Source organism: Balaenoptera physalus (assembly GCF_965194825.1).
Source record: "Balaenoptera physalus genome assembly, chromosome: 1".
Classification (NCBI taxonomy): domain Eukaryota; kingdom Metazoa; phylum Chordata; class Mammalia; order Artiodactyla; family Balaenopteridae; genus Balaenoptera; species Balaenoptera physalus.
Window position 1 is genome coordinate 33,524,712 of NC_138882.1, and position 283,925 is coordinate 33,808,636.

At 47.4% G+C, this 283,925-nt stretch overlaps 7 protein-coding genes and 1 long non-coding RNA gene across 40 annotated transcripts; 6 read left to right on the forward strand and 2 right to left on the reverse strand.

The window, feature by feature from the left end:
• Nucleotides 1-576: 576 nt before the first annotated feature.
• On the forward strand, nt 577-22,740 carry SLC41A1 (solute carrier family 41 member 1). Of its 2 annotated transcripts, none has more exons than XM_082461627.1 (11): nt 577-798; nt 3,330-4,352; nt 11,714-11,821; nt 12,948-13,019; nt 13,664-13,808; nt 13,947-14,093; nt 14,708-14,855; nt 15,702-15,781; nt 16,296-16,430; nt 16,739-16,887; nt 20,147-22,740. In XM_082461627.1, the coding sequence occupies exons 2-11, from the start codon at nt 3,978-3,980 to the stop codon at nt 20,330-20,332; spliced, it is 1,545 nt and encodes a 514-aa protein (XP_082317753.1). In that variant the 5' UTR covers nt 577-798; nt 3,330-3,977; the 3' UTR covers nt 20,333-22,740. The 2 variants fall into 2 exon arrangements, with proteins under 2 accessions (XP_082317753.1, XP_082317752.1); XM_082461626.1 differs by lacking the exon at nt 577-798 and adding an exon at nt 1,247-1,643.
• Nucleotides 22,741-27,503: 4,763 nt separating this feature from the next.
• On the forward strand, nt 27,504-39,436 carry RAB29 (RAB29, member RAS oncogene family). 6 transcript variants are annotated; one of them, XM_082462973.1, is made up of 6 exons: nt 33,355-33,471; nt 33,899-34,024; nt 35,987-36,058; nt 36,739-36,920; nt 37,214-37,335; nt 37,619-39,436. In XM_082462973.1, the coding sequence occupies exons 1-6, from the start codon at nt 33,468-33,470 to the stop codon at nt 37,728-37,730; spliced, it is 618 nt and encodes a 205-aa protein (XP_082319099.1). In that variant the 5' UTR covers nt 33,355-33,467; the 3' UTR covers nt 37,731-39,436. The 6 variants fall into 6 exon arrangements, with proteins under 6 accessions (XP_082319102.1, XP_082319099.1, XP_082319100.1 ...); XM_082462974.1 differs by having other exon boundaries at nt 33,367-33,471; nt 33,781-34,024; XM_082462975.1 differs by having other exon boundaries at nt 33,424-33,442.
• Nucleotides 39,437-49,269: 9,833 nt separating this feature from the next.
• NUCKS1 (nuclear casein kinase and cyclin dependent kinase substrate 1) lies at nt 49,270-73,737 on the forward strand. Of its 2 annotated transcripts, none has more exons than XM_082462651.1 (7): nt 49,270-49,527; nt 64,042-64,091; nt 65,945-66,050; nt 68,762-68,817; nt 71,225-71,377; nt 72,147-72,296; nt 73,233-73,737. In XM_082462651.1, exons 1-7 carry the CDS (start codon nt 49,511-49,513, stop codon nt 73,430-73,432), a joined length of 732 nt encoding a protein of 243 aa, XP_082318777.1. In that variant the 5' UTR covers nt 49,270-49,510; the 3' UTR covers nt 73,433-73,737. The 2 variants fall into 2 exon arrangements, with proteins under 2 accessions (XP_082318777.1, XP_082318778.1); XM_082462652.1 differs by having other exon boundaries at nt 49,410-49,527; nt 72,150-72,296.
• Nucleotides 73,738-103,399: 29,662 nt separating this feature from the next.
• Nucleotides 103,400-142,704, forward strand: SLC45A3 (solute carrier family 45 member 3). Of its 7 annotated transcripts, XM_082422890.1 has the most exons (7): nt 103,731-103,831; nt 105,366-105,442; nt 106,686-106,747; nt 115,897-116,307; nt 117,121-117,906; nt 118,614-118,879; nt 121,028-122,810. In XM_082422890.1, the coding sequence occupies exons 4-7, from the start codon at nt 116,136-116,138 to the stop codon at nt 121,463-121,465; spliced, it is 1,662 nt and encodes a 553-aa protein (XP_082279016.1). In that variant the 5' UTR covers nt 103,731-103,831; nt 105,366-105,442; nt 106,686-106,747; nt 115,897-116,135; the 3' UTR covers nt 121,466-122,810. The 7 variants fall into 7 exon arrangements, 6 of the variants coding, with proteins under 6 accessions (XP_082279019.1, XP_082279017.1, XP_082279018.1 ...); XR_014252882.1 differs by lacking the exons at nt 105,366-105,442; nt 106,686-106,747 and adding an exon at nt 136,568-142,704 and having other exon boundaries at nt 103,724-103,831; nt 121,028-129,114; XM_082422889.1 differs by lacking the exon at nt 106,686-106,747.
• Nucleotides 142,705-148,402: 5,698 nt separating this feature from the next.
• On the forward strand, nt 148,403-167,404 carry ELK4 (ETS transcription factor ELK4). 2 transcript variants are annotated; one of them, XM_082431575.1, is made up of 5 exons: nt 148,403-148,645; nt 154,204-154,476; nt 155,572-156,447; nt 157,212-157,328; nt 159,352-167,404. In XM_082431575.1, exons 2-5 carry the CDS (start codon nt 154,213-154,215, stop codon nt 159,448-159,450), a joined length of 1,356 nt encoding a protein of 451 aa, XP_082287701.1. In that variant the 5' UTR covers nt 148,403-148,645; nt 154,204-154,212; the 3' UTR covers nt 159,451-167,404. The 2 variants fall into 2 exon arrangements, with proteins under 2 accessions (XP_082287701.1, XP_082287702.1); XM_082431576.1 differs by having other exon boundaries at nt 148,405-148,645; nt 154,204-154,419.
• Nucleotides 167,405-171,890: 4,486 nt separating this feature from the next.
• Nucleotides 171,891-201,948, reverse strand: MFSD4A (major facilitator superfamily domain containing 4A). 13 transcript variants are annotated; one of them, XM_082431467.1, is made up of 11 exons: nt 197,837-201,948; nt 196,970-197,119; nt 187,506-187,704; nt 186,577-186,837; nt 183,366-183,528; nt 182,805-182,920; nt 181,561-181,734; nt 178,439-178,823; nt 175,212-175,282; nt 173,791-173,911; nt 171,891-172,649 (listed from the first exon to the last, which is right to left on the reverse strand). In XM_082431467.1, the coding sequence occupies exons 3-11, from the start codon at nt 187,599-187,601 to the stop codon at nt 172,594-172,596; spliced, it is 1,443 nt and encodes a 480-aa protein (XP_082287593.1). In that variant the 5' UTR covers nt 187,602-187,704; nt 196,970-197,119; nt 197,837-201,948; the 3' UTR covers nt 171,891-172,593. The 13 variants fall into 13 exon arrangements, 10 of the variants coding, with proteins under 10 accessions (XP_082287593.1, XP_082287587.1, XP_082287592.1 ...); XM_082431461.1 differs by lacking the exon at nt 197,837-201,948 and having other exon boundaries at nt 173,791-173,813; nt 196,970-197,296; XM_082431466.1 differs by lacking the exon at nt 197,837-201,948 and having other exon boundaries at nt 173,791-173,813; nt 178,676-178,823; nt 196,970-197,293.
• A 31,571-nt stretch (nt 201,949-233,519) lies between these two features.
• Nucleotides 233,520-259,226, reverse strand: CDK18 (cyclin dependent kinase 18). Of its 7 annotated transcripts, none has more exons than XM_082462152.1 (16): nt 258,956-259,226; nt 242,618-242,768; nt 242,278-242,354; nt 241,586-241,711; nt 240,696-240,752; nt 239,756-239,870; nt 239,474-239,568; nt 239,185-239,247; nt 238,586-238,709; nt 238,350-238,470; nt 237,261-237,358; nt 236,931-237,036; nt 236,759-236,801; nt 235,991-236,081; nt 235,671-235,725; nt 233,520-234,993 (listed from the first exon to the last, which is right to left on the reverse strand). In XM_082462152.1, the coding sequence occupies exons 2-16, from the start codon at nt 242,739-242,741 to the stop codon at nt 234,861-234,863; spliced, it is 1,428 nt and encodes a 475-aa protein (XP_082318278.1). In that variant the 5' UTR covers nt 242,742-242,768; nt 258,956-259,226; the 3' UTR covers nt 233,520-234,860. The 7 variants fall into 7 exon arrangements, 6 of the variants coding, with proteins under 6 accessions (XP_082318278.1, XP_082318280.1, XP_082318276.1 ...); XM_082462154.1 differs by having other exon boundaries at nt 235,671-235,748; XM_082462150.1 differs by having other exon boundaries at nt 242,278-242,417.
• On the forward strand, nt 259,001-260,485 carry LOC309661041. Its single transcript, XR_014263819.1, has 2 exons — nt 259,001-259,089; nt 259,768-260,485. It is a non-coding gene; the product is annotated as an uncharacterized lncRNA (long non-coding RNA).
• Nucleotides 260,486-283,925: the final 23,440 nt, after the last annotated feature.

The following is a 283,925-nucleotide window of genomic DNA, read 5'->3' on the forward strand; positions in this document are numbered from 1 at the left end:
TCAGGGCCTTGATGCAAATGTCCCAGCAGCTAAACTGGAATAATCCTGAGTACCAGAGTGGGAGGTGAGGAGCTAGGTTATACACGTTTGCCATCCTTGCCGAAGGGAACTACCTGCTCCTGTTGTGTGCTGGGGTGTGTGTGTACTTCGGAAAGAGGAAGGCGCAGCCAAAAGCTTCATTCCCAGCACTGTGTTCTCTCCCCAGGCACACCTCTACTCCAAAACCCATCCAGGGGTCTAGAGTCATGCTCGAATGCACCCCTTAGCCACTTTCCGGGAGGAAAATGACAGGAAGGAACCACTGGTCACAGGTTCCACTGACAAGAGGGGAAAACCTGGGGGTGGCGGTTCCTTTATGGGGGAGGCGGTTCCTTTATGGGGGAGGTCACACCCCCTGCACAAAAACATCCCCAAAAGAACCTGTACTGAGTTTGCGTTAGAGAAGTGGAGATACCCCAGGGAGGAAGTGGCAAACGGCGAAATGGGAACACCCCTCTTTGATCCCATAAGGTGCGTCAGGGAAAGTTGGACTTCGTTTAGGCCGGGACGGAGACATCTCTTCCCATGCTGCCACCAGGATCAGTGGGTCAGAGGAAGCCAGGCTCCCCTCCGCCCCTACCTCAGGTGCTGCGTGTGGGACCACAGCGGTGAGTCTGACCTCTCTTCCCGCCCCTTTCAAGGCTGGGACTTTATTAAGGCCAGTTCCATCAGGCTGAGCCACGGGCTTGGTGGAATGCGGAATCTGGCGGAAGCGCGAGGAGACTAGCCAGCAGGAGAGGAGCTGTGTCCAAGAACAAGGTAGGGACGGTTCTCTCCGGGAACTAAGCGCGGGGTTAAGAGCACGGGATGGCTGCTTGAGGCCCGGAGGTCAGAGCTGGCTGGCTCCACGGGGAGGTTTCCCAGTCTCCCCGGCTCAAGGAAACATTCAAGATGCAGGGATAGACGTGCACAGGCGCACACGGCTTTAAAGGGTGAGGGAAGGTCCCAGCGCGGCGCGGCGGGCCCGACGGAGGTGGCAAGGCGCCTGGAGCGGGAACCTCGGGCAGCCGGCGGATGGGCGCTGGGACCCGCGAGGCAGCCTCAGGCTCCCGTCACTCCTCGCACTGCGTTTTGCTGGCGCCCCGCCTCCGGGGCTCGAAGCGAAGGAAAGGGGCCAGGCCGAGTCTGAGCCCGCCCCCTCCCCCGCCCCCGATTGGCTGCTGCAGTTGTCCATCCAGAATCTATTTTTGATGGGAGGGGTGCCACCCAGTCTGCCCCAGATCACGTTTGCCCCTAGCAGCCAACCAGTCGGGCCCAAGTACCCGGGCAAGAAGCGATTGGGGGCGAGTGAGCTCGGCCCCACGGTCCCCCGTCCGGGTCCCCCAGCCCCCGCTCGGGAGCGAGGCGGTATATCCTGCCCTCCCTGACCACCTCCCCTTCGTGGAAGCGGAGCGGCGGCCTCGCAGTAACGCAGAGGGGAAATGTAGCGAGCCGGGTGTCGCGGCTGGACGCTCGCCTTGGCTGGGGGTGTAGGGGACACGCCGGAGGCCGAGGAGGACTGCCGAGGAGGAGTGATGAGAAGAGGGGGATACCTGCACCCCCCAAGACCACGGGTCCCTGCTGCCACACGCCAGGCGCCCCCCTTCCTCCCCAGCGAGGGGCAGGTCAGTCCTCTTGGGTCTAGGGGGTGGGTGGCGAGGGCGGGAGACCTGGAGCGCAGCGCATTTGCTGAGTCTGAATCGGGGAGAGGCGGGAGGGCCACCCAGATACCTCTCCCTCCCGGGGTTTGGGGATACTAAGACGGTCTTTTTTGTCCCCTCCTCAGGGCATCCTGGGTCACTTTTGCTTCTTTCATCCCATGGCCTTAGGCCCATCTGAAGTCTCCGTTACTGGAAGGAGTGGGGTGAGGGACTGGCTTCTCTTCCTTCGAGCCCCCCTTTCAGGTTAGGTGACCTGCCAGGAAGACGGGAGGAGGAGGGAGGGTCAAGTTTTAGCGGACTCAGAAACTTTTCTGGCAAGGGACAGTGGACTCTCCCTTGCTCAGAGGTTTCCTCCTGGATCTCTAGTGAGGGTTTTTGAAAGGACCACAGGACAGTGTTTCAGGAGACTGGAAAAGGGAGTCCTGGTGACGTGAGTGACTAGAAAGAAAACAGTTCCTGTGGGCCAGTTACTGGAGTTTGATCCACCCTTTCCCAAACAGGAGTTGACTAATTGTGTGTGTTTGGAATACTTAAGGACCTATTCATCTTTCCTAGGGAAATTCTCTTTAAATTTATTTTTTACTTGTGAGAGCTATTCTGGTGAGCTGGGATAGGGCGGGATCAAGGCCTGGGGATTGCTTTAGGCAAGAAAAGTGGGGCCATTACAGCTAAAGAGACATGCATTTGGGAGCAAGTGCATTTTGGCTTATGTTGCTTTGCTTTTTATTTTGCTTTGTTTTATTTACTTATTTATTTGGATGGTGCTTTTGTTTTTTGTTTTTGTTTTTTAAGAATTCCATTATATCCAACTCTCAGTAACCCTGGGGAACAGGGTGAACCTAGAGAACTGAAATGTGTGCATAATAACCAATAGTTTTACCGTCTTTCCCTTCAAACTGAGATAACACCCTTGTCCTATCTGACAAGCTCACAAGGCCAAGAGCAGGGGGAGAGAAGTAGGAACAGAGGCCTGGATCCAAGTCAGTGTCTGAGCTTTCTGTAACACTGTTGACTCTCAAGGGCAGGAATGGGTAGGCCTCTGGCTCTTGGCCTTGGTCTGGCAGCCTTGCCCCATTGCCCAGGAAGTCCTCCCAGTTGTTGTTTTTTTTTTCCTCAGGGGCTGGGGCTTTTAGGGGTCTGGGGACCTTCACTCAGTGATCAAATTCTCCCTGCTTATTTGCCCTGTGTGACTGTAAACAATCACTTTCTACAGCAGGGTGGCTACAGGGAGCTTGTGACTGAATTTGTAACTGACCCCACTGGGAGACCACACCTTAATGATCTTGGGTTCTTAATGGGCATTGAAGAAGGAATCTCCCCCAGGACATCCCTTCCCATCCCCGGTCGCTGAGAAGGCAATGCCAGGGTCTCCTGCACAGCACCTTCCTAATCCCAGGCTGGCCACATCTCATTGCTGTTGACCAAAGTGGTGGCCCCTGCGAGGCAGTGGGTTGCCTGTTGGGAGCATGGCAGGGATAGTGCCCTCTGGGCATCCAGATGTCACAGGGCAGGAATGGGTGATTTAATGAAAAAAGGCAGGCAAATAGCAAACTCTTTATGCCTGCCTTGTGGGAGGATTCTCCCAGTAGGAGCTGTCCTTTGCTGTATCGTAACATTCTCTTTTTCTTGTCTTCTTTCTTCCTACATAAGGTGTTCCATACAGATTCTTGTGACTTTAAGGACCAGGGATTTGGGAAGGTGCAAGGTCTTTCCAGGAAGGAAGGGCATCTCTGGAAAAAAGGAGAGAGACAGCAGACAGTGCCCTGGGACCAGCAGAGCCCGAGGAGCTGTGGGAAGCTGAAGGAGCCCAACCAGAGGCGGGGGAAGGAGCCACAGCCCCCGGCCGAGGCTGCCTTCTGAAAGATCTGAACTCAAGCTACTTTAATGAAAGAAGGGCCACCTCAGAGGGCACCCCAGACTTAGCTGGGCTCTTCTACTCTGGATGCCCCTTGCTCTGAGAAGCCTGCACTGAGAACCAAAGAAGTTAAGAGGCCAGAGAAGCTTCCCCCAAGCACAGTGCTGGCCAGCTGGGTCAGGCATCTGCACCCCTAGTGGCCAGCTGCAGAGTCTGGTGAGGAGTTTCTTGCTCCCCTCCAGCTCGTGGCTTCAGTGCTTGATGGGGCTGCCTGTTGGTGGATCAGTTTTTGCAGCGCCTGATAGGAGCGGAGAGCCGTGGGAAGAGGTCCCGCGGCGACCAAGCCTGGGTTCGCCCCAAGACTAAGTTCTTTCCCGAGTTAGAAAGGGAGAGAAAGCAAAAAAAGAGAGAAGAGTTCCCCCTTCTCCTCCTCCCTTCCCGTCATGTCCTCTAAGCCGGAGCCGAAGGACGTCCACCAGCTGAACGGGACTGGCCCTACTGCCTCACCCTGCCCTTCAGATGGCCCCGGGCGAGAGCCCTTGGCCGGGACCTCAGAGTTCCTGGGGCCTGATGGGACTGGGGTAGAGGTGGTGGTGATTGAGTCTCGGGCCAACGCCAAGGGGGTTCGGGAGGAGGATGCCCTGCTGGAGAACGGGAGCCAGAGCAATGAAAGTGATGACGTCAGCACCGACCGTGGCCCCGCACCACCCTCCCCGCTCAAGGAGACCTCCTTTTCCATCGGGCTGCAAGTGCTGTTTCCCTTCCTCCTGGCAGGCTTTGGGACTGTGGCTGCCGGCATGGTGCTGGACATCGTACAGGTAGGACCTGGGGAGGGCAGCTCTTGACCCTGAGCCCGGAGCCACCTTTTCCTCCTGGGAAACTGTCTCTTGGAGCTTTTCTTCCACCTCCCTGTCAGAAGCAGCTGCTGCTTCCTGGAGTACTTTTCCCTTTGGATCGTGTCCTTGGCTTCTTCGTCTAGTTACTTTCTACAGAAGCCTTGAGGAAGCTCAGTAGTCCCAGGGAGGTGGTCAGGGCAGTATTGCTTAACAGAAGCAGAATTGGTTCCAGAGCTCAGGCTTGGAAGAGGAGAGATAGAATAGGTTTGTTGCCTGCCATCCCTCCTGGGCATTTCTGCTGAGCCCAGCTCAGTAGGAGACATTTAGATAGGTCTCCTCTTTGTACTTTCTTTTCCCTTTACTTTGGGGTTTCAAGGATGCCCATAGGAGAAAACTCAGTTTCAAGTCTCCCCTTCATCCCCCTGCTGGGCAGGAATTTGTCCAGCTGCCAAGAGGGTCTCAAATTAAGTGGGAAGGTTCTTAAAGGCATTTTGTGTTGCTTGTCTGCCTGTAACCTTGGCAGGATCTTGCTGGGGAATGGGGGTGGGCACATGCTGTCTGATACATGATTCGGGGGGGGGTCGGTGTTGGTGTGATGAGACATAGAAGTGCTAATTATGTGACATATATGGGGACAAAATATAATCTCTCATGGAATCTCTCAGGAGGACATGGAGTTCAGCATCCCCTCTCCTTTTCCCATCCAACCCTACCAACGATGCATGTGGTAATACAGAGAGTCCTGCTGGCAAGTCTCACCATGCCCTTGTCCCAGGAAACAGGGTGGTTGGTTCTAGGTGGTTCTTTCAATGGTGTCTACCTGGACCACTTTGACTTGAGTCCTTAGGAGAACACTGCACCTTTGGTTGCTAATGAGGATGGTGTTTATGTCATTCCTGCTCTCTCCCCTAACTTGTTATCTTGGGGATTGTTCCTCATGTCAGGAGCTAGGAAGGCGGGCTTTGGATTCCTCCCCCTGGTAGCTGCTCTTTCTCCTAGTGCAGTGAGTGGAGGTAATGGGAGGAGGAGAAATGAGACCAGGGTAGCAGTTCTCCACCTCTTCCATCCCTTTCCTGTGGCCTTGGTTTTCATTTTAAGAGCTTTCCAGTTCTGGTTTGGTGCCTCCAAAGGGTATAGAACCAGGATCTGGTGGTGACCTGGAAAGGGGTGGTTTTATTTTCTGGATAGTAAGAACGGTATTGGGGAGCATCTGTTGGACTCTTCTGTGGGCCCATGAGGTAGGAACCATAACCATCTCCATTGTGTAGATAGGGAACCTGTGGCTCAGAGGGATTAGGGAACTTGTCCCTGGTCATCTGACTCAGAACCTATGCCATTAACCTCTATGGCCTTCACCGTGGCCGTGGTTCGCCAATTGGTTAAAGACTCTGGGAGGGGTCTGCTCTCTTTGTCTTTCCCCGAAGAACAGGGTAGACTGGAGTCTGGAACAGCTGGAGTTACATTCTAAAATGAGCAAGAACAAAAGTTCTTAGAGGGCCCCTCCCTCCCCCCATCTCACACACTGAAGAGAGTTCTAGAGGTGGAAAAGACTTCTGACATCTTGCCCGCCTCCACCCCTCACCCATGGTCCTGAGACATTGAGAAACCCAGATAGGGAATCTTTGGAGCCTGACCAATGTGCCCACAGAGGGCCAACATTTGCCCTCAGTGTGGCACCTAGGCTCACCCCAAAGCTAAGGTCCAGTTGGTATGGATGACAATGGCTGGTTTGTCCTTGTCCCCCTCCCCCAGCCTCCTGCCACAGCTGGTCTATAGCAGGCCCTGCAGATGGCTGCAGTGATATCATGGCAGGGGTGGGAGCAGAAAGGTCAGGGACCACAGGGAGATTCTTATTCCATATCTAAGGGGGCGAAAGGGGTGTCTGACAATCTCGGATTCAGGAAAAGCAGGACAATTTCTAAGGATTCACACCGCATTCCCCCTTCACAAGCTAAGATGACCTTCAGTGGGACAGAATCTGGGGCCCTAAGAGGCTGGAGCCATCAGGAGGAGCTGGCTGTAGAGTGTCCCCAGTGTCCCAGAGCAGCTGAGCACAAGGCCGTGTTGGTGCAGATGTCTCCTTGGTCCAGGGCCCCCCCTTTTTTCTCCACTGCTGCAGAAGCCCCAGTCTCTTCCCCAGGCCCATTTCTCTCTCCTCTTATCTGCCCTCCTCTCCACTCAGCCTGTAGAACCAGCCTCTGCAGTGAGATAAGGGGCTGGCGTACTGGCCAAAAGTAGGAAAAGTTTAAGTGGACTGCAGTCTGCTGCGACTTCCCCACCGTGGCTGAACGTTCCCATAGCATTTGGGAAGGAAAGCAGGACTGGGCCCGGTGGTGGAATTGAAGGGGGTTGGGATCTGGGAGCCTCCATGCTGCAGATGCCCTGCCCCACCTCCTGGTTTGGTCCTAGGCGGCTGCAGAGCATCTCACTCCCCTCTTCTGTCAGCCTTTTGAGGGATGGGGGTGGCAGGAGGTGGTGTGCCAGCCTTCACTGGAATCCCCAGCTGTGTTAAAACAGGTGAGACTCCCAGCTCCTTATCCTGACTCACTACTCACTTGCTGAGGATCCCAAGGAAAGGAGACACCCCCTCCCCGAAATACCTCCTCCTCTGGCTTTTCTTTCCTGCTGCGTATACAGAAGAGTCTACAAAGATGAAAGTGGATGGCAAGCGTGGGCTTAGAGAAGTGGAGTGGGAAAGAAGCGTTCCTCTCATGGCTGGCCTGGCCCCGTGGCTGCTGGCATTCCTGGGTAGGACACTCAGGTTCCTCATGTCCACCCCTTTTATCACACTTTGTACAGCCCTCTGTACCCAGGTGCTGCCCTGAGGCCCTCCTCCTTGGACACCTAGAGGATGTCTGCAGGTGATGGGGGAAAGCCTCAGGTGAAGGTTGGGTTTACTCTAATCTAAGCTGACTCAGTCCTCACCCTGAAAGGTAAACTCCAGCCCAACTTCCCAGGTTCTCCCACAGCCTGGTTCTCAGAGCTGCTAAGGATCTTAGTCTTCTTCATGTCCTTGACTCCAGCTTTTCCAGGCTGTGACTTTCTTCCCTGCTGCTGTCTCCCTGGAGGGGAAGAAGGCTCAGGGCAGAACACTCAAAGGCAGGCAGGGGTCTGTCTTTGAGGCCAGAAGAGGTGAGGGATAGAAGAGGCAACATGGAAGTATCAGGATGAAGTAGCAGCAGGGCCACTGAGGTGCGAGACTTAGGGTGATTGCTCTGAATTGGGATTATTTTTAAGTGTGAAGGGAACTGTCTCATCCCTGACCTCCAAAATATCAGGGACCAGTGAGCCCTCACTCCCCTGTATCCACGGACAGAGAAGGAAAGGGAAGAGGAGCTGCATTTCTGAGAAGCAGTGTCGATGTGTTCTGTCCCCACTTCCCGCCAAGTGCTTCCTGGAACGTGCCCTTTTCCACCCCCAGCAGAGCAGGAAGGTGTGGGTGAAGGCTTGGCTGACTGGTCTGACCTCAGGGGCAGGCACTTCCAGCCAGGATGAACAGGATGGGCCTGAATTAGGCCAAAGGAGGAAGGAGAGACACTGTCGGCCCTTGCCCATTCTACCCACTCCTCACCTCAGGGCAGCCTGCTTCCTGGCCTCTCCCAGAGCTGTGTGTGCGTGTGTGTGTGTGTGTGTGTGTGTGTGTGTGTGTTTACATACATGTCAGAGGCTCCCCTGCCTGAGCTGCGTCTTTGAGAGGGTTTTGTGGGTGAAGAAAGTATGTGTGTAGACATTGGCTACTCTGACCCGAGTGCCAGCTCAGGGCATTGCTGGGTAGGGGCGCAGGGGGTGTGAGGTTACAGGCTGTATCCTGGCCGGCCGGGAAGACTTCTGCATAGGGCTGTCATTGCAGCCACTGGCTCTTCTTGCCTGTCTGTCCCGAATCTCATCGCTGCTAAAACCCTATCCCTTCTAGGTCCTTGTGTAGTTGAAGGAGAGGGTGCGTGTGAGCTGGGAGACGCAGGGATTTGGGAGTATTTATAGTGGCAGCTGGAGGGGCTTAGCTGAGCTTCATACATTTTTTTTCTTAATCGTAAAGACAAACAATATACCTTGCAAACAATTAAGAAAATATTGCTGGCATACTCTTGGAGTATTTCTTTCCGGGCTCCTTCACTCTGCCGATAAGTACACATATTTCACATATGCCTACCTGGAGATCGAAGCTTTTCGCAGAGCCTGTGGCTTGGAAGCTGGGAGGGGCAGGTGTTATGCAGTGAGGAGGGGATACGAGGCTGGGCTCTGAGCGGAGCTTCCAAACCACCCTTATGGGTCAGCCACCCTTATGAGGGGCGGGGAGGGGAGCAGAGAGAATTCTTCGTCTCTGGAGCTGCGTGTCCAGTTGAGGTGAGGGAGGAGGAGGCAGAGCTGAGCAAGGCCTTGCCTGCTGGGAGCTGGCGCCCCAGAGCTATGTGCTGGCCTTGTCCAAGAGCAACAGTCCCCGAGTTCCTCCAGCGTAGACAGGGCTCACTGGGGCTGCCTTCTCTTTGGGGGCCCAGGGATGAAAAGGGATTTGCATCCCTCCTGGCTCTTCCTGTGGGTGCCTGAAAGCTCAGCAACTATGGCTGGGGGACAGGGGGTTTCTTTCCTATCCTTAGTTTTCAGAAAGAAAACCCCTAAAAAAGTCCTGCGCCTTCCACCAGTGAGGAGCTAGGCCAGGAGCTCAGGTACAGATACGCTCCAGCCCTAGTGAGATGAGCCCTTCCCCTGGGTCCTGGAAGGGACTCCCCCTGCCATCAGCACCCCACACACACCCACAAAAAGAACTCTGACAAGAAAGAGAGGTCCTTGCCTTTATAGGACTCCCCAGTGTCCAGCCTCCCCTGGACTCTAATCCTGGCCTTAGCCCCCTCTGATTTCCATGCTCCTCTTTTTTTTTTTTTTTTTAACTGTGGTAACAAACACATAAAATGTATCATCTTAACCATTTTTAATGTACAGTTCAATGCTGTGAAGTATGTTCACATTGTTGTAAAACAGATCTCCAGAACTTTTTTATCTTGCAAAACTGAAACTCTACACCCATTAAACATTAACTTCCCTTTTCCCCCTCCTCCTAGCCCCCGGTAACCACCATGCTACTTCTATTTCTAGGAATTTGAATACTTTAGATACCTCATATAAGTGGAATCATATAATATTTGTCTTTTTGTGACTGGCTTATTTCACTTAATATAATGTCCTTAAGGTTCATCCATGTTGTTGCATGTAACAGGATTTCCTTCCTTTTAGGGCTGAATAATATTCCCTTGTTATAGACCATGTTTTGTTTATTCATTCATCTGTCAGTGGACACTTGGGTTGCTTCTACCTCTTGGCTATTGTGAATAATGTTGCTATGAACATGGATGTGCAGATATCTCTTTGAGACCCTGCTTTAAGTTATTTTGGGTATATACCAGACGTGAGATTGCTGGATCATATAGTAGTTCTCTTCTTAATTTTTTAAGGAACCGCCATATTGTTTTCCATAGTGGTTGTACGATTTTACATTCCATCAACAGTGCACAAGTGTTCCAGTTTCTCCACATCCTCACCAACACTTGTTATTTTCTATTTTGTTTTGTTTTTTAATAGCTGCCATCCTAATGAGTATGAGGTGATATCTTATTGTGGGTTTGATTTGCAGCCTTGCTCATCATTAACTATAGAGTTGTCAGTGCTGGAATTGCCTTTAGGGACCATCTGATCTGGTCCCTGAAGTGTACCTTTTATAGTCAAGAGCTCAAGGCCCTTATAACTTGTCTAAGGTACCCCTGCTGGTCTCTGTGGGAGGATATTGGGGACAGAGCATGAGGCCCATCCTTGTGGTCTCTTGTGGGAGACCCAAGACTCTCAGTCCACTGCCTTTGCTCATTAGAGCACTTTGCCTCAGTTTCAACTGCAACTAAAGTAGCTTTCAAATAACCAATCCTGGCTCCTACATTTTTCCTTCTTAGCACTAAGGAGTGCAGTGCTCTCTGAACCTCAGTTTCCTCATTTACAAAGTGGGATAAAAATAGCTCCTACCTCACTGGGTTGTTGATAGGATATAATGAGAAAATGCACATAGAGCCTTAGCCTGGCACATGGTGCAGACTTAGAAGATGTTAGCTGAAGAAATAGGTAGGAGAGCCAGGCCTGATGGTCTCAGGGCTGGAATCCGTGTCTCCTGCCTCCCAGTCCAGTGCTCTTCCTTGCAGGGGTACACTCCCCTTTCCTAACTGAGAGATTGGGGCAGGTCTGTAGGGTGAGAGAATGCAGAGGAGGAATGAAAAACCTCTTGCAGACCAGCACTCTGAGGTTTGGGGGCCACGGTCTTAATTCAGAGCCTGTTCTAAAGGAGAGCTGCTGTGGCTGAGGCCCAGAGCCCTTGGAGATAGATAGAAACCAAACAAACTCTCTAATCTCCTCAACCCCAGCCCCCTGGAGCCCGGTGCTCAACAGCTGAGACAACACCGCTCAAGGCTGAGGCCACAGAGAAACCAGACTGAAGGCAATTTGAAGGGAGATCGCAAAGGAGTTCTGGGGTGTAAGCCAGCCCCAGGGTGACTCAGCTGTGTGGGTCCCTGCCGTCTTCTCCCCCAGCTCCACAAAGCAGGCAGAAGAAGCAGAGACGGGCTAGGGCCTCCTGACTGGAAGGGACCCTCTACGTCTCCCCTGTTCTGGGTGGCAGGAGCGGGGGCTTTGTTGTTTGGAGTACCATGGACTTGGTTTGCTTCCAGGGTTCCTGGAGGAAAGGCGTCTGACGTGCTCACTCCCTGCTGATTCCATTTCCTCCTCAAGCCCCTGCTCCCAGACTATGCAGTTGTAACCGAACAAGGGCTCGTGTGCACACGACACAAAAAGCCAAACTCTGACAGCAGGTTTGCAGCAAAGTAAAGGCTTACTGCAGGGCACCAAGCAAGGGGGTGGGAGAAAAGCCTCAGATCCACTCCCACTTGGTCTCTGAGTGAGGGGGATTTAAAGGGGAAGAACAAAGAAGCTGGGGTTAATCATCATCTTGTGACATTTCTTAATTGTACTTTTGGGACTCAGGATGCCTACTGTTTAAGAGTCTATGGTCTGGTGGTCCATGACCCAGGGTCTGTTAGCTCATTTTGACCTAGAGAAACAGCCTGAGTCTGTACGTTAACTACGTTATGATTGACCTCAGCAATCTTAGTCATCTGACTCTGGCTAATTGGTGTTCATTTAGCACAGGATTGAGGTCAGAAGGGACAAGAAAGGGATTAAAGTTTTGGATAAAGACATTAATCATAACCTTGGAACAGGAACTCGCTTTTAGGGGGACTCAGTTTCACGTTCAACCTCGAAGCCAGCCCTTTGGGGCCCTGAAATGCCTGGGTTCTGTTTTCACCTTGCAGCACTGGGAAGTCTTCCAGAAAGTGACAGAGGTCTTCATCCTGGTGCCTGCGCTGCTGGGGCTTAAGGGGAACCTGGAAATGACCCTGGCATCAAGGCTTTCCACCGCAGTGAGTGTCCTGGCTGGGAGGAATGGGGCACACAGAGGAGTCCGGGGCAGCACAGAGCCTGACTAGGAGATCACCACAGGCCTTTCTCAACTGCCCAGGTCTGCAGTGTGGGTCTGGGGTGGAAAGGAGTAGGGAGACCCCAGGCTGGTTGTCCTGCTCCTGGGCAGGAGCTCCCTGCCCAGAGTGGTTCCCAGGCTCGGTTTCTGGATGTCCCAGCCATCCTTGGACTCTTGCCCCACCCCCTGCTTCGCAACCCGCCTCGTGACTGTTTGTGCAGCTGTGACAGGCGAGCATCATGCTGGTCCCTCCACCTGCACAGATGGGGGCCTCCTCTGATCTCCAGCCCTACTCTGCAGCTGGGCAGGAGCAGAGCCAGGCCTTCCCAGCCCCCCTCCCATCCCATTCCCCTTCCCCCATGGCAGGCTGCTCTTCTGTAAGGGAAGAGATGAAGAGGGGCAGCTCATCACTCCCACCTCCCCAAACTCTTAGATCGGCCGTCATGGTTCGGAGACTGAACCAGATACAGGCCCCATGGGGTGGGAGGCAGGAAGCAGTAAAACTCAGGAGGCCAGGGGAGCCAAGTGGCAGGGGTGTCCCTGCGTGGCCATGAGCCTGGAGAAGGCAGCAGAGAGAAGTGACAGCCAGCCTAGCCCTCCCCAACTTGCCCTCCTGGCCTATTCCCATGCCACCTCACTCCTTCCCAGACACTCTCGTGGCCTCCGTCCTGCACCAGCAGCTGACCTTTCTTCCCTAAGATGGCAAGCTGGCTTCAGAGCCAGGGAAGGATCAGGTCATTCTAACCCATGTGGGAATGAGCTGCCCAGGTGAGCAGGGCAGAGCATGGAATCGGCCTCTGCTCAGTGGCTGTCCTGAGAGGAGGGGAGAAGAGGAGGCTGCCTTGGGAGCCCCCTTCCCATCCCCAGCCAGAGGCAGGAGCTCAAGGCTCTTCTGCTCCTTCCCTCTCACCCCAGCCCCTCGACCCTGCTTCACTTTCCCTGGGGGTCATGTCCTGGTCCCAGAATCTTAGGTCACATGCACTACCTGCTGATCCAGGCAAGGTCCTAATGGATGGAGCTGCAGGCCTTTTCCAGCCTGGAGCTCCAGACCCTTGTCCTCCCTCTCCCAGGCCAACATCGGGCACATGGACACACCCAAGGAGCTCTGGCGGATGATCACTGGGAATATGGCCCTCATCCAGGTAAGAGAGCAGGGACCAGAGACGGTGGGGCTAAGCTTCCTCCCTGGTCAGGAATTTGAAAGGCTTAAGTCAGCCCCTGCCGGCTCCTGAGTAAAGCTCCAGCATCCTGCTGAGCTGGCTTCTCCCAAAGGGACTCCAGGAGGTAACCAGGTTTCCCAGGAAAACAGCCAAGATGGGGGGAACCCCAGTATCTACAGTGTCAGTTCTTGGCTTCCAGTGGTGCAGAGGGCTTGTGTCCCCACAGATCAGACTCAGGAGGAGACTCAGGAGTGCTGAAGGTCCTTGACTGCTGTTGTCCCATCCCCCCATGAGGCCACACAGGTTCCGAACTGGGAGTCTTCCCCATTGAGTCCCAGGCCTTGTGTCTGGACTGAAGTCTCAGGCTCTATTGAACCTCCCCCAATCCCCAGAGGAACACTCATTCAGCCAGTAACATGTCCTGGGTTCCTGCAGGGTGCACTACCCAGTACTGGTGTCTGGTGTGAAACTAAATAAACAAAGACATCATTCCAGCCTGGGAGGACTGGACAGGCCAGCCCCGCCTGCCTCCTGGGGCTGCTGAGGGCAGGAAGAGGTCTGGCTAAGTGCTCAGTGACCTCAGCTAAGACGCGCTCTGCTCTCCGAGTTACCACTCCCCTCCTCAGGTGCAGGCCACGGTGGTGGGCTTCCTGGCGTCCATCGCAGCCGTCGTCTTTGGCTGGATCCCTGACGGCCACTTCAGTATCCCACATGCCTTCCTGCTCTGTGCCAGCAGCGTGGCCACGGCCTTCATTGCCTCCCTGGTACTGGGTAAGGAAGGGAAGGGAGGGGCGGGGGAGTAGGAAGGGCTGCCCCAGAGGTGTCAACTAAACCTTCAATCTGTCTTTTTGTTGGTTGCTACCCCATTATCTCTTCTTACCCTGCCTGGCCCCTCTCCTTCCTCCCCAGGCGTGATCATGGTTGGAGTCATCATTGGCTCTCGCAAGATTGGAATCAACCCAGACAATGTGGCCACGCCCATTGCTGCCAGCCTGGGAGACCTCATCACCTTGGCACTGCTCTCAGGCATCAGCTGGGGACTCTACCTGGAGCAGGGTGAGGCTGAGGCAATCAAGGGTGTGACCAGGGTGGACTCCTGGGTGGGATTGGGAGAGATGGTAGTGGGTTTGCACATGTGTAAGGATTTCTTCTATGTTCTTAACTATTTGGTTGGAGCACAGTTTGTAATAACTCCCTGCCTTAGAGAGATGAGGCTAAGTACTTATCTCAGATTCATGCAGGCAGCAGGAGCAGGGGTGAAAGTATTTGAGAAATATGCTTGGTGCTGTATATTCTTACTTATCTTGGAGGGGTAAGGGGGCAAGGGCAAAGGAAAGGAACTGAAGGCTGGAATCTGCTTGCAAAATGAAGAAGAGGAGGGGAGATAGGGATTTCTGGGGAATCAAAGCAAGAAACCTAGGATCTGGTCTGTGCCCCTAATAAGTTCAATGTCTGAGGAGGTTTCACCTTGGTTTCCTTATCTACAAATGGAAAAGGCTGGCCCCATCTCCCTCCCGGGTTTACAGTGAGCATCAGATGAGGTAATATATTTACTGGCATTTAGTGTGGTGTTACTGTTGATCTGTTGGGGCATTTGCAGGCTGAGCTAAGGGGAGGCTGGGAGCAGGGAGCTACATTGCTCACCTCCCTCCCATCTCTGCCTCTCTCAGATGTCTGGCAATATATCTACCCCCTGGTGTGTGCCTTCTTCATGGCCCTGCTGCCTGTCTGGGTGGTGCTGGCTCGACGGAGCCCAGCCACAAGGGAGGTGTTGTACTCAGGCTGGGAGCCTGTCATCATTGCCATGGCCATCAGCAGGTAGGCTCAGGCCCTTGATGCCCACCCTCCCCCTCCCCCCTCCCTTCCACAGACTCGATTTTAAGCCCCGGAAAGAGGAAGTGTGGCACAGACCCTAGAAATGCCTTCAACAGTGGATCAGTTACATGTCCTTCCGTAGCAAGTGACAGAAGCCATCTGAAATGGGTTTCATTAGAAAGCAGAACACATTGGCTTAGAGAACTAAAGAGGCACAGCTGGATTCAGGGACATAAATGATATCATTAGGGCCCCAGTATTCTCCATGTCTCAGCTCTGCTTTTCTCTGTGTTGGCCTGCAGCTTCAGGTTTGCACTTCCTTACGCTTACTAATTCCAGCAGGGATTCTTTCTGTCAACAATTCTGCAGAGTCCCATTATAGAATGTCATTGGCTGTCAGCCAGTCATGTGGCTATCCCTGAACCAATCACTGTGGCCTTAGGGATGTGCTGCTCTGATTGGATGGGCCTGGGGCCTCGCCATCATTGGAGCAGTGTCACTCGAACCACAGTGACTGAGTTTGAGAGAGGTGGTTCCCTGAGGAAAAGCCCAGCACTGTTACCAGAAGGGGAAATCACACTGAGCAGGCAGAACAGCAGGCGGCTCCTCTAGCCAACTTGGGAGGTGGGTAAAGGAGACAGCTGCCTGCCCCAGCTTGCTCGGGGTGCTGTGCCAGCGTGTATGTCAGGAGCATCAGCTGGTCTGGCAAGGGGAGGCGAGGACTGGAAGGACAAGGGGCTCCTGGGAGCCACCTTGCTGCCCACGTCCAGATGGACCTGTACCTCTCATCCCGGGGACCGGAACAGAAGCCTTCACTGGTCTTTGTGTCTTGTCTTTGTGTCTGTGTAGTGTGGGAGGCCTCATCTTGGACAAGACTGTCTCAGACCCCAACTTTGCAGGAATGGCTGTCTTCACACCTGTGATTAATGGTGAGGTCTCGGCATTAGCTGCCTAGGGGAAAGAAGAGGGCGGGATCAGAGGATTTGGGGGGCTCTGTATCACTCAGGGTTCTAGCAGGCAAGAGAGTCCAGCTCAGATAGTTCACGACTTGAACTGCTACTTGAAACTGGTTACTGGAACCAGCGCATGAGCATTGGATGCCTGGGACCACGCAGAGCTTTGGAGAGGGGCTGAGCCAGGCAGGGCCTTGTCCCCTCGGCTATGTCTGACCGCAGGTGTACACTCTGCATTGATGGAGAAGGCAGGCTCCCTGAGTCTGCAGATCCACCTGTGTCCCTCCCTGCACTCTCAGCCGTGTTAGGAGTATGGGGGACTGCCACATCTCCATAGCATGGAGGATGGGAGGAGCCTGGAAGACTCCCTGGAAGGAAGGGTGTCTTTGTCTTCCTTCTTAGTGTCTCACTCTTTTCCTGGGGTCTGGTGAATGGGTCATGCCCTCCCCACTCCCCACCCCCACGTCTCAGGTCTTATGTGTCTCCGCAGGTGTTGGGGGCAATCTGGTGGCTGTGCAGGCCAGCCGCATCTCCACCTTCCTCCACATGAACGGGATGCCAGGCGAGAACTCTGGGCAAGCCCCTCGCCGCTGCCCCAGCCCTTGTACCACCTTCTTCAGTCCCGGTAATGCCAGAGTCCCCACCTCCTAGGTTCACTCCATCACTTCAGAAACAGCTGGGGCCTGCATATGTAGGTTCTCCTTCACTGTTGGGCTGTATGTACCAGCTGTTCTGGAGGGCAGAGCCCAGGCAGGAAGGCTCTCCTTTCCTGGGACACCCTGAGGGATGGGGACCATGGGATGGAGACAGAGAGATAGTCAGCTGTCTGCTGCCCTGGAGTGTAGTGTGGCACCTCCTGACTTTGAAAGGTCCCTTGGAGCCAGTTCTCCTCCTCCCCTCCTCCTCCTCACACCATCTCTCCCCTGGTCCCAGATGTGAATTCTCGCTCGGCCCGGGTCCTCTTTCTCCTCGTGGTCCCAGGACACCTGGTGTTCCTCTACACCATCAGCTGTATGCAGGGCGGGCACACCACTCTCACACTCATCTTCATCATCTTCTACATGACAGCTGCACTGCTCCAGGTACGGACTGGCAGGGGCACAGGGGCAGGGGGCCAGGGCTGCCCTGCAGGGATGGGAAGGGAGGTCCAGGCTTGGCCCAGAAAGAGTCTTCCAACTCTTTCTCTGTGACTGTGTGGCCAGTAAACACTGGACAGGGGCTCAGGAGAACAGGCTGTAGTTCCAGCAAAGTCACTACCATGCTGTGTGACTTTTGCTCAGTTGTTTTACTTCTCTGAGCCTCAATGATACATTTGTAAATTGAGAGGAGTGGACCAGAGGTGGTGGACTTCAGGCAGGTGCCACCCCCACTAGCCTGGCCACAGAGCTCCATGTGGCTCTGTTCACATGCTGGGGTTCCTTGGGAGATTTCATTTGAATAAAGGGTTTCACAGCTTGAAAACGTGTCAAAACCACTGCACTAGATAATCTGTTGGATCCCATCCAGCCTTGCCATTCTGTAATACTAGGATGCTTTCTCCCTGGCTTTGTATTACCTTTTTTTCAACTTTTTGTTTTGAAATAATTATATATTCTCAAGAAGTTGCCCCTCGAAATGTAGAGAGATCCCATGTACTGATCACCCAGTTCCCTGCAGTGGTAACATCTTGCATAATTATAGCACAACATCAAAACCAGGAAATCAGTGTTGGTACAATGCACAAAGCTATTCAGATTGCACCAGTTTTACATGCACTCGTATGTGTGTGTGTGTGTGTGGTTCTATGCAATTCTATCACATGTGCATTCATGTAACCACCACCACAGTCGAGATACAGAACAGTTCCATCACCACAAGCCTCCCTCATGCAACCCCTTTATAGCCAAACTCACCCTTAGTATCACATTTTCAATTTCTACAGATTTGCTTTTCGAATAGGTAATAACAGTCACATAGTTCAAAAAATGTGTAAGGTTCATAGTGAAACCTCAGTGAAAAGTCTTTTCTCCCCTTTTTCCAGCCATCCAGTTCTGTTCCTCACAGGCCATTGGTGTTATCTATTTCTTTTTTTTTTTTTTGAAGTATAGTTGATTTACAGTGTTGTGTTAGTTTCTGATGTACAGCAAAGTGACTCAGTTTTACATATATATATATATATATATAAGAATATATATATATATTCTTTTCCATTATGGTTTATTACAAGATATTGAATATAGTTCCCTATGCTATACAGTAGGACCTTGTTGTTTATCTATATCTGTTTCTTATGTATCCTTCAAGTTTATTCTATATTTATGCAAGCAAACATACATATTTTTCTTATTTCCCTCCTTTTTTTTTAACACACATATAGCACACTATACATGCTGTCCACACCCTGCTTTTTTCACTTAACAATTTATCTTAGAGATCATTCCACACCCATATGTGAAGAGCAGAACACCCTGATTTTTATGGCTGCATTCTCTTCTGTTGTATAGACGTGCCATAGTTTCATTTAACCAGTCCCCTATTGGTAAGCCCTTATCCATAACTCCAACCCCTCATCCCCAGCTTTAGAAATGTTGTGTGTTAGGACATCTTAGCAAGGGCTGGGCCAACCACATGCAGTTTCCCCGCAGCAGTTACCCAACTTGCCACATTCCATTGTGAGTTGGGGTGAAGCACACTCGGTGGGAAAAGGGAAGGTGTATGTGCCGAGGGTCTGTGGCTGGAGGGTAGCCCTTGGCCACGTCGGGAAGGATGAGCCCGGCTTCATTCCCCATTGTGAACACGCTGGGGGACACTCTCACCTCTGCTGTCTTCTCTAGCCTGTGCAGGGCGGGAGCATGGCACTTGATCCCCTCTAAAGGTTCTTCCTGATCCCCTCGCCGCCCCCTCCCAGCCATATGTCCCAGGGCCTGCTCGGGAGGCTGGAATATGGGGACAGCTGCTGCCATTCCCTTCGTGGGACACGTCCCGAAGTCCTTCTGGCCACGCTCTTTATTTGGGATGCTTCTGCAGCTGCTGGCAAGGGTGTGAAGTTATGGGGGGCTGGCCCTCACCCAGGGCTGGGGCCAGGGCCATAGGAGTCCAAAGCAGCTGTGTGTGGGGCAAGGTGGAACGTGAAGGTGCTGGAACTATAACCTCTGGCTTCCTTGGAGAGAAGACAGGAGAGCAACCAAGTTTGCCTAAAAATAGGCATCACTTCTGGCTTCTGGATCCCCCAGTGGCCCTGGTTCCAGCATCTGAGCCCCTCAGGGAAGAATTTGCATACCACAGTATTTACAAAGTACAGTCAGGAGTAAAACCTCCCAAATGACTGTGTTGGAGCTTTACCGTTAGAAACCGTTTCATTCTCACACAGATGCAGTCATTTGGGGATCCCCAAATGTCAGGAATCATGCAGACTATATAAAAGATGCAGGCCAGCCCACTCCACCAGAATATTTTAGACCGAGTTCATCACCAACTTAAAAGTGCATGTGAATCTTGTTAAAATGCAGATTCCGATTTAGGAGATCCAGCGTGAGGCCTGAGATTGCATTTTTCAGAAGCTCCCAGCTGTTGTTGATGCTACTGGTCCTGGGCCCACTAGCAAGGTTCTAATCTAGATCATTCTTAATTTTCTGTAGTAATGGAAGAAAAGCAAGGGCACAGATAAATCAAAGCAGCAGATAATCCAAAACGTCTTTTGAATTGGTATGCACTGTCTGCTTTGTATTTAGCCGACTTATTCTTAATTCTGTTTTGCTAGGACTAATGTTAAAATAAACTTGCATTCTCTGAGCTCACAACAGCAGAATGGGAAGGGTCAGGAGGAAGGCAGCTTGGGATAATCAACTGTTACTCAGACAGCTGTGCCGGCAGCAGCCTCAAACGCTGTCCTTATTCCACTCTGCTCTGAGGACAAATCCCTGTATGAAAATCAAACTCCAACCCCCAGCCCCCTGCCTGGCTCCCAAAGAAGCCAACATGGCAAGAACTGGAGTGACCTGAGGATAGGATGACCCAGAATTAGAGGCAAGAGGGCTGAATTCCTGCAAGCAGTAGGATGTCGATTAGGAAGCCTCTTGTTTGGTAAATTTAGGAGCAGAATGTAATGCTGATGTGGGTGACTCCAGGGAGTAGGGGCATCTTCCTTCCCAAAGAACTCGAATTACTCCTGTCATCTGTTCAAGGTGGTCACTGTGGAGGGAAGGAACATAGAGGGGTTGCTGGGGCGGAGAGATGAGCTGTCCCAGCTTAAGGACTGTGGAGAGCCAAGCCTTGTGATGCAATGAATGGGTTGATCGTGTGGGCTCTGTCTCCCCCTGGAGAGAGGGGATGGCTGCAGGCTGGGCCCTTCTGTTTCTCCAGGTGCTGATTCTCCTGTACATCGCAGACTGGATGGTGCACTGGATGTGGGGCCGGGGCCTGGACCCGGACAACTTCTCCATCCCGTACTTGACAGCCCTGGGGGACCTGCTCGGCACTGGGCTCCTAGCACTCAGCTTCCATGTCCTCTGGCTCATTGGGGACCGAGACACGGATGTCGGGGACTAAGCCTGGTCACTCAGCCTTCTCTCCACCTCTCTGCACTTTCTGTGTGAAATTTTTTTTGGTTTCTCTTCCCCCACCCCACCCCACTCGACACTCCCACCTCTTTCTAGGACTTCACTTTGATACCGAATTCTCATTATTTTCAATGGGAATTTTTATACATTGAGCCAAGTTTGTAGAGCAAGAATTCAGGCAGGACAGATGGACTGAGATGAATAGTACAAGTAGATTTTTGAGACAATCACCAAGTGCAATTTCATGGTGGGTGCCTCCAGGTGAAGTGGATTGGGGAAGGGGTTTCCATCTGGGATCTGGGGACGTTTGGTTTAGCTTTAGCAAACTCAGCCTCTGTGAGTGGGCTCTGGTTTTGGGGGTTTGTCTTTGTTTTCTTTTTTTCTTTTCGGTTGAACAGAGGGATAAATGTCACTCTCCCTTCCCCTCCCACACACACATACTTTTTCTAGAAATGGACCAACTTCAAAGCACTAAGCAGGAGACAGCTGCTCTGGCCCCAAATAATCCTAGCCCTATTCTCTACCCTGCTCTCAAAAAGAATGAGGTGAACTCCTTAAATTGTGTACGTGCTCCTTACCCGATTGCCTGATAAATACCACCAACCCCTCCCTTTGATCTTTTTTCCAATTGATTGTCTCATCCAGGAAGAAATGAGCAGTGGCCTGGTCTCCCTGTTGACCCATGTCAACCCATAGTTTGCCAAGATCTACATCCTCCCTGGGCCCAGAGAACTGATTATCTCTGTTCAACCTTTATCTCTAATTGTTTCCAAGCACGACCTTTCCCAGAGCTTGCCGGGTTGGGTTCCAAGATTAGGGACGGAGAATGGGTATGTGGAAAATGGTTGGGAGGTTGAGGGCAACCAGGGGTGTTTCACTGCTGCTGTCTCTCCTGAAGACATAATCACGTGGTCACCTTAGACCCTGTCGCTTCCTGAAATCACTCATTCTTTCATGCCATGGAGGTCAGTTTTCCTCTCTCTTGGCTTCTGCCCACATTCATCATTCATTCACTCATTCATTCATTCATTCATTCATTTATTCAGCAAATACACAGCCTCCCCAAGAGGAGCTCATCTGCAGGCACGGTCTGAAACATTTGTTGAGCGCTATTTATTGAGTGCCTACTACGTGTTAGGTCCTGTTTGCACAGGCACTGACTAGCCAGCGGTAAGGGAAACACAGTTCTAACCTCGCCTCGTTCCTAGATATAAAGGCCATGTGCCCTTTTCAATCTGGCAGAGAAAGTTTCCTCGCTGTATTTCCATCTTTGTCACCGAGCCAGGTTCCGCCTCTAGATTCCACTCCTAGATCCCACTTCTGCACAACACTGACCACAGCTAGAGCCCCTAGCCCCATTGCTCAGCCACTGTTGATTTCCCTAAACTCCCCTTACCCTCCCTTCCCTCCATCTCCTCACCAGCCACCCAAAAGAGGATTCAGAACTAGAAGGCTGGATATCAACTGACTGCTTCCACTTTTCTCTGCCCAGCACAAGACTGGGAGAACACTGGAATCTCTGCATCTTCCCCACACGTTTCCGTGAACAGATCAGGATTCTGTTGTCCACACTCACATGTGTACAAATCTGGGCATTTGGATGCAGGTTTTTTCTAGCCTGTCTATCCACAGCTTCCCCTTAAGCCCTCCCCTCTGTAGCCTGAAGGGCCCATCTCCAGGGGAAGACTAGGCAGTGACCCTGACTCTTACCACTACGATGCTTCATCCCAGGAACTTGCCCTTTACCGCCAGAGACTTTTCTCTCCCTCCATTTCCACCCAGGCCACCTTCCAGAGCCTAGAACCTTAGAATTGGAATCGTAGAGGTTATCTAGCTGGGGTTGTGTCCAGCAGAGTTTATTAACACCAGCCTGGCCTTGTTCCTGCTCTTCCTCAGGCCTTCTTTCGTCTTGTCCTCCACCTCCAAACCCATTTGCACACAGACTCTTGTACAGGCACCAAAACCAACTCCTCCGCCCCTGAGGCTGTGCCCCTGTGGTCTGCAGTCACCCCTGCCCCAGTCACCCCCCACCCCTTCCTCATCTCTGGAGTTCAGCCAGGCTGCCCTGGGGGATTCCGGAGTGTCCTTGGCCACAAAAGCAAGAAGGTAGGCGTGCCCCAAGCCCTGCGTGTGTGAGCAGAGGGAGGACTGCGGGGTGAGAGGGAAAGAAGATGAACTTCATGACTTGCGTGGAAGATCCATTTCTTTTCCCCCGATTGCACAAACTGCATGGACTTTTGGCCCGGCTGTGAGGAGCAACATTGGTTTACTCTTATATCCTTAAAAAGTTACAGAACTGTGTCCTAGGACAATTATTTATAGTGACTATAACTGAATTGACAAATGTCAACGTAACTGATAAATTATATTTGGTAAAATAAAGAGGACGTTTATTTAGGTGGCTGGTGGTTCCTGTGTGTCTCATCAAAAAGCAGCTTCCACTGTTTCTTTGGGCCCCCTCTGTAGTCCACCCCCTCCTCGCACAGAAGTGGAGAGGGGCCAGAGTGCGACGAGAAGTATCTCTTAAATGCGGAGATGCGTGATAGAAAACATCAGCCATTTATTGAGAAGCAATCAGTGCTGCTCTGGGACATATTCCAGAAGCCTTACTCTGTCCTTGCTCTCCACACACTGACTCAGCCTCGGTTGGGGTATTGTGCAAAGGGTGCAAGCACCTATGGGTTAAGATTCCTTCCCGCCAGAGGTTTATAATCTGCTTGGGTCAAATAATAATAGCCATTCTTTGCTGAGTACTTGCACGTGCTTTCACTGTGCTCAACCCTGTAAACTCTTAGAAATTTACAATTGACTGCAAAGGGTTTAGAGTCAGACAGGCCTGAGTTCAAATCCCAGATCTTCTGCATTGATCTGTGTGACCTTGAGCAAACCGTTTACCCTCTCTGAGTTTCAGTTTCCTCATCTGTACTAATACGTATTCCCTAGGGTTGTTAAGCGACTTCAGTAAGATAATTGACGTAAAGGACTAGACACTGTGCCTGGCATACACTAAACCCCAACATACTAGTCAACTCTGAAGTGAGGGGGAGGTGGGCCAATGACTAGGCAATGTCAGTACTCTGACCATAGGGGTAAACCGAGGGTGGCTGGGGAGCAGGCAGACGGAAAGGACACCTAACCAAGTCTTGAGGGGCAGGGAAGTCTTAGAGGAAGCCAACAAGAATAGGAGCAGCATGTCGGAGGAGAGAACCATCCTGGAGAGGAAACAGTAAGCTAAGCAGAGAAGTAAGCCTGGTGCTTTGGGGAACTACAAATGGTTCACATGACCTGAGTTTGGAGGGCAGGGGGTGATAACACAACCCTCTGAGACACGCACACGTTTGTGACGAAGCAGTTTTTCTGAGATGGCAGATAGGGAAGGGCAGAGTCACAGTGCAGTCCCACCCAGATCTGTCTGACTCCAAAGCCTCTGCTGGGAACCACTGCCCGAGCAGGACACGTCCCCCGAGGATTCTTGACAGTGGTGTATAGCACACAGTGCTGAGCATGACCCAGCTCGGTGATCAGCCCTTTTTTTTTTCAGCTTTGAGATATAATTGACAAAGTTGTAAGATATCTAAAGTATATAATGTGATTTAATATATGAATACATTGTGAAAGGATTCCCCCCATTGAGTTAAGTAACACATCTATGACGTCACATAATTACCCTTTTTTTTCTAGTGAAAACATTTAAGAAATCAGCCTTTTATAATGGGCCTGGACTCTGGGACTAACTCTTCAAAGCAGTAATATGTTAGTAAGGCCATTAAGGGTTAGCGGAAAGAGGATAATTGCTTGTTAATTATGATTTGTATAATAGTTAATATATAGTATATTATACTCTATGATATACTTTTAAATAATAACCTCATTTACAACTTCAATATTATCTCTCATAACTTTGCAAAAAAGATATTATCACCATTTTACAAGCGAGAAACTGAGGCCCAGAGGGGTTAAGTGTCTTGCCCAAGGTCATAGATTCACACCCAGGATTCTCTCAGCCCAGTGCCTTCCCACCATGCCTGAAGCCAGATAAAAGAGGTGGCCAAGGTGTCCCTGTGTAGAGAACATAAAAATGTACTGAAATGGTCAAAAATATGGTGCCTGTTATCTCAGTTTTGCCCTTGAGACACCTTGTATTGCTGCAAAATGATAATTGTCTACAGAAATAGACAATATCTTCCAGTGGACATTTAAAATCAAGCTTCCCAGGCGCCAGCCTATCCCTGATGATATTTTTGCAACATAATTACAGGCAACACCATCAACCCTGAGATCAGTCAGCTGACAGTCTCCTGAAATCCCGCTGTCTCCAGCTAAAATTCAGTAACTGAACAATGCACGGTATAGTGCTGTTTACTGCACTATATTTTATAACATTATCTAAAGATAAAATATTTTAATATGACTCCCAAGAAAATATATGGCTTGATAAAAAATTTTTTTTAAAAGCTAGTAAGAAAACCAATTACAGGGAGTTCCCTGGTGCCCTAGTGGTTAGGATTCCAGGCTTTCACTGCTGTGGCCCGGGTTCAATTCCTGGTCGGGGAACTGAGATCCTGCAAGCTGCGCAGCGTGGCCAAAAAAATCAAAGAAACAGAAACAAAGTGCAGGAATGTGAGAACCAGTTGGCCAGAGAGAAAAAAAATCCTAAACATAATTTGAAAGACTTTATGGCTATATTCATGTTTAGTTAGGTTGGGTTGACTAATATTGCCTAGTTATTGGTGTTTTCTTTTAAAAAGTTAAATGAAAATAATCCCAAATAAGTAAATATTATGTCATATTCAGAGCATAGTATAAGTTCCTTATTTTGAACATACTAGAACAAATTTATTATTTTGAACATTACAGAAATTATTTTCTCTTAGCTCCTATCAAAGAAATGTTGAACAAGTAGGTAGAAAACCTTGCTTTAAGGGAGCTCCAAATTGTGACCTGCCTGGGACACCCACATGTTATTCTGTCCTTGACTCTGCACAGACTGTCACATGTGTGACTTTCAAGTACATTACCTAAGTTGTTGACTACCTCACAAATTACTCAGAAATCAAGTATGTATCTGGTTTTTAGGTGTTAGAAATCTGTGGGAAAAGTAACTAAGTCAAATATGAAATATTAACTAAGATTACCAGGCCAAAAATCAAACCAGCCTTCGATACAGGTTCAGGAAGGTGCAGGGGAGAGATGTCACCATTGTCTGAGGTATTCTCAGGGGATCCAATCCCAAGCCTGGAACACAGCCACTGATCTTCTCCCTTGGGACTCCCATGCTATGGAGGACAGAACAGCACATCACGTGCCCACCTAGGCTTCTACATTCTCTATCTTTTGCTTTGCTTAGCATCCAGGTTATCTTTTTGCTGTGTCAGGGTCAAAGATGGTGGCCAGAATCCTCTGGGATACCCCAGGGCATCACTAGAATTCTCCTACTCCTCCAATGAGGCACAACTGCCAGCTGCCTTCTCCAATCAAGGCAGATTCTTATTTTTTGAGCTCAATAAGTAAGAGTCATCATGTCCACTTTTGAAATGAAGCAACTCTTGGAAAACATGCTGAGGATGCTGTACTCTTCTTCTGAGAAGTCACCCTATTTTCCTCACACAGCTTAATTTTAAATATAATAACAAGCACAAGCTTTAGAGGTAGACATAGGTTTGAATCCCAGCTTTCTCAACTCTTTTGATCCCCAGTTGTTCCTTCTGTAGAATGGGATAGCAGTGCCTTCTCTGTGGGGCTGTTTAGCACACAGAAGTTTCAATAAACAGAAGCTTTTATTATTATTATACAATGTTGATTAAAACGAGAAGAGAAATACTCAGAATATAGAGTTTGCGATGATATGAAGGAACTAGTGAATTGAGAAGTTAATAGACCCAGACCCACCCTGGATTCTGCTCGTTAGTGCCGTGCGTGCAGTTGAAGTTGGACAAAGTTGTGCAGTGTGGCGGACCAGCCAGGTTCATAGGTCTCCGTTGGGTAAGGGCACTGTGACCCTGACCCGGCTTCATCTTCAGGGGCCCGAAAACTCAATCCCATCCAGAAGTCATCTCAGGGAGGCTGACTTAGGCCCACAGACTCACAGAGGCCTGTGCATAAGACCAGATGGTCAGTGGGCCTGACACACATGTAAGCCTGACCAGCACATTCCCTCCCTGGAAGGAAGCTACCCAGGTAAAAGGTGATCAGAAGGCACTCAGAGAGTTGGGAATCTTAACAGAGAAGTTTGTTTTATAATTTGAAAATATAACGGTGTCAGGCCTTGTTAGTCAGCTGCGGAGTCTCCACAATAGGGACACCGGACAGCCAGCCAGATATTCCCTTAAGACTAAGGTGTCTGCCAGACAGAAGCCAGAGATGTGTAGCCACTCTTCTCCTCTCAATGTCTCCTTTCTTTACTTCTAAGACTGACCAACTTCCCTTCAGATCAACACATTTCTTCTTTAGATATGTTTATACTCCAAGCAATCTAGTCTTCTGCCTAGGAACCTCTCATTACATGTTGATTTTAGAGTTTAACACAGTATTTCCAAGTTCTTGGTGGAGGGTTGGGGGGTTGTCAGTGGGTAACTAAGGGTGGCCTATGGGTACAATAGTCTCTGCCTTGCTCCCCTCTTACAGAATTGAAAGGTCATAGAAAATTAGAATCATCTGTGTTAGAAGGGAATGCCTTCATTATATAGATGCGACTTTCTCAGTGACACGTTGACAGTTGGGGCCACACACTCAGTTCTTTAAACCAAAAATTCTCCTCTACCCCTTTTCCTATCTTCTTTCCCTGGTTTTATTTGGGGTGGATGGGAGGGTATCCATGGAAGAAGGCAAATGTGGCAACAAAAGCAGTAAAAACTAGGGTATAATGTTTCCCCTGGATACTCCCAGGCTCAAAGCTAGCTGCAGACTCTTGGGTACAAGCCCGCAGAGGAGTGATTGACACGTTGCCCTTTGAGCCCACCAGCCTCTCCCTCGAGGGTTTCCTAGGGCACCTTGCTGCGGAAACTTCTGGCTGAATGCTTAGCTGGGTCACAGGCATTCCTGTGCTTCTGCTTCCTGTGCCCAAAGCAATCACCAAAAAGTTATGATTACTTAAGTGAATCTGGAGTTTGGGGCTTAGGGACAGCTGCAGCCCCATGGCCTGACCCTCCTCTGGGTTCATCCCTCTCATCCGTGCTCCTGGGCCACTTGCTGTATCACTTCAGTCTCCATTTCATGTTACAAAGCATTTTTCCACTTTCTTCCTAGCACAGGGGTGGAGGCTGTGGAGATTATATAAACTTTCTCTTCTTTTTTTTTTTTTTTTTTGCCACGCGGTGCAGCTTGCAGGATCTCTTAGTTCCCCAACCAGGGACTGAACACAGGCCACAGCAGTGAGAGTGCCAAGTCCTAACCACTGGATCACCAGGGAATTCCCTAAACTCTTTCTGTTCTATTTGAAGTCAAGCTCACAAGTTCTTAGGCGATTTCCTAGTGCTGGGTCACTTCTTTAATAAATATTTATTGAAATCATATAGTAGTCATCACCAACCTGAAATTAGTGATGTAATAAGCTATACACCACATCCGTTAGGTAGGGCTCTTGCCAAAAACGTTTTTCCAGAATCTAATCTTGAGAAGACAATCAGACAACCCAGAATATGGGTTGACAACCCAGACTCTCTACAATACAACTCTTTAAAAAGAAAGTCAGTGTTATGAAAAGCAAAAAAAAAATGGCAAGGGATTATTGTAGATTGAAGCTGTCCAATAGAACTGTCAGTGATAAGGAAAACAGTCCATGTCTGAGCTGTTCAATATAGTAGCCACTATTACATGTGGCAACTGAGCACTTGAAATGTGGCCAGTGTGACTGATGAGCCGATTTTAAATTTATTTAATTTCAATTAATTTGAATATAAATAACCACACATGGCTACTGGCTCCTGTATTGGACACAGCATAGTTCTACATTAAAAAAAGACTAATAAAGAAACAAAACAACCAAATGCAATGCATGAACTTTTATTGTATCCTGGATCGGGCGGGGGGCGGAAATGAGAAAAAAATATTTCAAGGGATATAGATAAATGTAAATTATTTATGATATTATTGAGCTAAAGTTAATTTTTTTAGGTGTGATAATGGTAATGGTATCGTTACCAAGTCCAAGCTCCTACTGCTCACTGCACAACAGGCCAATAAATGGAGAGCTGAGTTCTTGGGGCAAGGAATAGAGACTTTATTTGGAAAGCCAGATGACCAAGAAGATAATGGACTAGTGTTCCAAAGAACCATCTTACCCTAGTTAGAATTCAGGCTTCTTTTATACTAAAAGGGAAAGTGGTGTGGTTGGTTGTTGTAAATGTCTTGGTGTTGGTGATGTAATCCTTTGTGCTTGCAGCTGTCCACATAGGTCAGGTCACCATGTTTCTATAAACTTCCAACAGGACAAATGTTATTCTCTGTTCTGCAACTTTTTATCTCTATATGAATGGAAAAGTGTTATACTTACTTTTAAAGGTCAGAGCCTAGACCTCCCTGGTGGCAGAAGTGGTTAAGAATCTGCCTGCCAATGCAGGGGACAGGGGTTCAAGCCCTGGTCCGGGAGGATCCCACATGCCGCGGAGCAACTAAGCCCGTGCGCCACAACTACAGAGCCTGTGCTCTAGAGCCCGCGAGCCACTACTGAGCCCGTGTGCCACAACTATTGAAGCCCGTGGGCCTAGAGCCCGTGCTGTGCAACAAGAGAAGCCACTGCAATGAGAAGCCCACGCACCACAACGAAGAGTAGCCCCCGCTCACCACAACTAGAGAAAGCCCGTGCGCAGCAACAAAGACCCAATGCAGCCAAAAATAAATAAATAAATTTATTTTTAAAAAATAAATAAATAAAGGTCTGAGCCTTGAGAATGCACTATCCTGTATATTTCAGGTGATAGGCAACATTCTTAACCTACAGCAAAAGTAACAGAATACAAAGGTTAAACTAAAAGAAAAAGATCTAATATGGAGTCAGATTTGTTCTTCCCAATTACAGTATTTTGGTTTTATAGGAGAATTTAATTATTAGGTCCTGTGTACTAAAGTATTTAGGGATGAAGTGTGTGCTCCTTACTTTCAAAAGGTTTGATATGTATACACAAAGAGACAAAGCAGATGAGGCAAAGTGTCAGTAATTGAAAATCCAGCTTTAGGACATACTGATATACATTATACTCTTCTTTTAACATTTCTATGGGTTTGAAATTTAAAAAAAAAAAAAAGTGGGAAGTAAAAAGGATAGAGACAGGCACCAACTGGAAGTGTGATAGTAACAGAGCAAGGCTGACCATTTCCCCAGCTTCCAAAAAGCTGTGTTCCAAACATGTACATGCAAATCTGTTGTTGGCACTCTGAATGTGCTTTCCCTCTCTCTTATTTATGACTGTCTACCTGGGAGACTGCAGCTTACTATCGAAGAAATACAATACCCCTACCCCCACCAAAGGAATTGTCACTCCTTTTATAGAAACTCTGTGACTTGGGGGAATACCAGGAACTTGCTAATCTTCCCTCTTAAATCCTCACTCTTCACACTTCTGATTTGGCAAACTTAAAGTAGTTCCTCTTACAGACAACCAGGGCCAAAGCCAAAATTTTGTATTTGAAATCCTTGTTTACTTTGTAATGTATTGTTTGCATATAAGTTAAATAATTTTAAATTGGTCACATAGTTAAAGGACCACAGATCAAACCGATTGTAAGTGCTCCAGGTGATGAATAAGGGCTGCAACAGTAAGGGAAATATTCCTAAATCGGTTGATGCTTAAGTCAGGCTTTAAAGCAGCATTTCTCAAAGTGGAATCTGGTCTGGGTATCACCTTTGTACTTGACAAAAAGGCAGATTCCCCTGGGTCCTACCACAGCCCTGCAGAGTCAGAATGTTCATATTTAACAAGCACCCCAAGTAATTCTTATGCACACTAAAGTTTGAGAACCCAAAGTATGGTAAGATTTAGGTGTGTGAAAAGAAGCCTGAAGGGTATTCTGATAGGTGAAGCACCCTGAGCGAAGATACAAAGTCAAAAATGAAATAGGGCTTTTAAAGAGCAGAAGGAACATCACTGTTAGGAGGGGGAAGATTCCCATTTGAGATCAGGTGAGATAGAGTTGTTAGGTAGGGTGGGGCTTTGGACACCAATTCAGGAAGGTCGGACAATTTTTGGGTAATTGGTAGACAATGAAGGAACAATGATGTTTTAGGAAAATCATCCTGGCTGGTTGTGCAGGATGCAAGATTTTAAAAAACTAAAATCAAGGAGATCAATAAACAGGTTTCTGAAGATGATCCAGGTGTGAATAATGAAAGCCTGAACATGAAAGTGGCACTGGATACAAAGCATAAAGGATGGGTGGGAGAAATGTCTTTGAAGGAAGGATCAGTAGGATGTGGTAACTGACTTTTTAAAAGGGAGGGGCTGTAGAGGAATATGTGTAAGAGGAAATATTAATAATGCTCACTACTACACACTACTATATATAAAATAGATAACTAATAAGGACCTACTGTATAGCACAGGGAACTCTACTCAATACTCTGTAATGACCTATATGGGAAAAGAATCTAAAAAAGAGTAGATATGTGTATATGTATAACTGATTCACTTTGCTGTGCACCTGAAGCTAACACAACACTGTAAATCAACTATACTCCAATAAAAAAAATTTTTAAATGCTCAATGTCTACAAACAAAAACAAAAACCTAATAACATAGTTTTAAAATTGGCTAAGGAGTTGAATAGATTTTTCTCCAAAGAAGACATACAAATGGCCAAAAAATATGTGAAAAAACGTTCAATGTCACTAATCATCAGGGAAATACAAATCAAAACCACAATAAGATATCACTTCACACCTGTCAGGATGGCTATTATAAAAAAAAAAAAAGACAACAAGTGTTGGCGAGGATGTGGAGAAATTGGAACCCTTGTACACTGTTGGTTGGAATGCAAAATGTTGCAGCCACTATGGAAAACAGTATGAAGTTTCCTCAAAAAACTAAAAATAGAACTATCATATGATCCAACAATCCTATTTCTGGGAATTTATCCAAGAGAATTGAAATCAGGATCTCAAAGAGATATTGGCACTCCCACGTTCATTGCAGCACTATTTACAATAGCCAGGATAAGGAAGCAACCTAAATGTCCATCAAACGATGAGTTTAAAAAGTAGTATATGCATACAATAGAATATTATTCAGCCATTACAAAGAAGGAAATTCTGCAATAAGCGACAACATGGATGAACCTTAAAGACATTATGCTAAGTGTAATACCCAAATCACAGAAAGACAACTACTGCATGATTCCACTCATATGAGGTATCTAAAATAGTCAAATTTATAGTGTCAAAGAGTGGAATAAATAGTGGTTGCTAAGAGCTAGGGGGAGGGGGAAATGGGGAGTTACTAATCAATGGGCTTAAGGTTCAGTTAAGCAAGATGAATAAGTTCTAGAGATCTGCTGTACAACACTGTACCTCTATTGCACACTTAAAATTTTGTATTTTTTGTATTTTATTGAATACTTTAAAATTTAAGAGGTAGATCTCATGTTAAGTGTTCCTACCACAATAAAATAAAAATGTTCAGGTCTGAAGCCTGAGTGAAAGGAAGAAATGATGAGGCCAATGACAGAAATAGCTGTTTTTGTGGTGATGCAGTGAGGGGGAGGCTCTGGCAGGACAACCAAATGGAGGCACCTTTATAGCAGTTGAACAGAACTGATTGGAGATAAAGATATAAATGAACTTTAGACAAAGAGAAATTTGAAGCCAAGGCAATTCACTAAAGTAAAAAGTTTAAAGAATGATCAGTTCAGGGACCGAGACTCAAGCCTTAGGAAATTCTTAGGGAGTGATGGGATGGAAGGAACCCATGAAAGAAAAAGGCGATCATCAGAGAAGTAGGAGGATAAACAAGAAAAACAGTGTCACAGAAGCCACGTGAGAAACAAATTTCAAGGGGTGGTCAACTATGTTAAAGCCAACGGGAATTGAGAAAAGACCATTGGAAAGGGAACTGAGACATTCGGAAAAGATGAGTAGCCTAGCCTGAACTTCCTTACCTGGGTAACAAATATTTTGGGCTAAATACATTCATTGTGAACCGTGCTGATGTTCTCTACTCACAGAACGTAAGTGGTAGCCCATCAAGAGATCTAACCAGGGCTGTTTTCCCATTGCCCTGTTGCTTTTTCTTCTATTCCTGGGAAAAGTATAGAAAATGGAACTTATTTTGTTCGCCGTGAAGCTCATGTTCCCTTAACTGTTACCTAAAGGGCAGGTAGGTCAGAAAAGTTACAGGCTAAAAAATTAAAAGTATTTGCAAAACTGTAGTTTAATCGTTATTCATAAGCAACAGCAACAACAACTGGAGGAGGACTGCCAGTGTACTCCAATTAGCTTCCAGCCCAAATGATGTGATGACTAGAGATTGTGGAAGTGAGGATGAGGAACATCTGTTGTTTTCTGTCTATCTTTACTGCAGTAGCTAGTTATTAAATATTAATAACTAACATTTAACGACATGGGTTTTCCTAAGAGTCGGCCTTTTAATCTGTCCTTGAATTTGACTGATATTGGGTCTTTTGGGAAAAATATAAGAACTAGCCTTCATCATGTTCACAAGATCCTGGATATGTCTATCCAACTGAAAGAACAGGAAATAGATTTGGAGCATGAGGGATGAGGCTTGAGCTTTTATTAGTGGAATAATGTATGGCATCTATGGAATAATTTTTAATCTTAGCTCCATAAAACTTTTAAAGATAGTGAGAAATCTGTCTGGGGACGGATTTAGGCAGGTGAAATCATGTCGAACAAATCGCTTCTGAAGGATCTTTTCTATGCCAGAATTATTTTAAAATAAGATTCCTAATGGTTGAAAGGATTTGAAACTTTGCATAGTTTTTTTAAAAAGAAAAATAGTGCATAAACTACACTTCCCAGGAGGCCAGGCGGGCGAGTCTCCTCACTCGGCTACTTCTCTTCACCGCGAGGTGAGCTGGGAAATGTAGTGCTCCAAGCAACGCTGCACGTGACGCACGCGAAGGAAGGCAAGAGGGACTGCGCCGCCTGGTGCGGTACAGGGTCCGGGGAGTCTATGTGTGAGCCTCTCTTTCCCCAGAATTTGGTTTGTGCAGTGCGGGGAGGGCCCCCATCTTCTCCCTGACCGTGAAATGAGCTGGCCCGGGTTCATTCGCCCGCCGGAGCAGCTCCGGGGAAGTCCCGGTGGGTGAGGCACCGTGGTGCCTCATCCCATTTCTCGGTAGCCGGGCGGGGAGGGGGAGAAGGTGAGAACAGCCGGGGGCTCGCAGCTTGCGCCCTGCGCCCCACCCAGGCTGCGGCCGCCGGGGGAGGAAGCGCGCATATAGGTTGAGTGCGAAGTTTCCTTTTTTGCTTTCTTGTCAGAGAAGCCCCAACGGGCGGTTCGGCGGGAATGCCAAACTTCAGTTTGAGCGGGGTCCCGAGCCAAAGGGGTTAAAATAAGCTCTCCCCCAACTTCCCGCCGCCGTATAACGTCCATCCCGCTAGCCATGGGCAGCCGTGATCACCTGTTCAAAGTGCTGGTGGTGGGGGACGCCGCAGTGGGCAAGACGTCCTTGGTGCAGCGATATTCCCAGGACAGCTTCAGCAAACACTACAAGTCCACGGTGGGAGGTGAGACGTCGCTGCGGGGGCGGGATAGACCAGAGGCCGAGATCACGGGACTTGAGCCGTGGACTCAAGTGGGGTGGGGAACGGGGGATTTGGTGTCTTTGGGTCCTTCCCCGGGCCTGGAAATAGGTGTCTGGGATCCTGAAGGGAGGCATGCTGGTGTTTGATTTGCATGCCTCTCTTGGGTTTCCCCCAATTAAGTTCTACCAGCGTGAGCTGATTGTCTGGAAAGAGATAGAGCAAAGCTGTGACGATGGGAATTGGGGGCGGGTGGATGAGAAAATGAGCAATTGCTGCGTTTCGCTAGGGAACTCAAGTCTCCTCCTGCAGCCTTCCTAGCGGTCACTGGCAAATCTCTGCGATCAGCAGAAGCAGCTGAGACCCTCTGGAGCGCCTGGTTAGGTACCAGCTGGGGCTGTTGTCCTGCCTCTCACGGGAGTTACAGACAGCTGTTGAAGGAACAGAAAGGTGTTTAACCTGGCCTCCTGGAGCCTAGCTTTGTTATGGAAATACCTGCATGGGAGGGCCCCTTGGCCACACAATCAGATGCTTATCAAGGCTGACGAGCTGTGTGTTTTTTGCCATCGGTTGCTTAAATAAAGACTAGGACTTCTTCCTAGTGTAAAATATACCACTCTTCTGACCTATCTTCCCCCCACACACACCTTTTTCTCTCAAACTGGGGAGGTGAAGGTGGCAGGGAAGACCAAGAGTTAATTCATTTCTTTCCAGGTTTGGCCTTTGGACTCAACTGTCTTTTCAGAAGTAGAAAAATGCCTTCTAATTAAAAGTTTAGATGGGAAGAGCTGGTGAAGAGGGAAAGTAACAAACATTTATTTATCTCCATTAAAAGAACTTTTTTTAAGGAAAAAAAATTGCAGTAATGTAAATTTTGAAAATGTGTGCTAGTGTTCCTTCTGGAATTTTTTTAAATTAACATGCATTTACATTGCAGTTAAAACACCCTCCTTAAGAACATTCATCAAAATTAAGGGTTTAAAAAAAAATTAAGGGTTTAAAGTTTCAAACAAACAAAAAAAAGTTTCAAAGATTGTTTCCTGACCATTCTGCCCCACACTGCTCAATAATATGAGGGTCCCTACTTCATGGATTTGGTTTAAAAGTATCCCACTAATTTTTAGCAATTGTTCTAGTTTTCCTTTAGTAGAGAATATAATTGACTGGCTAATTTTTGTTCAGTGTTTATTCTTAATTTCCCCTAGCTTTTATTTCTGTCATAGACGTGGAGAAATGTATTTCCAAATCTCAGAAATTATCCTGTTTCTGTCCTTATCAAAAGCTCTCCCCCCACCCCCGCGCCTTAACTCATGGACTCTCAGCATCTACAGATGTGGCAGTAGATTCCAGCACAGCTCTTAAGCATCATCCATGGAGTATCTTCTTCCTGGTGAATCATCTGGGACCTTTTCACTTTATCCCATTCCTGCCCAAGATAATTCCTACAGCCTTATGGAGAATGTAGAATTCCCTGAGGGTGTGTTTTTCTCATAATACAATTGGACTAGAAACCAACACTGAAATGTGGAAGATGCAAAAGCCAACCCACTTACCTCATTTCCCTCTTCTACCCCATCATCCCTTCCCTGAGAAAACCCCCTAAATCTCCCAGAAACTGTTTAACCTGAGATTAGAAGTTGTTTTTATAATTACTCCCATCCTCCTATCCCCAGCCTTAGAGACAAGTAGGATCAAATACATTGGTTTGACAAGAGAGTAAAAGCTAGAGATGCCTTCGGAGACGCATGTGAATTACCTGTCCCACACTTAATGCATGAGTGTGGGCTCATCTCAGTCCATTGAGGGCTTAAAAATAACCAAACAAATAAATAATGAATGAATGGGATTGGAGTTGTGTGTCTCTAGGGTTGTAATTGCATATTTGATATGACTTTGTGGATTTTTAAAGGTAAATTTAATTCAACTATATTATGCATATACTTTCAGTGGATTTTGCTCTGAAGGTTCTCCAGTGGTCTGACTCAGAGGTGGTGCGCCTCCAGCTGTGGGATATTGCAGGTAGGATGGACAAGACTGGACAAAAACAAGGAAGACATTTTGGTTTAACCAACAAGCTCTCAGAGAAAAAGTGGGACAGTGAAACCAGAAGTTTTTTCCTGAAGCTGGAATGATTGAACTGCTCTGAGGATATATAAGCTGAGTAGATGTAGAGCTTTTGTAGTTGTTTTGCCCTGAATAAATGTAGAGCAGTCTCTGTGTGGGTGAGGGGCTGGCAAGGTAGTGAACTGTCCAGACCATAGGTAGATGCTCCCACAGCAGGGGGAGGGGGTGCTCTTTCTAGGTTTTCGGCTGACCTTGGTGAGAAACAAGAAAAGAGAAGACAATAATAATAATAGCTAAACCTTATTTATTATGTGCCAAGCACTTTTCTGAGCATTTTAGATTCACTGACTCATTAATCCTTACAGCTATCCTATGATAAAAATCTACTGCTTTTTTCCCCACTTTACAGATGCGCAATCTGAAGCACTGAAAGCTTGACTTGTCTAAAGTCACATAGATAGTAAATGACAGAGCAGGGATTTGGAATTGGGTGATCTGGGCGCAGAATCTGGACTCACCCACTACGCATACTGCCCTCTTTCCCACAATGAAGATGGAAAGGGCAGGGTGTCAGGGAGGGTTCCAAGGCTGGTTCTCAGGATCACCTTCTCAAGAACCGTCTCCTTTCTTCCCAGGGCAGGAGCGCTTCACCTCTATGACCCGACTTTACTATCGGGATGCCTCTGCCTGCGTTATTATGTTTGATGTTACCAATGCCACTACCTTCAGCAACAGCCAAAGATGGAAACAGGACCTGGACAGCAAGCTCACACTGCCTAATGGAGAGCCGGTGCCCTGCCTGCTCTTAGCCAACAAGGTATGTGGTCGATCTTGGAAAATGGCCCCTGGCCTCAATCCGTGGTCAGAGAGTAAGCGTATCTAAAATGCACTCTGATTGTGGGTATCCACTTGCCCTTCTCAAGCTGGCAAAATCTTCTCTTCCTCCTTTCAAGAGATGTTGAGACTTTCTTTGGGAAGAATGTTGGCTGTAGATTTCAGATGCTGCTGTTCTAGCCATTGGTGGAACTGTTTTAAATCCACACGTATCTGAGCAATGTTTCTATTCCCAGGAAGTTTATGGTGTTGCCTTTTATTTATTTTCTTTGCCAGTGTGATCTGTCCCCTTGGGCAGTGAGCCGAGACCAGGTTGACCGGTTCAGTAAAGAGAATGGTTTCACAGGTTGGACAGAAACATCAGTCAAGGAGAACAAAAATATTAATGAGGCCATGAGGTGAGTAGCTCATGCTGTTCTGGGGATAGGCACGCAGATTTACCCATCTTCCACTGCAGCCCCTTGGACCTTCTTTCCTTGTTTCTGAACAAACAAGAGCAGACTGAGCCACTGGAATGCCAGCTTCTGAAGGTCAGGGATGCTGTCTTCTCTCCTGAGATAATTGGGGACAAAGGGGCATTTAAACCTTGTGGCTTTACTGAATGCCATCTGGTGACAAGACAGACAATATCTGCCGTTTCTCCATCCAGCTTCTCAGGCTTGTTTTGTACTTGTTTTTTAGAGTCCTCATTGAAAAGATGATGAGCAATTCCAGAGAAGATATGTCTTTGTCCACCCAAGGGAACTACATCAACCTGCAGACCAAGCCCTCTTCCAGCTGGGCCTGCTGCTAGTAGCGCTTGGCTTGTTTTCCCTCCCAGTTCTAGGAGATCCTTCTCTTCCCTTTGGTTGCCCACCCAGCAGTTTTACTAAGTGCATTTGAACTGTTTGCTACTGACTGTCCAGTAAGGAGGGCCATCATCACTAAGAAAAGACACGTGGGACCCATGGGCGTTTCTGCTGCCTCTCCTGCAAGTTGCCTGTCACTTGCTGCTGGCTCACGGGGACCAGTCAGTGCCTTCTGTCCAAAAAAGATCATCTCATCTCTCAATTTGTGATCTGGGATTTTGTGGGAAGGATTAGAAATCAGCATCTGTGTTTTACGGACCATAATTCTCACCTACTTTTGAGCATATTTTTCCATTTGATGTATATTGATATCTCAATCTGATAGGACTTCAGATTGCAAGGAAAATGAGATCAAAGGTCATCTCCCAAATTCCTTGTTGATCATTGCTTTCAGATTCTTTCTGTCTCGGACTTTGAATTTAAACACCTGCTTCTGAGATACAGGAGAAGTGGGGCTGGATATCTATGGGTTTAGGGCTACTGGAGGTAAACCAAAAGTCACTATTTTTTTAAGCTTCTCAAGTCATATTAGCTTTCTTTTGTCTTGGTTTTAAGAATAGTTAAGCTTTTAAATGATCTGTCTTTGGTGAGAGCGATTCTTTCCCCAACAAATTAATCCTCACTTTAAGGTTTTCTAGTGTCTCTCTCCCAGTGGGATGGGGACAGGGTTTGCAGGTTGATGTCTTGCCGCGTAATGCTGCAAGTGACATCAGTTGGCCGTGGTACCCTGAACTAGGTCTATTCCTCACAGCTCTGAGTCTGAATGGAAGAAGAGGGTCAGGTTATCAGAACAAAATCCTATGGGGCAACTTGCTTATGAGCACTTTGGGTGGCTAGCACTTAACAGCCATAGAAAATAAATATTATGTATAGACCTTTGCCTGGGGGTAGAGAGTAGATAGACAGAAAATCATTAGGTAATTTAAGTGCTAAATTGGGTAGAGTTTTTAGTATCAAATCACTTCTAGACAGTTTAATTTGTTAAATTCTCACAGGATGGTGATTTATAACCTGCCCAAAGTTATGAATATTCTTAGTGAGCTCAGGCTTAGAGCTCTTTGAGAGACACTTACCTAAATAAGTGTTCTAAGTCAGTGGTTCTCAAATCTGACTAATGAGAACCACCTGGGAAGTTTGTTTAACGATTTTAAAATAAAATATTTTAAGATTTCTGTTTCCCAGCCTCAAACCTACTGAACCAAAATGTCCAGGGATGAAGCTTGGGGATTTGTTGTTGTTTTTCAGAGTTTCCCAGGCAATTCTGATCAGCCCGGTTTGGAAACCGTTGCTGGAGAACGTGTTAAAGATGCAGAGACCCAGGCCTTCCCTGGGCTTCTGTAGGCTCCGTTAATTCTCCAGGTGATTTTGACACACACCAGACTTTGCAAAACACTGTCCTAAGAGAGATCAGAGGCCAAATATCAGAGCCTTCGGTGGTTTGTTTGTTTTTAATGCCAATTGTTATAAATTTTGCACAATCTTCTGAGACCTTCAGGTTCTCTTTTGTATTACTCTTTCCAGGTAGGGTTTTTATTACAATGATTCTGAAAATAACAGTGGAATAACAAGTTCTCTGTGAAAATAAAATTGATTTTTATTCACTTGTTTGAACCCCTGAAAAATCACAAATAAATGGGAAATAAGTATTGTATTGATGGTAGTTATTGGCCTTCATTGTGACTTTGTTATTTTATACTGATAGAGTATTGTGGAAATGGAGACTTTATTTTTTAAATACCTTCTTAAAAATGAAGGTAAATGTTATTCTGTTTATCTGTTAATTTACCAGGACTGATTGCCTCATTCCAATTCAGTACTTGATGTAACTTCTCAAATACTGCAGTGGTGACCATTTAAAAAACTTGAATATGCTTTCTTTTCCCACTTGCTGACTCAGGATATTCCTGTCTTTTCAAGCATTGCTAGAGGCTGGCCTGCCAGCCCTTCTGGATTTTCTCTCCCAGTTGGTCAACGTTATGGCCCTGAAACTAATTAAAGAAGAAAGTGAAATATTTCTCTTTATGTCCCTATCTATAAAGAAAAGGGAAAGCAATTAAGATAAGGAAGAAGAAAATATTTACATGGTTAGAAATGTGATTATACTAAAAATAATTAGATCCTATCATTTGGATGCTACCTCTTGGGTAAAACTTGTTTGGAACATGGATATCATTGTAGCCCTTCCCTAGAGAAATTTCCATATTTGAGACAAGATGCCCCTTCAACCATCCAGGTGGTCTGTGGCCAAAGAGAAAACATAAGCATTCCCTGCAGACTGTTCTAAGAGACCCAAGGAAGGGCTGAGAACAGAGCTGTGGGATTGTAACTGCCCTGGCTTTCAACTTTGAACAGAATAGCTGAGTGATCAAACAAGCCAGGAAAGGAACCATAAGTCAAGGAAGGCCCCTCAGCATAAGTGATGGTTTGCTGTTTTGTACTGCTGATGAGCCGGAATTCCTCCAAGATGCTGTTACTCACTTTCCTTTCCTATTGCTAGGGAATATTTGGGTCCTTGATTTTTCTCTCATCTCCAGATTTAACTCTTTTCTTTAGGTGGTCTGTCTTCTGTCCTTAGGACACTGTCCCATCTAACAGGAGGCTCTTCCTGCCTGTCCATTTGTAGGCAGCGGCCTGCTTTTGACATGATCTAAGGCCATGGTTAGAAGATGTAAAAATCTCCATGGTAGGTATTCTGTAAAATCTAGTGACTAGATTGCTCAGGGAAATAAACCTCAGTGCCCTTTTCTCCTTCACCCCGCTTGGTCACTATGTATAGGAAGAGGCCTCAGCTGTGTACATGACTCATTTATTAAAACCAAATAACCCCCAAACCTGCAAGTTGGAATGGATAGGAGGCCACTAGAAAATGTGCATTGGGGACTTCCCTGGTGGTGCAGTGGTTAAGAATCCGCCTGCCAGTGCAGGGGACACGGGTTCGATCCCTGGTCTGGGAAGATCCCACATGCCATGGAGCAACTAAGCCCATGCGCCACAACTACTGAGCCTGCGCTCTAGAGCCCACAAGCCACAACTACTGAAGCCCACGTGCCCTAGGGCCTGTGTGCCACAACTATTGAGCCTGTGTGCTGCAACTACTGAAGCTCGCGCGCCTAGAGCCTGTGCTCTGCAACAAGAGAAGCCACCGCCATGAGAATTCCGTGCACCACAACGAAGAGTAGCCCCCACTCGCCGCAACTAGAGAAAGCCCGCGCACAGCAATGAAGACCCAACACAGCCAAAAACGATAAAAAAAAAAAATGTGCATTGGAAAGAACTCTACATGTATTTTTGATTCAGCCATAAATACCAGAGACTTGAGAATATATCTACATATGACCTTTGTTGTTGTTAGAAAACCCTGCCTTCTTTTTGGCTTTCAAGCATAATCTGAATTCTGTTCAGTTTTATCTGCAGAGTTTCAGTATAATACTGGTATTGCTCTGTTTAGGGTTCTCCAGGGAAACAGAACTAATAAGATATATGTATATATGTGTGTGTGTGTGTGTGTGTGTGTGTGTGTGTGTGTGTGTGTGTATGTAAAGGGATTTATTACAAGAATTTGGCTCATGTGATTATGGAGGCTGGCAAATCTAAAACTTATGGAGCTGATGTCCCAGTTAAAGTCCCAAGGCTGGCAGACTGGAAGAGTTGATATTCCAGTTCAAAGGCCACCAGGCAGGAGAATTCTCTCTTACTCAGGACAGGGTCAACCTTTTGTTCTGCTTGGGCCTTCAACTGATTGGATGAGGCCCACCCACGTTAGGGAGAGGAAACTACTTTACTACATCTACCAATTTAAGAGTTAATCTCATCCAAAAACACCCTCACAGAAACACCCAGAATAATGTTTGACCAAGTATCTGGGCACCCTATGGCCCAGTCCAATTGACACACAAAATTAACCATTACTTGCACTTAACAGTACTTTACTATGTGATGGTGCTGTTTTGATAACTTTTCTTCACACTCAACTTTAATTTGATTCACACTCGTCTGATTAGGAACTAACTACATATTAATGGGAGTAAAGAAGAAAAAGCAGATAGGAAAGGAAGACGATAAGATAGACATTTTATGATTTATCATGATATCAGAAGGGCAGCCCAGTAGCACTGGATACCAATATCTGACTTGGTATAAACTCTTCCCTCAGCTCTGTGAGTTGTGTATGCTTCTTACACTATCTTGGAAATAAGAAAGCAGATAGTTCTCATTTTATGTTTGAGGGAACAAATATCTCAAAATTTGACTAACTGAAAGGCAGCCGGTTGAATTCGTAATAAAGCCAAGACATAACTGCAAATCTTCAAATTCCCCATCTCCATTCTGTCATTTAGGTTTCTGTGAAGCATTTGACCTGAAAAACGTATTTTAGAAAATAAGCCCAGACACTTAGAGAAATCGAACTGGCCCCTTTTGGGTTTGAAACTCTTAGTTTGTGTCATATAGACTTTGAGACCATGTTCATGTGTGGAATAGAGACGTGTGTAATTAAATTTGGAGCCAAATTAAATGCAGGTTGAACAGCATGCAGCACAGATATGTCCTGAGATGTTTGACAAGTTCCACTTACTAAGATATGTCACCCAAGTGCAGTGACTGTCATTTAATTTTGAACATCAGCTTTCTTGTTTGCAAATACAGGGATTAAATTTTTTTTATTCTTTTCCATTGTAGTTTATTACAAGATACTGAGTATAGTTCCCTGTGCTACACAGTAGAACCTTGTTTTTTATTTTATATATACAAGTACAGGGATTTTAACAGCCATTCCATTTTTGACTGTTGTTGCCAGTAGTTGACATCTGAGTGTTTCTATAAGCCAAATACATATTCTTCTAAGCACTTCACATGGATTATTTTTATTTTCACAATGACCCTATGATTCTACATATATAGACATTTAAGGCACAAAAATTAAAACTGCTCAAGGTTAGACAGCTAGGGAGTGGCAAACTGATTTTTTTTTAATATTGCCTCTGTTCTTTTTTTTTAATATAAATGTGTTTATTTTTGGCTGCGTTGGGTCTTTGTTGCTGCGTGTGGGCTTTCTCTAGTTGCGGCGAGCAGGGGCTACTGTTCGTTGTGGTGCGCAGGCTTCTCATTGCAGTGGCTTCTCTTGTTGCAGAGCACGGGCTCTAGGCACGCGGGATTCAGTAGTTAACAGCACACAGGCTCAGTAGTTGCGGCACACAGGCCCTAGGGTGCGTGGGCTTTAGTTGTGGCTCGCGGGCCCTAGAGCGCAGGTTCAGTAGTTGTGGCGCACGGGCTTAGTTGCTCCACGGCATGTGGGATCTTCCAGGACCAGGGCACGAACCCGTGTCCCCTGCATTGGCAGGCGGATTCTTTTTTTTTTTTTATAAATTTATTTATTTATTTATTTTTGCTGTGTTGGGTCTTCGTTTCTGTGTGAGGGCTTTCTCTAGTTGCGGCGAGCGGGGGCCACTCTTCATCGCGGTTCGCGGGCCTCTCACTAACGCGGCCTCTCTTGTTGCGGAGCACAGGCTCCAGACGCGCAGGCTCAGTAGTTGTGGCTCACGGGCCTAGTTGCTCCGCGGCATGTGGTATCTTCCCAGACCAGGGCTTGAACCCGTGTGCCCTGCACTGGCAGGCAGATTCTCAACCACTGCGCCACCAGGGAAGCCCGGCAGGCGGATTCTTAACTGCTGCGCCACCAGGGAAGTCCCTGGCAAACTGATTTTTAACCTTAAGCAGTGTGACTCCAGAAACTCCCTTTACTATAATACACTTCCTCCCATTTTGCATGTGTATGTTTTGATGGTGGCATCCTTGAAGTTTTCCCACATAAATATTCAGTAAGGTGGGAACAAAGAGTGATTTATTAAATGGATATACAGGTTTTCAAATACTTTTATGATGAAAAATTTAAATCTACTCATTAAGGAAAATGGAGAAAAGAAGGAAAATCCAAACCACTATAGACCCACAACCCAAACAAAATCTCTATTTACATTTTGATAAATTTGTGTTCAGTCCATTGTTTTTAATGCAAAGATTTTTTTGTCATATATTTGTATTTACACTTAAATCATTTCTGATTACATACCTTCCATGTATCCAGTATTGCAGTAGGAGTTGTGGGGGATATAGAGATCTATGCCATAGAACTTCAAAGAAGGAGGGCAAGAAAGGTTTCTTAAAGGGAAGTAGGACAGTAGATGGACACCAATCGAGAAAGAGGTGGGATAGGATTTCAGGTTGGGAAGAAAGGAGGTTTCGAATTTTTACACAGGTTTGAGAAGTAGCCAGTAGACCAAAGGGCTCATGTTGTAGAGCAGTGGGAAATAAGGTTAGAAAGACTGTGGACAGATTATGTAGGTCATTAATTAATTTAAGCAATAGTGGCACACCTACCATGTGCCAGGTACTTTATTAGAAGCACGGGATGAGGTCTGGGGAAGAGCGTTCAGACTTTATCATGGGAGCTGTAAGGACGTATTGAAAATTTGAGTATAGGAATGCCATGAGTGCTGTGCTTTAGGAAGGTAGCATTGTCTGTTGTATCTACCACAGATTCCAAAAAAAGAAGAGATGCTGTCGCAGTAGTTTAAGCATGAACTGGTGACAAGGGACATGGCGAGTGAAAAGTGAATTTGAGAAATGCAATGAAGAAAGAATCAAGAGGTCTCTACACTGAAGACAGTGAGGGCTTGGGGTGGCGTCAGTGGCACCAAGGGGTTGAGCTCAGGTGATTACGAAGAAGGTGCTGCTGGCAGAGGTGCAAGAGTCAGGAAAAGAATGTGGGTAGGGGAGATAATTTGTTTGGCATAGACAAATTGAGCTTGTGGGTATTCAAGTGGAAATATCTATTAGGCAGTCAGGATACTCGCTGGAACTCAGAAGCAGAGGGGCTGGCAGTAGTTGGTAGAATGATGCCCATACTGGGCATGGTCGGAATACATCAGTTCTCCTAGGAATGGTTAGGAGATAGTGGAGAAAGAGCGACAATGCCTTGGACATTCACCGTGGACAAAGATGACTGTCATCACTTCTCACTGTCACCTTTTCTCCATCTGTATGCTGTGGGCAGTGTTTGTTAACTCTGTTCCTAGGGCTCAGGGATTGTTACGTTCTAGTGGAGGAACAAACCAGCTGTTGGATTTGGGGTTTTTCCTTCAGTGATCCATGCTACCTCCTAGAGTGCTTCACAGGGTCCAAACTATTATACCTTCACAAGGGAGCCCTTTTTGTTGTTATTGTTATGCCAATCTTGTGAAGGCTGTAAGGACCAATATAATTATCCCCATTTTACAGGTGAAGGAGCAGAGGCACAGGAGTTTAAAATTTGCTGAAGGTCACCTAGGTAGTAAATCACAGTGCTCAGGGCCAGTATTTTTTATTACAAGTTCAGTGTTCTTTTTTGTTATACCTTGGGGTCTCCCCTTTCAGCACTGTTCACTTAAAAGTATTTGTTGGTGGTTTAGATGGATAAGGCTCTGTCTTCTTCAATGTTACAAGGGCAAGTTTTCTATGGATTTTATTGGTGTTGAGCAAAGCAACAAGTGTTGTTAGTCTTCTGGGGTTTCTTCTTCAATTTAAACCGGATGTCAAGTTGTACATCCTTTTTATTTCAGTGGTAGAAATCCATCTAAACTTAGCTCTTAACATTCTAAAAGTAGAGAGGAAGATGGAAGTCTGGAGCAGAAAAAATATACATTTGAGAAAATGAATGTAAAAGTTAAAACTGGGGACTTCCCTGGTGGCGCAGTGGTTAAGACTCCGCGCTCCCAACTCGGGGCCCAGGTTTGATCCCTGTTCAGGGAACTAGATCCCACATGCATGCCGCAACTAAGAGTTTGCATGCCACAACTAAGGAGCCCACGTGCCGCAACTGAGGAGCCCGCCTGCTACAACTAACAAGCCCGCCTGCCACAACTAAGACCCAGCACAACCAAGTAAATAAATAAATTTTTTTTTAAGTAAAATGAAAATAAATAAATAAAAGTTAAAATTGACTTTGGGCCAGTTTTTTTCTGGCTGTGACTTGAGGCAAGGGAGCATCCTCTTTAACCATGCACCTATCTCCAAGCAGGTTTTTGGCCTCTGGGGTTACAGAAAGACTAACCAGACACACAGCTCTTCTATCCCACCCTTTCTTGTGAGTGTTGTGATGAGGCAGAGAGTCAGCAGGTTGGAGGTAGAAGAGTAAAAAAGAAAAAAAGCCTGGAGAATCTTTCTTTAACTTCCTGGCAGGGTCTTCAAAGACAGGTCCCTTTCTGAGCTCCTGTGGTCAGTAGAAGCAGTGTCTATCTTTAGACCTGGTTGGCTGTTTTTCATGAAGCCACAGAACTGGAAGTGCCCAGCACAGAGTAAGTGCTTGAAAATTTTTACAAAGCTCCCGGCAACTATAGCATAGCCTTGAAGGAAGTGGGTCTTTGATTAGGGATAGGGAAGAGCCATCAGGCCCACCACCCACACGCTGCCAGGTTTTTTTTTTTTTTTTTTTTTTTTATTTATTTGGTTGTGCCAGGTCTTATTTGCAAGCAGGCGGGCTCCTTAGTTGCGGCATGCATGTGGGATCTAGTTCCCTGACCAGGGATTGAACCCGGCTCCCTGCACTGGGAGCTCAGAGTCTTAACCACTGAGCCACCAGGGAAGTCCCTGCCACTTCTTACTGTCTTTAACATATGCAGGGGAGAAGGAAAAGGCTACTTCTCAAAATATAACTAAAATCATAGGAGAAATTAAGCATTGGGTTTCAAAGCCCATTAAATCTCATTTCCAGGGAGAAAGAATAAATGTCGTTTCTGTCTCCTGAGCCTGTTTCGTTTTCACGGTTTCTCATAGTTTTATTACATGTATTGTCTCTTCAAGGTTAACCAACATGCATCTAAGATCTAACCTGTCATCTGATCAGTGTCTTTCTTCCTACACACTGGCTGTGCTTGAGACGTGTCCAGGGAAGATTCTCTGGGGATGCACCGGAGGGATCTGACCTTGGAGGTTGCACTCCAGGTTCTCCTGACAGGCAGGGAAACAGTGCCAGGGCTCTTGTAGGCGTAACTCTGTACTTGCCCACTAAAAAGTAAACTAGAAGTTCAAGTCTTACGTTACTTCCTTCCTAAGAGACAGTGTTTGTTGAAATACTGAGCGAATAAACAAGCAAATAGAGGGAAGACGTTAGCCAAAGCTGAGATGAGGAGAGAGATAGGATATGACCCTCACCTTGGAAGAGGAAGAGCCTTCATTCAGTGGCCATCTATATATAGACCTTGAAGTAAACTACAATGCCAAGGCCTGGAAGACCTGTTTGAACTTTCCACCTGCCTGGACGTGTAGACTATTGCCAGTTCCTTTCATTACCTAATAAGTAAGTAACAAGAATTCCTCTGCCTCATCTCACGATAACAAATATTGGTATTTGCTAAATAATGGCAATCTGACCTAATAAAAGAGCCTCCAACAAAGTCACTCGTGATCACTGCACCACTCCAGCCTCTGCACTGGCATTTTGACAATAATATGGATAACAATACACTTAGTCAAAACAGATTCCAGCACCCATTATGCCCCATCAAAAAAAGCAAAATAAATGTTGACAAGATATGGAGAAACTGGAACCCTTGTGCACTGCTGGTGGGAATGTTAAATGGTGCACCTGCTATGGAAAATAGTATGGAGATTCCTCAAAAAATTAAAAATACAATTACTATATGATCTAGCAAATCCACTTCTGGGTATATGCTCCAAAGAATTGAAATCAGGGGCTGGAAGAGAGATTTATACACCACATTCATAGCAGAAATTATTCACAATAGCCAAAATCTGGAAATGACCCAAGTATCCACTGACAGTTGAATGGATAAACCAAATGTGGTATATACATACAAGGATATATTATTCAGCCTTTAAAAGGTAGAAAATTTTGATACATACTACAACATGAATGAACCTGGAGGACATTATGCTGAGTGAAATAAGCCAATCACAAAAGGACAAATACTGTATGATTCCACTTATATATGGTTCCTTGAGTAGTCAAATTCATGTAGACAGGAAGTAGAATGGTGGGTACCAGGGGCTGGGGAGAGAGGGAATGGGGAATTAGTGTTTAATGAGTATAGAGTTCAGCTGGGGAAGACGAAAAAGTTCTGGAGATGTGAATGTACTTAATGCCACTGAACTACACATGTAAAAATGGTGAATTCTATGTTATGCATTTCTTTTTTGCTATCAACAGTAGTATTCAGGGGCGAAAGGGTGGAGTGACATGAAAGAGGAGATATATATATATAACTTGTTTAATACTTTACTGGTGGACTGTGCTATTCTCTTCCCTTAGGGAAGCCAGATTTTACAAGGGGAGACTTTCAGGAGGCAATAGTGATGGGTTGGTTTGTTTGTTTATGGAGTGTAGCTTCAGTTGGTTATTAACAGGCTGCCTGTGATAGGGATTGAAGTCTATTTTACAATGGTCAGGTAAACCTTGGCCGTTCCCACAGGGATCCTGAGCTCTGCCTCTGAGAGTTTTATGCATCCAACAAATGTTCATGGATTTAAATGGAATGATCTGAGTTACCCTCAGTTATTTGACTTGAGTCTTGAGGCAGCCCCTCCCCCATCCCCACCCAGGGATAAGGGATTGAATTTAACAAATACTTACATTGCACTTACTGTTTGCCAGAGACTATCCAAAAGCCTTTTCATATAGCAACTCATTTAATCCTAATAATCCTATGAATTAAGCACTATTGTTCCCCATTTTACACATGAGAAAACTGAGGCAGGCACAGAGAGGTAAAGCTATACAACTGTTAAAGTGGTGGACCTAAGGTTCAAAGTGAAAAACCTTCTGGCCCAGCGCTCATGCTCCTAATCATTAGGCCCTGAAGGTCCATGTCTGGGACTTTAATGACCCTGAAGTGATCTCAAGGTCCAGAATGGAGAATGGAAATTGGTGGTTAAGTTATTCCTTGACTGTGATCCTGCCTCCCTGCTCCAGCAGCGGTTGGGCTCCTGAGGTCTAATGCTTAAGCAAGGAGAAGGAGCTTGTGGGTTTAAGGTCAAAATTTTTGAATCTATGGAATTTCCCTCCAATTCAGAGGCAGCCCCTTGCTGACGAATCAGCTGCCTATCCCACGGGTTTTGCTATCAGTGGAGTTTCTAGATGATCAAGGCAGGCGAAGTGATACATCATTAAGCTAACATTAAATGACATTAAACTCTTAATAAATCTTTTTTCCTAGTCATCCTAAGACGCAACCCAAGACGAATCTGCAACTCTGGAGTGGAAACCAGGGGGCGGGCCGAGCAGCGACCATTTTTGTTTTGCGGCCGTGCGCTCTCAGAGCACCTTGACTAACAGGACCTCACGGAGGAGGCGGAGCCTATCAGTGAGTGGGGCGGAACCTGGGAGACGTGATGATTCAAACGGACGAATGAGCTCTGCGCATCTGGCAGAAGCCGCCAATGACCGGTCGTGTTGGGGCGGAGCCCACAGGCCCTAGTGGCTTTGGTTGTACGGCGGCTTTGGCGCATTTTCGGCTGGTTTGATTCATCCATTTTGAAGAGACGGGGGAGCGGGGGGCTCGTCTGATTAAGGGGCCCTGAACCAAGGAGCGGCGGAGTTTGAGAAGCCAGCAGCTCGGGGTTCGGCGGCAGCGGCCCCATCGGCCGAAGTTGGGGGGGGTGGGGCGCCGAGCGCGCGGGGTGGGGGGGGTCCTGGTCTTTGGCTTCTCGACTCGGTCCTGTTTCGACAGCGAACATGTCTCGGCCTGTCAGGTCAGTGCGGAGTCCGAGGCCTGGAACGGGTTGGAGGGGGTTGGGGTGAGTGGTGAAGGAGTGGGGGACAGAAGCCTAGAGTCGGCCCTCTCCCGTGCCACGCGCGGCCTCCTCCCTTTCGGGGCCCGCGCGCGCCCTTGAGCGTGGGGGGCCTTGCTGGCCCGCGGGGGTAGCGGCCGCGCGCCCATGCGCGCGCTCCTCCCCGCCCCGCGCTGTTGCAGGGCTCTGGGCTGCTTTGCTGCCTCCCCCACTCGCCGCACTGGAGCGGGCGGGGTGTTCCCTGAACCGCCAGCGGTCGGAGGGGGAGGGGTGTGAAGTCAGCGCCCCCACCCAGGCCCCACCTCCTCCGGCCCGGCCCCTTGGAGCCGGCCGCGAGGACCAGCGGACTCGGTCTCGGACCCCACCTTAATTGGGGGGGGGAAGGGCGGAGACGCCGTTTTGCCCCTTCCCCCCTCGGCTTGCGTGGGGGTGGGGGTGGGGGTGGGGGACTCAGCCCTCTTTCTCTAGCGGACGGGGGTGTTCCATGCAAAGCAGGAGGGGCAGCTCTGCCGCCGGGCCCCGCCTCCGTCCTCCGGGGTCGCTGCAGAGCCCCGCCTCTCGGATCGGGCCGGGCGTGGGTGGGACGTGTTCTTTTTTCCTCCGCAGCAGAGAGAGTTCGGGACTAGGCCCTGGAAAATGCTGTGTCTCACCCAACTCGTAGTTTTGAGCTGGTTAACCCCCGCTCCCCCCGCCTCGAGTTCGCTCTTTGCCTCCGACTAGAAATGTCCTTCCTCGGAAATGTCCCTACTCAGGGAGGTGTGGGTTAACTGCACGACCCAAATCCCGTGTGGTTCTCGTTCCCGCTACCTCTCTCCTCTTGGCGTACACGTCTCGGATGTTTTTGTGATCTTATCTTTACCTCGAATAACTTTAATAATAAACGGGCTAGATTCGGTTAGTCGTTAGACTTTATTCTGAGAATTTCAACAAGTTTGCTGTTCCCCAGCGGACGGTGGAATCGCCCTTGGCCGTCCTCCCGGCTATCGTATGGAATGTGCCATTTATGGAGGGGTGTGGCTTAATCCAGTCTGTTGAGGCCTTACGAAGGAGAGCTGTTGCAAATAAATATTACTTTTAATATAATGTCGTTGGCGCTTTCAATGTAAGGAATTGGCTACTTTGCATAGTGCTTTATGGATAAATAGGTTTAGTTTCTAAATTTTTAATAGTTGTTGCTTCCCCTTCTTCATTCCAAGTTTTGTGAGGAACGGAAGTATTTTGAGCTAGAGCTCTAAAGGGAGGTTTGGAACCCCGGAAAGGGTTTTGTGCTGCACCGTTCTGTCTGCAGACTAGAACAGCAGCCTCCAGCTGGTGGGGGTATGGGGCTGCAGGCTCCTACGCTCGGGGTGGGCGTGAGGAGAGTACTAACTACCTACCTGACAGCTTTCTGCCTAATTTTAACCCGCATCTCCGATAACTCACCATCGCCACCGGGAAGAGTTTTGCCTACTTTTTGGCACGGAGTCTGAATAGATATTTCAAATTATAGTTTGCATACTTTTTTTGGCATAATAAATGACCAGTGTATCCCATCAGTTTATGTAGAGTATTTTCTTTAGGATCAGGACAAATAGACAATATCATAATAAAGATGTTTCATCTGGATTGGATCTTTTGTCTTCTGGGAGTAAATTACTGTGTGGTGAAATTGGACTATTACTTTTCTTTACCTTATAACCGCAGTTCACTAGGTTTTGATGACTTTTAATTTTATTGTTGTAATTTTACTCATTTGCCTGAGTTTGTGCTCCCAAATTTAGACGCTGGAACACGAACAGAACTTTTTTTTTCTTGAAAACTTGGATTTTTAATGTCACCGGGTAGGGGTAAATATATTAAGCACGTTCTAATCAGTTTTTTGAAGGCATTGGGATTTGTGCACAACTTTTTTCTTGCTCAGTCTGTTAAAACTAATTTTAACTGTACATTTGCCCCTAATTGAAGAATGAAGTTAATATATTGTGGGCTTTTTTGGGGTCACTTTCACGTTATTAATTTTAAAGCAACTTGGTTTTTGATTATATATTTTAGTGATGAAGTCTCTTTGTAACTTTTTTGAAAGCCTTTAACGTACTCTTGACCAATAATAAAGCAGAAATAATTAAACTTGACTTTGGTGGTTTGTTAAATTTTGCAATAAAAAAAGTTCTGTCTTAGGGAAGTGCTTTTGTAATTGAAGAGTCTATGTACTTGAGGGAATGTAACAACAACAAAAAATAGATGTTGACCTAATATCAGAATGATCAACCTTGTTTAAAAACAAACCCAAAACAAAAAAAGCATGTGTTGGAAAATGTGTCCCTGCAGCTTCTTTTGGGATATGTTTCTGCCCTTAGGCCTGTATATAATTTTGAGGATTTTCTGCTTTTCCTTTTTTACTGTGACTATTATTTTCATTTTAATATTAACCTAAGCATTTAAGGAAGATTTAGAAATGTGCTAATGGCTGCTTGACACCAGTTTCCAAATGAACGGAATGATGAACTGACCGACGCTACAGCACGGTTTTCCATAGACATGTGTGCAACACATATCTAAGTAGTTCTGTTCACACTGTATTGCTGTCACCTTTTACAGTATCTGACTCATATATAAATGAGAGCTGAAATATTTTAGGCCTTGGATTCAAATTTATAGCGTAAAATTGCAGTCTTAGAGCCAGAAGGAAATTTAGGCAAATTCATTTTACGAGTGACAATGTGGGGACCTGGACAAGTGAAGTGCCTTGCATCACACACTAGTAGATGCCAAGATTGGGTCTAGAACCTAGATTCTTAATTTACAGCCCTGCTTATCCTCATCCTCTTCCCTTTCCACATAATCGCTTGTCTCTTCTACCAGATAAGTGTTGATGTTATTTTAGTGTATGGCACTTTTAACTTTTCAAAATGCTTTTATGAGGTAGGGAAGAAAAAGCTGTTACTTTTGAAAGAAAGCTCAGAGATTTACTAACTTGCCCAGCCTAGAAACCAGGGTTTTTGAAATTTACCTTTGTATATTCTCCAGAGATCTTCCTCCTTTATTGAAAATGGTCCAAGTCACTCAGATCAATCTGTTTGCTCCTTTCTTTATAATGTAAGTGTACCTGATGTCTTGTCTTCTTTTGTTTAGTACTTGAGACTGCAGGGAACCTTTAACATTGAAAGTTTAGATGTGAAAGCATAGGCTCTTTTACAGATTGATATAAAATTTTTTTGGTCATTTTTTATTTATGTTGAGAATCAGCTTCCCCAAGATTCCAGATTGCTTTCTTTTCAAAGAGAATTCGGTTGGAATGTGTCTGGATTTCTAAAAAAAATATGATATTCTCTCTTACCAGAAAATTAGTTTCAAAAAGCCCTCGGTTAAAGGGAAAAACTTGGAAACCTGAAAATTCAAGGCAGCTTGGAATTTATGATACCAAGGATACACAGGAAGACACAAGAGTTTAGTATACTAGTAAATGTGGTTTTAGATGAGCCTGGTTCCTTGTATCTGATCTTATTCTCTATGTCCAGGTCGTGTGTGTGTGTGTGTGTGTGTGTGTGTGTGTGTGTGTGAAAGAAGTATGATTTTATTAACCTTTGATCTATACATTTATTATTATTTACATGTCACTTTCTTCTAAAAAGACATAAATTTTTCTGTAGACTTCACCTTCAAAGATATCTCACATAATAACTTGGAAAGCCTGAATAATGGGGGAGTTAATTTTATAACAACACTTAAGTATTCAACATTTCCTAACATATATGTATTTAATCTGAAAATTATAAGAAGACAATGTTGGGAATTCCCTGGCGGGCCAGTGGTTAGGACTCAGCATTTTCACTGCCGGGGCCCAGGGTTCAATCCCTGGTTGGGAAACTAAGATCCAGTGTGCGGCGAGGCCAAAAAATAAATAAAATGCAAAAAAAAAAAGTCTTTAAAGTTTGATTTTTTTTTTTTTGGAGTGATTACCAAATAAACATTTACTAAGAGTAAGTGCAGAGTCAGGTACAGAGGATTTCACTTTATCTTGTTTTATCCTTATTACAACCCTGTAATAGAGGATTTTTTTTAAATTCCCATATAGTAGATGATGAAATAAGCTTAAATAATGTTACTCAAGGTCACAGAACTGTGAAACAGCCAAGATTTGAACCTAGATTTTCTGAATACAATGCTGGCATTCTTTCTGTGGTACCACTCTTCCCTTCCTAGTGTTTGGCATGAAGATGGTCAAATGCTATTTTATTTTGTAATCTCTAAATAATGGTGAGTGCATTCTGTATGCACTGGTTTTTAAGCTCTATATAGAAAATATTTGAGGGGAAATATATGGCCAAAATATTTTAAATAGCAGTTTTTTCAACTCACTCTTCAAAACAATTCTCAGAATAAGTTTTAATTAAAAGCATTTTTTTTTTTTTTTTTAACTAGAAAGAACTTCTGAGATTAAGTCCAGTTCCTTCAATTTACTAGTGATGACTTTTAAGTCTAGGAGCTAAGGCGTAGAAATAATAGTAAAGCTGGATTTAGACTGCATGAGTCTTACCTATTTAACTCTCTATTAGATTTACATTTATTGTATACATTTGATTCCACATAGAATGTTTTACAGGTCCACAATCCTTAGTTTGAAACCATTGGGGAGTATATGTGTTCAGAAGTTCAAATTTTTTCAAAAATTTGCCTATACTGTATATATAATGTACCATCACCAGTCTGGGGTAGTGCTCCTGTAATCAAACACATTAATCTCTATGGTAAAACCTAGGAATTTTCACACTGAAAGAAAATTCTAAAAAGCCCCTCTTGTTTGCCCTGCATATGTTTACCACCATATAAATTATGAAAAGACTTGGTTGTCAGAACTTTTTGAATTTCTAAATTGTAGATAAGAAGACTAGACCTTTAACAGCACAGTTCCTTTCTCCATCTTCAATTTTAGAAAAAATAAAATCACTCGAAACTCGATAGAGCCATCACTTAATGAGCAACACTTTTTGTGCCAATTCTGCCGGGTACTTCTCATGTTTTCCAAAATCTTGAACAACTCTGAGCAAGGTATATATTATCCCTTATTTCATATGTGAGAGGGCTGAGGCTTAAATTAAGTAACTGATCCAGTTCACCTAACCATTAAAAAGGAAGGAGGAATTCAAATAGAAGTTGGGGCCAGTGTGATCTTTCCAGTCAGACACTGCCACGGGGTGTTACTCTATCTCGTGGTAGTAGCACATTTGGGGGTTATGGTTCATAGCAGGACTCTGGTGGGGAAGACCAACTTTAAAGTGAGCTGGGGGGGCGGGGTGGGTGGAGGAAAGGAAAATTTCGAAGGAATAAGAGAATATGTGAAGGGGTTAATTAAAGGAAAAGACACCTGAATGTAGAGGAAAAAGCACTGAAGTAGTGTGAGGCTTTTGTGGGAGGAAACATGAATGTTAGATAAGTGGCATTTAAGTGTATACATAATTCAGGGACATTTCCCCCTGACCAAAATAAGTGAATAGATTCCAAAGCCACCTAAAGGACACCACAGAAAATTAATGGGCTCATTTTATGTATATGTATAGATGCAAGAATGCCAAACAGTATTAGCTAACTGAATCCAGTATGTATTAAAAATACATATGATCAAGTAGCATTTGTGCCGGGAGTAAAACTTAAAATCTGTCACTGATTCATATTAAAAGACCAAAGGAGAAAAACCATAGCATTTGAAAAGGTTCAGCACCTATTATAAAACTCGTCAGTATATTACAATTAGAAGGAAATTAAGATTAATAAATTGGGGTTGATTTAACTTGACAAAAGTTAAAAACCAAGATAAGTGGTTGAGTTTTAGTGTTTGAAATCATTGCAATACAACTAGTTAGTTAATAAGGAGAAAGTAGTTTTGAATAAAGAAAGGGAGATTGATTTTATTTATGTTTTTGGTCTGTTTTCCCCAGAAATATAAAAACAAGGCCACCATTCTGTGTAACTCTGGGGCACCATCTATGTTACATCCATATTACAGTCCATGTGAATAGTGCCCCTCTGGCACTTAGAGACTGCAGTGTTGTGGACAATAAGAGAAAACATTTGATTTAGTATATGACCACTTTGGTCAAAATGGGGCATCCCTTTGTTTTGTTTCAAAAAATATGACTATCTAGGTTCTAGGAAGTGGAACTGATTGTTACAGAATTGCATTGCCATATTTTAAAATAGTATCTAAATAGCCATAATTATAGGTCTTTGAAATATTTTTGGTGAAGAGACCACAGGTTGCCAAAGAGTGGTTCAGCTGGCTATAGCATATTTTCAGGTGCTTCTTAATGCCTATCTACTTATTGAACTGTGCACCTGTTCAGTTACCTGAAAAACAAGGTGATCTTCAGGGAGATTTCATGTGTCAAGATAAAATGGCCCAGAAGATGAATTACTTGAGAAACTAAAACTTAGCTCCACTGAGAAGTAAAAATCCAGCTGGCTATTCACTGAGCTGGGATAACAGACTATCTTCCACAGATACTCTACAACTGGAAAGATTTATAACAATCCTTCTTTGACTACTGCTTTCCTGCTAAGAAAAGATTCTCTAAAATCAGGCTGTCAGAAACTTTGCTATTTGAAATTATATCAATAAGAGTGAAACATCACACTTTTGTCAGGAAAAGCTATCTCCTTTTGACACGGAGAGCTATCCTCGATTTACATTTTTAGAGCTTCAAATGAGGGGTTGCTGGGCACAAAATTCACATCTACCTTAACTTCTTTGCCAAGAAATAAGACCCAAGGTCCACTTCACTGTCTAGACCTGATGTAGACCCCTTTTCACAGTCTGCTGTGCTTTGAGCCTATCAAGACACTGCTTCATTTAAATTTCACCTAAATTGTACCCTTCCCCAAATCCTTTTTAAGTTTTCCTCTGTTTGGTGAGATGCTCCACACTTCTGATGTTCCATCACCTTTATTGTAATGAGTCAGTAAATCTTTGTCAGGCTACAGATTTGTCCCTGGTAGTTGGGTTAAGACAATTGGAAGAGTCCACTGAGGGTTCCAAGACTCTTGCTGCAGACAGCACTCTACTTGGTAATGTGCTCATCTGAGACCCCTTTAATCTCACCTGCTTGAGGTTTACTCTGTTCCTAATTGCATAGATTTTGCACTAAACTTCTGTTGGGAAAAATCTAGCCCATTTTATTTACCCAATACTTTGTTATACTCATTGAAATTTGTGTGTGACTTTTAAATAAAATAGTATACTATACGGAGAGAATATGGTGGGACTGAATGTATTTTGGGAATAAGGAGTGCCATATAAGAGTTCATATTTATTCATCTGGACTGAAATATTAGCAAGTTGATAAAAAAATTTAGGAGGGCATTGTGACAACTATTGCAAACATATACCTGGTTCATCATTCAGAACTCCTTTATTCCCCTTTTGTGCAGAAATTAGAAATTTACTTTTTCCATTTGAAAAACTTTAAAGAGCTATTTCCTGTAATGTTCTTGATTTTAAATATTTACTTAAAAATTTTTGCTTTCTTGTATCTTGTGACTGTTTTTGAATTCTGTTTAATTGTAAAAAGCAGAATGATATAAGATACAGTCAAAGCAATATATCTTAGCCAAAAGGAACATGAAGCTCAAAATAAGCAACTGTGAGAAATTACCCTGAATTGAGATTAGGTATCCTGGCTTCTATGAACTGATTTTCTTATATCCTGAGAAAACTTGGCGTATGAAGAATCTTGAGGGATAGAAGAATGGAGAGAGGTAAATGTCCTAAGTTTTAAGGACATTTGATATGCAGAAACTTTAGTATTTAGCCTTGAAAAAAAACGTGGAAACTGTCGCACAAATTTTAAGGGTTGCTCTATGGAAGAGGGTTTAGATTTAGACCATGGTGATCCCAGGAGCTAGGCAAGACAGAATTGGTCAGTGGACTTTAGAGGCAGATTTCACCTCGCTGAGAAGAACTGTTTCATTATCTGGTTTTCTAGGAATTAGTTGCCTTGGGAGATCATGAAAGGTTCTCAGTCATGCCCTTCCAGGGACATTTGTTGATAGGATAACACATTTGGGGTAAGATTGGATTAAATTGTCTAAGGTCCAGTAGCTGTAATACACCTGGTGGTGTATCACCCTTCCCTCTGTCCCCCACGGGCCACCAGACATTGATAGGTGTTAAGAGTGCTTAAGTTTAAAAAAAAGTGGTTTTCTTAAAACTGAATTAAAATAGGAAGAGATGCTATACTTTTGTGGCCATGGATTAATAACAAATTTTTTGTAAAGGTGAAACTAAAAACTACTTTGGAAATCATTTTATTCTATAGCAGTGGCTCAGACTTTTTTGATGAAGTTCCTATAAGAAATACATTTTACGTTACAATTTGCTACACACAAGAATACAAATACCTGAAGCAAGTTTCAGGAACTTGCCAGTTATTTAGGTGTAATTTTCTCTGATATTTTCTATTTGCTTCTTTTTCTTTTAAAATGCTGGTTATAGGGAATTCCCTGGCAGTCCGGTGGTTAGGGTTCAGTGCCCTCATTGCCAGGGGCCTGGGTTCGATCCCTGGTCAGGGAAGTAAGATCCCACGCGAGCCGCAGCCAAAAAAATAAAGTGCTGGTTATACGTCAGTAAATTGATTTCAGGACCCAATAGTGGGTTGTGACCAATAGATTGAAAAACATTGTTCTAGATGTTTATCACTTAGGTGATGAGTGAAAAGAGCTGTTTGCTATTTTGGGTTTCTCAAAACTCAGATTTCAAGTGCACTTTAAGTGCCTAATGAGAAAATTGCTGAATTCTAGAAAATTAGCTAGGTGTTTCTTCTCCTTCCCTGCATTGGTCAGAACAATAGGACTTCTTCAGGGTAAAAATGGAAGATAGCTTTATTGAGCTAAATAATGTAGTAAATTGTCTAAAAGTCTCTCTGATTTGCCTTGAGAAAATGATTTTGTGTTCTTTAAGTAATACAAAGCTTAGGGTGTCAATAATTAAATGTGGGTTTCTATTTTAAAGTTCTGCTTCCTCACCTGGAACTTAATTGTTTCTCCATATTTTGATGTGCAGGTTTGTTAAAGAGTAGCACTGAATTTTGTGGTTTTAAGTTGTTTTCTCATCTTTAAGGTTCAAAGGGTGAGATGAGATCATCTCAAAAGATGTGGTAGTTTCCATCTCTGAAATACTGTTGATCCTTGATTCTTTAGAATGTTAGTTTTACATACCTCACATTTCAGGAATATTATTGATTTGGTCTTGGATGGTTGCTGCTATAAGAAAGAAAAGACATTTGGGGGGTAGACTTACCAGTATTCAGTAGAAAGAAGTTGATGATTAAGAGAGTGGAAGAAAAAAAAAATCCTATTGCTTGAGTTATCCACATTTGGTGCCAAAAATGGATCTTTTAGTGTTCTTTGTCTAGCTTCCAACTTTACCTTTCATTTTTGCACTTTGATGCAAAAGTAAGGGCTTATCTCAAAGCCCTCTGGTGATCATCCAGGAATTGGTTCATTTGTGACCAAGGTACCTTTAGAATCTAAATATAGCGGTTATATCAGCTTTTAAAGTAAGAGCAGGCATATAATTGAAGTTTTTTGGGTTTTTAAAACTTATTTATTTATTTTTGGCTGCGTTGGGTCTTCGTTGCTGCGCGTGGGCTTTCTGTGAGTGGGGGCTACTCTTCGTTGTGGTGCGTGTGTGGGCTTCTCATTGCGGTGGCTTCTCTTGTTGCAGAGCACGGGCTCTAGGTGCACGGGCTTCATTAGTTGTGGCGCACGGGCTTAGTTGCTCCGCGGCATGTGGGATCTTCCCGGACCAGGGATCGAACCTGTGTCCCCTGCATAGGCAGGCCGATTCTTATCCACTGTGCCACCAGGAAAGCCCCTTAATTGAAGTTTTTGTGTTCCTATAGTTTCTGTTTTAAACATTTGTTTTCCTTACTGGGTTACAGTTCTCTTTTCTAGTGCAAACTTTTAGACTTACTTAGATGGAACTCCAGTTGATCTGAGGGATAGAAATCGATCTAACTTAAATGGTGGACTTAAAATAGCTACTGTTGCTACTTTCTCTGGCCTAAATGGCAACTGAAAACTTTATCATAAAGTTGGAAATAATATAAAAATAGGGGGGTATTTTGATATTTCATTTTAATGAAATGAGCAACAAACTCTTAAAGACAATCTTTCTAAATAGCACTAGAACCAATACTCTAAGACATAACGTTTTTATTTTATTTTATTTATTTATTTTTTAAGACAATGGTTTTAAAAGGAGCGGCTTAATCGTGCTGTTCTAATAAATAAGAGTGTTACTTGTGTATTCACGTGATTCAATATTGCAGTAGTATTCTGGGTGGAACAAGTTAGTGCTTACAAGAAATAATGGCTATTTATTGGATAATTGTGTACCTGGCCCTCGAAACAATCTCGAGAGATAGGTATTGTTTTTCGTATTTTACAGGTGAGGAAACTGAAGTTCAGTGAGGGCAAGTAACTGGCAGAGCCAGGATTTCAACCCAATTATAAAAATCTGTGTTTTTAACTTTTATGCTATATTGAAATTTTGTGTTGTCCTCCCAGTTCCAGTTTTTGATGCTCATTTTACACTGAAGAGTTCGTTTAGCTTTGGCATTTAATTTAAGTAATAAACATGAGAATGTTTCTTTGTTTTCAGCTAGAGGTAGGACTTCCTATGCCTTTAGACTTAAATATTGCCTTCTTAATTTCAAGTTTGCATAGGAATAAGTTCATCAAAAATATATATCAACCCTGAATAAGGTGAATCTCTAAGTAGTGGAAAACAGTATGTTTTGAATAAGCATCTTTAGAAAGCAGAAAATGAACCAAACTATTATTATAAATCATTATAATGAGTTTTTGTGAATGACCCTTGTTATCGTAGATCTTTTATTGAAATTATTTTTTCTTTTCCCCTCTTTAGCATTTATAGATGGATTTTTTTTGACTAGTTACCCTTAAGACAAGAGTGCTTCTATATTCATATTTTGCTTTACTCAGGTTTTACAGTTTTTGTGATAAATAACATTTATTATGTAAGATAATTCTGGCCATTTTCACATAATTGAAAGTTAAAATATTTTGTGTTTCAAGGGAAGCAGTAGTGTTTCAATTTAGTTTTGAAATTTTTTAATTTAATTGCTTATATAATGTCAGTGTAGTCTTTGTGACATTTTTGTAGTTTTCCTGTGTTGAAAACTAGGATAGAAAAAAACGTACTAAATAATTGCCTTTTAAATTTTTTTGTTTGTTTGTTTTTTGGCCGCACCGTGCAGCTTGCAGGATCTTAGTTCCCTAACCAGGGATTGAACCAGGCCACCGCAGTGGAAGCGCCGAGTCCTAACAACTGGACCACCAGGGAATTCCCCTTTTAAATCTCTTAGATTTTAAATAACAAGTTTTTCAGTTTGGAGAAAACTAAATTTTCTTTTGTCGTTGGCAGTGGGATTAAATGTCTGATAAGTTGAAGACTCCAGTGGTACATGCATCCTCTCTACTGATTCCCTTTCCCACACTAATCCTTTACAGATGCCAAGTCCAAGTCCATTCACTCATCAAGCCTTCCTTGAATTTGGTGTTCCAAATGAAGGAGAGATAACCCCTGTCCTCAAGATGTTCATGTTTAATAGGGAAGACAGACATTTAGTAGTTTATGTACTATCAATAAGGGATTAAAGTTGTTGAGAGGTGAGGTTATATCTGATATGAGTGAGAGTGATATGAATAGCATTCTAAGCAAGGGAGCTGCATGAGCAAGTGGTAAAAAAACAACCTGATTGGTGGAATTAAGCCTCCTGGGGTTGCTTGCTTGTTAAGTGGCAAGAGATGAGATCTTAAAAGTCTTTAAGGAGATTGGATATTATCCTCTAGAGTATTTTCTAAAATTAGGTTTCTAACAGAGCTCTTAAAATTTGGTCCTAAGAGCAAAAAGTTAAGAAAACATTTGAGTGCCTACTTTTTACCTTGTTCTGTACCAGAAATGTGGATATAAGACATGATTATTACTTTCAAGAGGCTTAGATTAGTGAAGAAAACAAATGGTACAGTGGTACATGTTAAGATGTATGGTGTGCAAAAGGATAGTTGACCATTTACAATTGAAAAAGTCGTCTTTTTCATTAAACTTTGATAATTTTATTTAATTTTATAGAGCAGCTTTTTAGATCTGTCAAGCAACTTAGGTCGTCAGTTCCCACAGATGAGGAACTGAGGCCCAGAGAAGTAAGTGATTTGTTTGAAGTTCTAGAACCCAGGATTCCTACTAACAGATTCTGTATTTTGTACTATATAATTCCTTTTTGGAGTGTTTCTAGTGATAGACTAAGAAAGTAACTATCATAAGTAAACTGTTAAGAAGTCCTTTATCTTGAACCCACACTTAATCTGATCACCAAAGCTAACATGTTTTCCCTTTTGCAGGTTAAAAATCCCAGTTTATTCAATAGTTCTTCATATGATCCTTTGCCATATGGTTACCCTCCTTTATATAGTCTCGTAGGATGTATCTATTGATACCAGAAATTGATACCGGAAATTGTACCAGTATTTTAGCTGCAGTTCCACCTGCTAACCTAAAATTATTATGCCCGCGATTTCAGAACCTGTACATAATTGTTAGAGATAAAGATTTAAAACTCCCTTTTCCGGATCCTTTCTCCCTAGTTCCATGTCACATTTTCCTTGATCCTAAGTGATGCAGAAAATGGTCATCTTTGCACTGTGTTCATAATACTGTTTTTCATGGCATCTGTCATTAAAAATCACTATTTCCTGGAACATGATAAGCATTTGATTACTAGCGCCCCCCAAATAGGGTTTTTTTTAAGAAAAAATATTTTTATTTTATTCTTTTTTTAAAATTGTGGTAAAATAACATATTTACCATTTTAACCATTTTTAAATGTACAGTTCAGTAGCGTTGAATATATTCACATTTTTGGGCACTCAATTTCCAGAACTCTTCCTCTTGCAAAACTGAAACTGTACATACCATTGACTCCCCATCCTCCACTACCCCACCCCTGACAACCACCATTTTACTTTCTGTCTCTATGAATTTGATTAGGTAACTCATGTAAGTGGAACTAATAGCAGTATTTTTGAAATTAACTTTACTAATAGAAGGGTATCTTTAATATATAAACTCAGTTTCTTATAACAAAATATAGTTACAACATATTTTATAGTTTTGCATCTTGACTCATTGAGGCAGTAAAGTTCGAAGATATAATTCATTGTTGGTAGACTAAAGAAAAACAGAATACAAGATTCCTTAAGAGCCTTTCTTTTTTTTTTCTCTCTCTCTCTCTTAAATCAAGGATGTGGCTATACCTTCCTCCACATCTAAGCCCCAAAGATGTGTTCAGAATTCACCCCACCCTATCATTTTTGCGTATTATATAGAAGTTCTGCCTGCACTTGAATTCTTACTCTCCTGTTCTTGCATTTAAATGGTGTCTTAATCTATAAAACCAGGAATAGTCCTCGACTTATGTTTAAGTGTAGTTAGTGGCATGTTTCCCTTATAGTTCTTTCGGTTCACTTGTTTAGTTTCCATTTAGTTACAGTACATCTGAGGCTCTTTTAAGTTCCAGGCTGTTTGGATACTAACATGGAAGCTCTTATATCTCTCTGAGAGGAAATTTAAACTTTTAAGTTTAGAATATGAAGTAGGAAAATGGAAATTAAATTTGTTTGAGATACTAAAGATGCCTTACCTAGTAAGAAGTACTTAAAAATCACTGAGTCAAAAAAAAAAATCACTGAGTCAAGTAAATACATAAATTTGTATCTTTAATAAATGCTCTTTAGGGAGCTCCATGTAGCCTAGTGGTTAGGATTCCAGGTTTTTCACTACCATGGCCCGGGTTCAATCCCTGGTCAGGGAACTAAGATCCTGCAAGCTGCGCGGCATGGCCAAAAAAAAAAAAAAAGCTCTTTAATAAAGAGCATCTTTTGAATCAATTTTTTTCCATCCCTTCCTATGTAAGGCTTAACTTACCGTCACCATAGTGACAGTAAGTTAATTAAATATAATTAACTATTATATTTAAAGGTCACTTTGCCGTGAAAAAAACTCAGTAATAACCTTATTTATCAGGTGTACACGTGTGTATAGCAGTAATAATAAAGTAACATTTACAGTTTTGGTTTGTGTGCATATGATATCTCTGTATAATGAATATTTATGGTAGTTTGGCTTATTTTGCTGTTTTATGTACTTGTGGGAGGTGGGAGGTTGTTTTGTAGGAAAGGATAGTATTTGAGCTATGCCTCAGATGAGCAATATGAGAATTGTCATTTGAAATACTTTCGGTTTAAGCTATACTTTCCTATAACAAAATGGGACATTTTTTGGCTGAGGTAGGGGCTTGTTGAAAAATAAATTTCAGAGAGCTAGTTCTAATTCTGTTTGTGAAGTAGAAATGTGGGTTCTGATATCTTAGGAAAGTCCTACATTTTTGTGATCTTAATTAGAGTCTCTTCTTTCCACAGAAATAGGAAGGTCGTTGATTATTCACAATTTCAGGAATCTGATGATGCTGGTAAGTTTTGTGATTTCAATAAGTTGTAAATTCGACTGACTAGTGGAAGAATACCCAGCTTGTGTACATTCTTATTATTCTTTTGAAATAGGTTTCATTTTTTATTTTTAGACTGTTGATGTATGTAAATTATGTCAATCTGTGTCACCCAAAACAAACGTTGAACTTGCATGGATTTTAACTTTTCCTTAGTAAATCACTGATAATAAACACTTGAATAATTTTTTTTCTTATCTGGTTTTGGAGTCCAAAGTTTAAATGTGTGATAATTCTGATGCAGTGTTTATTAGTTTAATATATCTCCTGCTATAATCACGGTAAAACTTGTACATTATAAGAGGGAGTATGTAAATTTTTTGCATAGTAAAGTACGATGAGAGTATTTTGTGAAATACCTTTGATTTGTGAACTAAGAGTGAGTAGTGTGTCTTAAATTGTAGCCATAAAAGGTCTTTTTAGAATATGTCCTTACTCTCATTTTCCAGATGTGTTTACTATTCTTTTTCCTTTATTTTTTTAAAATCTACTTTTACTTTATAAACATAATACTATGTACCTTGGGAAAACCTAGAAAATGCAGCAAGTATAAAGAAGAATAAAAACATAATCCACCCTCCCAGAGGTAATACTGATATTTATTAAATGCTTACTAAATGTTTGCACTTACTCATTTAATCCTTAGATCATTCCTGTTAAAATGGGATTATACTATTTTTATTTCCATTTTACAGATAAGGAAACTGAGGCAGAAATATTATTCAAAGTCCTTTAGCCAGCAGATGGCCATTTTAACCTTTTTGTCCTTTTTCTCCTTTTAAAAATATAGTTGACATATTGCTGTAGAATTTTGAGTTCTGTGCCCCTCCCACCCCACCCCTACTTATCTTTCTTGTGTTACTAAAAGTTTATGTTGGTTAATGGTTGTATGGTATTCCATAATTTATAATTATCCAACCATTTAATAATTGCTGAAGCTTCAGACTGTTCTAGATACTCACAATTATATGTGATGGTGTAGTAAAGTTTTGGAAGAGTCACTTTTTAAGGTTTTATAGGACTTTTTAAATTGGAGGTATTTTCCTCAAGTGCCAGAGTGTGCTATATGTAATACTTTAGTTTAAAAGTAATTTACTTGATAACAGTAATTGTGTTAGGATTGTAGAATTGTGGGTTCTTTACAGTCTAAAATGCTTGTAATATAACCATATTACTATAATAGTTTCCAAATAAATATGAAGATGTGGAAACATGTAAGTCTTTAACAAATTAAAAGGGTAGAATATAAATAAGAGATATTTGACTGTGGGTATATTAAAATATACACATGAGGACTAGAGAGTAATATGCAAAAATGGAAATGATTGAGTTAAGGTGGAACTGGAGTAGAAAAGATTTTTTTTTTTTTTTTAATTTTATTTATTTATTTATTTATTTTTGGCTGTGTTGAGTCTTCGTTTCTGTGCGAGGGCTTTCTCTAGTTGCGGCAAGTGGGGGCCACTCTTCATCGCGGTGCGCGGGCCTTTCCCTATCGCGGCCTCTCTTGTTGTGGAGCACAGGCTCCACACGCGCAGGCTCAGTAATTGTGGCTCATGGGCTTAGTTGCTCCGCGGCATGTGGGATCTTCCCAGACCAGGGCTTGAACCTGTGTTCCCTGCATTGGCAGGCAGATTCTCAACCACTGCGCCACCAGGGAAGCCCGAAAAGATTTTTTTTTTAATGAAAGAAAATTATTTAGGAAATTCTGCCCTCTCACCTTTTAAATAGCATGAGAGAATTATCAGTAAATAGAGTGGTAATTTTGACATGTAAAAATCATAATATAGTTCATTGAATTTGAAAAATACTTTGTTTAGATGAAGATTATGGAAGAGATTCGGGCCCTCCAGCTAAGAAAATTCGATCATCTCCCCGAGAAGCTAAAAATAAGAGGCGATCTGGAAAGAATTCACAGGAAGATAGGTAAGAGGCATAAGTCTGATTCTTCTTACACTGTCACCACTCAGCTGAGGATAGTGTCTGGTCTCTAAATTGGTAGAATCATCAGTTACTTTGGGAAAGTGCTTATTCACTTAATGTTGTTTTGCATATTTCATTTTATCTCAGACAGTGCTTCTGAGTCTAGAGGTTAGCCTCTTTAAGGTCATGGAATCCAAGGTGAGCTCCAGGTATGCCAGAATGACTTTGGTGCTACTTCAAACCTCTGAGCACAGGTAGAAAGATTGTTTAAGTATATAATTTGGTTAGTATTGGCATTTTCATTGTAGAAATGGCAAAGAATAAGTGACCTTTCCTATTCAGTCACAGATCATTGGCAGAATCATAACTAAAGCTTATAGAATGTTAAGTTGCATTGCCTGCCGAGTTTTACTATCTATAGTCAATTCTACTTTGTTTAAATAATTTAATCATTTTGGGCTGTTTCCTTTCCCTTCGTTTTATAAATGAATTCAGATGAGTTGTATTTTTAACTGTAATTGTCTCATGAGACCAGGGTATTGTAGCTTTCATCTCTGCTCTTACAGCTATTCACATTCATTCACTCTCGTACTCAGTGTAGCATAACTTTAAGACCTCCTTGATGGTGGTGGTGGTGGTGGTGATGATAGTTACCATTTATAATTATTATGTGCCAGTATCTATTATATGCTAATTTATATTCATTATCATTTAATTCTCACAAAACCTTTATTAGGGTAAGTAATATTAACTTAGAGGGGTCAGTGATTTATCCAAGGACCAGCAAATAGACCAGTAGATTTTGAAACCATGTCTGTTGGACTCCAAAGTCCATTTTTTTAACCATTAGGCTATACCACTTCCACATAATACTATTAATATGAGTAGTTCAAAGAAATGAAATAATAATTCTCACTAGTTCTTCTAAGTTATTTACTTTTGAGCACTAAAACCACTATAATCCCTAGGCAGAAATCTTTCCATTCTGAATTCACAGAACACTAAGTTTGTAAAAATAATAATAATTAATAAATGTACCTAGTATTTTCTGTTTGCTTGAATCGCTAACATCTAATATTTTCTTTCCTGGAGAATTTCAGAAATGTGGAAAAATTTTGAGGAAAAATAAGATAAAATTATACTGTAGGGAGACACATTTTCCATAGTTTCATAATATATCTCTCTAATCCAGTTTTATATAGCAGCCCAACTTAGAACTATCTTTCATTATATTTATTTTATTATATTTCTCCTAGGAATGAGCATCTTCGTGGCCTGTTGTAATGTCTCATCAATATAATTGATACCTAGCCTAAATTTTTCCTTGTTGCAGTCATCTGGCTTTATTACTCTCTGCTAAGTGTCCAGGAATGGTTGAAATAAATATAGCTTTTGTTGCCATTTGTATTAAGTGCCTTCCTTGTACATTTATTCCCTCAGACCAATATTAATGTTGATTTTTTTTGTTGGTCTCTACTTAAAAGTTTAGCTTTTACTTGACTTCACTGTAATGGGGCTCAAGGATTAACGGTCTCTATAAACTCAATAATAAAAGAACTAGAGGAAATGATACCATTCTTCATCATTATAATAGACTTGTGAATTAAATGCTTACTTTGCATAAAATATTTATATAGAACAGTCACAGGTTTCAGAATTATAGTATATTTGGATCAGGTTACTTAGTAAAGAAATGTGTTTGGTTTTTCTTTTTGCGTAGGAATCTTGGGTTCAATAGGTTGTCATTTGAGTGTGGTCTAAATTACAGGAATACCAAAGAGATTTACAAGATCTGCTGTTTGAGAAAAGAAAGCTATCAACTTTTATGTGACTCTTTCTTTTTTTGTTTGTCAGAATTTCTCATGGAATCATAAAATTTTAGCGCTGAAGAGTACAAGTGATTTGCCTAAGATCATACAACTAAATAATTCATGACAAAGACAGAACACTAGAACCCAGATTTCCAAGTTAAGATTTGTGAAGATATAAAACGTGCATCTTTGTGACCTAAAAAGTTATTTTATAAAACTTTCCATTGAACTTTGAAGCTCCTTAACTTCTTATTTTACTCTGCAGTGACCTTTAGCTCGCTTTTATTTTCTCCATGATACAAGGCAGGCCTATGTGCTGAGGTTTCTGATGTATAGAAATATTGGACTCCTAAATATTAATATATTAGGAGGTAATTAATTAATTTGTTTTCATTTTGTTTTAGATAACTTTTTTAGGCATATTGTAATTTATATAACTAAACTCGTTTCCTTTAATAATTATAAAGGTGTTTTTCTATACCTATATTTGAGGCTATCCATTTACTTGCCTACTTTACCACCATTGATACATTATATAATTTATTTTCAGTATATTCATACTTTGCCTCTGACAACAAAAAATTTTTCTTAGTAAATGTTCTCATGAACCAGGTCTTATCCATAGGTGAAAAGTTTTTAGCCTGTGTTGAGATACCTTCTTTTTTTCCTTTGGGTCTTCAGAAGAAGCAGTGTTTTCTAAAAGTAGATAAAATTGTTCTTAATCACCAGCATTCCTATGAAGTAGGGAAATAATGCAAGCAGTTCCACTCCTCAGCATCTGTTTGAATATTTTATGTATAAAAGAGGCTTTCTTCGACGTTCTTCTTCAGTCAGATACCAGAGATTTATGTTCACTTGGATCTTGATCTAAGATTTTTAATCTTTTCCCCCTTCCGCTTACAGTGAGGACTCAGAAGAAAAAGATGTGAAGACCAAGAAGGATGATTCTCACTCAGCAGGTAGTAAAGAATTTTTAATGTAATAGGTGTAATTCTATTTATATATTTATTTATTGGACATTTTAATAAGTGGTTTTATTATAATGCCAGGCTCTGTGGTAAATGCATTACAAACATTATGTGTTTCCATCTTCAAAGAGCTCACAGTGGTTCTCAATCCTGGTGGCTTATTACAGTTTCCTATGAAGGCGGTTTGTTTTGTTTTTTGTTTTGGTTTAGTTTTTTTGTTTGTAGGTTTTTTTAAAAAAAAATTTATTTATTTATTTGGCTGCACCAGGTCTTAGTTGCATTGCCGCGTGCAGGATCTTCATTGCGGCATGCGGGATCTAGTTCCCTGACTAGGGATCAAACCCGGGCCCCCTGCATTGGGAGCGCAGAGTCTTAACCGCTGGACCACCAGGGAAGTCCCTGTGAAGGTTTTTTTGTTTTTTCTAATGAATTAATGAATTAATTTGTTTTTGGCTGCATTGGGCCTTCGTTGCTGCACGCGGGTTTTCTCTAGTTGTGGCGAGCGGGGACAACTCTTCGCTGCGGTGTGCGGGCTTCTCATTGCGGTGGCTTCTCTTGTTGCGGAGCACAGGCTGTAGGCACGCAAGCCTCAGTAGTTGTGGCACACAGGCTCAGTAGTTGTGGCGCACGGGCTTAGTTGCTCCGCGGCGTGTGGGATTTTCCCAGACCAGGGCTTGAACCCATGTCCCCTGCATTGGCAGGTGGATTCTTAACCACTGCGCCACCAGGGAAGTCTGCTATGAAGGTTTTTATAACGTACTTATATCCATCCCATCCCAGGACTTCTCATTCAGTAAGGTCTAGGTGGGATGTTGGGGCTTTGTTTTGTATAAGTATTTACAGATTATTCTCATGCATAGTCAAAATTGAAAACCATTTACATGAACAAATAAAAGATACCAAACTAAATAGAATAATAAGAATAAGGGGGAGTGATGACTCCAGGTTGGAAAGCAAACAACGATTAGTTTCAATCTGACTCTTTTTAGCTGGGAAGTAGTCCTTTGAAACAGTAGCCACAGAGAAAGTTTTTTTGTAAGAATACTAACTTAAAAGAATTAATGAGGAACTGACTAAATTAAATGTTAAATCCTGATTACTCGTTGGTGTTTATTTTTTAAAATGTAACTCTTAAAAGAATTGAGAGTTTATTCCATCTTGCTCCCAACCATTTTAGTTGTGGTCTATATTCCCCTGCTTTTGCCTTCCTGGATCCCCCTTTAAATGAGACTGCTGTTTAGCTAATATGTAGAGGGTAGACAGAGTTCCACTGGATTCACTCCACTGAGCTATTTTGTGTTCCGTTTTTTTTCCAAGTCTGCTAATTGTCTGAAAATAAATTATATTAACCTTTTGCGCTATCTAGTGCTGTTGTGATAATGTAACATACACTTTTATTCATCTGCCTTGTGAATCCTAATTTGAATCTCTTACATTTGTAAGCATTTGAGCACTTCAAGATGAATAACTCTGTACTAGTGTTAAGCTACTGTGAGGTGCGTTTAGTTTTGAGTCTACCAAAGTCAGTTCCGTTCCCTGTGTCTATTTGTCTTCAGGTGAGGTTTTGGGTAGTGAAAGTGATGACTTGAACACTGACCATGGCAAAGCTTATAAGACTCGAGTGTTTCCAGAAGAGTAACAGCTAAACCTTAACAGAATAAGGGAGCCTCAAAGTCCAGGAGAAGGGCCATAGGTAGAGACTAATAAAAATATAACTTGGTCTAGAGCCAATAGGCTGGCATCCTGTTGTTTAACCAGATTTATGCACAACCACAACTGTGTGTTGAAAAGAACTTTTAATTTATAAACTATAGTATATGAAAGTAATTCTTTTAATAAAATTGTATTGAGATCTAATTGATTTAAATATGTGTTTTAAAGATTTCCCTCAATCTCCTCTAAACTGAAATGGCCACACCTCATAATTCATTGAAAAGGATAGTAGTTTGGCATTATTTTAGGTTCTGTATGTTTTGTATCTTAGAATAAATATCATTGGAAGACAATCCTCCCCTGTTCTACTATTTAAAAATATTTTTCTAACTTTAGTTTCTAAAAACTGTGTAGATAGGTTTGAATGGGATTGAGAATTTCAGGGCAAAGCAATGATACAAGTTTAAAGTATGTTATAGGAAACATGGGCTCACACCTAAATTCAGCTTTATTATTACTTAGAACTACATGCCTAAGTTATTTTATATGTACTAGTGGGTGTATAGTCTTATTCAAACTCATTCTTTGAATTTTAGCTCTTTTGTATATTTTGTAGAAATTTTTAGGGATAAAATTTACCCTTTTTGAATGAAATAAAGCTGCAGGTTATATCTCATATCGGCTTTTCTAGTCGGCTCTCAAACCCATAACTCATTGATCATTGCATTATACTTTGATATTGCAGAGGACAGTGAAGATGAAAAAGAAGATCATAAAAATGTGCGCCAGCAACGGCAGGCAGCCTCTAAAGCAGCCTCTAAACAGAGGGAGATGCTCATGGAAGATGTGGGCAGTGAAGAAGAACAAGAAGAAGAGGATGAGGTGCCATTCCAGGAGAGTACGTAAAGCTGCCTTGTTACTTTGCTCATGGTTTTAGTTTGTGACCTCGATTACTTCCGCGTTTTTGTGGATGCTCGATGTTAAAATCAGTCGCTTAAATTAGATACTAACTATTAAAAGAGACGACTGTTTTGATATCTTTGTATATTTTAAAAGGTTCAGAGATTCTCATGATCATTATGTCCATCATTTCTACTCAAATACTGAATGAACAATTGTTAGACTAACAGTTACGTGGTGGGTGTTGTGATTAAGATTTGTATTTTGGCTTGGTGGAGAAGGGTGTAGACCTCACCTTGCAAAAAAAGGTGTTGACTAAATTTAGATGTTTCACAGGTTACTCAGATTAATTAATTACATGTATATCTGCTTTGTGTGTAGTTTTCTTACTTCATTTGTTTATACTTGGGCCAAACACAACAAATCAGTTTAGTTTCATTTCCCTAGTCTCATCAGGACTATATAGGAGTGATGGAACTACCAAAAGTTACTTGATGGCTTCAGTTTTTATCCAGATTAAGTCTTATCTTTTCCTGTTTTCAACGTACTCTTCAAACAAGTCAGTCATGTAACCTTCATGGTGTGTGCTAAACCATTTTACAGGTGGGGCCAGTGACAGCTCCAGCCAGATTGGTAGTACAGCTGCAAATAGAATCCAAGAGTGTTTGACTTCCAAATCCATTCTCCATTCTTAGCACTCTCTCCCTTTGTTCACTTGGAAGGCTGTATACATTAAGTTGGACGTTGAAATTCTTCTTTCCTCTCAGAAGATTCCGGCAGTGATGAGGATTTCCTAATGGAAGACGATGATGATAGTGACTATGGCAGTTCAAAAAAGAAAAACAAAAAGATGGTTAAGAAGTCCAAACCTGAGAGAAAAGAAAAGAAAATGCCCAAACCCAGGCTAAAGGCCACAGGTGAGCTCTGCAGAAGTCAGATTAAATTACTGCTTTGAAAAATGTGAAGAACCAATAAACCTTCTCTACAGAAGTTCTTCATTAGGGCTTGGCATTGGCCACGTGCTTAACAAAAATAAAAGGATCCTGTCTTCTATACCTGGAAGTATCACTTATTTATTAATAAGGACTCCAGCCCCTCTGAAAGTCTGGTGGCTTAGCCCTGTTCTTCAACTACTGCCATACGAAAGGCAAGATTTGGGAATGACCTGTTAGTGTCAGGTACAGTGGTAGAAACACCCCACCAGCATAGCTATTACTGCCCTTTTTTCCCACTGATATCACAATCCCAGCAGCTAGTAAAGCTTGAAATTGTGAAAATACACACCTACAGTAATACATTTAAGTTCTGTGTTCTGATCCCTACACCATCCTCTGTGCTAGCAAAATAAAATCACACTTGACAGCATAGATTCATTTTCTTTAGGCCCTTGTGGTTTCTACCAGGTATTCTCCTGGTTGAAGCTAGTTTGTGATTAAATCAGAAAGCTGGATTTGCTTTTTTTTATTCTAGCAAATAGAACTTTTACTCATCATGTCTTACTGTTAGTAATGATGGAACTGTTAAAAGTTATTTGATGGCTTTAGTTTCTATTCAGGTTAAGTTGCATCCCCTCTTCACCTGAGTTTTAAACATAAACAATTTTTAGTTTCACAAGCCACTAAGGATGATGTGCAGTTTCTATAGCACCCTGTTTCTCTATTGTAAGCATTACTGCTAACATAACATTACAGTGTTGGTTAAAAGGGTTTGGAAACCAGTACCCACCTTCATTTTTAGTAAGTTAGGGTGTTGTGTTTATAGATTTTTTTCTTACAGATTATTTTCTTTAGTATCTGATTTTTGTTAAAGATGCTTTTCTTCCCTTCCCCAAATTGGTATTTTTCTTCTTTCAGTGACGCCAAGCCCTGTGAAAGGCAAAGGGAAAGTGGGTCGCCCCACAGCTTCAAAGGCATCAAAGGAAAAGACTCCTTCTCCCAAAGAAGAAGACGAGGAACCAGAAAGCCCTCCTGAAAAGAAAACATCTGCAAGCCCTCCACCTGAGAAATCTGGGGATGAAGGGTCTGAAGATGAAGCCCAGTCTGGGGAGGATTAAAAGCGATGATGGTTTGGGGAGAGATTTTATTAAAAAAAGAGAAAAAAAAAAAGAAAAAAGAAAAAAAGAGGGGAAAAAAAAAGAAAACCTACTTAAGATAGAATATGGTTTTGGCTATGGCTTGACTCATGGGCTTTCAATGCTTTTTTTTTCCTTTTGTTGAAAATAACATTTTCTTCTTCTTCTTTTTTTTTTTTTAAGAAAACCATTGTATGTTTAATTTACCTTTTTTGTCTATGGGTCTCTTTGTCGCGACCCCCTCTTCTCCCTCCTCCTCTTTCCCAATGAAAGCCATGTTAAATTAATCACTGGATTGACTGCTTCATCTTTTTATTTTTAATGGAGGGTATGCCACAGTTGTAAAGCAATAAGATTTGAGGTGAACACTATGGAAATTTTGCTTTTTGCTAAATGGTAGCAAGTTAAACAGTAATCAGAAAACATAGAAGGTTTTAGTTAAAAGTGATTGTTTCTTTCTCTACCTGAACTTTTTAAAAAAACCAGTTGTCATCTAATTCAAGTTTATATTCTATATACAAAAATATGGATGTCTAGAAAAATCATGACTTTAAACTTCCACTGATGGGGCAGGTAGGAGATAAAGATGAATTCTGAATTGTTACTAAAAGTATTCATGTTTTTTTTATCCTGGGGCAGCACAGGGAATTGAGGTTACCTGACCTTGTTTGAGGGTGTGGGTTATTTTTTTTTTTTAAGTTCATCACTTGTTATCTCTAAGAGACTCGGAGCCAGTGATCCTTTATCCTGCTACAGTCTTTATGGAACTATAAAAAAAAAAAAAAAAAAAGCAAGGGCCGCCAAAACTTAAATCTTTCTTGATTTTCTATTTCATTCTCTAATGGTTCATGTTTTAAAATATATATATGTATCTATTCTGTTTCTTGGATAAAATTTTACCAAGGATCAAAAGAAGAAACCCTAGAATTTAAATGGGGAGATCTATATATCACAGTGGATTTCTTCTCAAACTGACAATGTTTAGGTTTTAAGCAAATAAAGTACCAGTTAATGTGAAACTCAATCACAAAGACTTGACATTTTTGCTTTATGAAAACAGAGAATTGAAATTCCTGTATGCCATAAATGTGCATTCAGATCCCATGAACCATGCTCTGTTTTTATCTGGGGATAGAATGTTTTCCTTTTCATACCCCTGTCTTCCCATTTCTTTGTAGAAACATGGTATGAAGTCATCTCTTGGATTCCTGCTAGTACATAGGACACTACTGCACAGCCCCACCACTAATGTCTGCCAGCCCTGCTCTAGGACATGAATTCTCCAGGTTCTGTTCTTCACTTACTTTACATCCTGTGCTTGACGGGAGTATGTTAAATGCTGCTCCAACACTATTCATTTAGCAGTTATCTTTTTACTGGTGCCCTTGCTCACTGCTCATGTTGCTTAAAGCAGGAGTTTAAGGGGCTCTGAGGGGCTGGAGAAACCATGCATTTGCATTCAGGAGGTCTGTGTGTAGTTGATAACAGCCTTGTTACATGCCTCATGAAGGCAGTCACAAGACAGATCTGTAGGTTTGCTCCTCCACATTCTGGTACCATGAGCTAATGGGAACAAGGTTTAGGGGGTCTTAGTGTGCTAATAAGTTGAAAAATTAGTGAAATTTAACCTCTGCCTTTTTATCTAGATTTGCTTCCTCAATATTTACGTACGCAGTTTTCTTTCTACCTATTGAGTTACAGCATATTTTTCTCTCAGACAACCTGGTTCTTACAGACGTTCATAGAACAAAGGTTATTTAAGGAATATTTTTACTCTCATTTTTAAGACTGTAAGGAATATCCTTACTCTGATTTTTTTCTTTTTTTTTTTTAAGAAAGCTCCCAGTGGCAGAGAGTCATTTCACTGTTGCACTATGCGTGTTAAAGAATGAATTTGGAGATTGTAGTACTCGGCCAAAAATGTAAAACTTGAACATAAGTAGCAATTGGATTATTATCTTTCATGAAGGTTAACTTTATAGTTGTGAACTTTGTAATGAGGTGTTAAAGATTATTCTATTTGCTGTATGGGTTTGTTCAGGTATTTTAACAAGAAGGTTTGTGTTCACGTACTGAAAAAACCTATCAGTGTTTCCACCATGCACTTCTATTTTTAGGGGTTTATAACTTTGAGTCTTACATTCCTAGTAACATTTGTGCTTTCCTTAGATTATATTTCGTGAAGATTGGGGGCAAGTGTCTTTTAAAACTTTAGCCTTGGTATTTTATGTAACACAGTCTCTGTAATATATTAATCTGCACTAACATCTCTGTGATATATGCACATCCTTTAGGGGTAATCACATCTTCTAGGTTATTTGTGTGCGTTTGGTTGGGCTTTTTGTTTGGGATCCCTTTTTCAAAGATTAATTCATGAGATTGAAAACTGTATTGTATATTTCTAATAGACTGGACAAAGGATCTCTGTCCCCAAGAAAGACAGGCTCTGAATGACCTTTGTTTTCTCCACTTTTTGCTAATGATTTAAAACACTCTGGTCTTCCCCTCAAATCATGCATGCCAATAGGACAGCTGTGGTGTCTCAACTGGAAACAGGTGCTCAATAGTCAGGCTTGATAGTGATGTCAGAACAGGTTACAAGCGATAAGCTGATAGTGACTGGCCATTGGCACCACCCTTGACTAAATGCCCTCTTTCTCTAGTGTGCCTATGGTGAGGTGGCAGTAGCATTCACTGTCTTGTTTTGCAGTGCTCAGGAAGTGGGACATTCACTTTGAACGTGCTTGTTTGTATTATCTCAATTCTCTCTGTTAGCTCTGTTAGGTTTACCTCTGGAACATGGATTTCGGCAGCTATGCTAACTGACACTACGTTCTAGTTCTTAAGATTCTTTTTTTCAGACCTCCCCAACACGCACGCACGCACACACACACCACACCCCCCAGGAATGGACGGCTTCCATGTTATTAAATCTGTTTGTAGCCTGCTGCTGCTTTTAGCCTTCCCCACCTCAGATTATGATCAATGGAGTGGGCCCAAAGGATACATTCTAATTTCAGTAATGGTGTATTTGTCCTGCTTTCTAACACGTCTCTCCCTTTCATATCTCCATGCCCTGTTGAGTCCATGTAGGAAAATTAATGGCTGTGTCCTCCTTTATGGAGGTAGTGAGTGAAAAATCTTTAAATCTGGAAGAATAGTAGTTGATTTCCCATGTTGGAGCTTTGATACTTTTTTTCTTTTTTCTCACAATAACTGGTTTGCTCCAGGTTCAACCCTCAGTTCAATACTTATTCTTGGTACTGGTTCAAATAGCATTTTCTTATAGGTAACTAATCAAGAGTGGAATTTGAGGTTACAATCCAGTAAAGTTTTTGACATTCTTGTGGATATGATCAACTAAACTGAGCTTGACACTTTTTTTTTTTAACGTTTTATTATTTTTTTTTAATCCATGAACATTCAATAACATGTGGCTTTTAGAGTAGTGGTTGAGGAAAGGGAATAGTGCTTTTTTCCCTTTCCCTAGGAGATGATTTGAGAGTGTTAGAAAGGCAGGAGCAACAGGGAAAGCTTTATTAAAGGTCATGTGGCCATTGTGGCTTTTATGAAGAAAGGGAGTTTTGATTTGAGCAGTTCTTTCTGTGCCTGCATCGCCAGGAGCTATGCTGAGGAGAAGAAACTACCACTTTAGGAGTTTGGAAAGGAAGAAACCTGGCCTGTGGTTTTTATGGCATTCAGACAGATACTTAGAAGGAGTGATGGCTCACTTTTTGTCACGGGATAGCTCTTGAGGTTGGAGAGTTGTCCTTTTTTCTCTGTGCATGGAGCTGGGTTTATTTGAAAAGGGAGTTAGTTTATTTGAATATTGGGACATCAAACTGCCCATAGCCAAATTTCAATGTGCAACTCATTTTCCCTTTTTCTTGAGATAAGCTTGATATAAAATGAGTCTTTTTGAGTCCCAAATCCCTAAATTACACTTTTTTTCAAAGCCTAATTCACAAAATTCACAGTGGTGCTGTGTATTAACCACTATTGGGAAAAATCCTGTAAACCTGCCTGTTGCCATGCCAATGGAGTGACTGAGCTGGTGACATCTGTTTGAGCATGCTTTGTGGCTGGTGGAATGCCACCATTGTGCATACACTTTGTACATCAGGGGTGAAGGGAGGGTTTTCTAGGTTATGGGGGGAGGGTAAAATTGGGAATTTTTTGTTGTTCCTTTTTTGGTGGGGTGTAGGGGTATAGTACTCAGCTTATGCCCTAAATAACTTGTATAAAAACCCCTGAAGTATTGTGTGGGTGTGTGTGTGAGTGTGTGTTTGTTACATGTCTGGCAGTTAAACTTTTGTCTTCTGGAAATTAGTGAATTCTTTTCTTTTTTTCCTCCAGAAGTATTTGTTACAAGATTTGTAAATAAGAGCTCTACTTAGTTTGTTTACCAAGAACATGTTGCAGCAAACCTTATACACCTGATTCCCTCAAGGCTGAAGGAAAGACTTAAGACTTGCCAGGTTAAGCAGCAGCCAGGTTCTCAGTAATTGTTCACCTTGATTCATCTTTCAGACTTCATTTTGCCAGCTCTAAAATTCCCAGTCTTCCTTAATTGTAGTCCTTAACCTTTTATGTTCTGAGCAGGAAGGGTAAAAGAGAAGAACCTGCTTAAATGTATTTAACTGTCCTTGGGCTGAGACCAGGGCATCCCTTAATACTGCAATGTTGCTGGGTACATGTGATCAGACACCGAGGGTTGGGCATTCTTGCAATACCTTAACAGTGCTGAAATCTGCAGCATGGTACTAAGGAAGTTAAAGTTTGAATGTAACCACTTTATTTAAAAAAAATTTTTTTTTAATTTAAATGAAAAGGGGTTGAAGTGAACATGATTTTGTTGACCATGTTCATGAATTATAGATGCAACATGCATTGGTAGACTTGTGTGATGGTCTTTTGTGATACTTAATTTTTACATATCCCAGTCTCTGTATGTATCTACATAGACAAAGAAAAAAACAAATTCCTGCTTTCTCTTATTGAAGGGTTTCCAGGACTGCGTGTCTGTTCCTGAGCTCTGTTTTAAGTATGTGTATCCTTTGCTTGTATTTTGTATTAAAAAATAAGAAAAAGAACCCTTTATTGTTGAGCATGTTGGCATTGTCCCTTTTATTTTTTTCTCTTTTTTGGGACACATGAAGCAAGTTATTCTTTTTCTGTATCTTTTTTTCTTTTGTAAACTTTTTTTGTTTTGTTTAAAAATGGCTTTATAAAAGGGCTTTTGTAACCCAGATGCGTGCTCTGTGTACTTCTTGTAATACTCCCAAGCAAATACACTGACTTACTATACAGCTGGTCACCTTGGTCTGTCAGCTCCCGGTCCAGCCTGACTTCAGGGGGAACCCACTATCTGAATGAATTCTTTAGAAATTAGCAGTGACCATCACTGGTGTTGGTAACAAGAAAAGTATGCCTTGTCTTAATTAGTACTTCAGAGTAAGGAATCAAGAGAGGCAGTATGTATATTCGTTAACTTTTGATTAATCAGGGGAGCACTGGGCTTGGTGCATCAGGATCCCTAGTTCGCGTTGTTTCTCATGTTCATGTCCAGGTTATGAAGTCTTACGGAGGGAAAAATTTTTAAATAATCATATATAATAAAGGATAGTGTTTATACTCGTAAAACAGACATTTGCGTTCAATTTCAAATACCTGTAAAAACTACCCTATCTTGCAATTTATAGTTAAGTATTATCTCTTAGATGGAGAATATGGTACAAGATACTGTAGCTGTTAGGAATTTTATCCTTTTCAACGTTTCCCCTTGTTTACATTCTTGCCTTGTCATCTGAATATTGTAATTAACATACAAACGCACTTTGGCTTTGAAATTAAGTGCTTTTTGCATGCTGTTACCCTTTAGTGACTAGCTAACTTGGCATTTATTTCTTACATTGTTGTTTGTCCCAGGTCAAAGTTTACTTCAGAAGAACGTTAACCAGCCACTTTTCCTCATAATCTTCAGGTGTTTTATGATTAACATTATCAAATTTCTGTTTTAGTACAATGCTGAAGAAATAGAGTCTGGTTTAAAGGACTTCAGAAACCATCAGGTAGGGCTTCCCTGGTGGCGCAGTGGTTAAGAATCTGCCTGCCAATGCAGGAGACATGGGTTCAAGCCCTGGTAGGGGAAGATCCCACATGACTAAGCCCGTGCGCCACAACCATTGAGCCTGCACTCTAGAGCCCGCGAGCCACAACTACTGAAGCCTGCGTGCCTAGAGCCCGTGCTCCGCAACAAGAGAAGCCACTGCAATGAGAAGCCCGCGCACCGCAACAGAGTAGCCTCCGCTCGCCGCAAGTAGAGAAAGCCCGCGCTCAGCAACAAAGACCGAACTCAGCCAAAAATAAAGTAAAAAATAAATAAATTTAAAAGAAGAAAAAGACCATCAGGTAGACAAACAGACTCATAGAGGTTGGGTTTGGTAAAAAACATTTGGAACTCCCTCACTCGACTCGTATCCATGAGCGTTACTCTACAGTAACTTAACCCTGTAGCTGTACAGCACTTTGCAGTTTATGAAGCTTTTTTATTTACATAGTACCTTATTGAGTTTTCCCAGCAACTGTGACTGCTCCGGTGTTGTTCCTCCAATTCTGTAGAAAATAAACTGGCTCAGGATGTGATTTGACGTGGCTAGTATGTGGTACAAGGCTTGAATCAGGTCGTTCTTTAAATTGTCACAGCTGTTGGTTCTAAAACCAGCTCCCGTTATCTTATGTAAATGCATCCCTTGGGGCTTCCTACTGATAATAAACTTTTGAACATATTGCTGTTGTTCAGTATCACTAAGTAACAGTGATACTTGAACCAGTCCAATGAGTTACATCAAAGATTTAATGGGAAAAATGTCTTTTCAATGAGATAAGAAAATTTCTCATTAAATACTTAAATTTACTTGAAAATCCCTGTGGTCCCTGCATACGAAGCTTCAACTTATGTAAAAGCTTTAATTTCTTTTTATTTTTGATTATGTTTTAAGGTAATGGCTATACAGAGGAAAATATGTCATCTTGACTGCACCACCCTTATCCTTTGCCAGTAGAGGGCGGTGTTTGTCCTCCATATACTTAGCTACTGGGACCATTGCTTACCCCGTCTCATCTTTAGATACCGACTCCTGGGCTCAGCGACCACAGGTTATCAGGACACTCTACCACCTGCTTGGGTTAGAGATGTTCTGTGATCAGTGTGCCCACTTAACATCCTAGTGTATGCAGCAGCAATATTTTCTGATTTCAAGTGCAAAAATAGGATCTCGATTCATGCACATCTGTCTGCTTATGTTGTTCCCTTTTAACAATTCTAAAAGATGAAAGTATATGTTGAGATTTCAAAAATGCATGTGTGGACGAAGTGAGAGAGTGGCATTGACAATATATACACTACCAAACGTAAAATAGATAGCTAGTGGGAAGCAACCGCATAGCACAGGGAGATCAGCTCTGTGCTTTGTGACCACCTACAGGGGTGGGGTAGGGAGGGAGGGAGGGAGACGCAAGGGGGTGGGGATATGGGGATTTATGTATACGTATAGCTGATTCACTTTGTTATACAGCAGAAACTAACACAACATTGTAAAGCAATTATACTGCAATAAAGACGTTTAAAAAAAAAATGCATCTGTGAACTCTTGGCCCCGTTTGGAAACAGGTATTGCCTTTTGAAATTGCCCTCCAGCTCAAAAGCCTCATCTCTTGCACAAGCAGCACTGGTAACATGTTCGTGTACAGCAATACTGAGACTTCTTTTCAAAGTAACATGGTACCTTGTGTTCCTTTATCTTGCTGGCATGCTTCTCTTTCCCTCCATTATTTTAGTAGAATGGACAGGTACCCATTCGAGATGCTTTGGCTGGGCCACCACGAGGAGAAATCAGCATTGCTCATGGGTGTAACCCCTGTTTCAATATTAAAGTCCTGGACAAATGTAGTGAAATAAATGCTGTGTTGATTCTGAGGTCAGAGAATGAGAGTGCAGCCAGAGTTTACATCCTAGTAAAGAAAATAATTACTTAAAAATATGATAATGTAAAATGTTAAAAGTAATCGTTTGCCTCGATTTAGCTCTAAGTTGGCACCCAGAAGTGATTTGTTTAAAACTCTAACTTTGGGGGCTTCCCTGGTGGCACAGTGGTTAAGAATCCGCCTGCCAATGCAGAGGACATGGGTTTGAGCCCTAGTTCAGGAAGATCCCAAATGCCGCGGAGCAACTAAGCCTGTGCGCCACAACTACCGAAGCCTGCATGCCTAGAGCCCGTGCTCCGCAGCAAGAGAAGTCACCACAGTGAGAAGCCCACGCACCGCAACGAAGAGTAGCCCCTGCTCGCCTCAACTAGAGAAAGCCCGCGTGCAGAAACGAAGACCCAACACAGCCAAAAATAAAAAATAAATACAATAAATAAATTTATTTTAAAAAATCTAACTTTGGGACTTCCCTGGTGGCGCAGTGGTTAAGAATCTGCCTGCCAATGCAGAGGACATGGGTTTGAGCCCTGGTCCAGGAAGATCCCACATGCCACGGAGCAGCTAAGCCCGTGCACCACAACTACTGAGCCTGCGCTCTAGAGCCTGCAAGCCACAACTACTGAAGCCCGTGCGCCTAGAGCCCGTGCTCCGCAGCAAGAGAAGTCACCACAGTGAGAAGCCCGCGCACCGCAACGAAGAGTAGCCCCTGCTCGCCTCAACTAGAGAAAGCCCGCGTGCAGAAACGAAGACCCAACACAGCCAAAAATAAAAAATAAATACAATAAATAAATTTATTTTAAAAAATCTAACTTTGGGACTTCCCTGGTGGCGCAGTGGTTAAGAATCTGCCTGCCAATGCAGAGGACATGGGTTTGAGCCCTGGTCCAGGAAGATCCCACATGCCACGGAGCAGCTAAGCCCGTGCACCACAACTACTGAGCCTGCGCTCTAGAGCCTGCAAGCCACAACTACTGAAGCCCGTGCGCCTAGAGCCCGTGCTCCGCAGCAAGAGAAGCCACTGCAGTGAGAAGCCCGCGCACTGCAACGAAGAGTAGCCCCCGCTTGCCTCAACTAGAGAAAGCCCGCATGCAGAAATGAAGACCCAACACAGCCAAAAATAAATAAGTTAATTAATTTAAAAATAAATAAATAAAAATAAAAATCTATCTTTAAGGAATAAGTAGTAGATCAAGGAAGATCACATATATATTATTATTATTGGTAATGTTTTAGCTATTAAGTTGAATACATATAGAGAGAGAGATAGGCATACACACACACACAAACCCTTTTAACAGAATGTGTAAGACCACTTCCTTGGCCAATGTGGAATGTAATGTGTCTAATGGATGACACTTTTTCCACCTTGACTAGGAACAAGAATACATAAGGATCTCCTGACATGAGATTAGGGCGGATGAGTTAGGTAAGGCTCTGAAGGAGGTAGAAAGTCACTGGAACAAGAAAAACGATGGCCTAAATTTTAGGGTAACTACCAATTTGGTAACTCTAGATGATTGGTTATGTGATAAAAATTGATTCTCATCAATGAACTCAATGTGTATAGTGACATAATTAATGAAAAGTAGATCGTGAATCAGTTGTCTTTACCCAAAAAGTGTATAGAGACAGTCACATACACTGGGTCCTCACTTTGTCACTATAAATTGATCCTCTAATACGACCTAATGGAATAAGGTACTGATCATTTAAAAAATACGGTTTTACATCTAAAGTAGTTAAGAAGAATGAAATAGCAAAGCTCTTTTCGAAGGCACTAAATGTCTTTCGGAGTCATAGAGGACTCAGCTAACATTCTGTTTAGATCTTGGAACATAATCTGGGGCTTCAGTAACCTAACTTCATATCTAATGCATGCCACCTCTCAGTTACAAACTCCAGGCTCCTCCTGTTTGGTCTTTTCCTCCTGCCTCTGACCTAACACACCACTATCTCTCTTTTCCTTTTTTTATTTTTGTGAATGAACAGTTTCTATGACGTTAGTGTTTCTGAGGTAAATATATTGTTTATACATGAACCAGATAGCCCTAGAGGTGGTTGGGGAACCAGCTGTCCTGTAGAGAGTCACACAGTTGGCCCAAGTACAAGATAAATAGCATTTCCTGGTAAACCTGGACCAATGCAGAACTTAGATTCCAAAGCTCCACTGTAGGGCACTGCTGCTGTGACTTCAGGTGTGCAGGATATACACGGTGCCTAGTCAAAGAGAGTGCTTGTTGCCCTAGACCTTGCACAATGGGCCACTCTTGGGTTATCGCAAAGCAGGTCACTCCTTTTCTCATCTTGCTTTCCCTCATTCTCTTCCCATGCCCTCAAGTGAAGCAATAAGACCTAATATTTGGCTCATGGGCCACTCACTCCAAAGAAGTCAACAGCACTGAGCAGTCACTGAGAAGCAGATGCCCCGCTCTGGGAGATCCAAGTCTAAGCGCGGACACACTCCTAATGCCAGACGGTAGAAAAGGGAGTTCCTAGTACATCTGTTGCTTCTAGAGTTCACCTCTGAATTAGCCAGCAACTTTCAACAATGAAAATTATGGTGACTATATTCCGAACGCAAAATTGGGACCTGTGGTATGATGAAGAGTTTTGTCCTACTCCTCATTAGGAAAAAAGTCTAAGATACAGTCTGGATCTCAGAGTATTAGCATTTCTGTGATATTTTTATAGTTTAAGGAACTAAAGCGTGAAATATTTAAAATGGGATTACTCCAGGAAATGCTTGTGACCTGTATAAAAAGTGTAACAGGTGTTAACAGCAGAGTTGAGAATAGCACGTAACACCTACTAAAGCATGAGTTTGTTTTACTGAAGCCCCCCATCGCCTTTCCTCATCTTGAGACCTGCTTTAAGAGAAGTTTTGTGGCTGGTTGTGGATGAAGCAGATCTGTTTAGAGAGTGATCTTGGGCTAGTCACTTACCCACCCAGCCCCCCATCTCTCCACACCCCATGCCTGTTTCTCCTTTTTATAAAATGGGGATAATAAGAGACTGACTTTCCTCTTCTTCAAAGGGACGCTGTGAGCATGAATGAGGCTGTGTGCATGTAACACCTGGAACCTAAGTTGCTGCTGGCTTTGTAGACTAACGGGCCTCAAACAAAAGCAGCAAAGTACCTCTAGGCAAGGTACAGGGCCGGTGAAACCCTTATTCTTGCAGAACTGAAATCCCTTTAGCTTTGTCTCTGAAGTACAAATGAGTTATTCATTAGTGAGAACACTCTTCGCAGAAGGGTAAACTTTAACCAGTCCATAATGTAGGGTGGCTTTAGAGGGGAAGGAAGAGTGAATGTAATTCCCAAGTCACCTACTCTAGTGAAAGGGTTTTTTTAATAGTGGAGGTACACAGAACTGATTGGCGTTCAAGTGTTTCTTCAGCTTCTCATAGGAAAAAAAATTCCACCCAGTGGTTACAAACTATATTCCTAGTTATGGGACATACATTTCAAATGAAGGAACACTCATTTTCACTGGAAAACTGATTAGAAATACTTGTCAAGAGCATATTTCTGGTGTATGAAATCACTATATTTTTGTATCTTTGGTTTTTCAAGTTTAATACCAGAAAGGAAGCCACAACACTATCTATAGGAGCCATTAGCAGGGACAGAACCCTGGGGCTCAACTGAACTGTTTTACTGTTGCAGTGTGATAGCCTGTGTTCTCATGATCCTGGAGCCTCACTAGGATGCTTTCTGTGGAGGACCCGTATCAGGAGACCCTGATGTTTGTTTCTTTTTCTGTTTCATCTTTACAGATGAAGAGCATCTTGCAGCCGAACCCCAGGGATGAGCTGCAAGATGGATGCCTCCCTCTTCCCCCACAAATTCTCTTCAGTCTGTGGGGGGAAAAGACCCAATTTCAACAGATAGGGAAGAGGCCTTTTTTTTATTTTTATATTTTATTTTTTTAAATGTATTTATTTATTTATTTAGCTGCATGGGGTCTTTGTTGCTGTGCGTGGGCTTTCTCTAGTTGCGGTGAGCGGGGGCTACTCTGCGTGGCGGTGCGCGGGCTTCTCATCGCGGTGGCTTCTCTTGTTGTGGAGCACGGGCTCTAGGCGCGAGGACTTCAGTAGTTGTGGCACGCGGGCTCAGTAGTCGTGGCTCGGGGGCTCTAGAACGCAGGCTCAGTAGTTGTGGCGCACGGGCTTAGTTGCTTCGCGGCATGTGGGATCTTCCCGGACCAGGGATCGAACCCATGTCTCCTGCATTGGCAGGGGGATTCTTAACCACTGCGCCATCAGGGAAGTCCAGAGGCCTTTTTTAAAAAGTTTGATTTATATAAGTTGAGTTAACAGTCGGACTGTACAAATACTGAAATTCTGGTCAGCAGCCTGTTATCTTGTAATACTCTCTTCCATCAGATTTTTAAGAACACCATTTGTGCTTCTTGTGTAGATAAGATAACTCCCAGAAGTTGAGAGTCCCCCTTGCCGTGCTATCTTGCCTAAGGAGATAGAACTGGTTATCTGGACTTGAGTAAAATTTTCACTTTTCTCACCCAATTAGCATCTCTGAGCTCTGTTAATGTGCATGACACATGCTTCCTCCTCATTAGGCGTTTTGGATAAGTGTCAGCATTTGTCATGAGAACTGGAATTTTGTTCCCTCTTAAGAGTATGGTATTAAGAAAACTTAGCTGTACACTGGGATAGCTCTCTCCCACACCCCCCCGCACCAGGCTTAGCTTTCACAACATTCTTGTAGAGTCAGAATGCGGGCTGGGGGCAGACAGACAAACAAGGCAGGTTCTCAATAGGAAAGCATCCAATGGTGAAGGGTCAGCATGAAGAATAAGGAGCCCACCTTCTTGAGCCCCATTTCTCTAATCACTTGACAGACCAAGTCAGTTCTTGCGTGTGTCAATCAGACTTTCAAAAGAGATTTCTTTGTTATGGGATGTTTGTTTCTTTTCCTGTTTTCCACATGAAATTCTTAATTGAGAATACACATATTCATTTTCTTATCAGTGCAATAGAGTTAAATGACAAGTAACTAGGACTTCCCTGGTGGGGCAGCGGTTAAGAATCTGCCTGGCAATGCAGGGGACACGGGTTCGAGCCCTGGTCCGGGAAGATCCCACGTGCCGCGTTTGAGCCTGAGCTCTAGAGCCCACAAGCCACAACTACTGAGCCCATGAGCCACAACTACTGAGCACATGTTCCACTACTGAAGCCCGCGTGCTTAGAGCCCATGCTCCGCAACAAGAGAAGCCACCGCAATGAGAAGGCCGCGCACCGCCACGAAGAGTAACCCCTACTCTCCGCAACTAGAGAAAGCCCATGCGCATCAACGAAGACCCAATGCAGCCCAAAATAAATTAATTAATTAAAAAAAAAAAGAAAATGTCTTTGACAAATCACAGATATTCATGTTCAAGAAAAGAGCAAAGAGAAGACCATACATAGTTACATCCTTTAAGAATCTACATCTCACCCTGGAAAACTCATTTGGGCTGTACTTCTTCTTCCAGCCTTAAGTCTTTTTCTTTTTTTTTTTTCTGTGGCCGAGCTGCTGCGCTGCATACGGGATCTTAGTTCCAGGACCATGTATCGAACCCACACTCCCTGCAGTCGAAGCGCGGAGTCCTAACCAATCAATCACTGGACCGCCGGGGAAGTCCCAGTAGCTCTTGTTTTTAAGTGCTCATGTGTAAGGAATCATCTTGAATGTTTATCATCCCTGCTATCGTTGAATCCTCACAACAGTCCCATGAGGTCCAGGTAGTATCACTATCCTCAATTTACAGAGGAAGAAACTGAGGTCTAGAGATGGTTAAACAATGTGCTCCAGATCACATCTCCTGACAAACACAACATTCTGCTACTTTTTTTTTTCTGCTACTTTTTTATTGACTAAGGCCAACGTTGATCAATTGCATTAGGCTATTCCCCAGAATACCCAGCCTCTAGCCCAAATAACAGGGAGCAGTGAATTGACCAAAAATAGATGAAAAAGAGTGATATAATGAAGAAAAATAAAAACTTTAGACAGAAAGTCAGGGATCCGGGTTTGAGTTCTCTTTCTCCACCAACCAGACACTTAACTTTCCCAGAGTCTCAGTTTTCTCAGACTGTTAACTATGTCAGTAACATCTACTTCTCAGGGTTGTTATGAGGACCATAAGTGAAACTGCCCAGCAAGAGGCCTCATGGTGGTATTTCCCCCGGTGGGGGGGGCGGGGCTGTGGAGGGGTGTGGGCTGAGAAGCTAATAATGCATCACTAGGACGAACAAGAAGCAGCCTCAGTTGCCGAACAGGAGAGCCCTTCATTCGTGCTGCAGAGGGGCGTTACATTTCTTTGTGTTTTCTCTTGAAGGTGGGATGATGGTGCAGTCCAGGTGAATAAGGGGATGGGAGGAAGGGCTGGGAACGACCCAGCCAACTTGTCTCAAGGCTCCTGGCTGCCTATCCTCTGTGCCCCCCAAGTGCCTTGCTTCAGGCACTGTCTGTTTATTTATACTTGTCCTGTGAAATAGCTGGCAAACAGCAGGCTTCTTACGTACATTTTGGTACTTGTGGATGGAGCCAGACAGGGGTCTCTGTTGGAATGCCCTAACGTCCAGGAAGGGCACAGACCAGGCCTGCCTCGGAACAACATTCTCTTGGCTGGTCAGATCTCCTTGGTTAGGCAGTGGGGGTGGTGCATGGTGCAAACATGGAGAAACATCTAATATCGAGGCTCCGACTAGGAAAGAGGGCAATAACAATGTGGACTGGGGAGGAGGGGGGATGGTTGGGAAGGGTGTGAGTTCCCACTCAGCCCTCCCCCTCCGATGCTGCAGTTCCTATAGAGGAGGGAGGGCTGGGGTGGGGAGGCCTGGAGTTTCAGGCACACCTCGGTGGACAGGCTACAACTGCCAGCCTAGCGCAGGCCTGTGGGGTCTCAGGCTTGGGGGAAGAGCTGGTGGTGAGAGGAAAGCGACACGAAACAGGGAGTGGGGAGGTAAAGACCCCAAGGGAGCACCTTCCTCTAGGAAGTTGTTTCTGGCTGGCAGGCCCCACGTCTGCCTGCCTCCTGAACCCATCACGGCGTGCTCCTAATTCAACTAGATTTCAAAGGTATTCCATATATTCTAGGACACCTAGTATTTCTTTTTTTGAGTGTGTGTATGTATAAGAGAGAAACAGGCAGAGCCTCAAGTGTTTCTGTGTTCTGGAGGCTGGGAGGCTGGAAGTGGGGGCTTCTCATCCCTCTGGAGCCCCTCCTCTCTTGTCAATGTAGCCAAAGGACGCGTTGACTGCGGGGTCCTCCCATTTCCCCGGGGCTAATTACATGCCTCTTTATGAAAGGAAATAGTTTCTCCACCGAGCTGGGAAACCCAGGTCTCTGGTGCCCCCTCTTCGTGGGTATCATGGGAAGGACAAGAAAGGAAGCAGCTGCTTGCAGTCCTCTCTGCCTTCCCTGGCCTCTCCAGGAGCGCCCAGCCCAGCCCGGAGGCACGGACTGTCTCCCTCTCCAGGCAGAAGCCCCTGCAACTGCCACTGGGCCTGGCTGTGATGTGACATGGATGCTTTGAGGAAACCCAAGCAAAGGATGTGATTAGGTGGTGGATACAGGCTGTGTGTAGAAAGGACCCTGAGGAAGTTGAGTTGTTTATTCACAGCCCCTCAGCTGCTGCCTGGGAGTGAGAGGGAGTGTGGCTGTCCCCACCCCGGCTGTGTACAGCTGCTGGGGAGGCTGCTGCAAGCTTGGCTGGGGGAGGGGGTGCGCGGGAGGGTGGGGAGGGAGGATAACCCGGGGCGGGGGGCGGGGGAGGTTGGCTGAGGTCCCAGGACAGGGCTGCAAGATCTTCCTCTCCCCCAGGCCCTCCCGCCATCAGCACAGTCCCTGGGAGGTGGTTTTAGAAAATAGCCCCTCGTGGGACTCTCTGTGAGAGGGATGCAGAGGCGCAGTTATGGGAGCAGGAAACAGCTGGGCTGCTGCTTCCCTGGAAAGGTTACTCATGAGGCAGATTCCAGGATGTGAGGGTTACGGGCACCTTTCCTCTTTCCACCACTGGAGAGACAGACAGACAGACGGACGGGCGCAGAGAGACACAGAGAGGAAAGATCCCAAGAGCCACAGTCTCTGCAAGACCCGCAGTGAGATGGAGGAAGCTGCTCAGCTGGGAGGGAGCCGGGCCGTGCCGAGCCACACGAGAGACCATCTCTCCACCTCTTCTCTGTCGCCTTTCTCTGACCCTTTAATCTCAGGGCTACCCCAAGGTTCTAAGAGCCTCTCCCTCCAATTCTCCTTTTACTTTTATTATTTTATTATTTCATTTATTTATTTTTGGCTGCGTTGGGTCTTCACTGCGGTACACGGGCTTCTCATTGCGGTGGCTTCTCTTGTTGCAGAGCATGGGCTCTAGGCATGTGGGCTTCAGTAGTTGTGGCACACGGGCTCAGAAGTTGTGGCTCACGGGCTCTAGAGCGCAGGCTCAGTTGCACGAGCTTAGTTGCTCCGCAGCATGTGGGATCTTCCCGGGCCAGGGCTCGAACCCGTGTCCCCTGCCTTGGCAGGCAGATTCTTAACCACTGCACCACCAGGGAAGTCCCAATTCTCCTTTTTAAAAATGTCAAAGTTGGACTTCCCTGGTGGTCCAGTGGTTAAGACTCCACACTTCCATTGCAGGGGCCGCGGGTTTGATCCCTGGTCGGCGATGTTGTGTGAGGAAATTGGGAATGGAGAAATCAGGAAGAGGAGTGAAGATTAACCTGAATTTGTGGCCTTTCAAAGGCCATTCAGCAATCTCCTCCGTGAAGAAGATCAGCCCACTCATTCATTATGCCTCAACTACATTCAATGCAGAGTGGGATAAAGAGGCAGAGAAAAGACACAGAGGACACGGTAGAGATTGTAAGCCCCTTGAAGGCAGGAGATCTCTCTCTCTCTCCCATATTTGAAATTTTTATTGAGATCATTGCAAATTCACATGCAGTTACAACAATAAGATTCCTTGTACACTTTGCCCAGTTTTTGCCAAAGGTAACATTTTGCAAACCTATAGTATAATATCACAACCAGGATATTGACCCTGATACAATCCACCAAACTTATCTAGATTTTCCATTTTACTTGTGCCTGTGCTTGCATGTGTGTGTGTGTGTGTGTGTGTGTGTGTGTGTGTGTTTAGTTTTATACAATTTTATCGCCTGTGTATGTTGGAGCTGTCACAATCCAGATTCTGAAGTTACAACATAACAGGGAACAAGGATCCTTTGTGTCACCCTTTTATAACCATCCTTCCCCCGCCATTCCTGGCAGCCACTATTCTGTGCTCCATTTCTAAAGTGTTATTTCAAAAAATGTTATATAAAAGGAATCACATAGCATGTGTCTTTTCGGTATTTGCTTTTCTCTCAGCACAATTCCCTGAAGATCCATCCAAGTTGTTGTGTGCCTCAATAATTCATCCCTTTTTATTGGTGAGTAGTAATCCATGGTATGTTGTTACTAGAGTTTATTTAACCATTCACCTTTGGAAGGACATTTGGGTTGTTTCCAGTTTGGGGCTGTTACAAATAAGGCTGCTATGGACTTTTGTGACCAGGTTTTAGGTGAACATCATGTGGTTTTTCTATCCAGTGACAGCATCGAGTGGGCACACAGTGGATCCTCAGTCAATGCTCCTTGGAGACTGAGGACAATCTGCTATAGCACTTCATCCAGGAGAGAGTGAGGGGGGACGGGAGGATTACGGTGCATGACAGGAGTTACCCTCAACAACGAACCAAAAATCAAGGCACCGTCTGAAGAAAGAATTGACCAAAAGACACATGGTCATCATTGGCATTAAGCAGTTGGGACAAGGAGGGCAAGATTCTATATAGAAACAAAAGGCTTCATAAGGTTGTGGTGAGGATGAGGACAATTGACAAGCAGCCTATGACAGTGTGAAAGATACACAAGGAAGTCATGGGGATGCTGAGGCAGCTCTAAGAGTGAAGAGAAGAGGGGCTTGGGAAGCAGACCTGATTCACATCCTGCCTTCACCATTTTTTAGCTGTGGAGTTCTGGGCAAGGTACTTAAAATGTCTGAGACTCCACTTCCCAATCCGTAAGATGAAGATAAATATCTTTCTCATAAGAGTAATAGGAGTAAAGAAAAACAGGGTATATAAAGTTCTTGACTCACAGCAGCCCCTGAATAAATGTTCTTTTCCTTCCTGCCTCCACTCCCTAAAGAGAGGTAAGGGGAAATAGATATTGGAGCGGGGCTAATCGGAGAGACCTCAGGAGTCTGGCTTAAAGGACGCCTGTTGGGGGGCATAAGAGTAACAGGGAGGATCTGAGCAAAGGTAGAGACGTTGGACCCAGCAGTGGACTGGCTTAGATGAGGCGCCTCTCTTCAGCATCAGCGTTGACTCCAAGTAGAGCAGGACCCGGCAAATGGTACTTGGCCCAAGGGATCGCCAGTTTCACTACCACTTGGCTGGATACAGCATGCTGGTTGTTTCCACTTTCAAGATGAGCTTATCCTTGCTTTATTAAAGGCCTGAGATGAACAGTGGGCATCCCTCTTTGGAATGGCTACTGGATAGAATGCCTTCCCCGCCAAACCCTTGCAAACTGTCCACTAACCTACCCCTCCCTTCAAATTCCAAACCCCAAGCAGCCAAAGTCCTTGGTGCCTCCAACGCCTTCCAGAAACTGCCTGGCCCCTGCACAGCCCTCCTCCCAGCCCGGCCTTTGAGCTGACAAAGATGCTTAACCTTTTGATCCCATCATGGGACTATCCCCAGCCCTAGGCCACCAGAAAGGGAGAAACAGAACCCTCCTTTCCTTTTTCCTACTCCTGTTTCTTTTGAACAAGGAAGAGAAGGAGATCACAGGCTCTTGACATCCCGTTCCCTGTTCCCATCCTGCCTTTGGCGCCGCCCAGGACCAGGCTGGGTCCAGAGGTGCGCCGGGAAGAGCCCCCGGCCTTTGAAACCGGTAGTTGGGGGGCAGGAGGTAACAGACCACGGCCCTTCCAATTGCCTTGGTCTTCTCACTCTGCCAGTTCTCTCTCCCCTGACCCTTTGGGTCTCCTCAAATGTGGGGGTGGTGGGGGAGACAGGAGAGGGGAGATGGAGGCAGAGCTCCCCTTGAGTGTGGCCGGTCCCAAGGAGCCCTTCCCACCCCGTTCAGGGCCCTCCAGGCCACTCCCGTGGTCACAGCAAAAGTCCGGGCCTGTTCCAAATGTCTTCGCACCATCATCACTCTTTTCGCACCATGAGTTATTGATACTTCTCCCTGCCAAACTCAGACGTCCCAAAGTGTTCTTTAAAAACATAGATGAGATCACCTCACTCCCCTGCTTGGTTCCTTCTAGTGTCCTCTTGTTGCCCAAGAACGAAACCCACACAGTCTGGTTTCTGCTCACTTACCCAACCCCATCTCTGCCTCCTTCTCTTCCCCTGGCTCTCTTTCCATTCCTGCGCTCACCTGCGTCATAGGCTGGTCCTGCCTCAGGGCCTTTGCATTTGCTCTTCCATTTTCCTAGTCCTTTCCTCTCAGATCTTGCTGGGGTGGGCTCCTCCTTAATTTTCCAGATCTAGCTCATTATGTCACCTCCTCAGAAGGTCCTCTCTTCCTTGACCTCCCTCCCCATCTCCTCCCCACAGGCCCTCTAACTCATCATCTTGTTTTACTTCCTTCGTAGCCATCTGAAGTTATTTAGCCACGAGTCTGTGTGGTTTCCCTCTGGAATGTATACTGCAAGATGTAAGGACCTATAGTGTGTCTCCAGCATCTAGAAGGGGCTTAACCAATATTTTGTTGGATGACAGATGGATCCTCTGAGGTTGTAGTTGAGCTGAGAGAGGCCCCTAGTGTGGGCAGAATGCTGGCTGCAGAGACTAGGAAACCAAGTATAAGTTTGCAGCTCAGCTTTGCCATGTATTACCTGTGCAGCCCAAGACAAGTTGCTTTACCTCTTTGCATTTAATTTTCCTCATCTGTAAAATAGAAATGCTACCACTTGGCTTCATAAGATTGTGGTGAGGATGAGAGAATTATGTGAAAGCACAAAATAGATATGGAATAAGTCCTGGTTTAAAAATAAATCCACATGATTATCCAAAGATAGTAAAATAGAGCCTAGGTGCTCTTTCACACTAACCTCTTCACTTCTTTAATCAGCTTTATCATTTTTATTTAAGGAGGCTGGCACACAGGACAACTCTAATGGGGGACTAAACAGAAAACTACCACCCGCAGGCCAAGTCCAGGGCACTGCCAGTTTTTGTATGGCTCATGAATGATGAACGGTTTTTGCATTCTTAAGTGGTTAAAAAAAAATCAAAAGAAGACTATTTCCTGACACATGAAAATTGTATGAAAGATTCAAATTTTAGGGTCCATAAATAAAGCTGATCGGAACACAGCCATGCCCACTTGTTTATGTGTTGTCTGTGGCTGTTTTTGTGCTACGAGGGCAGAGTGGAGCTGTGACAGAGGCCACCTGATGGTCCCTAAAATATTTACTATTTGACCCTTTAAAGAAAATGTACGCGGACCCCTAGCTGATTTTAAAAAGTGAAAGGGCAGGTCTGAGAGGCTGCCTGGAGACAAGGAGAGGGACAGCGTGGCCCCTGGGGACCGCTCCTCTTTCAGGGCTCTCTGTTGCTCGCTGTGGAAAGCCCTGTCTCAGCCCTGGTCACGGAGGCAGCACCATCCTCCCCGAGTCCAGAGAGACACTGGGGGCAGCTGCACATCTGTAAGCCTCTGAAGAAGGCCCCCCACGGGGGTGCCCCACGGAGCCCCTTGCCCTGCTGCAGCTCCTCGGACCTCCCTTTGCTTTTCTTCTAGAATCTGGCGGGGGGAGGTTAAATGGCTTAACCTCTGGGACATCAGCTCTCAAAGACAAAGGTAACCTACCCAAGGGAGGAGCCCTAGGCACCCTCTTTCCTCCCAGAAGGTGTTCCACGTCCGCACTGCCGGTCCCCGTAGAGCAGCCTGCAAGAGCTCTGATAGATTCTTCTCAGAAAAAAACAGCAGAGCTAGCTGCTTCGAGGATGTGGAAAGTCTGCTCTTAATGACAGGCCTCTCTCTCCAGGGAGCTTATAATCACCTTGGGAGTCTCCCCCTTCTTGGCAGAGACTCAGGGTTGATGGAGCCTCAAGATCAAGGCGGCCTTGGGGGCGGGCTGTGGAGAGGAGTGGCAAGAGTCAAAATGGAAATGCAAAGGCTCAGGCCTCGCAAAAGCTGGGGTGCTGTGGTGAACAGGACACCAAGAGCAGGAGAGGTTGGGCTGCCGTCCTAAGGTCAAGGCGGGGGCTCCGTGCAGAGGGTGACACTCGATGCCCCCGTCCTTCTCCTGGTCCTTCCTCCACCATCTCTGGGGGGTTGGGAGGGCGGGGCCAGACCCCACCACTGCCCTGCTCCTTCCAAGGAAGAAAAGGTCCATTTTACCAAAGACTTCTCGGGGAGCAGAGGCAGAGCGCTGTCTGTCTCCCTGCGCTCCGGTCCCAGCACCCAGCAGCCTGTGCGCCCGTGGCTCACCTTCCTTAGAAGCAGTCATGGCCAGAGGGCCAGGGGTCAGGCCTGGCTCCAGCTCGTATGGCTGTGTGGCCCTAGCAAGTCACTTTCTATTTCTCCAAGTTTACGTTTCAGTCCTTTACCTGTCTCCCAAGGTCATCATGAGAACCAAATGACACACTGCACATGAAACCACTTTGAAAACCATGAAGCCCAGGAAGGAATGTTCACGGGAACAAGCTGTGGTCTTTGTGACCGCACCACCCAACGGACAGGGTGAGTCTGCCGTTACACTAACGGTGAGACAGGGCCCAAGCGGTTGAGTGACTTGGAAATAACCTAAACATAACATGCCCTGAGCAGAGTTAGGGGGGCTGGAGGCCTTGATTAGTGAGGGAGGAGGGCTGTCCCAGAGCTGGGAGGCCCTGGAGATGCTATCACAGCCTCACATCACAGTCAGGCCCCTGCTTGTGGTCTGATCTCGGCATCTCTCTGGTTGGGCCCAGCCTTCCTGGGGCAGCCCCGGCAGTTAGACAGAGATGGTGATCTGCTTCCCGCCAAGGCTAGTGCAACGGCTTCTCCTAGCCCTTCGCTCTCTGCTGCTCATCCGCTCAGGGCCGGGAGGGTGGAGAACAGGTTGTCAATGTGTGGATTTCAGGAGACACCGGCCTTCCCCTCCTTTATTCTGGGAAGGTGTTGGTAAAATTCTAGAGCCCTCACCCCCTACCCTGTGTGACCACTGGGGAGCTCAGCACCGAGGGTGTGGGCCTTGGGTTGTGGTGCAGTTCTGCCACTCTGTAGCCACATCACCCTTGGTAAGCCACCTCTCCAGGGCTGTGTCCTCGTCCTATGAAGTGCAGAATTGACGCCTTCCTGTCCGCTGCTCAGAGTAGTGAGGAGCACATGGAAGGTGTCTGTGCAAGTGCTTTGAAAACAGGACTCCTACTGTCATGGAATGAGGGATGGGGAAGATAGGGAAGACTGGCAGGGCGACGGGGACAGGCCACGGCCCTGAGCCTGGGGTTGGAGGCAGGGGACTGTGGTGGGGGGATGGACCAGGGTAGTGTTTATTTACTGCTCTGTGACGGGCATGAAACTCAGCACTCTCTGATTCTCACACAACTCTGTGGGATGGGTACCAACATCCCCATTTATAGGGGGCGACCTAGGCTCAGCAAAGTCATTTGCCCCAAGTTTACCCCTAGTGAGGCCAGCAAGCCCAAGCCTAACTCCAGAGTCCGTGATCTGTGTACCCCACCAAGTACCTGGTCCTGGTCCTGGTCCACCATAGGTGCCAGGGCTACTGCCAGCCCATAAAGTGCTTTCATGCAAATAAGGGAAAGGTAGATGCAGCCATGAGCCTTGCCTAGTTGTGCTTGTGAAGTGAATAGCATGTATCAATACAACTGTACCTTGCAGCCCTGGGAGGGACTTTGAAATTAATTAAAGAAAAGAAAAACCAAACAAAATCCAGGATATAGATGTTGTGGCTTGTTACCCCTCCATTTCCTGGCCTGGGAGCCCAGCATATGGGCCCCTCCCACCAATTCCTTCTTTCCTCTGGAGCTCCAGAGTCTGGGGGCTGGTAGCCCTGCCCAGACACCTGAACCAGGCCTGTGCCTCTCTTCCCCACAGGCCTGGGGATAGATTGTGCAAAACTGGCACCATAGCCTGAGGCAAGAGGTTAGTTCACAATCTAGTTATTAATTACGCACTTGCTTATTATCTTGAGCATTGCATCAGGACCGTGAGAATGGCTTTATAGACACTTACATTAGTATCAGATCCCCTCTCCCCCCCAGACACACACACACGTCCGGGTACAGCAGTAAATCCTGCCAAAAGCCACTCCAGCCTCAGGCTATTGCCCACAACTCCTGGCACATTCAGGCCATCCCTGCCAGAATGGGAAACGCTGCCTAGGCAGCAGGATCCCCAACAGCAGCCCCCGGAGATGGGGCCAGCTGCAGGTCACCTCACCCTGATCCGTGGGCTGTGCACTGCACTGAACTTGGAGAGCTTGGGGGGGGTGGGGTCACTTAAGGAAAGGAGGTTAGAGATTTCACACCTTACCTCAGATGCCCTGGGAAGTCCCTCCTCCAGTCTGACTCCCAACCCTCTTGCTGCAGTTCTAGTGTTTTCCCTCTTGTTTGGCCCTCCTTGTCTCTGGTTGAGTAAAGACTGTGAGAGCACCTACCAGTGGGGATAGCAGTCTCCTCCTTTTATTCCTGCCTTGCAGTGGAAAAGTCAGCCCTACAGGGAGAATGGGAACAAGACCTTGCGGCCTCTTCCCTTGTGCCCTCCTGCCCCTCACATGACCCCTCTATCTTCCCCACTCTGGAGACTGTGGAGTCACAGCTGGCAACTAAATCCCCTTTGAGCTCCTTGGCCTCCTGATCTGGACTCTGTCCACCTGCTGCTGCTGGAACACAGCTGAGTGAGTAAGCGCTGAGCTCTGCCCTCTGCTGCTGGGCAGGGAACCAGGACTTGGATCCACCCAGATGAGGGGCTTTAGGCCCTCCCTTGCTTCAGCTCTGCCACCTTGGGCAAGTGACTTGACCTCAGTTTCCCCATCCATAAAAGGAGGTGGCACCTGCCTACCTTAGAGGTACTTGTAAGAATCAAACCTGCTGATATCAGTGAAAGTGTTTGTAAATCCTTAAGTGTAGCACAGAAACAAGTAATTATCCCTCACCTTCACCAGCCTGCTGGCCTTAAAAACCCAGCGCGGGACTTCCCCGCTTCCCTGGATTTATCCCAGGGATACATGGGATAAATGAACTCCGATCATGTTTGACCTCTGGAACTGGTTTATGGCCTTGACATTTTTGCACTTGCTGATGTGTCGCACCACTTTCTAGTTCCCAGAGAAGACTGTAACCTCTACGAGGTACCTCATATGTTCTTCCCATCTCCTAAATCACATTTAGGACTCTGTACATAAGACAGAAGGTACAAACATGGGTTGAGATTCTCCTCTAAATACAGTATTTAAGCAGTAGTCTTGCATTCTTCCCAACAAGCTTCCTGCATAAAAATTAAGACTCTGAGATTAAATGACTTGCTTGCAGGCATAAAGTTACTATACCTTAGCACTGAGCCTGATTCGTAATTGTTATTTAACAAATGTTTGTTGAATGAGAAACGAATGCCTGGATGCGTAGTAAATAGCATTGGATCTGTCTGATTCCAGAGCCCACATTTTTTCCACTGGTGCATAGAGCTTCTCAGGGACTAGCTGGTGCAAGATCTCCGTGGGGGCGTGGAGCAGGCAGAGCTCTGTCACATCTGGCTGTCCCTCCCCATTCTCCAACCAAACCCAGCCTGGTAGTTAGCCCCTCAGGCGCTCTGAGCTCCAGAGTAGAATCCCGGGTATTCACAGTGACATAATCACCTCCTTGCTACAGGCATTTTAGAACCCAGCCCAGTTAACTGTCTTTCCCACTAGAGACTTATAGGGGAGTTGTCTGCTTCACTCCTGAACCCTTAAGGGGAAGGAGACAGCACTACCTTTTTGCCTCTGCCTCACTGCCCTGAGCAAGTCCCATGAAGCGTTCCACCCCCAGTTCCAATCCTTCGTGTTACTTAGGTTTCTAAAACTAAGCCGTTGCGGCTCCAGTTCTAGGCTCCCTGACTGGGAGCTTTCTGCTGATGCCCCGAGAAAATCTAAGAGGCTAAAGGACTCAGTTGAGAGGAAAGTGGGACGGGTTTCATTGGTTCTTAGAGCTGGGAAGGACTATTGTGTTCATCCAGGCTCACGCCTTACCTGGTGCCTGAGAGCCCTGCAAATGTCCCCGCCACGCTTAATCTGTTGAAAGCGGCTTGGGTCCTGCCCCTTTGTGAACTCACCTATGATCTGACTCCCCGTGACTCTCTCCGCTGGTCTAGGCTGGCCCTCTGAAGCCATTCCCTTTTGACATTGACTTTGCCGTTGCCTACGGAAAAGCCAGCACCTTTCCATGGAAGAACGGGCTCAGCATTTCCCTCCCTCTGCTCCCCACTCAGCTGGATTTCTCTGATTTGGAGGCAGTTTTGGTCTCTCCCCCAGTTCCCTATGGGCCTGGGTGGGGCTCGGGGAGGACTCAGAAGGAGGTTTAAATCCAGAGGAAAGTTCTCTTCGTAAAAGAATTTCTGTTTTTTCACGGTCAGAGGGAAGTTTCCTGAAGAAAGTACCCTTGAAGGTGTTTGTTGTTGTTTTAAAAACTTCCCTGCATGGGGTACCACTCAGATTGGACTGTCCCCAGCTGTGAGGTGGGGGACCTCATTGTCAGCAATTTTAAGGCTCCGCCTTCTAGCAATGATAGTCAGGGGGGAGCACGGGCGACCTCAGGACCTAGAGGCCATGGTCATTCCCAAGCTTGAGGTTTGAGAGGGAAGATGCAGCTGTCCAGTTCTTTCAGTGGTTTCAATATCCTCCTCTCTGTGCTCACGGAGTGCTGGTGACGGTGGAAATATGGTCCAAGTGCGGGGGTAGACCCCCTCCACCCTTCTCAAACTGCTTCATCTTTTTTCTTCACCCAATCCGTTCTAAACCTCTCAGTTAAGGAGGCCCTGGGGGTGGTTTTCCTTCTCCGGTCCCTGATCTCCCCAACCCCTAACCCTCTGAACAGAAATGAGGTGCGAGAGTCCACAATGGGGAGCGGCCCAGGGGTGATTTTTCATTCTTCTTTCTTCCTCCTTCATTTTATTTATTTTTTCCTTTAAAAAATAATATTTATCGATTCTTTTTTTTCTATTTACGAAAGCAATTTATGATCCACATAGATTTGGAGATACAGAAAAATTTCCCTAGTGCCCCCTGCCCTCAAAATCATCCATCCTGTTCATTGAAAACCAGTATTCAACTTTTGGTTATGTCTTTTTAAAATCATTTCTTTTCTATAGATATACACCTAATTTTAAAACTTTTTAGTTTGTAATAATTTTAGATTTACAGAAAAGTTGCAAAGACAATAGAGTTCCCATATACCCTTCAACAAGTTTTCCCTGATGTTAACATCATAGTACAATAATCAAAACTGAGAATTAATACTGGTGGAGTAACATTCACTAAACTGCAGATTTTATTTGGATTCCACCAGTTTTTCCACTTATGTCCCTTTTCTGTCCCAAGATCCAATCCAGGATATCACATTGCATTAGTATATAACTAATTTTTTAAAAAATGTATATCCCACTATGCGCACTATTTTGTACCCAGCTATTTTTGTTGGTAATATATCATAAGCATTTCCCCATTCAGTTAAAATTCTTCTATGTCATTACCATTTTTTTTAAACATCTTTATTGGAGTATAATTGCTTTACAATGGTGTGTCAGTTTCTGCTTTATAACAAAGTGAATCAGCTATACATATACATATATCCCCAAATCTCCTCCCTTTTGCATCTCCCTCCCGTCCTCCCTATCCCAACTCTCTAGGTGGTTACAAAGCACCAAGCTGATCTCCCTGTGCTATGTGGCTGCTTCCCACTAGCTATCTATTTTACATTTGGTAGTATATATAAGTCCATGCCACTCTCTCACTTCATCCCAGCTTACCCTTCCCCCTCCCCGTGTCCTCAAGTCCATTCTCTACGGTCATTACCATTTTTAATGGCAGCATAATGTTCCATTACATGGATTTGCCGTAATTTGCTTAGCCAATGGCTTATTATTCCACATTTAAATTGTTTCTAATTTTTCACTATTATAAAGAATGATGAGGGCTTCCCTGGTGGCACAGTGGTTAAGAATCCGCCTGCAAGGGACACGAGTTCGAGCCCTGGTCCAGGAAGATCCCACGTGCCGTGGAGCAACTAAGCCCGTGTGCCACAACTACTGAGCCTGTGCTCTAGAGCCTGCAAGCCACAACTACTGAGCCCATGTGCCACAACTGAAGCCTGCACACCTAGAGCCCGTGCTCTGCAACAAGAGAAGCCACCGCAATGAGAAGCTCACACACCACAACGGAGGGGTGGCCCCCACTCGCCGCAACTAGAGAAAGCCCGCATGCAGCAATGAAGACCCAGTGCAACCAAAAATAAATAAATAAATAAATTTATTTGTAAAAAAAAGAATGATGAGATGAACATCTTGTACATACTTCTGATATACATATCTCTGGTTATTTTGCCATAAGAGAAATCCCAGAAATGGAATTCCTGTGTCCAGAGGACCCATCCTTCCCCCTTCTAAGTCCATGGTGAGGATTTGGGCCTATTGATGGCCTTTATGCCTAAAGAGACTGTTGACCCTTCATCCTGAGACAGGCAGGGGAAGAAGTAAAGAACCCTATCAAAGGGGACCACCACCTTTGGGTGGTAGAGATAGCAAGAGGAGGAGGAAACATCAAGGGAACTCCAGGTTCTTCATGGCTTCTCAGGCATTTTCCAGGCTACCCAGCCCCAGATGGGTATCTTATCTCGGTAGAAAGAGGACGATGCTCGCTCTGAGCCCAAGGATAATGGGAAGGGGCTACGGGTGGGGGGTGGAGCAGAAGCTGCTAATGCATTTTTGCCAGCATCTTTGGTTTCTCCAATATCCAGCCAGACTATTAGCAGTTCCCCAAGGATGGCCTTGCTCCTCACGTCATCCCCCATTTCCTATAAATGGGAAGTGGCTAGGGAGTAGGGTGTGTGCATGTGCGTGTGTGGTGGGGGAGGGAGTGGGGATGAAGGGAAAGGGACATGGTGGTCTTCCTACAGCTGACTTAGTGGGGAACTGAAACCCAGAGAAGCTGTTACTAATCCAGAATGACCCAGCATTGTAGGGAGTAGTTTGGGTGTTAGGACTTTCATTAAGGCTTGGAAGTTACTGGTCAGGATAGATGAGGGATTGCTGCCTCTGCCTTGTTTCTGGGGCCCAGAGACTCTGTGTGTGTGCGTGTGTGTGTGTGTGTGTGTGTGTGTCTGTATTAGTAGTAGCAGTAGTGGTAGTAGTAGTAACTGGACTGAGGGATTGCTTCAGTTTCTTTATCTGAAAATGATACCCATCTCTTGAGTTGTCACAAGGATTGAAGGAGTTAATACATGAAATGCATTTAGAACAGTGCCTGGCACAATCAGTAAAAGTTAACTATTATTACATGAGGCTACACCAGCAGAAAAAGGGGAGGGAGCATCTTCCCAGCAGAAGCCCCTACAGCACCCTGTGCTGGGTGGGGCCTGGAGAGTACATTCAACTGGCTTGGTAAAGAAGGGTCACCTGCATTGGGGAGGGGTGAGCCAGGAAAGGGGTCGGCGGCCGGGAAGACGCAGGGTGCTCTGGCGCAGGCCAACTTGCCTGGGGAGGAGTGAGGGGTTATTAAGGAGGGAAAGGTGGCTTAGCCCTGGCACTTATTCAGGTGGCCAGACCCGCTGGGTGGGGTCCAGTATCTCACAGCAGGCTGTCTGCTCACTCTCCTGAGCCCTCCTCCCCCTTCCTCGTGTGGGAGGGAGGGTTCCTATTCCTCTGAGGTGGGACAACTCCCTCCTGCTCCCCCAGTGCTCCTTCCCCAAGCCTGGAAAATACCACCATCCACTCTCTCCTGGCTCAGTAATTTTCCAGCTGACCTGGAATTCCCTCTGACTCCTGCCCCCTTTTTGGGGGCAAAGGAGACACCAGCTCAGGGACCCAGGACTCCACCCAAGTCTCTCTGCTGGCCACAAATGGGTGTGCCAAAGGCTTTGGAAAGCCACTGGGGCACTGGAGGGTCACCTGCTGGGAGGTGGGGGGTGAGTGCGCCCAGAGACGCAATGCTGAGACCGTTTACAAGTTAAACTTATTTAGTGACCCAGAAGGTAGATTCTTGGTTTTTCTCCCTCTGCTCTCTCCTGCACCCACGCTCTCTTCCCCACAGCCAACAGGGCTCCACTGTTCCCCACTCCTTTCTACATTTCCCATTCTTCTCTGCCTCCAGTTGGAGGTGCCCTTAGAGACCCTCTGGCCAACTCCTTCTTACCAAGGTTCAGAATATGGAAGGGACTTGCCCAACATCACAGCCGGTTGGTGGCAGGGCCAGCACTGGAGCTCAGTGCCCCAGTGCCCAGTCCATGGCTACAGTCAACTAGGTCCTCCCCTTCAAAGCCATCTTCCTCCGATTTTTGTAGCATTCAAGTCAACAATGCACACAAATTGGAGTTCTCTCCACTCTAATAAAGCTCCATGAAGGAAGAAAGACACAACTGGGCCTCCAACCCCAAGGCCAGCCTGGGGCCCCAGTTATCCCCCACCTGCATTGTTCACCTTTGTCAAAGGCATTCTGGAAACAGGTATCTTTTGGGACCTTGCTCAACAGCTGACAAAGGGAACATTTTACTGTCAGTGTATCACCCCCTTTCCCCATACACACCCTTAAGGAGAAAAAAAAATTGAAATTTGGCTTTTAACTTCAGGAAGGACTGAGTTAGCTATCAGGAAGCTCTTTATGCCTCAGAGAACAGCAAACAGTAGGGAGAGTAACTCCGGGAGAACGTGACATCTCCTTTCAAGGCTGGTCCTGGATGGGTGGGGTGCTGCTCGGACCGGGGACAAGGGGATGGCCGGAATAGCGCGTGGGGGTAATGGTCGCAGACTGGCTCAGGGGAGGGGAGGCGCCCCGCGGAGCCGGGCAGCTTTCACCTAAGTGTTTTGGTGGCGAGGGGGCGGCGCACTGCCCTAGGTAATGATAGGGCAGTCTGAGAGCCACGCGGAGGCTGCCCGTCGCGGTCGCGGCTACAAAGACAGCTTCGAGACCTCCCGCTTTCTTCCCTTGGGTACCAGCCCCACCCCTTCGTACCCCCTCCCAGCACCCCCCACCTCCGTCCCGCCTCGCCCCGCCCCCTCCTGGCCGCCCCAGCGCGCATGCTCTTTCCCCCCGCGGAGTAACCTGGAGATTTAAAAGCCGCCCGCTGGCGCGCGTGGGGGGAGGTGGGGGGGACGAGCTCGCACGCGCGGGCCCCGGGTGACAGCCGCGCGCCTCGGCCAGGTAGGGGCGCGCCCGCCTTTCTCCGCGGGGAGGGGGTCCCGGCGCGGGAAGGGGAGGGGCGCTGCGCGGCCGAGCTCCGTGGTGTCGCGTGTTTTGCGCCCCGCAGGAGGGGGCCGCGCCGTGGCTGTCTCGGACCCGCGCGCCCAGCCCCCTGAGTCCCAGGGGAGCTGACGGGGTTGCGGGCGCCCGGGCGCTCCCCCTCTTCCTGCACCGGGTCGGCTGCGGGGTGCTCGGGTCTCCGCGGAGGCGGGCCGGGCTGGAGGCGCCGGGTCCCCCGCGTCCCGGGCCGGGCGGCGGGGTGGGCGGGGAGAGGCGCCTCCCCGGAGCCCCGGGCCGGGCAGACGGCGGGCACACCGGCCGCTCGCTCCTGTTGCCGCCTCCCGCGTCAGAGTTTTCTTTGGAAAGTTGCATTTATTTTCTTCCCTTGTCTCGGCTTCACCGGAAAGGGGCAGGATGAGTCACCGTGGCGCGCACAGTACGGGACCTGGGAGCCGGGCAAGGGGTCGGCGGTCGGGACGACGCGGGGTGCTCGGGCGCGGGCCAACTTGCTTGGGGAGGAGTGAGGGGTTATTAAGGAGGGAAGGGTGGCTGAGCCCTTTCGGACGTTAGTCTTGGGGCTTGGCTCTAGGCAGAGAGTTGGGCTGGAGTGTGTGCCCCGTCCTGAGCCTCGGTTATCCCTCATGGGAGGAGGAGAAAGAGAGGGCGTCTTTATCCTTGCCTCCCGGGCTCAGGTAGGGATGGTGAGAATGCTGAGATCAGCAAACAGGTGTGATGAGGTGATATCTGGGCATCCACTACAGCTTCTCAGGGCTCTGGGCTTAGGCATGGCAGACCTGCTGGAGAAGGCCCCATGGACCCTCAGGGTTGCTCCTGAGTGAGGGTCAGTCCTTCCTATAGTCTCCTGTTCTCCCCAGGCGCTGCAGCCCTGTCAGTTGATCTTGCCCTTGACCTCTGAATCAGTTTCCTCTTCCTGACAGACACTCTTGATGTGCTCAGCTTTCCCCCCCTCCCCAGGGCCACACCTTCCCCTTTCTTTTTTCCCAAGGGGCCAGAGTTGAGGGTAGGGAGGGGTTTGGCATGGTGGGTACCTGCTGAGGACTTGCCCTTCAGCTGTTACACGGACCTGATCCCAGTGGAGCAGGGACTAAGAATAGCCCAGCTGCTGTCTTGCTGCCCTGGAGTCTGCAGCCGGGCACAGCCTGTGGACCAGGGCCTAGAGTGACCCTTGCTGGGCTCCTGAAAGCGTTGCTCAGGGGTTGGGGTGAGGCCCCGGGGGCTTCTGGCTGCCTTTCATGATGCACTTAGCACTTCAGAGCGGGACAGCCTTGGTGTTGGACTCACCTGCCCAAGGCCTGGGGAACAGGCTGGCATATGGGGGTGGGGAGGGCAGGGCCAGGAAGTGTAGGCTGATGATTTCCTCAGGCTTCCCTATAGAGCAACTTCTAGGGTGTGATTGCAAAGTTATTTGAGGTCACAGTCCTTTTTGTTGGATGGGTCTCATCCTCTCATTCCTCCCTTATCTCCTCCCCACAAGCTTGTCTGGAGCCGGGACTCAGTTGTTCTAAAAGTGCTCAGAAAAATGGAGCTCGAGTCAGCAGGATGAATCTGAAGGTACAAATACAGTTGTGGGTGAATGTACAGCTGTGGACATTCAGGCCCCACCTTAGTGGAGATGTGATGGGGGCGGGGTGGGGGGAGTTTTCCTTTGTACTCATGGAGTGTATGGTGAACTCGCCTGGTCTTCCTGGCTCTGAGGTGTCCCGAAGGAGGAGGAGGAGGAGGAGGAGCTGGACAGTGACCCTTGGTGGCCCACTGAGGTACCTCCAGGCCACTGGGTGGTGGAAAGATGGCATGGATTCCCCTCTCTCAGCCTGGGTAGGGCTCTGGAGATTAAAGGCAGAGAGGCAGGGATCGTCTCAGGACTCCAAAAGTGAAATTAAGCTCTATCATTTGGACCATTGGAGCCTGATAACACAGCATTATGGATAACAACGCAGACTGTCAGGTGTTTATATCCTGGCTGCTCCAAACTGGCTGTGGGACGAAGGGCAAGTTACTTAACCTCTTTTAAGTCTCAGTATCCCTGGCTGCAGAATGGGGATGATAGTAATAATGATAATATCTACTCTGTAGCTTTGTTATTTATTAAATAATAAATAGAACAAATATATATGTAAATATATAATTATATATATCTAAAATGTAAAAAAAAAACCTATAGCTTTATTAAACCATACATATAGAGCACTGGACTGTGTGCCTGATAGGTAACAAGTGCTCAGTAAATGTTAGCTGGTATTAACTATATCTACTATATCTACACCTGCGACCCAGTGGACAGCAGCACCCAGCCTGGGCATCTGTTCTTGGGTTCTCCTGTAGACCTTTGTTTCTTTGGGACCAAGGCCTCCTGGACTTCGGGGAGTAGGTATGACTGGTTGAAACTGGGCTCTAGCACTCACATGCCTGAGTTTGAATCCCATTTCCTCTTGCACAAGTTACTTCACCTCTCTGTGCTTCAACTTCCTCCTCTGTAAAATGAGGATAACAGTACCTACCTCACAGTATTGTGAGGATTAAACGAGCTGATAAAACCTCTGAGCCCAGCAGCTGCAAGTAAAAAGAGCTTGATAAATGTCAGCTGCTGTTATTTGGTAACAATGGAGGCAATCATTGTGGTTTACACTCAGGAACCAAAGTTTCTTAGCAAGGGAATTATACTATATACAACTATACGTAAACTGTGAATGACACATTTGCAGTTGAACTTGTGGTCTGGTGCAAAGAACACACCAGGACTTCATGTCCTGGTCTCTCCCCTGTCAATACTGTGTGTGGTTTGTTTTTTAATCAGTCCAGAAACCCCTGCCCTGCCTGTTCCCTCAAGATGGAAGAAAGTGCCATGAAGTGATGGAGGTGAATATATATCCTGAAAGGTTAAGTGCCTTCTATGCAGAAAAGGTTATTTGTTCTGATTTTTGGAGAAATTGTGTGAGAGGGAGGGAGTGTTCTGCTCTGTCCTCCCCCCACCCCCCAACCCTTGGGATACTTTGCACTGCTTTCTGGTGTCAAGAAGAAAAACCCAGCCTGGCTTTCTGTGAACAGTCAGTGGCCCTGTTTGTTGGATAGCAAGGGTGGAGGCTGGACCAGTTGGTACCAGGCCCAGTGTCTTGAACGCTGATGCCACTTGACTCCCAGCAATAGAGCTGGAGTGTGGAGCTTTGTCCAGTGTATTAAGTGTCCCTGCTTGGGGGCAGGGGCTGGTGACGGAGCCATCACGGGATGGTCCTGATGTCTGGCCAGAACTTCCTGTTTAATCCCTTTTTCTGCTACGTGGTCTGTGTTTCCTCCTCCATGGGAAGAAGTCCACAGTTTTGTCACTGACCCTGAACGACTTGTGGGGCTTCTTGCTTCCGATGTTGGAGACAGGCCTACCTCACCTGTTGGCCTTGGTTTCTGTGTCTGTAAAATGTAGATGATAATATTCACCTTGCAAAGTTATGGTGAGGATTAAATGAGATCGCCATATTTAGCAAGGAGCCTGCATAGACCAGGTGCTCGGTACGTGTTTGTTCCTTTCCCCTTCTTTGTTAATTCTGGAGATCACTGTCTCTGGGAAGCTGGGATGAGCCAGCAAGAAGGAGGTTGAAGACTAGTCAAGGTTTGGGAGAAAGGGGTCCTTGACAGCTCGAGGTCCAGGCAGCCCTGGAGGAGGTGGAGGACTTGAGCTGGACAGGGTTCAGGTGAAAGGGAGAGGAGGCCCAGGGGAGGTAACTGGAACTGATGACTACTTTGAAAGCAAAAATAGGCCCAGTGCTGATGAATAGCCCCGTCTTGGGCCCATGTCTCATGATTTGGGGTCTGGTATTCTTTCCACCACCCCTGACTGGGGAGTGGCTAAAAGGAGAGGTGGGTGCATATAGAAATCCCAGGCTCCAGCAGCTGTGTTTTGCAGACATCTACCCTTTGCATAGTTCCTACCTACTCGTCTCTCACGGCTCAGCCTCCTCTAGGAAGCTCTGGAGGCACTGAATATGTCCCACTGTAAGGACTTGGGTCTCAGCCCCTGCACCACCTCACTGTGCTCTGGCTACACCTTGGCCCTTCTTCTGAAGGGGCTGAAGTCAGTTGTTTCTGAATCCCCAGCCCCTTCACAGCGGGCTTGCACACGCCCGGAGCTCAGTAGTGGTGGGTGGGTAGGCTTTAGTCTCTTGGACATTTCTCTGGGGAAGGTGAGGTTGTAATGCACTGAGGTGCACTCTCTTCAAGGGTGGGCAAAGTAGGGCTCTTTAACAACAACAAAAAATCACATCTTTTTTGGACCCCCCTCACGCCCTGCTCACCACTGAGTGGACTGTTTTGGAGAACACATCCCCAGGACTGAGTCCGGCCCAGAGCCCTCTGATGATAAATGGGGCTGGTCACAGACCTTAGGATAGCAGCTCTGAGAGAGCCTGGCCTCCTTCCTGTATCCATCACCGTCTAAGGGAGCCCAGGCAGCAGGGAGGGGACAAGGATGTGCATGGCTGGGGAGAGCTGCCTGGTCTGGCTGACTGGCAAAGTTCAAGTTCACTAGGAGGGAGGCTGTTCAGGTTTCACTTTGCAGGGGCTGTAGGGAGCAAGGGGAGGGAACTTCCCAGTGGCCTAAACGTGCCAAGCTCCCCATTCTCCTCCTGCGTTCCTCTGCCCCCACCCTGGGCCAAGGGATTTCTTGGTACCACTACCCCCACTTTGTAGGAGAGTGTTTATTGTGGCCCAAGTAGAGGAAGAATTTAGTTACTGATTTCTGCCAGGAACAGAGTCCAGCTCTGGGAGGGAGTAGGGAAGAGGGCAATTCTGCCCCTAGATGTCTTGGTTACTCGGATCAGTTTCAGGTGACCGCTGACCCTTGGCACTCTGTTGTACTGGAGCAATGTGTAGGCAGGTAAAGGATGGGGTAAGTGCAGCTGGGGAGCCCTTCTCCACCTGGTTCTCCTTGGCTCTCATTGGTGGAAGGCTATACGCCCCCCCTCCCCACCAGTGCCATGTGGCTTTGTCAGTGAGCACTCAGTGGGCACCTGTCCCTGGTGAGCACGCTGCCTGGGGCTGGGGGCGCGGGTGTGAGATCACAAAGCTGCACAGTTGTAAAGAACCTTAGACAGCATCTAGACTAGCTCTCATTTTACGGGTGCGGGAACTGAGTCCCAGAGAGGTAGAGTGGCTTATTCTAGGCTACACAGTTATAAGAGTTGCTGAAACCGGACTACACTGTCCAGGCTCCTAGTTCAGTGCACTTTGTAGAATTTTTGAATGGTTTGAATTTTCCATTCAGCCCTTTTTACCTGTGCAACTTTGGGTGTGTTAATGAATTTCTGAGACTCCATTTTCATCCTTGTGAAATAGGAATATTAAATAATTTGTAGGATTGTACAAATGGTATGAATTAGAGAAGGTTTGGCAGGTACATGCAGACACCTCCTGGACGGTTGGCAGGTGTCAGCCGCTGTGATTATTTTCCCTGTGGCTGGGAACCACCCTGTCTCCTAACTGGGGTTGTTTATCCCACCCTCCCTTTCCCTTTGCAGCCTCCAGCACCAGGCAGGTCTGCTGAGTGACCTCTGCTCACCTGCCGGGGCCAGCACCTGGGGAGACATTTACATTCTTGGCATTCCTCTTGCCTTTGGGGGCTGAAAGAGGCGCTAGTGCCCGGGTGGGAGGCACGTGGGTGAGGGGGATGGAAGCTGAGAAGAGAAGCAGTGTTGGTCCCCCTCCGACCTCTGCTGCTCCTGTTGGGAATGAGAAACCCCCTCCCAAGTTTCTCCGCTGAGGAAGCCCAGACAACTGAAGAAGTGGCTGCCAGGAACTTCCACATACTTCCTCCAAACACACTACACGACTATGAAGTTGGTGGTATTAATCTAAGTTTCCTCGCCTGTCAAATGGGTATACTCATTGTACCCGCCTCATCAGGCACTTGGAAGATTAAAACGCTTGGAAGAGTGCCTAGCATGTAGTAAACCTCAGTGTTAGCTGCTGTTAGTAATTGCAGATGAGGAAACTGAGGCTTAGGGAGGTCAGGTAACAAGGTCACATATAGTTACAGTGACATATGGAGATGGCATGCAAACCCATGCCAGACCTCGGTCACCCTATAGAATGCACTGGGTTCGGGGATGTCTGGGCTCAGAGGCCTGTGACACCTGCGGTGGAAGAGAGCTCCAGGTTGAAGAATACTGATTGTCTTGGTTTGGAAGGCACTTGGTCAAGGTGACCCCGAGTGACCTTGGGTCGCAGCTGTTCACAGAAAGGAAGTCTGATTAGGAGGCACAGGTGCCTGGAGTCAGATGTGTGTCTGTTTTGACCATCCGCATGGGGTTGCCACGTGATTCTGGGAGGGGTGCTTGGCCTAGACTAGCCAAGGTGAGGGTCAGGCCAGCCCCAGAATTCCTGTCGCTGGATTGGAGAGGGGAGGGGAGATCAGAGCAGGCTCCAGGGACAGCCCGCTGTCCTTTCCCCTCCCCTTCCCCCAACCTCCTCCGGCATTTGTTTCCTTTCAGAAGCTGGGCTGGGGCTCTCAGACGGCAACAAAAGCAACTTTCCTCCAAGCCACTGCCACCTGTTGGGTTTTCATACATTGGGGGTGAGCGGGGGGAGGGAGCCGTTGCCCTTTTCCCAGTGTCTGCAGTGTGCCCCCTCTGTGCCCCCAGGGACTGGGATTCTCTTTGCTGCCCAATGTGGCAGGGCTCAGGAGCTGGAGCGGGTGGGGGCCCGCAGCAGCTGGAAGGGGAATTGAGCGGGAAGGGGCCGGTGCTGGCAGCCGGGAGGGAGTTTGATGGATTACTCTGCAGGCCGAGAGGTTTCTCCCTAATCCCCCTTTGTGTCCCGGCCTGCAGGCCCCTCACTCTCTCTGACAAGCTGCTAAGCAGAAGGCTTCCAGTCCGAGTGAAGAAAAGGCAGCGCAGCAGGGCGGACTCTAAATCCCTGGCCTCTGGGCCCTGGGGAGGCAGGAGCTAGGGAGCAAGTCTGGATGGGGGTGGGGTCTTCTCTCTGCAGATGCTCCAGCCCCTGTTCTTCTGTCTTACGGTTCCCTCGAGGTGGGAAGGTTGCACTCTGAGTGGGGTTCTCAGGTGTCTGTGGGAGCGCTGGGAGGTTGTGGGTCTTGGCTCTTTGTGCAAATCACTGTTGCCTTCGGTAGGGTAGGGTTGGGGGGAGCAGACCCTTGCTTCTTTGGAAGTACGCGTTTGAGCTCAGAGAATCAAAGACTAAATATGTGTTGGAAGGCATGGAAGCCGTGCTTAGACTAGTCCTGTGTCCCCCTCTCCCTAGCTGCCCGGGCAGAAGTTCCCACAGCGCAGCACCCCTGACGAGGGGGTCTGTCACGGTGGAGAGCTCATTGCCTCACAAGGATGTTCATTTCCCGTCTGCTGTCTGGCCAGCGCAGGCTCTTTCTGGGGTGTCCCAAGACTCCTGTGGACCTGCCAAGGGCACTGGTCCCCTAGGACTTCTGTGCCCCCAACCTAGAGGATCTGGGAGAGCGCAACTTGGAATGAGATTCTGGCGTCCAGCCCGGTGTGGAGGAACAGGGGTCCCCCCTCCCATGCAGTCTCACGTCCTCTACCTGTGGGCTTCTCCCCACCTGCAGTCCTGGCCTGGGCCAGATGGCCTGGGCTGGGGTGTGAGTTAGGGAGATTGGCCTGGAGTGATCCCACCCCTTTCTGCAGCTGAGTCATTATTCCTCGTGGCTGGCCTACCCCATCCCCAGTTTCCTTCTCTGCGGGGAGGGGCTTCCCAGTGGCCGCGTGAGAAAGAGCACAGTCTTTGTGAGCGTGGAGGGAGGACGCAGGGTCGCCGGCTCGCGGGGTCAGGGTGCGGCCGTTTGATGTGCCTGGCCGGCTGTGGGGACACTGGCCCGCATAAAGAGGCCATAGAATTGCTGCCTGACACTGGCCCGCTGCGGGGCTGCCCCCAGCCCGGCTCCCTCTGACCTCTGTCCTTCAGCGGAGGGAATCTGCTCCCCCAGCTCCACCTCAGCCGCGAGGGGTGGCAGGAGCCCCTTTGAAAGCCCTCAAAGGCCTCTTTATATATCCCTCTGACTCTCCCTTCCCAGAGGAGCTACCAGGAGGTGCCTTTCGTCCTGCCTCCTCCACTCTTGAATTTTGGAGAAAGTTCAGGCCAAGTTTGTTCCTGTTGCTCAGTTTCATTTCCCTGTGCTCCCTGCTGGGGCCTAACCTGAGGTGGCGGGGTGGGCAGGGATGGGGCATTCCAGCCTGGGAGGCTCTGTCCCATCCACTCACCACCTCTGAACCCTTAGGAGAGCTGCCCCCTCGGGGGGTCGGGCTGGAATTTCCTTGGTGCGTGGGGGGCTGGGGGTAGGCACTTAGGTCTTTCCTATCTCTTCCACCTCCCGCTCCCAGGCTGCTTTCAGCCATTTATTCTGCAGGTAAGCATTTCCCAGGCTCCTTCTCATGCTAGGGTGGGTGCTGGAGAGTTGCAGTGGAGCCTACAGCCTGCTCTGGGGGTGCACTCGAAGTCTCCCTGTATCTGGAGCTGGGTAGGTAAAATGCAGGTTCACCGAACGTGCCCACGGCTCTCAGTCTCCCAGGGCTTGAGCTCTGCTCCCCCAAGGGTGAGGGAAGATGGCCTGGAGCAGAGCTCCCTAAAGGTTCCCAGGAGTCTCGGGTTTCCTCCAGCTTTCTTGCTGTCCCGTTATCAGGGGGCCCAGAAAAGGGGGGAGATATTTGGACCTTGAGAGGGACTTGTCCTCCTTAGAAGGCTGCTATTCACAAGGTTAGGCCAGACTCCCCCTTTCATGTACGTCCACTTCCCTCCTCCTCCCGCCCCCTCCCCACCAGGTGAGCGCTCGGGGGCTGGCTCTTCTGGTTGATCTTCTGTTTGCCGGACAGGGCGCTCCAGGAGCAGTGGGGCAGGAGGATCTGAGTCAGAAGCATCTCTGAGGCTGGAGGGGAGGCTTGGATCCTGTTTCCCCGCCTGTATTCCTGAGGAGGCGGGGGAGCTCCTGAAACAGAGGGACCCAACGGGGATCTGTCACTTTCAAGCTTTGGGAAGAAGTGTGCCCTGGGGCTGCGGATTGGTGTGGGTGTGACAAACCGCTTCCTGTTCCCCTCTGAAGCTGGGACCCTGGGGCCTGGGCTTTTCTGTTTGTGTCCCTGGGAAGAAGGCCCTGGAGGGGCCGCTGGTGACTTGAGCTTGTGCTGTGGGAGTCCTCTGTAGTTTCTTCCACCTGAGAGGTGGGGTGGGGATGCAGTGGGGGAGGCTGGGGCACTGGGGAAGATGTAAGGAGAAGGAAGGGGGGGCTTTGGAAGGGAGAGTATTCTTACGGGCTTGGGCTTTTCTCGGGCACTTCTGGGCTGGGAAGAGTCAAGTCTGTGGCGGTGAGAGTGCCCAAAAGAGGGAGGACGGGCTCAGCAACCTAAGAGGAGAGGGGTGCCGAGCAGGGCTGGAGCCCGCCCACTTCCTACCCAACTCAAAGAATTCTCTACCTGGCCCAGCAGCCCCTGGTCACTGGGTAAAGCACCTCTGGGGGGTGGAGAGAGGTGCTGGGAGGGGGAAGCAGCTGGGCGGGGGGAGGTGCTGGGCTGTAGGAGGATTTTGCCTTTCTCCCTCGTGGGCTGTGGAGGTCCTGCTTGGTCCTGGGAGTGGGGAGCTGGATTAAGGGAGGGAGTAAGTCAGGTGGGGTGATTAATGGTTGCTGGAGAGCTGCAATTTATTTAAACCACAGGGAGCAACCAGGGCTTGGGTGCATGTTGTGGGAGAGGCTGCGTCTGATAAAGTCTGTTTGCTCAGGGAGGACCTGGTTCCTTAAAAACCCAGGGCAGGTGAGTCTCCAGGGCCCTCCCAGACTGAGGGTGGGGAGTGGAATGGGCTGGAAGCCTTTTGACCCAGAACCCTTCCCTCCAGGTCGGATAGCGCCACCCGTTGGTCTCTGCAGCCCCCTGCTTTCCTTCTGGGGGTGCCATGGCAATGCAGCAAGTGGGGAGAACTTGAGCCGAACCCACAGCCGCCCAGCTAAGGCTGTTGTCTGGCCCCCCAACCCACTTTTGGGACCGTGTGGGTCAATGTTTTCTCCCCGTGCCACCCCCATAGGAGTCTGTGCCTCTTCCCAAGTGGATGGTCTGGGTCTTAGTGGAACTTGGGGGAGGCGGCTGCCTAGCCTTGTCTGAAGTCCCTTCCTTGGTCTACAAGCTGCAAAGCCCTGGAGGGCAGTTACGGAACGGACGCATCTTACCCAGGATTGATGGCCGTCTGTTTTCTTTGTGGCACAGCTCAGAGAGCACCTACAACATGCTTCGTAACACAAAAGTCCCTGCGGGGCTTAGTGATATTTGAAACGATAAAAGAAGTTGAAGCACCAAGTCATGAGATGCTGAGATTGGAAGAGGGCATGAATGAGGGCCGAGGGTGCTCCAGGAAGGCTCTCGGGTGGGCCCAGGCCCTTGGCAGTAAACCTTGCACAGGAGTGGTGCTCTTCAACAGTATCGATGGGGTTGAGTCGGTGAGGCTAGGGAAGGCACTCCAGACTCTAGCCACAAGTGGTGTGAAGCTCTGTCCACCCGCCTACGCCGCCATGGGATGGATGACAGGTTGGGGGACTAGGGCCCACCCTCTATACCTTCTCTGCATAGCTGACTTGATTTCCCCTCTTTTGTGGTCACTTGTAAACAGCGGACTGCAGTGGGTGCCACAGTCAGGAAGCAAGACCTGGAGGCCCACTGCCTGTGGGTGGAGGACCCAGGGTGGGTACTCCCCTGTTGGGATGTCTGTGCACAGGAGGCCTAGCAGGAAGGGCTGTGGGGACGTCTCTGCTGAGAGTGGAGCCAGGTGGGGAGAGAGGAAGCCTGCCCGGGGGTCACTGGCATCATCGCAGTGGCTGCCAGGTGGTGTGGTTTCATGCCCCTGTGAGGCTGGAACCTGGGACCGGCCCCACTGTCCCCTGACAGTTGAGCAGCGCATGTGGGAATATGTCCTCCCCATGGACGCTGAGCATGGAGAGAAACTCAAGGTAGAGGTTTTCAGGCCTAGGTTCTTCCAGGGGAGCGCTTTTTAAATGGTTTCAGTGACAGGTTAAAACCCAACCTGACAAACCACAGCCTCTCTTTTTTTTTTTTTTTTTTTTAAGACACCAATTGTACTTGAACATTTGTTACTTTTTTTTTAAAATTAATTAATTAATTAATTTATTTTTGGCTGTGTTGGGTCTTCGTTTCTGTGCGAGGGCTTTCTCTAGTTGCGGAGAGCGGGGGCCACTCTTCATCGCGGTGCGCGGGCCTCTCACTATTGCAGCCTCTCTTGTTGCGGAGCACAGGCTCCAGATGCGCAGGCTCAGTAGTTGTGGCACACGGGCTTAGTTGCTCCGTGGCATGTGGGATCTTCCCAGACCAGGGCTTGAACCTGTGTCCCCTGCATTGGCAGGCAGATTCTCAACCACTGCGCCACCAGGGAAGCCCACAGGGGAGCGCTTTTTAAATGGTTTCAGTGACAGCTTAAAACCCAACCCGACAAACCACAGCCTCTCTTGTCTTCCTCCTTGTCCTCGTCCTTGGGGTGGAGTTACGGTGCAGCAGGGCTTGTGGCCAGGTAGTATGGAATAGGAAGTGTGACTCTTAACGAAGGGGAATTGAACAGCCCAGCTTTGGGAAGTAGAGAGAGAAAAGCGAACAAACCAGGCCTGGCAGAGAGTCTCCAGGGGGCACCTTGGTAACAGTGCCTCGGGAACTGGGAATTCAGCTGGTTTGATTTTTTTTTTTTTTTTCCTTCAATACTAGGAAACAAGGGCAATTGCAAAGATATTCCAAAACAGAGAATTACTGACATCTAGTTGGCTCTGGAGTGTACTGAGGTTTAAAAATCATACTTACCTTATTAATATGTCAACTTTAAGCTAGTATTAACATGCACGTCCTGATTGGCCAGTAGGGGGTGACACCTGGGTGGCAGGGCCACACCATCAGCCTGGGAGTGAACAAGATTCAGAATTCAGAGCAAATCCTGGAGATCGGATTCCCGGGAATCTCTGTGTGTGTGATTGTCCCAGCTCTTTTAATACTCTGTGTGTGTGATTGTCCCAGCTCTTTTAGGATCTGAGTGTTGAGATATGTCCCCGCCACGGCACCCCACGACGACAGACAGGCGGTTAGCATGGCTGAGAAACTAGACCTGCACGGAGGGCCCGCAGAAATGGGTTTCTGGCCGAGTCCTAGGCGGTCGGTGGCAGCAAGGAGGAGAGGCCTAGGCGTCTGGAGCAAGGCTGAGACGGAGCAGTTCTGGAGTGTGTGAACAGGCTGGAGCCCTACCCACCTGGCCCGTCATGGTCCAGAGGCTGTGGGTGAGCCGCCTGCTGCGGCATCGGAAAGCCCAGCTCCTGCTGGTCAATCTGCTGACCTTCGGCCTGGAGGTGTGCCTGGCTGCAGGTATCACCTACGTGCCACCCCTGCTGTTGGAAGTGGGGGTAGAGGAGAAGTTCATGACCATGGTGCTGGGTGAGTCCCCACATCCTCCTTCCCTCCTGCTCCAGATATATGTCCCCTGGGGAAGTAGGGCGACAGGGCCTCTGCCCAAAGAGCTGCTTGGAGGCAGAGGTGGCTGCCTGCTGTCCCTGAGCCTGGTGGGTCAGCGTGGCTGGGGAGGGGGTGACCCTGGGCTGAGGGGGTCTGAGAGAAAGAAAAGGGTACAGGGACGTTCCCTGGTGACCTCTGTATCCCTGGTCCCTACGCCATGCCTGGCCCACAGGAGACACTGGAGAAACTGCCCTTTGTAATTCATACCTGTGGTCTCATTTAATTCCTGCAGCAGCGCTTTGAGGTTACCCATTTCACAGAGAAGATGATGGAAGCTGATAAGCAGTTAGGTGACTTAGGCCGCTGGACGGCTAGCTTAGCTGCTGATTAGTAGGGTCGGGACCACCCTCAGCCCCCACCGCCAGGGCTCTTTCTTGCCGCTAGGGCAAGGGCTGGGCTCCTAACTGCGGACGAATTCTGTAAAAGCCACGGAGGGCAAATATCATCATGTGACTCCCAAGAAGAGGGGGCTCTGTCAGGATGACAGGCTCTGGGGTCAGACTGCCTGTTGAAACCGTGCCTGTGCACGGCAATCACTGGTCAGTTGGCGCACTAGTGATATTAGTTGTGAGGAGTAAATTGGGGTCCTGTGAAGTACTCAGCACAGCCCCAGTATACAGTTGGCCCTCCATGTGATGTCATCATCATTTCCATCCTTCTCGAGGCAGTTGGTACCCTTCCCCCTGCCCCTTCTGGGCCCCAGCCTCCAGCTCATACTACTTGCCCTTCTTGCAGGCATCGGTCCAGTGCTGGGTCTGGTCTCGGTCCCACTCGTGGGCTCAGCCAGCGACCACTGGCGTGGGCGCTATGGTCGCCGGAGGCCCTTCATCTGGGCCCTGTCCCTGGGTGTCCTACTGAGCCTCTTCCTCATCCCGAGGGCCGGCCGGCTGGCGGGGCTGCTGTGCCTGGACACCAGGCCCCTGGAGCTGGCACTGCTGATCCTGGGCGTGGGACTGCTGGACTTCTGCGGCCAGGTGTGCTTCACTCCGCTGGAGGCCCTCCTCTCTGACCTCTTCCTGGACCCAGACCACTGTCGCCAGGCGTTCTCCGTCTACGCCTTCATGATCAGCCTTGGGGGCTGCCTGGGCTACCTTCTGCCAGCTATTGACTGGGATGCCAGTGCCCTGGCCCCCTACCTGGGCACCCAGGAAGAGTGCCTCTTTGGCCTGCTCACTCTCATCTTCCTCACTTGCGTGGCAGCCACACTGTTTGTGGCTGAGGAGGCAGCCCTGGGCCCAGCCGAGCCAGTGGAAGGGCTGTCGGTCCCCTCCATACCACCCCACTGCTGCCCGTGCCACGCCCGCCTGGCTTTCTGGAACCTGCGCACCCTCTTTCCCCGGCTGCACCAGCTCTGTTGCCGCATGCCTCGCACCCTACGCCGACTCTTCGTGGCCGAGCTGTGCAGTTGGATGGCATTCATGACCTTCACACTGTTTTACACAGACTTTGTGGGCGAGGGGCTGTACCAGGGTGTGCCCAGGGCTGAGCCAGGCACCGAGGCCCGGAGACACTATGATGAAGGTAAGGCCTTGGCAGCCCGGGGCCCTGTTGTGGGAGCTGCCCTCCTGTGGATGTTCGGGCGCAGGGAGATGCCCACAGCCTGTGCCTGGGCTGGAAGCTGTGCATCTGGGCCCCGATTTCCCCATCAGGAAAATGGGCCAGTGTACAGGCTGCGTGTGCAGCTGCTCAAGGAGCAGAGTGGCTTTGCTGCAGTCTCAGCAGAGCCTTGGGCTGATCGGAGAGTTTGATCAGTCATTGCCCCAACTTGATGGAGGAAGAGGCTGAGCTTATTTAAGGTCCAGAAACTGGGCCTCGGATTTGCCTGGCCCGAACTTCAGTGTGCCCTCTGCTCCCCTACTGACTTTCCAAATCGCCTTGCCAGCCCCTTCCAGCTCAGGCGTCTGGAATTCTATCTTGGAGCCCACAGCAGAAATGTCTTTGTGTTCCCTCTACCCCTCCTGACAAGCTGAGCACAGTCAACCCTTAGAACATCTTCCTTTGCCCTTAGCTAGTGGCTTTGGCCACATTCCCTGAGGTCAGTGGAAGAACCTACACTCCCGTTGCTATGGGTAGGGCAGGGGATGCTGGGGAGCAGGTCCGGAAAATAGCAGGTCTTGGGCAGCAGGTGCCTGTGGCTCCTAATTCTGAGCACCCCTCCCCTCCCCCATGGTATTGGGTCCTTTTTCCCCACCGCCTGTCTGATGGCCTCTTCCCCCTCCCCGCTCCAGGGGTCCGGATGGGCAGCCTGGGGCTGTTCCTGCAGTGTGCCGTCTCCCTGCTCTTCTCTCTGGTCATGGACCGGCTGGTGCAGCGATTCGGCACCCGGGCCGTCTATCTGGCCAGCGTGGTGGCTTTCCCTGTGGCTGCCGGCGCCACGTGCCTGTCCCGCAGCGTGGTGGTGGTGACCGCTTCAGCTGCCCTCACTGGGTTCACCTTCTCTGCCCTGCAGATCCTGCCATACACGCTAGCGTCCCTCTACCACCGGGAGAAGCAGGTACTCGCCCTGGCCGCGGAGTGGAGTGGGGTGGAGGGGCAGCTGACTAGCCCAGAACCGGTGTCTGGCAAGAGAAGCTGGAGAAGGAATTCTTTGATCAGAGAGGAAGCCTGTTGTAGCCCCAGGGCCAGAGACTTGGGCTGCGGAAGGAGGGTGTAGATTAGATTCTGGGAATGACTTCCTGGTGTCAGGACTATAAAGCACTTAAAGTGGATGATTGCAGGAAATGTGAAATCCTTCTCTGGAAATCCTGAAGAATCAGGCTAGCAGAAGCCCTCAGTCAGGGCTGAGTTGTTCTGTGCAGAGGCAGGGGGCTGGATCAGATGACCTCTGGGTCCCCGGCTTCAGCAGCCAGTGAGTGGGAAAGGTCTGGTGTGGGCCACGCCTCTTCTTATTCAGGGGGGGACCTTGTGAGTGACCCAAACCTTGCTTTGGTCTCGGAGATGGGGAAAGCTCCTTACCGCCCCTTCCCCTCTTTCGGTTTGTCTTCCTTTTCTGTTTAATTCTCTCTTTTCTTTTCCTGCCTCACTCCTTTGCCTCGTCCCCTCCCCCCGCCCCCATGGCGGATCTCTGAGCCTGATGCGCCTGACACCGCTCGCCTGGGCACTGTGTAAGTTGGGGGGCCTCCTTCCTGCTCAGCCCCACACTACCCAGCCCCTCCAGGGGCCCTCTCCTCTGGGAAGCCTCCTGACCAGGCTGTGTGGTCACCTTTGTTGTCTCCACTGGCCTCACTGAGCTACAGCCCTGGGTGCAGAGCTCTGCCCAGAGGGCAAGAAGTTGGGGCATCCCGAGGAAAAAGAGATGCAGCCTGGCTTCACAGGGCTTCTAGACCGTAGGAAAGACATAGTCTGCCCCTTGTAGGACATGGGTGGGGTGGCAGAGAAACACCTAGCTGGGAGGCTGGTTAACTGAATAGGTAGCTGCAGGGGTGGGGGTGGAGGTGGGGCTTTGGGTTGGGGGAAGCTGGTCCCCGAGGCCCCTGTCAGCGCATTGATAACCTTCATCATCCTCCATGCTTTCCCGCCCTGGTTGGGGGCTTGGGCTGGTGTCCAGAAGCCCGGCTTGGGCATGTGCCAGGGAATGTGCTGAGCTGGTCTTCCCTTCAGGCTGAGAACACGTCTGTCCCCAGGGGCCTCTCCAAGCTCCAGCCGCACTGATCTTTTGTGGGGTGGCAGGCAGGAGGTGAGGTCCCAGGCATGGTTGGCCCCGCATCCCATCTATGTCTGCTTTGTCCGCTTCTGGCTGCACCACGAGCCTTGGGATTCCCTGGTGCCAGGCTTGAGCTCTGCCGTGGCTCCCAGCGCTAATGCAGCTGACCCTGAGAGCTCTGTGTTAGGCACTAGTGGGCCTGGGGAAAGCGGTCAGATGAGTTCTGGCCTCGTCCTTAGATAGGAGGGAGGCTCTGGGACATTGCGGGCAGGGCAGGGGCAGGTCACACTGATCCAAGGCAGACAGTGAGAAGGAACGAGAAGGCTTCGGCCTCAGCACAGCTGGACCATGGGAGTCGGGAAGAGGGTGATTCTTTCTGTTCCTCGCTTCCTCCAGGCTGAGTCTGAGGACCCTCCCTGCCCCAGGCTGGGGCCGCAGACCTCACAGTAGGGCAGCAGCTGTAGCCTGGGCCTGGGACCCACAGTGGGAAGGGAGCGTGTCTCTGTGGAGGTTGACAAGGATTTCCCAGGGGTGAGGTGGGAGGGGCAGGAGGAGGGTTAGGAGCATCTGTGTGGGGCTTTGGGGCCTTGGGGGCCCCACCTTTGGACTTTGTCCCTCTGCTCTGACATGTCTCTCTGCCCACCTGTCCTCATTCTTCTGTGTCTTTCCTTTACCTTGGGGTTCTGTTCTCTTCCTAACCTGCAGTACTGAGTTTGTCTGTCACTTACTGATTCTAGGAGAGGCTAGAGGAGACCTAGACTTCTGGTTTCAGATGTCCCCTCCTGCCCCCCTGCCCCCCTGCCCCGCTTCTGAGGAGAATCTTCACTAGACCCAGACCAAGCAGGGTCTGCTCAGTTTTCTGACCTGTTGCCCGATTTTCATTAAGGCCTAGTGCCTGGTTTCTTCTAGCCCCTGGGATAAAGGCCAGGGTCTGTTCTCCTAGTTGGGGGATCCCATGCTTGGGTACATACCTGTCCTTGTGTGTTCCCCTCCCCCCAGGTTTTCCTGCCCAAATACCGCGGAGATGATGGAGGTGGTGCCAGTGAGGACAGCCTGATGACCAGCTTCTCGCCGGGCCCTAAGGCCGGATCTCCCTTCCCCAATGGACACGCGGGTGCTGGAGGCAGCGGCCTGCTCCCTCCTCCACCTGCACTCTGCGGGGCCTCTGCCTGCGATGTCTCCATGCATGCAGTGGTGGGCGAGCCACCGGAGGCCAGGGTTGTTCCGGGCCGGGGCATCTGCCTGGACCTTGCCGTCCTGGACAGTGCCTTCCTGCTGTCCCAGGTGGCCCCGTCTCTGTTTATGGGCTCCATTGTTCAGCTCAGCCAGTCTGTCACTGCCTATATGGTGTCGGCTGCAGGTCTGGGTCTGGTTGCCATTTACTTCGTCACACAGGTGGTATTTGACAAGAGCGACTTGGCCAAATACTCTGTGTAGAGTACTTCCAACCCACTGAAGGAGGACCTGCCTCACTGGGTCCCAGCTCTCCCTATTCCAGTCTCCCGCTGGCCCGGTAGGGCTGGGGGCTGGCCTTCCAGTTTCTATTGCTGCCAAAGTGGTGTGGCTCTCTGCTGCCTCCCTGTGGCAGTGAGGTGCATAGCTGCACAAGTAGGGGACTGGGGCTTCTTCCCTCCCACCTCTCCTCAGTCTTTAGGGCTGGCTGACTGGAAGCTCTCCGGAAGGCTTCAGTCTGGACTTCCACGAGGAGAGAAGGGCAGGGCATTTAATTAACTCTGTGCACTGGAATGCAGGACTCTGCCGGGGGATCACCCAGGCTCAGGGTTAACAGCTAGTGTCCTGGTCGAGAAATACCCAGAGAAGGGATTTGGGGAGCTGAGTAAACTCAGCCACCTGGTCTCCTACAACCAAGGCCTCTTATCCCATAGGTTCTCCCAGTGTCGCTCTTGCATGGGAGTTTCTAATGTGAAACGCTCCTCTACAGGATTTGAAAGTATGAAAGTTATTGGGGGATGCGGTCCCGAGGGGAGAAAGGAAGCTGCCTAGCCCCACAGCGCCACCTCTCTCCTGTTCCCCCTCCCCTGCCTTTTATTAGGACTTGGCTTGTTGGCCCCTGTGTTGCCATCACAGGGACACGGGTTTTTAAATATTTAACTTATTTATTTAAGTAGAAGGGGAATCAAGGTGTTTAGGGGTTGGGTAGGATGAGATCCCTAATGACTAGGTCCCCTGAGACGATTGGTTATTGGGCTGAGAATTGTCAGAATCTCCTCCTGGAGTGATTGGTCTGGCCCCAGAACTGCCTAACCCTGAGCCTGGAAGCTCTGCTTACCCCAACTGATATCCCAAATCCTGTTACCCAAGGCGGGGAGGGCTGGGGAAAGGTGAAGGGTGGGGCTTCAGGTCTCAGCAGCCTCTGTAGCCTCCCCTCCCCTCTTGGCCCTGCCCCCCCCCCCCCCACCTCCCAGCTCCCCTCTGCTCCCTCTAGGACTGGGCTGATGAAGGAGCTGCCCAACCCCACCTTTCCCCACTGGCTCCACAGCCCTCTCCTTGGGGCTGTTTCGGGACCAGAAGCACAGAGTGTGGCTCCTTGAGCCTTTATCCGTCTCGCCCCCAGGGCATATCTGTGCTTGGGGAATCTAGCACAGAAACTCAGGAGCACCCCCTGCCTGGGCTAAGGAGGTCTATCTCCGGGGGGCTTTAAGTGCCGTTTGCAATAATGTTATGTCTTATTTATTTAGTGGAGTAAATATTTTATACTGTATGTGAGCAATCAGAGTATAATGTTTATGGTGATGAAATTAAAGCCTTCTTATATGTTTAATTGGTCTTTGTGTCTTTTCTGAGCGGAAAAGACCAAATCTCTCAAATTATCCTCAGCTTCCTTCTCATCAGGACCGTTTTGGCAGCTTCAGTTCCCAGCACCACCAGCAGGTGGAGCCATAGACCAACACTCTTTTGTCCTTTGGCGATTGGGTGTGGCTGTGCTTCCCTAGAACTGGGGAGTCCCTTTGAGGGTGAGGGAGAGGGCGGGAGAGTAAGAAGTATAGAGAGTGGGGGCATTTTCCTTCTCAAATGGCTCGCGGTGTGGCCAACGAGATGGAGCAAGCACCCATTATCAACCAGAGCAATAGGAAGCCCCTGGCATGTATGGGTGAGGATTCGACACCACTGTGCCTCGGTTGCCACCCTTTCTCACCTCCTTCACCCTTCCTGCCAGGCTCAGGTCAAGTTCAGTCTTCTCAGCCTTGCCACTTCCTCACCCCTCCAAACTTGACTGGCCTTCCTGTCCCTTAAATTCAAGTGGTCAGTATAGTTAACACCCTAGGCAAAGACTAGCTTTATTTTTTAAATGTTCTATGTTTTATTTAACTTTCTATTAGTTTTCAAACATACACAAGAAATGAGCCTGGTGATAATGAACCCAACTTCAACATTTATTAACATTCTGCCATTTTTATTTCATCTATTTTCCCTCCCAACCCTTCCCCGCCCACCACCACCACCACCCCCCCCAGGGTATTTTTAAAGCATATGGCAGATACAATTTCACTTCACCTGAAAATACTTCAGAATGTATCTTTAAGAAATAGGACTTTTAAACAACTTGATCACAATACCATGAATATATTCAACAAACAGTAATTCCTTATCATCAATTACCCAGCCCATGTACAGTTTTCCCCAATTGCCTTGAAAATGTCTTTTTACAGTTGGTTTGTTTAAATCAAGATCAAAGAAAAACAACTATTAATTTGCATTTAGTGGTTATGCTTCTTAGGTTTCTCTTAATCTCTAACAGTTTCCCTCTTTTTTTTTTTTAATGCCATTCATTGGTGAAGAAACAGCCATTTTTCCTACAAAATTGTCCACATTCTATGTTTGGCTGACTGTATCCTCAGTGTTATTTAAAATGTTCCTTCTTCCCCCCTTTTCCCCCATAATCTGGTAATAAGATCTAGAGGCTTAGTTAGATTCAGATTTGATTGTCCCATCAGAGGGACACAGGCCTTTAAATGTTTAACTTAATACCTCTGTACGCACCTACATAATTTTGAAGAAATTTCAGGTATCATATTCCATCCCTAAATATTTCAGGATGTATTTCAAAAAGATAAGCACTTATTAAAAAAAAAACACATAGTCACTTTGCTATTATCAGACCAAAAAAAGAAAATTCCTTAGTATAATCAAATATCCAGTCAGTGTTCACATTTCCCTGTCTCATAAATTTTTTTGTATAGTTTTTGTTCAAAGTGAAACCTAAATAAGTTCCTTATGTTGCAGTTGGTTGATGTGTCTCTTAAATCTCTTGTAATCCACAGGTACCTCCTCAATTTTAATTTTTTTCCTTGCAATTCATTTGTTAAGGGAACTAGATTGTTTGTCCTATAGATCATCTGGATTTTGCTGATTGCATCCCTGTGGTGATATTTCACATGTTTTTATTGCCCTTCTATTTTCTGTAATTGCCCTTCTATTTTGGTAATTATAGTCAGAGACCAGATCAGATTTGATTTTTTTGTTTTTGCAAGAATACTTAATAGGTTTGTGTACCTCCATAGAAGGGAGTATGTATTGTCTGCTTGTCTTCCTTTTTTGATGTTAGTAACATTGATATCTTAGATCCATTTTTTCATAGGCATTGGAAAATTATGATATTCTTTTATTTCCTTAACAAATGCTGGACTCCTTCCTTATATTTACCAGTTTTCAAAATAATGAATTGGTTACCCCCTAGTGATGACAGAGGTTTTCCCCTTTAATGTCATTATGTATTCATGTGTTTAAACATATGTGATATGTTTCAATCCTTTGCATTTGCTCTTCATGTTCAAATTGTTCCCATCTTTGGCCAGTAGGAGCCTCTTTAAGTTGATTTCTTTGAGTCCTTTTGACAAACTTCTAAATGGTCTTTGAAAGCTTCTTTGCTTTCTGGCGTGACTAGATGTCCTGGCTCATCTTGTATATTTCTTGCCATAGACCTGGAATGAGCTATTTTCTCTAAGGGTCTCTGATTGCTTTTTGTGGAAAAAGGTTTTTTCCCACGGAGACCATAATACCGGCATTGGGAGTACTTGTTACTAGGTTGATCATTGGTTTTAGGTCTTTTCAGTGGACAAAGCTAGGAAAAAAATTTTTTTAATGTAAATACATGGTGAGTTTCTGCTGATATTTCCAATTCAAATTCAAGATTATAGATTATATATGTTTATATAACTACATACATATGTATTTTACTTCTCTAATTTCTACCACACTGAAACAGAGCTGAAGGCCTGGCCCAAGGCTTTCAGCATGTATGTGTGTATGTGTGAGAAGAAGCAAAAAGAACCACCAGTCAGTCATTAATGTCAGCTTGTCTGTGCCACCAGAACGTAGAACCTGGCCCAGAAGGCATGTTCATTCTTTCTCCCGATCCAAAGGAAAAAGAATGAACACTTGGGCAAACTTTCAGAATATACAAAAGGAGATTGGAAATCATTGGGGAACAGGAAACTTGGGCTCAGAGAGGCTTTTCTTTTCTTTCTTTTTTAAAATTGAAACATAGTTAACATACAATATTATGTTAGTTTCAGTGTACTACATAATGCTTTGATATTTGCATACATTATGCAGTGATCACCACAATAAGTCTAGTAACCATCTGTCCCCATACAAAGCTATTACAATATTATTGACCATATTCCTTATGGTGTATGTTACATACTCATGACTTATTTATTATATAACTGGAGATTTGTACCTCTTAATCCCCTTCACCTATTTCAGCTGTCCCCTGGCCCCTTTTCCCTTCTTGTAACCATCCATTCGTTCTCTGGGTCTGTGAGTCTGGTTTTGTTTTGTTTTGTTTTTTAGATTCCACGTATAAGTGAGATCATGCAGTGTTTGTCTTTCCCTGTCTGATATTTCACTTAGCATAATACCCTCTAGAGCCATCCATGTTGTCACAAATGACAAGATTTCTTTTTTTTTATGGCTGAGTAATATTCCAGTGGGGTGTGTGTGTGTGTGTGTGTGTGCATGTGTGTGTGTGAGTGCATGCACATATGTACATGTATACCATATCTTCTTTTTTTGTGAGTGTGTGGAGCTGTACTGCATGGCTTGTAGGATTTTAGTTCCCTGACCAGGGATCAAACCCGGGCCCTTGGCAGTGAAAGCGTGGAGTCCTAACCACTGGACTGCCAGGGAATTCCCACAACATCTTCTTTATCCATTCCCCTATTGATGGGACACTTAGGTTGCTTCCATATCTTGGCTACTATAAATAATGCTACAATGCACCTTGGAGTGCATATATCTTTTAATTCAAAATCAGTAATTCAAGTGTTTTTGTCATCTTCAGGTAAATACCAAGAAGTGAAATTGCTGGATCATATGGCAGTTCTATTTTTAATTTTTTGAGGAACCTCCATACTGTTTTCCATAGTGGGTGCACCAATTTACATCCCCAACAGTATACTAGGATTCCCTTTTCTCCACATTCTTACCAACACTTGTTGTTTGTTGTCTTTTTTTTTTTAATATTTTATTTATTTATTTATTTTTATATTTATTTTTGGCTGTGTTGAGTCTTCGTTTCTGTGCAAGGGCTTTCTCTAGTTGCGGCAAGCGGGGGCCACTCTTCATCGCGGTGCGAGGACCTCTTTATTATCGCGGCCTCTCTTGTTGCGGAGCAAAGGCTCCAGACGCGCAGGCTCAGTAGTTGTGGCTCACGGGCCCAGTTGCTCTGCACCATGTGGGATCCTCCCAGACCAGGGCTCGAACCCGTGTCCCCTGCATTAGCAGGCAGACTCTCAACCACTGCGCCACCAGGGAAGCCCTGTTGTCTTTTTAATAATAGCCATTCTGACTGGTGTAAGGTGATATCTCACTGTGTGTTTTTTTTCTAATTAAATATTTTTTAAATTTTTTGGCTGCATTGGGTCTTCATTGCTGCACGCGGTCTTTCTCTAGTTGCGGCGAGCGGGGGCTACTCTTTGTTGTGGTGCACGGGCGTCTCGTTGCAGTGGCTTCTCTTGTTGTGGAGCACGGGCTCTAGAGCGCAGGCCCAGTAGTTGTGACACAGGCTTAGCTGCTCCGCGGCATGTGGGATCTTCCTGGACCAGGGCTCGAACCCGTGTCCCCTGCATTGGCAGGCGGATTCTTAACCACTGCACCACCAGGGAAACCCAGTATGGTCATTTTAACAATGTTAATTCTTCCAATCCTGATCACAGTATATCTTTTCATCTGTTTGTTGTCTTCAGTTTCTTTCGTCATAGTTTTCCAAGTACAAGTCGTTTACCTCTGTGGTTAGGTTTGTTCCTAAGTGTTTCACTCTCTTTGATGCAGTTAACTTCAGAGGGCCTTTTCTAGCACAAGTTTTCAATATTGGGGACCAGCAAAGCCAGCTCACAGGCTGTGAGGCCTTGTGTTGGTAGTGCCTCAGTTTTGTTTTGTTTTTTTTTATATTGGAGTATAGTTGATTTACAATGGTAATTCCTCAGCTTTAAAGTACATTCTTCACAGAAACACCAACTTGCTAAGGAGTGTAGAAAGGGAGGAAAGAAGCAGGAAGAAACGGGACTCTGGAAAGGAGGAGGAAACTGCAAGTAATCTTAAAGACATGATAAATAACATTTACTGAGTCCTTTTCATGTGGGGTCTCAGACGAGTGCAACCTGGCCAGTGCCCTTAAGGAAAATTTAATTTAAGTGGAAAGGAATAAGCATGTATGAATCAATTGTTCATAGATGTATCAGGTAGGATGTACGTGGAAAATTCAGAACATGAACCAAAGATACTCACAGAGTTTAGAGAAGGGAAAATGATTTTTTTGTGGTGGAGAGAGGAAGGCTCTCTGGCCTCATCGTGCTGGATCCTGCCCATCTCCCAGCGGGGGATGGAGCCCTGGGTCCTGGCTTGTGGTTTGAGCCCAGGAATTGGAGAAAGGGGGGTTGGGGTGGGGTTAGATGGGCAGTGCTCCATCTTTTGTACATTCATGGGTCTTCCTTTCTGGCCTGGGTGCCTCTCCCTGCAGAGCCAGTTACAGTGAGAAAGGGGAGCAGGAAGAGTGGGGGTGGGGAACATCCCATGGGTGGGCAGTTTGGATCTCAGGTTACTTCTTGTGCAGCTGGGGAAAAAGCCCTTGGTTTCCAGGATCAGATTTGATTACAGCAGCCTGACAGTTTTGTCACTGTTGGCTGGAGGGCTGTTCAGAGTAGGAACTTTCTGACATCCAACACTGTCACTAGATCTCCACACACGTTAGGAGGTAGCTTGGTGTGCCCTGGCGACCAGGTCACTTGACCTCAGTCTGCCCCTTCCTAGCATTTGACCTTCAACAAGTCATTCTAGGGCTTCCCTGGTGGCTCAGTGGTTAAAAATCCGCCTGCCAATGCAGGGGACACGGGTTCGAGCCCTGGTCTGGGAAGATCCCACATGCCGCAGAGCAACGAAGCCCGTGCGCCACAACTACTGAGCCTGTGCTCTAGAGCCTGCGAGCCACAACTACTGAAGCCCGCGTGCCTAGAGTCTGTGCTCTGCAACAAGAGAAGCCACCGCAATGAGAAGCCCACGCACTGCAACGAAGAGTAGCCCCCACTCGCTGCAACTAGACAAAGCACGCACGCAGCAAGGAAGACCCAACGCAGCCAAAAATAAATAAAACAAGTAAATAAATTAAAAAAAAAACAAAAAACAAACAAAAAAAACAAGTCATTCTACTATGTGTACAATGAGGGGGTTAATGGACCATCTCTACAGACACAGCTCTAGACTTCCATGCTCCACAGTTCCCTGCCCTGTGTTCCCCTCCCCAGGACACTGTTTAGCACTTTATAGTCCCCAGTTAATGCTCTCCCCTTCCCTCCTTTCATCAAATAATATTTGTCTATCTTCCTATATGCTGGACCCTATGTGTGCCCTGGGGCTGTGGCACTGAAGACTCAATCACCGGCAGCTCAGATGGGGCTGTGAGGAAGCAGACTGGGAGCAGCCTCCTGCCCGCGTAGGGCCCTCCATCCTGGAGAGGAAGCGGGCTCCAGGGAAGCAAGGCGTGGGTCCGCCAGTGAGCAGCCGCCCGCACCCTGAGACCACCTCACCGTCTGGCGTGATTTCTCCCAGTGACGTGGAGAGAGCAGGTAGGCAGGGGACCCTGTTATCCTTCTTTCACCAGTGACAAAACTGAGGCTTGCTAAGATGACGTGACTTGTCCAAGGGCACACTGACTCAGGGCTGTTTTTGTTCTACCGTCACCAATTGTAAATGGTGGAGGTGAGGGGTATGTAGGAAGCCTCTGCGTTATCTTTGCAGCTCTTCTGTAAGTCTAATATTATTCCAAAATAAAAAGGTTCTTTTGTCTTTTGACCCATCTCACCACCTTCTGAAATACACCAACAAAATCAATTAGTCAACCATTACTGTTCACTGAACACCTGATAGGTAGAAGGCTCCATGGTACGTATAACCAAGGGGGTAATGAATATGTATCAAACGTGATCCTTGCTCTCTATGAGTTCTCAGGTTCCCCCTTGGAAAAATAAGACATGTTCAAATGAAAAGTTATTGCTAATGGTACAAGGCAGTTTGATAAGTGCCAACAATACATAGGAGTACAAGGGAGATGGGGAGAGAAACCACTGCTAGGAGGATGTTTTTTTAAAAAGGGACAAAGATTATTTCCTTCTGCAAAACAAGTTCAGTGTTTTTGACTTAATGAACACTTTTGAAATACATGAGCACTTCAATCGATAGTACATACATTTTCTCAGGCTTCCTGCATTAGTCATAAAGAAAACCACCAAGTCATATTGATTCTACATCCTAAATATCCCTCATACTGATTGCCTCACTGCTAACCTCACTGCCACTGTCATGTTGTCCCTCTCCTGGACCAATTCATTAACCGTAGCCATCTCCCTTTATCTGGTCTAATCTCCACTCACCCTGACTCCCACCGCCATTAGGTCCATGCTTGTACTGCAGCCTGAGTTAGTTTCCCAGGCACTGAGCTGACAGCCCCATGCTTGGGTGGCAGGGGAACCTCAGGAGACTCACCTGAACATGGCTCCTTCACATGTGGCTCCGCCCACCTCTTTATCCCCTTCATTGCCACCTCCCCGTTCCCCCAGCCCCTCAAACCCTGCTTCGGCCATAGTGAGTTTCTTCCCACTGCTCAACCAAACTTTGCTCTTATGAGCCTCAGTGCCTTTGCCATTGCTGCTCTCTCTTCGTGGAAAGCCCTCTGCCTCTTCTCTGCCTATGGGAATCGTGGTTATTCTCCAACCCTCAGCTTAAACATCCCCTTCTCTTGTTCCCTGAAGTTAATCACTTCCTTCTCTGTCTTCCTGTAACATACTGCTACTGTGCAACTCATGTACATTGGACAAAAACTTGGCTTATCCACAGGATGGGGGAAAATATTTGCAAACGAAGCAACTGACAAGGGATTAATCTCCAAAATATACAAACAGCTCAGTAACAAAAAAACAACCCAATCAAAAAACGACCGGGACCAGAGGGCAGACAGCAGAAGCAAGAAGAACTACAATCCTGCAGCCTGTGGAACAAAAACCACATTCACAGAAAGATAGACAAGATGAAAAGGCAGAGGGCTATGTACCAGATGAAGGAACAAGATAAAACCCCAGAAAAACAACTAAATGAAGTGGAGATAGGCAACCTTACAGAAAAAGAATTCAGAATAATGATAGTGAAGATGATCCAGGACCTTGGAATAAGAATGGAGGCAAAGATTGAGAAGATGCAAGAAATGTTTAACAAAGACCTAGAAGAATTAAAGAACAAATAAACAGAGATGAACAATACAATAACTGAAATGAAAACTACACTAGAAGGAATCAATAGCAGAATAACTGAGGCAGAAGAACGGATAAGTGACCTGGAAGACAGAATGGTGGAATTCACTGCTGTGGAACAGAATAAAGAAAAAAGAATGAAAAGAAATGAAGACAGCCTAAGAGACCTCTGGGACAACATTAAATGCAACATTCACATTATAGGGGTCCCAGAAGGAGAAGAGAGAGAGAAAGGACCCGAGAAAATATTTGAAGAGATTATAGTTGAAAACTTCCCTAACATGGGAAAGGAAATAGCCACCCAAGTCCATGAGCACAGAGAGTTCCATACAGGATAAACCCAAGGAGAAACATGCTGAGACACATAGTAATCAAACTGGCAAAAATTAAAGACAAAGAAAAATTATTGAAAGCAGCAAGGGAAAAACGACAAATAACATACAAGGGAACTCCCATAAGGTTAACAGCTGATTTCTCAGCAGAAACTCTACAAGCCAGAAGGGAGTGGCATGATATGCTTAAAGTGATGAAAGGGAAGAACCTACAACCAAGATTACTCTACCGGCAAAGATCTCATTCAGATTCGATGGAAAAATTCAAAGCTTTACAGACAAGCAAAAGCTAAGAGAATTCAGCACCACCAAACCCGCTCCACAACAAATGCTAAAGGAACTTCTCTAAGTGGGAAACACAAGAGAAGAAAAGGACCTACAAAAACAAACCCAAAACAATTAAGAAAATGGTCATAGGAACATACATATCGATAATTACCTTAAACGTGAATGGATTAAATGCTCCAACCAAAAGACACAGGCTCGCTGAATGGATACAAAAACAAGACCCATATATATGCTGTCTACAAGAGACCCACTTCAGACCTAGGGACACATACAGACTGAAAGTGAGGGGATGGAAAAAGATAGTCCATGCAAATGGAAATCAAAAGAAAGCTGGAGTAGCAATACTCACATTAGATAAAATAGACTTTAAAATAAAGAATGTTACAAGAGACAAGGAAGGACACTACATAATGATCAAGGGATCAATCCAAGAAGAAGATATGACAATTATAAATATATATGCACCCAACATAGGAGCACCTCAATACATAAGGCAACTGCTAACAGCTCTGAAAGAGGAAATCAACAGTAACACAATAATAGTGGGGGACTTTAACACCTCACTTACACCAATGGACAGATCATCCAACAGAAAATTAATAAGGAAATACAAGCCTTAAATGACACAATAGACCAGATAGATTTAATTGGTATTTATAGGACATTCCATCCAAAGACAGCAGATTACACTTTCTTCTCAAGTGCACACGGAACATTCTCCAGGCTAGATCACATCTTGGGTCACAAATCAAGCCTCAGTAAATTTAAGAAAATTGAAATCATATCAAGCATCTTTTCTGACCACAATGCTATGAGATTAGAACTCAATTACAGGGAAAAAAACATAAAAAACACAAACACATGGAGGCTAAACAATACGTTACTAAATAACCAAGAGCACACTGAAGAAATCAAAGAGGAAATCAAAAAATACCTAGAGACAAATGACAATGAAAACATGACGATCCAAAACCTATGGGATGCAGCAAAAGCAGTTCTAAGAGGGAAGTTTGTAGCAATACAAGCCTACCTCAAGAAACAAGAAAAGTCTCAAATAAACAATCTAACCTTACACCTAAAGGAACTAGAGAAAGAAGAACAAACAAAACCCAAAGTTAGCAGAAGGAAAGAAATCATAAAGCTCAGAGCAGAAAAAACTGAAATAGAAACAAAGAAAACAATAGCAAAGATCAATAAAACTAAAAGCTGGTTCTTTGAGAAGATAAACAAAATTGATAAACCATTAGCCAGACTCATCAAGAAAAAGAGGGAGAGGACTCAAATCAATAAAATTAGAAATGAAAAAGGAGAAGTTACAACAGACACCGCAGAAATACAAAGCATCCTAAGAGACGACTACAAGCAACTCTATGCCAATAAAATGGACAACCTGGAAGAAATGGACAAATTCCTAGAAAGGTATAACCTTCCAAGACTGAACCAGGAAGAAATAGAAAATATGAACAGACCAATCACAAGTAATGAAATTGAAACTGGGATTTAAAATTTTCCAACAAACAAAAGTCCAGGACTGGATGGCTTCACAGGTGAATTCTATCTAACATGTAGAGAAGAGCTAAAACCCATCCTTCTCAAACTCTTCCAAAAAATTGCAGAGGAAGGAATACTCCCAAACTCATGCTATGAGGCCACCATCACCCTGATACCAAAACCAGACAAAGATACTACAAAAAAAGAAAATTATAGACCAATATCACTGATAAATATGGATGCAAAAATCCTCAACAAAATACTAGCAAACAGAATCCAACAACACATTAAAAGGATCATACACCATGATCAAGTGGGATTTATCCCAGGGATGCAAGGATTCTTCAATATACGCAAATCAATCAATGTGATAGACCATATTAACAAATTGAAGAATAAAAACCATATGATCATCTCAATAGATGCAGAAAAAGCTTTTGACAAAATTCAACACCCATTTATGATAAAAACTCTCCAGAAAGTGGGCATAGAGGGAACCTACCTCAACATAATAAAGGCCATATACGACAAACCCACAGCAAACATCATTCTCAACGGTGAAAAACTGAAAGCATTTCCTCTAAGACCAGGAACGAGACAAGGATGTCCACTCTCACCACTATTATTCAACATAGTTTTGGAAGTCCTAGCCACGGCAATCAGAGAAGAAAAAGAAATAAAATAATACAAATTGGAAAAGAAGAAGTAAAACTGTCACTGTTTGCAGATGCCATGATACTATACATAGAGAATCCTAAAGATGCCACCAGAAAACTACTAGAGCTAATCAATGGATTTGGTAAAGTTGCAGGATACAAATGCACAGAAATCTCTTGCATTCCTATACACTAATGATGAAAAATCTGAAAGAGAAATTAAGGAAACACTCCCATTTACCACTGCAACAAAAAGAATAAAATACCTAGGAATAAGCCTACCTAGGGAGACAAAAGACCTGTATGCAGAAAACTATAAGACACTGATGAAAGAAATTAAAGATGATACCAACAGATGGAGAGATATACCATGTTCTCGGTTTGGAAGAATCAATATTGTGAAAATGACTATACTACCCAAAGCAATCTACAGATTCAATGCAATCCCTACCAAATTACCAATGCCATGTTTTACGGAACTAGAACAAAAAATCTTAAAATTTGTATGGAGACACAAAAGACCCCGAATAGACAAAGCAGTCTTGAGGGAAAAAAATGGAGCTGGATGAATCAGACTCCCTGACTTCAGACTATACTACAAAGCTACAGCAATCAAGACAATATGGTACTGGCACAAAAACAGAAATATAGATCAATGGAACAGGATAGGAAGCCCAGAGATAAACCCACGCACCTATGGTCAGCTAATCTATGACAAAGGAGGCAAGGATATACAATGGAGAAAAGACAGTCTCTTCAATAAGTGGTGCTGGGAAAACTGGACAGCTACATGTAAAAGAATGAAATTAGAACACTCCCTAACACCATACACAAAAATAAACTCAATGGATTGGAGACCTAAATGTAAGACTGGACACTATAAACTCTTATAGGAAAACATAGGAAGAACACTCTTTGACATAAATCACAGCAAGATCTTTTTTGATCCACCTCCTAGAGTAATGGAAATAAAAACAAACAAGTGGGACCTAATGAAATTTAAAAGCTTTTGCAAAGCAAAGGAGACTACAAACAAGACGAAAAGACAACCCTCAGAATGGGGGAAAATATTTGCCAACAAATCAACGGACAAAGGATTAATCTCCAAAATATATAAACAGCTCATGCAGCTCAATATTAAAAAAACAAACAACCCAATCCAAAAATGGGCAGAAGACCTAAATAGACATTTCTCCAAAGAAGACATACAGATGGCCAAGAGGCACATGAAAAGTTGCTCAACATCACTAATTATTAGAGAAATGCAAATCAAAACTACAATGAGGTATCACCTCACACCAGTCAGAATGGCCATCATCAAAAAATCCACAAATAATAAATGCTGGAGAGGGTGTGGAGAAAAGGGAACCCTTCTACACTGATGCTGGGAATGTAAATTGGTACAGCCACTGTGGAGAATAGTATGGCGGTTCCTTAAAAAAACTAAAAATAGAGCTATCATATGATCTAGCAATCCCACTCCTGGGCATGTATACCTGGAGAAAACCATAATTTGAAAAGATTCATGCACCCCAATGTTCAATGCAGCACTCTTTACAATAACCAGGACATGGAAGCAACCTAAATGTCCATTGACAGAGGAGTGGATAAAGAAGATGTGGTACATATATACAATGGAAAATTACTCAGCCATAAAAAAGAACGAAATAATTCCATTTGCAGCAACATGGATGGACCTAGAGATTGTCATACTGAGTGAAGTAAGTCAGACAGAGAAGGACAAATATTGTATATCACTTATATGTGGGATCTAAAAAAATAGTACAAATAAACCTATTTACAAAACAGAAATAGACTCATAGATGTAGAAAACAATGTTATGGTTACCGGGGGGAAGGGGGAAGGGATAAATTGGGAGATGGGGATTGACATATACACACTACTATATATAAAATAGATAACTAATAAGGACCTACTGTATAGCACAGGGTACTCTACTCAATACTCTGTAATGACCTATGTGGGAAAAGAATCTAAAAAAGAGTGGATATATGTATATGTATAACTGATTCACTTTGCTGTACAGCAGAAACTAACAGAACATTGTAAATCAACTATATTCCAATAAAAATTAAGAAAAGAAACTTGGCTTATTCATCTACAAATTCGTTTCACAAACAATTTTTAAGTAGCTACCATGTGCCAGAGTTGTGGCAGGGTGGAAAGATAGGAACAGTCCCTGCCCTCTTGGAGGTCCCCAACCAGTGAGGAGTTTGGAGATACACAGAAGCAATTACAGAATGTGTGACAGTGCTATGACAAGGGGCACAGGGCTAGGGGAGTGCATAGAGGGGCCCTTGCCCGGTCTGGGATAAGGCTTGGTGGTAGCAGCTCAGAGAGGGCTTCCCAGGAGAAGCAATGGTAAATGAGATGGGCCCAAGCAGGCATTTGCAATCTGTTCCGCCAGCAAGTTTTTCCAGGGCTAAAGCTGCATCTTATTCTTTGTTGTGTTGCCCCATATCTAGGTCTGTAGCTACAACGAATTGTTGAGCAAACAAAATCGATGGGCAAATGAAAGCCATCTTACTTTTAAGCAAGTGGACAACCTCAGTTTAACACCTCTGCTTCAAAGATCAGGTGGTTCGTCTGAAGATGAAGGCTGTGTTTTGCCTTGCATTTTGTGTGGTTTATTGTAGTACTTCTTTTCGACCTTTAGATTCAGTTTAGTAATGCTGTGTGAGTGGTTTCACATTTTTTTGGAGAGAGTTTGTGACTTTTGTTTCAGTATGCTATAGAAGGAAGTAGTTAATTTAATTTACTAATGTCTGTGAATTTTATGGATAATATTTTCCTTAAAATGCTTGTAAAATTTTCTTAACATAGAAAAAGAAAAATTAAAGTTGTGAAGTGGGAGTGGAAAGAAATTGTAGGGGTGGTGGGCAGGTGGTAGGGGGAAGGGGTGGAGTTAAATACCAAGGATGACCTTGCCTTTAATGTCCGGGATTTCAAAGCCATTTCCCATCCGATGTCTCTCTTGTTCACAACCAGGGCCAGGCCTTTCGAGTGACCATACTCTACTTCTACGAGTGTGATGGTTAATTTTATGTGTCAACTTGCTGGCCACAGGGTGCCCAGATATTTGGTCAAACATTATTATGGGTGTATTTGTGAAGGTGTCTGGGGATGAGATTAACACAAATTGGTAGGTGGAGTAAAGCAAACGTGGGTGGGCCTCATCCAATCAGTAGAAGGCCTGCATAGAACAAAAAAGGCTGAGCTTCCTCTGAGTTAAATGGAATTCCTTCTTCCTGACTGCCCTCAGATTGGGACATCAACTTTTTTTCCTGCCTTTGGACTCAAACTGAAACATCAGCTCTTCCCGGGACTTGAGCCTGCTGGCCTTCAGATTGGAGCTATACCACCATTCTCCTGGTTCTCAGGCCTTCAGACTTGGACTGGAACTGCACCACTGGCTCTCCTGGGTCTCCAGCTTGCCAACTAACCCTGCAGATCTTAGGACCTGTCAGTCTCCATAATTGTGTGAGCCAATTTTTTATAATGAATCTTTCTCTGTATATAAATCCTACTGGTTCTGTTTCTCTGGAGAAATGTGACTAACAGAATGAGGTCTTACTAACACCAGGTAAATCATCAACTCACAGATGCCAGAGCTGGGCATCAAACACCTCCCTCAGTTTATGGATGATGAAACTGCAGCCCAAGAAGGAAGGGTCTTCCCATGGCATACTCCACCTACCATGTTCACTACTTAGCTGATGCTTGGAATCTCCTTAACTGGAAACCATATTTACAAAGAATACTTAAAATGCAAATATCCCTGGGAGAATAATATACTGATATGAATTCATAAGAGAATATAAATGACTTGATGAAATGTTTTCTGAAGAGCAGTTTTTGGTGGGGGAAGGCAAGAGTACAAGGTGAAAAGATAGACATAGTTCCAACCCTCTTAGAAAGGGCATCCTTGATGAATGAGAGTTTCAGAGGTGGACAGAAGCAAGCCATGCACGATGGGCATAGTTTGGTTTTTAAAAGTGAAAGGAGGAAGCATTTGGGACAGTGGGAGGTGGGGTCCAGGAAGGGTAGGGCAGGCCCACAGACTTCACCTCCTTATGACCTTGAGAGCTGGTCCAGACCACTGTCGTCTATGTTGTGCTGGGAAGCTGAGACTTTACACATCTGAGGGCATGAGTGGCTGGAGCTGGCCCAATCCTTAATTTCAGTGAGCTTGCAAGATATTTCTGGAAATACAGACTTCTAGCAGTAATGCTTGCCTTTTTAAAAAAGTAACATTTTGGGGCTTCCCTAGTGGCACAGTGGCTGGGAGTCTGCCTGCCAGTGCAGGGGACACGGGTTCAAGCCCTGGTCCAGGAAGATCTCACATGCCGCAGAGCAACTAAGCCTGTGTGCCACAACTACTGAGCCAGCGCCCTAGAGCCCACGAGCCGCAACTACTGAGTCCGCATGCCACAACTACTGAGCCTTGGAGCCACAACTACTGAGCCCGTGCACCACAAATGCTGAAGCTCGTGCACCTTGAGCCCATGCTCTGCAACAGGAGAGGCCGCCGTGGTGGGAGGCCCATGCGCCGCGGTGAGGAGTGGCCCCAACTCGCTGCAGCTAGAGAAAGCCCGCGCAGCAGCGAAGACCCAACACAGCCAAAAATAAATAAATTAAATTAATTAATTAAAAAAAATAACATTTTGTGTGCATGTGTCTGCCTTCCTGGCTACATTAGGATGTGTTGTGGGTAGAGTGGGCAGAGGCTGTTTGGAGTCATGAGGTGACCAGAAGCCTATTTTCAAACCTTATGTGTAACTTTTCTGCTTTTTGCTTGTATAAAGCTTCTGATTGAGTTTTCTCTTTGGGTCAACAGCTTGAAAAAGAAAGCTGTGTTATGCCAATCTGGCCAGTATCATAATTGTCCTTCCTGTTTAGAGCAAGTGCAGCGGGCAAGATGGTGAGGATACTTGAAATCCCATTACACGATGAAGGCGAAGAAAATGGGGACGTGTTTAGTTTGGGGAAGAGACTCCTCAGGGGACTTGAGAGCAGTCTTCAGCTATTTAAAGAGCTGTTCTGTGGAGGAAGGAATGGAGTTGTTCTGTGTTCTCCTGAGGCCAGGGGGCTGGAGGAAGGTTACAGGAATACAGATTTTGATAGTCAAGAGTAAATGGGCTGCTTCAGGAGGTAGGGAGCTCCCGGCACTGGAGGCACTGAAGCATGGGCTGGACGAGTGCTTGGTGCAGGGTAAGCATTAAGGGTTGGTTGGTCTACATTATTTTTAAGCACTTTCTAACCCTGAGATTCTGATATGAAGCTATGAATGATGGTCAGTTGTCACGGATAGAGGAGTCTGAGGAAGTTTGTTATGAGCATTCATCCAACCAAACAGATTGGTCTGTTGTGTATGAAGCACTCTATTCAGCATGAGAAACTAAAGTCCCCGTCCCAAGGGCACAAATGGCTGTAATACAAAGTGGAATGCTGTATAGGCCGTAAAGAGGTACACACTTCTCTTTCTCTTCTGTTAGATATCTGAATCTGGATGAGCAGGCAGAGTTAGGCTAGCACCTAGCAGATTGTTTTAAGATGGCTAAGGGGAACGTGTCAGCAGAAGGGAGATGGCCAGGTGGAGGCTGAAAGGGGGGACCAGATGAGGAAGGGGTTGGGGGTGATCGGTCCCATGCTGTTCAGAAGGGGCTCCCTTGCCAGTACCCTGCTGTGCAGCTGGCATATCTAGTTACCATGTGCTATGGTCTGAACGTTGGTGTCCTCCCAAAATTCGTATATGAGAATCCTAATCCCCAAAGATGATGGTATTAGGAGGTGGGGGCTTTGGGATGTACTTAAGTCATGAGGGTGGGGCCTTTGTGAGTGGGATTAGTGCTCTTACAAGAGAAAGTTCACAGAGCTCCCTCGCCCATTCCACCTTGTGAGGACACAGAGAGGTGTTGGTTCTGACCCAGGAAGCAGGCTCTCACCAGAATGCAACCACGCTGGTGCCTTGATCTTGGGCTTCCCAGCCTTCAGAACTGTGAGAAATAAATTTCTGTTGTTTATAAACCACGTGGTCTGTGGTATTTTGTTATAGCAGCCTGAATGGACTAAGACATCATGGAACATTTGACTCATTTAGCCCACCTCCCTCTGCCCAAACACCATGCTCACCAATTAGCATGATGGTCATGATTTGGCTTTTCATGTTAATTTCTCTACAGGAAAGGTGTATGACAGAAGGACCCCATCACAGCACTTATCTCAGTGTTCTAATCCTTTGCTGGCCCGTCTGTTACCTAGACTGAGGTTCCTTGTGGCTCTCTCTCCTAGCCCAGGGCCTGGTACTTAGCAGGAATTCATGAAATTTTTGTTAAGTGATGAAGGCTGGAGGGAACAATCACATCTAATTGGGGTGGAAGTGGGCAGTGGTCAGGAGAAATAGAGAAGTAACATTTGAGAGCTGGGCCTTCCTTGAAGTGCGAGTTCCTCATTCAGTACTTACTAAAGTCCCTATTATGTACCAGGCACTAGGCTAGGAGACACTGGGTATATAGAGATGATTGACACAGTACTTGCTTTCAAGGAATTCCATGCGATGGAGGAGACATTCCAGGCTGAGGAGCTACATACACAAAGTCCTAGAAGTGCCTGACGTGTTTGAGTGCTTTAGTGTGTGAGGCTGGAGATTAGGCTGAAAAAGGGCTAGACTGTAAAGGGTCACTAATCGAAATAGGAAACATTGAAGGATGATATGGCCTTTTTAAACCTTGCTCTTCACAGGCCTGTCAGGCCAGAGTTTGGACTTTATCCTGGAAGCAGCGGAGAAATCAATCACTGGACACTCTAAAATGGATGAGTGACATAATTGAATGTGGGTTTCAGTAAATTTCCTTGTGGTAATGTGGAGGATGGGCTGGAATGCCTGGACACCAGGAGAGAAGTTAGAAGGCTACTGCAATAGTCCTAGCAAGAGATGGTGAGCGCCTTTGGGACAGGCATGAGGAGGGGACAGATGTGAGATATTCCAAAGATTAGATACAATAGACCATGGTGAACAGTTGTGCAGGGTGAAGAAGAAGGAATCATTAGAGATGACTGAAATGTCTGGGTAATGCTTTCAACTGAAATTGGGAAGGAGGATTTGGGGAGGTGTGGCAGGTGCAGGTAGTGAATTCAAGTTGTATATTCTGAGATGGAGGGCAGGTCATGAGGACATCAGGTGAAAAAATCCTGTAGGAAATTGGAAACATGGATCCAGAGTTCAGGGCAGAAGTAAGGGTCAGAGATAAAGTTTAGGGGTCATTAGCATTTGGGTGGTGAACAAAGTGTTGGAGAGAATGAGGTCCCTTGTGGGGAGTGTGTTGAGGCACAATAGCCCAAAGACAGAACTCTAAGGCAAGGATACAGCCCATTCTTCAGAGCTGGTGGAACAGAAGCCCCCAAAGAGACAAAAACTGGCCAGAGAGATAGAAGGAGAATCATGCAAGCCAAGAGAGAACTGTGTTTCAGGGAAGGTGCCAGGAAGAGACATCTAAGCCTGCTTTGGAAGTCAGGGGATGTTTACCTAAGGAGGTGATGTCTGAATTAGTCTTAAAGATGGAGAACAGGATGATGCCTGGAAAGGGGAGGTCAGATCTGGCAATTAGGATGCCTGTAGCCTCCACTAGGGAAGAGTCAATGGTGGGGCCAATAGACATATTCAGTGGATTGAAGAGTGAGTGCAAGGTGAGAAAGCATAGGTGGCAAATATAAACCATTATTTTTTGAAGCTTGATACTAAAGGGAAGGAAAGAGAGGAAAAAATAGGCTGAGAGTTGAAGGGGGAAGTTCCCTTAGGATGGGTGGCTTGAACCCCAGTGCACTTCTCTGCGTCAGGTATGTTCATGCCCTTCGCCTAGATGGTCTAGTCATTCCGTGAGTATATTGAGCAGCTCTCAGGGTAGGGACTGTGTTGGGTGCTGGGCTGCAATGGGGAACAAGACCTCTCAAGGACCCGGTCCAAAGGGTTAAAGAGACAAATAAGAAATTTCAGATCGGTGCGGTGAGTGCCACAGACAGGGTCAGTATGGGACACGATGGGAGACACTGGAGGTCACAAACCCAGCCTGGGGTTTGGGGGGACTCCCTGGAGCAGGTGACATCTGAGCTGAGACCTAAAGTAGAAGATAGCCAGGTGGGGCAGGGCAGGGCAGGGCAGGGCAGGGGAAAAGGCATTCCAAGCAGAATGTTTTTCCTGCAAATCCCGTCCCCAATTTTCTGTAAATCCTAGACACCCTGGATGCCCGTGGAGAACATGAGGAGCCTCCTGCCGTTTTTACCCCTATTTAATGTGCTTTCCTGTGTCATAGTGGTTTTTACCCCCTCGTCTGTGTGTCTCCTGAAGCATCTAGTGCAGTGTTCAGCACATGGCTAATGCTTAAAAAAAAATTTTACATGAAATCTTCTCAAGCCCAAGGACCACTATCATGGTTAATATATTTTCAAGGGGCCCCTGGCAAGGTTAATAAACAGAGGTATAAAGGGAAAGGAAAAGTAGACATAGGAAGAAGAATAAGGCTGAGAGAGAAGGCTGGGGTGGGAGGTGGGAAGAAAGCAAAGAAACGAAGATCAAGTGTACATAGGGTGGCGAGGGATATAATTCCAAACAAAATCTAACCAGAACTCTCTGCTCCACGGAACCTTGCCTTTGGATTCTTTTCTGTCACGGGCAGAACCCCCTATTCTCCCTCTACTTTAGGGCTCTCCCATTGGAATCTGACTTCTAGACATATTTGATCAGTTATATGCAACACAGCTGCATTTTCTCAGGAATGGGGAGAAGCTGAGAGAAAGAGGGGAGGAAAAAAAGCCCTCCAGGGGCTTCCCTGGTGGCGCAGTGGTTGAGAATCTGCCTGCCAATGCAGGGGACACGGGTTCGAGCCCTGGTCTGGGAAGATCCCACATGCCGCGGAGCAACTGGGCCCGTGAGCCACAATTACTGAGCCTGCGCGTCTGGAGCCTGTGCTCCGCAACAAGAGGGGCCGCGATAGTGAGAGGCCCGCGCACCGCGATGAAGAGTGGCCCCCGCTTGCCACAACTGGAGAGAGCCCTCGCACAGAAACGAAGACCCAACACAGCCATAAATAAAATAAAAATAAAAATAAATAAAAATTAAAAAAAAAAAAAAAGCCCTCCAGACCCAACAATTTTCCCACTTCACAGGGTGAGCCCAGACAGAATTCAAATTTTCTTCCCTTGAGAGAGGGGAGCTGGTGGCTGTGTCACACTTCTAAATTGGGTACACAACTCACAAGCTAAGTTCTGTAGCACAGCAAAACTAATTTTGTTTTGCAGCTGGATAAAGTAAGGAAGAAAAAAGCTGTCATTACAGATTTTTGAATTGGCACCATGTCTTTCAAACTCCACCTCTTTCAGGAAATGTTCCTTAATGCAGTGGGAGGTGGTAATTTCACTCCCTCTCCCAATCCCTCCTCACCACAAGAAACCCTGTTTAGAGCTGCACTTACCCCTTCATTTGTCAGCCTGACTTTGCTTTTCCCATCATCTCTGGATCCTTTGCTGAATTCTTTGTCTATGTCAATAGGATCAACATATATAATGTGAAAGAACTCTAAAAACAATGGAAGTCGTAGATAGTAACGATGGTCTCTGAGGGTGTCAGTGTCACTGGTCCAAGACTGAAAGTTCCTAGGAAAAAGAACAAAGCCTCTTTGAGTTTCCTCTACAGTAAACAGCTTAGTATTATGCTGAAGAATAGTATTGGTGGTTCCTGAATTAATTGTAATTGAAAAAAAAATTTCCAGCCAGTTATCACAATATATACAAGAGAGGAAACAAAACTTCTAATTTAAAATTCAGAGCAATATGTATCCTACAAGGAGCTGGATAAGCCACCTAGAATCATACAGTTACACACAAGGTGGATTTCATGAGCTTTTGTCAATTAAGTTATATCTTTTCTAAAGGGCAGTTAGGAATGAAGTTCCCTCCTCTTTCTCTAGAACATACTCCACACCAATTTTCATAAGCCTAGAGAAAACACATTTATCAAAGACCAATAAAATTATTATTTTTTAAATTTTATTTTTTATTATTTATTTATTTGGCTGTGTCGGGTCTTCGTTGCAGCACACAGTCTTCTCTCTTTTTGTGGCACAAGGGCTCCAGAGTGCACAGGCTCAGTAGTTGCCGCATGCGGGCTCTCTAGTTGTGGCGTGCGCGCTATAGAGCACATGGGCTTAGTTGCCCCATGGCATGTGGGATCTTAGTTCCCTGACCAGGGATTGGACCCGCGTCCCCTGTATTGGAAGGCAGATTCTTAACCACTGGAGCACCAGGGAATTCCCCCAAAACCAATAAAATTATTTTAGGTTGAAAATATTAGTGGAGGAGGAAAGAAGTAGCCCGGGTGTAGATTCTAAAGATGAAAATTATATGAAGGTGTGTTTGTGACAGGTCATTAAATGTATTAGATAGTTGCTATGCCCCAGGCACGTAACTGCAATAACTCATGTCTCGTCATGTTTCCCTCTCTGGGAAAACAATGTGTTGTGTGAAGATTACAGCTGGGGCTGAAAGATGTTGCTATGAGCTTGCCTCATAGTCTAGAGGCCACGAGTACCTTGTTCAAGGACCTTTTCAGGGATTTTTCTCTGGACCTTGAATATTCTCTGATTATTGGGGATGAAATGTATTTGCCCAGAATAACAGTCTTGGTGAAAAGACATTTCTAACCATCATTTCACTGTTTGTCTTTGGTGAATTTTAGGCCCTTGATAGGTATTACGGCTTAGCAAATGCTGCCAAATTCTATAGACAACTAGCGTGTATTTTATTTTCAAATAACTTTTCCTCTATCAAGATCTCAATTCTCACAAATATAGTAACTATAGGATCATTTAACAAGAGTTCAGGCATAGTTTGATCAACCATCTTTTTCTTTTACTCTATGCACCACAGACTAGAAGTGAAAGGTATGACTTTCTTTTATCTTCAAAGATGTTGAAAGTGAGGCCCAGGAAAGATATTATTTCCTTAGGATTTCCTCAGGAGGATCAAGCTTTGGGAGACTGAAAGGCTAGCACTCAGAGATCCCTGATTTTTCTTCTTTCATCTCAGACGTGGTGAATTTTGTCTCACATCTATCCCTAGGGGTTGCTGGTGCTCCTTTTGACTTAAAGGTTATCTCTTCTTTATTTCGCGTGCTGCGAGACATGCCTGAAAGACACACCAGGCAACTGGATGGCTCCATACTTGCTCAATGAGTCAGAGTCCATGAAATATTTCTTTAGGAAAAAAGGGATACAGTCATCCCTCAGTATCTGTGGAGGGCTGGTTCCAGGACCCCCGAGGATACCAAAATCTGAGGATGCTCAAGTCCCATATATAAAGTGGAGTAGTATTTGAATATAAAGCACATCCTCCCATATATTTTAAATCATCTCTAGATTACTTGTAATACTAATGAAATGTAAACTCTATGTAAATAGTTGGCATGCAGCAAATTCAAGTTTTGCTTTCTGGAACCTTCTGGAATTTTTTTTCAGAAGGCTAGTTGAATCCGTGAATGTGGAACCCCTGGATACAGAGGACTGACTGTGCTAACTTGGTGTAATGATGAGGCAGTGAAATAGAAGCGAGGGAAGGGGAAGTTGCCTTAAGAAGAAATGATCATAACTTATTGTTATTGTTTCTTAGAAATGTAATTAAATTGGGGGAACTGGGGTGGCAGGGCTGGGATAACTGTAAAGGTTAAAACATACAACCTAGGGCAGATCAGGCAGAAAACGTGTTTAAACACTGAAAAAATCTGCAAATTATATGTGATATAGCCCTGAGTAGCTAAGGCTAAGCATGAGAATCCATCTATCTGGTGGGAAAATGACAAACAAGATAACAAAAAAGCACAATCTTTTTGGTTGACCAATATAACCACCATGGAGTTTGCAAAAACAGAACCATCTGTTGTGTAAGGAACCATGGAGAGAGATTCTGTATTTATAGAATCCTGAGTGGGAAAAACAGGCACATTAATAAACTTTTTTTTAATTCACTAATCTGAAATCCACTTTTCTTCTGGTTTCTCTGCTGTCAACATATACCGTGTTTAAAAACAAACAAACAAAAAACCCAGTCAATTTAAAAGCAGACAGACTTGCTATGACTAATTTAAGAACTCCCAAAGTAGGTTCTTTTCCAAAAATACATTGCAATTGACAATACTGGCAGCTCAGTCTTCGGGGTTATGATACAACTACAGACCCTGAGGCTGAATCAGATGTTTACTGCTAGTTTGGGCACAGCAGGGTAGTTTGCAGAGGAACTCTACAACCCTTAACTGTTCCTGGTATGGGGCTTTAAAATGAAATCTTCCCATAAACAAATGTTTCCAATGCGTGTACCTTAAGCAGCCTACCTTAATAATTCTTATTTTTCCTCTTGATTTCTTTTTTTTTTTTAATTAATTAATTAATTTTTTGGCTGTGTTGGGTCTTCGTTGCTGTGTGCGGGCTTTCTCTAGTTGCAGCGAGCGAGGGCTACTCTTTGTTGCGGTGTGCAGGCTTCTCATTGCGGTGGCTTCTCTTTGTTGCGGAGCACGGGCTCTAGGCACGCGGGCTCAGTAGTTGTGGCGCACGGGCTTAGTTGCTCCGCGGCACGTGGGATCTTCCCGGACCAGGGCTCGAACTCGTGTCCCTTGCAGGCGGATTCTTAACCACTGCGCCACCAGGGAAGTCCCCCTCTTGGTTTCTAAAATGGAAGTTTTTCAAGGAAAAAACTTGTAGTAGGGTCCAAGAGCACTATTGCTTTTCAGATGTTTCATGTTCCTTTTAAAACACCTATTTCTTAGTTGCCTCCTCAGCGCAGTAGGCAGCGTGTCAGTCTCATAAAACACATATTTCTTAATGAAAATATGTCATAAAATTATTTTCGAAAAGCTAACATCTTTAGCTGGCATTGCTTTTCCACGAATACCTCTATGTGTTATAATTACTCTGTATTATGATGGAGGAGGTTAGAAATTAAAGTGATGATTCTCTTCCAAAAGCCTTCAAAGGGATGATAGGATCACATTTCTTTTTTTTTGTCCATTTTATTATTTTTCTAGGAATTTTCCCTTCAACTAAGTTTTCATATGTATCTTCATAAAATTATTCATAGTATTTTGTTATCTGTTTAAATATCTATAGGATGGGTGGTGATGTCTCCTTTTTCATTTATGGTATCGGTTATTTTTTAAAATTAATTTTTATTGGAGTATAGTTGATTTAAATATTGTGTTAGTTTCTGCTGTACAGCAAAGTGAATCAGTTATACATATACATATATCCACTCTTTTTTATCCTTTTCCCATATAGGTCATTACAGAGTATTGAGTAGAGCTCCCTGAGATGATCCCATTTCACTCAGTGAGTTCAATTAATTTTGCCATGGGGAACTCCCTGGAGGTCCAGGGTTAGGACTCGCTCTTTCACTGCTGTGGCCAGTGTTCAATCCCTGGTCGGGGAACTAAGATCCTGAAAGCTACTTAGCACGTCCAAAAAAAAAAATTTTTTTTTTTTTAAACCATGAATTCAACTGTGGGGACGAGGAGGAGGCAAAAATAAATGACATCACCATTTACTGGGTGTCTACTATGTGCCCTGCAGGTAATGCACTAAGCACATTACAGCCTTTATCACATTTTATCTTCCCAGCAATGCTGCACATTATTATCTTCATTTTACATGAGGGGACTGAGGTTCAGAGTGGTGAAGCAACTCATTGCAGGATACACAGCTAGTGAGACACTGGCCTGTCCTTGGTTTCCTGTTAAATGGGATACACAGTACATTTCTTGGAGGTTTTGTTCAGCATAAGGTTATACCTTCTGCTGCTAAATTGTTCAAGTAGTTTCTTGTACTAAGTGTGACCTGGTTCCTTAAAAATTATTTAATGAGAACCTATGGGCTAGACACTCTGCGAGGTGATTATGCACCTTATCTCCTTTAATCATTACAGCTCTAAGAGATTGGGTTCTCTCCATTTTTCGTATATTGAAACTGTTTTGGGAGGTAAAGAAAATTGCTTAAGACTGACGAGTTAGTGAGAGGCAGAGCCACGGAAGGATTCCAGGTCTCCGACTCCAACGCCAGAACGAGCTTTCCCCAGGACACCAGTGTTTCTATTTGTCAGTCCCGGCACTAGAGAACCATAGTGCTGATTTAATGTTTATCAAGTGTTCATAGTGCCCTGGGATCTGGCACTTTGATGAGAAAGCTGTGGCAATACCGACCTCTGTGTCCACCCAGCCAAGAAGGCAGGACGGGAGGCCTGGAGGGAGAAGCCCTCACATTTAAGTTTCGCAACAACAGAAGTGGTCCCCTGGAGGCTGCTTGGCGAGCGCCACCTCTTCCCTCGGGCGGGGGAGACACGGAGGGGCCCCAGGCCCCTCCGAGGTCCCGAGCCATGTGGGAGCTTTGGTGTGCGGTTTCGGGTCGTGGGCCTCAGTAAACAGCAACTGGCTAGTAGTCCAGCGCAGAGTGCAAAGCGGAGAAACCCAAGCGGCACCCTCGCCGCGCCCGCACCCCTGGCCCCCCAAAACTGGGACGGGGAAGGGGACAGCGGCGAAGGATGCTACGGCGGCAGCTGGCAGAGCCCCTCGGCTGCTGGCCGAGCCCCTCGGCTGCTGGCCCCTCCCTTCCCGCCCCCGGAAGTGACGCGCATCAGCTCCGGCGTCGGGGAGGGGTTCCAACGCAGCCGGGGGGTTTGAGAGTGGCCGCGGCCGCGGAGCGATTGGCAAGCTCGGCCGCGGCGAGGAACGCCCCGAGCGCGCGCCCGGCGGGTAGCGGCCCCGAAGACCCGCGCCGCCGCCGCCGCCGCCGCCGCGTGTGGGGGCGGGGAGGGCGGGGCGCGAGGAGCCGCGGCGGGTGCGGCGGCGGCGGGAGATGCGGGCGGCTGCGGGCACCCCGCGGGCTTGGCTCGGGCGCCGGCGCCTTCTCCGGCTCCGCCGCGGGGGTCGCAGCGGCTGCCGCGCCATCCTCGAGTTCCCAGCTTGAGAAGGCGGCGGGCGGAGAGGAGCATCGTGTTCGAGGCGGAGACCCAGAGGGAGCCCCGCGCGTGGCCTCGGTGAGCGGCCAGCCCCGCACGCCCCGTCCACCCCGCGCCCCGTCGGGGTCTTGAGGCCCGCCAACGGCGGGGAACACGGGCGGGGGCGAGGGGCTCGCTGCACAACAGGAAACGAGCGCGCGGGGGCGGGCGCGGGGGCTGCGGCGCGCGCTCCCCTAGGGATCCGCCCCTGCCCCGCCCCGCCCGCTCAGGCGGCCCTAGCCCCGAGGCGCGCAGGTAGATGCGGCGCGCCGCGCTCCGCTCTCTTCGCCCCTTATTTGGTGCCGCGAGGTCCCTGGGGCAAAAGGTGGCAGTGATGTATTTTTTTAGGGGGGGCAAGAGGGGAGCATTTCTGACTTTATGTAGTGACAGGAAGTTGGAAAGTGAAAGTACAGTAATTCAGTGCTTACCCAGGCCCGGTGAGGTTGCGGCTCTTCCTCCGGACTTTGATCTCCTCGGGGGCACACGGTCATCCGTGTCTCTTCCTCTCCCCAAGCTCGCTATTCATCCGGTGTCAAGTTTCATTTCTTTTTCTATTTCTCTCCCGCAAACCCCCTCCCCTCTTTACTTTCCGCTTAATGTACAGCTGCCGCGAGGCTGGTGGCTTCTTCATTCCTAAGAAGATCAATTGGAAACATCTTTTGGGGGCTGACTATTAACTGGCTTTGGCAGGAAATAAAGGGCATTGTTGACTGAAGTAGTCAAACGATACACAGTTGGCTTTTTCCCAAGCTATTGCTATTTGAAGTTTAGGGCATTTAAAGAAAGACTCTGGAATTTTATTCCTCATCAGAACGGTTCACCCATCTCTTTGGTTGGTGGATCAGAGCCTCCCTCCCTCTTTGCCATCTCCCACTCACCGCGCCACTGCGTGGAAAACTTGGTGCTTCAGTATTTAAGACTGTCAGTGGTGTTTTCATTAAAATGTACTGTGATTCAGTTTTCCCCCTCAGGAACTCTCCCCTCTTTAATTTTGTTTAAATGTTAAAACTGCGTAAGTGGAATACATTTAGGGAAATGTTGTTTTTAAGTTTTATGGTAATGTAACAGTACACTTTTAATATTCTGTTAGTATAGGATACTGTACAGTTAGATACACCAGATTACTTTTTGACAACTACGATGATTTTAAGTCGAAACTAGTCTTGATACATTTCATAATTTGCTTTTGTTTTACTTAAGCAGCACTCTGAATTTGGAGACATTTATTTTTGGGGTCTTAGCTACTGTTTCTGAAAAATAGTTGGGCCATGGGTCACCACAGCAGCTGGACTATGTGTATTGTAAACATGTTTAGGGTGGGAAAGGTTTCACTTAATAGAGGCTTCCTTTCCCTAATGAGTTACTTCAACATGCTCCTTCTTTCATTTTAGCACAGGGACTAATCTACTATCTTTGAAGTGTTAAGTTAGAATCAGTTATGTTTTCCACATTTAATCCCTCAAAAATCAGATTCCTTCACTTGGATCAGTTAAGTATTTCCCTCCCTCATTATACTTCTACTAAAAATCTCTTTTAAAACTGTAACTTTTGGAAAAAACTGTAATTGTAGAAACATTGAGATTTTCGTGAGAAGAAAAAGAAAGGGTTTTGGGGTTTTTTGACTGATAGATAATAAGAAAAGTATTTAATATTTTTGACTTTATTTCACTCTGTAATTTTAAATAACTGTCTTCTGTAACTTCTTTTCCTTTAATTCTCTTTTATGGCTGAAGAAATTGTTGAATTTCATACTAAAGCACAGTTTTAGGAACTAAAATGAAGAGGTTCAGCTTTACTATATGCCCAGTGGTTCACCACCTTTTCAAAGAATAAACTGGTATCAAAATTGAATGAGTAAAATATTCCTTTAAAGTACCCACTGAGGATGTCCATTTTACGTCTTTGTTAGTTTTTCGCAAAAGAAATTTTTTTTCCAGTATTTAAGTCCAAAACCACAGTGCCCATTTTCTTTCACAACCATTTCCCATCCCCGACGCACTGTGAAGTACACTAAAGCTGCAGCGTTTTCCACACAGTTGGGTTCTGCCCTGCAGTGTGCAACAGCCCCACCAGCGTTTGGCTCGGTACACACTCTCTCCTAATAACCAAAGGGAGAGGTGGAAGGTAAACCCACACCACCTTGGGAACACCTCCCATTTGCTCAGGATGGCACTTGTGTACTCACTGTGGAGATGTTGATGGTTCTTTCTTTTTGCATGTATTGCTTAGCCATTATAAACCTGTAGGGCTCAAGCACTATCTGCATGATAGGCATTAAGCCTCTAGGATTTGGTTTGGGGAATTTTTCCAAAAATAAATGGAATTACAGGCACCAAATTTGTAATAGTCTTGAGATTCCAGTTCTCTGCCCCGTTCACTTTCTTCTTTCCTCCTATCTCCTCTTCCCCTCCTTTCTAGCTTCAACATCACCACCATTATCATTCTCTCACACATTCACACACTGCTGTAAGCATTGTTGATAATGAAGATGATGTCTGGAAATGTGGAGACTGGGTTCTCTGGTTAAGCTGAAATTTACTGGGAAGTAGTTGTAACAGATTTAGACTAACAAATAATTGTTTAAATGGGAGACATGTAGTTAAAAAGTAACTTGCCATGAACAGGCATTATCAGAAGAAAAGCCTCTGCAGTAAAGTCAGAGAAATGGCAGGGACCCCCCACCCCCCACCTCCCCACCCAATACTTGATGGATATAATATAAAACCTCTATTTTAACCCAGCTTAAGTGAGGCTATGGGAAACTATGATTTCTAGTGAGCATAGTTATTTAGCATTAAAGTAGCATTTCATATTTGTACATTATTATCACTTAGTATCTAATAATGTAATACTTCTTTACAACCCACTGGTGATGTGAATGCTTTTATCCATCTAGGGAAGTGGTTTCCTTAATGAACAGAGTATATGACTGTGATGAAAGAGACTTAGATTCATGGCCTCAGTTTCTCCATTAACTCTGTAAATGTGGGAGGCATCTCCCCTATTCTATTCTTTATTATTTTCCCAACTCTACTTTTGGATGACAGTATCTCTGTATAACCAGCTTCGAAGTGATAACTGAGGATAATTGGAGGACTTTTTGAAAGTCTCAGAAAAGTTACAGAAACTCAGGTATTTTCTAGTATAGTTCCTCATCTTTGCCCTTTTTGGAAGCAGACATTGTTGACCCTTTGTGAGTTGTACATAGTTAGAGTTAGGTTTCTCAGGCCTAACTTTTGTATTGTTTGTTTTTAACATCTTTATTGAGATACAATTCACATACTATAAAATTCACCTTCTTAGTACAGTTCAGTGGTTTTCGTATATTCAGAGTTGTATAATCACCACCACGATCTAAATTTAGAATATTTTCATCACCCCATTAACAGTCACTCCCCTTTTCTTCTCCCCACCCATTCCCCATTCCCAGCCCTAAGCAACCACTGATCTACTTTCTGCCTATTCTGGACGTTTCATGTAAATGGCTGGCTTCTTTCACTTAGGGTAATGTTTTCAAGGTTCATCCACTGAAGTAGCCCATATCAGTACTTCATTCTTTTTTCTGGCTAATATTTCACTCTGGGTTAGACTACATTTTGCTTGTCCACTCGTCAGTTGTTGGACATTTGGGTGGTTTCTACTTTTTTGGGTATTATGAATACCACTGTGAACATTCCTGTGTAAGTGTCTGTGTGGACATATATTTTCATTTCTCTTGGGCATATACCTACGAGTGGAATTACTGGGTCATATGGTAACTCTATGTTTAGTATTTTGAGGAACTGCCAAACGGTTTTCCAAAGTGGCTGCACCATTTTACACTCCCATCAGCAATGTATGAGGGTTTCACTTTTCTCCACATTCTAGCCAACACTTATCATCTGTCTTTTTGATTATAGCCATTCTAGTAGGTGTGAAGTGGTATCTTGTGTGGTTTTGATTTTAATTTCCCTAATAACTAATGACACGGAGCATCTTTTCATGCGCTTATTGGACATTTGTATTACTTTTTGGAGAAATGTCTTTTCAAATCCTTGGCCTATTTTCAGTTTGTTTTTTAATTGTAAGGATTCATTATACTTTTTTGATGAAAGTCCCTTATTATTTGAAAATACTTTCACCCATTCCAAGGATTGTCTTCTCACTTGATGGTATTGTTTGCAGCACAAAGTTTTAAATTTTGATGTAGTCAATTTACCTGTTTTTACAGTATTTTAACAGAATTGATTTCATTTAAGTCCTGTTCTGATCCAGTGAGATCTAATTCATAGATTTAAAAAGGAAGGTTTTTTGTTTTGTGTGTGTGTGTGTGTGTGTGTGTGTGTTAAGTTCAATTATAGACTTTTTAGAATGTGCTTATATATGGCCAGAGTTTCTGCCCTAAAGAATTCTTCCTGGGAGGGTGGGAGGGAGACGCAAGAGGGAGGAGATATCGGGATATATGTATATGTATAGCTGATTCACTTTGTTATAAAGCAGAAACTAACACACAATTGTGAAGCAATTATACTCCAATAAAGATGTTTAATAAATATTAAAACAAAAATTCTTCCTTATAAACAAGGTGTTTTGAAGTTTTTGTGAGGAAAATAACTTTGTGAGAACATTTCCTTGCTGCTCCATTGCCTAAACCAATGGTTGTTAACTGAGATGATATGGTCCCCCCAGGAGAACATTTGGCAATGCCTGCAGACATTTTGATTGCCAAATTGGGCAGGAGGTGCTACTGGCAACTAGTGGGTAGAGGCCAGGGATGTTGTTAAACTACAATGCACAGGACAGCGTCCAGGAACAAAAAATACTCTGGCCCAAAATATCAGTAGTGCTGAATTTAGGAAACTCTGGCCTAAATAGGAAGATCCTAAAACTTGAGATACTGAAAGATATTTCAGTTACAGTCTTGATAATCAAATAAAGGTTGCTAATCAAATAAAAGGAGGATCTATGCAGGTGGAATCCCTGTGGACAGAATGGTGACAGGACTTGTAACTTAGGGAACATTTTGCTGAATTTTCAGTGTTGCCAATTTATGTGTAAATTACATTTATGATAATGGAAACTATTTGGAGGAGAAATACCAGTGGAGCAAAAGTAGATTATTCCCTATACCTCTGGGCCACCCTGAGACACACAACATATCCTGGCAAATAAACCAGCTGGGCTAATTTAGATAGATGCTGAAATGGTGGTCTCCTCGGAGAATATGACAATGAGTTTTTAAGATAAAATTTAATAACAGTGATACTCTACTGGTTGGCATTCGTCAGTCTGCTCCTGCAATTTATGAAACTAGCTTTATCTCACAGCAGGACTTTTCTTAAGCAGCGTGGCATGCTTAAGAGTTTGGACTCTGGATCCAGATTGCCTGCGTTTAAATCTCAGCTCCACCATTTACGTGTGTGACCTTAGACAAGTTACTTAACTCTTTAATGAATCAGTTTTTTCACATGTAAAATGAGGCTGCAGTAGTATCTGTCTTATAGGATTGTTGTGGGGATAAAATGAGTAATCAGTCTAATACAGTTAGAGTACTTAAAACAGCGTCTGACATATACGGTTGGCTGTTAACTGTGTATCTTATTCGATGCCTCTTTCAGCTCATTGCTATGGACAGTGCTATCACCCTGTGGCAGTTCCTCCTTCAGCTCCTAAAGGAGCCTCAGAACGATCACATGATCTGCTGGACCTCTAATAATGGGGAGTTCAAGCTTTTGCAGGCAGAAGAGGTGGCTCGTCTCTGGGGGATTCGAAAGAACAAGCCTAATATGAATTATGACAAACTCAGCCGAGCCCTCAGATACTATTATGTGAAGGTAATACACATCCACCTCAAAACAAGAATTGATCCTTCTCTTCTGGTGAGGTTAGAGGTACTAATGTCCTGGTTTATTTATTTATTAAAAGAAATTTTTTTTAACTGAGGTATAATTGACATAAAGTTATATTGGTTTTGGGTGTACAACGTAATGATGCGATATTCGTAGACATTGTGAAATGATCACTGTTCTGGTTTATTTTAATTCAATTTATTTTACAGCTTCAGCAGTTTGGAATTAGGCTGACAGATGTAAATGTTCCAGGTGTATTTCTGCAAATTCTTATTCAGTACCCAACTCCCATTGCTCATATTTTATTCCTAATTACAGTTGTCTTTAAAGAAAAAATGATTATAGAGTTGGAATAAGGAAAAGGAAATTTGAGATTCTTGAGGATCAATAAATACTCTTGTTTATATCATAATTTACTTTAAAAATTGTCTCATATTTACTCATTTTTTTAGCTCTACTTAATTTTTACTTTTTAGTTTAACCTGGAACACAAATTAATACCTTAAAGAATAGCTGTTAATACCTAGATGTGATTTCTTAGTTAAAATTTTGTTGTTTAATTTCTTATTATTTTGAGTACATTCTTGGGCACTGAAGTAAAATAAATGGCTCAAATGGGTAGAATTAAAGTGAGAAGCTGGGATCTTAATTTCTTTCACCTTTGAGTGGTTGATGTTATCAGCTTTCCTGTATGGAGAGATGAGGTAAGAAACAGCTGGAGTTTCTGAAGGAAGTAGGAACCTTAGCAGAAGTAATATTCTGAATTCCTTTTTGCTTCCTCAGGATGTGAATGGCTTGTACCTTTGGAGTTATTTGAGATTGCAGTTCAGCAATTTTTGACTTCATACAGATACTTGGCTGACAGTGTTAAGCAATTAAAATCTTTCAGCTTTTATGTAACATATTAGTTCAGTTGTTAATAAGACATTTAAATGTTTTTAACTTGTACTCCATAATAGTAGGAACTGTGTTTGGTATGGCTAGATAAATTTAGATGATTTTGAAGTTTTCAAGTAAACTACCCATCAAATAGAGAACCCCATTAGGTCAGCTTTTTCATGGGGGGTGGGTAAAGTTTAAGAAATGCTTAAGAAAAGTTTAAGAAAGTCTAAGAGTGCTTATTTTATTTATCTACAGAATATCATTAAAAAAGTGAATGGTCAGAAGTTTGTGTACAAGTTTGTCTCGTACCCAGAGATTTTGAACATGGATCCGATGACAGTGGGCAGGGCTGAGGGAGACTGTGAAGCTTTAAGCGTCAGTGACCTCAGCAGCAACAGTTCCAAAGATGTGGAGAATGGCGGGAAAGAGAAGCCACCACAGCCTGGTGCCAAGACCTCTAGCCGCAATGACTACATACACTCTGGCTTATATTCTTCATTTACTCTCAACTCTTTGAACTCCTGCAACAGGAAGCTTTTCAAATCTATAAAGGTTGAGAATCCAGCTGAGAAATTGGCAGAGAAAAAATCTCCTCAGGAGCCAACACCATCTGTTATCAAATTTGTAACCACACCTGCCAAAAAGCCACCAGTTGAACCTCTTGCTGCTGCCATTTCAACTGGGCCAAGTATTTCTCCATCTTCAGAAGAAACTATGCAAGCGTTGGAGAATTTGGCTTCCCCCAGACTGCCTTCTCTGGAAGCACCAACTTCTGCATCTAGTGTAACTGCCGCTTTTACCACCACACCACCTATTTCGTCCGTGTCCCCTCTGCAGGAGCCTTCTAGAACACCTTCACCACCGCTGAGTTCCAACCCAGATATGGACACAGACATGGAATCAGTGGCTTCTCAGCCAGTGGAACTTCCAGAGGACTTGTCCCTGGAGCCTAAAGACCAGGATTTGGCTTTGCCAGAAAAGGACAAAACAAATAATTCATCAAGGTCCAAGAAACCCAAGGGGTTAGAGCTGGCACCAACCCTGGTGATCACGGGCAGTGATCCAAGCCCACTGGGAATATTAAGCCCATCTCTCCCTACAGCTTCTCTTACGCCAGCACTTTTTTCACAGGTAACACTTTCTTTCTTATTAGTGCCGCATTTTTTTTGTTTTGTTTGTTTTTACTCACCTTTTAAAACAAATCCAGAATTTATAACCTCAAGTTCTCATTTGGCTACATAGGCTTGCCTTACAGAAGGTTATATGACCCTGTGAAAGTAACCCAATTCCTCACCTCAATTAGGATTCTCAAAATAAAAGGTTTGGAGTATTGTGTTAAAAAATTCATTGTTCTACAAGTAAATAAGTATTTGGTTTTTCCACTTTCTCCTAAAGAAAATAAGTATATTCCCTCTCTCTCTCTCTTTTTTTTTGGGGGGGGGTCTTATAAAACAACAGTGATAATCTCAAGTTAGAAGACAACAGATCCTGAGGTCCTTACAAGTTTGTGCAGTTATTTTCACTAGCTATTTCTTAACTTGCTCATCTCATATAACATTTAAATAGTTAGATTACTCCCAGACCTACGCAGTATTAAGGGGAAAATATGTTTGTGACTCAGTTAGCCATAATTTCTCCATACCAAAATTCAGATTGGTTTCATTTTTCTATTTGAAAAAGATTCTACCAAAAACGGGTTAGAAAATATTTTGACCTTTATCTTACCTGGGTTGTAAAAGTAATTTCTGAATTTTTCCTCATGATAAGATTTCCGACTTGGAGATACTTGGAGTGGAGAATAGGACAATATTTGGATTCAGAGCTATTTGTGTATTACAAGGGTAAACATAATCCTGATAAGCCATTTAGTTATATTTTTGGTTTGTGTATTGCAGACGCCCATCTTACTGACTCCGAGCCCCTTGCTCTCCAGTATCCACTTTTGGAGTACTCTCAGCCCTGTTGCTCCCCTAAGTCCAGCCAGGCTACAAGGTGCTAACACACTTTTCCAGGTAAATTACATAAAAGCTTGTCTTCTGTAATTGGGGTGTGGTAAATGAAGAAAGAGGCAAAAAGGCAGTATCCACTCTTCAGTTAATCATTGTAAAACTTCTACTTAATAAGTATTGCTTAGATTTATTTTTGAATTTCTAAGTGTTAATTTTCTGGCCAGCAAACAACTCAGATAAATATTCATGGCAGAGTTTCCTTTTCATTGTTTACTATCCCATACATTTGAATTAGACCAAGAATTGTTTAAAACTGTAGTAGATTTTGAGCCCATCCAATTTTTTTTTTGTCATTTTAAATGCTAGAAATCCTCTTTTCTAAAAAAAGAAAATGTGTATATATATATTTTTTTTTAAGAGGGGTTTCCCCTTTTAACTGAGGATTTTAAAAAAATAGAGAAAACTCTTGAGAATAGTATATCAAATACTCCCATTTCCCCCCTCATTCAGAATTGATATTCATCAGCATTTTAATTAATTAATTTATTTTTGGCTGTGTTGGGTCTTCGTTTCTGTGCGAGGGCTTTCTCTAGTTGTGGCAAGTGGGGTCCACTCTTCATCGCGGTGCGCGGGCCTCTCACTATCGTGGCCTCTCCTGTTGTGGAGCACAGGCTCCAGACGCGCAGGCTCAGTAATTGTGGCTCACGGGCCTAGTTGCTCTGCGGCATGTGGGATCTTCCCAGACCAGGGCTCGAACCCGTGTCCCCTGCACTGGCAGGCAGACTCTCAACCACTGCGCCACCAGGGAAGCCCCCATCAGCATTTTAAATACATATATTTTTCAAAAAGAATATTGTATTACCTCTTAACCAAGATCTTAGGAAAGGTCTCACAGCTTGCTTTATTTATTTATTTATTTAAACCCTGCCAGGCAGGTATTATTAATCTTTTTTTTTTAAGGTATTTATTTATTTATTTTTATTTTATTTTGTCTGCGCTGGGTCTTCGTTACAGTACGTGGGCTCTTTGTTGTGGCGTGCGGGCTTCTCTGGTTGTGGCGCGCGGTCTCTAGAGCGCACGGGCTTAGTAGTTGCAGCACATGGGCTTCTCTCGAGTTGGGCTCTCTAGCTGTGGCGCACGGGCTTAGTTGCTCCGCGGCATGTGGGATCTTAGTTCCCCGACCAGGGATCGAACCCTCGTGCCCTGCACTGGAAGGTGGTTTCTTAACCACTGGACCACCAGGGAAGTCCCGGTCTCACAGCTTTAAACCATTATTTTGCCCAGAACATCTAGACTTTATAACTTGTAGGCTTTCTTGTAGTTGATTCATTCACTTATTCAAGGATGACTCCCTGGGAGATCTTCTTAGATTTTGTAATTTAAATTTTCATTTGTTCTTTTGGAAATGGAATGGTGAGGGGGAAAAAAAGAAAGAAAATTAAAAATCTTACTACTTCTGCAATTTTTTGCAAAAACTTACAAATTCTTGAATAGAGTGTTGAGAATTTTCCATATTTCATTTTACGTTTTTCTTTGCCTCTCACAAACAGATAATTGAATTATAGAGAGAGAGTCATAGTGCTCATGTAGCTTCAGCCTGGACTCTCCGTATAAATTTGGTCTCAGAATACATGATGGGGAGCCCTTTTCTAGGATGAGCACCCGACAACTATTTGCAGCAGTTAAGAGATGGGCATCTCCTTCTGGACCTCTTTGTGATAGTCTGTGATTTGCTGTACAATTGAATTATACTCTGTAGTGCATGCTGTCATTTACTGAACTTTCTAAAACCTTCATTTGAAGTCACGTGTGAACCTGTGTACCCTAGCATCTGAGGGAAAGTATAGGTTTGCCCTTTCCATTCCATCAAGGTACGCTGGAGGGTGTTAATATTTAACATGTAAGACAAACAATTTTTTTAAAGTGTTTGTGACATCATATTCTTCCATGATAAACAATTACTGCCTTTGTCTTGTGAGCCACTGCAGGTGGATGTCATGTTCTGCCTCAGGGAATATAATAGGGACAGAAAGTGAAATTTAGGGTTGCATAATAGGATGATAATGTGTTTTATTTTCTTTCTCAGTTTCCTTCTGTGCTGAACAGTCATGGGCCGTTCACTCTGTCTGGCCTGGATGGACCTTCCACCCCTGGCCCATTTTCCCCAGACCTACAGAAAACATAACCTATGCACTTGTGGGATGAGAGAACCAAGGAATAAAGAAACAGAAAGACACCCAACATGATTACATTTAAAGTGAGCAATTGATATGTCACAATGCTGATAATAGACTATTGTGATTTCTGCCATTCCCCATTAAAAATGCTTTTTTAGGATTCCCTTTGAATAGGACCCAAGTTAGACTGTGTATAAAAATGCCTTAATTGGAGTCCAGACTCCACCTCCCTCTTTTTCTTTCTTTTTAAAAAATATTTTGAACTTTGTGTTAAAGAAATTTTTGGTGGGGTTTAGCAGCTAGCTATGCTTTGCAAGAGAATTAAGAACAAAGTTACTCCTCCTGCCTTATTGGGACCCTTTGGCCAGGAAAAAAATTATGCTTTGAGCATGTTATATAAAGAAATATTAGTTAAATGAAATGGGCCATATCTTTAGGACTTAATGTGCTCTGTTGAATATTGAGTTGTGCATAAGCAGTGGAGGAAAAAGAATCATTCCTATTCACACAAAGTAAGATTGGAGAAGGACTGTTAGGTAGATTCTGTTTTGCTATGAACTATAACATATGTAAGCAACTCCACAAAAAGGCATCTTATTTACATTTATTCAGGGTGGATCTCTTAGCCATATGTGTGATCTTGTCTGAACCTGTCAACAGAGCATGGAGCTAGTTTATTCCCACATAGGGAGATTTTTAAACCGGGGACTTAAAACAGTATTTGGAACAACCAGTGAGACTATGGGACCCCATATCTGGCACAGAAATGTCATCTGCTCTCTAGGTGGTATGATTACACACCCACGGAATACAGTATGGTAAATGATGGCTTTTAGGGAGATGAACCTGAGGTTTGAAATTTTGAGGCATCTCTGAGTCAAAGATTCAATTGAATAACTTGAAACAACATGTAAGGCTTTTCTCAGTTGGAAGGTACCGGCATGAAGGACCCTTTTCTTTGTTCATTTTATCCGATTTTCTACTGTATATTTGTCTTTTAAATTTAAGGTTGTTAGAGGTTGTGATAGTTTTAACAGTGTAATTAGGAAGATGAAAAGCAAAGTGAAGCCTCCAAATCTGTAGTGAAGTAAAGATATGCTTATTTCTTTGAGGTTTTTTTTTTTTTTTTTAATAAGGAAGGAGCAGAGTTCATTGGGCAATGCTCATACCACAGGGATTGGATTATTCATATTAGTAATGAAAAACTTAGGCCTTCATCTCTACCAAATTTATAAAATATTACCATATAGTAACCAGTGCCAGGTGCAGACAGATTTGTTGATCCCCTAAACTGATTTGATACCAACATCACAGTTGAGTCTTTTGAAAAACTTGGCTTTAAAGTCCAGGATCAGATGATATGCTGCTACCACCACCACCACCCTGCCCATTAAACTAGTCTTTTAACCCTATAGAAATAGTTCCTATAATTAACCACCTGAAGTAAATGGAATAAGGGAGTAGTAAGGACTTGAGGGCTCAAAGTGACACTGCTATAAACCAGCATCTTCCAGATATATAAAGTTCACTTTGTTTTATACAGTATGGAGAAACTCTAGCATAAGATGTCTATGCTAGTTCATTAGTAGCAGAAGGACAGTATTCAGGGAGCTGCCTTTATATTTGTAGTGTTGGAGACCTGTTACTGGTTCATTTGTGGTTATCAGCTGAAAAGTTCTGTTCCTGAGATGTGCAATAGCAGTGTTGAAAGGTAGTGTTCAGTAGTGATGGGGAACAGACATACTGGATTTTCTTTCCACATTGAATCATTTCGTTTGCATGCCTCTTTGAAATTAGACTGCTCAGCAGCACTTTGGACTAGTTTTTATTAGGTTAATTCACATTTTGTACATTAGATAAGTAAATATTGATGGCTTGATTTAACTAGATATTTTAAATTTTGAAAGCACAAAAGTATCTTATTTTGAGTCAAAGGAGAAAAGCCATTGGTTTGTTTTCATAGATAGTATCTTTGATAATTAACCGTCTCAGCACAGGGGTGCCTGGAACCAAGGGCACCATTAAAACTCAGTCAAAGCAACTTCCTAGGAACCAGTTTGAGTGAGTCCTCTGCCTATAAACCTCTCCCAGAAGTCTCTGAGAGGTGTGGGCCTTAGGAGGTTGATGATGATCTGCTTTCTCTTTGAGATCAACTATTCTGGGGAAGTTGGTGTGTGTGTTCGTGTGTATGTATGTGTTCACTTTTTTAAGTGAAATGAAACTGCAACCATAGTGCAAGTGTATGAGGCAGATCGTTCTATTTGTAAACTACCTCCTTCCTGGAAAAGTCTCTGTTTTGTATTTTTTTGAACATCCACAGAGTTCTTCTTAGCATCAAAAGGTGACATACCACTTAAGATCAGTATTCACTGGAGAGACTTATATTTGGTAGCGGTAGCTGGTATCCATCACTAGTCACTCTGCCAGGATGAATGCTGGTGGGCAAAAGTAGCCCAAGTTAAGATAGGGGAGCAGGTTTAGTGAGTTTTTGCGACTTCTGCTGTGATTAGCTTAACTTTTCATTTGCTCTGGCCGATATCTAGTCAGTTGTATGCTGCGAGATGTTTAACCACCAGGCTCTCTGAAGGGAAAAAAAGGCCCTTACATTGTAGCATTTGCTGATTCCCATGATGTAAGTTACTCCCTCTGTGGCTGATTTTAAGCCACCACCTTGGAGTTGAGAAGGGGGGGCGCACAGTTGGCTCAGAGCCACACACTCAGCCAGCGAACCACTGCATTTATTTCACCCTAGGGTGGATTTTCACATAATTTCTAAAATAATTTTTTCTTTTTGGTTTGTCACAGTGCTTTTGTGATATAATATTCCTCATGGCATATTTTATGTGTTCAAACAAAGGTAGAAACTTCCATTGATTTTTTTAAAATTTATACATGATGGAAGAATCCAGAAACCCTCAAAAGGTCAACCTTATGCTTCTTCGAGTTAAAATATAGGTTTAATTTTTCTACATCTTGGTGGTTAAAATACAGGTTAGAGTAATTTTTTTCTTTAGATTTTGATGGGGAAAATAAGCCCATGAGCCTATAGTAAAAGGGTACTGGATTTTTTTTTTACACTGGATTTTTTTTTACAATTCCTTGAAGATTTACATACTATATTAGAGATCAAAAAAGGCAGCACTGACTGTTGAATCTATTTACATGGCACAATTTTTAGTTTTCTCCATACTATGCATCACTTAGGCTTGGAGGAGACAGTAAATCAGAGGCTTGGAATTCTGGAGCTGTAACTGCAGGCTGTTGATATTATCACTTCAGTTCCATTCACACTTGGCATTGTGTGATGTCTAGTCTGATGACATTGTTTCATCCTGATCTCAGAACTTGTGTTATGATTCTGAAGTTCTCAAGGGCAGTTTTGTATGTTTCTAGTGAATTTATGCACATTAGAGCCACTCACTGGCATTTCAGAAAAGCAGTCTCCAACCTTTATGAACACACACCTTGATCAATAAAAGGCTTTGAACACAAATACCCTATTGCAAATTTATATGTATATATGTTAAGTTATATACTGCTATACTAAAGTCCTATGTACACTATAAGACATAACACAAAACAGAAATTAAGGATGGCATAAAAATAAATCTTGAGTAGAAATTCTAATATTTTTTTCCTGCACCCAGTAGATTGTCTTGTGCACCCCCCTGGAGGCATGTACTCTACTTTAAAGCCCCCTGACTCAGGGTATTGTTTGTCAGTCTAATCTTGAAAAATACAATGTGGAAGCTTTGGTTTTGGTGTATGGGGAAATCCTTTACATATTTGATTTTTATGTAAAATCTCCAGTAGAGATTAGGAATGTTTCAGCAGAGCTTGTTGTCAACTTTCTGAAATTTCCTATTTCTTTTTCATAAGAAATTTCTTTTTCATATGTTGCCAAATAGCCCATTACCAAATGTTTTCCAGAGCTTCATGCTTATTATTTTTGACAGCCTGTTGTCTCTTTCCTTTTCATATTCGGTGTGACTTTATAATTTACTTTTATTTTACTAGCTGCTCTCAAACTTCTTTTGGCCTTATTAATGTTACATTTTACCAACAATTTCAGACTTATTTCAAGTTGCTTTATGTTAAAATACATAACAACCTCCATTTTCTTGCTGCGTTGGTAAGTTTTTTTTAATTATTATTATTTTTTTGGTAACATTTTGGCATCTGAAGAAATAAATACTTTCTTGATGGGTCTGTTCTATCTATCACTTCATTTATTGTATATATTTTATTTACCCATGCCAGAAATCTAGCATTGTGCTGAGGTGCCATTCTTAGGTGTGTAAACAAGTATGGCGACAAGTGCAGGTCTCTGTGCAGAAGCCTGGAGCTCTGAGTGAAGGACCACAGCAACAGGAAAACTAGACTCTTCATGAAGTACGTAGTCTGTGATCTGAGGGTGTGACAGAATGGAATTGAGAAGTTAATTGTTCAATTCATAGTAGTGAAGTGGAGGCCAGCCATAATTATCTTGAGCAGGTACTCTGACCAGAGAATTAGTTCGATGGAAAGTGTTTGGTTAATTATCTTCTTGGTTTTGGGTCAGCAATTAAATGGGTTGTTACTGTTTTTAATGCTGCTGGCATTGCCTGAAACAAGGTGCCCTGTTATTTCTCTGTGTCATCAGAACTCTGCTTACTGAAGTTGAAGTTTTAATCTTAGAATCTAGAATTCTTGTGGGTGGTGGTGTATTAAGCAAGAAAAGAAGGCGGTTTGATTTCATTTCTCGTACTTGGTGGAACCTGTTAGGATGAAAGTCATGTTTTTACCTGTAAACAGAGCAGATCTGAAAAGGTGAGTTATTGATGTAGTATAAATGTTCCATTTGAAGCTGCCAGTTTCTTTAAGCTACTTTTCTGAAAAAAAAAAAAAATTGTGATAGATTGACAGCCTGCCAGAAAATAGCAATTTCTAGGGTGCTGCCATCCACACTTAGCTGTTGTGAAAATGGAAATCAGAGTGGTTTGTGTAAGAGGGGAAAGGTTGGCTCTAAGCTTTCTATAGAAACCAGGAAATTCAGGCTGTTTTAACATTTTAAATGAAACCTTTAACAAGAAAATTTATGAGGGATACAATCAAACATAGTAAGTCTCTTGAACTCTAATCTTTTGAGTATAATATACATCAAGAAGTTTTATGAGGCTTAAGTTTTTATTTTAAAATATTTTTGGAAACTAGAGCACTTCTTTCCAAGTCATTCTGATTGGCTGAGTGCATATATGTGTGTGTATGTATACTGATGTATTGACTGAGTATATCTTTGTGTGTATGTGTATAAATAAATCTATTTTTCAGAGGGAACATATGGTCATCCTAGTCTAGGATGGTTCCTAGGCTATTTTATACTAAAACTTAAAAACAAAAATTGGCTGCACTTTGCAGTTGTCACTTTTTAAAAATTAATGCCTTGCACATTTCAGTTTTTTTAAATGCATAGAATCATAGGCCTTAAAGACTAATTGCTTGTCTACTCTTTAGAAATACTGTACAGTGCTACATGTGACATACTCTAAGCAAAGTCATCTTAAACTGTTTTCTTATGTTCATGTATTATTGAGCAAGTAAGAATGTTCTTTCTAAAAATTTCTACATTTTTGTGTTAAATCCTTGTTACGTTGGGTTCTAAGTTTCTCAGAGAGGAGGTTTATACTAGACGTAGTATTTCTAAAATACAGATTTAACCATGATTGATATAGTGGTGGAGGAATTCTGGCATTGTAGCCTATTCATCCTTTTGAACTGTACATAAAAAGCATTAGCAGAAAACTCAGAGTATCTTGGGCTGAATGGTCTTCTCAACTTTGCCTTGTTTCCCATCTCATAAGGGCCCGTTCTTGTTCTTGTCCCCTCCAAGGATTATGAGCCCTGCGAGGACAGGCCTGGGATCTTCTGGACGGGTTGGGGGTGGGGAGGTGCCCTGTGGCTGGGCCTGAGTTCTAGCCAGTCCATCATTCAAGCTTGCCTAGAGTTCAGGGGTGGGAATGCCATATACTGGTATGAAATCACTTGGCACTTTTTGGGACACCATTATTAGCACTGTTCTGTTTTTAATAACTGGAAGCACTTAATGATTATTTTGTTTAATTTCATCTTGAGGATATTGAGGGTCAGGGAAGTTAAGGTTTATTGCTTGCTTATGTTTCTGGAACTTAAGACTGTTTGGAGAAGGGATAAATGGATTACCCAATGAGCCATTCTAGGCTCTGTAAGGTATGCTGTTTTGGCTAGGATGCTTTAAAATAATTTACGAGCTTTTAATATTCTGCTTTGTAGAAATGTATGACTTTTAATGGTTTGCAGTTGGTGGATTATACTCAACTTTGTGAGTTCGCCAACTTCAAGTTTCTTTTCTGTTTAATCATTGTTGCTTATTGTCTGTCAGGTCGGGGACACAGTCCCTGCTAAGACATTTCATACTTTTTGTTTTTGATGGCAGTATTACCAAGGGCCTTTAAGTGTACATTACATTCATTGCTTACGTGATAAAGTAGCATATTGTATGAACTTCCCTGTTCAGTATTAGTGAAATGAACTAAGATGCATATATGTAAAGATAGAAATGAATGCAATTAATTTTTGATTACTTGAGGCCTATTTATTTGGTTTGGCCATTTGACCTTTTCTAGTCACAATCATATGTATTTCTTCACTTTTACCTTCTAGCAGTTTCATTTATCTATGTGGGTAGGGAAGATTAAATATGAAACTCAGTCCAGTCATTTTGCTACTGGTTGGCTTTGGTTTGAGGCAAATAAAATTTTTGACTTAGTTTTTTAGAATTCTGCCCTTTTCACTAGATAATCAAGTTGGCTTTAAAAAAAAGTGTACAATTTTGTCCTCTGAAGAACAAACTAATAGTTTTCTGTGAGCCCTACTGGATCTTCAAGTATGGACATCACTTGAAAATTAAATACTGTTAAACTTTTGATTTTCGTCCACCCCATCTATAAGTCAGAAAAAGAGCATGTGTCTGCTGTGGTGTTAACACAGAGAGATGTATTCTTTTACCTCAGCGTCTTAGTTTGGCCTCTGTAATAAGAACTTGTCAGGGTGCTTTTGCTTTTCTTAAACTCCGATTCATTCAGCTGAGAAGACAGTTACTTCATTGTTTATTTTTCCCCTTGTTTATTTTATTGAAATTTATCTCTCATAATATCTAGTATCCACTACTTTTGTATAAACAGAATACTTACATATAATGCCAGTGCACACCTACCCAAAAGACTGCATTACTGTTAAATTGTCATTAATAACTTGTCTTGATTAATCTCAGTGTAATTTACATGAGGGAGACCTTCGAAGTATTAAAATCACTTTCTTTTCTTTTTCCTAAAAAAGCAATTCAAATGATGGTAACTGCTAACATTTATTAAAATCACATTAATTGTTGATGCAGCTGGAGAGAAACTGCCACATTTTCTAGCTAAGCAGTCTGACTTAACGTGTTGGGAAACCTAAGGGATGTTGTTTTAGGGTAGTTAGTATGGCTGTAGCCAGAGCCTTCAGCTCTACATGTGTGTGGCAAAAAAACTTTACAGAGTTTAGGTTGGTGAGGAAGAATATGCGCTGGCACTTTGAGGGCTTTATAATATGCTGCTTTTAGGAGGGAAAAGTGTAGTTGATACTCAGTGCACCTCCAGACATAGTAAGGGGTTGCTCTGAATAACCAATCAGGTGATCTTTTTTTTCTATGGCTTCAAGTTTTATGCAAAAATATTGTTAAATTCTGTAATGATGATATGCATCTTTTTAGAAAGATGATACATTTTTAAAAACTATTTTATATAAGAACTGTCAGAGGAATCTGCTTTGTATAATGGCAAGCTGGCTTTAAGAAAGCACTGTATCAAATTTACTGAAGTCCAAAATTATATAGATATGTTAATAGATGTATGTGCAACTTGATATGGACAATTGTATTTTTTTAAATAAATATTTTTAACAAAATGACTTTCTGAATTATTTCCCTCCTCTCACATCTATTGAGGTAGTCTTTGTGTATTATATTCCCATCTATGCTAAATGTGGGTAAGGAAAGTTCAGCTCTCCCAAAGGTTATCAATCATTAAAACCTGGCCTTCAACTATTTGATGTGTATCTACATTAAAATATTTAAAGCCTGTGTTGAGATGATAGGTAGTGAAAAGGGGAAACTGTAAAATGACTGTTGATATAAAAAGGAATTAAAAGAGTACTGACTGGCTAGAAAAATTATTTGCCTTGTGAAATCTTTTTATTTTACTTTTAAAATTTATTTACATTTTTTAAAAGTATTTAAATTTTAATCAATCAATCAGGTTCTTTTGTTTTAGTCCTTTGTAAGAAGCAGCTCTTGCTTATTTCTGCTTTAGGCATTGTTTTTTCACGTAGTTTTTGAGATTAGAAACTAGAGACTTCAGTTCGTTCAGCAAATGAAGTTAGTTAGTTAGGCCTTTTTAGAACTGGTCTGATAAAATATACATGGGGGCAAGTGGGGTTAATAGGTGGCAAAATCACATCAGAGCTCTGTTTCATATCTCTAGATGAAAATAAGAGTAACAAACTAACTGTCCCGCGGGGGACGACAGTTCACTAGCCCTGGTGAGATGTCCCTTCAGATGATGGGGCAATGTTCACTCAGCACAGTGGGTGGTAACCACTTGTGAGGACTGCTGGATTCCCCTAAACCAATGTTCTCAAAATGCATTGCCTAGAACAGTAGTCCCACGAGGGCGAATAAGTTTGGGAAATGGGGTCTTCACCTCTTGGAGAGTCGAAGTGCATATTAGAATATTAAAAGCTCTAAGAAATCTTTTAGTAAAAATAACCTGTTTAATCCACCATTTTCTAACCTTTCTGACTGCTGACACGTCCTCTTTTGAGAGGCATAATGTCTCTTTTGCAATTATCAATACTTTGTGTTTCATAGATGCATCTAATGATAAAACGAATATCCTAATATTGGGTAATTTTCCAGGGCTGGCATTATTAGGTAAGAGATAATCATTACCAGTTTTAAGAGTTCACATTGATTGTCACTACAAAGCACTGCAATTACTGGAATACACCCTGTAACTGAAGGGAGTCCATGAAGTTGACTTCATTTGGAATAATTTCCAAGAAGAGGGCATTATATAATGAAAAATCAAACAGGGACAATAATTTCTAATAGCTGTGCAAGTTAGGTGGCAAGCATTGGTGGCAAGGAGGTTGCTGGAACAGAGTTGATTTTATGGTTCTCATATGTTTTGAATACACATCATTTGATAGAAACCCCTCTCTAGTCAAGGTCACCTTCGTATTGCCAAATCCAGTGGCTGATGTTCAGTCCACATGGGACCTTGTAGCAGCACTGATTACTTCCTCCTTCTTAAGATATTCTTCACATGCCTTCCAGGAAACCACATTCTCTCCTGAACTTCCTTCTACTTCTCTGGTTGCTTCTCTCATTTACTCTGCTGGATCCTGTTCTTCTTTTCAAACCTCTCGGTGTTGCAGAATCCCAAGGCTCAATCTTCGATCTCTCTCTACATTTACCCCCTAGATGACCTCATTCAGTCCCGTGGCTTTAAACATTCTTTATATGTAGGTGACCACGAAGTTTGTATCTTCAGGCTTGACTTTTAACCTCTAGATTTTATATCTATCAGCCTTCTTGACATCCAAGATAGCATCATAAAATGAACATGTCCTGAAACAACTCTTGAGCGCTCCCGTTGTCTTCCAGTGTTAAATGGCCTTATCCCATGCCCATAACACAAGTCAAATGCCTTTGGGGTTATCCTTGATTCCCATCTTTCTCTCATGCCCCACACCTGATTTATCAGCAAATTGTCAGTTTGACTTTCAAAATATACTTTAACCCAATCACTCTGACTACTGATGCTACCAACATTGTCCAAGCCACCACCATCTCTTACATAGTTCACTGCAATTATACCCTTTCTGGTGTCCCCAGTTTCATCCTTGTTCCACAGTCTCTCTCTTTTTCACACAACAACCAGAGTATTACTTTTAAACATGTAAATCAGATCATGTCCCTTGCTGCCCACAACTCTCCCAATAACCTCACCTAACTAAAAAATAATAATAATAATAATCCACATTCCTACCATGGCTTATATGATCTGACCCCCCAGCTACCACCCCAACTTATTTGCCACTCTTCCCGCTTCCTCACTGCACTTAGCCACACCGGCCTGCTTGCTGTTCCTCAGACGCTATAAGCATATTCAGTCTAAGGCCCTTGCACTTGCTGTGTCCCCTGCCCGACGGGATACCTCAGGTCTTTGGATGGTTGCTCCTGCCTCTCATTTCGGTTTCTGCATAAATGGCACCTCTTTAGAAAGGCCACTGGAGCATCTCTTGACATTCCCTCTTCCCATCCACCTTCCCTGCTTTATTTTTCTTTACGCACTCAATGATCACTCACCCTGTGGCATGTTACTTGTTTACTGTCTTTGTGAGGCAGGGACTTCTGTCCCATTCTCTGCTGTATCTGCACCTAGATCGGTGCTTTAAACCTAGAAGGTGATCAATAAATCTTTTTTAAATGAATAAATGAATTCTCTAAAAGACTTTTTATGTCACTGTGAATCTGGTATACTTCCAGATTCTGGTATACTGATGGGTTAGATTCCCACATCCAAGTGGCAGAAGGAAATCTGGGAACAGGGTGATTCCACAGCACTCTGAAATGTCAACACCCTTCAAAGAAGATCAGGAAAAAAGCCTACTTTCTCTGTAACTGATATTGAAGTGTGGTATAAAACCTACCTGCTTCCCCTTATTCTGATCATATGTAAGAGGGAACAGTGGTTCTCAGTCCTCCCTCTGAGAGTTTTGTTTCTTCTAAAATATCAGCCATGGGAACCTACAGTATGAGAGAAACCTGTCTTTGGGCAACATTTGGTCATTTGTTTCTGAGCTTTTATAAAAGGATCAATTGTCCTTCATAATGGACAACACGCTTATTAAATTTAAAATATTTTATTTTAGGAAAGGTACTCTTAGATTTGTTTCAATCTTGTTTTCTATGTTCACAAATTAATCATGATCACCTTAGATATAGCTATTGATTCTTCTTTCTAAATCTGTATAAAAAGGATGTTTTCTTGAAAAAAACCACAAGAAAAATATAGCTGCTTTCTTTTTCCCCAGGTCAGTCACTCACTCTGGTTAGATTGCACAAGTAAGTCTGGCTGCCATCTAATACTTTTAAGTATTTACAGACATAGTTAAAACTATACCCCTAGACCACCAGCTTTCAAAAGAATTTGGATCTGTTTGACTTACAATAAATATGTACCAAACATATGAACAGTTTCTAAGCTGCTAACGAGGAGGTTTTAAAAATAAAAATTGCTAACAGTTATTAAGCAAATTTCTATGTCAAGCATATGATAACTGCTTTACACAAATTCACTTAATTCTTTCAGAATTCCTTTGAGGTAGGGTGAGGTTCTTTTAGAAATGTCACTTTACAGATACAAAAAAGCAAGCCTGGGAAGAGCCTCAGTGATCTGCCCAGGGCCACATAGCTACAAGGTGAGGCCAGGGCTTGAACCAGGTCTCTCTCTATAGCCAGATTCTCACTGTGACACCATGTTGATGGCAGATGGAGCTGGCTAACATGACAATGCCGACAGTTCCAGGATAAGCCTTTGGTGTGGGGCATGTGAACTGCTCCACTTGGACAGGTTATTGAGAACCATGATCCACTTATTTTATATTTATACATGTACATTTGTATTTACACAGAGAAAGTGCTGGTAAACTAACACACAAACAGCCACTGTAATAGCCATTTCACTACTTACAGAAGTCTCAGCACTCTTACCCGCTCCAAGTTGCTGAGTTTGCATTCTGTCTCTGTATTACTACAGGATTTGATCTGGACAGGAGCTGATACTCCTTGACAGACACTGCTTTCAGTATACTGCACAGCTCGAATTGGTCAGTCGTCCAGCTTTATGTTAAAGAAAATTCTGACGTGATATAAAAAGTTTTTTTCCCTATAGAAGATGTAAAGTTTAGATATTTTTGAGAAATTCTTAATGCTCTTTCTATACCTTTTATAAGCCATTCAATGTCAGTAAGAAAAGCAGAAACTCTATCCCATTCTCCCAGACAACTTCTGGACCAATTAGCATTGATGATTAGCAGTGGTATGCTGGTAAATGTTTATCAGATGGCTCTCCAAGGGGACAATAAAGCCATGATTTGTAGCTTTTGCCAATTTCTGTGGTGTAAATACTCCCACCATGGCTGATCTCAAGCCACTAACATGTTATCACTGAAAGTGGAGTTGGAAAGACATACACGGAAGCATACCTTTATATAATATTTCTACACTGCAGGCACAATAAATAACTTCAAGAGCATAGGTATAAAAAAGTTAGGAAGTGATGAGTTTTGAGTAGTTATAGTTAAATTACATTAGAAACAAAGGTAATAAGTTTCTCTAATTTAATTTTAAATAATGGCTGGGTTTAACAACCAGCTCTCAAAATGAAAACTTAACAATTGGCTTTTATAAGCTGGTATGAGCTAGCCCAGCATACCACTGAAGTGCCCCAAAGGTAGCAAGATTCAACTTTTCCTTTCGATGTTTTAGATTACAGACGAACTACTGACAGCAGCAGCAGGAGTTGGAGGGCCTTTGGACTATAATAAGTAAAAGCACATAAATACTTTGAGCATGCCAGGGAATAACTTGGGGTTTGTTTTGATTAATTTAAAGTCTATCTACATGTAGCAATGATCATCGCTGTTTATAATTTCAACTTATTTTTTCAAACTTCAACCAAGAGTGATCTTCAAACCCAGGGTGTGGTCCATGAAGGAGGCGGCCAGTGGAGTGAAGCATCTAGCTGTCTTCTTCCTTCCCAGCTGGGTATCCTAGCCCGCTCTTCAAAAGTCTGAGCCAGGGAAGAGGAGAGTAACTTGAATAGCCAGGTAAACATCTAATGATTTGCCCAGGGAGGACCCAGGTACCAGAACTCAATTTAATTTCTTCTACCCAACCAAGTATTAGTGAAGATCGGAACCAAGGCGTCGAGAGGTTGCCTCCGCTGCCACCCCAGCTTTCTTCAGCCCTTTGACCTGAGCTGGTGCTCAAGAGGCCAGAAGTCTTCGCCAGCCTCCTTCATCTAGTTTTACCTCTGGTAGCACTCCAGGCTTTCCATTCCAAGTGCTTTGTCCTGGGTAGGAACTACAAGAGAAAAAACAGGTAGCACGTTTCAGCAGTTCTGATTAGCCCTTATTCATCCCGAGAGCTTACTTTTTGTTTCTCTGCCATTCAATGGCTCACGTTAGGGAGCCGAGTGGAAAGTCAGACCTACTAGTTCTGGCAGACTAGTCGGTGGAGGCAGTTTGCTGAGACTAGTGTCTAGGGCTTGGGGAATTTTTTTTTTTTTTTTTTTTGTCCCCCGTGAACAGGGAACTCATTAAGTCTTACTCATTGGATATTCATCAGAGCTTTCTTGAACGGTGGCCTAACTGAAGGCCCTATGCCGAGTGCTGGACTGAACAACTCTGGTACCTGCCACCTCAGGCACAAGGCTGTAGTGTGTGCTGACTGGGGGGCCCATGCTGATGTTTAAAGGGAGTGTATGTCCACCTACTGAGAGACAGGACCATGGATGCCTGACCCTTCAGTCTTTTTGTGATTGGTATTTTACTTTCTATGAAGAGGATAAGGGTTCTGCCTGGGCACCTTCTCTTAAGAACTGGCTATGTGCACAGCTGGTTCAGTTGCTGGGACTTTGAGAGCTCTGGGCGGAAAGGCAGGTGAGGGCTCAGGGTTATGAAAACAGCTTTGGGACTCCCCCCTGCTTGGGGTCTCCAGGAGCGAGACTATTCTTAGGAGGTGTCTCTGCCCCGAAGGAGCTTTTCTTTGCCACTTGGCCTGAAGGACTTCTTTTTGAAAAAGAGATTTGGACTCGAGTCAAGTCCCAAACTGCAAAGAAATGGCCAATTAGGCTGCTGGGCCGAGTTCCAGCCAAGGAGGCAGGCTCTGCCTTTCAGTGCTCAGCACAGGCTGGAATGCAATTCTTGGCCCATGGTCCCCTGGTCTGGTGGGATGCAGGAAGCCAGTTCACAGACCATGCCCCTCTCCTGATGGAGAAACCATGAGTCAGCCTATCCCGTTCCCTCTTGCCCTGAGAGCCCAGCACAGACAATCGCAGGGCAAAGCAGGAAGAGGGGAAAAGGAAGCTGTAGAAAAATAAACATTTCCTTGCATTTTACTTGGAACAGAACATCATTTGTAGCGTGCTAAGATCCACAGCGTCTCCCACGTGCCCCCCTGCTCTGTTTTCCTCCTCTTGTGTAGAAACAGATTCTTTCCTTACCTGATGAGAGTCCAGGGTGCATCCTGTGGAAAAACAGGAGCAAGATATAGAAGGTAAAAGCCAAGCCACCAAAGATCACGCCACAGACCAGGAAACTATAGCTGCCCTGAGCCTGGAATATCTGCCAAAGGGGAAAACACAGAGAAACAGGCCATCAAAACTTCACATAAAGATGTATTGGAGGAAGCAGCCTTCTCGGGCCTCAGCAGGTTTTTCAGTCAAGTTCTGGCCCATCATGCCAATAGACAGAAACACTGGTAGGAGGGACATCTTGGCCTTGTTTCAAGGTTATGTTTCTGGAGGTGGCAGAAATCCTGCTGTACGGCAGAGGTTGGACCCAGTGACCCCTGCAGTCCCTTTCAGCTCTGTGTCCTGGAACCTTTGAAAATCTCCATATCTTCCTTAAAACTCCAATCATATTAGGTGTTTCTATACGCTCAATCCCTGACCAGAACTCTGCAGAGGAGAAAGATATATATACATATCCTTTTATTATGATATATATATATCTCCTTTTATTATGGAAAATTTAAAACATATACTCAAGTGGCATATGGAATTCCCATGGACCCATCACCAACGTTAGCAATTAGTATGTTTCCTCTGTACCCCTCTGTACCCCTTCTTCCCTGCACTAGATTACACTGAAGCGAATGACATCACGTCATTTCAATGCAGAGGGTAGCGTAAGATATAGCTCTTCCTCCCGTCCATCAGGACAAAAGAAAAGGGAAGGATAATTGAGTAGTGATTAGAGGGATTTTGGAGACTGAAAGACATAAGCATGGACATCATCTCTGTTGGTTATTACAGGTGTGACTGAAGGCAAGTTGCTTAATTTCTCTGAGTTTCAGTATCCTCCTTTGTAAAAAGAAGCATAACAATATCTTCATTACAGTCTTCCATAAAAAGTAGGTGGATTTTTTTTTTTTTCCTGATGAACAAATGAAACGTGGGTATGTTTGAAGAGAACTGGGTGAGTTGGCCCTTGATCAGGGCAGGAGTGGGGCAGGAAAGCTGGGCCCTTTGTAGGGTGGCCAAAGGCGAGGAGAGGTGGGGCAGGGAGTGGTGGATTGAGAGGGATGGAAAGGAACTCCGCCTGCAGCCCAAACCCATCCCAGGCTCTGAGAGCTAAACATTCCCACGGGGCCCTCTGGCCCTGCTCCCAGACATGGCTTGTGTTTGCTTTGGACAATACCTAGCATCCCTTTACATCTCCAGGTCCCACATTTGGAGGCTCAGCTTTCAAGGGTGGCTCGGAAACGGAAACAGGTGACAGAGACAGAGTGGGGCTCCCGCTTGCTGTGTGGGAGGCTCAGGGAAGGGACAGCCTAGGTTCAGACGGGGGCTGGCCACATCTTCTCACCTGCCTGGAGGAGCGCTCCCTGATTACTCCCCCCACCCCGAGTTTCCCCACATACCGAACCAACCAGCATCTGGAGGGCCATCTCACCAACGCCTGCCCCTGTTACCAGCACTGTGGTCGCACAGCCTAACCAAAAGAGAAGGATCTGGCTTAGTAATAGCAAGTTAAGGAGACAGAAGTCCGCTGGCATAATCCAGGTTGTTTCCGGGAAGCCTCTGGAAAGTGGTACAGCTGCCTAAGAGGACTACTTTGGATCCCTGAGATTTCTCAGACTTTAGCTCTTAACTTTGCTTAGGTCCTGCTTGTCATTATATCCCTTCCTTGTTCTGAAACCTTCAATTGCTCACGATTGTCTCCAGCATAAATTCCAAGTTGCTTAGCCTGGCATTCAGGGCCCTTCCCAATCTGAATGCCAACTACCTTTCCAGAAAGATTTCCTGATCTCCTCTGCCAGGCAGGCTAGTGTCCTCACTGCCCTGGCATCGTGCTGACCAGCCACACCTCTGGTCAATCTGGCAACATGGCACAGACCTTCAGAGTCCAAGAGTCAGACTTGGGTTCCAAGCCCGCTACGTCACCTACTAGCCATGGGACCTTAGGCAAGTCCTTCCCTTTTTCTAGGCCCTGGTTTCCTTCGGTAAAATGGGCATGACAACACCTCTTTCGCAGGGCTGCTGTGTGGATAACTCTGACGCAAGACACGTGAGTGCTCAGCAGAGCGCTGGCCAGTTCTCCGCTTAAACCCTTCAACGCTGCCATCAGGATCAGGTCCAAATGCTTTAATTTGGTTTGCAGGGCCCTCTATAATCTGCCCCCATTGAGAGCTCAGACTGTCACAGTATCTGCTCACAATCTACCCTCCAGTCAGGAGAAACTCTCTTCCGTTTCCTGACCCTGCACACAGTCTCACCGCCAGCTTCTCATACATGCCTTCACCCCCTCCTGAACATTCCTCCTCTTCCTCTTTGTCTGGAAAACTCCTGTTCACCTTTTGAGATTACCATCATAATCTTCTCCCCCCAGCCCCCGTCCTTGAACCTGGATTAGCTCCTCCTCCTCTGTGCTCCCTCAGCCCCCTGCACTCTACTCTCATGTGCCTCACCCGCCTCCCACCTGTTTACCAGGCAGCCTCCCTCTACAGGCTGGAAGCCCATGAGAGAGGATGTGCCTTGAATTTTAGTTCAGTGGCATATACCACTGCTTAATATTAGCACAGTGGCCAACGTACGGTAGACACTTAGTGTTTTTTGAATCAGAGATCGCCATTGTCTCCTCTGTCCTTCAAGTTCCTCACTTACATTTATACCTGTCTCTGTGCCTTTGCTCTCACCCTGTTCACTGCCCCCCACCCCATCCTTCCCCGGAATGCCTTTCCTTTTTCCTCCGACTTTCCAAACCCTGGGGCAGTTCATGTTCCCTCCTCTCCATGAAGCTATCTCTAGATTCAACACTGGTCAGCAGTACCCACTGTCTATTCCACTCATACATTCAAAAACCTTTCAGTACCTGCTGTGCATCAGGTACTGTGCTAAACACTGAGGGTACTCAGATGAATAATTATAGAGTTAACATATATACTGAGCACCTGTGAGCCAGTTATGCTGCTAAGTCAAGAGCTTTACATTTCCTCTAGTGCACAAAACAGTCCTCACAGGCAGGTATTTGCATCCCAATTTTGCACATAAGAAAACTGAGGCTCAGAAAGGGGAAGGAAATTGAACTGCACAAGGTCACAAAGCCAGAAGGTGTGGAGACAGGACTGACCTTCAGATCTGCTGATGACCTCAAAGCCCATGCTCTTCCCCTTGTCCCTTGCTGGTGCATTCAGGGAGCGTGTTGTCAAGGAGAGGACGCAGATAACATAGGTAGAAAAGCCTTGAGGTGGGACAAACACGAGAGGCAGGTACGAAGGAGGGGGCACACCTTCCCATTGGGGTCAGAGAAGCTTCCCAGAGGGGGTGGAAGGGGAGGGACTTGAGCAGGCAGATGAGAGGGTGGGACAGAAGAGAAAGGGCATTCCAGGCAGAGGGTTCACTTTGTGCCAAAGTGTGGCGATACAGAATGGGTTTTGTGCCATCAGGGAATAGCAAGTAATTCAACATGGCTAGAATGCGGGCTCTGAGGGGAAGCAGGGAAGGAGAAGGCTGGAGAAGGGAAAAGCGCTCCACAGAAGATGTGAAGGCTGTGAGCAGCTCTGTGTTTCCAAGCAATCCCTCTGCAGCCGTGTAGAGGACGGCCCAGTAAGTGTTCCTCACCCTGGCTACACGTTACCATCACTCAGCAGCTCTGGACCAGTTACATCAGACTTCGTGGAGATGAAGCCCAGGCATTGGGCTTTGTTACAAAGGCTCCAGGTGATTTTAATGTGGAACCAGCAGTGAGAACCACTGATGGAGGCAAATCTGAAGGCCAGGAGACAAGCCAAGACCTGCCAAGGCAGGGATGGGAGTGATTAGAAATTACGAAAAGCTGGGCACCCTTAACTATTCCAAACAGGTTAAGTGCTTGAACTAAGGCGGGGATGGTGAGAAAAGAAGAGGACGGATTTGAGTGACCACTTGCAGCAGAACCAACCAACATCACATTCTTCTTCTTATTAAACTCTAACATTTGTTAATCACTTCAACCTCTGGGGGATATACTATGTGACCGGTGATACCAACATTACTTCATTACTTCCTTTACTCGTTTGAAGTTTGGGGATTTATCCTTTGATTTCAAGGACCCAGGTCTCAGGATGAGCGGAATGTAGCTCTCCTTGCTCTGACCCTGCCTGGCGCCCCCCGCAACCCCCCACACCAACGGCCCCCACTCCTGCTCTAGAGAAATCACTCATCTTTAGTGCTGGTTTTCCAACACTCTAGGGCACCTCCGATTACTTCTGAGGGTAACGTTAAATGTTCAAAACATAATTATTTTTAATTAACTTATTTTTTTAAAAAAAGATCTTTGCTATACGCCCTTGGGAGGCTACGGAAAGGGAAGGAGACTAGTTGAGGGAATCAGAGGTTTCCGACATCAAGGAAGCTGGGCACAACCCTGAATCAGGTGTGGAGTCATTGTTCTACTCCTCTGTTTCGAACGACAGCCACAAGAACAACAAAACACAGAGGTCCTTTTACTGACAAGTTATAAAACCCCTTTCCTATGCTATAATTTTTCCTGTGCAACTTTGCTTTTCTTTGAACTTGTTATTTCCAGCACATGGGTGTTACACAAGATGCCAGCTGTGGGTCTGTAGACACCGCTACGGAAAAAAGAAAATGGGAAAGAGATGCTTACTGTTTCTCTGTGGTCTGAAATCACATGATCCGGTATAACGTTGAATCGGGGGGGGGGGGGGGCACGTGGGCCAGAACAAGCCTGTTGCCCCCAGAGTCAGGAGGAGAGCCTTCACTTCTGTGAGGAGGTGGGGCAGGGACCTTGTAGCTGGAAGACCCCAGGAAGAGGGGCTTGCGCGGGGGAAGCAGCGCCCGGCCCCGAGGGAGTGCCTCTTCGCTCTTGGGCGGGCGGGCTCACCTCGGTACTGCAGGATGTCCTCAGTGTAGGCCAGCATGCTGGGAAAGGTGCTGCTGAGAAACAGGCCCAGACTGGCTGTCCCCACGAACAGGAAGACGACGTTGTAGGAGAAAACAAGAAGCACCAGGAACGTCACCACCACGCCGACCTGTCATGGCGGAGACGGAGGCGATGAGAAATTGGGGAAAAGCTGGGTGGTCATGGAGAAAGGAAAACCAGCGGTCCGTCTCCAGACTTGAAAAGTTCCTCTCCGACCGCAGGGGCAGCGCTGTGTGACCCGTGCGCTACCCTGTGGAATATGTGGGAACTGCACCTTCCCCAGTTGGTGTCGGCCAAGGAAACCCTGAGAATAGGAGCAAGGGGGGAGGGGAGCCCAGCCGGACATCTCGCAAACAGCCTACCGCGCATGCCTTAGAAACGCTTAGCTCCTTCTCCGCTCCGACCTTACAAACAAAGCCTTGAAGAGTCGCCCGTAAAATCTCTAGACTTGGGAAGTTTTAAAAACACCTAACTCTCTTAAGTTAGCCTGCATGACAGAAGACTGAGGATGCCAAGGGCGAATTAGCAACTCTGCCAACAAGCTCTGCTCCCACTCGGCGCGGGCCCCCTCCTCAGTCGGTGGCGCAGACTGGCTGCCTGCCTGCTTCCCACCTCCCTACCAGCCCCTCATCCTCACCTCTGTACCGGGACACACACGCTCCCTCTCCCCTGCCCATCTTCTTCCCTAGCCAACTGTAAGCTCCTTAAAGGCAGAGACGTCATCTTATAGAACTCAGCACCCCGGCAGTTCCCCGCAGGGCCCCCCCGACGTGTGTACTCATTAACCAGTAAGTGGTTGTTGAGATCCAGGAGAACATCAAGAGCAGAGTGACCCTTAATTTTAAAATGAGCGGAATCTGGGAAGAAGTTTCAGTGAATTCGAGACATGGCAGCTGCCGCATCTGGGAGCTTGCTCAGGGTTGTTCAGGTGTGGTCCCAACAGGCTGCCCACGAAAAGTACCTGAAAAGCTTTAAAACAATTCAGACACCCAGGTTCGCCTCCACACTTCCCCCTGCTCCCCGAATCAGAATCTCTGGGGTAGGGGCCCAGGAATCTGTATATTCCAAAAGCACCTCCAGTGGGTCTAGTGTATTTGGGAATCACTTGCTCTAGGATAGTGTTTTCCTAAACTTGCTTGATGACACGAACCCCCTAGAGTGTTTGTTGAATACACAGATTGCTAGCCCCCTCCCCTGGACATTCTGATTCACTAAGTCTGAGCTGGACCCAGAAATCTGATTTTCCTTTTTAAAAACCAGCACCCCGGGTGAGTTTATCATCAGTGCCTAACTCATGTGGAGGCTTCAGACTTCCTTTTCTCACCAACCCAGAGTTATACCCACTGTCTTCTAAGCAGCTGGCCTCGTGTGCTAGAGAGTCTGGCCACCAGCAGCCCCTGTACCCTCACTCTTCTCCACCTCACGGACCTGAGGAGTCTTTCTGCCTGCATCACGTCACCATCACCCCAGCTCCACAGAACTGGGCCCCTCTTCTTACTAAGCTTAGCACTTCCTTCGCCTCTGTCCTTCGACCCCATCCCTTCTCCCCTGGCCTTCTTCATTCACTTACTCTCTGACGTGCTATCCTCACAGGCCTCCTCCTTACCGGCTTCCTGCCTTTCTCCTCTGCCTACAAACACGCTCGTACCACCTGACTCCTGTCAAACAAGACTCCCTTCACAGACATATTTGCAATTCTCACACCTCCACTTCCTTCTTATCCTCAACCTCTTTTTTTTTTTTTTTGGCTTGCACCGTGCGGCTTGCGGGATCCTAGTTCCCAGGCCACCAGGGATCAAACCCACCAGGGATCAAACCTGTGCCCCCTGCAGTAGAATCACGGAGTCCTAACCACTGCACTGCCAGGGAATTCCCACCCTCAACCTCTTGAGTTTGGCTTCTACCCTCCTCCCCCCACCTCCCATCTACATTGAACAGAAATTTCTTTCTTGAAAGTCATCAACCAGCACAAGGCCAAATCCAAGGGCCTTTCTTGGGGCTCATGATCTTTGACCTCTGTAGCCTCTACATTATTTCCCAACCTTCTCTCCACTAGAAACTCAACTCAAGGAAGTACTTTCCGACAGTGGATTGGACTTCCTGGAAAGGTAGTGAGTTTCCAGTCACTCGGGGACTGTGACAGACTGTGGACCCCTTGGAAGGGATACTATAGAGGTGATTCAATCCCTGGTCGGAGGTTGGGCTAGACAACCTTACAGGAATCTGTAATCTGGACCTCTTTGTCATAGATGGTGGCATGGACACACATGAGGGCAAAAGTCTTAACCCACTTCTCGGGCCCAGACCTCCTGCCTCCGGAGCAGACCAGTTCCTTGAAGGCCATCCTACATGCCAGTCTGGTTACTTAAGAATCATCTGGGAGAGCTGCAAGATGTAAATTCCCAGGCCCCAGCCCAGAGATGGTGATTCTGAAGGCCAAGGGATCCCTGGCCTCCACTGGCCATAGGGCTCTGACCAGCTGGGCACCAAGGTGAACAAGGGAGGATCAAGGCCAGCACCTGCTTTTCTCTACTCCTTGCAGGCTGTCAGCTGGGATCTGCTCCAGACGCAGCACTAATCGTCTCCTACAGCCCCTTTCTTCAATGGGTACAAAATCAGAGGCCCACAGAGGGGAAAGGACTTTTCCAAGATCACATGAATAGGCTCCACCCCTTGGATTTCCATCCCTTCCCCACCAGCATCTCTCTCCTCTCCTCTCCTCCCTCTACTTCTACATTCCTCACCTGCTGGCAGAGTCCAGTTCCGAGCAAGTGTCCTGGGGCAGTGCTAGGGCCAGGAGTGAATGGTTCTTCTGGGTCTCCAAAAAGTGAAAGGAGGCCACTTACCACATTGACGAAAACCATGGTAGCTGGCTTCACTCTTGAGGAGATGGGAATGGAGATGAGCCGACCCAGAGTGATGAAGCCCCAGAAGAGGCTGGGGAGGTAACCGGCCACCTTGTGTCCCACAGACAGCGGTTTCTCTACTGCATAGCTGTACACAAAGGCGGAGTATGCCCCCTGTGGGGAGACAGGTCCTGCTGAGCACACCTGCAGCGTCCCCTCGCAGAGGAGGCCTAGCTGGGGCAGGTGTGGTGTGGGCTGGCAGGGACTGGTCCTGCTGCTAGAGGCTTAGGGGTGGGCTTGGAGCCGAGACCACATGGCATACACAGGCCTGAGCTGAGAGTGGAACCTGGGCACCACAGCTTCCGGACGGTGCCTGCAGGAGCTAGGGTATCCAGGAAGGTGTCTCTGGGTCCCCACGGGAGTCCCGAAGGGTCTGGTCATGCAGGCTCTGCTCCCCCCTTCAACCAGAGCAGAGTTCCACTACATGCCTTATTTATGAGCATTCCACAGAAGGTTTTTTGTTGAAGGAAGGGTGCTGCAGCTGAAAAAAAGGTGTGTATAGGCATCTCATTTTACAGATGAGAGGGCAGAGGGAAGTGACTTGCCCAAGGTCACACTGAGAGTTGGAAGTCAACCAGTACTGTCACGAGTACTTTCCACCAGGTCATCTAGGTTTTTAGGGCCTTTTCTTTGGAGAGTCCCTCATATGGCAACCAGTTAATCAATCAGCCATTCAAAAATGTCCTAATCCTTAGAGATTTCTGGAAAAAGGCACTAAACAGAGTAACAGAGGTCACTAGTGGACTGAATAGCTGGGCCCAGATCCTGCCTGTAGTTTGTTTACCACGTGGCTTGAGAAGCCCAGGCTTCGAATGTATTCCAGGAAGCAGAGTGCCCTAGAGTTTATATGGCATGACCTCTACCTGGGGGAATAGGGCACTGCCCCTTTAAAAAATGTGGGGAGCCTACACTCAGTAACAAACCAGAGGCCCCTATCCACAGAGTTCATGAAAATAAAAACAACTGAATGAGACAGGAAACCACAGCTCCAAGGGGCTGTATTCAGTTCTGGAGAGACTCTCCCCTGGGACTTGTGCTTGGTTTAAATTTTTGGGCCCACTGTAGTACAGGTGAGGTCTCTAGGAAACCTTGACGTTCCTCCTTTCTCTTACCATCCCCAGATTTGAGGCTCAGGGAGCCCAGGGGGGTGCCCAATAAGGGACACTGTCCGAGGGCAGGCTCACCGTCAAGCCGTCGGTCATGAACAGGACCAGGGCGGCTGTGATGTGGATGGCGAAGAAAGAAGAAGGGACTCCTTTGAAGTTCTTCCTCTGGCAGCAGCTGAACAGGTCCTCATGCCCTGGATGAGACACGAGAAGAGCAGGGACAGGTCTCAGCTCCTGCTCCCTTCCTCTGCGCACCCAGGGACAGTGGCCGGCAGTCAGGAGAGCCCTGGCAGAGGGGAGACCACTTACTGCCTCCCACCTTCTCCAGCTTCCAACTATCTATTAGGAACAGCCCCTGTCCATCTCACAGTGTTGTTGGAAGCAAGGCTCAGAGAGGTCAGGTGACTCGCCCAGGGTCACACAGGAGGGGTTAGGCAGAATGCAGGCTGGAGCCAGAAGTCTGCCTTCCTCATTCTCTTGGCCAGTTTGTTCCATCTCCTGCCTCCCGAGACCAGCAGTGCCAAGGGTTCTTCCCCAACCATTCTCACCTGTGATCTACGTTCTCCCTCTGGGTGGGAGGGCTTACCAGGGAAGCCTCGGTATGGGGCCATGAGCCTGAGAGTTCATTAGAGCCCCCACCTGGGTGAAACTTAGGGGGCAGCGAGGAAGTGTCTTCCTTCTCAGGAGGCTGCGTCTCCAGGGTGAGCTCATCTGCAGACAGGAGTAGGGGCCTCCTCTGAGGGCAGCAGGTCAGCAGCCGCTCTTTGGACAGCAGATACAGCACAGCCATGGGCACCGGGAGCTGGGGGTGGGCAGAGGGTCAGGAGAGCCCTGTTCCCATTAGGGTCCCCATTTCCCATGCCTGGCCTGCCGCATACACCTCCACGTGGCTGTGTGGCAAATGTCTGCACAGTCCTGGGAGAAGACAGCTCTTTTCCCAGGGTGCCCACCTGGGGAATGCAGCCAGGTGCCTTGACCCCTGGGCAGGCTTGGTGTAATTGCTGCCCGACTTTAACCACAGTCATTTCCCTGAAAAGACAGGTACTTGTCACATGCAAAGCTTGGACTCACACCGGGCCTCTGCTGGCACAGGAGGTGCTAGAGATAAACTCCTTTCTAACATCCTTGTCCTGAGCAGGGCTGGAGCAAGGCCCCTCACACTCATTCATGCTGGTAGAGCACGTGATGCTTTACAAAGAAGTTTGGCTTTTGTTCATCACAGTTCTGTAAAACGTGCTGGGGGGAAATCATTAACCCCATTTTCCAGGTGGGGCAACTGAGGCTCAAAGTTATTACTTAGTCAAAACCTGTTACAACTGGAAGAGACCTGAGAGCGTTAGTGCCGGTCACACAGCTGACTTGAGGCACAGCGCTAGACTGGCGCCCGGGCAACCTGATTCTGACCAGTGCCATCTCCATGTCAGGGGCTGTTCTGGGTGATGTTATACCTTATGAAGGTACAGAGGCTATCCTCAGGGAAAACAGAGACAGGGACTCCTTTGGATTGAAAAATGCATGCTGTGAGCAACACACATGCAGAGCCCAGTGTCGTGTTCACTGATATTTATGTTAAGCCGCTTCAGTTTTATGAACTCCCCAGAGTAACGGGAAACGTCTCCTGCTCCTGAGGTTGCCTGGAGAAGCCTTCACCGCCTCCCGCAGGTGCCTTGCCTGTGTCTAACCACCCTTGCTGCCAGGAAGCTCTTCATCAAGTCTAACCTCTGCAACTTCATCCCAGCTCCTTTTGCTTCAGAAAGAGAGGAAGCCCAGGGAACTGCGGAAGTGTCCCAGGGGCTAATGGGCTCCTCTGGGCTCGCAGGCGAAGCTGGCCTGGTAGACGGACGTCAGGGGGCTGCCAGCCCCTTCCTAGTGCTGCTCTGGGGAAGCCTCCCCGTCGCCTGGAGGCAGGCTGGCTCACATAGACATTTTCCCAAGTCACCTGAATGCCACCCCTGTGCTGACACCTCCCTGTGGGCACCTTGGGAGCCTCCCTCCACTTATAAATAAGTCAGACACACCCCAGCAGCATTAGAGCCATAAATCTGGCCTGAATGGACGAGACAGCCCCTGCCCTCAGGAGTCCTGGGTCTAATGGGGGAGGTGAAGCCCTCCGTCCAGTCTGATGGGAGAAACAGGAAACCCACACACAGAGGCCTGTGGTAGCAGAATGCCTGGGGGAAGGCCAAGGGGAAACAGCTGTAAAAGAGGTGTGCTCACGCAGGTTGGGCTCTCCAGGGAGGCGGGTGGTGGGAAGGACTTCACAGAGGATTGGCTGACGGTGCTGGCAGGAACACACCGGATCTTTATAAGAAGCCCATTCAGGGAAGGTAGGCTCTGCCTTAAAAGTCAGAGAATGCCAGGTGGGCTGGCCTGTGTGAATGTGTTTGCCCACATGCATGCACAGCCCATTCTCTTCTGGGGTGGGCTGTTTATCTTCAGACACAAACCAATGGAAAAAGTCCGGAAATCCTGCAGCAAACAAAGTGCCTCCAGTCTGCACCTCATGGGGCAAGAGAAAACAGACCTCAGGCTTAAGCTGGCTGGACCTTCCGGCTTCCTGGTCCCAGAGTCTCAGCCTTGACATTGTACTGACAGTGCTCTGTGCCTTCGTAGGTCCCCTGTGGAGGGCACAGGCCCAAAGCTGCATTGTTTCCAAAACAATGATGGGCATGGGCAGAAAGGAAAAGGAGCAGAGGGAGAGGGGTATGTTTTTCAGAGGCCCCAGTGAAGAATCTGGTACAGGGAAAGTTACAAAAGAGAAGGGAAAATGAGCAGCGACTATAGGGCAGCTGGTAGGGGCTTGTGCTGGGGGTCAGTGTTCCAGCCTGGCCAAGCCTCTTCCTAGCCCCTTATCAGGCCCTTGAGCCAGTGATGGTATAACACCCCTGCCCTGCTGTTTAAGTGGGACTGGGTGCCCGCAAAGGCCTCTTTCAATGCTACGTGTATAGCATCACTCTGAGGCCCAGCCTGCCTGCCTCAGGAGGGGTAGGTAACAAGCCTGCCTAGAGCAAAGACAGACTCCAAGTTGGGGTGACAAACCATGTGGCACCTCCATCCCATAGCCAGGTGGATGGCCACCTGGAATACTCCCCCCCACCCCCCCAGTGCGTGCTCCTGGTGTTCACGACCATTCTTCCCAAGCTGGAGAGGAGCTGGCGGCGAGGGTGTCCCACCTCTCCCTCTGGCCCCAGCCTGGGCTAACTCGGGCTGCAGGGCACCAGAGGAGGTTTCCAGCCAGAGACCAGAGTCAGTCCTGACTTAGCAGGGGAGGATGAGAGCTGGGGTGCAGAGGGCCTTGGTATCTGACCCAGACACAGTGACGTGGTCTCCCTGTTCTGCTCCCACCAGGGCAGCCTTGGCAGGCAGGGTCCCTTGGAGGTCATCTTGTCTATCCTCCAGCCTCCACAGGGGCCCACCTCACAGCAGGCACAGGAGAATCCCACTAGTGATTGAGGGCCCTGGAGAAGAGCCTGGTATGTCCTGCAGTGCTCTGTCCCAGGGTCTACATCATCTGGCCTTGGAGGAAAAGAGCTGGTTCCCCAGGGAACCTCTGATGACTTGGAAGTTGACCCTGATCTCATTGCACTAAACCTGCTCACTGTTTCACCTCCCTTGACAATCGCAATCCCAGGATGTCACAACTGAAGGACCTTAGAGGTGATCTCCTGCAGCCCCCTGTGTTCAGATGAATCCCCGGGGGTCAGTTCTCCCCTCTTCTTGCCTTCCTGAAGGCATATCTCAGCCCCAGTACGTTTCTCAGAAACAGAAGAATCTGTACTGGGAGCTGGTATGGACTGGTATGGGTGACTGTCCACTAGTGCCCACCCAGCCCTGCCCCAGTGGCACTCACGTTGATCAGGGCCATGATCCAGAAGGCGTAGGACACGCGGGCCCCTGCCCCGTCCTGTGGGGTCAGCCCAGGGAGCGTCTGGTTGGACCAACGCTGGGCCCCAGTATGGTGGTGGGCCAGGACCCTGGAGGCATGGAGCAGGTGGCCACCGGAGGTGGCGTTGGCTGTTCTGTTGGTGGGCAAGCAGCTGGCCTCAGACAGAAAGGGGTCAGCGATAAGGGGGCTCAGCAGTGCACCAAAGCCCACAAAGAAATGGAGAACCTGGGAAGAGAAGAGAATCGGGGTGGGTGGAGGCATGCCTCAGGCTTTGCCTGCCCCCCACCTTGTGTCCCATCTGGGGAGCCCCTGCCTGGGAGCAGTAGGGTGGGAGGCAAGAGAGGTGAGGAGCGAAGCTCCTGTCACCACCTTCCTGCCTGGGATAACTTGGTGACAGTGGCCAACCCCTCCCTCTCTCTTCTTTCCCAAAGCTTAACCACCAGCTGGGGGCTGTTCCCAGGTTAGCATCCACCAGTTAACACCCCAAAGGGAAGGGGGCTTAGTAAAGGGAAGGGCTGGACTGGAATCCTGGGTAACTGGGAGGAGAAGGAAGGAAGAAGAAACACAGAGAGAGGAGGAGATGAGAGAAAACACCAAGCCCTTCCATCACGCCCTTTCCAACTTACAAAGAACCTTTGCTCATTAGCACTTAGATTCCTCTGACCACCCTGCAGGCCAGGATCATCACTCCATTTTAGAGATGAAGAGACCTGAGTCCAGAGATAACGGCCCAGTATAGTCCAGCTGGAAACGGTCACACTGAACTTGACCCTGCTCCTCTTTCTGGGTCACCGTCCTGGTCTCGGGGAGGAGATGCCTGGCTGGGGGGAGAGGGCTGAGGGAGCTCCCCTGTGCCCTGCCTGCCCCCAGCCCCACGCCTGCTGGGGGCTCACCTGGAGGAAGACCGCCGAGTCCTTCTGGTAGATCCTCACCAGCTGCATGTTGGCCACGGTGTCGATGCAGCCCATGGCCAGGCCCGCCAGCGCCATGACTGAGGCCAGCACCGTCACGTCTCGGCAGAAGGGGATGGCGGCGAACACCAGGGAGATGGCCAGAGAAGAGGTGAAGAGGGCCCATAACGACTGGGCCAGGCTGCAGTAGTGGAGGGTGCGGTCAGTGGAGGGGGGCCGGAGCCCTTCGAAGGAAGACCCCCCCAACCCCGTCCTCCACTCACTGGGTGGCCCCCCGGGGAAGCCGAGACGCTTCCCCCCGCCTCTGGTCCAAGAGCAAAGGGAGCTGTGGCAGAAGCTCTGTCACGTGTTAGCTATGGGTCATGGGCAAGATGACTGGGTCTGCCCAGATAACAATCCCTACCACGCAGGGTGGTTGTGAGAGCTATGTAATGGACACTTCACAAAGCGTAACTGCTATTATTGGACTTAGAAGTGATTTTGTATCATTTGCTTAAATTGTTTGCTTATAAACAATTATATGCAAAGATATTTCCATGTCTCTCACGGAAGGTGTGAGGGGAATGGCTTTGAGTGTCTCCAGGGAGCCGTGCCACATGCGTGAGCCTGGAGGGGGGCCGGGGACGGCTGCTGAGCCGGGCTGCAGTGACCTCCCCACACAGGAACGGAACACGCCAGGCCCTCTGCAGGCACCAGGCCTGAGCTGCCTGAACCAAAGCCCACAGCCGAGGTATTTGGGGAAATTGGTGACCCCTCTATGGGCAGAGCTGTTGGATTCTGTGCCTGGCAAGTGTCCAGAAGGGAGGTCCCACTGAGAGGTGTCTGAGTGGTGACCTTCCCCCAGAGGAGCCCACAGCAGCAGGCTGAGTGAGTGAAAGGATGAGTGAACACATGGGTGGAGGCCTGAGGCTCTGTCCGGTCTTTCGGGTACACTCCGCCCAGTAAGCAGACTCTCGGAGAAAGGAAGGAAGCCTCATATTTTCTGGGGCCAGTCTGAAAGGCTAACGTGGGGGGAAGAAGAGTGGGCAGCAAGCAGGTTCTGGAAGGGAGAGGTTGTAGAGGAAAGTGTCTCAGATTATGAGAAGGTGGAGAGCCCCAGGTGCCTTCGTCTGGCTGCCGGACCTGGAGGGGTGGAGGTGGGAGCGTTGGTATTTCTGTGACAAGAAGACCTGAGTTTCCAGCTCACCGAGGAAAAGGGGGAGGCCCCAAGAGACCCCTCAGACTGTCTTTTCCCAGAGGTTCTTGGCTCTGACCCTGTTGGCTCTCAGCTTTTCATCTCGCCCCATCTTTGATGAAATCTTTTATCAGAAGGGCTCTGCTGGTAGCAGCAGTTCTTTATTTTCTCATTTTCTTGTTTCCAGGCTGATCTGCTGATTGGAGATTACCAATCATGACCCCTGTCTGTTCCCAGCTCAGAGCTGTGTGTGAGGGGGCAGGGGAGACTCACTTCACCCCGGCCACTAGAAGGAGAACAAGAGGGTCGTGTTGTGGAGAGGCCTGTTCGGGTCCCTCCCAGCACCCCCTTCCCGCTCCCCAAGCATCCCTGCTCTGCCGGCCTCCAGCACTGACAGCCTGGGCCACTCACCAAGCTTCATGCGTTTCTGCTTCCTGCTGCCTGGTGGCCTGTCTCATTGGTACTGGCACAGAGGCGATGCCCACACCTCTGCAGGCTGATACAATCGACAGGCCTCTCAGAATAGCTCTCTCTTTCCCCTTCCTTTCCCCGCACAAGATCGACTAGGCAGCTTCCTGGGTGGCCTGACTTCAGGGATAGCAAGAGGGTCCCCATCTCCCCCTCAAGTGTTTCCCCCACTGAGCTGCTACGTGGGCCTGACACTGCCACAACCTCACTCACCACTTCGCGGTAAAGCACCGACACTCCAAGTACAAAAATGCTCTCTTGAAGAATTAATACATTATCATTATTGCCCTGAAAACCCTGGATGAGAGTGGTTAACCAGTCCTGTAGCACCGTCCTGCGGGCACGGGACCTGGGATCAGTGAACTGAGATAGGCAGGAGCTGTGGGAAGGTGTGGGAAAAGAAAGGAGAACTAACATTACAGGTACATGAAAGCAACAAACGCTTGTTTACAGGGTCCAAGACATTTGGTGTACGTGACAACGCTGTGAGGTAGACCTTGCAATTGTGCCTCGTGTGACCCACGAGGAAACTGAGGCTGAGAAGGGCTAAGAAAGTAGCAGACAGATCCTTGACCCAAACCCAGGGCTTCTGACTTGCTGTTCCCTATGCCATGCTGCTTTCCCATGGAGGAGTGTGCACGTGCGTGCGTGTGTAAAAAGGCTGATGCTGGGCCACGGACGCAGCCAAGCTGGAGAGGGGAGCAGCCAGGGAGCGCGAGGCCAGATTCTTCAGAGTCTTGGTCTTAGGAAGCAATGGCAAACAGCTGTAGCCACTAGAACACGAGCCCCCAGTGGACCCTCTGCTGGTATTATGGAAATTCCAACTGCTTCCGGATAACCGCTGGCTCCGTTGCAAGCTTCCCAAGGCATCTGCTGTATCCTGTTCATTGTGGGACCCCATGTCTGGACTGTGTTTGCCCCTGAGGTGTTTGATCCAGGGTTGCTGGATGTTGCTAGTGAAATGGGAATGCTTGAGAAAGGCTTGTGTCATCACCCCACACAGCATGGCCTGGAGAAAGGGACTAGAGACCGTTAGGAGGCTGATGTGGGATAGTATGGGGGTGACAGAGAGAGAGAGCCAGAGCCAGAGACAGAGGTAACGAGATAAAGAATCTAGTGGGCCAAGTTGCCAGAAAGGTGCTGACTGGAACAGCAGGAGGCCCAGGAGGCGGGGATGGGGTTTGGGAAGGGCTGGTGGCCAGTGGGCAGCCCTGTCCAGGCCTCTCCTCTCTCCAACTGGTACCCTCTCACCTTGTTATTCCAGAGAAGGACACTCGGTGCCCAAAGGGGGCTCTTTCGTTCCCAGGCCCAGTGACAGGCAGGAGGGAGGGATAAAAAGAGAACAGGAGGAAGGAGAGGCTGGAGGGAGGCTGGCTTGGGAAGTCCCCTCCCTGTGACTCCTGCCAACCCCAGGGCCATGGTTTGACCTTGCAGCCTGCCAGCTGCGTTCCTGGGGTATCGGGCGGGGTGAGCGGGCGGGGGGGGGGGTGGGGGAGATGGAGACCTGTTCCCAATAAATGGGGACAGCCGCACCACAATGAACCCTGGGTTTGGAGCCCAGGCTGCCCACCCTCCCCAGTTGTTTCAGCAGGGCTGTGCCTGGTCCTTCCAAAAATCAGCCTGAACAAGTTTCTTTAGAATGGTATGTTGTTGCCAAGAAAAAAGGAGTCCTAGACACATCTCAGAGCCAGACTGAAATACACTAATTGTCTTGGTCACTTAATGGTTTGGTCAATGGCCCCTTCCAGGAAAGTGGGTAATTGAAAATTATAGAATAATAATGTCATCGCAGCTTTGGCAGCACGGATGTGGTGGGATTTGTAATCAGAAGACTGGTCCTAGGCCCACCTCTGCCACTTCCCAGCGGGCGGCTCACGGCAAGCCACTCACACTTAGCCCTTCTGAGCCTCAGGTGCTCCGCTATAAATCAGGGATATGAAGCACTGCCGCGCAGAGGGAGTGAGACGTTACAGTCGGTCCTCCTGTGCTCACTCACTGGAAGCTGCCTCCCGGCCACCTGCAGCTCACCCCCTCCCTGCAGGCCCTGGGCCGCCCCCAAAGAGCACCATCAGGCCCAGAGAAGCAGGCTCGCTGGGCAGAAAGGGTCAGAGAACTGGAGCCAGCTCCTGCCCGACACCCCCGCCCCGCCCATTTCTGCTGCCAGGCCCTCTGACTGCCAGAGTGGCACTGAGGACCAAAGAGTCCTACGCCCCATTTTACAGATCAGGAAGCCGGCCCAGACAGGGAAGAGAGCGAGTAATGCTGAGTGGGGACCCGGTTTCTGACTCCCAATCCAGGAAAAGGCCAGCGTGGTGTCGTGGACCGTCCTTCCCCTGGCCCTGGGCTCTGATGTTTATTCAGGCCAATGAGAGGAAGGGCCCCACTCCCCCAAGACAGTCTAGGGAACCCTTCCTCAAGAAGCCTGAGAAACGTCCAGGTTACTTATTAACGGCTCCACATGGAAGGTGCAAACGGGCAAGGGAGAGCAGGGAGCCAGGTGCCTGCCCCGCCAGCTGGCTGTGTGACCTTGAGCACACTGCGGGCCTGTCAGCCCCGGTGCTCTGCCTTACCCAGAGGGCACATGTGATCACCTTGTCCTGCCATGGGTGCCTGCTCTGGCCTTCCTGGTTCTGTCATAAGAGGAGGGGCTGCTAGGCTCCAAAGCAGGGCAAGGGCTTGAGCAAAACAGTAAGATGTCAGCCAGCTGTCTAGCCCTCCACTGCCCAGGGGTGGGGAAGAATGCTGCTGAGGGCCAGCCCCATGCCACCGGGGTGAGCGACCCCAGGGCGGCACTCACATTCTCCTCACATGTTTACCTCAAGGGATTCCCCCTGTCCACCCTGGATAATCTCCTTCCCTGAAGGACCAGGGAAAGGGGCAGAATGCAGAACCAGGAGGGGTCAGAGGCATCGCCAGCTCCCCTCCACCCCAAAAGGGGCCGGCAGTCTCCCAAGAGAGGAGCGGGGCCTGGGACAGGAACCAGGGGACGGGACACCCCTGGGAGTGAGGGCAGGCTGGAGACTGCAGTGCAAGCCAGCGCGAGAGGGAAGGGGTGACAGACTGAGGCAGGGGCAGGGGGAAAGGTCCCCCTCTAACTGGGTCCCCCCACACTGACACCCCAGCTTGTTTGACACCCTTTGTTAAGGCTGGGGGGACCCAGAAGGAGGAGCAAGGAAGCCTGTCTTCGGGGGGATCCCTGTTAGACTCAGATCAGGGGGCACACTTGCATGACGACGTTCCCTGGCTCAATGGCTGCTGGACCCGCAGGGAGTGCTCCTTACACACTGGTTAAACTTGCAGCTCTGTCTGCCTGGAACACCTCTCCCCACGTTCTTTGCTTGCATGGCTCTCTCCTGTCATTCAGGTGTCAGCTCAGAGAGGCCTTCCCTGACCACTGAGCTAAAGTAACCCCCAACTCTGTAGCTCTCCATCCTTACCCTGCCTTATTTCCTTCACTTCACTAAAATGATCCTCCAGAATGTAAGCTCCATTAGAGTGGGGACCTGTGTCATATTCACCCCCAAAACAGGGTCTGGCTCAAGAGATATTTGTTAAATGAGTGAATTAAAGGGTGGGATGAGTTTTGAGATTTTTTTAATTAAAAAAAATGAAATATAATTTATATACCAAAAAATGAATCTATTCAAAGTGTACAATTCAATGGTTTTTTTTTTTTTAGTATATTCAGAGTTATGAACTCATCACCACAATCTAAGTTTAGAGCATTTACATCACCCCCAAAAGAAATCCCTTCCCCATTAGCAGTCACTCCCCATTCCTCTCTGCATCCCACCCTCAGCCCTAGGAAACTACTCATCTACTTTCTACCTCTATAGATTTTCCTACTCTGAACTTTCACATAAATGACACCATAACAGTATGTGGTATTTTGTGACTGGCTTCTTTCACTTAGCATAACATTGTCAAGGTTTACCCATGTTATAGCATGAGTCAGTACTTCATTCGTTTTTATGGCTGAATAATATTCCATTGTGTGGAGAGACCACATTTTGTTTGCCCATCCATCCGTTGATGAACATTTGGTTTGTTTCCACTTTTTGGCTATTATGAATAATGCTGCTATGAACATTTATGTATAAGTTTTTGTGTGGACATGTTTTCAGTTCTTTGAGGAGTATACCCAGGAGTGAAATTGCTGGGTCAGATGCTACCTCCCATGTAGAGATGGATTTTTAAGCAAGAACCATGTCTGGTGCCAGACCCCTAGGAGACCTTCAGCCCACGTTTGCTACATGCTGAAAGGTGGACAAGCTGCTGGCGGGAGAGGCAGAGGCTTTCTAGATGGGAGACTAACCAGGGTCTGGCTCAGAGAAGGGAACTGGCTTTTGTATTGTGATCCCAGAACCACAGGGGGCCAGCATCCTGGGGAAGTAGGTCAGATAGTGGCCTGGGGAACATTGCATGGAGATTGGGTTTCATGCAGTGCGCAGGAGAGAGTCAGAGGTGGGTATTGGGAAGGCAGGGCTGCAGGAAATTGAGGAAAAAAGAAAGGTAGAGAAAGAGATAGTTAATATAGCAAAGAGAAGAACTCAAGCCTTCCTTTAAGAGCATGTGTGCAGAGGAGAGGCCCAGGTGAGGCTGGGAAAAGGTTGGGGAAACTCTGAAAGCCATTTATCTGCCCTGATGCCTTTGAGATAAAGGGGTCTCCCAAACTGCCCAGGGTGGTTAAACAGGTCCCCATGGAACCAGGAACAAAACCCTAACCTTTTGTCTAAATACCCCTCCTCTTTCCTATCTGACAAAGCACATATCTATACACCCTGCCAACCAGGTGGCTTTGGGTTTTTCTCTTCTCTGAAAGGCTTCCTGCTCTTGATAAGCAAGATTTTTCTAAGGAAGGTCTAGTCCAGGTTTTCCCTAATTGCACACTTCTCCCTCTTGGCCTGCATGTGGTGGCCTCCTTCAAGATCTCTGTCAATGTCAGAAGAGAGAGAGAGAGCTGGTCCCATCCTGAGTGGAGGGCTCCTGCCCTCCTCTGCACCCACTCTAACATCAAGGCTCTCCACACCCAGTCCCTCCAATGCATGTCCCTTTGGAGGCATCCAGAAACTCTATTCAGCCTTGGAACTCAGTCTGGGCCAAGGAGTAGGCAGGACTTGAGCAGGAACCCTAGAGAAAGAGTGCTGCCCTGACTCTCCTCTCCCTGGTGTGTGTCATCCTGCAATTTTCCCCACTCCCGCACAACAGCTGGCCCTCCCGTCCCAATTTGTTAAACCAACCCTCCTCTCGCAGTACCAGACGAGCTGCACCAGCAGTAATCACGTAAGCTGAAAGCACTAGCAGTGGTATTAGCGTTTTAACTTGTGGTGAAGCCCCAAGGAATCAAGCTTTAGAGGCTGGTTTCAGGGCTGGTGGAGGTTCTGTTTGTTTTGGGAGATGGAGGATTGCGCTCAGCTGTCCAGCCCTAGCTGGGTGATGACTCCTGTCTACACACAGGCCACCCCTGTGATGGCCCTCTATTTCCACTGAAGTCTACTTTGCTCCTAACCAAGGGAAAAGGTTCTTTAAGACCTTCTGTCTTGGGGTGGGAGGACTGAGGTTCAGAATTTAAACCTGAACCACTGATGGGACTACTCCCCCTACTCCACCCTACCCCCACCCCTCAGATCCCAGCAGGAAGCCCCAGAGGCCCATAGTTTCCTTCCCAGGAGTGTCAGCTCAGGAGTACTCAGCCCATGAGTATACACAGGGATACTCATGCCATGCCTTTGCCTGGTGAGTATAGGGTATAACTTGTACCCTTCAGAGCTGAAGCTGACTACTATGAGTCAGCTTGCTTTTTTATGAAAAAGCAAGAGGGATTTCCAAAGTATCTTGTTCTAGACACAAATGTGCGGGTTCATATCCTCACTAGCTTAATAGCTGTGTGACCTGGGGCAAGTTTCTTAACCTCCCTGTGCTTCAGCTTCCTTATGCACAAAATGGAGATAATAGCACTACTCTACAGGGTTGTTGTGAAGGTTAAATGAATTGATACAGTGAGTATCAGTAAGTAAGAACAGTGCCTGGCATTGCCTAAACACTCAATAAAGCTAGTTATTATTGCCACCATGATCATTCTTTTCTGTGAGCCAGTTTCCTGAGGCAAGACCCTTTCCACTGCCTGTTCAGAGCCCCTCGTTGAGTAAGGAGCCCTGAGGGAGGCACAAAACAAGTAAGGAAGAGCTGGCCCAGCTTGTTGTGTACCTCTGCTGTTTTCACAAAGCCTGGCATGCCAACCTGCCATTTAGAATGATCCTCATTCCCTTTCCTGTTCTTTGCACTACACGGGTTCCTAAAAAGTTCCAGGTAAGGGAGCTTTTGTAAGTCAAAATACTTAAAAACAAAACCAGAAAAATACCCTGACTGATTTCTAATTAAACCTCTAGGCAGAATTAGAAAGGATCTGGAGCTTTTTCTTAAGATTTTCGGAGTCCCCCATGCATGCAATCCTGTACAAAACCCACAGAAACACTATTGTACACAAGGAGACTTGCTTCTCAAGAGGACACTTTGGTTTACAAGAGGATTTTGGTAGTGGGGATAATCACTCCCTAATTGATGCTTTGTCAGTTGGGTGGCTTAATGTGGGGTCTGCACGTATAGACACCTGTGCTCCTCTCCATCAGCTCTAGAAGTGAGGTGGAGGGGGAAACCCACCTCACAGATACCTCTAGCAGCGAGCCAAAGGGCAGTGCCCTCGGCGCAGAATGGCTCCCCAGAGGCGTCAGCTGTGGTTTTGTTCCCAGGCATCTGCTTGCCTCAGTCCATGCAGTCCAGGAAACCACCCAGCCAGAAGCCAGGACTAGGGAAACCTCCAGCAGTCTCTGACTTGCAAGTCATCTAGCCCCTGCTTTGGGTCTGCTCTCCCAGTTGCACTAAGAGAGTGAATCCTACTGCCTTTCCAAAGGGCTCCGTGGAGGTGGCCCTGTCGAATTTGAGCCGGGGGATTGAGGCTCTGCAATGGTATCCAAAGGGGCATCTCTGGGGGCCATGCCAGGCAGAGGCAAGGGAGGAGTAACATGGGGTGGGGGAAAGCGGAGGGGGATCCTGGCACCAGAGCTGGAGTGTCACCTCACTAAGCTATGGGTGAGTCACCCTGTGCCTCCCCTACGTGGACCCAAGTGCTAAGGTCCTGTTTGTCTCAGAGGAAGAAGGGTGCCACCTCCAGGGGCCAATGCAGGAACCCTGGCTCCCTCAGGAGCAGGACCACACAGGACCCACCTGCCCCGTGGCCGCCCAGGGGAAGGGACACCCCGTGTCAGCTGATCTGGAGCTGAGGATCTGAGTGGAGCACGCCCCAGGGCACTCTGTCCAGCCGCAGCCAGCTCTGGCACTGGGCACAGCCCCTGAGGTGACACTCCCTCTCCTTCCACCTCACTTCCAATTCCGCCCCCCACCCCCGGCAGCAGGGGCTGCAGACAAACCTCAGGTCTGCTGTGCAAGAGGGCGACCCTCCCACCTCTGCAAACTCCCTCACCCCTCTCCCTCGGGGTGTGGGTGGGAGAGAGGGGTGAGAGCTGAGTCTATGCTCTCACCGGGGTGAGCGAAGGCAAATAAACAATCCAGAAGTCACCTTCAGTCTCCAGAGAGAGTTTTGCGGGGAGAGCTGGGGTGGGGGAGGGAGGCAGCCCTCCAGCTAAGGCTGGGCATGGCTAGCGGAGCGGGGAGGGGTGGTCGCTGCCTTCCAGAAGGCAGGTACAACCGGCGGCCCGAGCCCCGCGGGGGGCAGAGACGAGGGTGGCGGGAAGGGTCGGAAGGGTCGGGGGGCTGCGGAGCTCGGGCGCGCGGGCCGGGCACTCACGTCCTCTTGAAGACGCCCCCGAGGGCGCTGCCCAGCAGGAGGCAGAGCTGCTGCGAGAAGAAGACCCAGGAGATCTGGGGCAGCGAGCTGTGCGTCTGGCAGCGCAGGTCCAGCAGCGTGGGCCCCAGGAAGGCGATGCACAGGCCGAAGCTGAAGAAGACGCTCCAGTAGGTGAGCGTGGGCTGCAGGTTGCGGCGGAGCAGCCCTGACACGCGGACGTCGCAGCCCATGGTGCCGGCTCGCGGCTGCTGGTCCGGGCGCGCGCGGTGCCGAGTGCCGCTTCGCCCGCGGGAGGGCCAGCAGGGCTGGGGAGGCCGGGGCCGGGGGAGGGGCGGGAGGGGCGGGGAGGGGCCGCCCTGCGAGGGGCCCCGCCCTCGGGCCCAGGGAGCACCGGGGGCGCCTGGGCCGCCCGTGGGCACCGCGTCCGGGCCAGCGCCTTCCTCGTGCGGTGCCAGGCGCCGGCCTCCCCTCCTTCCTGAACTCACGTTTCCACCCTCCCCCGGCTTCGGGAGACCAACCGGGAGCTGCTCTTCACCGCCACCCCCGCTCCCACCCAGCTCCGCGTCTCTCCAGGCTTCTTATCCAGCCCCCCAAGGTTGGAGGGCCTGGACGCCCATTTTAGAGCTGGGCAAACTGAGAGCCTGCGACGTCCTGGAAGTACACCGAGAGGCTGGGGAGCAGGATCTTCCAGCGCTTCTCCCTCGGGGCAGCTGCAAACCCTCCCCAGACACCCATCTGGCCTGTGCTTTGGCGGTGAAGGAAACACCGAGCCCTCCCCCCTTAAACCTAGGGGCGTCACTGATGGACTTCGGGGGTCTGATAGCATCCCATCTTACCCTGGAATAGAAGGCAAAATTTCATACATACGTTTTTTTCTTGGTAGAGTATTCATGGCTTTCACCAGGAAGGTAATCACTCTAAGCTCCACAGAAGGGCCTGAGAGCCGGTCTTCACCTGCCACATGACATTGGCGCCCTGTACAGGTGCCGGATGGAGGAAGATGTAGACGTTCTTCCAGACTCCATCTCTCTCCCTTCTTCCTAGTTGGGGGAGGGGTGAGGAGAGGGCGGGAGGAGCAGGGCAGTGACTTGAAGGAATTCTGAAATAATCCTCTAGGAAAAGAAAAAAAAAAAGAGTTCTGAGGAAAATTGCTTTTTTTTGTTTTGTTTTTTTTGTTGCGGGAAAAAGCTGGATGGAGGGTGGAGTCGGAGGGTGTTAGACTCCAGACTGGGAGTCCTTCCAGGATCCTGCAGCTGACACAGGCTGTTACTCCCCCCAAGTGGCCACGGGGCTGTTGGGTCCCGTGTGGTCCTGCTCATGAGGCTGCCAGACACCTTTCCTGTGCTGACACCTGGAAGCAGAGCAGAAAGGTCCTTCAGGGTCACTCTGCCCAAGTGTCCTAGTAGTGGCAGGAGCCATGACATCATGACCACTTGCCCGCCAAGGGGACCAGGGCTGAAAGGGCTGAGGAGATAGGTAGGTGGGTGTCCCCATGACAGCTTGGCATGTGGCAGGGCAACCAGCTTCTCTTGCAGGTACCCTCCCCCCTCACAGTGGCACCCTAGCATCTGCTCCATTCCCCTAGGCTGTGAGCACCAGGGAGGGGAGCCCCAGGGTCCCTCTGGCTCAGTTGGCCTATAGGTGATGACAGTTACTTATTCAGTGGTGATAATGATGGGCCTGCACAGTACTTGCAATTAAGTAAAAAGTTATCCTCTGCAGGGAAAAAGCAAAACTAAATAATAACTGCAAATGTTTGAGTCCTCTCTGCCACTCTCAAAGAATTCCAGAACCACAGAAGCTTCAGAGCTGGAAGGACCCATCTCCAGTTGAGTCCCGTATCCCCACCCCATCATTGCTGATAAATGCTTGTCAGTATTGTTCTTGACTGATACCTCTCACTGATGGGGACCTTACTTATCATTTCCTGGGGGGCTGCCTCCAATGTGGTTCAGCTCTGGTTGTAGGAAAGGTTTTATGTGGGACTGAAATGCTTCTCCCTGTGGCTCCCCACTGCCACCCACAGGACAAGACTATTGCTTTGTGCGTGTTAGCCCTTCACACACATAGTGATCTCACCCCCCACCACTCCCCCCTGCACACTTGGCTTTTCCAGCCCAAATTCCTGAAATTCTTTCATAATTTTCTTGGATGGTGCTTCCCAGTTACATCACCCTATTGGTTCAGATCCTCGGGCCACAGTAGCAGTGACTCAGGTCAGTGAGGAAGCCCACCATGTCTGGAATGCTAAAAGCATTCTATAACTTGATCTGGGTGGTGGTTACACAGCTGTAAACATGTAAATATTCATTGGGCTGTATGCTTATGATTTGTGCCTTTCACCGTATGTGAGTTATACTTCAATAAAATAGTAAAAAGTAAAAATAAGTAAACAAAAACAAAGTGAGACACCCCACTGTGAATGCAGTACCCAGTCACCTTATAGTGAAAGGCCTTCCCTTCTTCCCTTCCTCCCTCCCTCCCTCCCTTCCTTCCTTCCTTCCTTCCTTCCTTCTTTCCTTCCTTCCTTCCTTCCTTTGGTGGTGTGGGGCCCTTGATCGGAGAAAAACAGATAAGGAAAAAAGCAATAAGGTACATTTTGTAATAGGCATGCTTTGAGAGTCTGGGGGGCGGGGGCAGTATCTAATTATGCCTGGGAAGGCTTCATGGAAGAGGTGATTACTGTACTGAATCTGAAAGGCAAGTATGTGAAAAGGTTTTGCTTATGTGCTCTTTCTTCTTCTCTTTCTCTATCTCCTCTGTTTTCCAGAATCACATTGTCCACCTCCTCCAGGAAGCTTTCTCAGCAAAGTTCTATCCAGCCCCCAAATTCCAGCAAGCCCCCTCCACTCCTTTCACCCTGCAGTCTTCATAGTGTCAGCTATTACATTTAACCAAGTGTTAGCTTCCTGTTCCTGCCACCCTGCCTCTCCTGCAGCCAATTAAACTGTGGGTTCTTAAAGGCTGGGACTATATTTACCTATATTTCTAACTCCTCTCCTTTACCCAATGCCTCACAGAACACCTTGCAGATAGCAAGTCCTGGATAAGTAGCTGGGAACTGAATTATTTGCATAACACCTTTACAATTATTTTTGATTTTCATTTACATACCATATCTCCCAGTAATAACAAGTTTCCCAAGGGCAGAGTCTATCCTATATTGCCTTTGTGCTGTGTATTCAAATGTCTAGCCCTAGCTGGGCACCCTTTGGTCATTCTTAAATTTGAAAGAAAACCTTGGGTAGTTCCTTAGCCATTCTCTAATTTACCTCCTTCTAAATTGGAAGGAAATTACCCTTCCCTCTCACAAGCTCTGGAAAGCAGTTTGAGACCCCAAAATATGGAAGACTGAATAGACTGACAGAAAGAATCTGAAGGAGTGAAGTGTTCTCAAGCTCTTGCCTGAAATCTATTCTTTTGCTTCAAGCATCATCTCCTCCAGGAAGCTTTCCCTGACCTTCCTAGAGTCCCTCCTTGGGGCTCCCAACATAAACCATTGCTAATGACCTGTTTACTGCTGCTTTTTCAAGGCAGGGGCTATGGGGTTTGTTCTTCACTGGGTGTGGGGATTGACTCCTTGGTGAGAGATGTTTGCACTACACTGACTCCTGCTAACACCTGGAAGTTTACAAGCAATAAATCAACTGCATGTCTTGGACTATGGATAAGTGATGGACATCCTGGAAATACTCAAGGAGAAAGCAAACAAGATAATGTAACACAAAGTGAAATAAGAAGTAGGTACCCTCACCGTGATTCTTTTACATTCATCACGGCTGCCCAGATTCCTTAGTGTAGAAATGCACATGATGTGCATTTTGTTTTTGTTACTGTTTCTGTTAGGATTGAAAACCTTAAATGTTAAGAAAATGTACAAAGAGAAAAGATCTGATTATAGCAGCCTACAGGGGAGTCACTTGGACTTGGGCCTGATTTCATGCTTGGCAGGATCCTCTAAGTGACCATGGACCTGTCCTCGTCCCCAGGGCCCTCTGATCTCTGCTTCCCAGACTCTCAGGAGGCCAGGCAGGAGCAGTAGAGTGAAGTCTCCAGTTCAAGATCATTAAGCATATCCTGCAGTTCCTCTGGCCTCTCTAGGGCATGAGGCTGCCCCTCCCCTACTTCCGGATTTTGTGTTCTCCTCCATATCATTGCCTGGCTGGCCAGACTGTGGAGAGTGAATTGGCAGGCTCTGTCTGGGGGTGGCATGGAGTAGGTTGCAGACAGCTTGGTGCCAAGGACTGCACCCAGATGACCCAGCCACCCTACCCCACATGAACTCAAACAGGGTGTGTGTACAAATATCCAGATGAACTGAGTTCTCATCTGCATGGAGGGTGAGGGGGGTGGTCGCTGCAGATGCCAAGAGGGATAGGAGCAGGTGAAATGGCGCAGAAGCATCTTAAGAGTTAGACCAGTGGCCACACGCATCCTGGAGAGAATGTTGCATAGCACCTGGCATTTAGTTGGTGCTTAAAAGCGCTAGTTGAAGCTAGTCTAAATTTGAGAGTTAGAAGGACTCTCTGAAATTATCTAGTGCAACCTCCCACTCAGAAACGGAATTCCATTTACAGCATCCCGGCAGGTAGCCACAGCTTCAGCATGCTCAGGCTTGAAGTCAGAAGAATCTAGTGTAAGCTATAAGACCTGTGAAAAACTGAACCTCAGTTTTCTCCTCTCTAAAATGGGGAGGGCGCTTCCCTGGTGGTGCAGTGGTTGAGAATCCGCCTGCCAATGCAGGGGACACAGGTTCGAGCCCTGGTCTGGGAAGATCCCACATGCTGCAGAGCAACTGGGCCTGTGAGCCACAACTACTGAGCCTGCGCATCTGGAGCCTGTGCTCCGCAACGAGAGAGGCCACGATAGTGAGAGGCCCGCGCACCGCAATGAAGAGTGGCCCCCGCTCGCCGCAACTAGAGAAAGCCCTTGCACAGAAACTAATACCCAACGCAGCCAAAAATAAATAAATAAATAAATAAATAAATAAATAAATAAATTTATTTATTTTAAATAAATAAATAAATAAAATGGGGAGAATAATTCCTCCCTTACTGAGAGAAAATGTAGACAGAGTGTATAACACAGGAGCTAGTACACTAGGTTCTCAATAAATTATTGTTAATATTATTATTATTATATTTATTATCAGCAATAACTCAAACTGATCTCCTGGTCTTGTATGCTAGAACAGTGGCTAATGAAACTGAATCCCCCTAAAACTGAGTTCCCCTTCTTAGTTTATGATTAACCTCTCTATCCAAAACTATTCCCCATCTTATCCCCTCTGGCCTCTATCCTGTGCAAACTAAACACTTATCACCCAGAGTCAGACGACTAAAATTGCTGTTGTCGATAACATCATTAATGTACAGACTCAGGTTGTTTCTCCAAGGCAAGATGAGGTAACAGACCCCTGGGTCATGGACCACCAGACCAGAGACACATAAACCTTAGGCATCCTGATTCCCAAAATTATGATTAAGAAATGTCATAAGATGACTAATCCCAGCTTCTTTTCCTTCCCCTTTAATAACCCCTAACTCAAAGACCAAGTGGGAGTGGATCTGAGGCTTGTCTCCCACTCCCTTGCTTGGTGCCCTGCAATAAACTCTTATTTTGCTGCAACACCTGCTTTCAGAGTTTGGCTTTCTACGTGGTGGGCTCATGAGCCCTTTTGCTAGGTTATAATTTGGCGACCATGAAGGGACCTCTCAGATTCCTCTGAAGTTAGTGCCTGTGGTCTGTGGCCCTCTGCCAGTGCAGTCTTCCCTTAGCAGATCCAGAAGCTGAGGCTCTTTTGGCCAGGAGCTCCAACTGGGGAATTCCTTTTTTGACCAAGCATCAGCAACCCTAGGCAATATTCCAGGCTTGCGGTGAAGGAATGGTTTTTGGATTAGAAGACATCTACCGGTAAACAACCAGCACAATGGTGTAGGCCAAAAACTTTTAGGTTTGGATACTGATGCCCTCCTAGGCCCATTGCTGGGTATTGGGGGAGGGATTAGGTTTGATAAAAGTATGAGCCAAAGGTTGCTTTTGGAATTGGTTTGGCTTTAAACCTTTTGGAATTGGTTTGACATCTGTCATGTGTGTGTGTGTGTGTGTGCGCGCGTGTGTGAGAGAGAGAGAGAGAGAGTATATTTCTGTCAAAGAAGATGCAGTATTTTAATTGGCAGACATGACAAACAAAAGTTCAGTTCCTAAAAATAGCCTTTTAGGATACTACAAAATTAGACCACCTTTAGTTATAGTTCCCCAAAACTGGGTTGTCGACTTGATAAAACATCTTTTCAGAATTCTGACCCTAAGGGAACAAGTGCTTCTAGGAAAAACTTGCTTTTCTCTACCTGTGCCTTTGAGACGTAAATATTCTACCACGGCTCTCAGGAAATTTTATCTTCCTCTTATCTAGACCATTTCCAATTCCTCAGACTGAGGGAAAAAAAGAGAAAAGAGATGGTTTTAAACTTAACTTATTCCAACTGTTTGTTATTTATAAACTAGTGAGTTTTATATTATAATACCTGATTCATGACTAAGCTTTAAAGTGGAGCTATGAGATTGTGTCTGTCTGTATGTCTATGTGTGCATTACAAATATATGTCTTTTCCTTTGGATGGTATTATCAAAATTAATTTGTAAGTGAACTCTGTTTAATTGGCTGAAAGGAAATTAAGCACTTATTTAAATTCTCAGAAATAGAAAAGATATAAAATAAACTAATAAAAAGAACAAGCACATATTTATTTTGTCATTAATATGATTCAATTAAAAACTAATATGAAAAAAATCAAAAAAAGAAAGAAAGAAAGAAAGAAATAGAAAAGAAACTAACCCAAATTAATTTCAGGTTCATGTCATCTGCAAAATATTCAGTATTAAATTATTATCTGGTATTAAAGTTAGTTTAAGGGACTCCCTTGGTGGCGCAGTAGTTAAGAATCTGCCTGTCAACGCAGGGGACATGGGTTTGATCCCTGGTCCAGGAAGATCCCACATGCCAAGGAGCAACTAAGCCCATGTGCCACAACTACTGAGCCTGCGCTCTAGAGCCCGTGAGCCACAGCTACTGAGCCCACGTGCCACAACTACTGAAGTCTGCACACCTAGGGTCCACACCCGGCAACAAGAGAAGCTACCACAATGAGAAGCCCACGCACCACAATGAAGAGTAACCCCTGCTCACTGCAACTAGAGAAAGCCTGCGTGCAACAACAATGACCCAACGCAGCCAAAAATAAATAAATAAATAAATAGATTTATATTAAAAAAAATTTAAAAAGTTAGTTTAAGCTTGTTGGTTTAATTAATATAGACATGTATTTAGAGTCATCAACATTAATACTTTTATTATACCTAGGTTTACTGAAAGTCAAAAAAGATCTTATTTCTTCCTTTCTGTTTTTTCTTTTTTTATTGAGGTATTGTTGATTTATAATATAATGTAAGTTTCAGGTGTACAATATAGTGAATCACAATTTTTAAAGGATATACTCCATTTATAGTTATTATAAAATATTTACTATATTCCCTGTGCTGTGCAATATATCCTTGTAGCTTATTTATTTTGTACATAGTAGTTTGTACTTCTTAACCCTCTACCCCATCTTGCCCCTCCCCCTTCCCGCTCTCCGTTGGTAACCGCTAGTTTGTTTTCTATATCTGTGAGGGATCCTATTATTTCTGTTACAAAAATTTGTCATCAAGAAGAATAACTTGGGCTTCCCTGGTGGCGCAGTGGTTGAGAATCTGCCTGCTAATGCAGGGGACACGGGTTCGAGCCCTGGTCTGGGAAGATCCCACATGCCGCGGAGCAACTGGGCCCGTGAGCCACAACTGCTGAGCCTGCGCATCTGGAGCCTGTGCCCCGCAACGGGAGGGGCCGCGATAGTGAGAGGCCCGCGCACCGCGATGAAGAGTGTCCCCCGCACCACGATGAAGAGTGGCCCCTGCTTGCCGCAGCTAGAGAAAGCCCTTGCACGAAACGAAGACCCAACACAGCTAAAAATAAATAAATAAATAGAGTAGCTATTAATTTAAAAAAAGAAAAAGAAAAATAACTTGATATAATGAAATTTTTATAAGTAAGTTAAATGTAAATGAAATGAGAGTTTTTAGGTAAACTCTTTAGGAATAATTATATTTTAGGAATGTCTACTTAAAAATAATTTCTCCAAAATAGATAACTAATAACCTGCTGTATAAAAAATAAATAAAATTAAAAAAAAATAAGTGTTAAGTCTTGAAATGATAGAATTATCTAAGAGAAAATGAAAACTTATGAAGAAAAAAAATCTCTATATAAAATATCCTTGAGAAAATATTTCTGACTTGAAATATTATCCTTCTTCACCAGTGTTTGTTAAAAAAAAAAATTCTCTCCAGATTTTTGATAGCTTGAAGCTTTAGAGTTTTGCTAAATTAAGTTAAATGATGGAAGTTTATTAAATATCTAGGTCACTTCCAAATAAAATAAGATACTGGAACATTAATTACTGAATGTAGGCTTCTTTTTACAGAAAGCTAAAGATATTTAGGACTATTAATAAATATTTTTGGTGCCACACCAAGATATTTTCTACAAGAAAGCATGTGCTTTTTGAAACCATAAGTACTATTTATGTTTGCCAATCTACAGAATGCTAATGTAAAAGGCAAAAGATTTATATGACCTGAAGAGAAACATGAGTATGGATAGAATGCTAATGTAAAAGACAGTTCATAACTGTTTCCTTTTAAGTTTTCACTAGAAAATAAGGTTTTTAAAGGTTAAGAATTCTAATTAATGTATGTAATTAAAACTACTGAAAATTAATAAGGAAAACATCTTTGTATGTGAGGGAAAAGAAGGTATAAGGAATGGAAATGCATTTTATTAAGGGAAAAGAAAATAACTTTGTCCTAAAGCTGATTATTTCTTTTTTTTTTAATTTTTAAAATTTATTTTACTTTGTTTTTTTTGGCCACGTCATACAGCATGTGGGATCTTAGTTCCCTGACCAGGGATCAAAACTGTGCCCCCTGTGGTGGAAGCGTGGAGTCTTAACCACTGGGCTACCAGGGAAGTCCCTCATTATTTCTAAATGGGAAAGAAAATAAGGGACAAATTAATATGAATATAGAAAGTGTACAAGGTTTATAAGAAAAAAAGAGTCTTAGAAGGGAATTCCATGTGTGGTCAGGACTGACTAAAATTAGAATACATTTAATTGATTAAGTGAATTCTAATATTAAAGATAAAATGGTGCACAACTAGAATTTGTTTCCCCTGTGTTAAGAGTACAAAGTTTTCTTGGAATATTGAGCTGCTTTTGATAACAGACTGTAAGTTACTTCACCTTTTAAGTCATCCGTTGTAACTTTCTGTATTTGCCTTTGAAATCTTTTACAATCACTTTGGTTAAGTGAATAAGTATTGTTTCACAGTGACCCATGATTCTATTTCACCCAGTGTTTTAAATTTTTTTAAAAATATTTTTGACAAACTTCCCAAATATCAAATTCTAATTGAAGTTCCTTTGAACTTCAAGTTCCTCCAGCTAACTTTGGGATGTTTCCAAGGACCTCTGAGGCATCTGAGAGAGATATTAAACTAATTTAGGATTACTTGGAATGTTAAATTACATGAGAAACATTGTCAAATGAGTGGTAATAAACATTCTTAGGTTATATTGCATAGGTAAAATGGCATTAATATAAATTTTCTAGAAATTATATGAAATTTCTAAGATTTGAATATGTCTTGATATAATGTTATATTCCTTTAATATCATATGTCACAAAAATAATCAGATTTCTTTGTCATTGCAATGTAATCAGATTTTTGTGCCTTTTTAATTCTTTTGTCATTCATGGACAGTTATTGTTTTACACTAGTGCTTTTGCAAAAATGCTTCATCTTCAAGCAGATTCATAGAAAGGACTTTCTGACAAGTCCAGATGTCTGATAACTTTCAGATCATACTGCTGAACTGAGTAAGAAATTAAAGAATTCTAATGGAAAACCTGATGGCTTCATAAAACTGTTAACAAAAAGGATTAGTTACATAGGACTGAGTGATCTGATTAATATGGTTATAATTTTTAATGTTTTTTTGGTCTGAAATACTGCTGGCTTTTAATCTATGTTTTCCAAATGTAAGGAAACCATTCCCCTTAAGCTAATTATGACTTACAGCAGTTTGGTAAATTATACATTTGTAAGCAGAATTGAAACATTTACCTTTTCTCTCTACCTGATCCCTCTAGAAATTGGAAACTCTTAAGTTCCCAATAGCCTTAACAGGTGAACAAGAAAGGCCACCTCCTTACTGGTGCAGGAATCTCAAGATATGTTAGGGAAACTGAGAAGAGAGGAATTCACCCAAATCTGTAGACATCACAGGCAGAATCTGATGGCAAGTCCTTGGCATGGCTTTCCCAGTCTTGAGAGGCTTCTTAAAAGTTCAATCTGAGATTTCTTATGAAAAGTTCCAACACAGCTAATTTAAAAGAGCCTTTGTGATTTCCCTGGCAGTCCAGTGGTTAGGACTCAGTGCTTTCACTGCAGGGACCCAGGTTCGATCCCTGGTCAGGGAACTAAGATCCCGCAAGTTGTGTGGTGTGGGCAAAAAAATAAAATAAAATAAAATAGCCTTTGTGATCAATTACATGTATGAAAATAATCAGGGCAAGCTTGAAACCAGACTTATGTTGCAAAAAAATTGGTCTTAATTTGGCTATATTTGGTAGAAATGAGGGTAATTTTAGAAAAAAAGATTATGTTTCAGTGATATTAAATTCTAGTTTTGTTCATTGAGGTCTGTGTTTACTGCTTAAGACTCACTTCCCAGACAGCTCCTTCTTGGTATGTTACATTATTGTAGTTTAATTGAATTATTAAAAGGATACTCTGTTTGTTTCTGAAGCTTATCACAGCAATCTATCTTTGGATGTAGATCAGATACCCCAGAACTTGCAACCAAGAGATTATGCATATGGGAAAGGACTGCTCCAACTTAGAAGAAAGGCCCCGTAATAGGTAGTCTTAAGTAGCTCAATCTCAGTAAAACTGAAGGGAATTGACTCTTGACTTCATATTTCCTTTAAGAAGGGCCTCTGCCCTGATCAGGTCTATAGAAAGGGCTGATGACCCCAATGGACATCAGCATAAAATGATGATGACAGCAGTAGTAGACAGCTGACCCAAGAATCCAGACCAGACCTGTAAGACCCATCCTACTAGTTCAATTGAACTTTTTACCAAATGTATGTCTCCTTATCAAAATTGGAAGTTATTATTTTACTTGTAACCATACTATTGCCTCCAATGTTCAGGATCAGTGATCTCCAAACATTTTGGCACCAGGGACTGGTTTAATGGAAGACAATTTTTCCGTGGATGGGTGGGGGATGGTTCAGGCAATAATGTGAATGATGGGGAAAGATGGGGAGTGGCAGATGAAGCTTTGCTTGCTCACCCACTGCTCACCTCCTGCTGTGCAGCCCAGTTCCTAACAGGCCACCAACCGGTACCAGTCCACAGCCTGTGGGTTGGAGACCCCTGTTCAGGATAGAAAGAAAATTCTCTAGTGAAGCTGTCACAGAGTATAACTACCCATGACATATATCACTGCTTGCTTTAAGTCTACTGCTAGAAGCACATGTACGATGTTTGTGCAACAATTTGGTATAATTGATAAAAATGTATAGTCTATAAAATGTTTCCCCATTAGCATACCTCTGAGCTTGTTCACTGTGTCTGATTAGTTTTCTCTCAACGTGGATAACTAGGCAAATATATATAAACAAAAGGAGGCACCAAGGGACATGGGGAACCTAGGGCAGGCAACAACCACCCTGGCATTGGGGGACAAGTATTTTTGATCATCAATGCTTTCTATTGAAAGATTTGCAAACAAAAGGGGAAATGATAGAAGAAATTTTCACATATTGAAGAATAAGGAAGTCATTCTGGCTTATACATGATTTAACTTAAACTTTATGCTAATTAGAACCACCTGTTTTGTGGCCTATCAAACATGCATTGTACATCTGCTTTAACCATTAAGGAAAAGAATGCATTTTGAAATCAAAAATAGACTAACATTGGTTCAGGCATCCAAAATAGAGCAGGATGGCCATTGTGGATATGGTTTCAGACACATTCCTGTATTACTGAGAACTTGAATTTTCTGAACTGTATCATACTCAAGGACATCATCAGCTATTCTCAAAAACAATATCTTCTAGCAACTGCAACTGCAATCTTATGGTCTCAAAGTCTCCTCTTATAACTTTGGGAATAGTAACAAATGAAACAGTTCAAGTCATAGCCTCCCAGCAGAAGGCACTAGATTCTTTAGCCAGAATAGTACTAGACAATAAAATCGCTTTAGATTCGATTTTAGTAGAAAAGGGAGTCATATGTGTAGTGTCCAATAACTCCTGTTATTTGTATATTAATACTACAACTGAAGTTAAAACCTACTTAGATAAAATTAGGCAACTGTTTACTGTAAGTCTCTCCAGAAGTGCCAGGTCCAGACTGGTTTTCAGGCTTATTTTCTTGAGTTTCTCAGGGAAGGGGATCTATTTTCCAAGGTTTCTTAAAGTTCAAGTTACAAAAAGGGAAAAAAAGTTCAGGTTGTCACTCTTCCTCCTACTTCTAATTGGGTACCTGAGTATAAAATGTGCTATAAACTATTGCACCAAAATGGGTAGACCAAGGCACTAAGAATTTAATTATGCAAGATTTAGATCCAAAACCTGGAACTTGGTAATATTTCCAACTCGGTGTACAATATTTCCATTGCCCAAATTGAGGCAGGACTATGCCCCTTTTCAGCAGAAAGTAGCCAGAGCAGTCATTGCCCCATTCCCTCAAAGATTTGGAGAAAGTCAAAACAGGAGTAGGGATTGAAACTGAGTCCCCTCAAACCAAGTTCCCCTGCTGAGTTTATGATTAACCTCTCTATCCAAAACTTTATTCCCTGTCTTGTCCCCTCTGACCTCAGTTGTGTCCTAACTGAACACTGATCACCCAGAGTCAGATGACTAAAATTGCTGTTGTCTATAACATCATTAATGTTCAGACTCAGATTGTTTCTCCGGGGCAAGATGAGCTAAAAGACCCCTGGGTCATGGACCACCAGACAAGAGATTCATAAGCCTTAGGCATCCTGACTCCCAAAACTATGAGTAAGAACTGTCACAAGATGGTGATTAACCCCAGCTTCTTTGTCTTTCCCTTTTAAAACCCCTAACTCAAGGACCAAGTGGGAGTGGATCTGAGGCTTGTCTTCCACTTCCTTGCTTGGTGCCCTGCAACAAACCCTTACTTTGCTGCAAACACTTGCTGTGAGAGTTCTGCCCTGCTCAGTTACACTAGCAAAGCGTGTCCCTGGACCAGCAGCAGCTTGGCCTGGGAACTTGCTAGAAAAGCAGATTCTTGGTCCTGCTGAATCAGAAATTCTGGGGGTGCAGCTCAGTAATCTGTTTTAATAAGCCCTCCAGGGGATTCAGATGCAGCTGCAGTTTGAGAATCACTGCCCTAGAACCACATAGGAAATGTCTAATTCCCATTCTACAGAGTGCCATTGACTACTTGAAGACATTCTTCATGTTCTTCCTAAGTTTTATTGTCCCCAACATTCTCTCCACTTCCTTCAGCCATTCCTCATTTACTATGTGTTCCAGACCCTTTGCCATCCTTATCTCCCCATCATATCATGCTCTGATTGTCAGTGACCCTCTTAAAAAGGGAGGCTCCCAGCACCACACCCAGGGCTCCCAAATGGCCAAATCAGCACACAGTGCAATGAGTTTGCTGCCTCCTCTTCTCTAGAAAAAGAGAGTTTTGACAGCTATTTATTGAGTGCCCACTCTGTGCCAAGCACATGACATACAATAACTTTTTGTTTACTTTTTTTTATTGAGGTTAAACTTACATACATTAAAGTGCATGAGCCTTAAGTGAACACACTGAATTTTTACATATGTATTTACATAGCCAGGTGACTGCCACTCAGATTAAAATATAGAACACTTCCAGCACCCACCCCAGAAACAGTACTGTACTTGCTCAATGTTATGTCTATGAGAGTAGTAGTTCATTATTTTTCATTGTTATATAGGAGAACATTATATGCATACACCACAATTTATTTATCCTGTCTACTATTGATGGACATTCAGGTTGTATCCAGTTTGGAGCTATTATAAATAAAGCTGCTGTGGACATTCATGTACTTGTCCTTTGGTGGACATAAGCTCTCATTCTATTGAGATAGTGCCCAGAAGTGAAATTGCTAGGTTGTGGGGTTGGTTTAACTTTAGTAGATGCTGCCAGTTACCCAAAGTGATTGTATCAGAGTACAAACTTACTAGAGTTCCAGTTGCTCCACTTCCTTGCCAACATTTGGCATTGCCAGCCATGTTCATTTAATCATTGTGTTGGTATTATACCAGTATCTCAGTGGATTTTTTTTGTTTGTTTGTTTGTTTTACAGTCCAGGTCTTTTATTTTCTTTACACCCATCATGCCATGAATTCATAGGGAATGGGCTGCAACAGTTCAGGCTCCTTTCCATTGGTTCTCACGAAGTGTGCTTCTTTGGGTGGAGTAGGCTGGAGCTTCAGTTGAACCCAAGTACCTTTCTCTTTGGCTTCCTTCTTTTTCTTCTTTTTTTTAAATAAATTTATTTATTTATTTATTTATTTTTGGCTGTGTTGGGTCTTCGTTTCTGTGCGAGGGTTTTCTCCAGTTGTGGCAAGCGGGGGCCACTCTTCATCGCGGTGCGCGGGCCTCTCACTGTCGCTGCCTCTCCCGTTGCGGAGCACAGGCTCCAGACGCGCAGGCTCAGTAGTTGTGGCTCACGGGTCTGGTTGCTCCGTGGCATGTGGGATCCTCCCAGACCAGGGCTCGAACCCGTGTCCTCTGCATTGGCAGGCAGATTCTCAACCACTGCGCCACCAGGGAAGCCCTCCCCTTTTTATAGATTAGGAAACAGAGACTCAGGAATGCACAGTATGTTGCCCCAAATCACACACCTATAAGTATTGAAGCTGAATTTTGAGCCCAGGCATCCCGATTCCAAAGACTGGATCCTTCCCATGACACCATCTGCCTCTCACACTCCTACTTACACACCTAAGACTTGTGCTTGAGCTTATAGCTATTAACATTTTCCCCCACAGGAACTGCTGTTGAACCAAGTCTTCCCATCTCATTTATGAGCAGTCGATGTATTGAATCCAAGTATAAGCCTTGGTATACGTTGAATAATGGAAAGAATCTGGACCTGGGAGTGGGTCAGACCTGGACTATGTTCTGGGCCCACACTTGGCCATAACAACTCGGGGCTTGACATGATAAACTTAATTTTCTTCAATTGTAAAATGTCAAATTCTTACAATGTTATGGTGGGATGAAATTAGAGCATATGCAAAGCCGCTGGTAGACACTCTTCGGTGCTGCTCACACTTCTCTGTTGCCTTCCCCTGCTCCCGTGTCTCATTTAGTTTTTCTTTGGGTTCCTCTTCCCTGCCAGCACGCTTCGGGTTCCAATTCAGCCATGCAGCAGAAGAGCTACTCCTCCAGCTGTTCCAGAGAAGGATGGCACCTCACATTCATAATGTATATTTACTAATACAATTCACCCTTGAACAACATGGGTTTGAATTGTGCGGGTACACTTATAGGCAGATTTTTTTCAGTAAATACAGTATTGAGGTTGGTTGAATCCTCAGATGCAGAACCTGGGATATGGAGGGCTGACTATGGGACTTGCGCATCCACAGATTTGGGTATCCATGGTGGGTCCTGGAACCAGTCCTCTGCGATACCATGGGATGACTGTACTCACCCAAATCACTGAGAAAAATATTGAATGCACTGCACCATTCTCCACCCTCCTCTCTCCTGATGAACCTTTCCTTCAGGGCTCAGATGAGCTATATGTTCTACCAGGAGCTCCCAACCAACTCAGGGCTGCCTCTTTTGCCTGCCTTGTGTTCCCCCCATCTCCTCACTTACCTCCCTTTCTTGTGGTCACCAGCTGGGGTGTTCATAATGTGGATCAAATGTCAGCTCCTTGAGGATGGAGGTTGAGTCACACATTAATTCTCAGCGGCACTATATAGCACCTGCCTGGCACATAGCAGGCATTCAGAAAATATTAGCCATGCAAATATATGTTTAACTGTCATAACCTTGAACTTATGAAAAACTGAGGAAGAAATAATATTCATAGAGGATTCCATGAGGGATGTACAACTCATCTATTGTATTTAGTCAGTAGTTCTCAGACTTGGCTTCTTGACTTACCATGGAGTTACGTCCCCATAAGCCCATTGTAAGTTGAAAATATCTTTAAGTCAAAAATGCATTTAATAGGGAGATCCCTGGAGGCCTAGCGGTTAGGATTCTGGGCTTTCACTGCCATGGCCCAGGTTCAATCCCTGGTCGGGGAACTGATATCCTGCAAGCGCCCCCCCCCCCAATAATATATTTAATACACTTAACCTAACAAACATCATAGCTTAAGTTAGCCTACCATAAACGTGTTCAGAACACTTACATTAGCCATTAGGCAAAATCATCTAACAGAAAGCCTATTTTATAATTAAGTGTTGAATATCTCATGTAATTAATTGAAAGTTGTACTGAAAGTGAAAAACAAAAAGGTCTTACAGGTAAGGAATGGTTGTAACTGTATTGGTTGTTTACTTCTATGATCCCCTGGCTGACTGGGAGCTTTGGTTCACTGCCACTGCCCAGGATCATGAGAGAATATTGTACTGCATATTGATAGCCCAGAAATCAAAATTCGAAATTCCAGGTATGGCTCCTACTGAGTGCATATCACTTTCACATCATTGTAAAGTCAAAATATCAGGAGTCAAACTGTCATAAGTTGGGGGCAGTATGTATGCTAGAATCACTTGGAATCTCAGAAAAGTCAGACTTTCTGGTTGATGGAGTCTTGCGTTGGTAGTTTGCAAAAGCTCCCCAGGGCTTTCTTTTTTTTTTTTAATTAATTAATTAATTTATTTATTTTTGGCTGTGTTGGGCCTTTGTTTCTGTGCGAGGGCTTTCTCTAGTTGTGGCAAGCAGGGGCCACTCTTCATCGCTGTGCGTGGGCCTCTCACTATCGCGGCCTCTCTTGTTGCGGAGCACAGGCTCCAGACGCGCAGGCTCAGTAGTTGTGGCTCACGGGCCTAGTTGCTCCGCGGCATGTGGGATCTTCCCAGACCAGGGCTCGAACCCGTGTCCACTGCATTAGCAGGCATATTCTCAACCACTGCGCCACCAGGGAAGCCCTCCCCAGGGCTTTCTAATGCACAGCCAAGGTTGGAAACCACTGGTCCAGAGAATCCACATTTTATCAACAGGAGCTGCTTGCATATCCCACACCATTTAGGCCCCTCATTAAAGTGCCTTTACTGAATTATCCTTGGACTTTATGCCTAGTTTGAGCAACTTGAGGATATGTGACTGGAGTTATGGTAGGGATGTTGTTGCCAATGGACCACTATACAAAGACACACAGAAATTTCTATTGGGCATCTGCACCAGGAAAAGCTGTGATTCTCCTGAGCAACCATTTCATGTTTATCTTATGGATGCTGGGAATCATTTAATTAACACTATTTTCCGAGCTTGTAGGAGCTGCTGGAAAGCTCATGGTCAAAGTCATGATCCACCTTTATCACCTATATGGAATTTTACGGATGTGTTGTATACTGACTTGATTCCTCTTTATTTTCTGTCCTTTTCTCTTCATCCTCCTTTCCTCAATCTTCCCCATAATAATGCTTTTTAATATAATTCACATACTATAAAATTCACTCTTTTAAAGTGTACAGTTCGTGGTTTTTAGTATATTCACATCACCACTACCTAATTCCAGAACATTTTCATCACCGCATTACCCATCCTCAGTCCCTCTTCCCCTCAACCTTTGGCAATCAATGATCTACTTTATGAATTTGTGTATTCTGGACATTTCGTATAAACGGAGTCATATAATTATGTGGCCCTTTATGTCTGGCTTCATTAATTTAGCATAATGTTTTCAAGGTTCACTCACATTGTAGCATGTATCAATACTTTATTCCTTTTCATAGCCTAATAATATTCCATTGTTCAAAATGGATGTACCACATTTTGTTTTTCCATGGACATTTGGATTTCCACTTTTTGGCTATCATGAATAATGTTGCTACAAACATTCATTTACAAGTTTTTATGTGAACATGTTTCAGTTCTTTTGGGTATATACCTACAAGTGGATTTGTTGGATCATTTAGTACTTTTATGTTTAACTTTTTGAGACTCTTTTCTCATTAAAAATTTTTTTTAATCTTATTGTATTGTACGTCTCTCTCTGTAAGCCACTACAAATCCTTCTTTTGGGAAGGAGGCAGAGTATAAATAAATAAATAAATCACAAAGCACTCCCAAGCCATCTGTTTAATAATCTGTGCTAGAATTTTGCCAGGATTCTATATTGAGCCATTTGGTATATAGTTTCCAGAAATACCTTCTGTCTCTTTGTGAAAATCAGAACATTTTCTTATCTATCTCCAATGTCCTCATCATTTACCCAGGTTGTTTTTCAGTCCTACCTGCAAGGTATTTCATGACCCTGTGTCTAATTCATCTGAATCTGGCCCCCAGAATTCATCTGCAGCCGCGTAAGCTCTCATCTATCTTGTGATGTACTTAAATTTTTATATCCAAGTAATTCATGTACATGGTTAAAAATAAAGTAGAACAGAAGAGCCTGCAAGGAACAGTCCCACCTCATTCCTTCCCCTCTAGTCCTGCTCCCAGAGGCAACTGTTTCTCAGTCTTTTAGCTCTTTATTCTGGGAATGACTTCTATATCTCTAAATAATGTGCTCATGTGGCCGTTTCTGGATTTCTCAGTTTAAAATATCCTTTCTTGATTTATAACTATGAAAAATAAGGATTTAGTTCATATATATCATCCAAATAACCCTCTCCCACCCTACTCACAACATGGTTGTATAGCTGTTTTTATTTAGTTCCTCTAAATAAAATAAAATCTGTTGATTACCTATGTTGCTTTAAGTAACATATTTATATCTTTATTTCTCATACCATCAGCTATTGATAGTAATTTTGACTCACTATTTTGAAGGATAAGGATATCACTCCTACCTTTCCCTTTTAGCTCCCCTTCCCAGCTTCTGTCTTCTGAACATTTACTTTAAATGCTCAAAGTTGATTACCTGTATATATAATTTTCTAACCATAATTAAGTCTTCTGTGCTTTGCCTATTAGTTGGTTCTGAAAGTTTAAAACCAATAAATAATGTTTACATTTGTAACAATGTAAATATTGTTTATTACAGAGACAGCAATGTCCTATAATTATGTTTCTTTCTTTTATTTGTTTTAGTTTTTCATAGTTTCAGATTGCCTTTCTTCTTCCCCTTCCCCCTTCTCTTCTTCTCTTTACTTGCCATGATTATTTCTTCATGTTGGTTTCCTACTTTTCAGCTTATCGAGTATTCTATTTCTGAGGTTCCTCTTTTTCCCAGGGACATCACACGGGGCCCTCTCCATTATATGCTCTAATTTGGGCGTGTTGCTTTTCTCTTACATAGCTGTTGGTCGGGGACTTCTTTGCACTGATGCCCTTGACTGGTCCCACTGTTTTCTCTCCCCTCCCTCCCTCCTTCCCTCCCTTCCTCCCTCCCTCCCTCCCTTCTTTCCTTCCTTCCTTCCTTCCTTCCTTCCTTCCTTCCTTCCTTCCTTCCTTCCTTCCTTCCTCTCTTCCTCCCTCCCTCCCTTTGTTTTTGTTTTTGTTTTTGTTTAGGTTATAATTTTGCTGCATCACATCTCAGGTAATTTCTTAAAAAGGAGTGTATGTGTGTGGGGAGAGATAAATTAGGAGTTTGGAATTAGTGTATATATACTACTATGTATAAAATAAACAACAAATACCTACCATATAGCACAGGGAACTATACTCAGTGTCTTGTAATAACCTATAATGGAAAAGAATCTGAAAAGGAATATATATATATATATATGTATGTATGTAACTGAATCAATTTGTGGTACACCTGAAGCTAACACAACATTGTAAATTTACTATACTTCAATTAAAAAAAATTGTTATTAAAAAAGAAAGAAAGAAAAACAGGAGTGTGCGGTATGTCATAGATTTTCTGAGTCCCTAGCTTCTCAAAGTGTTATAGCTCCACCCTCACACTTGAATGATAATTTGGGTGGATGTAGACTTCTTCGTTGAAAATTGCTTTTTTCACAGAATGTTGAAGGCATCAGTCTAGCCTTTGCTAATGAGAGCCCTGAGACCAGTCTGATTCTTATATTTTTAGAGGTAAATTTTCTTCTCCTCTAGGGAAATTTTTAGGATCCTGTCTTTATCATTGCTATTCTAAAATTTCACCATGATGGTGCTCATATGTAGGTCCCTTATTCACTCATTGTGCTATATTCTTTTTTTTTTTTTATAAATTTATTTATTCATTTTATTTAATTTTTTTTTGGCTGCATTGTGTCTTTGCTTGCATGCAGGTTTTCTCTAGTTGCTGAGAGCAGGGGCTACTCTTTGTTGCAGTGCGCGGGCTTCTCATTGCGGTGGCTTCTCTTGTTACAGAGCACAGGCTCTAGGCGCGCGGGCTTCAATAGTTGTGGCACACAGGCTTCAGTAGTTGGGGCTCGCAGGGTCTAGAGCTCAGGCTCAGTAGTTGTGGCACATGGGCTTAGTTGCTCCGTGGCATGTGGGATCTTCGCAGACCAGGGCTCGAACCTGTGTCCCCTGCATTGGCAGGTGGATTCTTAACCACTGTGCCACCAGGGAAGCCCTGTGCTGTATTCTTGGTGTCCCCTTTACAAGTTGTCCTTCAGCTTTGGGGAATTATTTTGTTTTCTTATTTGAGAATTTCTTCTCTTCTGTTTTTCTCTTTACTTTTTTTCTGGATGTTTCTCTTATCCAGACATGAAACTACTTCTCTAATTCTCTTACCTCCCAACACTTTCTATTGAAATTTCAATTTCCATAATCCTATCTTTTATTTCCAGGAGCTCACACTTATTTTCTGGTCCTCCTTTCATAGCATCCTATACTTGTTTAGGGATGCAACACCTCCTCAAATCTCCCTGATTACCTGTCAGTTATTGAAAATTTCTTTAGTCTTCTGTTTCCTAAATTATTTCTCTAAAGAGAAATAATGGAATATGTCCATTATGGACATTATGTCCCCCCTCCCCCATTTATCTTTATTTTTTTTCATGCCAGAGGCTTTTTTTCAAATGTCTGATGATCTTTGTCTTTTCATATTTAAGAGTGAGGCTGGGCTGGTCAGGTGGCAGATTTCATTTCATTTCGGCAGTGAGCCTGCATCACACGAGGACTCCAGTATTAGAGGTGGAAGCCCCTGCTTTGGGGCCATTGAACTGAACCCTCCGACTGGGGATGGATCCCTGGCTGTGGATCCCTGTGTGTGGCTTGGGAATTGACTGTTCCATGCACCGTTAGCCAGTCCTCCTCACTTCAGCAGTGGCTATGTCTCCTGCTTCCTCTACGCCGTCCACCCTCATAGCGTCTCGGAGGCCTGAGCCCCACTCTGGTTCTGCTGGGGTAATGTGCAGCCGTCTCTCTCTCTCGCTGCCTGCTCCTCTGGGCTCACTGTCTTCCACCCACTTCATCAGTAACCACTCTCTTCTCCATTTCTCAGCTGCTATATATTTGCTGAGAATGTTTATCTGCAGTGGCCTCCCTCCTGTTCTCTTCATCGCTGGGAGGGTAACATTTCCTCATTGCTTTATAATCATTTCCGTGGGATCAGGAAGGAGAAGTGTCGAACACATGTGACCAATAATCTGTCTTTAAAGGGGAATCTTCAGTTCCCTCTTAATGTGTCTGTTTTACCTTTTCCAGAGTGAAGGTCATTTTCCTTGATATAGGAGAATGAAACAAAGTAAGAGCATTATCATTACAATAAATGTCTCTACACTTTGAGAAACGAGGCTCCAGGGGGCTCCTTCCTTCTCTGTTTGGCTGCTTTTGTTTCACCTTTTTACTTCAGACGCCATTTCCAGACCCACCCAGTCACTCTGTTAGAGACCTTTGCACCCTCACGTCCAAATGCCAATTTGTGTCTCTATCCTGTCAGTTCTAAGTCCAGAATGTTTCTTGAATTCACTGCTCCAGCTCCACTGTCCAATGGTCCTGACCCATAGTTCAGTTCTAGGTGGGTTTCTCCTGCACTATTGCAGTGGCCTCCAAACTGGTCCCTGCCTGCCCACCTCTAATCCAGCCTCCTTACACTCTAAGCTCAGACCTGGTTTTATCCCTCATTTACATCAAAAGAGGGACATTTTAAAGCAATTAGTATCACCTCTACAGAGGGCTGTTAAGCAATATGCATCAAAATTATAACTGCACCTGACCCTTGACCTGTAACTGCACTTCTAGGAAGTTATGCTGCATATGGAGTTTTACTTGTGCAAAACGACATATGTAGAGTTATTTATGGCAGCACTGTTTACAAATGCAAAAGATTAGAGAAAACCCAAATGACTATTAGTAGAGACTTGCTGAATAAATTAGAATACATTCATATGATGGAAAAGTATGTAGCCATAAAAAATGAGAAGAGTTTTTATATATTCATAGGAAATGGTATCCAAGGTATATTAAGTAAAAACTGAAGGATGCAGAATAAGTGGCTAACACTTGTGTAACATTTGTGTAAAGGGGGAGAAAATAATATGTGTTTATCTTCTTGTCTATGCATAAAACTCCTGGAAGGTTACAACAACATTTATTGAGTCCAAGGAGGAGAGCTAGATGGTAAGGGATGGAGCAATAGGGACATTTTCACTATATAACCTCTTGTGCCTTTTCAATCATGGAGCACACGAATGTGTTGTCTATTAAAAATAAACAAATACAAATTAAAACTCCCTCTTTATATCATCTCAATTTAGTTTTTTTTTAAATGAACTATATTATACTAAATTATTATATAATAACTTGTATGTTAATTTATATATTCTCTGAATTCAGATTATGTTCTAACATAACATAATCTTTTAATACGAAATATGCATTTTGCTATATTAATATGACTATATATGACATGTTGTATCTACCCTACATATACCCTTTTTAAAGGTCTCTTTATAACTAACAGTCTGAAAGGAAAACCTCAGTGGTTATTTCTGGGTAGTTGACATATGAGTGATTTTAATTTTCTTCTTTATACTTTTTCTGTTTCTCTGGTTTTTATGCCAAAGGTATATTGCTCCTAATAATCAGGAAAAAAATCATGTGTGTTCCCACTCCCCTCAGTCCACAGGGTAAAGCTCGGTGCCTTCAATATGCCTTTCGAGGCCCTGCCTACATTTCCATCCTCTCCTATCACCCCTCCCCCTGCCCCCACAGGAGGCTTTGTGACCCCTGAACAAGTCCCCTTTGCTGTTCCCCACTGTCCTGTAGAAATGCAACCTAGCCTTCAGTGTCCAGCTTCAATATTCTCCCGCCTAGAGAGAATCAGTGGTGCCCTCCTCCGTGCCCAGGTGACCCGCTGTCTCCCTCTGGACTGGATTCCTCATGCGTGTGGCCCTTGTCTTATGAGTCACTGAGCCTCCGGGAGCAGCCCAGGCGCTGACTCAGGATGAACGTCGGGAGAGTGTGGGCCCAATGGCTCTCTTGTGGTTTCCTCCACCTTCTGTGAGATGGAGGTGCTAAGAGAGTTACCGTTGGCTGCAGTGCTCACTTCACTTTGGTGTCTCCTTTCTGTTTGTGGGTTTCTGGGGCGTGATCTTGGTGTCCTGCCTGACCTGGCCGCAGTCTTTCTTCCCATCCTGGTGGGGCCCTCTACCTAGCGGCATTCTTCACAGAGAGCTGCATCTTCCAAACCAATGGTGGGCAAGGATCAGCCTCCAGTGGTCCAGTTTGAGGGGAAAGGGCTCTCCCCAGGGTGGCTGGTCTGCCCAAGGGAGAGGAGGTATTTTCTCATGTCTGTTGGAAAAAGTGGGTCTGGGAGATGAGGTGACATTTGCCCTGAAGACGTCCAATCTCTTCCAGAAGCCTTCTGAGTCTTCTTGCCTGCTCCTATCCAGAGGGAAATTAGCCAGAAGGGAAGGAGATGATAGGAGCAGGAAGAACAGGCCCCATCATCCATCCCCTTTCTTGGAGGATTTGAGCCTGCTATTTGCCTTTTCGCAGACTCACGGACTGGTACAGAAGAACAAAGCTGTCAGAGAATCCCACTCCTTCCCAGGATCTCAGAGTGCAGAAACCCAGTGATTTACCAAGCCTTACCCCCAGTTCACAGGCAACTGAACCTTAAGAGAGAAGCAGATGTCAAATTCCCTTCATATCCACCTATGCTTTCCCTTAAGCCCTGGCTTGAGAGATACTAACAGAGACTCTCCCCTAATCCAGCCGCTGTTGTTCTCATCCTTATCCTTATTCCCGAGGAGATTTACCAAGAGGATGAATCCCAGCCTAAGAACTCAGGCACTTGGCCCCATTTGCAGCATTCCCTTTAGATGACAGTTAGGGCTAAGCTTGGACTTGGCGGGCACCCAGCCCTGGATGGACACAGGCATTTACCTATGAAATCCAGACTAGTAAATGTCCCAAATCCTTCCGTTAATGAGCAATAATGACTAACATTTATTGAGTACTTAATATGTGCCAGACATGTTGAGACTTAATATGTGCCTGCATAAAAGAAGTGGATACGTTTATTATTTCTCTGTTTGATACATAAGGAAACTGAAGCAGGTGGCGCGAGGTCACTCAGCTAACGAATGGTCTAGCCAGGATGAACCCTCTGCCTCCAGAGCTTGTACTCTTAACCTCAAGGCTGTACTGCCAGGGCAGAGGCCCTCTTCAAGTCCCCCTGGACTGCTTTCTTACAGCTGCTTGTAAAGTGCACCTATTCCAGGGGAGCGCCTCAGGCCTGCCTAGTCCACCCACTGGGTATGAATTGGTTTCTCAGATCTTTTCCCCGCAGGGAGTTAGCAGTTGGCCTGAGGATGACCCCTGGGCTTCCTGAGAGGGAGAGGGGGAAAAGGAGCCTCTAAAGAGGGCATAACGGTCAAGGAAGAGGGGATAGGGGTCCTTGGAGGCACCCAAGGGTGATGGGGAGGAGGAGAGGAACAGTTAGGTCCCCCAGCTCAACAGAGACAACTCCAGGGAAACAAGACTGAGTAGCAGAGAGGGTCATACAGGGAAGGGCCCCTGGGCTGACCTCTCAGAGCCCATGCTTATGGTGTGATTCTTGGTGTGAAATTGAGGGTTTGGGGAGTGGAAGGACTGGGGAGTGGAGTGGTGGAAACAGCCCTCCAGACACGACCTGGGCTTCAGGGTCCTTCAGACCACAGGGCTTCAGGGCTTCAGGGTTTCTGACCCTCTGAGGGTGTCCCAGGCCACTCCATCAGCGTCCACAAGTCATGATTCTGAATTCTAACCCCCATCGCCCAACCCAGCCCTTGGTTCTCCAACAGAGTGAAGTGGGTCTGTGGCAGCTGGATGCTGTTGGGAGGCCTCTGTCAGCATTGCCTGAAAACTTAGAATCAGCTTCTTCCACCGCTCACCTGCTGCTGTCCATTGAGCGCCCACTGTGTGCTCACTGGGTCTTCATAGCCATACGCAGAGGTGGACCGGATTATCCTCATTTGACCTGTGAGGAGTTGAGCTCAGGGAGGTTGTCACTTGCCCAGGAGTGCAGAGTGGCCAAGCCAGGGCTCAAACCCAGAATTCCACACACTAAATGTGGCACCCCTTTCACTAGTCCACAGCTGCACCCCAGGGATTCCCACCCAGGCTGTAGCTTTGGGGCCCTCCTGGGGTCCTCAGCTTCGGGGGTTCCTTTCCTTCCCAGGCCCTCTGGCCACCAGTTCTCAAACCTCTATTTGCTTCAGAATTGTCTGGGGAACATATTTAAAACAAAATGAGTTCACCTAGAGTTTACCCCCCAGGGATTCTGGCTATGGAAGTCTGGAATGGGCCCCGTGACTCTGGATCTTAGCAAACCCCCAGGTAACTCTGAAGCAGGAGGTTCCTGATGCATCCAGCTGTACTTGCCATCTCAGAATTTCAGAGGAGTCTGTCCCAGGCCCTTTCCCATAGCAGGGCTCCATAAACGTCTGAGGGGTGAACGAGGACCCCTTTATTCTGAATTTGTTGCTCAGTTTCCTATCTTGTGTGTTTCAAATATTATAAAGGGTGATGGGAGAATTTTCTATGCTGCAGACGGGTTCCCTTTGTCTTCTGAGGCTCCAGGCTGCTTCTCCTGGGTTTCACACATAGGCAGGGACAAGTGAGGGGACAGGGCCACCTCTTGAGGTCTCAGCAGGGGCCTGGGGCTGCGCCTCTGTTTTTAGTCCAGGATGCTGCTCTCTTGGCTAAAATCATAAAACAGAGCCCAACCCCCAAGGCAGTGTTTCTCAACCTGTGGCTCAAGTGCTTCAGAATCCCCTGTTATTTGGCAAAAATGCAGATTTCCTGCCCCACCTGATTTATTGAATTAGAATTGGGGAGAATGCAGGGCCCAAAAATCTGCATTCTTAGCTAGCACCCCAGTCAACTCTTATGCAAGTAAGTGAATGTTTGAGAAATCCTGCTGCAGATCATGGACTGCGGAGTGTCACAGACCTGGGTTCAAATCCCAGCTCTGCCATGAAGTAGCTGTGTGGGCTGGAACTAATTCCTAACCTTTGTGAGACTCAGTTTCTGCATCTGTAAGAAATGGCGTACTATACCTGCCTATAATCCTCTTGCTGCCAGGATTCAATCGAACCATGAGAAAACTGATGCAAAGCACCTGGCATCCAGGAACCGCTCAGAAGGCACACCCAGTCTAGTGGTAAAGAGAGATGCATAAATAAATGCCTCCCCTGGGAAGGAAGAGCTGTGAGTTAAGAACACAGCATTACTCAACCCACAGCAAACATGGAGCAGCTTTAAAACAATTCTGACCTTGCATTTCCCCTTGGGTGAGCACAGTGAAGCTTTTCAAGGTGACTAGGTCCATTCCCACCCTCAGGTGTGAGCCATCCCAAGTTGGGGTTAGGTGTTGGCAAACCTCAGGTCTGCCAAGGTCCCTGGGACCTTCAGCCTTGCAGTTGGCTGCCAGGAACCGGAAGTCTTCAAGTCCTTCCTTTCCCTGGCTCCCCCAGTCCGCCGATCCAAAGAAGTGCCAAAGCTTGTAAAAAGCTTCAGCCATTCATAATGGGTCAGTTCCCTCCGGAAATGTTCCCCAGCTCTGCTGAAAGTTTGCCAGGCGACTTGGTGACGTCCTGCTCTCAGCCCACACAATGGGCATGGGCAGAACAATGCAGAGTAGGAAAAACATCCCGCCTGTCCATAGGCTCACATCCTCCTGGGACCCCACCCCACGGCTCCCAAAGTGGGGGTGGGGAGGGAGGGGTGCAGAGGGAGGCAAGAGGATGCCAAAGCAGCTGTGGAAGAGGGAAGGGGAGTGGAAGCAGGACCAAATTTCCCCATTTTGGCTGCATTCTGAACCATCTGGGTGAGTCAGATTAGAAGTCAAATCTGCTTATTCTGGCTCCCCTATCAGCCCTGGGGGGCCCTGCTCAACAGCCCTGACACTGGAACAGATTAAAACCTGAGCTGGCGGGGCTTCCCTGGTGGCGCAGTGGTTGAGAATCTGCCTGCCAATGCAGGGGACACGGGTTCGAGCCCTGGTCTGGGAGGATCCCACATGCCGCAGAGCAACTAAGCCCGTGTGCCACAACTACTGAGCCTGCGCGTCTGGAGCCTGTGCCCCGCAACAAGAGAGGCTGCGATAGTGAGAGGCCCGCGCACAGCGATGAAGAGTGGCCTCCGCTTGCCGCAACTAGAGAAAAGCCCTCGCACAGAAACGAAGACCCAACACAGCCAAAAATAAATAAATAATTGAAATTCTTTAAAAAAAAAGAAAGGAAGTCTAAAACCTGAGCTGGCAAACAAAGCAGTTCAGAGGGCAGTGAGGCAGGTAGGTATACCTGGTGGGAGGCCTTGCTTTGTCACTTAATTAACTATGTGCAAGGTGTTAAACCTCTCAGGGCCTCAGTTTCCACATCCATTGAATGGGGTCATCCCACATGCCCTGTCTACCACACAAGGTGTTTTCAGAGCAAAATGGGCTACCATGCATGAAAGCACCTCAATAACTATAAATACATTACTTGGTCACCAACTGGTGTCATTATCCTAACAAAGCAATTGGAGAGTGGGATGGCATGCCTGGGGGAGGCACACTCAAGAGGATATGGCCCTCTTCAACGCATTCAGCTTGCAACCTGAACCCAGGGAAGAGACATAACACGTTGGGAACCTGGATACATGAGCGCAGACCACAGGCTGTGAGAATTTCTAGGTAGTCGGGCTGGGGGTGGTGGAGGTGGCTAGGATGGGGTGGAGTGCGGCAGGGGGTGGGGGGGGGAGGGGGGCGGTTATTGGAAAACTTACCCGGAGGTCACACTTCCATACTAGGCTCTCTGTTTTTCCTTAGGTTGTGTATATTTGGGTAGCCTTTTGGGAAATGGAGGTTATGAGGGGCTAAGGCCCCCATGAAGCCCTTGCATCAGCATTGGTGTACGCCTATTTGGTGCCAACAGAACCGAGCACATAGTGCTCAGGAGTTGATCAGGAAAGGCTTCCTGGAGGAGGGTTTGAGGCATGCTTGAAAGGAGGAGAGAGGAAAATGGCTCCCACAAAACTCTAAAGTGAGAACAGACAGGTTGATGTAAAATTGGGAGCAGGGAGGACACTCTGAGGGCATCTGCAACCCCCAACCCCATCACCGTAGGGACAGGAGCAGTGAGTCCCACCACCTGCCCGAGGCCCAGAGTCTGACTGAGCTGCTGCAGGAGGTGGGAGGGGATGTCCGGGCAGAGGTACGAAGGCTTGAAGGAAGAGGCACCTTCGGGGAAAGGTGGTCCTTGGTCTGCTAGCAGGAGCGAGGAGTGTGCAGCGGGTGGTCAGATACGGGACCGGAGAGAGAGGAGGGTCAGGGCTGGGACACAGAGGGCTGGGGCACTTGCTGGGGGTGGGCACAGCCCCTTAGAGATGACAGTGGGACAGTCAACAGGATGTCTTGAGGCCTCTAGGAGCTCCTCTGCAGCCCAGGGCCACATTCTTTTGAGTATTCTGGGGGTGGGAATGGGGGTTGGAGGAGCATGGAAACACCTAGAAACAAGACTGGCTTTACCATGTGACTAAATGGCAGTGTGTCTAGAGAGGTCTAAGCTCAAAGTAGAGTGTCACCTGGGGGTGCTCACTGATGCAGGCAAGGAAGGGAAGGACTTGCAGAGGTGGGTTCCAGCAGGTTCCTAACGTATCAGAGGTTTCATTTCTATGTTAATTCATTTTCATTCACTACTATGAACTATGAGGCCTAGAGGTCCAACTCACTTTCTGAGGCTTGCAAGACTGATAGGTAGGCAGAGGTTGAGGAAGGGGAGGGGAGGCAGGCAAGTGACAAGCCCCCTGGGCAGGCCGCTCACACCCTCTGGGATTATCTGCATCTCGCAGATGCAGATGCACCTAACAGCCCATTGCTGTCAACATTTCTGCAATCGGCTTCTCTCTCCCTGACCAGCCGGTGAGTTCCTTGAGGAAAGAGAACTGTTTACTTAATTCTGAATCTTTAGTGCTTCACAGAGTGATTTGGACCAAGGAGCTTTTTAATAAATGTCTGTTAGGGGCCCCTCCAAGCCCAGAGCCAATGTGGTCCCCATGGACCCTCCTCACAGTGGGCAGTGACCAGGAGGGACCAGCCCTGGTCATGGGAACACAGAGCCATCCTCTCTGTGAGCATCTCTCCAGACACGTACATCAGGGGAAATGGGAGTAAAGACTCTAGAGCCATGGAAACCCAACTGACAGCGACAATATAATCATAATAATGGCTTCTGTTGTCCTTTTCGTTGACCATAAAGATAACCCATGTTCATTGTGAAAAACTGATAAAATGGAGAAATTCATGACGGCGAAAGTGATAATCACTCATCTGTATACATACTTCTAGTTGTTTTGTCATGAATATTTGTATAACTACAAAATTAGGACTATATATTTTACATACTTTTACATACTGTGTATTTTTACAACCAGTGTATTTCACCTATGTCATAACATAATTATGTTGTAAATAATTTTCAAAAGAATGTCATAAACAGTTTCCCATGAGTTGAAATAGGCTTTGAGAAGAAAGTGAGATACAAATGTTTCCATACCAGTTATGTAATGGATGGAAAAACATGTATTTATACTTCTCTTGTGAGATATTTATGTTGCTTCCACCTTTTTACTGTGTATAACAGTGCCACTGTGACAATCTCTGTCCCCAACTGTTGTAAACCTCTTACTATTTCTTTAAATTAATTTGGAGTAAAATGGTGTGTTCATTAAAAAAAAAAAATGTTAAATTAAAAAAAAATTTTTTTTAATTTAAATAATGTTTGTTGAGTTCACAGTACCTTGCCTAACACACATCTGTTAGGATAAGGGACATCAGAATTCTGAAACTCTGGTGGCAGTTTGAGAGGATGGGTGGGTTCCCAGGGACAGAGGGAATTTATTCACTCCTGTGTCCCCTACAACCCTTGCTCCCTCGAGAGAGTGGTGCCTGCTTCCACCCTAGAGGACAGGCAACAAAACAACAGCCAACACTTAGGCGGTGCTTTTCTCTGTGGCCAATAAATTCTGAGCGCTTTCCATGTATTAACTCATCTAATCTTCACCCTAATCCTATGATCACCCCATTCTACATATGGGGAAACTGAGGCATGGAGAAGCCATTTTATGTGATCCCACAATTAAGAAGTGATGGAGCCAGGATTCGAGCCAAGGCACTAGAGCTCTGCTCTTGACCTCCACATGGCACTGCCTCTATTGCTTGGAAATTCCAACCTTTCCCCCTCCTCTGGTACCCTAAAGCTGGGCAGTCAATTCCATTACCGAGTAGAACACTTAGCCAGAGGTGTAGAATCACAGGTGGTTGAGGGTAAACTTCAAGTCATCACCTCAAGGCATGAAACGGTACTGGGCCTTAACCCCTGGGCCCATCCCCCTGCTCCAAGGCAGCCCTCTCTCCTGTCCTCATCAGCTCCAGCTTTAGGAATTCCCACACCCCAGAGTCAGCCCCAGTTCTTGAAAGGCCAAGGCAGTCTGGCCTCAAAGCAAATGGCCCTATCGGATGCTCCAGGCATCCTGTAATCCAGGTGGAAGGGTGTTTGCAAGCCTGCAACCACGGTTGGCCACATTCCTCTTCCTCTCGGCATCTCTGAGGAATGCTTCTTACCTGTGGGCTGTATCTTGCTGCCCTGCTTGGCAAAGTAGAGACCCAAGGAACATGGTCAGACCAGGGGCAGATCTGGCCTATCCCAAGACGGCACCTTCCTCTGCAACCTGGTAGGACTTACAAGAAACAGTGCATGCCCCTGGAATTCCCAACAAGTGGTCTCCCAGCCTCTGCTTGGATGCTTCTAGGGACAGAGAGCTCACTGCTTCAGAAGGCAGCTAATCCACTGAGTGATACCTGTGACCCAGTGCTTTTTATCCTAAACTCTCTTTCCATGTTTACTTCCCCAGCTACATTTTAAACTCTGTGGAAACAAAGCTCTGGGATGAGGTAAACTTAAAGTCTTGCAAAATCTTTTAGGTAGAATGTGCTTAATACATTCTTGCTAATTCAGATCTTATCAAGGGTGAAGAATGCAAGACAAGAAAAAGTATGATCTAATTTAAATGCCAGGACTAGGATCCCTGGGGGAAGGAGGGAGATGGAATTTCTGCTGGTGGAGAAGGGGCTGGGCATGTGCAGAGTGATATTTATGCTACCGCTCACTGAGCACTCGTGTCAGGCCCCTCACGGGAATTCTCTCATGAATCCTTACAACCCCATCAAAAAGGTGTTGTCACCATCTCCATTTTACAGAGAAGGAAACTGAGGCACAGAAAGGTTAAGAAACATGCCCAAGGTGACACAGCTTGCAAACAGCAGAGCTAGGATTTGAATCCAGATTCATGGATTTTGGAGCCTTGGATGTGCAAGACGCCTCCCCAGGGACCCGGGACCCAGCTTATCTCTCCTCCAGGGAAAACATGGATGGTATAAAAAGTCTTTGTTGTGTCTGAAAAAAAAAAAAAAGAAAGAAAAAGAAAAAAACCTTGGTAAATTTGAAAAAAAATGACTAATGGACAACTCCCCTTCCCCCAAGAAACTGAGACCTCATGAGAGGGAAGCAAAGATCGCATCCTATCTGACGCTGAGGCTCTGAGCTCCTGCAAGTGGGGTCTAAGGGTCAAGTTTGTATCCCAGATACTGGAAACAGAGCCTGGCATGTAGTCAGGAAGTCTCAGATGAATAATGAGTGAACGTGGCGGGGAGGAGCTCAGAAGGAGACAGGAAGATGAGGAGCTGGGCTAGAAGCTTTGAGCAGGGAGGAGCGCTGACTGCATCCCGGAGGGCCGAGCCCTGTATCCACCACTCTGGCTGGATCCCCTTGCTCACACAGCTGCTGCCACAGCACCGCCATGTTGACATCACCAGGATGAGACGGACAAGCGTGCAGGAGACAGAGATGCCGCTTGGCATCAGGAGAGCTTCTCAGGGATTTGGGGCTGGGGTGGACAGCTAGGAGAGGCTTCCCTCGGGAAGAGGCCCGGTCAGATGATCGATCTCTGCATTTGTGTTACCCAGGGCAACCCCAGCAAGAGGAAGGGGCCGGTGAGGGGCAGAAAGAGGGGGTAGCAGAGGGAAAAGGGGGACAGGAGAGAGAAGGAAGTGGCTAAGCGGCATCTGCGATCCCACTGGAGCCGCCCACCCACCCTGTCCATCCTGTTGAGGAGAGTCGGCGCTGACTCTCCGGAGCTGGGCACCGACCATCAGAAAGGACGCCGGTCACAGCTCTGGCGCAGGAACTGGGGCCCCCGGTGCTCAGTGCTACCTTTTGAATTGGTGGGGAGGTCCAGAGGGTCCCGAGGAGGGGCTGGGCGATGGCAGGGCACATGTGGTGGGGTGGGGCACAGTGACTTTCAGCTAACTCACTGGGGCCTACTGGTCGCCTCTCAGCCATGCCTGTAGGTGACCGGAGGGTGAGGGTGCTGTTCCCAGTTCCCGGGAACCCAGCAGACAGTGAGGTGGCGCCTCCAGTGCCCGCCCACACCCACCTGGGAGGCAGACGTATCGTGCAAGCCCTGCACTGCTCAGGTAGGCAGACTTGGGTTTGAATTCTGACACTCTCCCTTGCTCTGTGTGGCCCAGCAAGCTACCTTGCCCAGAGCTTCAGGCGCCTCCCGGTAAGTGCGACGACAGCCCCCATCTCAGGGCACCGCCCCCGAGAAGAGGCTCCTCCCCCCCACCTGCGCCCCTCGACTGAAGCCTCCTCCTAGTGCCTGTATGTGGTGGGGGGTCCTTCCCTCCTCTGCCCATAGCACCCTCCTCTCAGGGGCTGACTTCTCCTATTCGTCTCTCTGAGCCTTTAAAAACAGAGGTCAGTGGCTTCGCAATTCAGAACGCGATCCAGTGTCCCTTCCATGCCCCACAGCACCCCACGTGAGTGCTTCTCAACCCTGGCTATGCGTTGGGGTCACCTGCGGAGCTTTTAAAAAACTACTGATGCCTAGCCCCCCCACTGGAAAATCCGTGTGAATCACTGGAGCTGCAGCCGGGCATCCGTACTTCTTAAATGCTCCCCGGTGGATCTAACGCGCAGGACCACTGCTCCACGTGGGCCAGCCCTCCTGTCACCCCGCCCAGATGCTGTGCTCCAACCTGGCTGCCTCCTTGTTCATCCTCAAACACCCTCCTTTCAGGACCTCTGATGGAATACTCTGTCCTTGGGGGTCCACATGGCTCCCCCCTTACAAGTCACTGCTCCCCAATCTTATCAGTGAGGCCCCTGACCATACTGTGTGCCAGCCCCCCACCCTGTGCCCTCACATCTCCCCTGACTCTGCTTGATTCTGCTTCATCACATTTGACCCCTGATGTGTCACATTTATTTGGGTGATGCTTTCTCCTTCACTAGAATGTAAGCTCTGTGAGAGCAGGGACATGGTGATCTTGCCCATCCTCAGTGCCCAGCGCAGTGCCTGGCACACAGTGGGTGCTTGATAAAAATCTGCTGAGAGAAAGGCCATCAACGCCAGGAGGTCTGAGCTCCCACTGCCGGAAAGCAAGGTTCGAGAGTCTTGCACCTTGGTGTCCTGGCACCCAGCACAGGGCCAGGCTGTGATCAATTCATGGGGCTGATGATTTGATGATTCAAGGGGTGCTGTGGAGTGTCAAGACTGGAAGCAGGGGTCTGAGCAAAGATGAAGGTGGAAAGGCGGCCCAAAAGGAGCTGAGCTGCTTTGAGGAGGAAGGAAAGGAGGTCTGGCAAGTGTCTCACACCTGGCTGGCCCACGTAGCCTAGCAGGGCAAAGAGAGCAGTGGCTTGTGGGGCATCAGCCCTGACCACTGGGCCCAGACCAGAGGGAAAGGGTGACTGAGAGCCCACAGGAGGGGTGGGGCAGGGGAGAGCCAGCCCCAGGTCCCACCAGGGTGGGAGAGGACTGGGGCAGAGTCCAGCATGAGAGCTGCTGTCACCCTCAAATAGGACCTTTTGTCCGGCAGCTGCAGAGCTGCGGCAAAGCACAAACGACCCCGCCGAGTGGGCATGGTAAAGGGAGAGACCAGTCGGGGGCCCCAAGCACTCCTGACCCATCCCAGGAGCCCATGGCAAAAGTGAGGCCAGAGGGGGAAATGACTGGCTGGGGGGTTTGGCCAGGGACTCCAGCATATGGGGCAGGCTGCTGTTTGTGAGAGCCAGCCATAAGGCATGTGGGAATGAAGCTGGGGGTGCCCAGGAAACAGAGGGCTCCAGGACACGTGCCCTGTGTGGCGGCAGTCTGGCCACCGGAGAGCCCAACGGCGACCCTCGAAGCCCTTCTGCCCCAGCAGCTCATAACCAATTACTCCACCCCTCCAGCTTCCTTCTCCAGAAACATCATTTTTCCTTGAGCACTAACTACATACAAGGGCTGGTAGGAGCCTGTCCAGCTGAACACCCCCAAGCTTTCTAGAGCAGAAGCTCAGCGTGCCTTAATGTCTCCACAGAGACCTCCAAAGTACCCCCCACCCAAGTGAACCTCCCTGACAGAAGCTGAGCAAGATCAGCTGCCCTGCGCCCCCAGACTCTTAAAGGGGCAGAAGCCTCTGTAAACTGGTGGGTGCTGCTGTCTGTGATACAACGGTGGTCTCTGGTGTCAAGAGGCACTCCAGCAAACCAGTGTCTGCTCTGGGGCCTTCCCTGCTGTGTGTTTCTCTGGCTCCTGGGGCTCTGCCTGGTCTACACCTCCCCTCCACACTCCTCCCCCTCTTTGAAGACCACGGGCTAGAGTGGCAGACAGACCTGGGATTCTAATTTGCTACGTGACCGCAGGCAAGTCCTCTAACCCCTGAGACTCTTACTGTCCTCACCTGCAAAGTGGGGAGAAACGGGGTTGTTGTGAGGATTAAATGAGAGGCATAGTGCCTGGCACATAGTAGGGAGCTTAGCAAACCTTAGGTCTTGGGTAGCCTCCTCCCAAATTCAACTAAAAGGCCGGACTCAGGTGCCCACCAATGTGTCTCCTGGCCCCTGCCCTCACTGTCCTCCAGTTTAGTGACCGGCTGCCTTTGAGAGGTGAGGAGGTCTAGGCTGGCAGAATCCATGCTGAAAATCAGGCCCTGATCCACTCTTTACTTCCATGATCTTGGGGGACATCACCCAACCTCTCAGCATAAGCTTCCTCAAGTGTGCCAGCAAACTGGAAAGTTCTTATGGCCAGACATAAGGCCACTGGTCAGGTAAGGCCAGGAGGTTTGGGGCCTGACATTCTCAGGGTGGTCTTGGGGAGAACAAACCTGGACACTGAAATGGAAAACAGAGCAGGATGCTGAGAACTCCGGGAGATGTGTGTGAAAGGAGGTATGGACAGACCCAAGGTAAGAGGCCATCTGGGCAGCGGGAAGGGGAGTCAGGTCTGTGCAGTTACTGCTGGGCCAGAATTATAGGGAGGTTTGTATCCTAGTTCTGCTGCCCTGGCCTTGACCATCCCCCATGTCAACCCTCTCTTGAACTTTCCTCCTTGCCCCCCTAATAAGTCAGAGAGCCACTTGGTTGGGAGAGCACAAGGGTCAGCTACAGCAGCCAGAACCCCAGACCCTTCCCCAGGACTCCTGGCTGGCCCCACCCCTCAGGCACCAGCTTGGGCCACGGCTGGGACCCCAAGCACAGAGCCCCAGGCCTCCTCTGCTCCCACCCCAGGTCACCCAGAGCTGACTTCCAGCCCTGAATGCAGCAGCATCCGGAATACAGCAGGGAGGGTGCAGGGCACCATGCCCATAGCCCAGGGTGGGTTCAGGGACACACACAGACCAAACTCTCTCTCCACTTTATATACACATACAAGCAAGCCCCACCTGCACTCAGAAGGCCCGGAGAGGGCCTTCTGTCCTCCATCTTTGGCATCAATCTGTCAAAATCAGCTTTTCAGCATGAGACTGCTCACTCCTTTCTGTACAACATGAATTAAATATATTATCTGTCTTTGCGCTGAGTCACAGGACGTTCACAGTACAGCGGGGGAGGAGTGGAGGGACTTGTGGGGAAGCCAAGACCCTCCAGGGCTGCTCCTCAGGCTGAGGGGGGTGTGCAGGGGACCTGGCCTCCCCTTGGCCTCGCCATCCAAGATTCAGCCAAGTGTTGAGGAGACTTTGGGAATACAATAGGTGTGCTCCATAGGGGTGGTGGGGGGTGCCTTCTTGCAGGGCCACGGCCCTAACACTCCCAGTCCCCTGGGGCTCGGGGCTCGGGATCAAAGTCTATCCTGTCCTGTCCCACCTTCCTGTACCTCAGACTGCGGTGCTGATTCTCTCTCTGGTGACCGCCCTCTGGGGAGGCCAGGGGCACGGGGAGGCTGGTGCCCAGATAGGGTGGAGCAAGGACAGAGCCACGGGGGCTGGGAAGGAGGGGACGAGGGAGGCTGTGCCAGCCCCAGGGAGCTGGCACCAGTGTCAGGGTGACCCTGCATATCTGGGTACCGTCCTCGGGACCCTGGCCCAGGGCTGGCTTACCAGCGCTCAGGGATGATAAGCAGGAGCCACTCTCGGGAAAGGGTGGAAGGTAGGAGCTTGGGTCAGAGCTCCAAGGGCAGTGGTGCTCTACCGCCTGCCAATTTAAGGCAATCCCATTCAGACTGGGGAGACGGGCGGGCCCGGCTGAGCTGGCAGGAGTGCAGCTGGCGGGACCAGGCCACCGCTGGATTCAACTGGGCGTCCAGCAGCATACGGGGCCTCTGGCGAGGAGTGGGGAATGGGAACAAGTGGGGGATGATGAGAAGAGGGGGTGGGGCTACGACTCTCTCTGTTGCTCTGGGGACACCCGCCCTTCAGGTGGGGGTGGGCTTTGGCACACACGTTGGCACCCAGGATTCCAGGGTCCCAGACAAGGTGCCATGTTGCTTCCTGCTCTCAGGGGGGAAGAAGGGGAAAGACGTGTGGGCTCCAAGGGGCCTGAAAGGGACTCGACCAAACCTGAGGCAGGCAGGTACCCTGGGTGGGGAGGCATGGTGGTGCCCATGTTCAAGGCATAGCGCTCTGCCCAGCCTCTAGACTCTTCTGTCCATGTGGGTTCCATGCTGGTGTCTGAGCACTTTAGAGTGGGAAAGTGTCTGAGATCGCTCCCTGTCCCCTCACCTCCTCCCAGGGAAGCAGCTCATGCCCAGCCCCAGGGAAGGTGATGGAGGGGTTGGTGTCCAGGCCAAGGCCACTGGGGAGGCATGTGGGAAGAAGGGAGAGGAAACAGCCGTGGCCAGCAGGGCTGCCGAGAGGTCTTCTGGACCGGCCGTTAGCCCTCACTCCTCAGTCCTCCGAGGCCACACGGGCCCCATCCTGCCGCAGTTGTGCTCAGTGTGACCTCTCGTCCCTTGGGCCACAGCAGGGTGGGCACAGCTCAGAAGATGCTCTGCCGCCGGCTCTTCCCTCGCCCTGGAGAATGGAAGGAAAGATGTGGGACTGCAGGGAGAAGGCTGGGCCGAAGGTCACCTGAGATCAGGAGGGACGGGCATCCTCCAGAGCTACTCTGATAGAGCCAGCAAGAGCATGTGCTTGGGAGCTGGTCAGCCCTGGGTTCAAATCCCATCTCTGCTTACTAGCTATGTGAAATTGCACCTTAGCCTCCCAGAGCCTCAGTCTCATTGCCTGTGAAATGGGGAGCATTAACTAATAGTACCAATTTCAAGGGGTATTTTCGATTAAATGAGATACTGCATGGAAAGCACTTATCATGTCTGAGGCCATCAGCTAGTCTAGAAACAAAGTACAGTTCTCCCAGGATGGAGGCCAGAGAGCTCAGAATTTGCAGAGAGAATGCACCAGGAAAAGCGTGCACCTTCATCAGGGCTACTGTCAGATGCAGCGTTCTGTCTAGGGTGGGGGTTGAGGAGGGAAACGCAGGAGGAGGAAGCCTGGCAAGGAGATAGGGAAACCAGCCCCTTCCCTGCTCCCCACGGGCCCCCGGAAGACAGGCCAGTGTCAGGGAGGCCACGCCGATTCCCACGGCAGGAGGGGTTGCTGGGCCCTATCTCTGTTCCTCAAGAGGGTGGAGCCGCCTGCCCTGGCCTCCTCTAATAAGAGGAGGAGGTGGGGGAGGCACGAGCCCCTACCTGGCTGCTGAAAGGCCAGGCCCCGGTAGCCTGGGTCCTTCTGGAGCTGGATCTCCTTCAGGGAGAAGATGGAAGCAGCTGGGGTGAGAGAGGGAAAAGGCCGGGAGAGAGCTGAGTGGAGCTGGCCCTGCTCCTGGAGCCTGAGGCCCCCACACCCATCGAGCACCCCCTTAGTTAGGACTGGCCCAGGAGCACCTAACTGGGCCTTTCAGGCAGCACCTTGGATCCACAGGGTTTCCTCCCCTCGTACACCAGCTGCTCCCTTTCTCTGGTTCTGGGGTGGCCCTGCCCCCTTCCCCCAACCTCCCCTACACACTCACTGTCTTCGAGCTGGTGCACACGCTCCCCCAGAGACCGGAAGTAGGGGTGCCTCAGGGCCGCCTCTGCTGACACGCGACTCTTGGATTCGTACTGAAAAGCAGAGGGTGGGGGACTGCAGGGACCCCTCTGGGCAATGCTATTCCCATGCTAAGTTATATGACCAAGAAGGGAAGGGCCAGAGTCTAACCTGAGAAGCCCCTGGGGTCAGCTGCCCGCTCAAGCCAAGGCAGTCTCAGAACTCAGGGTCTCAGGTCTCCAGCCACCAGGAGAAAACCAGAAATGGGGTTTTCAGAGAATGACCTCCTCTTGGGATGGAAATACAGATGCTGAGGCATCTAAGATCATAGCTTTAATAGTAATATTAACATGTAATGCTAACAACTATCCTTTATCGTATGCTTATTCAAGACAGGCACCATTCTAAGTGTATTCCGTAACCTCAATTTATCCTCAAGACCATCTTACAAAATGTGAATGATTCATTCTACTTTGCAGTTGAGGAAACTGAGCCACAGAAAAGCTCTGTAACTTGCCCACAGCTACACAGCTAGGGTCTGAATTGGGGTTTGAGTTGGGAGTAAGTGCACCTACTCTGAAGTCTGTGGAAGCCAGCACTCCCCTCGGGCCTGGTGGGTGGAGGGTACGTGAGGGAGCCAGTTCAGGCTCCTGAGCCCACCAGCATGCAGGTGGGACGGAGGGCTGGGCTGGGATCTTGGGGCTTCAGCTCTCTGACTGCCTGGCCCTGGTCGGCGTGGGGGCACACTCACCAGGAGGAGGCCGGTCAGGAGGTTGATGCCATCAGTGTCCAACCTGCGGGAGGAAGGAGCTGGCACAGGTCTGGTCTATGGGGGTGGGGTGGGACGGGTGGGGCTCACAGCCACCTCCGGGAGGGACGGCCAGGCCCACAGGCAGAGAGGAGGAGTGGGGAGGAGGGGCTACCTGGGAGCATGACTGATGAGCGGCTGGGGCAGGTATCGGGGGAAGTTGTAGGCTCGGAACTCGGACAGGGCCATCACACCAGGCCACGTCTCTTCCGTGGGGGTCCCTGGGGAGATGAGAAGGGGTGGGGAGGGGTGAGAGGCCAGAGCCGAGGGCGACTTGGAGGGGTGCAAGGTAGGAGGTGGGGTCATAGAATGACTGAGTCCACCGGGGGCCCCGCCCTGTAGAGATCCGATGGGAGCTGCTCTTCCCAGTCCAGATATGCGCCCGGGCTGGACAGAGTTCCGGCGCCCCCTAGTGGTGAGAGGGAGGGAGCGGCAGGAGACTGACCAAGGAGTCGGAAGATGAGGTGCAGCTCCTCCTTGACCGTGGAGCCGGGGAATAGGGGCCTCCCTGTGGCCATCTCGTAATGGATGCAGCCAACGCCCCTGCAGGGAGCAATGGGCAGGGGCGGCGTTAGGCTGGACCTCCTTGCACCAGCGCTTCCTAGCGCTGCTCCACCACGATGCCCTGCCACAGTGACTGAAATGGGTCATGGCACCGGAGTGGGTGGCCCAGGGCTGCAGAGGCTCCTAGCACAGCACAGCCACCCACTCCAGCCTCCCTCTGGGGGCTTCTCAGGGCTCTAGGACGCTTTGATCGCTCCCCTTTCACTCTATAGGATTTGGGTCTGCATAGCCAGCACCCATGAGGGAGCTCTTCAAGCAGTGTTGTCTCAAACTTTCCATCATGTGCCCCTCTGGAAGAGAGAAGTCCACAAATCCACTCTCCAAGGAAACCCCTGCTGTAGGGCACAGCAGCCATTCATCAGAAAACTGTGTTTTACCTTTAAAGTTCGGCCATCTTTTCCTTCTACACTGAATCATACGTGCGTTAATTTTAAGAAAAAAAGTATCCCTTCTAAATTTTTCAGTAGAACTGATGCTTGGGTAAGATTCATCATATTTACTGTGGGGGCCCTCCTGTACCCTCTGGTAACCCCCTATGTACCCCTGGGCGAATATTTCAGAAGCACAGCCTAGGAGAGTCTATTTAGAGCCAGGGAAACCCCAATGTAGCTCTGACTTAATTCTATTTTCTTTTTTAATGCATCTTTTTTTTTCCCCCCCCGTAAACTTGCTTCTCTTTATTTTATTTTTTGGCCATGCAATGTAGCATGTGGGGTCTTAGTTTGCCGACCAGGGATCGAACCCGCGTCCCCTGCATTGGAAGCACAGAGCCTTAACCACTGGACCACCAGGGAAGCCCTCAATTCTTTAACATCCAGTTCAACAGGATGCCACATGGCTTTTATTCAAAAGAGGTTAGACAGTCCTTCGCAGAGGCCCTTGGGGCAGCAAAAGCGAGTCGCAGGTGCGGAAGCCCCTGCCCCACCTCCCCACCCCCACCTCCCCGCCCAGTCCCACAGCGCTTGCTTACCACATATCGATGGGGGTGGAGTACTCCGTGGACCCCAGCAGCACGTCGGGGGGCCTGTACCACAGGGTCACCACCTCATTGGAGTAGGTCTTCGTGGGCACTGACTTGGCCCGGGCCAGTCCTAGGGACAGACCCGTCACTGAACCGCCCCCACCCCGGACAGTGCCCACATCCTGAGGAGACTGCGTCAGATTCCTCCACCACCCTGCCCCAGCCCTGTGGGCTCTGGCGCTCACCGAAGTCGGCCAGCTTCAGCTCCCCTCTCTCGTTGATGAGCAGGTTCTGGGGTTTCAGGTCCCGGTGCAGGATCTTGCGGCGGTGGCAGTAGGCGAGGCCCCGGAGCAGCTGGAACATGAAAATCTTGGGGAGGGAAAAGAAAGGAAGCAGTGCAAGGTGGGAGCATGGCCCACGGAGGGGAGGGGGGAAGGGAGGAACCCTGCGCCTCTTCCCCGTGGCTGGGACGGCGATGGGGACAAGACTGGGTGGAGGTGAGGTACTTGGAGAGCTACCTGGTTCTCCTGCCCGCGTGGAAGCCGCATCCCGGGCCCCATCCACCCCAGGGAATCCCATCCAGAGGGCAGGGCACCAGGTACACAGAGGAGGCAGGAGGGTGGGGGAGGAGAGAGTACCCCAGCCGGGGAGCTGAGAGGCGCCACACTGGGCCAGGAAGCCTGCCTGTGTGGGGATGTATGCACACAGAAGAGGTCATTCATCCCTCTGAATTTCCCCGGAAGCCTCTCTTCACCCTGGCAGGTAACTCATGCTCCCATTTGACAGATAGGGAACCTAACGCTCAGCGGTAGAGCGTGGAGGTCCATGACACGGAGGCTCTTACCTTGACGTTGTGCATGCTCATGAGGTTTCCACAGTGGTCCAGATACTGCTTCAGGTCACTGTCCTGGAACACAGGGCCTGGCTTAGCGCTCGCCCTGACCTGACGCCTGGCCAGGAGCCCTTCCCTGGGCAGGGCCCAAGCCGAGGAGTGGGACAGGTCCCTGGCTCTGAGCTGCCCCTAAGCCTGGGCCCTTGGGCCATTCCTGCACGGGAGCATCTGAGAACCTGATTCCAGAACAAGGCCTGGGCCACCCCCACCCTCTCCCCCCCTCACCCCTACCCCAACTCACCAGGTATTCAAACACCAGGGTGAGGGAGCGCTCCGTGTGGATGAGGTCATGAAGGGTCACAATATTGGCATGTTTCAGGTTCCTCAGTAAAGACACTATGGGGAGACAGGCCTGCCTGGGTCCCTTAGGCCCCATATGCCCCTCATACCCTCTCCTCCTGGGATCAGCCTCAGGAGTCCCCATTCCAGCAATGACTCTTGGCCCCCACGCTGCCACCAGGGCTCAGGCCAAGAACCCCTCCTCCCAGAAGCCCCAAGACTACAGGACCCTAGGATGCTGTACCCTCTCGGATGGCAGTGCAGGGCGCGCCTTCCTCATGCTCCAGCCGGATCTCCTTCAGGGCCACGAGGTTCTCTGTCAGTTTGCTGCGCCCTTTGAAGACTGTGGCATAGGTTCCCTGGGAACAAGAACCCCAGCAGCCCAGCCACATTCAGGCCCCGCTCTCCTCTGTCCAACGTCCTCCTCTTTGTGCCTCTGCTTGGGCCGTGACTTTGGCAGGACCGCCCTTCCCTACCCCCCCTTCACTGAAATTGTTTCTTCCAAAGCGCACTTCTCTGTGAAGCTGTCCCTAACTCCTTCCCGGTCAGAAGGAACTGTCCTTCCTGTAAGCCCCCAGCAGGCAAGGTGTCCCTCTATTATAACACCAGTTTTGTTCTTCCTTATGTTCTGTTGATGTTTACATATAGGTCTCCTCTGGGTTCCTGGAAGGAAAGGGCCACATCCTCCTCCTCTCTGTAAACCACTGCCCACCCCCAGCCTGGAACACAAAGCCCAGCACAGTGTTTACGGAAATAGCTAATAATTACACAGCACAAAAGCTTATAGTGACCTACTCAGTCCTCACAACACCCTATGAGGTAGAACAATTAGGGATCTCCATTTGACAGAGGAAGAAACCAAGGCACAGAGGGAGGTCACATAGCTCACACCAGGCCACGGAGCTGGTAAAAGGAGGAGTTGGGATTTGATCCCAGACAAGAAATATTTGCAGGAAAAAAAAGACTGGATTCTGCCCCAGAGCCCATCAGCCACTCCATCCTCATGCCCTCCTCCAGGACCTGGGCCCACCTTAACACCTGCCAAAGGCTGGGCCAAACTGCATGGCAAGATCTGTGGGACAGGGGTAGCATGACTGCAGATTGGGGAAGGCTGGGGAAGACCCTGTTCCTCCTCCTAGCCATCCCGCCTGGTGGCCTGGAGAACACCCAACCCAGCCTCTTACCTCCCCCAGTTTGTCCAGTTTCACGTATGTTTCCAGTTTCCCAAAGCCGATATCTGACTGAGAGGGAGAGACATAGGGTCCTGTGAGCTTGAAGGCCCCAGCAGTCCCACATAGAGTACACCTCCCCACCCCCAGCCTCCAGGTGGAAAGGGAATGAGACCCCCCAGGGGGTCTGATGCTAGCAGGGTGAGGGCAGCCCCAAATCCTCCCCCTCCGCTTCTCTCTGTCCCTGTGATACAGGAGGGAGGCCTTGGAAGTGTGAGTTTCTTTCTCCCGTGGCAGTGGCGGGTGCAGAGCCCAGGGCTGTAGTCCTGGGATTGCCACAGGCCTTTATCACCTGTCTGTCTACATCCTGCTCAGAAGTCCCTCAAGGGCAGGAACTGTGCCTTTTTCTCCACTGTACCTTGGGGGTCCAGTTCAGAACCCACCTCCCTACAGCCTCTCTCATCAGCACACTTGCTCCAGCTCAGTAGTACCCAACCCTTAACAATACAGATTCCTGGGCCCCACCACCCAGAGTTTGATTCTGTAGGTATCTGGACTGGGGACCAGAATCTGTGTTTTGTAAGATGCTCCCAGGGAAATCTGATAGGCAGCCAAGACTTGGAAACACGGGCTAGCTGGTTTATTGACCTCACCCTGGTGAAGACTCTGGAACCCAGAGGGGGCTTGGAGCTCAGCTCCAGCACTGGTGGGGCTCAACTAGGGAATGGAGGTTGACCAAGAGCACCAGCTATGGGAATCCTCTCGGCCAGCAGGTGGCGCCAGAGGCCCAGAAACCTCCTTGGAAACTGCAGCAGGCCTCAGCTAGGACAGGCAAAACCAGGACTGACGTCTTGCAGGGGAGAGGGTGTTCCACCCAGGCGACCTCTGACCCTCTTGGGACTCACCAGGGAGGCACGGCGGGACATTCGGGTGAGAGGTTTGGGCAGGTCTGGGCTCTCCAGCTGCAGCTTCTGGAGGAATTCCTGGGGCAGACGGATGTCCATGGGCAGAGAGAGCCTCTTACTGATGTCCTGCAGTGGCCAGGATGAGACAGGGGTGCCAGTGTTTGCTCCAGGGTAGCTAGGGCTGTGGGACCCTCGCCTCTGGCCCTGGGCCTGGCTTTCCCTGTGAACAACCCCAGCGGGACTAAACTGTGAGGCTGTGAGGCTTCAAAGATGTGCTGAGACATACATGAACATCCAGGGGTTGCTGTGTGACCTTAGGAGGTCCCTTTCCCTCTCTGGACCTCAGAGTCACCATCTGTAGAATGAGATTCCTGCAGACACTGCGATTCTGTAAGCATATTTTTCACACACTTGGGCACATGTATGTGGGTCATAAGACCAATAGTCAAATTGTCTCGCCCTTGCTATGTACCAGGAATGTCCTGAGCACGTGGCATATATTCTCATTTAATCTTCTCGATGACCATTTTAACACAAGGAGACTGTGGTACACAGAGGTTGCATAGCCTGCTCAAGGTCACAGAGCTAATCAATGGCAGAGCCGGGATTTGAACCCATGAAGTCTGGCTCCAAGGCAACCACCTTCCTGGGCATACATTTGTGGATGTGTCGTAGAGCCTGGAGCCCCTCACCTCCGTGGAGAAGCGGCGCTGGTTCTGCCGCCGGTACTGCATGCCAGGGGACAGCTGCCCGGGGTCCTCCCCTCTGTCTGCGGGGGAGAAGGTGCTGGACTCTGGCTGGGGGTCTCTGTCCAGAGGACGGAGCTGCAGGCCTGAGACGGAGAGGCATCAGCCACCCTCCCTGCCTCTGCCCCGGCACAGGGGTGGGGAGGAGACTTCACTCTGCCCTTCCCGGACCAAGGCCAGCCCCAAGGCCAGCCGTGCTGTGTGTCACGGTGTGTCAGGGAGGGTGAGGAGGGGCGGGGGGGATGCCGGGTGGGGAGGGGCGGGGGAAGGGCCCCAGACTCCTCACCCTCATTGCGCCGGTTGTGGAGCTGGTTGAACTGCTCTGTGAACTCGGCCAAGGACTCCTCGATGGTCTCGGTGCGGGGCACTGACAGGGAGAAGCGACGCTTAAAGTTCTTCATTTTGTTCATGATCAGCAGGCAGCAGGCCGCAGGGTCCTGGGACAGAAGTGAGAAGAGCGGGTGAGAACACGGCAATGGGTCCAGTCGACACCAAATGTGAATTCTGGGTCTTCCCATCAAGCTCTGTCGCCCCGCACTCAGGGGCCAGGGTTGCATCTTCCTAACCCTCTTCCTCCTTGGGAATCTCATCCCCCCAGGATTCCCTGTCCCTGGGGAGATATTCACAGGGAATATTAAGGAAGCACAGCAAAGTACTGCTCATAATAGCAGCTTGATGTGCCAACAGGATCCTGAAGGCCTCCCCAGGGCCAGATGGTAACCTTTTAGCTGCTGGAGGTCTAGAGAGTTCTGGAAGGAGGCCAGGGGTGGCAGGGAAGACACCAGAACCGGGTGGCCCTAGGGCCAGCAGCTCTTTATCAACTTGCATGGAGGAGGCTGAATATGTCAACAGCCAGTAAGCCTTACTGATTGATGCCCATAAGCTGAACATAGCTTAGCCTACACCCTTGTAACGCAGTCTGGTCCAAACCCCATTTCATCCTAATATTGACACCTGGGAGTCCCTCTCCGGCTTGTCCTGGATCCCCAGGAGACAGGAAAAGAGAGGAAAGGGACAAGGGAGAGGATGTATGCATCTGAGCTGGCCCAGCCCCATCCCTCCTGCTGAAATATGGGAGGTCAGGAGCAGTTGAATGTCTCAAGGGAAAGACAGAAATTTACCGGAAACAGACAGGGCCCCCAGGGAGGGGAGGCTGAGCACTGCCGGCCCCTTTCGCACCAGAACCCCAGCAGGCAGGGTGTCTACTGCAGAGAACATGATGAAGGAGAGGGGTGGGCTGCTCTGCTCACCTCAGGGCCCCCTCCCCAGCGAGAAGAGGTTCCCTCCCTGCGGCTCCTCAGCCCTCTTGCCCCCTGAGTGAGGGGACACCCGCTGGCCTCCCAATGAGACTTGTGCAACTGCTTCTTCCCATAGACCCTTCCTTCTCTGTTCTGCCCTGAAAACTCAGAGTGGGGCTGTCATGCCTTCCCTTCCCTTTCCCCCCTTCCCCTCCCCTCCCCTCCATGGTTTCATAAGCTCCCAGTGTGGCCACCCCCTCATTTCTACTCTGCCTCCTTCTCCCTCAGCTACAGTGGGGCTGGCATCAAGAGGCCTCACAAGGGCCCCCACCCACGCCTGCCATGAAGCCATCAGGGCTAGCCCTGTGATGGGAGGGGGCCACCCTGCACCCTCTCCCAGCTTTTACCCATGCACCAAGCACAGCCCATTTCCAGAGGATGCTCTCAGCACTGTCACTGGCCAGTAACCAGTTGCCAAGGCAACCAGGCCCCTCCTGAATCCTGGTTTAAGGGATTATGGGTCAGTAATATGTTTACTTTGTTTATGGATCACATCCTTCTGTACTCAGCCAGCCTGGAAAGGGTCCTTTCCCTGGCTGCCCCCAAATGCAGCTAAGTTGTAGCCCTCCAGCTCCTCTGAGCCCAGAGACTGGGTATGGCCAGGCACTCCTTCATCAGGCTGGCACCTCTCAGAGTACAGGCGTTGGGTCTGCACTGCCAGCCGAGCCTATCTCTGTCAGTGGGCTATGAAGTCTCACTCAGTTTGGCTCAACAAATGAAGTGCCAAGCATTATACTAGGCACTGGGGTTAGCGGTGAGTAAAGCCTGGTCCCTCTTCTCAAGGAACCTGGGGGCTGTGAGGCCTCCTTTGATGAGAAGGTAGCTGAATGCTCTTCTTCTTCCAGCTTCCTTGCAAAGCCCACCAGCCTGGAACTTTCTTACTTCTCCATCTCCAAGCTCATTCCTGCCAGCCAACCTCAGCCACTCCTCCTGGCTCTGTGCGGTGTCCGGGCCTGTCGTCTGCAGGATTCTCATGGACAGGAAGCTCCCAGAGGCTTCCACCCACCTCACTCCTGTGCGCAGCCAGCCGGGGATGGGTGGGCATAGGGAGGCTTCATGATGGTGGCAGCGTGTAGGCTCCAGTGACAAGAGGACCTCGACACGCCCTGCCTGTTGACTCATATTTCCCACACGACAGGAGAGTGGAGATGTCCCCATCGCACAGATCAACTGTTTACAAGTTGGCTGAACATCAGCATCAGCAGGGAGTATTGGGAAACGTTCAGATGCCTGGGCTTTGCCCTCAGATTCTGGAACTGAGGCTCTGAGGATGGTGCCTGGGAAAATTCATTTTTTAAAATCATCCCCCAACCCACAAGTTGCATGGTGTGGCCAAAAAACAAACAAATGAATAAAACCCATGCCCAATGATCTGAACACTGGAGCCATGGTTGGGAAGCACCTGAGGTCTAGGTAAGGGATGGTAATCTGCCCAGGTTTCCAGATCGCACCAATGGGCTGAGATGAGGAATCCTCGAAGCTGTGGAGGCACAGGAAGGTGGAGGAATGCTGAGTGGAGCAGGAGACCCACCAGAAGGGGAGAAAATGTCTGCCCTGGACAAACCGATGCCCCAAGCTCAGTCATGGTCATCCTAGGGGGTGGGGCGACTGGGCACTTGGCTCCCTGAGGTCTGGGCTCTGCCAAGAGGGGCCAGTCACGCCCTCTTCTAAAAAGAGGCCTCCCCATAAAGCCATCCTACAGTCTGGGATTTATGGGATGGCACATTGGGTTTGTGGCTCAGGAATCCACCAGTAGCTGCCATATATCTCACGCCCTTGCATTTGCCTGTAGCGGAGGGAGAGGGCAGCTCATCAAAAGGCTTCTGTGAGGGAGGCCCCCAGTCTCTACAAGACAAAGGAGCAGCAGCCTGAACTGCACCTGCCCTCCTTGTTAGCAGCAAGGAGACACCAGTGGGACCAGGAAGCATGTGGACGGTGAAACTGGGGACAGCTCACTTGAGCAGGAATGTGGAGCCAAGCAATGCGGACGATGGGAACCGGCTGCTCTGCACCCGGCCTGAGAAGAGACTGAGAGGAAGTGGCTGTCACTGTAGCAGGAACGATGGCGGTCAGATGTAGGGATGGACTTCCTGAGGGTGGCAGGGGAGCAGGCGGCAGGGGTGGTGACCATGCAGAGTGGACGCTGCCCTCGGATGGGGACAATTGGGGCCTTGAACCCGGCAGGGTCTGGGTGTGACAGGGCAGGCTGGGCAGTGAATGGTCTGTTGTTCCCTACCTCAGGACACAAGATGCCTCTGTGACTTCTTTCTTTGGAGAGTCAGTTCCTCAGATTTGAGGGTTAGGGGGGAAGGGCAACAGGAAAAAGGCCTGTTACCTTCGTGCCGTCTGCCCCTCACCCCCATCTGGGAATAGAAGGGCTCAGTGTGACCCAGCCTGAAGCCAGCCTAGGGCTGGGCACAGTGTGGCCTTTGTCCCCAGGGCCAGGGAGCCATCTGGGGCTGTCCCCGGGCAACTGGTGCCAGGGGAAGAGGGAGATGGGCGTCCAAGGACGCTGGCCTGGCCGGGTGGGGTGGGGGAATGCTGAAGGAGAAGTCCCCCTCAGGAGCTGCAGGGGTGGGCAGGCAGACCCCCAACCAGGCCTTCCCTCCTGCCCAGGTGAGTCCATAAAGTTCTCGGCCTACCTCCCATCGCCTCCTCCTGGGCACATACCAGCCAACCCAGCACTTCCTGCTGGTGCCAGAGAAGCAGGTAGCACAGGAGGAAGAAGGAGCCAGGCCGAGAGGAAACTGACACTTGCCCAGAGGCCGCTATGTGCCCCGCGAGAAAGGGCTGGACTCCTGGAGTGTCAGCAGGAGCGGGCACTCACAGAGCCCCCATTCTAACCCTCCCTGGCTCGCCCGTGGAGGACAACGCGGCTCCCAGAGGGGAACTGACTTGCTCAAAATCATGCAGCAATTTCCTGGCTGTTGCTAAGTACACAGACTCAGTGACCACATTGCTCCTTTCTTCTCCTAACTGGAACTCCCCCACTCTGCCCCTCCCTGTGGCCTAGGCTGTAAGTGCGGTTTTCTACCTTGCAGGTCTCCTCCACTGCCACCCTGAATTAAAGTCAGACAACCCCAGCTTCCAATCCCGTGCTACCACTAGCAGGCTGATGACAGCGATTCAGTGACACCATCGCTCATAGCTTTGGCTCTAGTCTTTCATTCAACAATTATTTATTGAACATCTGCTACGTGTCAGGCACTGTTGTTGACCCTGAGAATCCACTTGTGAACAAAACAGACATTAATTCTGCCCTCATTAATCCTGACACTCTAATGGGGGTGGGGAGAGGCAACAAAGAAAATAAGTAAATAAAATATACGGCATGTTACATGGTGACAAGTGCAACAGAGAAAAATAAAACAGGAAAGAGGGATGGGGTGTGAGAGGTGGGATGTTGCAGTTTCAAATAGGGTGGTCAGGAAGTCTTCCCTGAGAAGGTGACATCTTCTGGGAAAAATTCTGAGTAGGCACTGGGGGGGGAGCTAGTCATACAGAATCTGGGGGAAGCAGGTCAGCAAGGGAACAGTAGGTGCAAAGGTCCTGAGGCAGAATTGAGTTTGGTACGGTCTGGGAACAGCAGTGTGGCTGGAGAAGAGAGCTGGTCATGTTGGGGCCCCTTGGGATTTGGGAGGGTTTGCGGGGATGAGTGATTTGATCCCATTTAGGTTTATTTTTTTTTTTTTAATTTTTATTTATTTATTTCTGGCTGTGTTTGGTCTTCGTTTCTGTGTGAGGGCTTTCTCCAGTTGCGGCGAGTGGGGGCCACTCTTCATCGCGGTGCGTGGGCCTCTCACTATCGTGGCCTCTCATTGCGGAGCACAGGCTCCAGACGCGCAGGCTCAGTAGTTGTGGCGCACGGGCCTAGTTGCTCCGCGGCATGTGGGATCCTCCCAGACCAGGGCTCGAACCCGTGTCCCCTGCATCGTCAGGCAGACTCCCAACCACTGCACCACCAGGGAAGCCCCCATTTAGGTTTTAATAGGCTCCCTCTGGCTGCAGCAGGGAGCTTGGTCAGGAGGTGATGGCTGGGGGAAGCGTAGAGCAGTGGAGGTGGGGAGAAGTGGCTGGATTCTGGGTATATTTTGAAAGTGGAGCCAGAGGGATTTGCGGACAGATTGTATATGGCGTGTGAGAAAGGAGTCAAGCAGGACTCTGAAGGGTTTGGCCTGAGCAACTGGAAGGATGGGCGGCCATTGTGGGGATGAGGGATGGTGGGATTGGAGGTCTGGGTGGGGTTTTAGGCATGTGTTTCATGTCCAGTGGATGTCTGAGTGGGGATGCTGAGTGAGCTGACACAAGGAAGACACCCAGAAAATGTTAGCTCTTTTCTCCTTTTCTTTTTCTCTCAACTTCCTGCACAGATGTAAAAATGTACCAGAAAAGAGGCCCATATAAAGCTCATCAAACACATCCCTCACAGACGTTCTTATAGCCCATAAGGCACTTTGAAGCCTTGGGACGGAAGAGGAACAGGGAACAGGGAACATGGTTGGCAATCGGCAGGCCTGAGCCACCAGATGGAGAGGGAAAGGCCAGGTAGGAGGGGTCCCCCTAATTATTGACTCAACTTGGCAGGGCCACGTCGGGCAGGGGACCTGGGCCTCCTAGCTGACTGCTCTCATCCACGGGGCAGGCCAGGCCGGCCCACGGGCCCATCATCCAGGTAGTGCAGAGGTGGCCTGCTGCTCCCCACCCCCTGGACAACCTCTGCCAGGCCCCAGAACTAACACCTGCCTCTAGGCTGTGACCCAGACCGGGAGACCATGGAGGCAGAAAAGGAGATGGACAGAGCATCCAGGGAAGCTGGGCCACAGCCTCCCTCTCACAGAAGTTTGGCTGCAGACTGGGGCAGAGGGCGGAGGTCAACTTCACATCCTAACCTCCAGGAAGCCAGGCTCTGAGATTCCTCAGAGAACTCTTTGAGAAGCCCCTTTGCCTTCCTCCTGAATAAAGTCCCATTCACAATAAAGCCTGCAATCCAAGGTCCTTCAAGACCTGCCCTCCCGTTCCTCTCGGGCTCTGCTCTCCCCACTCCCCAACACAGCATGCAGTTCAGGTCCTGGGTCTTCAGAAGCTTCCCAGACCCCCTAGGACCACAGGGTGCACATCTGATGGTGAAAGTACATCATCCACAGGATCACAGTGAGGACTTTCCTCGTGCCTCCCTCACCAGGGGTGCTTTGATTCCTGTGCCTAGTGCTGGTCACATACAGCAGGCCTGGCTGGCTGTTGCACCAGCACATGGAGCACCTACTGCATTCCAGGCACGTTAGATACTTTTTCAAGTCCCTCTTTTTGCTTTGTTTTCTTTTCTTTAAGCGCTCAGTCTCTGTGAGTTCAGGGACAGGGGAGGAAGGATGTAACTTCCAACTGCCCACTTTCTGAAGCCCAGAGGGTCTGACCCTTGGTCCCAAAGGCTGACCACCAGCTAGGATCCTTATGACATTCTCTGCTGCCCACTTCCTGCCCCCACCTCAGCCACTCAGCCACTCAGGGCCTTTGGGCAGGTTTCAAAACAACTAGAGGCCACGGCTGACCAAGTCTGCAGACGTCATGAGCTGAGACTTCAGAGACACTCCCTCCTTCCAGTAGAACTGTGCCTGCAGGGAGCCAGCAGATACCATCTCTTCCTTCATCCTCTAACTGACCCTGCCTTGCACAGCTTGAAGCTTTAGTTTCCCTAGTTTGCGACAAACCTCAGGAGAAGCCAGTCACCGCATGACTGCCTGGAGCTGAGAGGCAGTGGCAGAAGCAGAAGCAGAAGCCCTGGAGCCCTCATCACTCACCTCATTCCGCGAGCTCCGGCCTGGATGAGAGAGGCTGTCAGCCTGGGGCCTTCTGAGTGGCCAGAATCAAGGGGACAGATAGGCCTGCGGCCACTCTGCCAGTGAACAGATGCTCTGGACACAGGGACAGAGCTCAGAGAAGATTCTCACAGCCCCTGTTGGAATGCAGGAAGCAGGCAGGGAAGGCCTTCCAGGAGCAAGCAGGACTAACCTGCAAGAAGCCGGTCAGGAGGCGAAGCGTCTGGGGCTCAGGGTGGCCCCTGCCCTGGACAAATGCACCACCAGCCTCCACGGCATCCTACCTGATGCAAAAGTCCCGCAGTGAGGGCCACGTGCTGCCCAGGCCTGCTCTCCAAAATCCTCTACAGTTTGGAGTCATGGAAGATGTCCCAGCTCTCCCACGTACTAGCACTATGACCTGGGAAGACACCCATGCCTCAGTTTCCTTGTCTGCTAAATGGGGATAATGCCTAACCTCCTATCCAATTGCCACTGGCTGCGAGACCTAACTTTCCCAGTTGCTTTCTGATGATGTCACTTCCCTATTTTGAATCCTTCAATATTAACGCCACCCTCAGGAAAAAGTCCAAACTCCAGTGGCCAGAAGATTAGGCCTCCTGTGTTTTGACCCCTGTCTCCTCCTTATCTCAGCTCTCACCCCTCCCTGGGGGGTCCAGCTTTATGAAATGTACTTGGCGTTCTCAGGGTAAACCACACTCACGGCCCACATGAACCTTCACTTGGCCTGGGATGCCCTTCCTCATTTTTCCCTAGGTAAAACCGCTGCCAAACTCAAGTGTTGCTTCCCCTGGGAAGCCGCACGTGGCCACCGCTCCTCCCTCAAGGTAAAATGAGATGCTTCCAGAGCAGCCTGTGCACATTTGTGACTAGATGGTGATGTCTTCATGGCAAGAGCGTGGTCTCAGGCAGCTCTGCTTCCCCAGCGCCTCATGGTGGAAGGAACCTACCAGGTGCTCGGCCAGTGTTTGTGGAATGAATGAACACACGGCTGAATTAGACCATAGCCAGTGCACCATAATGACTGGTTCAAGCCTCTTTCCTCTGTAGACATTTAAACCTTAGGGTCATTGAAGACAAAGACCTTTTGGCACCTTGAACCCCCAGAACACTCTGTCTGTCTGTGTGCAGACCCTTCCACTCTCAGGCAGGCCAGGGACCTGTTTCTACGTTTATCTTCTCCTTGTCAGGCCAGCCCCACTCTTAGCAGGTGGGACTTGAGCCCACGGGGATGGCCTGGCCCTGCCCTCTTTCTGGGCACACTAGAGCAAGCCCGGGGGTCCGTCAACCAGCCCTGGACTCCCTAGGACATCTTTCCTCCTCGGTTCTCCTGGCTTTCAGTGGGAACTGGAACCCAGGGACCTGTGGGCCAGGGACAAGGGGAAAGCCAGCAAAGTGTTCCCATCTTCAAGGCTCAAGTCAGGCATGACCTCTTCCTGGATGCCTTCTATGATGCACCTCATGTCCTCTCTAGCCTGAAACCCTGCTGGCCCAGCCAGGTGGGGGCCCCTTGTCTGTGCTCCCACGACATTCTGGATGTCCCCAAGTAGCACCCTTGGCTCCCTGTACTGTAACTGCTTGTTTGTCTGTTTCCCTAGTTTGCCTGCGGGCTTGTTAAGGGCAAAAACTGGGTCTGACTCATCATTACACCCCCATGTGCCTGACATGGGGCCTGGCACCAAGCAAACCCTCAAATGATCAGTGAGCAAATCTATGAAAGCTGAAAATTCCTGGTTCTGGGAGCTATTTGGAGGTAAGAGGGCTGCCAGGAGACTGTCAGTTGCCCATTGGACTCCAAGCCTCATCTGTAACCTAGCCCTCCTTCTCCAGCCAACTCTTCCCCATGGCAGTGGGGGGAGCGTGGGCTGGGGCAGAGGGGGCAGCTTCCTGACCAGCAGCTACTCCCCCAGTGAGGTCTGTGGAGGCCTCAGGGATGGCAGGTGCCACAGCACAGTGAGGGATGGACAGGGGATGGAAACAATCCTAAAGAGAGGTACCAACTGAACATGCACCGAGTTGGGGCCTCCAGGGCTTGTGGAGAGGGGGCTTGGCAGACCTTGGGGCCCTCCTCATGGGCTCCTATCCCCTAGGGGCAGACTTCCAGGGCCTCACAGGTCAAGTGCACTACCCAGGCTCAGACCTTGGCCTCAACCCCTACAGATGACCCCTCCTGACCAACCCCCCCCGCCCCATTGGTGTGGGCCCCACATCAGCCCTGCTGATACTCTGCTCTTTTTGGCTTCCTGAGGCTCAAGGAATGAAGTCACGTATATCATCTTCTGGTATTTTCTTTTCAGCCTTTTCTGGAGACCCAGCTAAGGCTGGCCTGTAATCTTTGTGGAGGCTCTGGATTTCTAAGTGATAAGATGGGACAAGGTGCCCTTCTGTCAACTGTGGTCCTGGCCGTGCATAACATCCCAGACCAGAGGCTGGAGCAAGGAGCCAGCGCAGGCAAGATCTCTGTCTCCCATGTCTGCTTCCAGACCAGGCCTGCCTCACCTCCCAGACAGAGAAGACCCTTTTCCACTCCTCTTAGCAGCATCCATTAAAGACCCTCAAGGAAGGTCCCTCACCTAGTACCCAGTGTTTTTAAAATTCCAGAGTCTGGAACCTCTTCTTAGGTCTTTCTTCCTAAATCCCAATGGAAATAGCTCACAACTGTTTCCTCTCTGTTTGCTTAAGGACAGATGCTGATGCCCACCATCCTCTATTCCATCAATAGGAGGAGAAATAAAGGCATCCAGGTCACCTCTCCTTCAGCCTTCCCTTGTCCAGACTGAAGAACCTGTCATGGGATCTTTGTTAACATCTCTTTGGTTTTCTCGCCATGTCCAACTTTAGCAACAGAACGGCAGGGGCCTTCAAGCTCTGGCATCCCGGGGGACTGCTCAGTCTCATGAGCAGGGAGGGCAGGAGGGGAGGGTTTCCCAGCACCTCCAGACCACATTTCTATTTATACTCCACTCCCAGCCCTCCACCGCCACTAGTTTGGCCCAACAACGCCAGGCCCACATTCTGAAGGACCCTGGCCAACATTCTCCATCCTTTAGGGCAAGCTGGCTTCCTCACACTCCGCATGGCCTCCCTCTCACCAGGCTGGGCCCAGGCGGCCGCCTCGGCCTGGACCACCTCCCTGCTCCTCTCTGTCTCCAAGGCCCCCTCTGGGATGCCTCTGAACATCCTGCAGTTGTTCACCTGTTCTTTAAACGTCCCGTCAGCGGCACCCACCACCCAGAGCTCAGGGGTGGCGCTGGTTTCTCCTAGACCCTCTCTCACTTCACAAGTACCCACTCAGCACCAGGCACTGTCCCAGGCTCTTGGCTTGTCTTCCCCTCCCCCAGCCTTCTGGTTCTCCTGCTTCTTTCTCCCTCCCTTGTCTGGTGGACTTACTTCCTCTACCTGTCCCTGAATGTCGGCGCTCCTGAGAGTTCCCTCTTTGGCCCTTTGTTCCTCCCCATCTACACTCATCCTGGTGACCTCATGCTCTCCTGTGGTGGAAACCACCACCCATGTGCTGATGACTCCCAGATCCACAGCTCTGGCCCCACCAAGCCCCTGAGCCTCACACACACAGGCCCAACTGCCTGCTGGGCATTTCGGTCTAGATGTTCCCCTGGGGTCTGAGATCCTAGAATTACCCATTGGGCCTAGGACAGTCCCCGAGACAGCAAATAGTTTGAGATGTGTACTTAAATGAAAAGGGCATTTGTGTACAACTTGTAAAAGCTGTACGTGTGCTAGATATACATGTGTCATACCTGTACACTATATAAATACATGTAAATACACTGTATATAATCCAGAAGGATATAAATATATATATGTGTGTGTGTGTGTGTATATATATACCCACACAGACAAACATATATATATTCCAGAAGGATCTAAGTTAAAATGCTAACAGTAGTTATATAACAGGGTAGCAGAATTATGGGTGATTTTAATACCTTCTTTTTGCTTATTTGCATCTTCTAATATTTCCATAATGAACATTCACTACTAATATTAAAAGAAGAAGTAACGCTTCTTTTTAAATGAAAAAAAAAGTATTTTTAGGTAGATTCCAGAACGATTTAGTGCAAACTTTGGGAGAACTATGGTTTTCTTGAGAAGGGTCGGCAAACTTTCCTGTAAAAGGCCAGACTGTCAGTATTTTAGGCTTTGTGGCCATATGGTCTCTGCCATTATACAGCTCTATCCCCATAAAGGACCCACAGACAAGATGTAAATGAATGTGTGGCTATGTTCCAGTAAACCTTCACTGTGGACATGAAAATTCGCATTTTATGTAATTTTCAAGTGTCACAAAATATTACTTTCAACTTTTGAATTTTTCCCAACTACTTAAAACTATAAAAATCATTCTTAGCTCATGGGTCAGAGTAATATAGGCTGGATTTGGCCAAGAGCCATGGTTCGCCAAGCCTTGCCCTTGGGCATCAGTGCCTGCATGGCGTTAGAATCCGGCACCCACTCCTTTGGGAAGTACTTATTTTCCTCCTATCTGACAAGGAGGAGGTCTTCCAGGCCTTTCTCGCCCGCTGAAGCTGTGGCAAGGACCAGCGGCCCTGGCCTCAGCTGGGGGAAGGCCCTGTGCTGCACAGTTTGGGGGATCAGAGGCAGAGTCCCTCCTGGGGTCTCTGAGCACAGCTCACCTTGCCAGCAGGATTGGCAAAAGCTGGAACCACAAACCAGCCGTCCTGGACGGAGCTCTAGAAATCCCCTAGTCTGTGTCCTCGTTGGGTGAAGAACGGAAGACTCAGAAAGGGGAGCGAGCTGCCCAAGGCCACTGGGTTGATGGGGCAGAGCCGAGACTAGAACTGAGGGCTTGTGACTTTGAGTTCCATGCCCTTTCTGCTCCCCCAGGGTTGGAAGGGATGGCAAGGACCTGGCCGGAGACGGCATTCCCCGCACCGGGCACCATTATCAGGGAAATCAGCAGCCCACTGGAGGGCTGCCTTGCACAGGGAAGGAGCCAGGCAGGTCTGGCGTCAGCCCAGAATGTGGCACCCAGCCCAGCCGTGGCAAGGGGTGCTGCCAGCTGGGCTCCGTGCCAGGAACAGGGAGGGGCTCAGGGCCCCCTTTCCTGGCCTCAGCCTATGCCCTGCTGGCAGAGGGGGTCTAGAGACCCAGCACCGCTGATGTCATGAGTGTGATGCCCTCCAGTGCAGGACCTACCACCTACCTGCTTCCAGGCACTGGATCCTGCCAGGATGTGGGGAAGGATAGCCACGTCCCCTCCTGGGCCTGGTCACCCAGCAAGGATCTCCTTTGCTGGGTGGCTAGGGCCAGAGGAGAGAAGGAGCCCCAGTTCCTGAGGGGATCCCCAAAGGCAGGAAAGGGGAGGCTCCTTTAGGGAAGCAAGGTGTGAGGACAAAAATCATTCTGGAGATTTGCCAGAGCTTCCTACAATAATGATAAAATGGAGAGGGCGCTCAGGGTAAGGGAGGGTAGAAATGCTTTAAGAACAGAGTTTCCTGCCCGACTGGGGGCCTGAACCCTGGTTTCTACAGGGATCAAGGAGCGGCCAGGGTCCTGAGAACTGCCAAATGTGGCCACTAACTCCGTCTGCCACTACCCTCGATAATGACACCAGGCAGGGCAAAATTCAAGGAATATTGTGGACATTATCTCATTGGAATTTTCACAACCACATGAGGTAATACTATTACTCTCTCCATTTTCTAAATGAGGAAACTGAAACTTGGGTGAGCAAGTTCCTTCACCTAAGGCAACCACTTACTGAGCGACAGCGGCAGGATTTGCACTGACCCTGGAGTCCATACACTGCCCCCACCCACGGTGAGCAGGAGACACTCCACACACAAAAATGATGAACACACCAGCTGGCCACTGTCGGGTCATGCTGTCTACACTGACCCCTCTATTTCCAGGGAAGACTTTATTTAATGTTGGAAGGGTGGGGTGGGAGCACAGGGTGAAACCATTATCCAGAGTTCCAAGAAAGAGGGTCTCACCGCTGTCCCTTCAAAAGTTCGGGCCAATGTCTCCAAGACCAGGGTGTCCTGTCTCACCAGGGTCATTCACGCTGTCCGGAAGCCTCAAGACCCTTTTCAGTTCAAAGGCAATTCTCACACCCGCCTCCTCATTGCTCCTCCTCTGCAGACAGAACCGTGGAGATTTCAGGAGCAGATGCGCTCTCCTTCAGACAGGAGGTCTGGCTGAGATGCACCTACAGATTTCCCTCTTCCTGGTCTGCTGCTGCGCCACTGGCCAGCTCCTGCCAGGCCCAGCCACTGGCTCTGTCATGATCCTGGGTCCCAGACCCTCTGCCTGAGCTGCTGGGAGTCCAGCCTCAGAGCTGGGTTCCGTGTGTGCGCACACATGCGCTGTGGGGACCAGGACAAGACCTTGGTTTGCTCCCACCCCCTGGAGATGGGAAAATGCCTACTCAGCAGCTAATGCCAGGAGGGCAAAGGGTCCAGGGTGGATGGGGGAAGAGAAATGTGACTCACACCCAACGGGGTGAAGCTAATCAGGTGAGTCTAGATCCAGGCCAGCCACTCCCTCCCGGACAACAGAGCAGAACAGGGACTGCAATTAATTAAGTACTGGAGGAGGGTCTTCTTACCCCAGGGAAAGGAGGCCCTGCCAGAGGCCCTCAGAGAAGGGAACTGTTGGGTTTCCAGGTCCCAGTGCCTACCTCACTCATCCTAGAAACTGGGATAGAGGGGAAGGTACAGTCCCACAGCACAGGCTCCTGGTCCCCTCCAGGCAGGTTCTCATCCAATTGGTACCCCACCCCACCCGCCATTCTCTTACACAGAGCCCTCCTCCCCAACCTGGAGGAACAGGAAAGATACTGTCTAAGGGCCCGGCCTGATGGCATTAGGAAAGCCTGCCTCCGTCTCTACTGAAAGCCAGGCACAGTGCGATAACTAGGAATTCCCTTCCAAATAACAAACACAGCTACCGGTTATTTAGCATTTGCCGTGTGCCAATGCATTACTTCATTTAATTCATGCAACAACTCTCCTTATTATGATCCCCATTTCACAGATGAGGAAACTGAGGCTGGGAGAAGCTCAAGAGTTTGCTGGGGAGAGAGAAGTCACACAGCTAGTATTGATACTTGCAGGAGCTGGGCTGGCCCTCTCCTTTAGGCCTCAAACTCAGGGAAGGAAAGAAGAAATCTGCAGAGGGATGGATGGAGATGCTGGACAAAAGTCCAAAACAGGGTGACCCCAGAAAGTAGAGGCACAGTTGGAGTAGGAGCTGGGAGAAGCCAAGCCAGGCTCTGCCCTATAGTATGGGGCTTGTTTGCCTGGGCACAGGAAGGCCAACTTGGCAGAGGACAGTCTGGGTCTGTCGAGAAAACAAATGCAGCCATAAAGGCAGCTTATCTCCTCAAGGCCCGGTGGGGAGGCTTCCAAGGCAGGCAGCTCGATCAGTCCCATGAGATCTTAGACCAAAAACCTACTTGTTCCTCAGACCGGGTACCCTCTCTCCTGCAATCCATGGAGAAGCTTGGTCCTGCCTGGCACAGGATAAGAGGGAGCCTGCTTACTGACAGCACCAGCCCCATCCTTCCTTCTCCAAGGACGGCTACAGAACCAGACAACTCCAGAGTAGGCTGGCATCTCCCTTGACAGGGCAGGAACTAAGAGACAGGGGCCTTGAGGTCAGACGAAGTGGGCTGGATCCCACCTTTGTGGATTTGGGGAAGGTTGGTATCTCAGAGTCTTTGTTTCCTCACCATAAAATGAAGATAATAATACCTACTTCATAAAGCTGTCTGACACACTACTTGGCACCCAATCAATAATAAATGCCCAGTCAAAAATAAAATCAATAAACGGTAGACACTGAGGCATTCAGAAATCGGATGTAACTTACTGTAGTCTACTCTGGCTCTGGAAACCCCAGTAACTCTGGGAAGAATGAAGGCTCCTGGTGGGCGTGCGCGGCCAGCGGGGAGAGTCCCAGTGGGCAGTGAGGTTGCAGGGCTGGGGGAGGTCAGCCTCACAGGCTCCTCAGGGGCACAGGAGGTTGACTGGGGCAGGGTAACCTGAGACAGTAGCTCTGCTGTGGCAAGGTGACCCTCTCTCCAGAACACCTTCAAGATGCATACCCAAACCCAGGAGCCAGTGTTGCCTGGGGCCATCTTCGCCTTCCCCCAACCCTAAGCAAGGTGGTCCCAGCCCCCTGCCCAAGGCAGAGGAAAGGTAGGGGATCTCTGAGGACATGTCTGTCAGCCAGACATTCCAGGCATCCTCGTCCTCGAGGATTCTACTCCCTCAGGCCAGTGTCGGGGAATGTGCTGTGTGCCCATGCCCAGTGGAAAACGCCACACGAACATGCCGAATCTCACAGGGCGCTGACACAGGAGGGGCAGGCTGGTGGTGTCAGTGAGTCACAGGGCCCAGGACACAGTTGGGGAACTGCTGAGGGCCGGGCTGGTGGTGGGGCTGAGGTTCTGGGAAGCTGACCCCCACTCCTCACAGCCCCAACTCTCCCACCCTTGCTGTTGGGAAGGGGTTCAGAGAGAATCAGAAAGACGTCACTGGTGCCTAGCAGGGCGCTGACCCCAAGCACAGAAGATCAGTTACTGTCTCAACAACCGGCCTCCCACCACAAGGCCTGCAGACAGCTCCAGAAACCCCCGCCCCTAACAGGGAGAGAACAGAGGCTTCCAGCCAGAGCGGACCTCAGATTTCTGATTCCTGATTGTCTCCCCCGAGACAGGAGAATCCTCAAGCCACATCTCCTAACAGGCCACCCACCCTTTCCCACCGCTGCGTTAACCCTTTGCCCGCTGCTGCTGGGTGGGGAGGTGGCACTGCCCCTTTGGGCTCCCGGGTGGGCAGGGAGAGAAGAGGCGCAGTAACCCCCAGAGGCCCCCACTCAGCCCCCCCCCACAACCCTCAGCGCTGGAACCTGCAGGGCTTCACGTGTCCTGTCCTTCCACCTTCACCCCAGGGCCCTGGCCTCCCACCCAGCCCCAGCCTGCCTCTCTGGAAAGTTCACCGGAGCCCAGAAAGCCCTTCAAGGCGGGATCTGGTCCCACACTGGCGGATTCTCCCGTTACCGGAGACTCCTGACCCTTGCCCTTCCCAGAAGGAAGGGAAGTGAGAAAGCGCCTGGTTCCCGATGGGGTGGAAAACTTTGCTTCCTAGGAGCCCGGAGGCCAAAGTGAGTACCGGTGGAGACTCCCGGGAGTGGGGCGGTGGGGTGGGCGGAGGATCTGAGAAGGCAAAACAGTCCTCCCTCCTAAGCACCTGGAACCTGGGACTGGCCTTCGCAGGGCATCGCCCACCCCCCAACACTCTTGTCCACTCGCCTCGTGATCTCGGACCTCCCCATGTCGCTCCGGTATTTCCCTCCAACCTCTCGCCCCAGGGCAAAAGCAGAACGGCGCCTTTAAGAGCCGCTCCGCTTACCTTTGCTCCGTTCACCCGGCGCCGCGGTGCCCCCTCCTCCGACCTCCCCTTCCTCCCCCGGCGCGCCGCCCGCCCAGCCGGCCGGACACAGCGCGCCGCCCGCGGGACTCACCGCGGGTGTCCTGGGGTCCGCGGCGCGCCGGCTCCAGCCCGCGACGGCCGGGGTGCCGCGGGTCTGGGCGCCGTACCCTGCGCCCTGCTGGGGTCCCTGCCCGGGCTCGGGGCGTCTTCCCCAGCTCCGGAAAGGTGAGCGGCTCCCCAGAGAAGCTGCAACCTGAGCTAGAAGAGGAGGAGGAGGAGGGAGAAGGGGAGGGGAAGGGAAGGGGTGGAGGAAGGTGGGGAAGAGCAGGGAGGGGGAGGAGGAGGAGGAAGGGAAGAGCCCGGCCCCCGCCAGAGTTTTTCACACGTATAAGTTGACTCCTCCCCCGTCCCTCCCGCCCTGCCCACAGCCGCTGCCAATCCCCAGGGCTCCCTCTGCCCGGGTGCCCACCCCTTTCTCCCACTCTGGGAACCAGGGTCCAAGTGCCTCTTCCGGTTTCGTTCCTAGGCCTGGCTTCTACCAGCCCTCTGGGACTGGCCCTGAGAGCCTTCACTAGGGGATGAGGCCCTCCGGATTCACCCAGGACTGGGGCCAGGTCACGGGGTGATTTGCTGAGTGTCCACCCCTAGGTGTAGCCCTTCCAACCTTCTGAGTCTGAACCTGGATCCCAGCACCTGGCACCCCAGGAGCTAATGTGCATGGCCAGGTCCTGTTGGTCATTTTCGCCCTTAGAGTTCTTGACAACAGTATTCCTGGCAGGGCTGTCCCTCTGTCCTGTCCAGTGGAACCTGTCACTTACCTTTAGGTAAGTAAAGGTATTCATCACTCCCACTTCCTACCCTGATGAGTAATGCAGTTTGTCCTTTTGGAATTAAACCCCGCAGGCCAACTGAGAATCATCCAAGAAGCCTTACAGAATAGCTAGTGCTAGTCCAGCTTTCATTTTAGAGAAGGAGAAACTGAGACCCAGAAAGGATGTTGGATTGGCCCAAAGTCTCACAAGGTTAGTGGCAAGCCATGATTAGGATCCAGGCCAGTGGCCTCTCCTCCTCCACCTCCACCATCGGACTTAAGGGATCAAAGGAAAACTGGGATGGAATGAAGTGGCCCCATCTAGGCCCCTCCCAGCCCTGCTTCCTCCTGAAGAAGAGATGGGCACCAAATCAGGGAGGTCTGTGGCCTCTGCCCTGCCAGTGGACATGGCCTCTGCAGTCTGGGGGCCCTGTCAGGGGTCTCTTGAGGAAGGGTAGTCTACAGTGGGGATGTGTTTCTGTTGAACCCTTTCTGACGATTGATCAAAAGTGAATGCCGGGGGCTTCCCTGGTGGCGCAGTGGTTGAGAATCTGCCTGCCAATGCAAGGGACACGGGTTCGAGCCCTGGTCTGGGAAGATCCCACATGCCGCGGAGCAACTAGGCCCGTGAGCCACAACTACTGAGCCTGCGCGTCTGGAGCCTGTGCTCCGCAACAAGAGAGGCCGCGACAGTGAGAGGCCCGTGCACCGCGATGAAGAGTGGCCCCCGCTTGCTGCAACTAGAGAAAGCCCTCGCACAGAAAACGAAGACCCAACACAGCCAAAAATAAATAAATAAATAAATAAATTTTTTTAAAAAAAGTGAATGCCACTTCTTAAGTCCTAGGCTTTGAGCCTGAGGCCTTTCCCTAGAGAGAGAGACTGAGTTGTTGAGAATAGGAAAATTTTCTTTCTGGAAGACATGGGCCTGAGGTTTGCCCTTCAACATCAGCCTGCATCCAACCTGTAGTACAAGATCTCTCGCAACTCCACAGGGCTTGGACTTGGGAGGGAGAAGGAAGACACTGGGTCCATCAGGAGAGTGACTTGTGGGGAGTCTGCAGGGCCACCCGGCAAAGGGCCTCCCAACTCTTTGCTACCTATGTTTTCCCTGCCAGGGCATGCAGATTTCCTAGGCACGTGCACTTTAAGAATAAAACTGCTGAGTGTTGAAGGGTTGCAGAGAGCGGATGGATCCAGAGCCTCCAGGCTTTCAGGAAAGGAAGCAACCTTCTTGGCTCCATAATCCACGTGTGTGATAAGCATACTAGGGGTGCAGGGAGGAGTCCATGCAGAGGCGGGGAAGGAGCTCTGCTAAGCAACTGTATTTTAGAGGATTGGAGAGAATGAAGCCAAAGGAACCAGGGGGATGGATGAGGTCAAGAGGTTTCAACAAAAGTTTTCTGAACATCTCTTATATGCCAAATAACGGCCAATTTACTGGGCACGAGGGAAGAATGAAATGCAGTCCTCCCCCTCAGAAAGCTCACTGTCTCATGGGGCAGTAAGTGACCAGTTCCGGGGCTGGAGGGCCAAGGTTAGAGCTGTGGCTGCCTGGAGGTGTGGTTCTGCTGCTTGAACTGAGGGTTACAGGATGAGAGGACAATGGAGGGGAGGAAGGGCTTTTCTGTTTTTCCAGCAAGGATAACATGTACACAGTGCAGGGGTGAGAAAATATGGCTACACAGCTCTGTGAGGTCAGACTTAGAGTTGGTGGGGCTGGAGGTGACTTCGTAAAGGGAGGCAGGTGCTGGATTTTGAAGACCCTTCTACGTACACCATGGCTAACGAGCCAGGACCCTCTCCTGACAATACAAGGCAACCTGGAGCATTTCAGAGGAAAGCGGTATCGCCATGTCTGTGATTTAGGACAATCCTTCTGGCAGTCAAGTGGAGGATTGATGGTGGGGTCAAATCTAGACATGCGAACCCCAATTTCTAGGCTGAATCTGGTGAAACATCATGCAAGCTTAGACTAGTGCAGTGGCAGCAGGGAGGAGAGGAGGAGAGATAGTTAGGAGACAGGGTCACGGAACTTCGCACCTAGAAGTTAAGGGAGTGGAGAGTGTCAAGGTTGGAACCACTGGTGTGATAGGCCAAGCTGGGAGCTCCTTAGGGATGCCTTGATTCCCAGAACTTCCTTGTATTGGCTGTGTGCCCTTGGGCAAGTGACTTAAACTTTCTGAGCCAAGTTTTGCAATCTGTAAACAAAGGTACTAAAATTGATGTGTGTGCTTGTTGTGCATATTAAAGATAATGTATGCCAAGGCACAGGGCTTGGCTTGTAACAGGAACTCAATAAATAGTAGATGTAATTACTGTTGCTTATCCATTCAACAAACATTTATTGAGCACCTGCTATGTGCCAGGGTCTGTACCTGATGGATCCTTGGGATTTCAATCAGTTCCCATTCTTATGCAGGTCAGCATCCCAGGGAGAGAGATGTGTAGAGGAAGAGCTACCTAGCAAGGCAAAGGTAACTCCAAGAGGGATCCCTTAACTGTGCCCAAGAGAATCAGGGACAACTTCACAGAGGAGAGGTGACAGCTTAAATGATGTAGGGTCAGCTACCTGATCAGAGACTATCACATCAGCCCCCCACCCCCTGACATGGGATTGCATTTCAGAGTCTTTGACATCTTCAGTTTTGAAGGCAATGCCTTGCTCCTTGGGATTGGGGGAGGGAGATGGGCTGCAGATGGGTGTCTGTATGGAGTCTGTATGGCAAATGGAGCCTTGGGAGCCCCAGGGAAGGGCATGAGCAAATGGACAGGTAGAAGGGGGAGCCAGGTAAGAGTGACCATAGGCATGTGGGTGGAGCTTGCTAGCAGGATAAAGAGCCTACGTGTGTGTGTGTGTGTGTGTGTGTGTGTTTGTGTGTATGTTTGGCTCATCCTAATTTTTCTGCTCCCTTTCTCTGCCCGTCGGAAAATTGCCTCCAAATCCTTTGGTGACCCCACCCTTCTTCCATGCCAATTTTCTTTCCATACATCTCTCAACAAGCCCAGCTTAGTAGAAGCAGCACTACCTGTGTCCTCCACTAAGGAGGGACGCCCACGCTGCTGCCCCACCAACCAAAACCTCAGGCTTTAAAGTCACGTAGATGGTATGACCTTGGGCAGTTACTCACATCTCTGGTTTGCCCGTCTGTAACATGGAGATGGTAATAGTCTCTCTCTCTTGGGGCTGTTGTGAGGTTTTCATGAGATGTAAACCTAGCGCCTATCAATGCTTGTTTCCCTTCCCTGCAGCCCAATAACTGCCTCCTTGCAGAGGGTCAGACAAGACTCTCTCAGCTGGGGGTTTCCCCTGGTGCCCCAGCTCCTGGGGCCTCTCCCCTGCAGGCTCCTCCCCTCTGCTAGCCTAAAGGGTCTGTGGCATTCCTGGGAGGCTCTGGTGGCCCTAGCACAACAGGCTGGCAGGCCTGAGCAGCATGACAATGGGGGCCCCAGGGGCAGCCCAACCCACTCTTCCTTCTGATTCTGTCCCTCCTCCCCACTGCCAGTGACATGCTGCTGCTCTGCAGATAGGACAGGCATCCCTGGGTGCCTGAGGGCTGAGTGGGGAAGCTGGAAACAGCTCTCCCTCACAGACTGTGCGGGCAGCACATTTGAATAGCTTCTGAAAAACCAAAGTTCAAGCCCGCCCCACTTTCTCCTGGGAGGCGCAGCATCCAGACAGGGAGAGTTCAGCCAACAGAGAATCTCCTTCCTGCAACACTGCTGCAGGCTCTCCTCCTTTCTGGCCCCTCCTGCACCCAGGCAGGCATAGTCTCCGGAAGCACTGCAGGAACCCTTGGAAGGCCGAGACCTGACTCTGCCCCTAAGGTGCAGGAGTCATTTCCTTATCTGGGCCTCAGTTTTACTCCTCTGCAAAATGGGAATAATGTGAATGCCTGCCTCTCAGGAGGATTCCATGAGAGTGTGAATGTCAAAGTGCTTTGTAAACTATAAAAAGATCTGCATGTGTGTGAGATCATTAGTGTTTGACCAAAGAGCCCTTCTTAGGGGTCTAGGAGACAAGTGAAGACAAGAGAAATGAGAAACTAAGTAAGAACAGAGAGAAACTCTCCCCAAGGGCATGTATGTCCTTGACAGGGAGGAGGGAAAGTGGCAGCAGAGACCTGAGCCCATGGATCGATCAATCCCCTATGGCCTAGCTCCTTAGGCTGTACGAGTCAGTTGGAAAAGCAGGATGTGGCTGGACTCAGCCAGTTCTTACTCCTCCACTGAAGAAACCCAGGCCATTGTTTTCCAGTGATATGTGGAGAGTGGGGATGAGTAGGAGAAAAATATCATTTACCTGATTCCATTGTAATTCCAGTAGAGAGCCTGGAAGTTTCCACTTTATCACTGCACCAAGCATCCTCTCCTCACTGTTTGTGTGTACACATGTACACACACACACTGCCCCCCATGCACGACCACTCCAGACCTCAGATCGGGCAACAGCTGCATCCCTACAGGGTTCTAGGACAGGGTGGACACATAAACAGAGTCAGCCAATCACAGCCCTGTTGACCCTAGCAACCATCAGACCAATTAGAACCCCACCCCTGTATCCAGCAGTGCCTCCCAAACATACCACACACACACACAACACACACACACACACACACACACACACACACACACACACACACAGCCTTCAGGTCGCTGCATTACCACGACAACGAAACCACCACCCAGAGCTGAGAAAATGGGAAAGTGGCCCTCCTCAGCAACGAGACTGACAGTCACTGGGGTGAGAATGCAGGCAACACTGGGTGGGGTTAGGTCACTGAGTAGGGTTCCCCTGCAGGATGAGGGAGAAGAGAGGCAGCTGGTCCACCTAGGCTTTCTAAATAGCTTTTTTTTAGACATGGGCCTCAGTTTGCTCATCTATAGACGGGGTCAGAGGCTCCTGCTTGTATTATAGTATGTGCTCAGAGCATGTAATTACTTTTCAACTAATAAATAAGGATGGGAACTAGAGATTTTCTTTTCAGAAAACCTGAAGAATTTTGAATCTTCTGAGAAAAAGAAAGTTGATTGGTCCCCAGAAAGACCTAAAATAAAACCCTAAAATTCCGCTCATGGGTAGATTATAGAGTTGGAACTCAGTTCAACTTGAAAACACTTACTTGGTATCTACCGTTTGCCAGGCACAGATGCTGACTTTGGCTATGGCCAGGTGGACTTCGAGAGGCCTGCAGAGCGTGTTGGTGGAGAAGTCTGGAAGGCCAGGAGACCCGCTGGGTGGGCCTGGAGGCAGGTGCTGGTAGGGATGGCAGACCGCCTTAGGGAGACTCTGCTCAGGGCCAACGAGAAAGCTGAGGCTTGGACACTGTGTGCCCCACTGCTAAACTGGCTTCTCGCTTCCATACCCCAGAATCCTCCTTTCAGCTACCGGAGCGTTTATCTTAGTTAAAAACGGAAAGCTGACAATGGGCTCCTCTGCCCAGCTGCATCTGATAGCGCCTCAACAGTGAGCCTTTGGGCCCCTAAGACGTCCTTCAGAATCTGACGAACGCCGAGGAACTTCCTTCCTAGACTCAAAAACACATATGCACACTATTTTTCATTCATTTTGGGGAGCTCTGGGCCTCTTCAATCTCATTCATGGAGTTGCTTGTGGAGGCATGGCCTATGAGGCCCCTGTGACCCGACCTCTGCCTGCCTCGTCAGCTTATCTTGACCTCCCCCACTGATTTATGCCCGGCCACATCGAGCTGCATGTGCTTCCCTTGCACACCTACTGTGTTTCACTGCTTCATGACTTGCATATGTTGTTCTCACCAACTACAGGGGCTTCCTCCTGGTATCTAGTTAACTCCTATTCATTCTTCAAAGCCCAGCTCAGGAGTCACCACCGCCTTGACAGGGTCCTCGATGCTGTCCAGACAGGCTTAATCACTCAGCAGTCTGAAGCGCTTCTGTTCTGTCTACACACTTCTCTCGTTGAGTGCCCCCCAATACATGGGGACTCTGCATCTGTCTTCTTTACTGGGGTATGAGCTTCCTGAGGCCAAGGATCACATCTTTAGCCTTTGTATTCCCAGTACCTAGTGTATAATAAGCCTGGAGAACCAAAACGGTGGAACTGAATTGGCAGAGGAAACAGAGCTGACAAAGGAGGTGGAGAACGAGCCAGGAGTCAGGAGCAGAGAGGGTGTCAAGAAGGAAAGAGGCGTCAGGAGGAGCCTGGAGGTCAAGGTAGTTAAGGACTGAAAGGCATCATTGAATTTGGCAACTAGGAAACGAACAGTCCCAGTTTTCCTGGGACTCGTCTAGTTCTAGGATGAACAGTCCTGGGCAAATGGAGGTAGTTGTCACCCAACATTGGTGACCTTGACGAGGGCAGTTCTGGAGGATGCGGTGGGCAGAAGCCTGATGTGGAGGGCCGAGGAGTGACTGGAAGGTAGGGAAGGGAGATTGGGGGTACTGGCGACTGCTGAGCTGTTAAGCTGTGCAGGAGTGGGGAGCAGGAGGAGCCTGGGGGGCTCTCCTGGTGCCACCACTCTGGAGAGAAAGCAAACAAAGCTGGTGTCAGGAGCACTGTGGGCATCTGGTGACTTCTTCCTGAGCGGCTCCGAGCCTGCCACCTCTGTCACCCAGCTGTTCCTCCACCACCCTGAGATCCCTGCAGCACCAGCAGCTTCCCATTCTCTGTGTCTGTGTATTTTGTCCAGTGAGCACAATGGGTCCTGCATGGATGGGTCGGGGCTACTCTCTTCTTCTGAGTTGTTACTTAAAAGTCTTCTTTGCGTTTGGGTATCTTGTCCAACTAATTAGATCCTGAACTTCTTGAAGGCAGGGATCACGTCCTCCCTCCCTGCCTCCCTTGTCTCCCCCTTTCCTTCCTTCAGTAAACGCTAATTAAGTGCTGCCTCTCCAGCAGTCATGATGATGGGTACAGTTGCTGCTCTCAGGTGTCTCACAGTCTGGGTTCAGGGCTCCTGAATGTGGGGAATTTTATACCCTGGAGCAGCGGAGAGCTTCAGAGAGTCTGAAAATCCATACTGTTATAGGCTGATATTGACTCTGTGTGTGTGTGTGTATGTGTGTGTCAGAGACAGAGACTGCACGGTTTTAAAGAGAGAAACTCTACAAATGAACGTATTCAAGTGGAGTCAATCTGCTGGATTCAAGTCTTATCTGTGTGATATGGCAAATTATCCTCCACTCTGTGCCTCAATTCCCTAATCTATGAGGTGGTGATCAGAGAGTACCTTTCTCATAGGGTCATACTGAGGGCTTAATGGGAAATGTATGTAAATAACTTAGCACGGTGCTTGGAACAGAATAAGATGACAATCAGTGTTAGCTATTATTCTTCTTGAAAGAGAGCAAGAGAAGCATTTGTGAGACTCTCAAAGGGTTCTATGATCCAGAAAAGACCGAGAGCGAGTGGTTCAGTGGGTGAGGCTGACCTCTGTGCTGACAGTGGGGCATGCTGTGACAGGTGCTAAAGGGGCATTAGTCTGAGGGGCAGTCAGGGCGCCTTGAACTTCCTCTCTGCCTCTCCCAAGCACCAAGCGGCTCAGGACCCTGCTCTAAACAATGGCTCAGGAGTAAAGACTTTGAATGGACCCCCTGTGGCCACTGAGTAGCATGTTCAGGTTGGAACAACATGTGAGGAGAGACCAGAACTCCTTTCTCCCAGTTGGATGGATTAAAGGGGGGAAAAAAAAGAAGAAGAAGGCCTTTGCTCCTGATCACATTAAAAAGCAATAGCCTCCACAGCAATTAGGCCCCCGTAAATTACAGAGCGTTCCTCTGTCAGCTGGCTCGGCACTATCTCATTAGCCAGGGTGCCAGAGACGCTGCACGCCCTGCCGGGAGCCGCCTCATTGCCAAGTGCCTGCTCCATAATTAAACACAAAATCCCAGTCTCTTCAAGGCACCCGCCCGCCCCTCCTGGGGGATAGGGAGGCAGTGGACAGAGCAGGGCAAGGGCAAGGGCAAGGCCTGGCTATGGGCCCTGCTCAGGGGAAGGGAAACTAGAGGGGCATGAGTTGTGAGTGGGGAGCCCCAGGCCCTCCCATGACCTTGGGAGGAGATCTGAGAAGTCCTCAGGGAAAGGAAGTGAAAGGGCATGGAACAAGGGAAGGGACCCCACCTTCTACCTGGACACCCAGGAGCGAGAGCAAATGGGCCAAACTGGCTTCCCAGGAGATTCTGAGTTGGACTTCTGGAAGGGAAGTCTGGGAAAGGTGGGGAGTGGGGGGTGGCCGTGAAGTCTTTGCTCCAGGTTTGTCTGAAAACATCTAAGGACCCCACCCCCCAACACACACACACACACACCCACACACCCACACACACACACCACACACAAACCACACACACACACACCACACACACACGCACACCACACACACACGCACACCACACACACACACCACACACACACGCACACCACACACACACCACACACACCACACACACGCACACCACACACACGCACACCACACACACACACCACACACACCCACACACACCACACACACCACACACACACCACACACACGCACACCACACACACCCACACACACACAACACACACACACACACCACACCACACACAAACCACACACACACCCACACCACACACACACCACACACAAACCACACACACACACACCACACACACGCACACCACACACACGCACACCACACACACACACACACACAACACACACAACACACACACACCACACACACACCACACACACGCACACCACACACACCCACACACACACAACACACACACACACACCACACCACACACAAACCACACACACACCCACACCACACACACACCACACACACCACACACAAACCACACACACACACACCACACACACGCACACCACACACACACACACAACACACACAAACCACACACACACACACCCACACACACACCACACACACTACACACGCACCACACACACCCACACACACGCACACCACACACACCCCCACACACACAACACACACAACACACACAAACCACACACACACCACACACACGCACCACACACACCCCACACACGCACCCCACACACACACCACACACACGCACCACACACACCACACATGCACCACACACCCACACACACCACACACACACGTACCCCCCCACACACACCACACACATGCACCCCCCACACGCACACCCCCACACACACCCACACACACACACCACACACAAACCACACACACACACACCACACACACGCACACCACACCCACACCCACACACACACAACACACACACACCACACACAAACCACACACACACACCACACACACACCACACACACACACACCACACACACGCACACCACACACACACCACACACACGCACCCCCACACACGCACCCCCACACACGCACCCCACACACGCATCCCACACACGCACCCCACACACGCACCCCCACACACGCACCACACACACGCACCACACACACCACACACGCACCACACACCCACCCACACACACACACACATCATTGGTTCTCAGTCATCCAGGGACTGATGGGGATGGTAGCTGGGGCAGGGGAGGACTCAGGGGGTGGGACAATATGGCCCCCAGAGGCCCTTGTAGCCAGAACTGGAGTAACGGCTGGGCCAGCAGACAGGTGCACAAGATGGAAATACAACAAGATGTGTGTAGGAGAAATCATTCGACAAGCCACTGAGGGCACAGGTGAGCGCCCTTCACCGTCAAGAAGGCTCTAGTGACAAGAGAGTGGGGTGGGCTAAACAGCAGAGCTTTTGCTTTGCTGAGTGGGGAGCACAGACCAACTGGGAAGGCAAGAGGGGCCAAGCGTGGTCCCAGCAGTTCTTCTCTGCCCACCCCCACAGAGCCCCTGGCCTCTCTTCTAAATCCACTTTGAACAAGTGAAGAGATATCCTCATGAAGGGGTGCCAGTTGACCGGCCTGCCCTGGACGCCCACACGTCTCCAGCCAACCACGACCACCAGCCGAAGGATGGAGAAGACGCTCCAAGGTGCCTGTAGCACTTCTTCCCACGCTGCTGCGCAGGGCCCAGAGTGAGGATGGGGCAGGAGAGAGGAGACTGGAGAGGAGGCAGCTGCCTGGGGCCTGCCTGGGGAGGGGAGCACCACACCCCCTAGAGTTCTCTCCCCTCTCCCCCTGCCTGAGCGGCTTGGGCCTGGATGGTGTGATGTTCCAAGCTCCAGCTCTGGCAGCTGGATCCTGATGGAGAAGGACAGCGCCATAGAGAAAACATTCAGCACAGGCAAGATGGCCAGTTCACCGGGGCCAGAGACAGGGAGACCCAGAGGCCAGAGCTGCTGAAACTGGGGCATGAATAGAGGTAGATGCCACTTGGCATACATCTGCAAGGCATTTCATGTTAAACTGGGCAGCTGGATTGGTGGCCAGTGCCCAGCTAGAGCCCAGGGAACTAACTCTGCTGAGAGTCAGAAGACTGCACAGAAGCCCCGGGCCGGCCCCTCCCCCGTGGTGGTTCTCCTGGCTCTGACTGGCCCCAGACCAAGGCTGCTGCCCCTCTAGCCCTCCCCAGTCTGGGGACGGCAGGAGGGTGAGGACAGCCTTGCAGTGGTGACTCACAGTGCTGGCCTCTGAGGCTGGCACAGCCCAGAGAAATGCCAAGGTGGGCCGTGCTCCTCTCACCCCCTCTCAGAATCCCAGCACATCAGCAGCCCTGGGCCAGGCTTGGGGCAGGTGCCCAGGGCAGAGGGAAAGCAGCTGCCCCATTCCCACCTCAGCCTGCAGGAACCACGCTTCCCAACCCAGCCTATCCTGCCGGGACCAGCTGGGAGCCCTTTGCCACCACACCTTGTGAACCCAGCCCGGTGACCATTGTTCCCTGGAGCCACAGCTCATTTTCCTGGGGGCTCCTCCCAGGCCAGCTTCCCCTTTTCCTGCAGCCTGGGAGGGGCTGGGGCTCCAGAGCAGCCAGGTGTGGCCTGAGGGGTGGGAGGGGAGCCAGGCAGACAGGAAGGGTCAGCATGGGTCAGGAACCAGAAGCAATCTGGACAGGCCTCGGGTTGGGGGGCACGCCTAGAGGAGTGAGGAAGAAGTAGGGAGTTATACTCACAATCCCTTTTTCTCTGGGGTGAGCCCATGACCAGAATGGTGTGGATTAGCAGGGCCTCCCGGGAACACATGCTGTCTGAGTGATGGAGCAGATACTAGGCCTGCTCAGCTCAGGTATACCTAAATGATCAGCTGGGTCCAGGGCCCCTACATCTGAATGAACAGGAATGTCTGATCAAAATACATCTGACTGTGCCAGGTACTACCAGGTGAAAATGCACCTGAGTGCCCAGGCAGTGGTGGTAAGTCTCTTCTTGTGAACAGGTGTGACTGGGTACAATACCCGAATATACCAGGCTGCCCCAAATCAGACCCGAGTGCCAAATGACCTGGCAAGAAAGACCTATTCCAGGGAACCAGCTACTCCAGGTGACAGCCCAGACTCATAGGTTGGTATCTGGCAGTGTCTGGTGCAGCCAGGGGAAGGAAGGGATTGTGAACAGTCTGGACCCCCAGGCCTACTGTTTGCCCCAGTGAGTTTGCCCCTGGTCCCTCTGAGACATTAATACCACTCAGCATTTCTTCCTCAGGATCCCAGCCATTTATGAACCCACGGCTCCACTCTTAGTTAAACAGCTGGTGACTGAACCTGATCCAATATTTATTCCTGGAGAGAGGGCAAAAGGGCAGGTGTCACCTTAGGCAGCTGAAGCTGCAGTTGGCTGGGTTCTGGGGGAGGGAAGTGGAGGGGAAGGGAGGATGTGCTCTCTTTACTTGGGTACCAGAGGGTTTCTCAGACCTCAGGTGTGCCCCCAGGCAACCATCTCCCTCCTCTTCCTGGCATGGGCTGGGAGGGACTGGAAGGGGACTTTGTCCCCAGGGAAATGTCCCTAAGAGGGTGAAAGTTGAGTAGATGAGGGACCTCAGCCAGGAGCTGTCAGAAACCCAAACCTCTCCCTTGAGACAAGAAGGCCCCCAGGTCCTGCCCAGGACCCAGTGGGAGGCTTCCATGGAAGGAGGCCTCCCTGCAGGGAATGGTCAGCCTGCTTTTCCCTGAAAGGGGACGGGGAAGAGGAAAGCAGGGGACTGGGGTGAGGCCCCTCTGAGGAATGGAAGTAGGTGGTGCCCGAGCAACAGGGCTGGGCTGCCGCCCCAGAAAGGAGTCAGACCCACCGAGACTCTGTAAGAATCCAGAAACCTGGTAATTTCCCCACATTAGGCATTGTAATTCTGCCTGGCATGATTAGCAATAAACCTCAAAACCTGATGTAAACCGCCAATTTCTTTAAGAAAGAGGAGCTGAGAGATCTCCCTCACTGGCCAGGCCTGGAGGAGAAGCCCTAGAGATAAGAGTGAATTTAGGCTGCTTCAAAGAGGGCGAGGAGGGGGGCGAGGTTGGGGGGCTTGCTGAAGAAAGAAAAGGTGGGGTAGGGGTGGCAGCCAGTGTGTTTTCCTGATGGGAACTGACTTTACTGGGTGCCTGTTGTGTGTCAGGCACTTTATGTAGATCATAGTTAATCCTCATGATAACATTAAGTAGATATTGTTATCCCGTTTTACAGATGAGGAAACTGAAGCTTACGAGAGTTCGAGTGACCTTCCTAGTCACCTAGTGAGAGGCATAGCTGAATACAAATCCAGGTCTGACTGAGTCCAGAGCATGTGTGCTTTCTGCAATGCCTTGATGCTCAAGCCAGGCTCCAGGCGCCCTCCAGATAACACAGTCCAGAACAGGGCATGTCAAACCAGGGGAGGGAGTCTCTGCTACACCTCAGAGCGCCCACACTCAGATGTCGTGACCCCGGCAGCCCCCAGAGACTGTACATCAGAGGCAGCACCACTCAAGAGAAGAACACAGGTTCTGGCCTCAGAAAAATCTTGATTCAGATACCACTCATTAGCCTCTGTGCCCTTGGGCAAGTGGTTTAACTTCTCTGAGCCTAAATTTTCTCATCCATGAAGAGGACCTAATCATGGCTACCTCATAGGGCTATTTGAGAATTAAATGAGATACTGGATATAAAGAGTCTAGCACACAGTAGGTGCTTAATAAATGATAGTTTCTGGCAGGGCTGACTTCTCGGGCATGTAATCATGCATCTCACGGGGCCCTGTGCTCAGAATGGCACCACACTTAGGAGGCTCATGCTTGGTTTAATGCTTTATTGTTGCCTTCTTGAAATTTTTAATACTTTTTGAATAAGGGACCCAGCATTTTCATGTTGTATTGGGTCCCCCAATCCTGCTTATTGGTCTGGGTTCAGTTTCCTGGATCCCACACTCTGGAACAAGATTCCGTTTCATCATTTCATGGTTTTCTAGGCCCCGGGAAGTATTTCTCTGCCTACCCTTTCTGCCCGTGCTGTTGCTTACAAGAAATTCAGAGAGAGCTGACAGAACCCTGTCTCCCTTTGGTTTCCAGCACCGTTAGGGTGGTGGGAGAAGGTCACCCCCTCCTCGTTCCGAGGAGAGCCGTGAGCCTCGGCTCCTGGGAGTCAGCATCGTCTCCCTGATGCCAGCAGCCCTGTTAGGATTAAAGCTCCGCAAGGTTGGGAGCTTTAATCCCCTACCCAGCTGCTGGGGCGTGGGCCGCTGGTCCGGGCAGAAGCAGAGCTCTGAGCAATGTCAGGAAATGATGGGCAGGGCAGGCCTCCAGACACGGCAGTTCCCAGGACTGGAACCCGAGGTGGAGCCAGAGGCCACCCTCCCTCGGTGCAGACTGCTCCGAGGCTTCTGACCTCCAAGGCTCTGCCCCTTAGCTGTTTTTAGACTCCAGGTCCCAGGGGCCCAGCTGTTTGCTACATTGGCAGCCTGGGCCCACCTTCTGAACTCTGAGAAGCATCCTGCAGGGGAACTAGAAACTGATCGGCTGCAAGGTTGTCTGTCTTCTCTCATTCGCTCTCAAAAGACTTACCCCATTTCTAGGTCTAGGAGCCTTTTACAAGAACGCTGGGGCAGGGTGAGGGAAGATGAGGGAGAAGGTAGTGGAAGAGGAGTCTGGGGAGCAGCTGCACAACCAGGGAGAGGAATCATAAGCCCACCCAAAGACCGTGAAATATCAGAGTCAGAAGGGACCTTTGAGAAACTGAGTTCAGAGAGGGAAAGTAAGTCACCCAAAGTCACACAGTGAGGACTGGAACCTGGGTCTCCTAATGCCCAGCCTGGGATCTTTCCATCACATCATTTGTCTTCAGATTCAGAAACAAATTGGGGTAGTGAGAGAAAAAAAGAGACAGCTCCCCTCATCTTCTGTACACACACACACATATTCACAAACAAACACTAATTCCTCCTGGAGACTGGTAAAGGGAGGTGCTAGACCCTGGTCAGGTAAAAAGGGCATCAGGGTAGGGAGGTACGTGCCCTCTGACCATACCACTGGCATGGCCTCTTGAACCTGAGGCTTTGGGGTGGCATGATGTGCTATGCTTCTGCCAGGACGCTTCTCCCAGTGGCTGATCTGACAAGGTTGCTACCTTCCTGAGTCCCCAGGCTGAGATCTTGGGGCCTCTTCATGGGAAGGAAGGACCTGGAAAGTTTCCCATTTAGTGTGGGTTTTAAAGATAATAACATTAATTGCTAATATATACTAAGCACTTAGTATATGCCAGCACCATTCTAAGAGCTTTTCATGTATCAATTCATCTAATACCTACACAACCCTATGGAGATAGATACTCTCATTGTCCCTTTTTATTTTTTTAATTTATTTATTTTATTTATTAATTTTTGGCTGCGTTGGGTCTTCATTGCTGCGCGCGGGCTTTCTCTAGTTGCGGCGAGAGGGGACTACTCTTCGTTGTGGTGCGCAGGCTTCTCATTGCAGTGGCTTCTCTTGTTGTGGAGCGTGGGCTCTAGGCATGTGGGCTCAGTAATTGTGGCGCACGGGCTTAGTTGCTCCGTGGCATGTGGGATCTTCCCGGACCAGGGTTCGAACCCGTGTCCCCTGCATTGGCAGGTGGATGCTCAACCACTGTGCCCCCAGGGAAGTTCCATTGTCCCTATTTTGAAGTTGAAGAAACTGAAACACAGAGAGGTTAAGTAACTTGCCCAAGGTCACAAAGCTAGTAAACAGTAAAGCTGGGATTTGAACCTAGGCAGCCTGGGAGTGGGTAGCCTGTGCTCCTCCATCACTCCCCAGATGAGTGCTACCTTTGGGTTCCTAGTTCAGTGCTCTTGGCAGTGTAACACCTGCTTGATCCCCATCCAGTAGGGTTTTAGTTAGAAAAAGCTATGTATATTTCTATTTACATATACATTTACCCTCTGATTCAGCTCCCCTTTCCTCCCACACCTGGGTGCCAGGCACTGTTGTCCAACCAGGAGGTAAATCTACAGTTGGGGGAGCTACTTCTCTCTTCGAGCCCCTCTTTCCTGCCCCTCAGAACACCCCTTAGTGGCCTATGCTGCCACCTTCTGGCCACAGAGTGTTAAGACAGCCCCTGTGGGTGTTTTTCAGCTGTTGATTCCCAAATATATATATTTTTTGTTATTCCAGATTTTTTCCAGCTTTATTGAGATGTAACTGACATATAACATTGTGTAAGTTTTTTTTTAAAGATTGGATTATGTTTACTGACTCATAACGTAGCCTGAAACACAATCTAGAAATCCTTGTCAACACCAGCTTTTTTCCCCCATTTTTAACTGAAGTATAGTTGATTTATAATGTTTCAGGTGTATAGCAAAGTGATTCAGATATATATATATATATATCACTATTGTGTAAGTTTAAGGCATACACAGGTGATGATTTGATACACATACATATTGTGAAATGGTTACCACAACACCTTTAGTTAACACTTCCCATAGTTAACTTTTTTTTGGTGGTGAGAACTCTCTGCCCAAATCTATATCTCTTTTGAGACCCAGGTCTGTGTGTTCTGATGTGTATGGCTCTGGTACCCCAACACCCTGTAACTCCCCTAAGTTCAGAGCTGGCACTAGAACCCAGGGCTCCTGGCTCCTGGCTCAGTTCTTACATCACAGCACCACACTGTTTCTTCAACAAGGCAGCAGAAAACACAGACAAAATGAGGGTCTGGAGAAGGACAAGACAAAGATCACGTGCTGGCTGGTGCCAGAGTCAGGATTCAGACCCACGCCAGGGCGGCAGCAATACCCAGGAGGGCGGGGGGGCTTTCTGGAGCATTCCATGTCACTGCTGGGGGTTTGGAGAAGGGATAAGCCTTCTAAAACATACAGGTAAGGAAGTGTGAAGCTGAAGGGGGTTGAGCAATCCGGGGCGGCTAGACAAAGGCTTTGTGGCTGAGGAGAAGGGGGAAAGGGGTGGGTGCTGGAACTCCCTACCCCGGACTCGGGAGATGGAGACACAAGAGGCAAGAATGAGGGTCCATGGGGAGGGGTGGGAGAGGAGAACAGAGAGAACAGGAGGAGGGGTGGGCTCCTGGGCCCTGGCCTCACTGAGGGATCAGAAGGGGAAACGGAACAATGGACAAAGAAGGAGCAATCAGATGGAAGAGTTGAAGCCCGAATGCTTTAGAGACAGACTTTCAACTTAGAGCCGGGGCAAGGTCGTTAAGGCCCCACTGCCTGTTTTTGTGCTGCCTGCAAGCAAAGAATGTTTTTTTACATTTTTAAATAGTTGAAAAACTTCACAAGAAGAATAATATTTCATGACACCTGAAAATTACATGAAATTCAAACCTCAGTGCCTACAGATAAAGTTTTATTGGGACACAGCCGCGCACTCATTCACTATGTATCGTCTATGACTGCTTCCTGCTACAGCAGCAGAGTGGGTCAAGACAGAGAGCATGCGGCCCACAAAGCTTAAAATATTTACTCTTTGGCCCTTAACAGAAAGTCTGTGGACCCCTACCTTAAAGAAAAAGGGCCCTGGGTCGCAGGATCTGCCCCCCTATTGGAGGGGAAGCTGCCTGGGGGAAGCTGAGGCTGCAGACAGAGGGGCAAGCAAGGAGCAGAAGGGATGGAGGGAGCTCTCAGGAGGCCTCTGCAGAGCCAGCTGCCCTGATTTTCCCATGACAAAACTCCTCGACAATAAACCTGTATCTTCCAGCCGCTAGCCAGCTCTCCCCAGGGTGGGTCTTAGAGGGTCCCAGACCCCTCCACATACCTTCTGGCCTGGGAATCCCTGCTCCACCATTATGAACTGTGTGGACTTGTGCAATTCCATAACCTCTATGCCTTAGGATCTCCGTCTGTAAGATGGGGATGATAAGGCAGACCTTGAAGGACTGTTGAGAATTCTATAAGATGACAAAGTTTATAACTCAGTACACAGTGGCTTTCTGAAGACCTTGTTGCTTTTAAGAGTAGGCAACTCTGCCGGCAGCTCGGCTTCATAAGTGCGTGCACCTCCTAACTGTGTCCACTAGAGGGCAGGAAGGCCCTCCTGGCGGCCAGGAGGGTGTCAGATGGAGTTGGTCCGCAGGTTTCCTGCCTGGGGAGAGGTGCCTGCCCTGCTGTTTACAACCCTGGCCTTTGATCTGCTCCTGTTCTCCCCACAGCCTGCTGAGGGCCAGACTGTTGCAGAGCTTCCCGCTGGGGGAGGGGGACCCAGGCTTCCTTCTTGCCCTTTCTTTGTCCCTCAGAGGCAGGCCAGGCTGAGACCAGGTCACTCACTGGATAAACACTCCTGCAGTCTATCGTACATCACCTCACATCATCCTCCCAACGACCCTGGATGCAGGCAGAGCCGTGGAATAATGCCCCTCATTCTGGTGAGGGAACTGAAGCTCAGAGAGGTTAAGTGAGTTGCCCAAAATCCCACAGCTAGTTAGCAGGCCAGCTGGGATTGTAGCTCATGTCACATCTTCTGGTGCCGGGTGTGGCTCTCTCCGGATTGGCAGGCTGTCCTTAACGACCACGCTCTCCCTGAGGCTCCACCTTCTGCAGCTTCTTCCAGTGTCACTGCCGCTGCCCTCCAGGCTGGTGAAACACCAAAGCACACCTCTACCCAACAGAACTCGGAATGTTCCAGGTGCTTCCACACACGTGAGCTCATTTCTATTGAGAACAGGCTCTCCCAGGGGATTCAAGGGCAGCAGCAACTGTTCTGTCCAGGGGCTTTGATGCATTTAGGAACGCAAGGGCAGATGGGCACATACACACCCAGATGTGTGCTGGCAGGGGACAGTGAGAGAGAGGTTGCTGGACGGAAGTAGTCAGGGAAGGCTGCTGGGAGGATGGCCTTTGGGAAGCTGCAGGAAGGCGAGTGAAGAGGCAGGAAGGCTCACGGTCTTTCAGGGTAAGCAGTGAACCAGAGAGGGGTGTGTACCAGACAGCAGAGTAGAGGGCAAAGTGTGAGCCCGAAAAGTTAGAGGAGGCTGCTTCACAAGGAGCCTTGAATGCCAGGCTCAGGGAAGTGGATTTGGTCATGTGGGCAATGGGGAGACATAGAAGGCTTTTGAAGGAGGGTGTCTTAGGGTCCCTTTTTTTTTTTTTTTTGGCCGTACCGCAACATGCGGGATCTTAGTTCCCCGACCAGGGATCAAACCCGTGCCCCCTGCAGTCCTGCAGTGGAAGCACAGAGTCCTAACCACTGGATTGCCAGGGAATTCCCAATGGTGTCTTAGAAAGGCTGATATGAAAGTGTTAAGGAGACTGGGCGCCTTGGGAAGGAAGCAGAAGAAGATGTTTCTGTGGTCCAGGCTTGAGGTGACTGTAGACACAGTGGAGAGGGCATGGGTTCCAGAACTGCCAGCGTGTCAAGTTTGATGTAATGTGGGAGGCTGAAGGAGAAGGACTAGCCCAAGATGGGAGTAACTGGAGAGTTAAGGTGTGTATGTGTGAGAGTGGGTGACGGTAGGGAAAATGGTTAATTCTTTTTCTATGAGGATGAATTTGAGGACATCAAGTAGAAATGCTCTGTGAATACATCAGGATAGAGCATGAGATATTAGAAGAGAGTCAGAGCTCAAGACGCAGCAAAGGAGGGAATCAGTCACATGGACATGATCTCTGAATCCGTGAGAGGGAGTCTGGGTGCCAGGTGAGCGGCTGAAGAGGGGCTGAGGCAGCCGGGGAGGGAGAGGAACTAGAAGAGGTGGCCCAGGGGAAGAGTGTATGTTGGGGCACCCCCTATCCCATCCCAGAGGCTCTCGAGTGGAACACGTGGCACCCCTCTAGCAACCATGATTGGGTGGTGGAGGGGGGACATTTGTCCTAAGTCAGGCCAGTCAGAGAATTACAGCACTTCTGATGGACATGATGGACAAAAAAGCTCTTTCCATCAGTACATGAACAAGGAAGCAGTTTCTGTGTCCCCAAGAGGACCCAGCCTTAGGCTGAGGAAGACAGAGGCAGGGATGGAAAGAAACTTAGCCCTGGGTGACATCCCTGAGTTGCTCCATCAGTCCTCGCCTGAACCACTGGTGAACAACTAACTGCCCTTTGTTCTGTGAGGTAGAGTTTTCTGTTTCCTGCAAATGGAATATTCCTAACTCATACCAAGGAAGAAGGAAAACCTGAAGAAAGTCACTTTTTGGTAATTGAGGGAGGAGAAGACTTCAAAATGGAAGGAGAAGTGAATAGTATCACATGCTGAGTGTCAGGTCAGAGATGTCTTACTGACCAAAAACTGTGTGACAGAAGAGGAAACAGTGGGTCACAGAGGTTCCTGTAGTCAGACCCACACCCAGGACTCGGGATTCACAATTCATTACCTCAAGAGGGAAAGGGGAGCTATGTCTTGGAGAGCTATTCCAGGGGATCTTCCCCACCCATGGCTTTGGTGTAGTCCCCCCCAGCTCCCACTCCTTTCCAGAAAGTTCTGGAGATTTAATGGCCATTTCCCTGCCCTCATGCCAAACCTCTACTCATCTAACTTTGACCTCAGACAAGAAAATATCTCATATTTTTTAAACTCTCTTTAGACAAAGAAAGACCACATGGCTCCTAACTCAACCACGCTAACACTGGGACACTTCTTCCTAGTGTCTAACTCAATTCCTTTCCGTTGAGAAGGACCCGTCAGCCCTCCCACTGACCAGGGCTTGTTGGTGGATCTGTAGGGCATCTGAAGGTGACACACAGGGCTCGGGGAGAGAGGAGGCAGGCAGGCAGGAGTGGCTGCAGGGGAAGGAGGGCACCCTGTCCCAAACACCCACTGGCCGCTGTGGCAGGGCCAGGCTCTTCCTGAGCGGATTACCGTTGCGGTCTAAGTGACTGAAGCTGCCGAGAATGCTACTGTAACGAGGGGCTTACCGAAATGTAGACACCCAGCGCTGGCGTGTCCTGACACACAGACGGGAAAATAAGCAGAATAAGCTCCCAGCGCTAAGCCGCTCCATTGTCCTGCTTGTTGCTAAAACACCTTGCAGAGTTTTCTGCCGGTGCCCCTCCCGCTCCAGAACTCTGGGGCCAAGGGCTTTCTCCTCCTAAAGGTGGGAGAGGCGGCCCTTCAGGAGGGTGAGAGCTGAAGTGCACAGCTGAAAGCTTTTGTCCTTCAGCCTAAATAGTATGGAGGAGCCCCATGCAAGTGAGTCAGTGGCCCGCGGTCTCACGGCACGTCTGTAGCAGGGTCAGGATTAGCACTAGGTCTCCTGACCCCCTGTGAGTGCTCACTCCTGTGTGCCTTGGGGTCCTTCCACCCCAAGCATTGCCCCTCACACTCAGTTCTCCTCCATCTCCCACCGCAGACCCAGGGGCTGCTCTCTGGGAACCCTGATGGGTGACTGGCAGCTCCCAGGTGTAGAGTGGCACAGGGCCTTTCTCAGTTTGGCGCTGGTTCACTTATAGGGGTGGAGTCACAGACCATGGTCATGTCACATGGAGGCAGGTAACGTTTGCAACTGCCAGGGGAAACCAGAGTGGAAAAGTCCCATCCCAATCTCTGAGGGCCCCCGGAAATGGGGGAGCGTCTGTGCCGCAGGGAGGGGGCCCTGGGAACCCAGAGTAAACACTGGGGCTTTCCAGCAAGCCGGTGGCTCTGGGTGGTTGAGGAAGGCAGCGCTGGGCGGTGGGCGGCAGGGGGAGAGGGCAGGGTGGATGGGAGAAGTGGCGCCTGAGAGGCAGGCAGAGGGCTATGGGGCTCCTAGGTAACTGCTGTGCGTCTCCACCTGGGTGTCCCACAGTCACCTCAAAGGTAACTTGTCCCAGCCCACTCATCACCCTGACAACCTTCCTCCTGGGCTCTGTATCCTGGCCAGTGAAGCACCACCCCAGGCATCTAGCCAGAAATCAGGTCCACCTTCATGCCTCCCTCTTCCCAATTCTTCTCTTCCTGCCAGTCACCACGTTTTTGCCGAGTTTACCTTCTCAGTTTTTCTCAAAACCACCCCCTGCTCTCCAACCAGCCCCCTCTGCTCTCTTCTCACCTGATCAAAGTAACAGTCTCCTAACAGCTCTCTCTGCCTTGACCCTAAAATCCATCCTTCGGGCTTCCCTGGTGGCACAGTGGTTGAGAATCTGCCTGCCAATGCAGGGGACATGGGTTTGAGCCCTGGTCTGGGAAGATCCCACATGCCGCGGAGCAACTGGGCCTGTGAGCCACAATTACTGAGCCTGCGCGTCTGGAGCCTGTGCTCCGCAACAAGAGAGGCCGCAATAGTGAGAGGCCCGCGCACCGCGATGAAGAGTGGCCCCCGCTTGCCACAACTAGAGAAAGCCCTCACACAGAAATGGAGACCCAACACAGCCAAAAAAAAATAAATAAAAAATAAATAAATTAAAAAAAAAAAATCCATCCTCCATGTGGCCTCCATGACCGTCCCCCTAAAGGGCCAGGCTGAGCAGTTTTTCCATTTAAATCTCCAGGGTCTCCCCATCCCAAGGGATCATCTTGGGCTCTTTAGCATGACTAAAAGGACGGAGGTGGTTGGACTCCATCTTGCCAAAGCAGTGCAGAAACACAGCTGCTAGAGTCTGACTTCCTGGGTTCAAATCCTGCCTGCTACTTTCTAGCTGTGTGACCAAGGGCAAGTTACTAAACTTCTCTGTGCCACCATTTCCTTATCTATGAAATCAGAATGTGAAGAGTACCCGCCTCATAGACTTGTGAGGATGAAGTGCGTTTCTCTGTGCAAAGCAGTTAGAGCTGGGATTGTTACCACCTCCTCCTCCACCTTCCTCTCTGCCCTTCCCTGCCTCACGCATTCGCTTCGGCAGCTGGGCTCTTGTAGAATTAGTTACAAGAATTCTGCCGGCAAATCGTGCTATTTCTCATCTCAGCGTCTGGGCCCTTCAAAGAGGTAACTTCCTCTTCCCCACCTCAGTGCGCCTACCGTGCTTGTTGCTTGTCTCGCTGGCTTGTTTGCCTGATTTCCTGTCTGTCTCCCCAGCTGCACTGAGAGCCCCTTGAGGGCAGGCCTGGGTCCCTGGTGCCTAGAACTCTGCATGGCACCCAGCATGCCCCCAAGGAATGTGTGCTGACTGAATGAAGGAGTGAAACGTTTGCCCCGGGAGTGCTGGGTTTGGGTATTCATCGTAGTGAGGGATGCTCGGGTAAGGGGATGTTGCGACGCCACCAAGGTCCCAGAGATACGCCTCGATATTTGTGTCCCTCCCCCAGGCACGTCTACTACACGGTAATGGGCGTCAAAAACGCAGCGATGGTCCAAGCCCGGGGGAGGGCCTGGAACCTTCCGGGGTCTACAGATGTGCTGCTGGAGGGGACCAACAGAGGGAAGAGGCAAAGAAAAAGGATAACAGGACATGAGGTGGCGAGAAGTCTGCTGTCCCCCAACTTTCCTTGGGTCTTCAGGGATTCTTGTGACCCTGGCGACCTGTCCCTAGTGTAACCCAACAAAGTTCCCTTTCCTGGAGTCAGACCAAGGAGATGGTCCCATAGCTCTGCCATGCCACTGCCCCGAACCCCATAAAATTGGGATAATAATAGCTACTCCACCTTCCCAGAGTATCTATCGAATGGCTCAGATTCATACACTCACCTATTATTCAGCCAGCCAGCCAGCCAGCCAGCCATTCAACAACTTTAATAAATATTTTCCATGCCAGGCATGGCACTGGTTGTGGGGGACACAACCTTGCTTAAGACACGTGCAGTTCCTGCTCCCGGGGAACTTGGAGAGTTATGAAACAGACGATGAAACCACGAAGTTGAAGTGCGGCGAGTTATGACTGAGAAATAGAGTATAACAGGAAGGAATGAAATAAATGGGGGCAGCCCTCGTTAGGGGCCCCCGGACTGCTCTGCTCACCTGGTGGCAACTGGTGCCAGAGACATGGGGTCTTGTGGTCTCTTGTAGTCACAGGCTTCTGGCACGATGATCCTACTGCCTCCCTGCCCTCCCATGCCAAGGACTGACATTGCTGCCCTTCAGTGCATGAAACAGCTTTGACCTTTTAGGACTTAATATTGTGAAGCTCAAAGTCTCCTTCCAGTCCCTTGTGTTTAGACCCAAGTTTAAGGTAGTTCAAGATGGCTGGAAGAGAAGGTAGACCATCCACGATCCTTCACTACCCCTCCAGGCAGCTGGGACACCCCGGCCCCTGAGCTTCTTCCTTCTGGACTCGTCCAGAAGCAATCTAGCATTGTTCAAAAGCTCCACTCTGGAGCTGGATTGCCTGGGTTTGAATCCCTCCTCACCCCATTTACTACTAGCTGTGTGACCTTGGATAAGTTACCTAACCTCTCTGAGCCTCAGCTTTCGTATTTGTAATATCCACGCATGTAAGATTACATGACAATATATGTAAAGTGCGCAAAACTGTAATCACAGAAAAACAAACAAACAGTGATTGCACATGATAAGCTCTCCATGTTTTATGAACATTATCTTTGCTTTTACCATGATGTACTGTGTGCTATTTGTCTGCCTCTTCCGAAGCCTTTGAGGGCAGGGAGCCTCTGACTTCCTCATTCATCCTGGTATCCCCAGGACCTGGCACAGAGCCTGGCTCAGAGCAGACAGGCCAAAAATATTTGTAGAGTGACGACTGACTAAAAGGTCAGTAGGAGTGCTGGGACGGGCTGGGTAGAGAGACTAAGCTGCCAGGAAGGGGCGGGGCTCTCTGTCTGGGAGGGGCCTGAGGGAAGTTGCCAGAGTCGCAGGAGGCAACGTCAGGGAACGCCTGGTCCGGGTGCTATGCTTCTTCTTTTCCTGCTCGCAGCCTCCAAGGGCTCTGTGACCATCTGCTGGGGGCAGGAAGGGCAGGTGCCCAGGGAGGTAGAGTCTGGAGCCAGCCTAGAGGATTTACGCTTCTGCCACTGAGCTCCTGGACCGAGGATGGTTAGAGGGAGTCCACGTGGCCCTGAAGAATGGATGGGGCACCCCTGAAGTGGCCAA

Excerpts from the sequence above, each read along its gene's own strand:
- RAB29 (XM_082462973.1), top strand. Across the intron at positions 36,921-37,213 it reads GCCTGCTCTTAGCCAACAAG|TGTGATCTGTCCCCTTGGGC; the intron begins GTATGTGGTCGA and ends TTTCTTTGCCAG. Across the intron at positions 37,336-37,618 it reads AATATTAATGAGGCCATGAG|AGTCCTCATTGAAAAGATGA; the intron begins GTGAGTAGCTCA and ends CTTGTTTTTTAG.
- CDK18 (XM_082462150.1), bottom strand. The coding sequence starts at position 242,741 with ATGAACAAAATGAAGAACTTTAAGCGTCGCTTCTCCCTGTCAGTGCCC. Across the intron at positions 239,871-240,695 it reads AACTGGACAAACTGGGGGAG|GGAACCTATGCCACAGTCTT; the intron begins GTAAGAGGCTGG and ends TCTTGTTCCCAG. Across the intron at positions 236,082-236,758 it reads TCCTGACCGGCCTCCTCCTG|TACGAATCCAAGAGTCGCGT; the intron begins GTGAGTGTGCCC and ends TCTGCTTTTCAG.
- NUCKS1 (XM_082462651.1), top strand. Across the intron at positions 68,818-71,224 it reads GGATGATTCTCACTCAGCAG|AGGACAGTGAAGATGAAAAA; the intron begins GTAGTAAAGAAT and ends TTGATATTGCAG. Across the intron at positions 72,297-73,232 it reads ACCCAGGCTAAAGGCCACAG|TGACGCCAAGCCCTGTGAAA; the intron begins GTGAGCTCTGCA and ends TTCTTCTTTCAG.
- MFSD4A (XM_082431458.1), bottom strand. The coding sequence starts at position 197,199 with ATGGGCTGCGACGTCCGCGTGTCAGGGCTGCTCCGCCGCAACCTGCAG. Across the intron at positions 186,838-187,505 it reads ACTCGGCGGTCTTCCTCCAG|GTTCTCCATTTCTTTGTGGG; the intron begins GTGAGCCCCCAG and ends TTCTCTTCCCAG. Across the intron at positions 178,824-181,560 it reads CCATGGTTTTCGTCAATGTG|GTCGGCGTGGTGGTGACGTT; the intron begins GTAAGTGGCCTC and ends CCGCCATGACAG.
- SLC41A1 (XM_082461627.1), top strand. The coding sequence starts at position 3,978 with ATGTCCTCTAAGCCGGAGCCGAAGGACGTCCACCAGCTGAACGGGACT. Across the intron at positions 13,020-13,663 it reads GGAATATGGCCCTCATCCAG|GTGCAGGCCACGGTGGTGGG; the intron begins GTAAGAGAGCAG and ends TCCCCTCCTCAG. Across the intron at positions 16,888-20,146 it reads TGACAGCTGCACTGCTCCAG|GTGCTGATTCTCCTGTACAT; the intron begins GTACGGACTGGC and ends CTGTTTCTCCAG.
- SLC45A3 (XM_082422893.1), top strand. The coding sequence starts at position 116,136 with ATGGTCCAGAGGCTGTGGGTGAGCCGCCTGCTGCGGCATCGGAAAGCC. Across the intron at positions 117,907-118,613 it reads CCGGAGACACTATGATGAAG|GGGTCCGGATGGGCAGCCTG; the intron begins GTAAGGCCTTGG and ends TCCCCGCTCCAG. Across the intron at positions 118,880-121,027 it reads TCTACCACCGGGAGAAGCAG|GTTTTCCTGCCCAAATACCG; the intron begins GTACTCGCCCTG and ends CCCTCCCCCCAG.
- ELK4 (XM_082431575.1), top strand. The coding sequence starts at position 154,213 with ATGGACAGTGCTATCACCCTGTGGCAGTTCCTCCTTCAGCTCCTAAAG. Across the intron at positions 154,477-155,571 it reads CTCTTCTGGTGAGGTTAGAG|AATATCATTAAAAAAGTGAA; the intron begins GTACTAATGTCC and ends ATTTATCTACAG. Across the intron at positions 156,448-157,211 it reads CGCCAGCACTTTTTTCACAG|ACGCCCATCTTACTGACTCC; the intron begins GTAACACTTTCT and ends TGTGTATTGCAG.